The 288358-nt window shown below is 41.5% G+C and overlaps 1 protein-coding gene across 1 annotated transcript; it reads left to right on the top strand.

Moving 5' to 3' along the window:
- The first annotated feature begins 56493 nt into the window (after positions 1 to 56493).
- On the top strand, positions 56494 to 231214 carry LOC108707821 (immunoglobulin superfamily member 11). The gene is made up of 7 exons (XM_018245827.2): positions 56494 to 56774; positions 216874 to 217037; positions 218281 to 218488; positions 219602 to 219757; positions 224008 to 224130; positions 224611 to 224758; positions 226751 to 231214. Exons 1-7 carry the CDS (start codon positions 56720 to 56722, stop codon positions 227193 to 227195), a joined length of 1299 nt encoding a protein of 432 aa, XP_018101316.2. The 5' UTR covers positions 56494 to 56719; the 3' UTR covers positions 227196 to 231214.
- The last annotated feature ends 57144 nt before the right edge of the window (positions 231215 to 288358 follow it).

Raw genomic sequence — 288358 nt, 5'->3', positions numbered from 1 at the left:
TTACAAATATTGCCATTGCACTAATGAGGCAGCCCCCCTTTGACCTGCTCGACCCTATAGTTTTAAGCATGGAGCAGAAGAAGGGGGACAGTCCCTGAGTGTCACCAGAGAATGATGTATCATAATGGGGGGCTTAGGGAGACCAGTTTGAGAGGGTATTGCCTCAATGCCCCAGTGTGGTCCTTGCCAGGCAGGATTTTCTCTGGTTGATTTTCGGACAGAAATTGGTGGGTCAGATTATTAAATTCTCAGCCTAAGGAAACATAACTGCATATTTTTTATTTGTTCATACAACTGGGAGCAGCCATATTGTTTCTCATCCAAGCACCCAGTTAAACTTACCCCATTGACCCTAGTCCCTCATGCTCAAACTTTCATGGCAAAAAGGATTGGAAAGATCTCTTGGTGGAACAGGTATGGGACATATTATCCAGGATGCTCGGGACATAGGGTTTTCCGGATAAGGGGTCTTTCTGTAAATTTAATCTCCAAACCTTAAAGGAGACCCGTCACCTGAAAAAAATACTCAAAATTCTATTTTATCACGTTAATCAAGCAAAATGAACTTTAATTACACTATTTAAATTATTTGAATCTTGTTTCCTTCAGTCTGGGAACTCATAATTATAACAAGCAGGCAGGAGCCATTTTGTGGACACTGTTATTAAGACAAGTCTTGTATCATCTCAGAATCTTGTTTGTGCACCAGAATGGGGGACCTGATGTCCATCCCCATGTCCTGGCTACACAATTAAATGGTGACGAGACGGGGGAATGTGGGGAGAGCAGTGACATGTAGGAAGTGCTGAATGGAAAGTGAAAGTAATTGCCTAAAGCATAGAGGAGGGGCAGGCAATATTTGATTGACAGCTGAGATTTTTAATTTCATTTACAACAGCTATGAATGCTTTAATAAAAAAAGAATTTGGATTTCATGTTTCATTTGAAAATGACTTTTATTATACAGCTTTTTATGTCTGCGTGACAGGTCCCCTTTAAGTCTCCTAAAAAAATCATTGAAACATTAATTAAACACAAGAGGATAAATTATATCTTAGTTGGGATCAAGTACAAGGAACTGTTTTATTATTATTGCTGAAATCATTATCATTTGATTACAACGGAGTCTATGGGAGAATTGGTTTCCTGTAATTTGGGGCTTTTCTGGATATCAGATGCCATGCCTTTGGTGGTGCCCTTCTTTTTATTTTTATTATTTTTATTGAGTTTACAATAAAATAAATTGACTTGACTATTTGACAATCATACAGAAATATCTTATGCAAATCTCTGCAAATGTTGTTCAAAGATTTTCATAAGAACAATAAACAAGAAATTGTTAAAACTTATTGCTGAGAATGATTGATCTCTATAATTAATGACTGATGGATATAATGAAGTTGCCCAACAACAGCGGATGGGAGCAATAAAGTCCCTATTTTTCCTATAAATGTTAACAATTCCAATAGAGAGATTCCTTTATGCTACATAGTGTTAGTGAATATATATATTAATATTGATATAAGCACAACTTCTATTGATTCTGTGATTTCCAAAAACAGAAGAGAAAGACGCACGGGTGGACAATGAGCTTACGCAGCTGAAAGGAATGGATGGGCTACGTTGGAACTGATTCTCATATTCCATAAAGCTTAGACTTTCATAAAACCATCTCTCAGAGTTATTATATGCTGGGAACCAATCAGTGGCAAGCGAATGACAAGTCCAGATGATGAGGGGATGCTAAGCCTGTACTGTTATGGGCAGAGAATAAATCAATACGTCCCCATTATCCAGGTACAATGGGATCCTTCACATACAATTCTGTAGGCTAAACCAGCAGATGTTTTTCCCCCCCACCAAGGCCTCTCACAGCCAACACTCAGGCCTTTGTGTAGCAGAAACAAAAAGTTTTTAAAGATCTTATTTTCCGCACAAAATTAATAAATCCTCAGAGAGCCCAAAAATGTATGATTTATTTTTTTGAGGTTTTAAACCTCAAAAAATTAAATCATAAATTTTTGGGCTCTCTGAGGATTTATTAATTTTGATTAATATATTACATGAAGTAATCTACAGTGTGCGGAAAATAAGATCTTTAAAAACTTTTTGTTGTTGCAACTAATTATATCTATCTTACGCACCGCCGTACATGGCTTTGTAAGCTTCTATAATTTTAAATAGTAGTGTGCGCTGCCGACATATATACAACTTTGTGTAGCAGAACCTTTGAACACGATGGGTACATAGAAGCGGAGTCTTCAACCCAAGGCACCTGCTGTAAAACTTGAGTGAGTTATTTCCCAAAGGTCGAGGTTTTTTATACCTTGAATAAACTCACAACTCAAATGTTGGCTTATTAATGAAAAAACTGAAACGTAAAAACTCGAATACGCTAAAGGGCAGACTTACTAAGATTCGAACGGAAAATTCTAATTCAAATATTGGAGTTGTTTTTTTGGTCAAAACTCACATTTTTGAGTTGAAAGAAAGTCAAACACTAATTCGAATTCCAGATTCATCATACCTTGACCCTGGAAATAACTCAAATTCGGTACGACGCCACCTAAAACCTTCCGAGTTCATGTAGTCAATGGCAGAGGTCCGTTGACCCATTTGAAGATGTTAATAACCTTCCTCACAATATTAGAGCGCTCAACCTAGTGCAAAATCCTTGAGGACCAGGTGCTCAGCAGTAATTAACCCAACCAATGTCCAATGACTGCAGCACACTGTTAGTTGTAATTCACTTACAATGTTGTGGTTTTATTAGCTCATGTGCAGGTAAACAAAAAAAGGGGGCAACATTGCCCCCTTTTTTGTCTACCTGCACATGAGCTAATAAAACCACAATGATAATAACCTTCCTGACATCCGAGGTTTCTTCAGAGAACAACTCGATTCAAGCAACATTTGAACTTGATTTGAGTTTTCGGGTCGGTAACATTCGTTAGTATTTTAGACACTCGAGTTACTGTATATAAGATACCATTCAAGTTTCAAGTTCATTTAAGGTAAAAAAAAACTCAACACTGGACTTTTGAGAAATATCCTCCTAATTGAGTTATCGTTCTGTGGTTATGTCTGATCCAAGGAAGATCAGACACCAGAAGTACCTGTGAAGTAGCTGGAACTCTTTGTTCAGGCAAAACAGTATTAGTGCCATTAGTCACCTAGCGCTCTCTAGTCTATGTCTAAAATCAGGCAGAGCCCTCTCAATGTGCCACCCGGTCATTTATTTTGCCAAGGAAATCCCTGTTGGTGTGGTGAGTCACCTGACACTCTCTCATTTATACTGGAGTCCAAGAATATCCTTATGGGTGAGGCACTTGACATTATTCTTACAAGAAGATCCCTATTGGTGTGGTGAGGCACTTTACACTCTCTTTTTCATCTTAAGGCCATATATGCAAAGATATAGTCGTACAAATTGAAATTTCGTACGATTTTTTGGTGCGTAGGGGCGTGTTTAGGTCCGATGCCGAGGGCAGCATTGAACCTAAATACAGTCCTGGTCACAGGCAGAATATCGTCTGATTTGTTCTTTTACTACTTTATTTAATCTGAATGGTTAGTGGCAGGTCCAAAGATTGGGACGTCGAATCGTTTGGCGGATACAAAGGTAAAATCTGCTCGTCTATGGCCAGCTGAATTCAAGAGCCCAGGAAAATCCCTATTGATGCAGTGAAGCATCTGGCACTTAAATCTGAGTCCAGAAAGATCCCTATTGGTGAGGTCAGAAAGATCCTTAACTGAGGCAGGGAGGAACCTGGAGCTCTCTCACTTATGATGGAGCCCAGGATGATCCCTATTGGTGAGGTCAGAAAGATCCCTAACTGAGCCAGGGAGGAACCTGGAGCTCTCTCACTTATGATGGAGTCCAAGATGATCCCTATTGGTGAGGTCAGAAAGATCCCTAACTGAGGCAGTGAGGAACCTGGAGCTCTCTCACTCATGACGGAGTCCAGGAAGATCCCTATTGGTGAGGTCAGAAAGATCCCTAACTGAGGCAGAGAGGAACCTGGAGCTCTCTCACTTATGATGGAGCCCAGGAAGATCCCTATTGGTGAGGTCAGAAAGATCCCTAAATGAGACAGTGAGGAACCTGGAGCTCTTTCACTTATGCTAGAGTCCTGGAAGATCCCTATTGGTGAGGTCAGATAGATCCCTAACTGAGGCAGTGAGGAACCTGGAGCTCTCTCATTTATGACAGAGTCCAGGAAGATCCCTATTGGTGAGGTCAGAAAGATCCCTAACTGAGGCAGGGAGGAACCTGGAGCTCTCTCACTTATGAGGGAGTCCTGGAAGATCCCTATTGGTGAGGTCAGAAAGATCCCTAACTGGGGCAGTGAGGCACCTGGAGCTCTCTTACTCCAGGAAGATCCCTATTGGTGATGTTGAGGCGCCTGGTAGTCTCTTACTTGTGCCTAAAGACTATCGGTGCAGTGTGAGTGTGCAGCTGTCTCTATTTCATAAACCTGCAATAGCATCTCATAATAAGTATGGCTCTTCCACAACAACATCAACAGCAATCAGGGCTGAAGGTTACCGAATGTGCAGCCACGTGGTACATTTTTAAATAGCTTGTTTCTATTTTGAGGAATTGCAGTAGATACTGAGAGTTTGCAGCTTTTCTGAGCCAATAGACAAGAGACTTTTTTTTCCCCGAAAACCAACAAAAGCTCTATTTGGTGCATTCTGTCGGATAAAATAAAGTGACGCAGGAAAATGACACATTATTATATTGCAACATTTATAAAAATGCATGTACCTACAAATGAGACTTTGATCAATGAATTACATTTATACTCGCACCTACTCAATGTTCTTATAGGGTCGTGTCCCTCTTACTTTAAAATAACGTGATTTTAAGTGTTTACATTTGGTATTTGGTTTAGCCAGGTTTGGGTCTATCCCTAATATATATAGTTACGTAATACATAATATATATAGTACACATACGTAACACTCAAAAATTGTGTCCCAACTACAGGTATGGGACCTGTTATCCAGAATGCCTGGGACCTACGGTTTTCCGAATTATGGATCTTTCTGTAATTTGGATTCTCATACCTTAAGTCCACTAGAAAATCATATAAACATGAAATAAACCCAAAAGGCTGGTTTATTTCCAATAAGGATTAATTATATCTTAGTTGGGATCAAGTACAAGCGACTGTTTTATTATTACACAGAAAAAGGAAATCGTTTTTAAAAATTTTAATTATTTGGATAAAATGGAGTCTATGGGAGATGGCTTTTCTGTAATTCGGAGCTTGGATAACGAATTTCTGGATAACGGATTCCATACATGTACTCACAGATATGTCTTTTGTCCTCAAACATAAATTCAATTCATGATTTTTAAATCAGACAGAGACCTGGTTCATACCTCCCAACATTTTGGAAACAGAAAGAGGGACAAAAAGATTTGCCGCGCTGAGAGTGGTGAATTTTTTTCTGGCCACGCCCATTTTGTGGCCACACCACCTAATTACCATGTTCATTTTTCAAAATTGGGCAGGTTATGAAAGTCTGAACACATTTCTGTGTTTTTTATGTGTTATTACAGTTTTGCTAATGAAGGTGAATTGCCCTTTAAAGGAGAACTAATCCCTAAAAATGAATATGGCTAAAAATGGCATATTTTCTATAGTGAACTTATTGCACGAGGCTAAAGTTTGAGCTTGTCAATAGCAGCAATGATCCAGGACTTCAAACTTGTCACAGGGGGTCACCATCTTGGAAAGTGTCTGTGACACTCACATGCTCAGTGGGCTCTGATTGGCTGTTGAGAAGCTAAGCTTAGGGCTCGTCACTAATTATCCAGCAGAAAATGAGCTTCCCTGGCTGTAATATAAGCTGATGCTACAGGTTTGCTGATTATTCAATTCTGATGCTAATTGCACTGGTTTCTGTGCTGCCATGTAGTAATTATGTGTATTAATTACTAATCAGCCTTATATTGTGACATTTCTATTCTATGTGTACTGTATATTGTGAGTGGCTCCCTAAGCTCAGTAAGTGACAGCAGCACAGAGCATGTGCAGTGAATCAGCAGAGAAGAAGATGGGGAGGTCAAACCTGTGTATTATAAGAAATAGTGTACCCCCTGTTGTAAAACATAAGGATATTATAAGTCCTCCTGCCTTGATGTGGCAACTTATATCCTTGGTAACTTATAATATCCTTATATTTTACAACAGGGGGCGCATCATTCACTATATTAACTCCTTTGAGAAAAAGGAAATGAAACCTTAACCTCATTAATATTTCATTTTGAGTTATCTATTTTCTGTTTGTATTGATCTCTGCGGAGATGTAACAGAAATGCACAGAAATGTGATCGTTACTCCTACAGGATCTCCAGGGACATGATTCTGCTGTGTCACATGTTCTTGGCACTTTGAATAGATTTACTCCCCTCAAAAACGGTGTGAAAAACAAGCACATGTCAGAGTATTATGCTTAGGGCTGCCACCTGTCTGGTTTTCAGAAGGGCTGCCCGGGTGATAAGTTCCTGTCCGGATTTCCAGATTAGGAAATCGAGACGGGACATTGAAGTTAATGACATGGCGATCAACCAATTGCTGATTGCTATGTCATCAGTCCCGCCACTGACATCACCAGCCCCGCACATCACTGACCCACCCCCCTATATCACCGGCCCGCCCCCTGCCCGTTTTCGGGAGGGAAAAAAGATGACAACCCTAGGCAGGACATTGACGTTAATGTCAAATGCTGATCGTCACATCATAACCCCATACCCTGATGGAATATACCTGCCCTGAATTGTCAGCCCCTCCGCCCGGACATCAAACATTCCACCCCCGACGTAATCTATCCCGCCCCCTACCTGGAGATCCCCATCTGAAAAGGTGGAAACCCTGATTATCCTCTTTTAAATATAGAACGAATTGGGTTGATTTTTTTGAAAGTTTCTGAAAATATCTTACTAGTCCCGCCCATCTGTTCCACTTCCTGCTGCCTCCTTTCCCAGGCTGTGCAGGGAAGCTCGTGGTTCTCAGTACACAGCACTGTAGAATAAGAGCCAATCAGCAGCTAGGCTGGCCTGATAAGGAGTTGAAGCCTATTATTGCTTTTGTGACTGCAGGCAGAGTCCGACTGGAATGTTGGGACACTAAGAAGAAACTCTGTAGGCCCCGGCCCTCATGGGCTCCGCCAGCCCAGACCTGATTCCTGAATGGGACTATTGTAACTGCCCCTGATCTCCCTCTCTGGCCACAGGTACAGCCCTGGAAGAGAAAAGGTATGGATTGGGAGGCTACAAGGGGGTCGCAGCTCGGGCGGGGACCCTGGAGGTAGAGTCCTGCTCTGAACCAATTTCTAAAACTCGACCTGAACCCACAACCCGAACCGTATATTTACCCACTTTGATCCACTACCCGACCTTGACCCGCAACTGCCTTATCCCCAACCTGCAACCGGCCAGCCACCATCAAACAGGAAGTGAGGGTGCTGCAAACCGGAAATGACATCATCAAAAGTGGGCGGCGACAGAAATAAGTTTTGTAAAACTTTAAAAGGAGTAAAATATTGACAATATTACATAAGATAAGAAATTTAGATGAGACCGGCGGCTATACCCGCACCTGGAAATCCTCCCCTCATTCCGCAGGGTGCCCGGTTTTTTTTGCGGGTAATACACGGGTACCCAATCTGCTGCAGGACTCTCCTGGAGGGAACTTTTTGGCTGGGGCAGGGTCGGGAGGGGGCTATGCGCTGGGATGGGGGGCCCCAGTCCAAAGCTGACTGCAGGGCTGTGTTAAGGGTTGGCCCCTTTTCTGCAAAAAAATACCGGCCTTCCTATATATTTATCTTTTTTCCTTTTAATAACATTGGGATCAACCATCATTTAAAAATACTGGCCAGGTGACAACCCTACCTGTGTTTGGCTATGCCCCTCCTACTGTTCTTCTACTGTTAGGACACGCCCAACCCTCATTTGAATCATGGGCAGGGATATATTAGGGATGCACCAAATCCAGGATTCAGTTCAGGATTTTCGTGAAATTTCGTGACTTTTTGTCACAAAACAAGGAAGTAAAAAATATTTTACTCTTCCCATCCCTAATTTTTATATGCAAATTAGGATTCGGTGCGGTATTTGGCCGAATCTTTCGTGAAGGATTTGGGGGTTCGGCCGAATCCAAAAAAGTGGATTTGGTGCATCCCTAATATATACACATATATATAAATATATATGGGTGTGGGGCCTGTTATCCAGAATGCTCATGACCTAAACTTTTCCAGATAACAGATCTTTCTCTAATTTGGATCTTCATACCTTAAGTCTACTAGAAAATCATGTGGAAATAAACCCAATAGGCTGGTTTTGTTTCCAATAAGGATTAATTATATCTTAGTTGGGATCAAGTACAAGTTACTGTTTTATTATTACAGAGAAAAAGGAAAAATTTGATTATTTGGATAAAATGGAGTCTATGGGAGACAGCCTTTCTGTAATTCAGAGCTTTCTGGATAATGGGTTTCTGAATAAGTTATCCCATACCAATATTGCAGAATATGTTTAATTTTCTGTTTAGAACATTTATGTAATTGCAAAGTTATTACAAAAGTATTCCATTACATTTTTTCAATCTGTACCACATTTGAATTTAAATCTATCAAAACTGAATTCAATGTTTATTGGGTTCAATAAAAAGCGTGCAAATATTCCGTACTAAATATGTTTCAGATCCATGATTTTTGTCTTCGGCCGAATGCTGGATTTTCCCCGAATAAGCTGAGCACCATATCAAAGTCAAACCCCAATCTTCATAATCAAATTTGAGAAAGATGTAAAAAAAAGTGCCCAACTGCTGCTTTCCATTCTCAATATCACTTTAAAGGGTGGTTCACCTTTCAAATAACTTGTAGTATATATGTTTAGTATGTTTCAATTTGTCTTCATTGTCATTTTCTTACAGTTTTTGAATTATTTTATTCTAATTTCATTTTATTCGAATTCTTTCCAGCTTTCAAATGGAGGTCACTGACCCCATCAAAAAACAAATGCTCTGTAAGGCTTCACATTTATTGTTATTTCTACTGTTTATTCAGGCCTCTCCTATTCATATGTCGCTTATTCAAATCAATGCATGGTTGCTAGGGTAATTTTGGCCCTAGCAACCAAATTGCTGACCTTGCAGGCAGAGCTGCGGAATAAAAAGTTAAATAACTCAAGAACCTTAAATAATAAAAAATAAAAACCAATTACAAATTATCTTAGAATATCACTCTCTACATCATACTAAAAAAGTGCAAGGATTGGGGCAAATTGTAAATCAGAATAATGTAGAAATTTAACCCTTATTTGCAGGGCCAGAGCACAACTGGTAATGACTAGGAGCAGAAAGATTCTTGAAAAAAATAAGTATTATCATGACACATCACATCAGGGCACATTTACTTAGCTCAAGTGAAGGATTAGAATGAAAAATACTTTGAATTTCAAAGTATTTTTTGGGCTACTTCGACCATCGAATTGGCTACTTCGACCTTCGACTACGAATCGAACGATTCGAACTAAAAATCGTTCGACTATTCGACCATTCGATAGTCGAAGTACTGTCTCTTTAAAAAAACTTCAACCACCTACTTCGCCACCTAAAACCTACCGAGCACCAATGTTAGCCTATGAGGACCTTCCCCATATGCTTTCTAAGTAACTTCTGATCGAACGAAATGTGTTAAATCCTTCGACTTCGATATTCGAAGTTGAAGGATTTAACTGCGATGGTCGAATATCGAGGGTTAATTAACCCTCGATATTCGACCCATAGTAAATGTGCCCCTTAGACTTGTAGACTTGTAGATTGGAATAATCAAAGCAATATTGCAATTGCCCAACACATTCTTCATCCAATGGTGTTGTTTCCGTGCAGCTCCTGTTATATATAGCATTAGAGCCAACACTATCGGTGACTTCTCCCCGGATGACAAAGACGCCGATCTCTTTATCTGAAACCATGTGTAAGACAGATTGTCCATGTGGAATTTAAATCAATACACATCAGTCTCGTGAGATAAAGTAGGCGACTGTGGGAGGGCCGCTTGTCTCTCCTGATCCAAGGCAACGTGAAGCCCCGAATAGTGGGAGCTATGAATTACGGTCAAGTTGCCCTTTATTGTCAACACTGATGAGAGGTACTGACAACATGAGCTTGGAGAACATTCACTGCCATGATAAGCTTCAGCCCCAAGAAATGCGTCTGTGTTGTTGGAATAAGAACAAATGTATATCTCAGAGAGAGCGGCACCCTCCCCTTCTACTTCACTTCTCAGCCTTTCAATGTTCCATGACTGAGAATTATTTTCCAGTCCCAGGTATGGACACTAAAGCCAATGGCCCTCAGTTAGAGCAAGGGCATTAAGATATGCAATAGTGTCGCCTTGAAGACCCATGTGCTTCCCTGCTGTGCTCTGAACTATCCTGTATCGGGTCTGGTACCCACAGAATACCCGCAAAGTGGTCGGGTTTCAGGCAAAAAGTCCCCAATTCCTTGGCCGTGCTGGTAGTCATCAGGTAACCCGGCTGGGTACCGAACAAAGGTGCGGGCTTGAACCCAACCACCCTTGTGGTTCTTCCAGTTTTTACATTTTTTCCGAGGATTCGGCACCGGAGTGACATCTCTTCCAGTCAAATGTGACGTCACTTCTGGTTTCGCATGTCTCCTGGGTCGGAAGGTTAGTTGGCTTATCATCACATTTGACTGGAAGTGACGTCACTTCCAGTTTCACATGTCCCCGGGTCAGAAAGGTTAGTTGGCTTATTGCGATTGCGAGTAGCGGGAACATGCAGGTCAAACTGCAAGTTGCAGCTTTGTGTTGCAGGTACAGGTTTCAAAAAATGGACCCACGCAGGACTCTACTCTAAACCTTGAACCTCTGAAAATTAGTGATGAGCAAATTTATTCGCCAGGCATGGATTTGTGGCGAACTTCTGTACATCGCCACTTTCGTACTTCACAAAACTGTGGCAAATATTCGCCACGGAAAAATTCCCCGAAGCAAAAAATGTTTTGCATATAAAAATTGTCACATGTAAAACAATTTTTGACGCCCATTGACTTTAATGCATTTGGACAAAAAGTCACTGAGACAAAAAGTCGTAAAGACAAATTTGTTGCTGAGAATTTTTTTTCTCACCCGTTCTCTTTAATGCATTTGGAGTGAGAAAAAATTGTGCGTGAAAAAATTATTTTTGATGCCCATTGACTTCAAGGCGTTTTGCAAATGTTTAGTCCTTTTTGTGATTTTTTGGGGAGTTTTTCGGCGAAGCAAAAAGGGACAGATTCGCTCATCACAACTCAAAATCTATCAAAATATCCAGAATGAGGTGCTGTCGGGCATGATATTTTGAACGATTTTGAGTAGTGATGAGCAAATCTGTTTTTGTTTCGCTTCACCAAAAAATAATTTTTTTTTTCCGAGGATTTTGCACCTGAGTGACGTCACTTCCTGTCAAATGTCCCCGGGTCGGAAAGGTTAGTTCGCTTATTGCGGGTCGGGTAGCTGAACATGCGGGTCAAATTGCAAGTTGTGGGTTTGTTTTGCAGGTACGGGTTTTCAAAAAAATGGACCCACGAAGGACTCTACTCTGAACCTTGACACCCACGTTCCACCCGCATCTTATAAATACTACAGCCCACTGAACAAAGGCAAGAGTGTATTCACAGAAAGGCCCAGCTCTGTCTGTGAATCCGAATCCAAATTTGCATATGTAAATTAGGGGCGGGTAGGAAAATCACATGCCTTTTCATCACAAATGAAGATTTTTTTTCCACTTTTTCCTTTCCTGCCCCTAATTTGCATATGCAAATTAGGATTCGGTTCAGTATTTGGCCGAATCTTTCACCAAGGATTCAGGGATTCGGCCGTATCCCAAATAGTGGATTTGGTGCATCCTAAATATAAATACTAAACTGTCCACTGCAGTTGCCTATAGCAACTAGAGAGGCCTAGACCATAGTTTTATAACTTGAAGTATGAGGCTATTCCATTTAGCCCACTAACTTAGGAGCAAATGAGATGTATATATATATATATATATATATATATATATATATATATATATATATATATATATATGAGAGAAGCAACAACATGTGGAAAAGCCTCTCTGCACCAATAAAGAGACAGTGAGGGGGGGGAAGACAAACTGATTTGCAGGTAAGTGAGCAGCATGAGGAGTGTTATAAAGTCACATTCAATTTGCCGTATGTATTTATGTGGGGTATTTCTGGCGAACGCGAGCGACATCTTGTTCATATGATAAATATTCATCGCAAAGCTTCTCTGGATCAGCACTAGGGATGGGCGAATTTTTTCGCCTTGTTTCGCCGCAATAATGACGCCCATAGGCTTGTATGGCGGTGTGCGTCAAACAAATTTCGCCGCGCCACACATAGACTTTAATGGGCGACATTTGCCGGCAGCAAATTTTTGGCAAAACAAAATGGGTCAGATTCGGCCATCCCTAATCAGCACAGTTCTCTCTTTCTGACACACGATCTCTCTGCTTTTATATCAGATTTGTTACACAGCCGATCCACATATTCTGGTATTTTCCTGAGAAACTTCTCATCCTCTTAAGGTGACAGAGGCTTCTGGTAACTATGGAGCCATCATTGTTGTCTTAGCAACTACATCCAGGACTGTCGGTATCCAAGTCAGTTTCTTTTAATTCTTCTTAACCCTTTTCACACCGTACGGTTTGTCTGTGCCGTAAGCTTTTTGGTCTGCAGTGGCCAAATCTGCTTCTCACGGTTCCCAACCCCTTGTGAGCTGCTCACTGACAAACTCCACATTTGTAAATGTTGACTGTGGATACTTTATATAAAAAGCCCCCTAGTGGGTCTGGGGTAATTCCAGTCTGTGGGTTCCCAAAGAATGTGTCACCCCTATACTGGGTTTTAAAATAATGATGACCGTTGTGCACTTTTGTTATTTCCCTATGTCATAATGTCAGACCCAGACCCACTAACCAACCCTACTTGTAAGGGGTTCCATCTTTGTACCTGTGGGTACCCAACCTAATGCAGGAGTGATAGGTCTAATGGGGATCTGCAACTGCTTCTGATGATGTTAGAGTTGATGTCACACAGAGAACAATGACATCACAAACAGGGAGGGGCCTTTTGACTAGTTTGGCCCATGACCTGCCCCTATTGCTAGAATGTCTATTGCTAGAATGTCTATTGCTAGAATGTCTATTGCTAGAATGTCTATTGCTAGAATGTCTATTGCTAGAATGTCTATTGCTGGAATGTCTATTGCTAGAATGTCTGTGGAAGGTGGTGGGATTATGGGTATCTGGGCATCACTAGATTCAAAGCATCAAAGCCTGTACCATAATCCTACAATCTTGTCCAGCATCCCATTTTACATTTTTTAAGGGACCAGAAACCAATATAGGTATGGGACCTGTTATCCAGAATGCTCTGGGCCTGGGGTTTTCTGATTAACTGATCTTTCCCTAATTTGGATCTTCCTACCTTAAGTCTGCTAGAAAATCATTTAAACATTCATTAAACCCAAATGGATTGTTTTGCCTCCATTAATATTTCATTAAACCTTTGTATGGATCAAGTACAAAGCACTGTTGTATTACAGAGAAAAAGGAAATCATTTTTAAAAACCTGTTATTCAGAAAGCTCCAAATTACAGAAAGGTCATCTCCAATAGACTTAATTTTATCCAAATAATTAACGTGTTTAAAAATGATTTCCTTTTTCTGTGTAATAATAAAACAGTAGCTTGTACTTGATCCCAACTAATATATATTTAATCCTTATTGGAAGCAAAACCAGCCTATTGGGTTTATTTAATGTTTACATGATTTTCTAGTAGGAAAACTCTGCTATCCAGAAAACCCCAGGTCCCCCAGGTATATTAAATAAACCCAATAGGCTGAGTTTGCCTCCAATAAGGATTAATTATATCTTAGTTGGGATCAAGTAAAAGCTACTGTTTTATTATCACAGAGAAAAAGGAAATCGTTTTTATGGATTCTTTGGATAAAAATAAGTCTCTGGGAGACGACCTTTTAATTCAGAGCTTTCTGGATAATGGGTTTCCGGATAACGGATCCCATACCTGGAGGGCAAAAATATAAAATCAGGGAAATGTATTATGCATATAGGTGGGACAAAAAAAACTTAAAATAAGGGATGTACAATTGAGGTTTCACTGTAATACAAAAAAGTGCCTTGCAGCTTCCAGTTTTGTAAATGCAGTCGGTGACCAGTAGAGGCGCTATAAGTTTAAACATGAATCCTCCTAGGCCAGTCACTTGTGTTCCTATTCCCAATTTATTATAGCTGCAAACAAACTCGCTCTGGGACTCAGCGCTTTCCACTGTGTTTAATGTGATTATCTGCAGCTGCGGCGCCAACTGATGTTAAATCATGTCAAATACAAAAAAAAATGAATCTTCCCCCATTCCTTTATCATTGCCGCTGAACTACTTCGCTGCTAGACTTACCGAATGAGAAAACCATGGGGTATATGTGTGACTGGCATATATATATATATGCATTCTTGTACTTATATAGGACTACTATTGTACACAATGAGGTTCATGTAATAAAAGCTGCATCAGGTCTAGTAACCCGTAGCAACCAATCAGGAAGTAGCATTTAATGTTCACCTGCTCCTCAAAGGCGAACCTCATGGGGGGATAGGCCATTCCTGCGCCACACGCTGACCATACCAGGGGTATAGATTTGGGTGATGGCATGGTTAACTGGTTTACAGTAAACACCTACTTATCTTTTCCATAGTTAATTGTGGATTTCTGGATCCAAATTGCTGAGTTTGGCCCCATGCAAGATCCAGTTATAAATTTCAGCTAAGAGCTCTCATCATTGAGGCTGTGCATTGGGTTACACAGACACTCCTGGACTTCTTCAAGGGGAAACTGCTGATTAAATAACTCTTCAACTCCACCAACATTTTAGAAATGTAATTGTCTTTGAGATACTTCAGTATCAAGTGGTTAATGCTCCAACATAGACTATTATTGGGTCTGCAGCTTTTACATTCACCTCTACAGTGTCGGACTGGGGTGCCTGGGTCCCACCAGGAAACTTAATCACAAATATCAAAATTAACATTTTTATGTTTTTTTTAAAAACTCTGGAATGAGCGTAACAATATTAAATTAAAATATTAGTCAAAAAATACAAAATCGTAAGAGCAGCGGCGTAACTACCGGGGGAGCAGGGGGTGCAAATGGGCCAGGGCCCGCACCCCCGCAGGGCCCCCCCCTGGAAGATCGTGCGCGCTGCAGCCGGCTGGAGTCGGCTGCAGCGGCACAGAAAAATCGCTCACACGAGGGTGGGGGCGGGCCCGTCTGCACGGCTCGCACCAGGGCCCGCCCCCACCAAGTTACGTTACTGCGTAAGAGAATCCCATAAATTTACTTTTAGCATGACCCAGAGATAATTCTAAGACATTTTGCAATTGGTCTTCATTTTTTATTATTTGTGGTTTTTATTATTTGTGGTTCAACTCTCCAGTTTGAAATTTCAGCACTGATCTGGTTGCTAGGGTCTAAATTCCCTTAGCAACCAGGCATTGGTGTGAGTCAGAAGAAGGCAAATCATTTGAAAACTATACAAAAATAATTTTGAATTATTTTATTAAGCCAGTCAACCGAAGTAAGGGCCTAGGGGCCCACCAAGGGATCCCGGCAGGCCAGTCCGACCCTGCACCTCTATCCTATTTACCGAGTAGAATCCAGACGACTCCAATGTGCAATATGGGACCTTAATCTACACCTATAGCATCAGACATCATACATAGTGGTGCTGCTTGACTCCAGCCATCTACACACAGTCCTATATAAGGAGCACACACATTGTTGGGATGTTCCTTTTAAGCATTGCTACACCAGGTACACACCAAATACATTGTTTTCCATACCCAATGCCTGAGAAACAATTTGGCAAATTACTGAATATTTGTCAGTGCAGTGAGGCCCTGACCCCACACTCCCCCACACCACAGTAAAAAAGCCACACAAACATGGGTGCTTAAAACCCATTGGTGGCCAGTGTCCTCCCTACAAGTTAAAAAAAAACAATTGGTTGGCAGGGCCCCCCATACAATTTAAAAAACCCATTGGTGGCCAGTGTCGTCCCCACAAGGTAAAAAAAACATTGATGGTTAGGGGCCCCATAGAGAATGGAAAAAAATGGTGGCCAGGCCCCTCCTTACAAGTTAAAGATATGTGTGGTCCGAGGCCGTGTAGAAAATTTAAAAAAAAACATTGGTGGCCTCATAGAATATTTTAAAGGGGACCCGTCATCCAAAAAAAATATTCAAAATCCTATTTTATAAAATTAGTCAAGCACAATGAACTTTAATTTCACTATATAAAGTTTTTGAATCTTGTTTCCTTCAGTCTGGGAATTCATAATTATAACAAGCAGACAGGAGCCATTTTGTGGACACTGTTATTAAGACAAGTCTTGTATCATCTCAGAATCTTGTTTGTGCACCAGAATGGGGGACCTGATGTCCATCCCCATGTCCTGGTTACACAATTAAATGGTGTAAGAGAATGGGGGAATGTGGGGAGAGCAGTGACATGTAGGAAGTGCTGAATGGAAAGTGAAAGTAATTGCCCATGGCATAGAGGAGGGGCAGACAATATTTGATTGACAGCTGAGATTTTTAAATGCGCTTACAACAGCTATGAATGCTTTAATAAAAAATAGAAATTTGGTTTCATGTTTAATTTGAAAAGGACTTTTATTATACAGACGTTTGTCTTTGGGTGACAGGTCCACTTTAAATAAACATTGATGGCCATGGGTCTTTCGAGTATTAAAATATTACATTAGTGGCCAGGGGTTTAATTAAATAAAATAGAAAAAAAACACATTAGTGTTCAGTGGAACTTACCTTCCTTGTTTCCTTCGGCTCCTTTTGTGGCTTCGGAACTTCGTGTCTTTGGGATCACGCTGTCAAGGGGGGCCTGGCTAATTAGGAAAGAGCAGCACAGCCGGTCCCCCTTTTAGGCCTGTATAACTGTGCCCCCCTGATGATGGCCGTGGGCAGGGGGGCCGCACTCCTGTTATTGAGCACAGTGGCCGACCCTAGTTACACACTGGCAGGAGGACTGCACTCATGTGCTGAGACAGCAGAGGGGCTTAATGATGTACCTGTGGACATATAGTGAACCTATAGGTGAAGACACAGCCAGAGTGTTTATGGCTTTTATTCATTCTAATACTGCCTTCTACCTGGTGTTTATGAGCACCCTGAGAATTTGTGCAATAAATCCAAACACTGTGGGCGCTCACCCTGTTTTTAGATTTTATTTACTACCCAGATTTTCTCCTTCTGGCCAAGATGCTCTGGCAAAGAGATTATTTTTCTCCCCCTTATTTCTTAGTTTATTATAAGGAGTGTTGGGTTCATCATCATCATACTCATCATTATCAGTTTTCGCTTGCCTAGTCATTGTTGCACAGGAAAATCTGATCCCCCCCTATAAATATATATATGTACATCAGCAGACTGTCTATGCTCAGCTCTCCATTTAAATGTGCTGTGACTGCCTCATCCATTATGTGTCTAGGTACGGGGGCTGCACCGTCACTCCTGGGCTCCCTGGTGAATTGAAGATACAGTAGCAGGGGGCAGTGAAGGGTAAATTGAGATATTGCTGATTGTGCCGAATCTGTGAGAGGCAGGCTCACCTCTATCATCCCCCCGGGGACTAGACAGAGCTTTAGATTTTCAGAAAAACAACTAAAATTAGTTTAATAATATGATGTATTTTCTGTATTGTGTCAATCCAGTTACACAGGTGCCGCATCTTATAGGCGATAAAAGGAGAGTAACGCAGGGTTGATAGTGCGGTTTTCTTACTGAAAGGGACGTTATCAATTACGTTGCAATGCTTTTCTTTCTTAGGAATACAAGGTAAACACATCAAGCTGCTGGCAGAGGTTTTTTGGAACATTGTGGCCACATCTTGATACACCTGTATCACATCTGTTATGCCTTGGCTACGCCAGATCTGCCCCACACTGCCTATATCTCTTGTAAAGCTGGGAGGGTATGTCGACTTTTCAATAAATTCATGTGCAAATTACAGGAAACTTGTAGAGGGAGGCCATAACCAGTGAACTACCGCCGGCAAGGTAAACCAATAAAATGTCAAAATCATTGGCATAGGCATCAGTAAATCGAAATTGTACTCCATTTAACGGCCTCAAATAGAAAATATCCACCAATAGAGTAACAGGGTTTCCATCTCACCCCTTTAAACCCATATATTTATTGACTTAAACTACATGGTACAGATTTTGATACAACCATGCATCCAAATGAATTCCTAATTAGCCACGCAGCCTGTAGATTTTATGTCTTAGCACCTATTTTGATACAACCATGCATCCAATTAAATTCATAATTAGCCATGCAGCATGCAGATTTTATGTGTCTGAGCACCAATATTGATACAAGCATGCATCCAAATGCATGTCAAATTACCAAAGCAGCATGCAGATTTTATATGTAGCACCCCTTTCAAAAAAACTGTGCATCCTAATGAATTCCTAATTAGCCATGCAGCATGCAGATTGTATGGGTTTCAGCACCAATTTTCATACAACCATGCTTCCAAATAAATGACTAATTAAACATGCAGCATGTAGATTTTATATGTGTTTGAACACCAATTTTGATACAACCACACATCCAAATGAATTCCTAATTAGCCGCGTAGCATGTAGATTTTATTTGTGCCATTAAAAGGACTTATTAGGAACTGCAGAACTTATTAGGCTGCAGATGATCACCCCCCAATCCCCAAAACAAACTGGTTATATGATATTATCTTCATATAACAGAAGGTGTGCTCATGCAAGAATTTGTTTTCTTTTGTTAATGGTTTTCTGATAAAGTAACTCTGGATAAAAAGTAGGAAGGTTTGCTGCCAACCATGACCATGACCTTCAGGACAACACTGGGCTCCTTCAACCCATCTGATGATACCAAAGGACTCAGAGAAACAGGATGAGTCTATTAATTACTGAAAAACTGAAACATCCAGTACATCTTTGGTGTGTTTATATATATATAGCCTTCAAAATGGACCACACACCAGATTCTCAAGTGTTCAAATTCGTTTTAATGTCATATCACTCGTGTATCCAACGTTTCAGCCCACATTGGGGCCTTTATTGTTTATATACATAACATGAATGTTTGCCTTCATTCATACAGATGCCAAAGTGCCAGGCAAGTTCACTACTGTGCCAGTTATACTTAAAGAGGCAGAGTAAGAGGAAATAGTAAGAGGATATAACTGTTCCACTGCCGTGTAAATATATATTATCAGAGTTACAAGTGTGTAGAGCAGATAAATGAGAATTCATGTGCAGAGAAAGATCTGCCACCCTGTGCGCTATTCTTTATTGCATAATTAGGTATTAAACATCAGATGCTATTTTACAACTAATTGGCTGAGATATGGAGTCTTTGTGGTTAGAGAAATATCAAACCCCTTCTTTTAGAGGAACACGTTAAGGAGTTTTCTTTGTGCTAAAAAAAAAATCCACATTATTTAATCATTCAAATTCATCTCCACTTATTATTCTCCGGCTTCCGCTCTTCAACAGATTATCAAGGTTTTTTTTTCTGCCGTTCATCAAAATTTCTAAAAATATTTTATTGTTTTGTAGATCGCGGAGTGAATTTTTTCCCCCCTCTTAGTAACAAAAATAAAATCTGTGAATCGAATCCCACGCAAATTGTCAGCTGATCGGACACATTCAGAATCAAATAACGCTCGCCAATAAAATGCTTTTTGCAACTCTGTCAATTCTGTCGCAGGATCCTGAATTCTCTTTGGTAATATCCATTGTTAGATCAGTAGCAAAAGATGATAGGAAGAAACAGTTGTTTAGTTTCACCATTACCCATTTACTGCCTCATGGCTGAGATAAGAAATGCCCATAGCAATAGGGGCCATTGGTCATTGCCCAAAAAAATTGCACCCCTTGGACCTATGAGTTTACCTTCTGTGCCTGGAGCAATAATTCTCATTTACAGAATGCAAGTCCCCCATATAATGGGCAAAAAGATGGTTCTGCCATAGCACCTTGCAGCTGTTGGCATTGAGTATCAGAATGACAAAGGGGTGCCCAAGTACCACCCCTTATAAATAAAGCTTTGCCAAAATTCAATAACAGATGCGATCATGGAAAAGGCACAGGTTTGGATTGCATTTAAAAACACAACCTGTAGTGCCTATTTATTGCCCTTTACACCCTGCCCCGCTCTTCATAAAAAGGCCTTATGGGTTGAGCAAATGTTAAAAACACAAGCTCAACAGGTGCCATCTGATTTGTGAGTCTTTTTCAAGCTATTGGCTGCCATTGCCGTTCCCTTGAAAATACCAATTTGAGCATTGGCATCCAATTCTGCTGCATGGAAAAAATGGCACCTAAAAATAAGCCAGAAATACTACAGGGGTCGTTACATAAACCTTTGGCAGAAGGAGCACAAACATTCCCCTCAGTGTTCATTCAGAGATCACTACTATCTATGGTAGCGTAACCTTATTTTGAATTAAAACAAGCTTAACCAACTAGTAGGGTAGAGCATGGGTTACATTAGACCCTCTTTCAGCAGGATGGGCCTTCGCTAAGTGTAAGGAGCAAATGAGGGCGTTGTTGATCTACATCTCTATACGGACAAAGATGTAAAATAATAGTAAACGAGGATGCCAGGGGTTCTTTGTAAACAAATAAGGCTTTATTCAATGAAAGCGCCGCAGGGTTGAAAATACTAACAGCACATGAGTTAGTTACATAAATGCCAAGTACAATCACAGGTGTTAGTAGATACATCACAGATGGCACTGCTGAAGGGATAGCTTTGAGAGCTGTACGTTTCACCTCCTTGGTTGTCAGTACCTCATGTGGTCCGGATCCCCTGCAATAGACGTGGAACAGGGAGAAAGTGTAGCCTGATTCTCTTGTCAGTACTGTGGTCCCTTCACTACAAGCAAGCAGAGCCTGGGGAAGAGCTACTCCCGTCTGTCCTCCTTGGTGGAGCTTAAAGCTGCTCTTGCTAACTAATGCTCACTGACTCACTCTCTCTAGAGAGTTATAACAGTTGTTATCCTATACACTAGCTCCTTCATAACGTTCATGCTCCCTGACTGCTGTAAAGGGGTTGTTCCTTTACGTCCTACACTTCTGGAGTCTTGTTGATCCCAGGCTCAATGGACATCTGATTAGGTCAACTGCTGCAGGCCAAAAAGGAAGGACCTGTGATGTGAATGGATTCCACCATAAAACCACCTGTAACAAGTGGTGACGGGGGGTCTCCATTCACATCAATGACAGGAGACATGGTGGTTTTGGGGATGTTTCACCTCTTGCTGAAATATGTCGGTGAAGAAGTGATATGCATCATTTATTGGTGACTTCAATTATCCAGACATTGACTGGGGTAACCTACTAGGAATATGGAATAACTAATATTACCAAGCTCATCTCTAGCATTTATCTGGGTAAACATGAAAGGAATAGTGATCACAACATGGTCTCCTTTGAGATTTTGTTGCAGAGACAAGTCTATAAGGGAGAAACCAAAAGACTACATTTTAGATGTTCAAACTTTGCTAATATAGGGGAATCTCTGCAACATATTAACTGGGAAAGGCTTTCCACAGGGTTAAACACAGAAGGAAGATGGAATGTCTCTAAAATGTTGCTTAAATGGGTTGTTCACCTTTAAATTTACTTTTACTGTGATGTAGAGAGGGATATCCTGAGACAATTTGCAATTGGTTTTCATTTTTTATTAGTTGTGGTTTATGAGTTATTTAGCTCTTTATTCAGCAGCTCTCCAGTTTGAAATTTCAGCAGTCTGGTTGCTAGGGTCCAAATATCCTAACAACCATGCATTGGTTTGAATAAGAGACTGGAATATGAACAGGAGAGGCCTGAATAGAAAGATGAGGAATAAAAAGTAGCAAGAACAATAAATGTGTAGCCTTATAGAACATTAGTTTTTTAGATGGGGTCAGTGACCCCCATTTGAAAGCTTTAAATAATCAAAAGAGTTGTTTAGTTTTTTTATTCAGCAGCTCTCCAGTTTGCAATTACAGCAATCTGGTTGCTAGGGTCCAAACTACCCTAGCAACCGTGCACTGATTTTTAATGAGAAACAGGAGAAGGGCTGAATATAAAGAGGAGTAATAACTATAAATTTGTAGCATTACACAGTGTTTGTTTTTAGATGGGGTCAGTGACCCCCCATTTGAAAGCTGGAAAGAGTCAGAAGAAGAAGGCAAATAATTACAAAACTATAAAAAATTAAACAATGAAGACCTATTGAAAAGTTACTTAGAACTAGCCATTCTATAACATACTAAAAAACACCTCTTTAATAAAAACACATGTCATTATATTCCCTTTTTTTAATCCAATTTAACTATATAATTATCTGCAGGATTTTATTTTGCAGAAGAATCAGAAGAGATGCTCAAACATGGCGGCCACCAACTAACTCTTCTTTTTCTGATCAGGTACAATGGAACAGGGTTGTTCTCCGGAGTCTGGTTGGGGGAGGGCTGCAGTGCCTATGGTTAAAAATGGTGTTACTTCCCCTTTAATGTATCCTCGAAACAAACACAAGTTCATTATACATCCAGCAAATATGACAAGTTTCTGAAAAAGTCCATCGACTCAGCGTCTCAGTGAGACTTTTGACAAACGATGTTGTTCTCGGCCTGTGGAAAATCCAGTTAAAGGTCCCATAACATCTGTTGGTGCCGCATTCTGTGTCTGGCTTTGTACAGTGGGGATTGTTGGCAAATATTGCCCATAAGATGCAAGACTGGCCCTCGCAGAGCTGAAAGGATTAGAGCACTAATCACAAGTATTGTTGTGCCAAATAAATCTTCAGCGCAGCTCTGAGAACATTAAGGGACCGGGGCCACTTGCCTAATCTCATGCTGCGCTGAACACAATCTGCACTGGGAATATTTCCCTTCACTCCCTTGTGTTTTTATTGCTCATCGTGCTGTTGGCAGACACACTTGCCTATATTGCCCAGGACTGATAGAGACTCAGCTCTCAGGTATTAAACATTCATGGTCTGCTATAATGATAGTTTTAATGTTTTATCTTATGTATATATCTAATAAAAGTTTCAAAATGTTAATGTATATCAGTTTTCCTTAAATTGTCTTTTTCAGCAACTAACTCAGGTCTTTCTTATTACTGCCCCCGACCCACTGATAGTTGCCCAATACCATAGAACTAAGGCAGTATAGGTATTCCCTGTACTAAGCACAATTCAGCAGGAACAGCCCCCTAAGTTTGCTCATAGTCTGTACAAAGAGATCCCATAAAACTATACAGCATAGGTATTCCCTGTACTAAGCACAATTCAGCAGGAACAGTCCCTGAGTTTGCTCATAGTCTGTACAGAGAGATCCCATAAAACTATGGCAGCATAGGTATTCCCTGTACTAAGCACAATTCAGCAGGAACAGCCCCCTAAGTTTGCTCATAGTCTGTACAAAGAGATCCCATAAAACTATGGCAGCATAGGTATTCCCTGTACTAAGCACAATTCAACAGGAACAGTCCTCTAAGTTTGCTCATAGTCTGTACAGAGAGATCCCATAAAACTATGGCAGCATAGGTATTCCCTGTACTAAGCACAATTCAGCAGGAACAGCCCCCTAAGTTTGCTCATAGTCTGTACAGAGAGATCCCATAAAACTATGGCAGCATAGGTATTCCCTGTACTAAGCACAATTCAGCAGGAACAGTCCTCTAAGTTTGCTCATAGTATGTACAGAGAGATCCCATAAAACTATGGCAGCATAGGAATTCCCTGTACTAAGCACAATTCAGCAGGAACAGCCCCTAAATTTGCTCATAGTCTGTACAGAGAGATCCCATAAAACTATGGCAGCATAGGTATCCCCCTGTACTAAGCACAATTCAGCAGGAACAGCCCCCTAAGTTTGCTCATAGTCTGTACAGAGAGATCACATAAAACTATGGCAGCATAGGTATCCCCCTGTACTAAGCACAATTCAGCAGGAACAGCCCCCTAAGTTTGCTCATAGTCTGTACAGAGAGATCCCATAAAACTATGGCAGCATAGGTATTCCCTATACTAAGCACAATTCAGCAGGAACAGCCCCTAAGTTTGCTCATAATCTGTACAGAGAGATCCCATAAAACTATGGCAGCATAGGTATTCCCTGTACTAAGCACAATTCAGCAGGAACAGTCCTCTAAGTTTGCTCATAGTATGTACAGAGAGATCCCATAAAACTATGGCAGCATAGGTATTCCCTGTACTAAGCACAATTCAGCAGGAACAGCCCCCTAAGTTTGCTCATAGTCTGTACAAAGAGATCCCATAAAACTATACAGCATAGGTATTCCCTGTACTAAGCACAATTCAGCAGGAACAGTCCCTGAGTTTGCTCATAGTCTGTACAGAGAGATCCCATAAAACTATGGCAGCATAGGTATTCCCTGTACTAAGCACCATTCAGCAGGATCAGCCCCTAAGTTTGCTCATAGTCTGTACAGAGAGATCCCATAAAACTATGGCAGCATAGGTATTCCCTGTACTAAGCACAATTCAGCAGGAACAGCCCCCTAAGTTTGCTCATAGTCTGTACAGAGAGATCCCATAAAACTATGGCAGCATAGGTATTCCCTATACTAAGCACAATTCAGCAGGAACAGCCCCTAAGTTTGCTCATAGTCTGTACAGAGAGATCCCATAAAACTATGGCAGCATAGGTATTCCCTGTACTAAGCACAATTCAGCAGGAACAGTCCTCTAAGTTTGCTCATAGTATGTACAGAGAGATCCCATAAAACTATGGCAGCATAGGTATTCCCTGTACTAAGCACAATTCAGCAGGAACACCCCCTAAATTTGCTCATAGTCTGTACAGAGAGATCCCATAAAACTATGGCAGCATAGGTATCCCCCTGTACTAAGCACAATTCAGCAGGAACAGCCCCCTAAGTTTGCTCATAGTCTGTACAGAGAGATCCCATAAAACTATGGCAGCATAGGTATTCCCTGTACTAAGCACAATTCAGCAGGAACAGTCCTCTAAGTTTGCTCATAGTATGTACAGAGAGATCCCATAAAACTATGGCAGCATAGGTATCCCCCTGTACTAAGCACAATTCAGCAGGAACAGCCCCCTAAGTTTGCTCATAGTCTGTACAGAGAGATCCCATAAAACTATGGCAGCATAGGTATTCCCTGTACTAAGCACAATTCAGCAGGAACAGTCCTCTAAGTTTGCTCATAGTATGTACAGAGAGATCCCATAAAACTATGGCAGCATAGGTATTCCCTGTACTAAGCACAATTCAGCAGGAACACCCCCTAAATTTGCTCATAGTCTGTACAGAGAGATCCCATAAAACTATGGCAGCATAGGTATCCCCCTGTACTAAGCACAATTCAGCAGGAACAGCCCCCTAAGTTTGCTCATAGTCTGTACAGAGAGATCCCATAAAACTATGGCAGCATAGGTATTCCCTGTACTAAGCACAATTCAGCAGGAACAGTCCTCTAAGTTTGCTCATAGTCTGTACAGAGAGATCCCATAAAACTATGGCAGCATAGGTATTCCCTGTACTAAGCACAATTCAGCAGGAACAGCCCCTAAATTTGCTCATAGTCTGTACAGAGAGATCCCATAAAACTATGGCAGCATAGGTATCCCCCTGTACTAAGCACAATTCAGCAGGAACAGCCCCTAAATTTGCTCATAGTCTGTACAGAGAAATCCCATAAAACTATGGCAGCATAGGTATTCCCTGTACTAAGCACAATTCAGCAGGAACAGCCCCTAAATTTGCTCATAGTCTGTACAGAGAGATCCCATAAAACTATGGCAGCATAGGTATTCCCTGTACTAAGCACAATTCAGCAGGAACAGTCCCTAAGTTTGCTCATAGTCTGTACAGAGAGATCCCATAAAACTATGGCAGCATAGGTATTCCCTGTACTAACCACAATTCAGCAGGAACAGTCCCTAAGTTTGCTCATAGTCTGTACAGAGAGATCCCATAAAACTATGGCAGCATAGGTATTCCTCTGTACTAAGCACAATTCAGCAGGAACAGTCCCTAAGTTTGCTCATAGTCTGTACAGAGAGATCCCATAAAACTATGGCAGCATAGGTATTCCTCTGTACTAAGCACAATTCAGCAGACTCTTCCGGAGTCCTCCTGAGTCTTTTTGGACTCAAACTTCTGTAATTCTAGTCCTGGTTCATTTCCAGGGACAGAAGTAAGGTTTTTTTTTTCAAAATACTGTATCTGATTTTTCAAAGCTACAGCAGCTATTCAGGCCTCTTCTATTCATATTCCAGTTTCTTATTCAAATCAGTGCATGGTTGCTAGGGGAATTTGGACCCTAGCAACCAGATTGCTGAAATTACAAACTGAAGAGCTGCTGAATAAAAAGCTAAACAACTCAAAACCTACAAATAATAAAAAATAAAAACCAATTGCAAATTGTCTCAGAATATCCCTCTCTACATCATACTAACAGTTCATTTAAAGGCAAACAACCCCTTAAAACGCAGTTCAGTGTCATGGCAGCAGGGTCCGGTTTTAAAGTCTTGGCTGCTGGACGTTCATAGAAATGAAAGAGCAGGTGGGGCCGAACAAGAATCACTTCCATGGGAGCTGAACAGCGCACACTCCCTTTAAGAAAAAAAAGGATAAAAATGTATATTACAAATATTTTCTTTGCAATATTCTCCCTATTGGAAATCCATTCAATCCCTTAATAAACTCTCCAGTGCCTTTCATATCTCTGCTATCTTTATCCATGCACAGCATCCATCATACGGAGGCCTTTCAGTTCAGGGAGTGAGCTTTAAAGGGGATTGTCTGTACATCACAGCTTAGGTATAACTGTTTCTATTGTAATCATAACTAATATAATGAAAACACAGACAGAAGGGTTTAGCATTTTATTACATTTAGATCTTATGTGTGTAATAAGGTCCACTGTGTAAGGGAAGACACTAAAAATTTCCCTTTTTGTAGGCCAGGTTTATTTCATGTTGTTTCTCTTTAATTATTTAGGAAACAAGCTGACTGATGATAATTTAGCATCATTTAAGTATGTCCAATCAAGCAGGAACAGCCCCCTAAGTTTGCTCATAGTCTGTACAGAGAGATCCCATAAAACTATGGAAGCATAGGTATTCCCTGTACTAAGCACAATTCAGCAGGAACAGTCCCTAAGTTTGTTCATAGTCTGTACAGGGAGATCCCATAAAACTATGGCAGCATAGGTATTCCTCTGTACTAAGCACAATTCAGCAGGAACAGCCCCTTAGTTTGCTCATAGTCTGTACAGAGAGATTCCATAAAACTATGGCAGCAAAGGTATTCCTCTGTACTAAGCACAATTCAGCAGGAACAGCCCCTTAGTTTGCTCATAGTCTGTACAGAGAGATTCCATAAAACTATGGCAGCAAAGGTATTCCTCTGTACTAAGCACAATTCAGCAGGAACAGTCCCTAAGTTTGCTCATAGTCTGTACAGAGAGATCCCATAAAACGATGGCAGCATAAGTATTTCCCTGTACTAAGCACAATTCAGCAGGAACAGTCCCCTAAGTTTGCTCATAGTCTGTACAGAGAGATCCCATAAAACTATGGCAGCATAGGTATTCCCCTGTACTAAGCACAATTCAGCAGGAACAGTCCCTAAGTTTGCTCATAGTCTGTACAGAGAGATCCCATAAAACTATGACAGCATAGGTATCCCCTGTACTAAGCACAATTCAGCAGGAACAGTCCCATAAGTTTGCTCATAGTCTGAATGAAGAGATATCGTAGTAGCATGGGTATTCCCCTGTACAAAGCAAATTTCAGCTGGAATGCTGACAGTATAATGGTCCTTTAAATTAAAGCTTTGGTGTGATTTAGACTTAGCCTGTACAAAAAATATAATTTGAGCCTACGATGATATTTAGTGATGGGTGAATTCGTCCAGTTTCGCTTAAGCATCAGAATTGTCGCCAGCTTCAAAATTCTTCGCCGGCGAATTTTCATGGCAGTTTCGCAAATTTATTCACTGTCTGCGAAAAGTGGAAATTCGCAGCAAATTCACGATTCACTTATGATATTTCAAGGGTTATGGGTTAAATGGGTTTTTAGCAATAAACCTTTCAGTAGGTGACGCTCTTTCTACCATTCTGCAACTACATACACTGTGTTCTTCCAATTAAAAAAAAAGTATCATTCGTCAGCCATCTGCTTCGACCTGAAAAAAACCCGCAGAATTTATTTTGCTTGGTTGCCTTGGCAACAGAATTGTCTTTTTTCTTTAAATGAATGCCGAGAAAGGTTTTAGAGCTCATAAAGGTCAATGTGCGGGTCATTTCCTGCAGGAGGTGCCAAGGAGGCCCCCAGTGATAGAGCCGACAGTTAGGGAACGTTAAACATGGCGTGCTGGCAGCCACAGCGCAACCTTTCCTAGAACGTAAGAGGTTTTTTTTCAGGGGAAAGGTTCAAATCTCAAATATTGATCAAAAAAACTGGCAGTTTCATTAACCTTTCCTCCCGTATCAGTTATGGAAAGTGAAAGATTTTGGCAGCGCTGCAACAGCTTCTTTATTCCTTGCACTGAAATGTCTTAATTAATCTGCAGTTCCTGCTTAATTTTCTCACGGAATCCCTGCCAGAGTCTCCGTCATTATGGGGTTTTTTTTGTCATTCTCACCCAAAATATTTGCTTACACTTATTGGCAGAATTTCCCCAGACTTTACCCACAGATGCTGGCAGGTTACCAATGGACCACCTATCTGGTCAAGTAATTGGAGATTTTCCTCCTACAAACCCAACTACTGTACAGGTATGGGATCCATTATCCAGAAACCCGTTATCCAGAAAGCTTAAAATTACCGGAAGGCCATCTTCCATAGACTCCATTTTAATAAAATACAGGTATGGGACCTGTTATCCAGAATGCTCGGACCTGGGGTTTACTGGATAACGGATCTTTCCGTAATTTGGATCTTCATATCTTCTACTGTCTACTAGGAAATCATTTAAACATTAAATAAAGCCAATAGGCAGGTTTTTCCTCCAATAAGGATTAATTATATCTTAGTTGGGATCAAGTACAAGCTACTATTTTATTATCACACAGAAAAAGGAAATAGTTTTAAACATTTTTAATTATTTGTATAAAATGGAATCTATGGGAGACGGCCTTTCTGTAATTCAGAGCTTTCTGGATAACAGATTTCCAGGTTTCAAGTTTAAAACATTATTTCCTCTTTCCTTGTAATAAAAGTACAGTATCGTGACGCCCCACGCATGCGATTTTCGGCCCGCATTTCAGTGGCGCGCAAGCTGCCAGGGGGCCCTGAGGGGGTGCGGACCCTGGCCCGCTCACACCCCCTGCACCCCCGGTAGTTCCGCTACTGAACAGTATTTTGTACTTGATCCAAACAAAGGTTCATTCATTATTTTTGAAGGCAAAACAATCCCTTTGGGTTAAATTAACGTTTAAATGCTTTTCTTAAGCAGATCCTAGGGCCCACGATCGGATCAGCCCGATATTGCCAACCTCAAGGTGGGCATATCGGAGAGAGATACGCTCATTTGGCGACATCGCCAAACGAGCGGATCTCTCAGTGTATGGCCACCTTTAGGGGGCTGTTCCGGCTGAATTGTGCTTAGTACAGAGGAATACCTATGCTGCCATAGTTTTATGGGATCTCTCTGTACAGACTATGAGCAAATTTAGGGGACTGTTCTTGCTGAATTGTGCTTAGTACAGAGGAATACCTATGCTGCCATAGTTTTATGGGATCTCTCTGTACAGACTATGAGCAAACTTAGGGACTGTTCCTGCTGAATTGTGCTTAGTACAGGGGAATACCTATGCTGCCATAGTTTTATGGGATCTCTCTGTACAGACTATGAGCAAACTTAGGGACTGTTCCTGCTGAATTGTGCTTAGTACAGGGGAATACCTATGCTGCCATAGTTTTATGGGATCTCTCTGTACAGACTATGAGCAAACTTAGGGACTGTTCCTGCTGAATTGTGCTTAGTACAGGGAATACCTATGCTGCCATAGTTTTATGGGATCTCTCTGTACAGACTATGAACAAACTTAGGGACTGTTCCTGCTGAATTGTGCTTAGTACAGGGAATACCTATGCTGCCATAGTTTTATGGGATCTCTCTGTACAGACTATGAACAAACTTAGGGACTGTTCCTGCTGAATTGTGCTTAGTACAGGGAATACCTATGCTGCCATAGTTTTATGGGATCTCTCTGTACAGTCTATGAGCAAACTTAGGGACTGTTCCTGCTGAATTGTGCTTAGTACAGGGGAATACCTATGCTGCCATAGTTTTATGGGATCTCTCTGTACAGACTATGAGACTTAGGGCGCTGTTCCTGCTTGATCAGACATACTAAAAAAAAAAATAGAGAGAACTAAAAGAGGCAAGGGAAATGACAGAACAGGACAGAATGGAGCAGACCAGAACAGAGAAGCTTCTGAAAAGAGGGTAGATTAGCTAATAAGCCTGTGATCCTCTGCTACCCCAGTGTGACCCTGACAGGGTGATAACGTGACCAGTACAAGTACATAAACTTCATTGTACAGAGAAACATTGAAACCCATATATATATATATATTACCTATACAATGGCTCTCCTCTGAAGCGCAGTTACGCTCACTTACTCCTAAGAAGATAATTAACTCCTGACACCCATTTGTGACGAGTTCCTCTTGACTAATTGTGATTAAGGCACAAACAGCGCCAAACACAGATGCATAAATAAAAATAAATGTTGTAATTAAGCCGCAAGAACAATCGCGCAGAACCCCGTGTTTATTAAGATAATCATATGTTTACTCCGCTCACAGCCTGAACTTCCCCTTTGAAATAGTACGTTTTTATCTCTACCCATTAATTGACAGTTTGGATGGGGGGGTCACAAACGTAATGAGGATGAGTTGACAAGGAGATGGGGAGAGGGAAGAACGGATGGTGGGAGAATTGGGAAAAGTAGAGAAGAAGGAGGGTTATAGATTAGCATAATTTATAAAAGGGGGTGGGAATAATTTACCTTTAAATTAACTCTATAGGAAGTAACTCAAGGATCTTTGTAAATTGTGTAGAAAGAAGAACGTTCCACTGGCAGCACCCACACCTTCCCTGTCCTAACTGCCTGCTAGGGGTGGGGATAATTGGAATGGGGGTGGAGCCAGGAGTAGATAAGGGAGTGGCTTAGTATGACAGGGTGTGGCAGTCGAAGTTCTGTAAGTCAATAAAGTACTTGCCGCTTGGGTCGATATGTCAATCTGCATTTACCATAAGAACTGAGAAAAAAAATTTGCTCAGAAATGTCCCAGAAATGGAAAAAGCAAATGAAATATTCATGATTTATTGAAAGAATTGTATTAAAAATTGACCCCATAAACAATCCATTGAAATCTGCAGCTAAAAAATTCATGAACAGATTTCCTTCCGCAGTGATCAATGTAACCAGGAGCAATAATAGAGCCTATCCATCCCCATCCTCCCTCTGGGTTTCCCATGGACCCCACACCTACAATACAATACAATACAGTACAACACAATACAGTGTTATCCAGTACAATGCAATATAGTACAATACAATGTAGTACAGTACAATGCAATACAGTGTAATACAATATAGTACAATACAATACACTGCAATACAGTACAATACAGTTTGATAAAATACAGTACAGTACAATGCAATACAGTGTAATACAGTACAATACAGTGTAATACAATACAGTACAATACAATACACTGCAATCCAGTACAATACACTGCAATACAATACAGTGTAATACAGTACAATACAATACAATACAATACAGTGTAATACAATACAGTACAATACAATACAGTGTAATACAATACAGTACAATACAATACAGTGTAATACAGTACAGTACAATCCAATACAGTACAACACAGTGCAATACAATACAATACAGTACAATACAATACAGTACAATCCAATACAATCCAATACAGTACAACACAGTGCAATACAATACAATACAGTGTAATACAGTACAATACAATACAATACAGTGTAATACAGTACAGTACAATCCAATACAGTACAACACAGTGCAATACAATACAATACATGTAGGGGTTAAACATATACTGCACTACAATACAGTACAATACAGTACAATACAATACAATATAGTACAATACAGTACAATACAACACAGTACAATACAACACAGTACAATACAATACAGTGCAATACAATACAGTGCAATACAGTACAGTGCAATACAATACAGTGCAATACAATACAGTGCAATACAGTACAGTGCAATACAATACAGTGCAATACAATACAGTGCAATACAGTACAATACAACACAGTACAATACAACACAGTACGATACAATACAGTACAATACAATACAGTACAATACAATACAGTACAATACAGTACAGTTCAATACAGTACAATACAACACAGTACAATACAATACAGTGTAATACAATACAGTACAATACAACACAGTACAGTACAATACAGTACAATCCAATACAGTACAACACAGTGCAATACAATACATGTAGGGGTTAAACATATACTGCACTACAATACAGTACAATACAGTTCAATACAGCACAGTACAATACAACACAGTGTAATACAATACAGTACAGTGCAATACAATACAATCCAATCCAATCCAATACAATACAATACATGTAGGGGTTGAACATATACTGCACTACTGTTTCACTGCAGTCTTGGGATATTGCCTTGGACAGACTGGGCTGGTGGGACACTGGAAATAACCCCGGTGGGTCTCACTCGCCCAGAACGGCTCCCTGTGGCCGCTGAGATGCTACTGACTGAGCTCCCCCCGCTAGAGTCATGCAGCAGGTCAGGTACTCGCGCGTTACCCTGCGGGATGAGGGGAGGATTTTCAGGTGCTGGTATACATGCGGGTCGCGGCTTGGGTTGGGGGTCTCATCTAAATTTATAGACAATGTGATATTGTCTATATTTTACTGCTTTTAAAATTTTACAAAACTTTTTTTCTGTCCCCTCCCATTTTTGATATCACTTCCAGTTTGCAGCAACAGCACTTGGTGACCCGCGGGTTGCGGATAAGGCAGTTGCAGGTCGGGTAGCGGATCAAAGTGGGTAAATATGCGTGTTTGGGTCTCATAAATTGGTTCTGTGTAGGAGGGGGTGTAGGGGGGTTGCAGCTGGGGCAGGGGACCATAGGATGTGCAGGACCAGACCCCCCCGTTCAACACTGCTTGGCACCTTCTTACTGTACATACTGTACAGTCTAAGGGAAATAATATGGCACCTCCCACCCAAATGTAAAACCACAATATACAGAGAAGGAATGTTCTGGGCACCCAGTCAGCTGCACCCTCTTACTTGAATTCTTTAATAGCTTTTAATTTATTTAATTAGTTATTAGAAAGCAATAGCAGAGCAACTGAATCTCTTGATAAATATGTCCAAATCAATTCCTTAAAGGGAAGCAGTTTACCTTCAACTTAACTTTTAGTATATTACAGAATGGCTAATATTAAAGGAATAGTTCAGTGTGAAAATAAAAACTGGGTAAATAGATAGGCTGTGCAAAATAAAAAAATGTATCTTATATAGTTAGTTAGGCAAAAATGTAATGTATAAAGGCTGGAGTGAGTGGATGTGTAACATAATAGCCAGAACACTACTTCCTGCTTTTCAGCTCTCTAACTCTGAGTTAGTCAGTGACTATAAGGGGGGCCACATGGGACATTTCTGTTCAGTGAGTTTGTAATTGATCCTCAGCATTCAGCTCAGATTCAAAAGCAACAGATATGATCCATGTGGCCCCCCCTCAAGTCTCTGATTGGTTCCTACCTGGTAACCAGGGTAACCAGTCAGTGTAAACCAAGAGAGCTGAAAAGCAGGAAGTAGTGCTCTGACTAACTTGTTATACAACAAATCACTCCAGCCTTTATACATTACATTTTTGGCTAACTAACTATATTAGAAAATTTTTTTATTTTGCACAGCCTAATTTTTAAATCTATTTATCTATTTATCTAAATCTATTTACCCAGTTTTTATTTTTACACTGAACAATTCCTTTAAGCAATTTTTCAATTCTTCTTCATTATTTTTTTTTATAGTTTTTGAATTATTTGCCTTCTTCTTCTTCTGACTCTTTCCAGCTTTCAAATGGGGGTCACTGACCCCATCTAAAAAACAAATGCTCTGTTAAGGTGGCCATACACGGGCTGATAAAAGCTGCCGACAGACCGATTCGGCAGCTTATTGGCCCGGGTATGGGGCCCCCCGACGGGCTTCCCCGATCGAGATCTGGCTGAAAGTCGGCCAGATCTCGATCGGATGGGACTAAAAATCCCATCGGATCGCGGCCACATCTGTTCATTGATGCGGTCCCGCAATCTGACCACCCGTTCCCGTTCCTTAGGATCCGATCATTGGGCCCTAGGGCCCACGATCGGATCAGCCCGATATTGCCCACCTCAAGGTGGGCATATCGGAGTGAGATCCGCTGGTTTAGCGACTTCGCCAAACGAGCGGATCTCTCCTTGTATGGCCACCTTAAGGCTACAAATCTATTATTGCTACTCTTTATGACTCACCCTATCATTCTATTCATATTCCAGTCTCTTATTCAAACCAGTGCATGGTTGCTAGGGCAATTTGTACCCCAGCAACCAGATTACTGAAATTGCAAACTGGAGAGCTGCTGAATGAAAAGCTAAATTCGTAAAAAACCACAAATAATAAAAAATGAAAACCAATTACAAATTGTCTCAGAACATCCCTCTCTACATCATACTAAGGTGAACAACCCGTTTAAGGAATCCCATCGATGTATAGATCCAAAGACTAAGCAGAATGTGAGACAGGGAGGGAATAAATCCAAATAAATTAAAGCTGCTGTCTCCTTCAATGAACATAATGACAAAGAGTCTATATAAAAGCTCTTCCCAATCGCTCTGCCTCTGAGCTGCCGTATTTAATAAGCGTTTCTGTTGTACTCAATTTCGCTCACAGCTTCATACAGGGGATTCTAATGGGATTATAACAAACATAGTAGACTGGTGAATTGGGAGGGGGGGGGCATTTATTTTCCACCTTCAACCATGTATATACAGTAATATGTATCCATAAATAGTTCTCTCCCACATATCATTCACACGAGGACACCCAACAGCCCATCAGCATGTCAACAGAGTGGTGATCATATTATAGAGATTAAGTTACAGCAAGAATAACCCTCTGCACATATGTATAGCCTGAGTATAGGAGAAACATTTATTTGTATCTATATAATTAATCACACTTGGCCTGGAACCTTGTACCTTCATATGGTCATACAATATTTTGGTGTTGTATAATATCCTTATCATGTACAGTAGGGGGTATATTATCCCTTATAATACATGAGTGAGACTCAGAGTTCCCTGTATAACTCAGCCTGCAGCCTTGTGCCTTTATATGGTCACAGAACAACCCCTCAGTGACTTCTAATATCCTTATCATTTACAGTAGGGGGTACATTATCCCTTATAATACATGAGTGATACTCAGAGTTCCCTGTATAACTCAGCCTGCAGCCTTGTGCCTTTATATGGTCACAGAACAACCCCTCAGTGACTTCTAATATCCTTATCAATTACAGTAGGGGGCACATTATCCCTTATAATACATGATTGATACTCAGAGTTCCCTGTATAACTCAGCCTGCAGCCTTGTGCCTTTATATGGTCACAGAACAACCCCTCAGTGACTTCTAATATCCTTATCATTTACAGTAGGGGGTACATTATCCCTTATAATACATGAGTGATACTCAGAGTTCCCTGTATAACTCAACCTGCAGCCTTGTGCCTTTATATGGTCACAGAACAACCCCTCAGTGACTTCTAATATCCTTATCATTTACAGTAGGGGGTACATTATCCCTTATAATACATGAGTGATACTCAGAGTTCCCTGTATAACTCAGCCTGCAGCCTTGTGTCTTTATATGGTCACAGAACAACCCCTCAGTGACTTCTAATATCCTTATCATTTACAGTAGGGGGTACATTATCCCTTATAATACATGAGTGATACTCAGAGTTCCCTGTATAACTCAGCCTGCAGCCTTGTGCCTTTATATGGTCACAGAACAACCCCTCAGTGACTTCTAATATCCTTATCATTTACAGTAGGGGTACATTATCACTTATAATACATGAGTGATACTCAGAGTTCCCTGTATAACTCAGCCTGCAGCCTTGTGCCTTTCTATGGTCACAGACCCCCTCAGTGACTTCTAATATCCTTATCATTTACAGAAGGGGGTATATTATCCCTTATAATACATGAGTGATACTCAGAGTTCCCTGTATAACTCAGCCTGCAGCCTTGTGCCTTTCTATGGTCACAGACCCCCTCAGTGACTTCTAATATCCTTATCATTTACAGTAGGGGGTACATTATCACTTATAATACATGAGTGATACTCAGAGTTCCCTGTATAACTCAGCCTGCAGCCTTGTGCCTTTATATGGTCACAGAACAACCCCTCAGTGACTTCTAATATCCTTATCATTTACAGTAGGGGGTACATTATCCCTTATAATACATGAGTGATACTCAGAGTTCCCTGTATAACTCAGCCTGCAGCCTTGTGCCTTTATATGGTCACAGAACAATCCCTCAGTGATATCCTTATCATTTACAATAGGGGACACATTATGCCTTATAATTGATTTATTTCAATGAGTCAGATTGTGCAATGACATCACTAAGACCTGATTACTGATGACATCACATTAGATCAGTTGGAACAGAAGCCGCTGTACATTTTAAATTGATAAATGTCTCTGTTCATGTGCCAAGACGTAGGCGTTACATTACTGTCGAGCGCCGCCCCATCCCGCCTTGTGCGCGGGGAGAGTAGGTTTTACCTCATCGTTGGATATGATTTCAGACGCAGGGGAGTCTAGCGCAGCCGCTGCTATTAACTTACATACATCAAATAAATGCTTTCTATGCATCTCCTCTGGCTTCATCTACTCGCCGGCTCTTTCATTTGCTAATGTGAGCTAAGCCCCCGCCTATACATTACCCCCGAGGTGCCGAGCGATGACATTTTTCAAATTCATTCGTATAATGTCATTCTAAAGCCAAGAGAACCTTTAATGGGGATTTGATAAATCGCTTTCCACCATGCGCAGTAATTGCCAGGGTAATGTTTGTCTTACGGAATAGGTTTCCAGAAGCTTCCGATCACCGGAGTCGTTTAGATGGGCCTATGAGAAACCAAGACCATCACAGCCAACAGCGAGAGGAGGGGTGAGATGAATCTGCCCTGAGACAGCTGATTTAGAGGGATGGTTCACCTTTAAAGGAGAAGTAAAGCCTAACTAAAGAAGATGCTAGAAATGTTGTACATGATGTTTTGTGCTTCTGTACCAGCCCAAGGCAACCACAACCCTTTAGCAGTAAAGATCTGTGTCTCCAAAGATGCCCCAGTAGCTCAACATCTTCTTTCCTGCTGATTCACTGCACATGCTCTGTGCTGCTGTCACTTACTGAGCTTAGGGAGCCACTCACAATATACAGTACACATAGAATAGAAATGTCACAATATAAGGCTGATTAGTAATTAATACACATAATTACTACATGGCAGCACAGAAACCAGTGCAATTAGCATCAGAATTGAATAATCAGCAAACCTGTAGCATCAGCTTATATTACAGCCAGGGAAGCTCATTTTCTGCTGGATAATTAGTGACGAGCCCTAAGCTTAGCTTCTCAACAGCCAATCAGAGCCCACTGAGCATGTGAGTGTCACAGACACTTTCCAAGATGGTGACCCCCTGTGACAAGTTTATATTTATTCATATTCATTTTTAGGGTTTAGTTCTGCTTTAAGTATATTAGAGAGTCGCAAATTTTCAGCAACTTTTCAATTGGGGTCAGGGCACACGTTTAGATTCGGGGCGACTAATACCCCCAAACTGCCTCACGCTAGAATGTAAATCGGCAGAGGGATAGCACTCGGAGCGCTTCGTTTTCCGAAGTCGCCTGAAGTTTCCTTGTGAGCCAGTTTCGGAAAACTAGTGCCATCCCGCCAAGGATTTACATTCTAGTGGGAGGCAGTTTGGGGGGATTATCCGCCCGAAAAAGAGGAGTTTTGTCGCCAGGCGACTAATCTCCCTAAATCTGAGCGTGTGCCCTGACCCTTATAGTTTATTATTTTCATGTCTTTTTCTTCTAACACTTTCAAACTTTCCAATGGGGGTCACCGACCCCATCTAAAACAAATGCTCTGTAAGGCTACAAAAGTATTGTTATTGTTACTTTTTTATTCCTCATCTTTCTATTCAGGCCTCTCCTATTCATATTCCAGTTTCTTACTCAAATAAATGCATGGTTGCTAGGAGAATTTAGACCCCAGCAACCAGATGGCTGATTGCAAAATGGAAAACTGCTGAATAAAGAGCTAAAAAAAACTCAAAAACCACAAATAATAAAAAATGAAAACCAATTGCAAATTGTCTCAGAATATCCCTTTCTACATCATACTAACAGTTAATTTAAAGGTGAACAACCCTGTTAATCTCTTTGGAATTTCAAAATTAATTTATGTACAAAATCTGATATTAAAGGGGTAATGTTTGAAAGGTTGGGAATTTTTGAAAAATCTTGTTGAAAAAAAGTCTCACGTGACGTCGTCTTGTCGGTCTCAAACCTTCCGAGATCCTTTCAATTCAATGTCATATCAATGTAAAGGGGGTCTTACGTGATCTTATATAAACTGTTGATTTCACCTTGGGGTCCTCCCAATGGCTTGTCTTGCCAAAAATTAATTGGGGCAGGTTTGTAAATCCCATTGAAGCGCAAACTGTGAATTGGGGAACGTTCGTAGGAATTTGTCACAGTGAGAAAAATCTAAAATAATTTTTGGATTTTATGAATTGCCCTTATAATGTGATATAAGTGTAAATAAAATATTAAATGGGAGCTAATGCCCTTTCTCAGCCTATGCCTGAGCAGCCCCATGTCCAGAACAGACTTTTATACAGACTTTTTCTGCTAACAAAACAGTCACAACAAAGGGTGAATGAACATGGCTGTATACTGGTAGTCTAAGGGGGAAATGTATCAAAATGTGAGATTAAAGCTCACCACAGGAAAAATCACCAATTTTCTATTCATTCCTATGTGAGTTTTATAAGTGTATTGATCAAACATTGAGCTCTAAGTTTCACCCATTGATTAATACACTTCATAAAATCCCACAGGAATGAATAGAAAGTTGGTGAATTTTTCTCTCGTAGTCACAATTTGATAAATCTGATCCTAATTTGTTCACCTTATTATAAGAGGTATGGGATAGAGGGTACAGAGAAGGGCAACTAAGCTGGTAAAGGGAAAATCTTAGCTATGAGGAAAGACTGGCCAAATTGGGGATGTTCACTCTGGAGAAGAGGCGCTTAAGGGGTGATATGATAACTATGTATAAATATATAAGGGGATCATATAATAATCTCTCTAATGATTTATTTACCAGTAGGTCTTTCCAGCTGACACAAGGTCACCCATTCTGATTAGAAGAAAAGAGGTTCCAGCTAAATATTGGGAAGGGGTTTGTTACAGTGAGAGCTGTGAAGATGTGGTACAGGCTGATACATTAGATAGGTACAAGGAAGGGTCGGATGCTTTATTCACCAGTAGCTCCTCCCAGCAGGAGGGAGCCAATGAGATTAGAGGAGGGAAAGGGGTGTTACAGGGAGAGCTGGGAAGTGAATCAGTGGTACAGGCTGATACATTAGATAGGTACAAGGAAGGGTCGGATGCTTTATTCACCAGTAGCTCCTCCCAGCAGGAGGGAGCCAATGAGATTAGAGGAGGGAAAGGGGTGTTACAGGGAGAGCTGGGAAGTGAATCAGGGGTACAGGCTGATACATTAGATAGGTATAAGGAAGGGTCGGATGTTTTATTCACCAGTAGCTCCTCCCAGCAGACAGGAGGGAGCCAATGAGATTAGAGGAGGGAAAGGGGTGTTACAGGGAGAGCTGGGAAGTGAATCAGGGGTACAGGCTGATACATTAGATAGGTATAAGAAGGGGTTGGATGGTGTTTAGCAAGTGAGGGAATACAGGGATATGGGAGAGAGCTCATAGTACAAGTTCATCCAGGGACTGGTCCCATTGCATCTTGGAGTCAGGAAGGAATTTTTTCCCCCTCTGAGGCAAATTGGAGAGGCTTCAAATGGGGTTTTTTGCCTTCCTCTGGATCAACTGGCAGTTAGGCAGGTTAAAATAGACTTAAAAGGTTGAACTTGATGGGCATGTGTCTTTCTTCAACCTCACTTACTATTTACTATGAATTCTCTACCAGGACAGGTGGTCATTCTCTCAGGACTTGGAGGAGACTAAGTGGACCAATTTGTAAACCCCCACCGATCAGGGTCGGACTAGGGGACCCAGGGCCCAGGGGGTCACTACTTCAGGCCCCCACACACCCCCAGGCCCAGTGGCGAAGATACAGATACCACATGCCCCCCTGCCCCAGCCGCAACCCCCCCTAAGGAAGCACCAACAGCGGGTCTGGGCCGGCGAGGCCCACAAGTTCCGGGGGCCAACCGTATTTTTCCCGTCGGACCAGTCCAACCCTGCCACCAATTCATTCTGCAACTGGCCTCCAAGAAAGGACAATTACACATTTATTTAAATTCTTTATCTCTGTAACCATGGACTTCTATGGGGACCACATAGTCTCCCCCAAGATGGAACTTGCTACACATGAGCTTATTTATGACTCATTATGTTCTTTGAAAGTTCTGGGCAGTGTGTTCCACATCATCTATTTCTAATTCTATTCATTTGTTCCTTTAGCACCCGTTTCCCCAGACTCCTATTAAAGCCCCTTTCTCCCCAGGGTTTAGTGCAACTCTCTCTCTCTGTCTCCAGTTCCCCAGTCCAGGCTCAGACCTGCAGAACCAGCACTGGAGGGAACCCAATCTCTCCATCGGATCTGAATGTGCAAGTCCCCAAGTAAATTGTAGTAGTAGAAATGTCTTGCTCATGCTGAAAATTGGTTATCAGTCATGTGAAACGGAGGTAAATACTCTCCTGGGACTTATCTTGATGGGCTAATCTCTGCATTAACTCTGGAAAAGCCTCAGCAATTAAAGGGAACTCATCTGGATTAATGTTCTGACAGCAGTCGGCTGCTGTGGCCAAAGTATTTCTCTGCTCACCGATGCTGAAAAACTCCAAATAATAGCAAGAAATTCACCCTGTTCCCTGGCCTGTAACGTGGCTGCACCCGAGAAAGAAAAGCTTTGTCCCACCATTTTCATGGTCCACATACACAGCAGGATTGGTCACTCAGTTCAGAATTATATCACATTTATTATGTGCAGTCAGACTATGGAATCTCCTGGCAGTAATAAAACGTTAATAGTCTCTCAATTCTGAAATGGGATGTTGGTCTTATTAAGCAAAAAATTGTTATAATATATGTTTTCCCCGGTGCTAAACATAACAGCCCCATAAATTTGTTTATAGACTTCATATAAAGATACTATAGGTATCCCCTGTACTAAGCACAATTCAGCAGGAACAGTCCCCTAAGTTTGCTCATAGTCTGTACAGAGAGATCCCATAAAACTATGGCAGCATAGGTATTCCCTGTACTAAGCACAATTCAGCAGGAACAGCCCCCCAAGTTTGCTCATAGTCTGTACAGAGAGATCCCATAAAACTATGGCAGCATAGGTATTCCTCTGTACTAAGCACAATTCAGCAGGAACAGTCCCTAAGTTTGCTCATAGTCTGTACAGAGAGATCCCATAAAACTATGGCAGCATAGGTATTCCCCTGTACTAAGCACAATTCAGCAGGAACAGTCCCCTAAGTTTGCTCATAGTCTGTACAGAGAGATCTCATAAAACTATGGCAGTATAGGTATTCCCTGTACTAAGCACAATTCAGCAGGAACAGTCCCCTAAGTTTGCTCCTAGTCTGTACAGAGAGATCCCATAAATCTATGGCAGCATAGGTATTCATTTGTATTAAGCACAATTCAGCAGGAACAGTCCCCTAAGTTTGCTCATAGCCTGTACAGAGAGATCCCATAAAACGATGGCAGCATAGGTATTCCCTGTACTAAGCACAATTCAGCAGGAACAGTCCCCTAAGTTTGCTCATAGTCTGTACAGAGAGATCACATAAAACTATGGCAGCATAGGTATTCCCTGTACTAAGCACAATTCAGCAGGAACAGCCCATAAATTGTACCTGTACAGAGAGATCCTATAAAACGACAATAACAAGCTTATGTGTGTGCAACGTTCCATTGTAGATTTATAAGAAAGTAGAGTGCAGAACACATTAATACTCAGCATATAGTTTCCCTTTCCAAAGGAATTATCTTGCATTGCACCAGAAGGCTCCATTCAGCGAGTGCCAGTATAAGCGGCTATAGCTGTGGGTACAGTTTCCCGTCTCTCTGAATGTAACAGTTACTGAATGATTAAGGGATGTAAGTAAGTAAGTAAAAAGTTTATTTATATGGCACCTTTCAAAGCATAACTACAAAGTGCTTTACAGATTATAAGATCAATAAAATAAACATCCAATACACAATAACTCCTCATTTCATCACCATAATCAGTAACAGCAACACTATATTGCATCCAATTAGACTCAACACCACTTAAAAGCCAAAATATAAAAATGGCTTTTAAAAATAGCAACCGAACTGGCATGTCTAATATCTAATGGCAAATTATTCCAAATGCGGCAAAAGCACAATCGCCTTTCCCCTTCAGTCTTGTTCTGGGAATCTTTAACGATCCTTGACTGGAGGACCTTAGCAACCTATTGCTCTTATGAGCAGTCAGCAACTCCGAAATATATTCTGGAGCCTCATTAATAGTAACATTTTAAAATCAATCCTAAACTTCCCCGGAAGCCAATGAAGATCGGCCGGCACTGGACTAATATGATCACATCGTCTTGACTTTGTTAGCAGCCGAGCCGCCGCATTTTGAACTCCACGATCTTTGACTCAGGCACGTAAATAATGAATTACAGTAATCCAGACGAGAAGAAACAAAAGCATGAATAATTCTTTCTAAATCTTGAAAAGAAAGAGCATGTCTGATTTTTGCAATATTTCTCAGCTGAAAAAAAAAACACGACTGAACTAGGTTATTTGTATGTAAACCAAAACTGATTTCAATATCCTTTCTCTCTGCGCCTTCACCTCCACTTGTCTCCTTTCCACACTCACAGGTCCGGAAACCCCGTCTCGCTCGCCAAATTCTACTGCTCGGAATTCCAAGCCACACAATGAAATATTGATACACGGCATCAAAGCTCAATGCCGTTATCTAGCAGCGCCGGGAATGTATTCATCATCTGCCGACTCTCTGAGCGCCCCATCCAAACCAACAATAGCCATGTCACTTTAATTGGCAGCGAGGCCCCGGCGCACCTCAAGCGAGCAGCAAAAATAACTGAAAAGAGAGGGAAATTGGAAATCATTACCATTTAATCAGTGCATAATAATGACATTGCTTTATCTGGATCAGAATAATTCAAGAGTTGGCATTTTGGGCTAAAATAAGCATCTTTAATTGCAATCCTTGGATAGCCAAGAATACGGTTTGATGCGTGCAGTTGTCATGGAAACCCAAATAGCCGCGCCAACGGTTTCAAATGAAATCCGAACAACGCACAATACAAACAAAGAAGAAAACGTAATAATATATAAATAGAATTTGTAGTTCCTGCTAACACCATGTTAAAGGTATATGATTATTAGAAATTGAATTTCTTTTGGTTTTCATTTTCCCCTTCCCCCATAGATTTTTAGGAGACAGGCACGAGGCCAAAGACAGAGGTTCCTTTAAAAATCACAAAGCTTATTGTGGAGGCAAAGGAGATGATAGAAACCCAACCTGGAAGGATGGAGAGGTTCAGTTTCCCTTTTTCCAGATGTTGAAAGTCATACTTTTGTCCATTTCTATAGGAGCAAGCTCCTGGATACATTGGCAACTTCAATCTGGCATCAAGAAGTTTTATTACATATCGAGAAGTGGTCATTTAATATAATTCACACAAGTTTCTCGTCAAAATTGTTTCAAACCCTGTGACGAATATGCAACGAGGACGGTAGTCACAGTCTACTAAACAAAGATATTCTTCCTGCTAAATGAAGCCAAGGACGGTGCACCCATCTATCCCATAGATGCCTTGCTCTGAAATAGTATAAGTACTTAATATGTTACCCACAAGAGGGTTTTCTACATTTGTAGTCCTGCCACATGGGGTTCAACCATCACCTCATAACATTTCTAACATAACCAAGAGTGGATAATGAACAATAAATGTCCATCCCAAAAGAAATTTTAGGTGGAAAGAGAGGCACATCTAAGCAATGGTTTCTGTTCAGTGGGAGAAGATCTACAGATACCAGTGGACATGGTTGAGGAGCTCATGTTGTCTCAGTTGAGTTTTCTTAGGTCGAATGAGTGAAGTCAACAGGTTTGGCCAACGTATATTTAAATAACTTCTCAGGAAAATGCAGCCTTTTATTCTTTCTTTTTCATAGAAACTTTGTCGTGAAGCAGAGGAGATGGATGTTCCGTTCTTACATTCAAGACTGAATTATGTCAATATATAATGCCTCTTCCTCTAATAATGACAGAATATACACTCAATACCTTATCTCTCCAACTGTTACGTCCCAACTTTACTTTTTTTCCAACCTTGTTGCAGTAGAGAGGGGACACTTGGAGCATCTTCTTGGTCAGTCAACCTCGTTGTAGTAGAGAGGGGACACTGGAGCATCTTCTCGGTCAGTCAACCTCGTTGTAGTAGAGAGGGGACACTTGGAGCATCTTCTTGGTCAGTCAACCTCGTTGTAGTAGAGAGGGGACACTTGGAGCATCTTCTTGGTCAGTCAACCTCGTTGTAGTAGAGAGGGAACCCTTGGAGCATCTACTTGGTCAGTCACCACTCACAGTTCTGGAGAGTTTGTTAGTAATGGGTCCAACGTGTGGTAGAGCACCAAACTAGAACAGTACTTGGCATCACTGGAATTTCATGAGTGGATAATGGATTTGAGCCTTCCTGGCATATCCAGGCTTTCCACAAAAATCCCTATAATGATTGGAATCCACCACATATCTCTGTGGTTCACCATAAGCAGTACTAATGACATTCCAGGCAACGGCCGGACAACCTGTGGCTCTTTCAACATCATTATACTACAACTCCAACAGCCCAAGTTAACCTATGGGAGGCTGCCAGTCAAAGTTTTATAATAAATGATACGTGTATGCTTGCTCCTCACTTAATCATGAATGAAATACTTTCAGGCCTTCTCAGAAGATACTTGGTTTATTCCATCTGTGAGAGCTATGACAATCAAAGAGCTACTAATGCAAGCAATTATTATTCATGGTGATGGGAAACCTAATGGTTGATGACCTCCCTATTGCCGCCTACTCACTCCCTCACACGCGTCCTCATACAAAGGAAACTGGGATAGGACATATTTTCTTTCAGTTGAGTGAATAATCCTAATAGGACATGACAATAGATAAGGTATTCCTCAGGCACGACCCTTTACACGACAAAGCAGATTAATGATGTGTCCAGCTAATAAGTCAACTGGTAATAGGATTAATGTGTTCAACCTTCAGCCTCCTCTCAGTAGAGCTGCTGTTAATCCACATTTATTATTTACCAGATATTGCCATCAGCGAGTATCATCGTTCCATTTGCACTGATCACATTTACATAACCAGCATCACACGGAAAAGCAATGCTTGGAAGAAGAATAAAGTAAATTTCTGTGCCCAAATGAAATCAGTTGAATTTAGAGAAGATAAGAATCTCCACGTGGCGCTGAGGAAGGAAATCTTATAAGTGTCAGTTTATAACCTGCTCGCGCTTCACTTACACACCCTGGAGGCAAATGGAATGGGGAGTTGAGCAAAAGGCTGTTAATGGCAGAGGCATCAAAATGTTGCCCAAAATTGTTATTTGCACGTTAACAAGTGAACATCCAACCATTAACATTAAAGGGGTGGGTCACCTTTAAGTTAACTTTTAGTATGGCATAGAATTTTCAAAACATAAAATTAAAAAGTTACAATAACAAGAAAAAGGGAAGGAAGAAAGAAAGAAGGAAGAGAAGAAAGGGGCAATGGTTCCAATTACTTTGATACAAGGTAGTACACAAGTATCTCAAATGAAAAAGGTTGGCATAAAGTACACAAGTATCTCAAATGAAAAAGGTTGGCACAAACTGGATCACTCTCCACGATGTAGTTAAAAAATGTATTTATTTAGAACAACAACATCCCAAATGCCTTACGCGTTTCGTGCCTTTTGGGCAGTTAATCATAGGCTTGAATTTGGAGCTTGAAGCACTATACAAATTATTTATGTATAGTACACAAGTATCATCAAATATTTTGCAGGTCCAGACAGGTCCCCCATATAGCTTCAAATTTCTCTGATGAGTTTCTGATGTGGGAGGGAATCGTTTACCATTTCCAGCCGAAACTGCAGAGAAGGGGCATTAAGGGATTTCCAACGCATTAGAATTGCATTTTTTGCATAACTGTAGGTAGCAGTCTAGAGCAGGGGTCCCCAACCTTTTTTACCCGTGAGCCACAATCAAATGTAAATATATGTTGGAGAACAACATAAGCATGCAGAGAGTTCCTGGGGGAGCCAATTAAGTGTGATTGGCTATTGGTAGCCCCTATGTGGACTGGCAGGCTACAGGAGGTTCTCTTTGGCAGTACACATGGTTTTTATGCAAGTAAAATTTGCTTTTAAGCCAGGAATTCAAAAATAAGCACCTGCTTCGAGGTCACCGAAAGCAACATCCAAGTGTTGGAGAGCAATATGTTGGGGATCACTGGCTGAGGTGTAGGTCCCCTGTTAGACCCAACAGACAGAGCTCTGGGGAGCGAATATTTAGGAGAGCAAGTTTCTCATTTACGGTATGTACTGGAGAACGTTACTCCAGAATCTCTGTATTACTGGGCACGTCCAAAATACACAAAACCAAGAGCCCACCTCAGCTCTGCATTTAGGACATTGATCAGACACCTTTTCATGGATCTTTGCTAAATTTCTATCCTTCAAAGAAATGGATAGCTCTGGGACCAAGTTAAAGGATAAGTAAACCTTTAAAATAAGTGAATTTAAAATTGATGAGGGGGCTATTATAAGCACTTTTGCAATGTACATTCATTATTTATTTTGTTTTTATTCCAAGATATTAAGGGATACATGTACTGTTAATATGAATGAATTGTGTTACAACAGCGCCACCTGCTGGTCAGTTTCCCACCAGTCTGACCAGCAAGTAGTCAAGGAAGTTGTCAGGAGAAAGAAAGAGGCTGATGTTCTTCTGCTTAGGAAAGATGTGAGAAACGTTCCTAATTGTTTTCCTAAGCAGAAGAACATCAGAGCAGCCTCTTTCTTTCTCCTGACAACTTCCTTGACTACTTGCTGGTCAGACTGGTGGGAAACTGACCAGCAGGTGGCGCTTTGGAACAAAATTCATTCATATTAACAGTACATGTATCTCTTAATATCTTGGAATAAAAACAAAATAAATAATGAATGTAAATTATTAAAGTGCTTAGAATAGCCCCCTCATTAATTTTGCATTCACTTATTTTAAAGGTTTACTTATCCTTTAAGAGAGAATTGCTAATTCTAAGCAGCTTTCCAGCTTTCAAATGGGGGGGGGTCATTGACCCCATCTAAAAAACAACTGTTTTGTAAGGCAACAAGTTTATTGTTATTGCTCATCTTTCTATTCAGGCCTCTCCTAGTTATATTCCAGTCTCTTATTCAAATCAAAGCATGGCTACTAGGGTAATTTGGATCCTAGCCACCAGATTGCTAAAAACTGCAAGAGAGAGCTGCTGAATAAAAAGTTTAATACCTCAAAAACCACAAATAATAAAAAATGAAAACCAGTTGCAAATTGTCTCGAAATATCACTCTCTACATCGTACTAAAAGTTCATTTAAAAGTGAACAACCCCTTTAAGCATATAGGAGACCCCTCTCTAGCCCTGCACCCCACTCTTGGATCCATATTTTAATGATATGATTGGAACCCATTACACAATATGTTGAGGCTTAAAGCTGCCCACCTTGCTAACCCTCTTCCTTTCCCTCTTGTGCCCTAAAGCAGATATAACATTATGTCCTTCACACTTTACCTCCCAGCATTTGAATATTACAAAGTTGCACAATGTAGGTATCCCTAATCTCTAATGAAACTAAACTCCTACGCAAACTTTTATACCATTTAGGGTGGGAGCAAGTGACCAATTGACTCCATTCCTCCTGCTAAAGGTCAATGCAGCTGGTGAAGCTATTCTTACTACTCCCAACATGGGTGGCTCTACTTCGCATTCTCACAAGGGAGCCCCTTCCACCTCCACGCAAGCTGGCAAGGAGGAGCAACAAGACAAATGACGTATCATTCTGTGTAACAACTATTACAAATTTCCCATATAGAATTCCAACCTGATGTACATAGGTTGTCATATGATGGACCAACAACTGCTAAAATAATGCAGGTTTGCCAAATACCCACAAGTTATCCTACATTGTTATGGGCCCCTTCTTTACGAATAGGGGCCCTGTTTGTGTTCTGAGTCAGCTGACCGCTTCATGCAAATCAACCTGCTTTGTGCCAGACTTTGATGGAAAGTCTCTAGACTGCCCGTGGCATTGCATCTGGAGTGGCCAATCTTGCCTTTGGCTACAGATTTGTGGCTCAGAATAGACGTGAGAATAAAAAAAATAGACAAAGAGAAGACAATAGGGGTTATTTATCAAAGTTTCCCAGCTACAAAATAGCAGCAATACCTTCTCCCCAAGGTACAGGGACTCGGTATCTGGAAACGACTTCAAAGCAGAACAATGAAACAAAAAAGAATTACATGTATTTACTACTGAAACACTTAACAGGTCTAGATTTTTGTATACAATACCAGCTTTGTGTTTGTGCTCCTTGTTTTATAATTAAGTTACAGATCTTATTCTTATTAGTCTTATTTCCAACTCAAATCTTCATCCCATTGGCCTTCAGGCTGGGAATCCTAGAGAACTGCAAGTTAAACAGCAAAACACTCACCCCTGGCCGTCAGCACTGCCGGCTCCTCTGCCATGGACTGTAGTAGAGCAGCTCACCACTAGGGGCGACATTGTACCTCTACACCACAGAGAATGCTTTGGCCAAGGTGATTAGGCAACAAGCTAACACTTAAAGATGACATTCCTCAATGTGTTCAAAATTGTACTTTGCTGTTTTTTTAGGAGAACGGAACAAAGCCAAATACTGTTTGTACTCTTCTTTCCTCATGTTCTTCAGAACTTCAATGTGTTCCAGGCATCCAGCAGAATGATTACGGATCTTACAGTTCAGAGGGAACAGGAAGACCCTTCCACTCGATCATTCAAATACAGTGAGGTCTGGAGGTTCATCATGTTACGAAACAATGAGTTTATTAAGCACGCAGAACATTCCTTCTCTGTATATTTGTATTTATACATATGGGAGGAGGGAGGTGCCATATTGATTCCCTTAGACAGTACAGTATGAGGGTATAGCTTATTGTGTGCCCAGAACATTCCTTCTCTGTATATTTGTATTTATACATATGGGAGGAGGTGCCATATTGATTCCCTTATGCGGTACAGTGTGATTGTATTGTTTATTATGTGCCCAGAACATTATTTATACATATGAATGGGTATTGTGACAAATCTAGAGATGTGTGATAGGAGGCAGACTCTTATTATCTGGACTTCTGTGCTTATGAAGAAGTTCTTGACAAGAGGCAATACAAAGCCTTGATATCCATTAAGAATGTAGCTCCAAGACTTCAGAAGCTTGGCACAGAAAAGGGCCACTTCATGCCCAACTCACCTTCACATTGCTGCAGGAAAGTTATCCCATTCTATTTTACAGGGCACAATCTGTTCCTAAGAACACTTGGAAGAACTAACTGGGGCATTTTCCTAAGAAACTTCCACGGACAAGAGGACACGGCACAGAAGAGAAAGACCACTTCTACTCGCCTAACTTCAGTAGAATAGAAATATCTAAATGTCTTCTTCTCTACAATATCTTCTTCCCCCTTGATGGAGATCAATCAAACCAGCTCACTCTGTCAAATTCAAAGAAGGATCGTCCTGTTCTCTCTGTGGTCAGGTGTCCAAACGCCCCATAAACCAGAGTTGGACTGGGCTAGTGGGACACCCAGACCTTTTCCCCACCCTGGGAGCTGCACCCTTACCTCCAACAAAATAAAATAAGGTAAGCGGGGGAAAGAGGGGGTTGTAGCTGGGGGGCCAGGGGTAAAGGGGGGTCATGACTGGGGCCCTAGAGGCAGAGGAGGGTTCCAGCTGCCCAACCTTGCCCACTCACCTGCACACCGCATCCTTACTTTGTAGTTACCGGGTCTGGATGGGGGAAAGGCTGACTCTGCTCCTGAGGAGGCTGCCCTAGGGGGCCCCTGTACCCCCCAAATTGAAGCCACAAACAGTGCATTTCAGAGCCCATGACTAAGTGCCCTGAGGGGTGCAAAACACGTAGGGTAGATAGAGATGCTAACATACTTTTAACTTTTCTCAAATAAAATTATTTTTTAGCTGAATTCCTTTGGTCCTGTGGATCTGTTTTGAGTGCCGGTCAGCTCTGCTTCCATATTCGTTGCTGTACCGCTGCTTAAAGCTGGGGGTCTGGTGCACCCGGACCACTTTCACTGTTCGGTGAGTCACTTTATATGTCATTCTGGAGCACCTTGTTCTCTTCCAGTTATTTAAGTGCATTCATGACCCCAAATGATTTAACACAAACCTGCATGACACCCCCTGTCATTCCCAATTAAGGGAGTTTGGAACTTTTCAATAGGATCGCTCGCTCACATGTGATTTCAGCTTTATAGCTTATAGATAATAAGAGGTAACATTTACAACAAAAATTTAGCCTCAAGGGTTGGGGGGTCAGTGACCCTAACAACCAGCAATTTAAATTACATTCTGAAAGAGGTGGAATAGAAACCCACACAAACACATGGGGAACAGACAAGCCCCTTGCAGGACTCTATAGTGATGAAGGTCTACATTAAAATATGTGTTTTAATAGCGTTTAAAAGAACTCTGTAGCCTAAACTGGGTTAAAAGAAGCCAAAAGAACATTTGGTTAAGGGACAGGCGGAGAGATAATGACAGGGCTGAGGCCACATACAGATATATAGTGAATAAAGTACCCCCTCTTGTAAAATATAAGGATATTATAAGTTACCGAGGAGTTTCATGACCATATAAAAACACGAGGCCGAAGGCCGAGTGTTTTTATACAGGTCATGGAACTCCGAGGTAACTTATAATATCCTCATATTTTACAACTGGGGGTACTTTATTAATTATAATACACAAATTTTAGTGAGTCATGTGACAGAAATTACATCACTACTCACCGTTTATAACTGATGACATCACTACTCACCGTTTATAAGGATATAATTTACAAGATATTCATGGCTTTTGTGTATTATATATATATATCAGCCATTAGTGTGAGCAATAGAACATGTTCAGCACCACGGAGAGCAGCCAGCAAATGGCTAAGGTCTCGCTTCCATACTGTGCTGGCAATTTATAGGGCAACTGCCGGCTCCAGTGAATATCTGCTCCGAGGCTCTTTTTATTCTCATGTTGAAATGTGGATATTTTTAATTTCAGTTTTGTATTGACAGTTAAGTGCAGGGTAGAGCTTGCAGGATGCATTTATCACTTTCAGCTACAATGTTACAGTACATACGTGTTTTATGGCACATAAAAAAGGGACGATGATGACACTTTATATCGGTGTTGCCTGACTTCTTTCCTAAATTTCTTGACTTCATTATATCTGCCTCAACTTCAGCACTTTGGGAACTGGAGTTGCCTCACTTCTGGCACATAATGTTAAAATGGCATTAGCGTGTTATTCTGCTACTCTAACACTGAGGATTTTGCCTGAAATGATAGTCAGCAACCCGAGGGTTAAACGAATACAGGAAGTGCCTAGAGAGTGCATCGACAGTTAGGGTCGCTGACGCTCAAAGAAAGCCGTGGAGCCGAAAGCTTGGTATCGGCAGTCTAAAACTGACATTATCTCAGAAAACACTAAACATAGAAAATGAATGTAAATTGTAAAGGTCATAGGAGCATGTGGAGTAAGTTTACATCAATTCATTTGGGGGGTTTATCTCACCTTTAAGGAATCAGGTGGCAGTTCCAGTACCAGACTGCAAAGACTAATAGAAGGGCAGCACTGGGGCGAATATTGCACCAAATACCCTCATTTCCCTGCAGTGACCCACAAACACAGTGCGCCAGATGCCCAAATTCTCCCAAGTAGGTCTCTCTCTCTTCCTTGCCTTGTGAGCACAGCAGAGTCAGCGCTACTTCTCTCTCTCTCTCTCTCTTACCTGTTACAGGTCCCCAAATTAACATTTAAATAAAGAGCAAAAGGAACTCTGGATAGAAGCCACTGATTCACCTGTGTAATCCTTGTGTTTAGGGTCAGACTAAATATTCTATTACATTCTAATCTTTGCTAACAAGTCATAGAACAAGGAAGTTTATAAATGTAGCTGCAATTTCAGATATAAAAAATAATCTATCATCTATTTATCTATTATCTATCATCTATCTATCTATCTATCTATCTATCTATCTATCTATCTATCTATCTATCTATCTATCTATCTATCCCTCTATCTATCTATCTATCTATCTATCTATCTATCTATCTATCTATCTATCTATCTATTATCTATCTATCTATCTATCTATCTATTATCTATCTATCTATCTATCTATCTATCTATCTATCTATCTATCTATCTATTATCTATCATCTATCTATCTATCTATCTATCTATCTATTATCTATCTATCTATCTATCTATCTATCTATCTATCTATCTATCTATCTATCTATCTATCTATCTATCTTTCTATTTATCTATTATCTATTATCTATCATCTATCTATCTATCTATCTATTATCTATCTATCTATCTATCTATCTATCTATTTATCTATCATCTATCTATCTATCTATCTATCTATCTATCTATCTATCTATTATCTATCTATCTATCTATCTATCTATCTATCTATCTATCTATCTATCTATTATCTATCTATCTATCATCTATCTATTATCTATCTATCTATCTATCTATCTATCTATTATCTATCTATCTATCTATCTATCTATCTATCTATCTATTATCTATCTATCTATCTATCTATCTATCTATCTATCTATCTATCTATCTATCTATCTATCTATCTATCTATCTATGTATCTATCTATCTATCTATCTATCTATCTATCTCTCTATCTCATCTATGTATCATTTGTCTATCTATTTATCTATCGCCTATCTGTCTATCCTCTGTCCTTTTGGAATTTATATTAATGGCTCTATAGGAATATTGTCCTGGGCACACATTAAGCTATATCATCCTACTGTGCTGTCCAAGGGAAACAGTATGGCACCTCCCTCCCGTGTCTAGAAGTTCATTTATACAGAGAAGGAATAGTTATGGGCAAGAGCTATAGCCTGATAATAATAAATCAGGGGTGGCCATAAAGTGTAGGTAGCGGCAGATCTTGACATTGTGACAGCACCATGGAGACTGTGATGCAATAATGTCACTTAAATCAGCCCCTGAGTTGGTAAAGTCTGGGCCCCTGTGACTATACCCCGAGTCAGTACATTGATAGAAATACTGGATCTGCCCTAAAAGTCTCAGCATCCCATAATACACCCGCAGCGCGTCCCTTCCCATAAAGTCCGTTTATTACTAAATGTTGTCCTTGGCATTGAGCTTAGAAAGCTAAATAAATGATATGAAGATTAAATTATAAAGTGCGGATGGCCGGGCAGGAGTTGGCGCTATAACGTTTGGCATTTTAATGGGCCGTCACTTTATATCTCGAATAAAATGGCTGATAAATTACAAGCGCCATACAGACAGTCTGCGCTCTCCGCTGTAAATCTAAAATGCTTATTTCATTCCCTCTCGCTGTATTAGCAGTGACGGGTTATTTGTTCAAATCGCTGCCTGTCCTCTACCCTCAGTCCTCTCACGTGAGATCATCTTCCTCTTCAAACTCTCCTTTTCTGATTAATAAAGTACAACAGTTTATTGACCCCCAGTCACAGTTTAAAGGGACACTGTCATCATTTATAACCCCAGTAATGACTGGCGGACACAGGACTAGGATTTAAAATTCTGCCTTTCACCCTGTACTTGCTGGAATCTCTGAGCAGAAGGGGAAGGGGCTGTTCCTTATTGTTATAGAACTTTCCTTGGTTTCCCATGTCTGGTGATGTCACAGACTGACAAGTAGATGCCCCCACCCATTCTTTATTTTACGTTATATAGCACCCACATATTCCACAGTTCTATAAGGAGATTATACATCATTCACCATTCAACAGTGGAGCTTACAATCTAAGGTCCCTTTCACATTTACTAGTTTTCAGTCCTATCAGCAGACGATTAACCTGATTGTATGTTTTTGCAGTGTGGGAAGAAACTGGAGACAAGGGGAGATCCTACAAAATCATCATATAGATACATTGGGGTAACAGTTACTGTCCTATAGCTCCAGGGGTGCATGGGGCACAAATATGCTCTCACCCCAAATCTCCCCCTAACTGACCTTCAGGACAGACCCCCTTAGCTCATAACAAGGTTACAGATATATAGAAACATTGGGGTAACAGTCACCCTGCTATAGTTCCAGGGGTACCCAGGGTACAAATAAGCACTCACCCCAAATCTCCCCCTAACTGACCTTCAGACTGGGCCCCCTTAGCTCATAACAAGATTACAGATATATAGAAACATTGGGGTGTCACCCTGCTATAGTTCCAGGGGTACCCAGGGCAGGAAGGTGTGACCCCAACTCACCTTCAGGTTGGAGCATGACTAGTCAATAGTTTTGGGGAGGGGGGGGGGTTGTGCCTTACAGAACATAAAAGGTACCTGTACATTCCCCACAGAGAAGCAATTATTTTACACCCAGGTCCCTGCTGGCAGCCCGAGCACATTGAGGCACAATCAGCAGCCACAGCTCATTCGTTCACCCCATAAGAGTGAGAATCCAGGGGAGCTCCCCCCACTGCAGCACAATGGAATCCTCCACATTCCCCGTGTCTGTCTCTGCATCTCCCCATTGTGTCCTCACACCCCTCTTTGTCTCACATTCACCTCATGATCTCACCCAATTATATGTGACGTCACTTCATGCATTTAACCCGTGCATGGCCGGCCAGTAGCCACCGCAGCGACCGCCCAGCAGCTCCTCCTGCTCCTCCAGGAGCTCCGACCTGCCACAGGCAACAACAATGGCGCAGTTCTCTCCCGTGACCAGCAGGTGGCGCTGTCCCTCTCACTCGTGGAATCTGCGGGCACAGCAGAGCGGGCGGGGGAGGCGGCGTCCCCGGGTTGCTGGGAGACGGCAGTGGCTGTCAGTGAGGAGAGAAGGAGGGAGCACGTGCGACCCGGGACAGTCCGGATAACGGGAAGCAGCGAGCGGCCGCTGTGTAACGAGTCTCCTCCGTGGGATCCAGATGATTATGCGACGCGCCCTGTGTCCGGGATTTAGGGGCTCGTGTCTATAGGGGGATCTGAGCCGCTGACAGGGGGTTGTGAGACTAGTGGTACAGTCCGACTCTGGCACTGCCCTGGGATTTCATCTGCAGCGCGGGATCCGCCACCTTCCCAGCAGCCCCTGCGGAGCCTTGAGATCCCTGCGGAGCGTGTATAGAGCTGAATGTAGGAGCCCCCAGCTCAGGACACGCCCCAGCGGACCCAGGACCCCCCCTCTGCTCAGGATCAATCCATTCCAACCCAGAGGAGCATCCAGAACCCCCACCCAGGAAAATAATGGGTTGGACCCCCCATGACGACTCCCTTGACCCCGGGTCCCCCAGCAGCGCGTCACGTGATCCCTGGAAGCTCAGCTGTTGATTGGGTCTATGATATCCCCGCCCCCGAGGAGCTGCGTGTGGCCCTGGTCTGGCCGGAGACACGTGTGTTTGGACCCCCGACAGCTGCCACTGTCCATGGAACGATTGTTATTGTAGGGCCCCCAAGAGCTTTCATTGCCCCCCCAGTCACTGGGGCCCCTCACCCTGTATCTTATAAAGCACCTGGATCTATTGGAGCCTCTGCGTGTTCTTTACATATTTGGCCCCAGCAATTCGCACAACCCCACGTGGATGTCGTTTTCTGGCTCCGGAGATGCTGCGGGATTTGCGCGGATAGTCGCGGGACTCGGCGTTACTCGGGTCAGACGCGGAAGTGTCCGGATTAAAGGGGAAGTTCCAGCGAGTCTCACACCCTGAGTATCAGCGGCTTCTCTTGTCGGATTATAAACGGGGCCCGGCTGTGCTGAAGATTCCCAGTGACATTTACTCCTGGACTTTCCCTGTACTGGAAATTTTACTTCTCACCTGCCCCCCCCCCAGCATGTGTCCGACAGGAATGTGGATCTTCCTGGGAGTAATTTACTACCTGCAACAAGGTAAGAGTATGATATGTGTATGTACATCCCTGTTTATTGTGAGTAACTGGGGTCATGTGTGAGTCGTGATTCAAAGGAGGGACTGGGACATTCAGGTGGCAAGTAAGTAACTGTGGAGCACTGGTATATTCATGTGAGTACTGAGTAGTAAACTGGGGGACACTACTACATATATGCAAGTAGTGAGTAACTGGGTGTACTACTGGTACATATATTTGAGTAGTGAGTTACTGGTGGTACTACTGGTACATATATGTAAGTAGTGAGTAACTGGTGGGTACTACTGGTAATATATCTAAGTAGTGAGTAACTGGTGGGTATTACTGGAACATATATGTGAGTAGTGAGTAACTGGTGGGTACTACTGGTACATATATGTGAGTAGTGAATAACTGGTGGGTACTACTGGTACATATATGTGAGTAGTGAGTAACTGGTGGTACTACTGGTACATATATGTGAGTAGTGAATAACTGGTGGGTACTACTGGTACCTATATGTGAGTAGTGAATAACTGGTGGGTACTACTGGTACCTATATGTGAGTACTGAGTAACTGGGGGTACTACTGGTACATATATGTGAGTAGTGAGTAACTGGTGGGTACTACTGGTACATATATGTGAGTACTGAGTAACTGGGGGTACTACTGGTACATATATGTGAGTAGTGAGTACCTGGTGGTACTACTGGTACATATATGTGAGTAGTGAGTAACTGTTGGTACTACTGGTACATATATGTGAGTAGTGAGTAACTGGTGGTACTACTGGTACATATATGTGAGTAGTGAGTAACTGGGGACCGTTGGACAATCATTTATACAGGTATATCACACATAGAGCCACTGGCACATTCACATGAGTAATGAGTCTCTCACTTCTCTCTTTCTCTGTCTCTATTCTCTCTCCCTCTGTGACTGTGTCCCGCACAGACTGTCTCTCTCTCACTTCATCATTTATATTTTCTCTTGAAATCTCTCTCTTTTCTCTTCTCACTCTAATGCCTCACTCTCTTCCCCTCTGTCTCTTGGAACTTTCTCTCAGTCCCTCTCTCTATATCACTGCACTCACTCCCATTCCCACTCACTCTCTCCTTCTCTCTCCTTCTCTCTCTTTCTCTCTTATTTGCTCCCTCGTTAGATACAGTGACAGGGAAAGTTGAAATAAAGTGAATATTTCCGTATTACAGTTGGACAGAGATGATGCTGCCGTCATTCTATAGTTCCGTTGTTCTGTCCTGGACTTTGGTGCTGTTGGCATTTACCACATTCCCCCCCCTGTACCAAAGCTACTAAAAGAAGCAGAACATCTCTGCCTGCAGGATCCCCGGTGATTGTTGCCGGCCATATTGTAACTTAGTAAGGAGAAGTGACGTCACAATGCGGGAGCATGTTAGTAACACTGGGTCACATGTCACACAGATTGCAAGTTCCTAAGTACAGGCAGAAAGTGAGTGACTACTGGGGACAGTGACCAGAAACGAGAGTAAACCTCTAGGACCCAACCCTTAAAGCGCTAGTAACATAAAAACAGGGATATTCTTGTGATACATTGTATCGACCTGCCTCTCCAGTAACTGCAAATAAAATATTTATTGTCTCGTTCCGTATAAGAAAAGGATCTCATCCTGGGGGTGCGTGGGGAGCCTCGAATGACCCCCGACCTCTGCTTGTCGGTATTTAAGTACATAAGCGTTGTGCTCCCCGTAGCTTATCTATTATCCATGATACAAAGTGGGCTCTACGGGGCTCAGCATTGCTGCAAAGTATCTGGTTCCTATGAATTATATCAGAGCTGCGAGTATCAGTACACCTTGTATTAATTCTCATATAGGAAGCCCTTTATTCGGGGCCGGTACTTGAGCTGAGGTTTGATCTTTAGGGGCGACTCTAGTAAATATTTGCTCTGCTTGCTGACACTGTGGGAAGCGACTCAGTACAACACTCTCTCAGTCTGATCAAAGCTAAACTCTCCCATTACTCTGCCCTTTTATTATTATTATTATTATTATTATTATTATTATTATTATTATTATTATTGTTCAGGGGCGTAACTACAGAGGAAGCAGGGGGGAGGGGCAGGAGGTATTGGGGCCCCATAAGTCTCTAATTAATAAGCAATTTTTCGGTAAAACAGAGCGATGTCTCGATATGTTGAGGCCCTAAAAATGTATTTGCTGCGGGGCCCAGTAACATCTAGTTACACCACTGTTATTATTATTGTTATTATTATTATTATAGCGATTCAGAGAATTATTCTGCACTACGGAAACTAGAAAGCACCCGAAATGTTCCGAATCATAAAGCTGAACTAGGACTGGATAAATCCTGGCGACTGCTGGGAATTTCGGCACATACTGGGCACTTCACAGTGGGGCTGAATCCATAAACCTCATGGGATATTTTTCGGCAGCAGAATGGTGTGTATATACATAATAATCTATACCTTCACACTGTACTGTGAAACACTATGGCAGCTCCCACATGTATGTATAAATATATTCCTTCTGTATATATCTCATACAGGGAGGGTAGCGCTTCGTCAGCAAAGAGTATTCCAATAGGGATATGGCTGGGGCACTTCAGCTTCCCTGATTGGCCGTTTAATTCCTGGTTTATTGATGACATGGGAGATGCTGTGTTTACATATTTACTCCTGGGCCTTCACTAATTGGGGAAGTGATTTAGGAACATACTTACTCCTGATTTATGTTGTTATAGACCATTTCAAGCGGTGACACCTGCACAATAACGGCTCAATGGAGCTTTGCTCAGTACAAAAGAGCTGACCTGATGTTGTGGCTATTGGCTAAGGAGGCCAGACCTGCCTATAATCTGTTATATAATATATTCTGTTTGCCCAGAGCAGGTGTATGGTTGCCATTGTAACCCATCTCTCTCCAAAGCTAATTCTCAATAACTGTGGGCCCATCCCAGGCCGGCCGCTTCAACTGGAATCTAAAACCCTTCCAAAGCAAAGGAGCTTACTTTATACTCTATATAGAGCTGCTGTTCACTCGGGAGTATACAGCAGCTACACAAAGCAACATTGCTTAAAGGGATCTTGTCATTGGAAAACATGTTTTTTTCAAAATGCATCAGTTAATAGTGCTACTGAAATCCATTTCTCAAAAGAGCAAACAGATTTTTTTATATTCAATTTTGAAATCTGACATGGGGCTAGACATTTTGTCAATTTCCCAGCTGCCCCTGGTCATGTGACTTGTGCCTGCACTTTAGGAGAGAAATGCTTTCTGGCAGGCTGCTTTTTTTCCTTCTCAATGTAACTGAATGTGTCTCAGTTGGACATGGGATTTTACTATTGAGTGTTGTTCTTAGATCTACCAGGCAGCTGTTATCTTGTGTTAGGGAGCTGTTATTTGGTTACCTTCCCATTGTTCTTTTGTTTGGCTGCTTGGGGGAAAAAGGGAGTGGGTGATATCACTCCAACTTGCAGTACAGCAGTAAAGAGTGACTGAAGTTTATCAGAGCACAAGTCACATGATTTGGGGCAGCTGGGAAATTGACAATATGTCTAGCCACATGTCAGATTTCAAAACTGAATATAAAAAAATCTGTTTTCTCTTTTGAGAAATGGATTTCAGTGCAGAATTCTGCTGGAGCAGCACTATTAACTGATTCATTTTGAAAACAATTTTTTTTCCCATGACAGTATCCCTTTAAAGTCGCTATAACACCGGAATAGGGTTAACTTGTTACAGGTTTTCACTCACTGCAGACACCAGTTATTAATATTCCCTACTTCAGGTTGTATCCAATCAGATGCTTTCTTGTATTATTCTAACTGCTGTGGGCCATTATAAAGTAGCTGCTGATTGGTTGCTGTGTTTCATTAGACTGGTGGAGGTTTTGCCGTGTTATTTGATCCTCCACTTTCTGTTTTAGTTTCTGTCTAACCACATGCCCCATGGCACATCTTATGGTACAACCAGGGTTGGACTGGGCCTGTTATACACTGGGAATAAACCTGATGGGCCCTGGTCCTCACACGTGATCCCAGACTGGCTCAGCCCAAACTTCCTCCCTTTGCCGCTGCTTCCGACCTCCCTACCTGGCCCCCGGTGTGGCTGCATGAATAAAAAGGTATGCGGGGGACTGGAGGGGGGTTGCGGCTCAGGCAGGGGTGATAGAGAGGGCTTTGCTGAAGGAGGGGGGGTGTTGGGGGCCCTGAGGCAGCAGCCTTGGTGGGTCCTGGGCCCCCCAATCCAACACTGCATGATCCCTGCCGGCCCTCCACCGTCGCTCCCAGCTTCCCCCAGTCTGACCCTGGGATCATGTTTGAGGGTTTATTCCCGGGGGCCTGCTGGCCCAGTCTGACCCTGGATGTAGCATAAGGTGTGCCATTGGTTAGCAGTAGTCATGTGCGGGTAGGCCCGATACCCGGGGGACTCACGTGTTTACTCACAGGTCGGGCGTGTTCGGGCCGACCCCGCACCTCCATTTGCAGGTGGCAGAAGGGTCCAGGTTGAACTCTTCTTCCTGCTCTCCCCACCCACCACCCAGAACTGCCGGCTTTCGACTTCCAGTTAATTTTTTAAACATCACTTGTTAGCAGCCCTCACACACCCCCAGTTCTACCCTGGGCACAACCTATGGTACATCCTTTTGTCACAGTGTAAATCCCACCCTATAACTCACTGTATACCCCACCCTATAACTCACTGTATATCCCACCCTATAACTCAATGTATATCCCACCCTATAACTCACTGTATACCCCACCCTATAACTCACTGTATATCCCACCCTATAACTCACTGTATATCCCACCCTATAACTCACTGTATATCCCACCCTATAACTCACTGTACATCCCACCCTATAACTCACTGTATATCCCACCCTATAACTCACTGTATATCCCACCCTATAACTCACTGTATATCCACCCTATAACTCACTGTATATCCCACCCTATAACTCACTGTATATCCCACCCTATAACTCACTGTATATACCACCCTATAACTCACTGTATATACCACCCTATAACTCACTGTATATCCCACCCTATAACTCACTGTACATCCCACCCTATAACTCACTGTATATCCCACCCTATAACTCACTGTATACCCCACCCTATAACTCACTGTATATCCCACCCTATAACTCACTGTATATCCCACCCTATAACTCACTGTACATCCCACCCTATAACTCACTGTATATCCCACCCTATAACTCACTGTACATCCCACCCTATAACTCACTGTATATCCCACCCTATAACTCACTGTATACCCCACCCTATAACTCCCTGCATATCCCACCCTATAACTCACTGTATATCCCACGCTATAACTCACTGTATACCCCACCCTAAAACTCCCTGCATATCCCACCCTATAACTCACTGTATATCCCACCTTATAACTCACTGTATATCCCACCCTATAACTCACTGTATACCCCACCCTATAACTCACTGTATATCCCACCCTATAACTCACTGTATATCCCACCCTATAACTCACTGTATATCCCACCTTATAACTCACTGTATATCCCACCCTATAACTCACTGTATACCCCACCCTATAAGTCACTGTACATCCCACCCTATGTCACACTATTGATCCCGATTCACAAGGGGGTGTAGCAGGAACTCCTGCATTACCCCATCAATATGCTGCGCATAGAAGAATCTCCATTATACCTGCCTATAGATTATAATTTTTTTAGACTGTTGGAAAACCGGGTCAATGACATGTGCTCCAGGGGTTCGATTATTCCACATGGAGGTGTCACATGATATAAACACAGGGGGGCCCAGGAGCTATAGGGACCCCATGAGGCCCTGATTCAAATACAATGTCAATAAATATTTTTAAAACTGGTCAATCTGTAGACATTTTGGGGCCCTGAAGAATAATTTGCTGTTGGGCCCAGTAATATCTAGTTACCCCTGTATAAACAAATCAGTGAAGGTAAAATGCACACAATGGGGTCCTGTTGTGCTGCACGAGTTCCATAAAATTCCTTACTCTTCTTGCCCCTCCTGCTGTTCTGTATATGGAGCCGAGGAGCCTGGCAGGAGAATGTAAATAATGCAGGTTTGTTACAATATCCAGAGAGTCAGTAAAACTCCAGCCTGATACGTTTGTGCAGGAATAGCGCCCGGGGGCACAGTTTGCAGCGCAGCCCATTTCATATTCATGAGTTGAGCAGCGGATATAAATGCATTGCTTTATGGCTCCGTCATAATGGAATAAAAGAAGCAATAACAGTCCTCTGCCAGGCACAGCCCCAATCCCTGCCTTTCATTGCCCCTGATTTCCATCTGAATTCACGCGAGTCTCTTTCTGAACTTTATTTATCTGTCCCAGTGTATTTGTATGTGGGGATGGGGCTGCCATGCTGCTTCCCTTTGCTGTAATACAATGAATGCAGAAAGTGATTATGAAGGATATGGGGTCACCAGATATTGGCAGGTCTTTAGCCTGGGAAAATTGGGGGTATAAGAGCCAGAGTAGCCCCCATAGTGATCCTAAGCAAGATCTGCTGCTGAAGGGAGAATGTTTTTATTGTATATTTTATTAGAATATGCAAGAGCCACAATTGCCTGTAGAATTTATATAGTGATTTAAGTACCCCCGCTTGTAAAATATAAGGATATTATAAGTAGGGATGCACCAAATCCAGGATTCGGTTTAGGATTCGCCCCGGATTCGGCCTTTTTCAGCAGGATTCAGATTCAGCCGAATCCTTTTGTCTGGCCAAACTGAATTGGAATCCTAATTTGCATATGTAAATTAGGGGCAGAGAGGGAAATCACATTTTTGTGACACAAAACAAGGAAGTGAAAAAATATGTTCACATGTTTTCCTTTCCCGCCCCTTATTTGCACATGGATTGTTAGTCGGCAGAATCTTTCACAAAGGGTTTGGGGATTCGGCCGAATCCCAAATAGTGGATTTGATGCATCCCTAATTATAAGTTACTGAGCAGTTCTGTGACCATATAAAAACACAAGGCCTATTCAGGAGAGGCCTGAATAGAAAGATGAGTAATTAAAAGTAGCAGTATCAATTAGGGATGCACCAAATCCAGGATTCGGTCTTTTTCAGCAGGATTTGCATATGCAGGGGGTTCGATATTAGGCCGAATCTTTTTGCGAAGGATTCGGGGTTCAGCCAAATCCAAAATAGTGGGTTCGGTGCATCCCTACTATCAATAAATGTGTAACACTTGGTTTTAGATGGGGTCATCTAAAAAAAAAAAAAAGAGTCAGAAGAAGAAGAAGGCAAATAATTCAGAAATTATAAAATAAAGGCCAATTGAAACGTTGCTTAGAATTAGCCATTCTATAACCAAAAGTTAAGTTAAAGGTGAACCACCCCTTTAAATTCACTTTTAGTATGATGTACAATTTGCAATTGGTCTCCTTTTTTTTATTATTTGCAGCTTTTCTATCTTTCTTTCAGCAGCTCTCCTGTTTGCAATTTCAGCAGCTATCTGGTTGCTAGGGTCCAATGAAACCAGGCAATGCTTTAAAAGAGCGATGGAAATATGAGAAGTAGAGGGCCTATGTAGAAAGATGAGTAATAAAAAGAAGCAATAACAATAAATGTGAAGCCTTACAGAGCTTTTGTTGTTTAGATGGGGTCAGTGACCCCTATTTGGAAGCTGGAAAGAGTCTGAAGAAGAAGGCAAATAATTAAAAAACTCTAAAAAACAAAAAATGAAGGCCAATTGAAAAGTTGCTTAGAATAGGTCATTCTATTACATACTAAAAGTTAACCTGAAGGCGAAGCACCCCTTTAATTAAAAGTTTGCCCGAATTAAATTGCCCATTAATCTCCCTGCATGAGATAAAGGCTTGATTAATAATGTAAAGTTGCCTTGGCAACAGTGTTTCTCATTGGAGAATCTTTCTGCATTTATAATTATGTTTGGGGTGCCTTTTTTGGCAAGTGTAGGGAAGGTTTATTTCCCCTTTAATGAGCCAGTTCAAAGGGATACATTGTATCAGCCACAACTTGTAGTCTCCTTAGATCACTGCAGGGAACTGCCGACCATTGAGCTTGATCCCATTGGAAATAATGAGTCGTGGCCTGGGGTCTACACCCCAGTTTTTTTATTAAACACTAGAGAGAACCCGTGTTGATATCATTTAGGGAAAATTCGGATAATATGACAAGGTGCCGAGACACTTAAGTCTAATTCCTCCCAGTGGTTACATGAAAGCGGCCACTTAATAGACAGCCTTGCTTCCCTGATCTCGGCTGAGATTTCCCTTTGTATTATGAGATGATTAAACTGTTCTATTCGTTTTGCCATTTATTTCCGTATTCCCTTAATAATATGCGTTGTGTACACGACCCACCAGGCAGATCGTTTCTATGGCAATAGTCTAAAGAATGAATGGCGTTCCCTGATTAATGCGCAGCCCGGCGCAAAGGCTTTTGCGATATGAAGGCTGCACGAAATGCGTTGTCTGGGTCTGTCAGAGACAAAGATGTTGTGTAAACAGTCGGCTTCATGTATTTCTACTAACAATCTGAATTTTACTGCCTGTGTTGCATTGTGATTAGTAAGACTCGAAGACTGATTCATTGTGCTTGGGGGCCCAGTCTGAAGTCCAGTTAGGGGGAGATTTTGGGTGAGTGCTTATTTGTACCCTGGGTACCCCTGGAACTATAGCAGGGTGACACCCCAATGTTTCTATATATCTGTAACCTTGTTATGAGCTAAGGGGGCCCAGTCTGAAGTCCAGTTAGGGGGAGATTTGGGGTGAGTGATTATTTGTACCCTGGGTACCCCTGGAACTATAGCAGGGTGACACCCCAATGTTTCTATATATCTGTAACCTTGTTATGAGCTAAGGGGGCCCAGTCTGAAGGTCAGTTAGGGGGAGATTTGGGGTGAGTGATTATTTGTACCCTGGGTACCCCTGGAACTATAGCAGGGTGACACCCCAATGTTTCTATATATCTGTAACCTTGTTATGAGCTAAGGGGGCCAGTCTGAAGGTCAGTTAGGGGGAGATTTGGGGTGAGTGCTTATTTGTACCCTGGGTACCCTGGAACTATAGCAGGGTGACTGTTACCCCCAATGTTTCTATATATCTGTAACCTTGTTATGAGCTAAGGGGGCCCAGTCTGAAGGTCAGTTAGGGGGAGATTTGGGGTTAGTGATTATTTGTGCCCTGGGTACCCCTGGAACTATAGCAGGGTGACTGTTACCCCAATGTTTCTATATATCTGTAACCTTGTTATGAGCAAAGGGGGCCCAGTCTAAAGGGCATTTAGGGGGAGATTTGGGGTGAGTGATTATTTGTGACCTGGGTACCCCTGGAACTATAGCAGGGTGACACCCCGATGTTTCTATATATCGGTAACCTTGTTATGAGCTAAGGGGGCCCATTCTGAAGGCCAGTTAGGGGGAGAATTGGGGTAAGTGATTATTTGTGCCCTGGGTACCCCTGGAACTATAGCAGGGTGACACCCCGATGTTTCTATATATCGGTAACCTTGTTATGAGCTAAGGGGGCCCATTCTGAAGGCCAGTTAGGGGGAGAATTGGGGTAAGTGCTTATTTGTGCCCTGGGTACCCCTGGACCTATACCAGGATGACACCCCAATGTTTCTATATATCTGTAACCTTGTTATGAGCTAAGGGGGCCCATTCTGAAGGCCAGTTAGGGGGAGATTTGGGGTGAGTGCTTATTTGTACCCTGGGTACCCCTGGAACTATAGCAGGGTGACACCCCAATGTTTCTATATATCTGTAACCTTGTTATGAGCTAAGGGGGCCCAGTCTGAAGGTCAGTTAGGGGAGATTTGGGGTGAGTGCTTATTTGTACCCTGGGTACCCCTGGAACTATAGCAGGGTGGACTGTTACCCCAATGTGTCTATATATCTGTAACCTTGTTATGAGCTAAGGGGCCCAGTCTGAAGGTCAGTTAGGGGGAGATTGGGGTGAGTGTTTATTTGTACCCTGGGTACCCCTGGAACTATAGCAGGGTGACACCCCAATGTTTCTATATATCTGTAACCTTGTTATAAGCTAAGGCGGCCCATTTTGAAGGCCAGTTGGGGGAGAATTGGGGTACTTATGTGTTGCCCAAAGTCTCAATGTATCATACAAATACTGTATATCTTATTCGGCTGTTTGTGCACTTGTTGCCCCACATATTACGCCTTGAGGTGCACTCTTAGAATAGGGCAAAAAAAGTTGAGCTTTACTCTGCCTTAGAATGAATTCAGGTATGTGTGTCAATCAGAAGTGCAAATTAGTGAGTGCCGGGGGCCACAAGGTGCTGGGGGGTTCTGCGCTTGCTGCCTGCCTTGTTCTCCATAGCGCTCTAGGACTGGCACCCCAGGCAATGGTAGATGAGCCCTATATTCTCAAACTTTATCTGATAATAATGTATCTTTGGAAAGTTCTGTTCTGTCCCCATTTCTGCCTCTCCAACAAGGCGGTTCTGGATTTTTTCGGAAGAGCTTCTAATCTGTGCTCATTAGCAGTAAGCTATTATTTTGCCTCAGAACAAGTTTATTAGATTTCCGGTAATAAGCAGCCTTGCCTCTCTCCGCCGCTGCGACCTTTATATTTCACAGCGTGGCGGGTTCTGGCATTGTTGCATTGTCAGGTATTTCTTAAAAGGATTTTTTTCCCCCTCATCTTTACTAAATTTGGCTCCTTTCCAGATATAAAGCAGCTGCACGATTCAGCCTGCACCGTCCATTTACTATATAATCATGGGACATCTGTATTAGGAGCCGGGTAATGCCTCAAGAATCGTTCTGATACATTTCCTTTCTGTTTCTAAATAAGAGGAGACATGGGAGCCGTTCCTTCTGGACATTTTATGTTCAGGTAAATTCATTTTATAGGCAAATCTATAAGGCTTTCTTCACCCAATTTATTACCCTTCCTTAGTTAATCCACAAAGCAGAACATTGTCTGCTTCTACTCGTATGAAGAACCTCTTGAGTATTATTATCTAGTAGCCAAGTAAATCCACTGTCCTTTGCCACATTACTTTTCTGTTGTTGGTCAAATAAATTCTTCCTGTTTGACCAAGTCAACCTATTGGATTCATTGCTCTGTTGGCCAAAGTCATCTTTTTGCTGTTGACCCTGTCATCTTTATAGAGTTGGCATAAAGTTGGTTACTGTTCGACTGTTGATCAAGTCAACTTCTCCTTGTTGACCAAGAAACTCTGATTTGTTGAGCAAGTCAACATTTCATGGTTCAACAAATCCAATTGTACTCTGGGATGAGACATACATGGCATTGGAGATGCTCTCCGTCAGATAGAACTCAGCAAAAGTGACCTATTGTAATTTTACTGTTCTGTTGTTGACTAAGTCAACATTTCATGGTGGACCAAAACCCTCTTTAATACTGTAGTTGACCAAGTTACTGTTTCATTTGAACCAAGTAAACTTTTCCTGCTTGACCAAGTCAATCAATCAAATCGGCTATCTGTGGTTGAACGTGTCAGCCAAGGCATCGGCGATCTGATAAGGTCTTAGAGTTTATCAAATGCAACCAAGCAATATTGTTGGGAGGCAATTCTTTGTAAGTGTAGGGAAACCACATTGTGAGAGTTTTAGATCGTTCCTCCCTGATAAAGACAATCATTAAGTAAAAGTGAATTTTGTAATTGTGCTGTTCTGTTGTCGACTTAGTTAGCTTTCAATGTTGAATAAAGTCATTCTATAATACAAGTAAGTGTTTAATGATGGACCAACTCCAGCTAAAATACTGTACTTGGTCAAGTTACTGCTATAAACCAAATAAACTTCTTCTGGTTGACACAGTTACCCTGAATGTTGAGCAAGTCAACACTTCTAATGGTTGGACTTAAAGTGCTTAAAGGAGGCAAACATGGTCTTGGAGATGCCCTCTATTTGTTGTTCAGTTACAGCCCAGATGAATTGTCGAGGGGCAATTCTACAAAAGTTATTGAGCAACCATAGTGGGGGACCCTAGGATTGTCCAACCCTGTTTTAGCTAATCATAAAGTAAAAGTGACATTTTGTAATTATGCTGTTCTATTAACGAATTCAAATTTCAAGAGTCAACCCGAGAAATTCTATAATAGGTGACCAAATCAAAATTCCATGCTGGACCAAGCTGACCAAGTTACTGCTCTATTGTTCTGATGGATCAAATCGGCTTGATTGCTGAGCAAGTCAACTTTCCATGGTTGAACATTTCCCCAAAACTCAGGATGTGCTTGAATGAAGCATGCATGGTCTTGGAGATGCCAAGGTGACTAACTAATGAAAAACAACTCTCCATGGTGGGCCAAGACAGATAAAATACTGTCAATTTGAGCAAGCCAACCTTCTCTTTCTTCTTAATATAAAGTAATCAGGGAAGGGTTGTTATTGGCTGGCATCCATCTGTCATTCAAATACATATCCAGGAGAAGGATTGATAGGGCTGCTAAGAGGTGCCGTTCCACATTGTCTAGGGGCAGCTCATTGACCAACCCTGACTTAGACACAAATAATCTTTCTATAAGTAAAATACCCAGTGATTGGCACCGTGTTGAGTTCCAGTACCTTGTCCTTCGGTTGAACTGCTTCCCCCACTGTGATAATAATGGATGAAATAAAGCGTAAAATAACGTGACCCACCAGAGTATTCATTAATTAGGTAACGAGAGGCCTCATTAACACACTGCTTTCTGCTACAGCCGTTGCACTCACTGCCGATCTATATGTTCCTTAAGGCAAGAGACGTCACCTCCATGTGATTGTTAGTTGGACTTTAATTCCATATATCCATAACTATGATACCGGCTGTGTGGGTGTATGGGGTGCACTGTGCTAACTGTACTCTCATTCTGATATGCTTTATGGCTATACAGGTATAGGATCCCTTATCCGGAAACCCGATATCCAGAAAGCTCCGAATTACGGAATGGCTGTCTCCCGTAGACTCCATTTTATCCAAATAATCCAAACTTTTAAAAATGATTTCCTTTTTCTCTGTAATAATAAAACAGTAGCTTGTACTTCATCCCAAATAAGTTAAAATTAATCCTTATTGGAGGCAAAACCAGCCTATTGGGTTTATTTAATGTTTAAATGAGTTTCTAGTAGACTTAAGGCATGAAGACCCAAATTACAGAAAGATCCGTTATCCGGAAAACCCCAGGTCCCGAGCATTCTGGATAACAGGTCCCATACCTGTATTCTACTATTACTACTATAGTCTTACAAGACACAATAAGCAATAAGATAGAGAAGACAGAGCAACCATATTATCAGCAGTATTGAATGCAGCAACTATTCATTATCCCACGTGAGATTCTGCAGAATATTTCATAACGGTGCCTATAAATTAAGGAAATTAGTTTTTGTTCTCTTTTTTTTTTTTTGGTGTAAAATTTATCTTTTACATCGGCAACAACATGAGTTTTTTTTTTGTGATTTATTACACCCTTCGGAATCAGATACACCGTGCCTCTCTCTATTTTATAATGAAGGGGAGGATATGAAAAAGATGGGGAGATAGGGAAGCCAAAACGAATACATTTTAAGGAAGGCGTTTCTTGGAAAAGGGAATGAGTGGAAAGTAGAGGAAAAGGGCCTTCAGTTATACTAAGGAGAAATGTATGGAATTACTGTCGTTTGTATGAAAAAAACATTTATTTGTGATAATCTTTTATATTGATTTAAATCATTATGATTGCTTAACAATTAGCGTGATTGTCAGTGTCTTTTAAGTATAAATAAAGATATATTCAGCAATAATTATATTAATTATACTTATCTGTTAGAATTCACCATGTTTTCCATGGTCGTATAAGGGCACAAGGCTGCAGGCTGAGTTATACAGGGAACTCTGAGTATCACTCATGTATTATAAGGGATAATGTACCCCCTACTGTAAATGATAAGGATATTAGAAGTCACTGAGGGGTTGTTCTGTGACCATATAAAGACACAAAGGCTGCAGGATTGAGTTATACAGGGAACTCTGAGTTATCACTCATGTATTATAAGGGATAATGTACCCCCTACTGTAAATGATAAGGATATTAGAAGTCACTGAGGGGTTGTTCTGTGACCATATAAAGGCACAAGGCTGCAGGCTGAGTTATACCGGGAACTTCTGAGTATCACTCATGTATTGATAAGGGATAATGTACCCCCTACTGTAAATGATAAGGATATTAGAAGTCACTGAGGGGTTTGTTTCTGTGACCATATAAAAGACACAAGGCTGCAGGCTGAGTTATACAGGGAACTCTGAGTATCACTCATGTATTATAAGGGATAATGTACCCCCTACTGTAAATGATAAGGATATTAGAGGTCACTGAGGGGTTCTGTGATCATATAAAGGCACAAGGCTGCAGACTGGGCTAGTTCAGTTTCATATGGAATTATGGGAGCTCAGAGGTCAATGAGAAATCATACAATAAGGCATGAAGCCAACAATGCAATTATGAAATGTTGTGTAATATAAATATTATGACTTGTTCCCTCCCCATTTTGTGATGATAAATGATGAGCTCATCCTTAATAATTTCATTAACAATTCCACACTGTCAAGTGAATAATGTCTCTTGTTTATTATTATCACAATGATTTGTCTATTCCTTCAGTGGGAATGCCGGGAACACTGTGTGCGTGTCCAAAGGGTATGATGGGAGGATGGAAAATGTAATCTGGCTGTTGCTGATAGAGTAGAACTGTCCCACATATTTAACAGTATAACCCATTAACCAATGTATCCAATTGCTCTACTGTCTTCATCTCACCCACACATCTACTATCTGGATATACTGTTGCCAATCTTGCCCCACTGTTGCCATTTTCTTACCCTTCTGTCTTCATCTTACCCTAAGTATCTCCATCTTGTCCTAACATTGTTTCTCTTGCCCTACTGTCTCTATTTTACCCAAGTATCTGCATCTTGTTCTACTGTCTCCATCTTGATCTACCATTACCCGTTTTGCCCTACTGCTTCATCTTTACCTACTGTTGCCATCTTCTAGCCCTACTGACTCTATCTTACCCTATTATCTGCTTCTTGTCTTGCTGCTGTTCATCTTGCCTTCTTTCTCCATATACCTGCTATCCTTTACTGTTTTTTTAACTTAGATCTGCTGCTGGCCTCATTATGTGCTCCCTCCATCTTGTTCTACTGGTGCCACCTTGCCTTATTATCTACATCAGGGGTCCCCAATCTTTTTCACCCGTGAGCAACATTCAGATGTTGGAGAGCAACATGAGCATGAAAAATGTTTCTAGGGGCGCCAAATAAGTGCTGTGATTGGCTATTGGTAGCCCCTATGTGGACTGACAGCCTACAGGAGCTTCTGCTTGGCAGTACACCTGTTTTTTCTGCAACTAAAACTTTCCTTTAAGCCTGGAATTCAAAAATAGGCATGCGCTTTGAGGCCACATCCAAGGGGTTGGAGAGCAACATGTTGCCCATGGGCTACTGGTTGGGGATTACTGATCTACATATTGTTCTACTGCCACTATCTTGACCCACTGTCTTCATCTTTTCAGCTGTAACTTTCACTATCTTTCTCCACTGTCTACTTCTTGCTCTGCTGCCATGTTTTTGGCCTCATGTGTCCATCTTGACCTGCTGCATCCATCTCATTCTGCTGCTACTACCTTGCCCAACCGTCTACATCTTGTTCTACCGACTCCATTTGACCTGCTGTCTACTTTTTGTTCTGAGACAGCACTCAGTCTCCATCTTGTCCTGCTGTTTGATCTTGTTCTATTGTGTCTCTCTTTCGCCCAAGTGCCAATCGTGCCAAAACATCTACCTTGTAGCCATATAGAGCTTTATGTTAGAAGTGAACATTCTCATTGCATCTTTTCTGGAAGGAGCTTTAATGGCAAAGTGTCTGGACACAAACAGGCTTACGTTGGGGTGGGCCCCTAAAGCCTCTGGTGCCCGTATGCAGATCAATCAGATCTAAATGATCTTCATTTACACCTCTTCTGCCCTAGTGGAGCTTGCAATCTAGTCAAATAGGGTCACTTTCAGCAATGAATACATCCGTCTTTCTTCTAAAGCCGCATCAGCAGACTCTCCTATTAACGATATTTACTGCATTGGCATTCAATAAACATTTCTGAAAAGCAAGTCTGATATTGCAGCGTCGAGAAAAAGATGTATGTAATGCAGTTTGGCCAGATCAATCCTTCCAGCCTGCTCTTCTATAAAATGGTCATTCGTATAGTTTTGTCCAGGGGTTGTGCCAAAGCACTTAAGCTGCTCCCATAGACTTGTTGTGTTGCCTCTTCCCAGGCCATGAGCCTCTTATCTAACAACCTATTGACAATTACAGCACTTCTAGTGGGAGTGCGAGTGGTTTAGCTTCTTCTAGGAGTGGAAGGGCTTCTACTGTGGGCACAGGCATTCAGGTACCCTGATACAGAACCTTGCCATGGCTTTCATTAACATAATGGGCCCCCACTGGAATATTCATATAATGACTATTGATACATGTTTGCAACTGCTGGATTTAATTAGCTCACAGTAACTTCTTAGAAATACGCCATTGAGTTAAATTGGGTAAATCAGTTTAATTATATTCTGCACCCTGGGGCTGGAGTAGGGTGCTGCGGTGCAGGAGGAGAGAGCAAGCAGAGGTGGCTAGGAGACAGGCAGAGGGGCACTAATATAAATAGTGATTCCCACGCTCAGCTTTAGTGGATGTGCTCTGCTATGGTGCAGGTTTCATTGACTGCCTGGCAGGGCATCAATCACGTCACATAAGGTTACCAGATCATGTAAAAAATTGCAGACACTTCTAGGAAATCAGGGTTGCCTGGTGCACTGATTGCATTTCAAGGGCAAGCAAAGCCTCTACTTTAGCTCAGTGGTAACTGAACCAGCTGAAGCTACGTCGCATTAATTATAGTGAATCCCTGCAGCCTGCTTTTGTTTTCTGCAGTATGTTCTGAGGGTAGTGGAGATATCAGTGCCCACTTTAATGGTTGTAAGAAAACTGCTGCCGCACGGATCTAACATCGCCCATTGGAGTCTTATTTTCTGCTTCATCTTTCAATCCCCGATTTCTTCCTGGATTCGTGCATCCCAGCAGGGTGGTGATCCCTTCACGGGCTGGTGCGTAATCATGTTTCAGGGCACGGAAAGGGCAGAAGTTGGCATGGAGAATGCCAGGCAATCTCAGATGCGCATTGGGTTGCTATGACGATGTTAATAATAACTGAGGTAACGTGCAAAAAATAGCCTCTGTCCTGCAAAGCTCTGTGGGAGTCTTGAGTTGCTGAGATGTTGCAGGTGATTTTGTCTTTTTAGTTCTTGTATCTTCTGATAATAGAAAGAAGCCTCCGGTGTCAGAACCTCTGGGCACTGTTTGGGTGACGGGTGGACCTTGCCCAACACCAGCTCAAGCCAGGTGGAACTGTATATGTGAATCACGGAACAACAAACATTTTTATTAGGAGTAACTGCCCGGTGGCTTTTGCTTCTCCAAAGGACCAGTATTGAAGGAACCACCAATATCATCCTTTGTGTTTTACCCACATTGTCCTTTAGTGCCATCTTTCTGAGACAATCGGACAGCATAAAAATTAAGCCATCTGAGTGGGTCGCCAAGTCAGTTGGCAAGGGTAATGCCACAAGGGGCACCATTAGAGCACCTGATATCAAGGGCCCACCATTCCAAACATTCACAGTAGTAACCAGTGTTGGACTGGCCCACCAGGCTACCAACAAAACTCTAGGTGGGCCCAGGTATCAGTGGGCCTCTTGCTTCTAACCATTTGGCCTATTTCATGGCCATTCCCTATTTCTTTATGGGAACAAAGAGGCTTAATAATGGAAGGATAGAGTATAGTATGTAGAGAAAAGAGAAGGAGAATAGAGAGATTGAGAGAGGAGAGGAGGTATAATAGTTTGGAAAGTAGGCCCTCAGCCTAAGGTTTTCTGGTGGGCCCCTGGCATCCCAGTCCAAAACTGGAAGTAACTACTAAGTAACTACATAGGAAATATGGAGGCTTATGGCTTATGGTGGGTATAAGAACATGTTGCCCCATCGGGAACATCCCATGAGTTGTGGCCTTCCAGTCTGACCCTATATGGTTGCTTCATCTTCTCACAACATACTTTCAGAGGGTGCACCACCACTGATTACTGTGGCATTAATGTCTTTTGCCCAAATAACATGGCCAACTCATCAAAAAGGAACGTCCATGGGCACCTGTGCTTATACTTGTACCTGCAATATTCCCTTACTCCAAGGACACCACGTTCTTGCTTAGCCTGAGGTTGATAAATGACCTCAGTTGACGTCCTTGTGGTTATGACTACAAAGGGAAAATGCCCTGGAGCTGTACAAACACAATAACCCTCCCACTTTGGGAAATGGGATGACACAGCTCATGGTATTGAATTAATGCCATGTTTAAAGGGGTTCAGCAACATCCAGGAGTGTAGTAGATATGCCATTAGTTTTCAGTACTCCAAGTTCCCTCTCTCCAGCCTTAGGAACGGCTTCTCAATGCAGATAATCAGATGCTCGGAGACGTTCTGCATGCTCCATCTCTAGAGAGTTCCACACTACAGCTAATTAGAAGGTGGGATAAGGCTGGACCTATCTGCAGTTGGTGGATATACACAGTAGAACCTTGAGGGGGGGATGATCCAGCCTCATACTATATGCCGTATCCGAAGGCTTAAGCATCCCTCCCCCTTTCAGGACTGCGGGGAAGTTATTAGGGGAATGAGGGGTAATACATCAAACTCCAGAAGTCGGATTTTGGCAGTTTATTCCCACTGAGAGGCACGTTGGGCGTGCGCCAACTCATCACTACCTTGTGTGTATTTTCCCTTTTATTTTGCTTCCTCCGGCCCGGCTTTGTTTTCACTTTTTTTTTTCTCCCCAGTATATAAATAGTGACCAGAGACTGGGAATGCGGAGAAATTGGTGCCATTTTATTTCTAGGAAAAGCCCAGATGGTGCCGTAGGAATAGAGGGAACGGCGGCAATTGCTCGCGTTCCTGTTGGTGCTTTGCAGAGATTCCTTAATGAGAAACTAATGTCTTTATTCTAATTATCATCTGTCTCCCCTTGAATTTTATATTTCTGTGTAATATTGCCCCTTCTGATTGATCTGTTTGAATATTACAGTCAAATGGATGAGGCTTTTTATTTGTACTCACACTGCTTTGTACATTAATGGTAATATTACACAGGGTTCTATTTCTGAACGGTCCAAAGTCATAGGGGTGAATCACAAATACACAAGCACAGGTCGTGCCAAAATGGACACAGTTCATCTACTCCTGCACTTCCATGTGAAATGTTATTTATTTACACAAGTGCAACGTGCAATTTCGGGATGCAATTCTCTATGTTTTGTGCCCAGAATGCACCATTTTTTGACATAATCCCAGTACCATTGAGCCCACACGAGTAGGAGAGATCAGATTAATTGTGTCTGATGCACCAATACAAAAGTGAATGAATCAATTGCCTGTTCTGAATCATGTGTAAGTGTCGGTGTTGGCACAGGGGGGCCCTGGAGCTAGAGTAACCAACGATCGACTGGGCTGGCGGGACACCGGGAAAAAACTCGGTGGGCCAAGGCCCTCATGGTCCCCACCGACCCTGACCCACACCCTACTAGGAAACTCTGGTCTCTTCCCTTAAAGGAGAAGTAATAGCATTTTATACTTGGGGTGGTAAAAGTTAGGCACAACAAAGTGACTACTTTTTCTTACCTGACACCCCAGGGTTCTTCTAGCGACCAACATGGAGAGATCCTCTTTCTGCCTCTTCGGGTCTTCTCGCAGTTGCGCATGCGCAGTACATTCCTAGAGAATCGCTTCGGTTTTCTGCTGATCGGAGCACCAGCCCGGGGTGTCAGGTAAGTACAAATAGTCTCTTGGGGGTGCCTAACCTATGACACCTCAATTGTAAAATGCAATTCCTTCTTCTGTAAACTCCTCCTCATTGCTGGTGGGGGGAGGATTGCAACATTGGTTTGGCCTTTTGGAGAAGCTCATGATTGAAGTGGGGACCCCAGAGGTGGCAGCCCCAGTGGGCCCAGGACACCTCAGTCCGACCCTTGTGACACCTTCAAGCTGCCAGTCATTCCAGAGTTCCCACAGCGGCCTGCATCAATACCTGCAGAAAATTGCACCAAATGAACCGTATACAGTCACCATTTTGTCGCCATCATTTTCAGCTAGTTTGCATCTGATTCTGATGATTGTGGGGAAAAAACACTGCATCCGGGTAAAAACATGGTGAATTGTGTCCAACACTGTACTGTGCCAATTGCACTTGTTTAAAGGAGAAGGAAAGTCTTTTCATACTTGGAGGTGCCAAAAGTTATGTATCCCCAAATGATTTTTTTTATCAGTGTATTTACTTACAGCTCATACAAAATCCACCACAAAGATAGTGTTAGGAGCGGGGGACCCGGGTGCAGGCTGGAGTTATGCTACTGCTCGTTGGCACTCCCATCTCCGCCGGCGTCCTATCTAAGATGGTGGAGCCCACGTGGGTTGACAACGGCGTCACGAGGCTGGCGTGATGACGTCACAGGCCCGGCGCAAAATTCAAAATAAAGGGGCGCCAAGGACGCCGATTCGATGCCCGATTGTAGGATTTCCTGTTTGGTTCCTGGGTGCATCTATAATTCATGTTGATTGATTCCTGAACTTCCTGACCCTGCCTGAATTTGGATTTTGCTACACTTCTGCCTACTGAACCTTTGCCTGGAATTGACGACGATTACTCCTGATCCCTTCTAGTACCGCAAACTTGGACTTTAACCCCTAAGCTTCCTCCTTGGTCCTGACTACTCCCCACTGGGAGCTGATGGGCCCCCTGACTGTGAGCCTCCAACAGTCCAACGCTGGGTCTGAAGATGCGGCTGAAGGGGTGCACAATATGGGGGTTCCCTCAGTGCCAGATAATTTCTGCCTTCTAGTCAGGCTTGGTGGGTCAAAGCTACTCGTGGGTATGGACGGAATCCAATATATAAATTTTACCTTTAGGTTCTAATGCTTTGCTAAACCCTAAGTATCCACAACAGGTTCCCTACTCTTGGGATCTGCCCTCTCCAGACTCCCTATAGTGACAATTCCTACATAAGAGCTTCTGTACTCAGTTCCTTGCAGGTGGATCAAGGGCCCCACTTGTGGCACAAGAGCTCTCAGCCAATCATGGAGAAGCTTAGTACCACATGTTCTCTGTAACCAATGGGGTTAAAACTCCCACAGGGAAACATTGCAAATAAAGGGTTATCATTGCAGTCTCCCAACTGGCAGTTAAATCAGCCATTCATGTGCCAGGCTTTTTACTTTATGACTTTTTATTGCTACACACAAGGCTTGTTTGCCTGGGGCCTACACTCATATAACTAGGAGACACCTCAGGGGGGATGAAAAGTGGGGGAAGAAGAAGAAGAAGAAGAAGAAGAAGAGGAGGAGGATGAGGAACGGCTTGTAGGGTTGGTGCCATTAGGAGTCCCTAAAGAATAACTGCAATCAGAGGGTATGAGAGTCTGGGAGTAGGGTTGCCTCCATTTCTGTAAAAAAAATACCTGCCTTCCTATATGTTTATCCTTTTTTCAATATTTATAACATTGGGATCAACCATCATTTTTACCGGCCAGGCCTGTAAAATACTGGCCAGGTGGCAACCCTATCTGGGAGAGATTTGAGAGGCACACTCTTTGTATTGTTCTCGGACACCTTTGTGTAATTGCAGGAGAGTGTAGTGGTTTGGGGCAAAAGTGATTTAGTTTTTGTATTGGCAGCAGTCCTGTCCTGCTTTATGGCAGCTGAGATTCCAGCTATCTGTATAACAGAACATTCTGTCCCAGTGGCTGCACAGATCCTATCTGATCCCCATTGTAAGCAGCAGTCCTGTCCTGCTTTATGGCAGCTGAGATTCTAGCTATCTGTATAACAGAACATTCTGTCCCAGTGGCTGCACAGATCCTATCTGATCCCCATTGTAAGCAGCAGTCCTGTCCTGCTTTATGGCAGCTGAGATTCTAGCTATCTGTATAACAGAACATTCTGTCCCAGTGGCTGCACAGATCCTATCTGATCCCCATTGTAAGCAGCAGTCCTGTCCTGCTTTATGGCAGCTGAGATTCTAGCTATCTCTATAACAGAACATTCTGTCCCAGTGGCTGCACAGATCCTATCTGATCCCCATTGTAAGCAGCAGTCAAGTCCTGCTTTATGGCAGCTGAGATTCTAGCTATCTGTATAACAGAACATTCTGTCCCAGTGGCTGCACAGATCCTATCTGATCCCCATTGTAAGCAGCAGTCCTGTCCTGCTTTATGGCAGCTGAGATTCTAGCTATCTGTATAACAGAACATTCTATCCCAATGGCTGCACAGATCCTATCTGATCCCATTGTAAGCAGCAGTCCTGTCCTGCTTTATGGCAGCTGAGATTCTAGCTATCTGTATAAAAGAACATTCTGTCCCAGTGGCTGCACAGATTTTAACTGATTCCCATTGTAAGCAGCAGTCCTGTCCTGCTTTATGGCAGCTGAGATTCTAGCTATCTGTATAACAGAACATTCTGTCCCAGTGGCTGCACAGATCCTATCTGATCCCCATTGTAAGCAGCAGTCCTGTCCTGCTTTATGGCAGCTGAGATTCTAGCTATCTGTATAACAAAGCATTGAAAGTCTATAGGACTTTGTTCCTTTAATAAGAGGGAGTGACATAAGAAAGCTTAGCAAGGCAAAGTAAACAACTGCACATACTTGTTATATTTTGTAAAAAGCTGCCTGGTGCTAATAAGATGTGCATAACGAATGAAATGAAAATATTTGTAGAAGAGAATTTTTGGGTTGATATTATGCTACTAATTAGGAGGGAAGATGTTATGGCTGGAAGTGGAGCCTTGGGAGGGGAAGGCTGCTGAGCTCAGTGGAATGGGATTCAGGGTCCGGTTCCGTTGAAGAGTTGGGAGAAGGGGCGCTTGAGAAGACAGAATGTAAAGTGCAAGGCAGCAATATTTAGTGGCCGGCGGCGAGAGAAACAGCACAGAGATTAATCATGTTCAGAATTCAGACTCCGGATCCTCTCATCATGACTCTCTGCCAAAACCCAGAGAGACGGAGAGAAAGAGAAAATGAAAAGAGACGCTATCGCCCGTCTACACCCCACGAAAAGGGCTGCGCTGGGACACGTGAAGGGCAGCGGAACCTCCTTATTGCTTAATGGGACCATTTGAGTTTGGGAAGTTCTATTGGGCGGGGATTCATTCAGAAACTGGAAACTCTTACAGTAAAAGGAAAAGGATATGTATTTTAATGGTATGGGGGCTGTTCTGATTTACTCTTACTGTAAGTACTTTATGGTTTTAAAAAATATGTTAAAATATGTTAAATTAGACAAAGGGGACTGTTCCTGCTGAATTGTGCTTAGTACAGGGAATACCTATGCTGCCATAGTTTTATGGGATCTCTCTGTACAGACTATGAGCAAACTTAGGGGGCTGTTCCTGCTGAATTGTGCTTAGTACAGGGGAATACCTATGCTGCCATAGTTTTATGGGATCTCTCTGTACAGACTATGAGCAAACTTAGGGACTGTTCCTGCTGAATTGTGCTTAGTACAGAGGAATACCTATGCTGCCATAGTTTTATGGGATCTCTCTGTACAGACGATGAGCAAACTTAGGGACTGTTCCTGCTGAATTGTGCTTAGTACAGAGGAATACCTATGCTGCCATAGTTTTATGGGATCTCTCTGTACAGACTATGAGCAAACTTAGGGACTGTTCCTGCTGAATTGTGCTTAGTACAGGGAATACCTATGCTGCCATAGTTTTATGGGATCTCTCTGTACAGACTATGAGCAAACTTAGGGGCTGTTCCTGCTGAATTGTGCTTAGTACAGGGAATACCTATGCTGCCATAGTTTTATGGGATATCTCTGTACAGACTATAAGCAAATTTAGCGGACTGTTCCTCCTGAATTGTGCTTAGTACAGGGGGATACTGATTTAAGCCTGTAGCATTTGTTCATGTTGAGCTTTGGCTCCTTATGGTGCCCTCCACAAATGTAATTTGGGTGAATATGTGATGTCATAGTGAGGGGGTGCAGGAAGAAATCATAAGCTCATAATTTTAGTAGTTTAGAGCTGTTGTAAGTGTCAAACATACATCAGTCCTATATCTAAATACTAATAGAAACTGCCCTTTGCCCCTTTACATAAAACCCAACGTAAATATCACAGACCGTTCCCCAGGGAATCCGTGTGCCCCAAGTCGGCTCTTAGCAAAATGCCAGTCCTCGAGCTCCTGTCCAGGTTAATAAAGAAAACACAAATAATCTTTTTTCCATCTCTGTAAATATGTAATCTGGAAATGGGAAGGAGCATTGATTTATTTTTTTTTGGAAGTGAATTATAAAAAGCTTTTAAGGTTTTTGTACAAATTGATTGGCGTTACAGCTTAATGTTTCATTTTAATTAGAGCCAGACGCTAGGAGCCCAGGAGCGAGGGACTGAATTCTGATGGAGGGAGAGAGAGGAAAATCATAAACGCTCCGGGTATACGGGCACAAGGTCTTCATGTGGCAGTTTGGGAACTTCAGGGGGGGGGGTTAGAGTTACCCCAGAGACCTGCAGATATATCAGTAACTATAGAGGAAGCCGACCCCACAGTCAGTAACATAAATAGATATTACTGGGCCCCACAGCAAATTATTTTTTTCAGGCCTCCAAAATGTCTAGACATTGACTTGTTTACTTGAAATTTGAAATCAATACAATATATATAGGGCCTCATGCATACCTCCCAACTGTCCCGTTTTTAGTGGGACAGTCCCTCTTTTGACAGCTCAACCTGCAGTCCCCCAGATTTTCTCTGCACTGAACCGCCAGAAAAAGAAACAAAGTTTCTCACTTAATTGGCTTTTGGCCCAGAACAGCCACAGCTGCAGATAAGATACTTTTGTAACAATTGTAACAATATAAGATAACAGGTCCCTTGGGAGAAGTTAGACAGCTTAAAGGGCAATTCACCTTCATTAGCAAAACTGTAATAACTGAAAAAAAAACACAGAAATATGTTCAAACTTTCATAACCTGCCACATTTTGTAAAATGAACATGGTTATTAGGGGGTGTGGCCATAAAAATGGGCGTGGCCAAAAATTGCTGCGCTACATTGGACAAATTTTTTGTCCCTCTTTTTATTTCCAAAATGTTGGGAGGTATATGTCATGGGGGCCCTGTACCTCCTGGGCCAGGGAACAGGGAGCTCTATACAGGGTTGGATTTACATAGCGGGCGCCCCTAGGCCCACTGCCGTTCATCACCCGTGCCCCCCCTTTAATCATGCAAATTTTCATAATCGGGACCTGAGCAATGTGGATTGGGCACGGAAAATTTACAAAATTATTGTATCTTCTGCGCATCCCTAGTGTTTTTGAACCAATGTGGGTGTGGTTGGGAAGCATGCCACCCCCTAAAATCCTGCCGCCCTAGGCCCGGGCCTTGGTGGCCTCTCCACAAATCCGGGCCTGGCTCTATAGCTAATAAAAAAAGACCCCCGCCCCAGCTGCTCTCTTAGTTGTGGTGGGGAAGGGGGTGTAAATCGGCACGGGGTGGGGAGTGGGCGCAGGCAGGGCAGGAAGTGGGTGGGAGGGTTGAGAGGATGGGGATCGGAGTGCGATGGGCCCCTCTGAACATTTTCTTGCAGGGGGGCCCAGCTCACTCTATTTACGCCACTGATCTATATGTTAGCCAATCAGAGCCCAGGAATAGTCACAGCGCTAAACCAACTAATGGAATGGGAAGAGCCAACCTAGGCCAGACCCTAGGCAACCTGGGCAGTTGTGGCGCCGAATAGCTGTGCGTACCAATAAATACCCCACATATCCGGCAGAGTGAGGAACCCTAATACACTGAACTAGGGGATAAGAGGCAGAGAAGATAAGTGCCTGGCACCCCCCATCTTTACACCCTAAGCACAAACCTTCTCTGCCTCATCCCCTAGTTCTGGCCATGGAGCCAACTGATCACTGTAATAAGAAAACCAAGGAAGGGGGTCTGTGTGTCATTCTTAATTATTAGATCGAGAAGGATTACGCTGACCCCCATGGCACTAATCTAGTACAGGTATGGGATCCGTTATCCGGAAAGCTCTGAATTACAGAATGCCCGTCTCCCATAGACTCCATTTAATCCAAATTATTAAAAATCATTTCCCTTTTTCTGTGTAATAATAAAACAGTCGCTTGTACTTGATCCCAACTAAGATATAATTAATCCTTATTGGAGGCAAAACCAGCCTATTGGCTTTATTTAATGTTTACATGATTTTATAGTAGACTTAAGGTATGAAGATCCAAATTACGGAAAGATCCATTATCCAGAAACCCCAAGTGTCCCGAGCATTCTGGATAACAGGTCCCATACCTGGATATGGTGCTCCAGCTGCCCAGGAGAGTGTAGTTGATAGAAAGTGCAGGTTGGACAGGGCAGTACTGAGTGCAGCCAGTTATTAACTACACAACCCTTGTGTTACTTATGTTTGGACGTAATCGTTGGGCACCCATGTGTCCTCCCACCCCCAGCACCCTGGGCTCCAGCTGTTCCTCCTTCTCTCTGTGCCAACCCTGAGCTGAAAACATTGATCCGAGGCGCCCGGATTAGCCGTCCCTGGGCCAACACCGAGCAGCTGTGCTCATTTTGCATGAATTCTCCCGCGAACAGGTCAGAACATCTTCATCATCAGTTCTGGGAGCTGTGCACTTAGTATGGGAGACAGACGCTCCCTGTAACCCTTCAGCTGCTGAAAGCCATGTTTCGGGGGTGGGGCGACACAAAGCGCCTGTTTATTGTGCCCCATTGTTAATATAAAGTAGGAGTTCCCACTAGTGATGGGCGAATTTATTTGCCAGGCGCGAATTCACGGGGCATTTCCACGTCTCGTCGTGGGCGAATAAATTTGCAAAACTGCAGTGAAAATTCGGCCAAAAATTTCCAGCGAAATTTGCCAAAAGCGGACGTCAAAATCCATGCCGGTGACCATTCCGACGCCGGCGACAGTTTAATGCGCGCCCATTGACTTTAATGCAATTGGACAAAATAGGTGCGCATCAAATTGTTGTCGGCGTGAATTATGACGCCCGCGTTTCGTGAATTTCGCTGGAAATTTGTAAATTTTTTGGCGAAAGGGGACAAATTTGCCCATCACTAGTTCCCAGTTAAAGGAGAAAGAAAGGCTAACATTAAGTAAGCTTTATCAGAAAGGTCTTTATAAATATACCAGTAAACCCTCAAAGTAATGCTGCTCTGAGTCCTCTGTCAAAAGAAACACCACATTTCTTTCCTTCTATTGTGTACTCATGGGCTTCTGTATCAGACTTCCTGTTTTCAGCTTAAACCTCCAGGGCTTGGGCTTGAGCATGCTCAGTTTGCTCCTCTCCCCTCCTCCCCTCCCTGCTGTAATCTGAGCCCAGTGAGCAGGGAGAGATTTAGGCAGGAAGTGATGTCACACAAAGCTAATATGGCAGCTGCTATCCTAAACAAACAGAGAGAACCTCTAGATCGGTTTACTCAGGTATGGTAAAGTATTCTGCAGGATATATATAAATATAGTGTTATAGTTTGCACTATTGTGGGTAATCTATTGACAATAATCTGCTTCAGTAGCTAGTGCTTAAAAATGTCCTATTTTATATAGTGAACTTATTGCACGAGGCTAAAGTTTGAGCTTGTCAATAGCAGCAATGATCCAGGACTTCAAACTTGTCACAGGGGGTCACCATCTTGGAAAGTGTCTGTGACACTCACATGCTCAGTGGGCTCTGATTGGCTGTTGAGAAGCTAAGCTTAGGGCTCGTCACTAATTATCCAGCAGAAAATGAGCTTCCCCTGTAATATAAGCTGATGCTACAGGTTTGCTGATTATTCAATTCTGATGCTAATTGCACTGGTTTCTGTGCTGCCATGTAGTAATTATGTGTATTAATTACTAATCAGCCTTATATTGTGACATTTCTATTCTATGTGTACTGTATATTGTGAGTGGGTCCCTAAGCTCAGTAAGTGACAGCAGCACAGAGCATGTGCAGTGAATCAGCAGAAAAGAAGATGGGGAGCTACTGGGGCATCTTTGGAGACACGGATCTTTACTGCTAAAGGGCTGTGGTTGCCTTGGGCTGGTACAGAAGCACAAAACATCATTTACAACATTTCTACCTACTTCTTTAGTTACACTTTAGTTCCCCTTTAAAATCACTTTATGATCCCTGAGGTCTATTAAAGGGGTGTTTCACCTTTAAGTTCACAGTATGTTATAGAATGGCCCGTTCTAAGCAACTTTTCAATTGGGCTTCATTATTTCTTTTTTCAATAGTTTTTTGATTAATTGCTTTTTTCTTCTGAGTCTTCCCAACTTTCAAATGCGGGGTCACTGACCCCATCTTAAAACAAAGGCTATTTATATTGCTACTTTTTATTACTCCTCTTTCTATTCAGACCTCTCCTATTCATATTCCTGACTATGCATGGTTGCTAAGGTAATTTGAACCCTAGCAACCCGATGGCTGAAATTGTAAACTGAAATAATAAAAAATGAAAACCAATTGCAAATTGTCATACTAAACATTCATTTAAAGGCGAATCACCCCTTTAAGTCAGTTGGCAACAACCCGGATTTGCAGTTTATTGAGACTTGTCTTAATAAACCTGAAAACTTTCAACTCCCTGGAGGCCCCGGCTTGTCCCCATTGCTCTTGCCGACCCCATACAGTAGGGGGAATAACTGAGCTCTAGCCGACCCTATTGGTACCTGCAGTGCTGCTTTGTGTGAGCCCCACTATCTGCAGTCACCTCTGTATAGAATAACTTGTTCTATATCCGCGGTTTTCACCAGACAGTAATTCGTTTTCCTCATTGAGCCGCACTAAGTGCTCTGGATTCCCAAACCACAGAATGTATTTGTGTCACTCAGAGAAAGAGAAAACACTGGCCCTTATATTTAGTGAGTTTTATACGAACAACTCTGCATTTTCAACTCATTAGTAACTGTCACCTCTTTGGGCAAGAGATTAAATAAAGCTTAAAGGGACACAGTTCAGCAGGAACAGCCCCTAAGTTTGCTCATAGTCTGTACAGAGAGATCCCATAAAACTATGGAAGCATAGGTATTCCCTGTACTAAGCACAATTCAGCAGGAACAGTCCCCTAAGTTTGCTCATAGTCTGTACAGAGAGATCCCATAAAACTATGGCAGCATAGGTATTCCCTGTACTAAGCACAATTCAGCAGGAACAGTCCCCTAAGTTTGCTCATAGTCTGTACAGAGAGATCCCATAAAACTATGGCAGTATAGGTATTCCCTGTACTAAGCACAATTCAGCAGGAACAGTCCCCTAAGTTTGCTCATAGTCTGTACAGAGAGATCCCATAAAACTATGGCAGCATAGGTATTCCCTGTACAAAGCACAATTCAGCAGGAACAGTCCCCTAAGTTTGCTCATAGTCTGTACAGAGAGATCCCATAAAACTATGGCAGCATAGGTATTCCCCTGTACTAAGCACAATTCAGCAGGAACAGTCCCTAAGTTTGTTCATAGTCTGTACAGAGAGATCCCATAAAACTATGGCATCATAGGTATTCCCCTGTACTAAGCACAATTCAGCAGGAACAGTCCCTTAGTTTCCTCATAGTCTGTACAGAGAGATCCCATAAAACTATGGCAGCATAGGTATTCCCTGTACTAAGCACAATTCAGCAGGAACAGTCCCTAAGTTTGCTCATAGTCTGTACAGAGAGATTCCATAAAACTATGGCAGCATAGATTTTCCCCTGTACTAAGCACAATTCAGCAGGAACAGCCCCTAAATTTGCTCATAGCCTGTACAGAGAGACCATAAAACTATGGCAGCTTAGGTATTCCCTGTACTAAGCACAATTCAGCAGGAACAGTCCCTAAGTTTGCTCATAGTCTGTACAGAGAGATTCCATAAAACTATGGCAGCATAGATTTTCCCCTGTACTAAGCACAATTCAGCAGGAACAGCCCCTAAATTTGCTCATAGTCTGTACAGAGAGACCATAAAACTATGGCAGCATAGGTATTCCCTGTACTAAGCACAATTCAGCAGGAACAGCCCGTAAGTTTGCTCATAGTCCGTACAGAGAGATCCCATAATAAGAATGCTAGGAAGGCAGCACTGCCAAACCCTGAGTGTACCATTAGGCAAAGAGAGAACATCTACAGGACTGCAGTTAAGTTCTTCAGTTGTAACGTATTTTGTTCTGCATTCCGTACTTTTCGCGAGCAGTAAATTACAAATGGCTTTACCCCCCGCCATTTTATTTCTTTTCGTATCATGTGTAAAACCAATAAAAGGCTTCGGGGAAGTCGTTAGAAACCTGTTTGTAATCCAGAATTCTAAGGCGATCCAACTCATGCCATTTGTTTCTCCTTTATAAAAACTCTTTGTCTCCCAATATCTCTGTATGGAACGGAGCAAATCCTGCCGAGCTCTGTATTAGTAATGGTACTGGTGCCAGCAGATTTTTATTTCCCATGGGGGGTCCTATAAGAAAAACAGATTGGGGTGCGCCTGGAGTGTTTCAGGTGCCTTTATGTTTTTTATTGAACATTTTACAGCAGAATATGAACAGCATTTAGACTAACATTACAATAACACTGATAGATAGGTACCTAATATATAGAGATTTTTATTACAAAAATACACTTTAATTAATTCATCAAAACATAACATAATATTAGCAAATCCAAAAGCCACAAACCCACCCATACACCCTCCTGCCCGCAGAGTCCATCCCTCTGTCCATAGGCAACAGTCCAAAGAAAACCCTCCAACCCACCAATTCACAAGGCCAAACTCGCAAAGTCTTGTTTTTGTCCATATGGCCTTTATATCATCCCCAAAACACAAAAACGATCCTCGTACTCCAGGCTGAGCAATGTTACCACCATCACCCTGAGAAGAAAAGGAGAGCAGTGTCAGAGTACTGGAGACAGTATTAATATAAGTACAGTTCCCCCCATACAGCACATAACAAGAGGACATGTTCATGAAAGAGAAAGGTACAACCCTCGCTTTCCATTAGAGTTCGACCTTTAGTCTCCTAAAAATGTAGGTTCTGTTTGGGGCACCCTCTATGTTCCCTTCCCACATCAACTTGACACAGGAATGCCTTCACCTGCAGGGAATAATCTCCTTCTCTCCCAGAACTGTCCTGAGGCTTTAGGGTCCAAATCAGAAGATGAAGCTTTAGGGTCCACTCCAGAAGACGAAGCCTGCTCAACAGGTTTTGACATCAGGTAAAGCAGCCACAGAGGCAGAACGCTGGAGTTTCTTACATTTATCAGAAGAAGATTTATTACTCACAGTTTTTGCACCAGTTTTCTCCTTCTCCTCAGCTGCCCCAGGGGTCAGATCAGCTGCACCTCTTTGTCTCTGCCTTGTCCTCTCACTCCTCTCACTTCTGCACCGTCACCTCCAGCTTCAGGCTTTGTGCTCCCCTTGCTTCTCCCCTCTGAGTTCTGCCAGGCAGGTTGCAGGGCCTGGGGCTCCATGTTCTTCTCACCTGCCTGGGCTTCCACTGCACCACAATGTCTGTGGGATCCAGCTGGGGACTCCTCCATACTCACTGCCTGGGAAGCAAACCCAGCAGCTGACAGTTGTTCCACAGATTCAAACTCTGAGATGTTAGAGCTTGAATCAGGCTGCAAACTTTCCTCCAGGCTAGGCCCTAAAACCTGGGCCTGGAGTACTGAAGCAGGCTCCACAGAGCCACAAGATCCTGGGCTTCTGCTGGTCATGCAGAGAGATCAGATTACTAGGGATGCACCGAATCCACAATTTTGGATTCGGCCGAACCCCCGAATCCTTCTCTAAAGATTCGGCCCAATACTAATCCGAATCCTATTTGCATATGTAAATTAGGGGTGGGAAAGGGAAAACACTTTTTACTTCCTTGTTTTGTGACAAAAAGTCATGCCATTTCCCTTCGGATTCCCTTAGGATTCAGATTCGGTTCGAAGGATTCGGCCTAATCCTGCTGAAAAAGGCCGAATCCCGAACCGAATCCTGGATTCGGTGCATCCCTACAGATTACACACCTGCTCTCTCTCATTTCCCTACAGAAATAGTAGCATTAGAAAGGTACCTAATATATAGGGGTTTTATGGTTTTTTTTATTGGAAACTTTACAATGAAATATTAATATAACTCACACTGACTCTCTAAGGGACAGTTGTTCGGGTCATGAAAAAGAAACAGATGCAAAAATCTGTATTGGCCGAGATTGTCCAATTGGGCAGAATTTAAAGCCTGTTCACTTCGGGCGTAAGCGGTTAAGCCAAAAAGGAAGAGAGAATTCTGTCATGTATGTCAGGTTGCCAGGGAAACGTTCAAATAAAATATTTAAAAATATTCACTCTGCTTAGGTTTGTAAGTGACAGAACCTCGTAGACTCGGCACCTCTTGGGATCATCGGCAGTTCATTCACACGGGTGGGATAAAAGACTCGTCTCGCTGGCGGAACTGTGAAACACGCTGATAGTCTGATCTAATTGCTGCTTCTCCCTCCCGGGGAGTGGGGGGGTTCATCTTTGTAACCTGCCTGAACTTCACATTTCATTGTGTCAATTGTGGAACAATCCGGGGCTCCGAGCAGAATAAATTGTCTCTTTAATGATGAGCAGTCTCTAAGACGAGGCCCAAGCAGATGTTAATTGTTGAACCTGATCATTATAATTTCCTGGAATTCCGGAGATCACGCCGGGCTAAAAAGGAGATTAATATCAGGGAAATGGCGGCTTGTCACTCTTCAGTTCCTGGGAGCCCAAAAGGACATGACTACCCTACAGGGAACATTTATCAAAGTTTGAAAATTTGGCTTGATTTTCCTGAGAAATTTTCAATTCCTGGTTTTTTTATCTTTTTTTTTTTTTACTTGAATTTTCTCGAGTGTATTCATGCCTGAGAAAAAATTTGATAGCCAAGTTTCCCTTAGACATTTACAGCAATGAGCTTGAGAATTATAGATACAATTCTTGGCAGTATGTAGAGCGTTTAAAGGATTGAACTGAACGGATCTCGGCAGTTTTGAGCTCCTGGTTGTTTTATTTGAAAGAAAAAATATTGGAGGAAAAAAAAAACCACCAATAAAAATTGAGAAGTATCTAAAAATCTTGGGTGAAACCCAACTTTTTGTTGACATTGAAGCTGTGTAGACTTGCCCAAGTAGATGCCAATTTAGGGTTCTTTTAGGCTAAAAACAGCTAAATTTTACTTCAGTTTGGAGTTATGGTGACCTACTAGATGTCTCATGGAATATTTTTAAGACATTTTACTGGAGATCTGGAGGGTGAGATGAATATGAGGTATGCTGTATTGGTGTTAATCCCTGTGTGGTCCAAGGTTTGATGATAGTCTCTAGTAGGCTTGGGATCTTCTTCATGTCCATGATCTGAACATCATGAGATCCATCATGCTTAGATTTTGGTGGTTGTTGAAACTCAAGGTAATTGTCTTTCCATTTTTTATCTTTTTTTTTACTTGAATTTTCTCGAGTGTATTCATGACTGAGAAACAATTTGATGGCCAAGTTTCCCTTAGACATTTACAGTAATGAGCTTGAGAATTATAGATAAAATTCTTGGCAGTATGTAGAGTGTTTAAAGGATTGAACTGAACGGATCTCGGCAGTTTTGAACTCCTGGTTGTTTTATTTGAAAGAAAAAATATTGGAGGAAAAAAAAAAACACCAATAAAAATTGAGAAGTATCTAAAAATCTTGGGTGAAACCCAACTTTTTGTTGACATTGAAGCTGTGTAGACCTGCCCAAGTAGATGCCAATTTAGGGTTCTTTTAGGCTAAAAACAGCCAAATTTGACTTCAGTTTGGGGTTATGGTGACCTACTAGATGTCTCATGGAATATTTTTAAGTCATTTTACTGGAGATCTGGAAGGTGAGATGAATTTGAGGTATGCTGTGTTGGTGTTAATCCCTGTGTGGTCCAAGGTTTGATGATAGTCTCTAGTAGGCTTGGGATCTTCTTCATGTCCATGATCTGAACATCATGAGATCCATCATGCTTAGATTTTGGTGGTTGTTGAAACTTAAGGTAATTGTCTTTCCATTTTTTATCTTTTTCTTTACTTGAATTTTCTCGAGTGTATTCATGACTGAGAAACAATTTGATGGCCAAGTTTCCCTTAGACATTTACAGTAATGAGCTTGAGAATTATAGATAAAATTCTTGGCAGTATGTAGAGCGTTTAAAGGATTGAACTGAACGGATCTCGGCAGTTTTGAGCTCCTGGTTGTTTTATTTGAAAGAAAAAATATTGGAGAAAAAAAAACACCAATAAAAATTGAGACATATCTAAAAATCTTGGATGAAACCCAACTTTTTGTTGACATTGAAGCTGTGTAGACCTGTCCAAGTAGATGCCAATTTAGGGTTCTTTTAGGCTAAAAACAGCCAAATTTGACTTCAGTTTGGAGTTATGGTGACCTACTAGATGTCTCATGGAATATTTTTAAGACAGTTTACTGGAGATCTGGAGGGTGAGATGAATTTGAGGTATGCTGTGTTGGTGTTAATCCCTGTGTGGTCCAAGGTTTGATGATAGTCTCTAGTAGGCTTGGGATCTTCTTCAGGTCCGTGATCTGAACATCATGAGATCCATCATGCTTAGATTTGGGTGGTTGTTGAAACTTAAGGTAATTGTCTTTCCATATCTTCACAGATATGTGGAAACCTTGGTGTCTCATCCAGAGTTCCAAGAATATCCATGGCACAGAGTAAGTTGTCTCCAAATCTTGTTCCAAATGTTGTCTCCAAATCTTATTCTTAGTGACCATCAGGCACCAGGACTGTCTATAGGGGCAAATAGGCACTCTAAGAAACCAGAAGCTTGTAGAGGTGTTCAGATAGTCCAAAAAGGGGTTGTTGACATTAAAATAGTAATTAGTTTAAGGGGAATGGGAAAAAGGACTTGGGGTCTGATATAAATAGCCCCAGTTGAAGGCTGAACTGCAATTATATACCAAATATATGGATACCCCAAGAAAAAGTATTACAAATAGAGGGCCTAAAGTTAGGCTCTCTGTCTTAATACAATTCTTTTTTTTATTATTTTCCTTGGTCTTGGCTTTCCTTATCTTTGTTATACAAATAGGCACTCCTGCCAAATTTCACCCCAACTGCCCTTCTTTGGATACACTTAATTTATCAAACCAATCTTCTTCTTCTCTTCTACTCCTACATAAACACCAATGTGCAGCTTTATAAGGAGCCCCTTTCCAATGTGTTTGCTGGTCAGTGAAGGAACAACTTTGTAGAAACAGGGTGCAGTCTCTCTTTAAGTGTGCTCAGGGGCCCCTTTGTATAGCATTTACATGGCTGGAATGAGCCAAAGGTTTTATTTCAGTTAAACACCCTATGACACATTTCATTGTCAGACTGATGCCTCCTTGGCGTCTCCTACCAAACAGAGCAGAAAAAAACATGAAAATAGAAGTTGCAGCAGCATCAAACAGATGGGGCCTTCCACCCTGATTATCCTATCAGCCTAAATATAGAGTATTTTTTATTTGAATCACCCTGAGGGTGGAAGTTGGTGAGAGGGAGAGACGGAGGCTGGAAGTGAACGCTTACTGTTCTGGATAGAAATCATCTGACGGGAGCTCAAGCTGCTAATGAGCAGGTCAGACAATCTCCGTGACTGGGACCTCTCTAATTTGCCCCTGTTTAATAAGTAATACAACCTGATTGGATCACGAACTGGCCAATGGTGCGATAAAGCTGTCTCTTGATACTGTTAGAATAAAATATTGGTTATGTAATTGAAGGGCAAGTAGGGCATGGCGTGGGGATGTTGTATCGCTTGCTATGTACAAAGGCTTTCTGCAGATCATAAAATTAGGTTTAAAAATTAAGTTTTTGGTGAAATCTAGTGATGGGCAAATTTCTCCCAACGACAGGGTCAAAAGTTATTGATGGTGGCGACAATTCCGACGCCAGCGACAATTCTGATGCAAGCGACAATTCTGACGCCAGCGACAATTCCGACGCACATTAGTCAATGGGCGTCTATTGATTCTCGATGGAGTCGGAATAGTTGCAGGCGTCGATTCCCAACAATTACAGGCCAACAGAAATCTTTTCATAAATCTGGCTAGAAATTCTGTATTTTATATACGGAATTTACTGTACCAGTCCAGAGGTTCAGCATCCCTATAACAGTAATGATCCAGGCCTTCATAGTTGGACATAGGAGCTCCCCATCTTGGATCTTGTTAGGCAGCTTTTGTGAATCATTGGCACTGCACATGCTCAGTGGGCACCTGTTAGGAATCTAAGCTTAGGGGTCGTAGGAAATGATCAAACCATTAGCAGAAAGTGAGGCCACATCTGTCACAGAAGCTGATCACAGGGCTGATGATGAATCGGTTCTGATGCAGACTGCACTGATTTCTAAGCTGCCATGTATTGTTATCATTATAATGTATTATATACTGTAGAGTATATTGTGAGTGGGTCCCAAGCTCAGGTAAGTGACAGCAGCCCAGAGCACGTGCTGGAAATCGGCAAAAAAGAAGATGGGGAGCTACTGGGGGGCCCTAAAACATAAAGTGCAGAATTTCTAGCCTAATCCTTTGTTGAGCTTTAGTTCCCCTTTAAATTGCACTGCCTTGGGGATTCTCTATCCTGTAAAGAAGATTGACAATCTCCCACGTTGGTGCAGTTCTTCTGTCGTCGTCGGCAGATTGTCCGTGTAAACAAAAGCTTTGACATTATTTGCATTGTAAATCTGTGTACGGCATAATGGATTCCTTTAGTTCCCCTTGGAAAGCTGTTTAATAATTGAAGCAGAGCAGCGCGTTTCTCCACCGGGTTTAGTTTTATAGGGGCATAAAGAGATCTCATTTCATTTTATGCTGTAATCGAAAATACAAATGTTTGGCTTCGCTGAAATTGCTCACAGGCTTTTATTTAATTTTGCCTTCCTTTCTATAAATCTCCATCCTAGAACCATCCCTCCATTACCAGGCCCATCACCGAGCTCTCAGGACTCCATTTGTACAGTTCAGTACGTCTCCAATAGTATAGGGGCACCTGCACCCCCTAACATTCATTAATAACCATTCATTAATATGAAGTTCCCCTTCATTTGCTGCTATAACTGGCAACTGCCCCATCTCTTCTGGGAAGGTTCCACTAGATGTTGGAACATTGTTGCTGGGAGTTGCTCCTGTGAGTTGTTGCTGGGAGTTGCTTCCATTCAGCCACAAGAGCATTAGTGAGGTTGGGCACTGATTGTGGGGATCAGGCGCATAGTTGGGGTTCCAGTTCATTCTACTGGGCTTCAGATGGGTTGCTCCTCCCATTTCTGATTTAACTGCCCCATCTCTTCTGGGAAGGTTCCACTAGATGATGGGACATTTTTGATGAAAGCTGTTTCTATTCAGCCACAAGATCGTCAGTGAGGTTCAGCACTGATATTGGGGATCAGGCTCACAGTTGGGGTTCCAGTTCATTCTACTGGGCTTCAGTTGGGTCGCTCCTCCCATTGCTGCTATAACTGCCCCTACTCTTTTGGGGAGGTTCCACTAGATGTTGGAACATTGTTGGTGGAAGTTTGCTTTCATTCATCCACAAGAGCATTAGTGAAGTTGGGCGCTGATGTTGGGGATCAGGCTCACCGTTGGGGTTCCAATTCATTCTACTGGGCTTCAGTTGGGTGGCTCCTCCTATTGCTGCTATAACTGCCCCATCTCTTCTGGGAAGGTTCCACTAGATGTTGGAACATTGTTGCTGGGAGTTACTTCTATTCAGCCACAAGAGCATTAGTGAAGTTGGGCGCTGATGTTGGGGATCAGGCTCAGTGTTGGGGTTCCAGTTAATTCTACTGGGCTTCAGTTGGGTTGCACCTCCTATTGCTGTTATAACTGCCCCATCTCTTCTGGGAAGGTCCCACTAGATGTTGGAACATTGTTGCTGGGAGTTGCTTCCAATCAGCCACAAGAGCATTAGTGAGGTTGGACACTGATGTTGGGGATCAGATTCACAATCAGGGTTCCAATTTTTTCCACAGGGGTTCAGTTTGGTTGAGGTCAGGGCTGAGTGCAGTCAGTTTCTTCCCATCTCAGACTTCCCAAACTCATTCCTTATGGACCTGGCTCTGTACATGGGGGTGTTATTGTGCTGAAACAGGAAAGAACCTTCCCCAAAATCTTCCACCAGTACAGAATCATTGTACCCCAAGAGCCCAAATCATGGAAACACACCCAGATCATTATTCCTCCTCCACCTCCCTTTGGCATTATGCATTTGGGCAGGTAGTGTTCTCTGGGAATCTGCCCAACCCCAAACTTTTCCTATCAGACTCCAGGATGGTGAAATCACCCCAGAGAGCACATTCCTACTTCTCCATGATTCCAGTGACTTTGCTTTTTACACCACTCCAGCCTGGCATTGCTCATGGTGCACATTTTGGGGTTTGGTTTCACCCCATTAAAAACTTTACAGCTGAACATCCACCTCCCCCAAATAGTGAAACCCCTGCCTCTTTTCCATGTGCCAATATGAGTGGGCAGTCACCCCAATATCTGAAGGACAGAGCAATAGTAGAAATGACAAATAAGTTCTGTAAATAGATGGATCTCAGAGAACTGCAAATACCCACAAGCTACAAAGTATCTAGAGGGCGTATTTTACCGATACTGGGGAGACATGGGCTGAGGACAACTCCAGTATGTGTGGGCTCATTAGCAATATCCTGCTGGAATCCCTGGTACTGAAGAATTGGTAGATAAAGCAGCAGGGGGTATATAATGTGCAGAGCAGTAACGTCCCTTTAAAACCTAACTTTTAATGCCTGAAAAACCTCAGTTTATCCAGTTCACTTGCTCGTCGGACTCTGCACAAAGCAGCACATTGGCAGCTGCTCAGCAACATTAGAGCCACTCGGCTACCGGATAAACTGCATTGCCGGCCAGACTTAAGTGCAGGTACAAAGTGCTTGCTGTGCATCTTGTCAGGCGACCACAGGTAGGGACAGATGGCTGCGCCGGGAACAGACGGCACTTCCAACAGCAGGAATCCCTACAGGGGACAGTGTGGTACATTGTCATAAGGGACAGCGGAGACATCTTGCAAATTTTGCTGTTCGCTTCACTGTTAGAGAGATTAGACTGGTATCATTAAAGGGCTACAATCCCATCATTTTAAAATATTTCTTTGCAGCCACTGGGACAGAATGTTCTGTTATACAGATAGCTAGAATCTCAGCTGCCATAAAGCAGGACAGGACTGCTGCTTACAATGGGGATCAGATAGGATCTGTGAAGCCACTGGGACAGAATGTTCTGTTATACAGATAGCTAGAATCTCAGCTGCCATAAAGCAGGACAGGACTGCTGCTTACAATGGGGATCAGATAGGATCTGTGCAGCCACTGGGACAGAATGTTTTGTTATACAGATAGCTAGAATCTCAGCTGCCATAAAGCAAGGCAGGACTGCTGCTTCCAATGGGGATCAGATAGGATCTGTGCAGTCACTGGGACAGAATGTTCTGTTATACAGATAGCTAGAATCTCAGCTGCCATAAAGCAAGGCAGGACTGCTGCTTACAATGGGGATCAGATAGGATCTGTGCAGCCACTGGGACAGAATGTTCTGTTATACAGATAGCTAGAATCTCAGCTGCCATAAAGCAGGACAGGACTGCTGCTTACAATGGGGATCATATAGGATCTGTGCAGCCACTGGGACAGAATGTTCTGTTATACAGATAGCTAGAATCTCAGCTGCCATAAAGCAGGACAGGACTGCTGCTTACAATGGGGATCATATAGGATCTGTGCAGCCACTGGGACAGAATGTTCTGTTATACAGATAGCTAGAATCTCAGCTGCCATAAAGCAGGACAGGACTGCTGCTTACAATGGGGATCAGATAGGATCTGTGCAGCCACTGGGACAGAATGTTCTGTTATACAGATAGCTAGAATCTCAGCTGCCATAAAGCAGGACAGGACTGCTGCTTACAATGGGGATCAGATAGGATCTGTGCAGCCACTGGGACAGAATGTTCTGTTATACAGATAGCTAGAATCTCAGCTGCCATAAAGCAGGACAGGACTGCTGCTTACAATGGGGATCATATAGGATCTGTGCAGCCACTGGGACAGAATGTTCTGTTATACAGATAGCTAGAATCTCAGCTGCCATAAAGCAGGACAGGACTGCTGCTTACAATGGGGATCATATAGGATCTGTGCAGCCACTGGGACAGAATGTTCTGTTATACAGATAGCTAGAATCTCAGCTGCCATAAAGCAGGACAGGACTGCTGCTTACAATGGGGATCAGATAGGATCTGTGCAGCCACTGGGACAGAATGTTCTGTTATACAGATAGCTAGAATCTCAGCTGCCATAAAGCAGGACAGGACTGCTGCTTACAATGGGGATCAGATAGGATCTGTGCAGCCACTGGGACAGAATGTTCTGTTATACAGATAGCTAGAATCTCAGCTGCCATAAAGCAGGGCAGGAATGCTGCTTATATTGCGTATACGGCAGTAAATTGTTTGATCTCTAGCATTTAAAGGGTCAAATATCATGCAGTTAAATTTGCATGTCTGCCCAGCAGCCTGGGGGTTAAGAGGAAGGAATCTTTATTGGTTAGTGACAGAGGGAAAGGGTTGGTGTTTATCACAATGACAACTCTCTGCATTGCTAATTACACAGTGATCTAATTGAAGGAGATGGTAGGGATTTAGTGAATGGCCTTTTTTCTATGGAGTCTCTAGGTTTGGGGGGGGGGCAGCATGGACATTGCTTTGAGTTGGTAAAGCTGCACAATCACAAACAAGGAAAATGCGGTAAACCGATAAACGGAGCTGGATTACCAATTTGTCTTTATGGAAGAGGATATAAACCCAAAAATACAATTGATTGCCCAATTTCACTGATTTTGAACAATATTAGTAAATGTAATAGGCATTAAAAGCCTATTGTGGGAAGTGGAGCATTGGATGGAGGAGCAGTGACCTGTTACCTGTGACTGCTAATAATAAAGAGAACCACCGACATTGTGTAGTGATATTGCCTGGCTTTAAACTAGATAGTTCATTTTTTACACGGTCACAGGTTTTAAGTTAGACCCGCCCACTGATACCATCCAACTCCACCCCCTGATGTCACTGTCTGGACCATAGAAGTTAAGGTGCAACCCTATGTAGAAACCAGCAGTTCTTCTGAGTTTGGTGGAGCCCATTATCAATATTTATAGAATAATAAGTAACAAAACCTGATAGTGGAGGGACGAGAACCTTCTCAGAATCAATATTTTTATTTGTTTATTAACTGAGGTGGGACTGTGGCTTGAGAACAGCACAAATTAATTCACAGCTGACTTGACTCATCCCAAAGACGTCGTGTGAATTGCGTATGTCAGAGGTTTAATTAGACAAGGCTACATTAATTGCTGACACTTCTTCTGAGATGCTTCAGAGTAACCTTAGTAAATACAATCTGCATTCCGCAGCTTTAAGGTGTATGGTTGTTGCCATGTCAACAGGTTAGAACGTTGTAATGCAAAGGGTTAACTCATTTCTTTAGGCCAGGCCAAGATTAGATACCTGTGGATTCATGTTCTTGAGCATATTCTGAACTGCTGCCCATGGAAAGTGTCATATAAAATGAGCACCTGATATGGTATTTATCATTATTACTAAGCACCTTCAGGACAATTTTGACTAATGGTGACCATATGGATAGCCTTTCTCCAGAAGGTTCTGTCTTCGGTCAACTGAAAGTTCATTCCATCCTCTCTCTCTTTTTACCTCAACTTTTTTCTATAACTGGGTCTTCTCTTACCCAAAATAAGCCAACGTTAATCTGGTTAGTTGAGCTTCAAGTGGAAGGTCAGACTTAATGTGGTCCATGATATGGTGTTCTTCATGGACACTCAAGTTCTGCACTTTTTCTGCCCTGCTTCTTCACTATCCATAAACAGAAAATGATATCTTTTGGACAATTATGGTCTTTTCCATCAAACAATCACAAGATCTATTGATGATGGATCTACCAAGCATCAGTCTTCTTAGTTTGTTTCATGAATGCTAATGAGTGATCCAAGAAAGCAATAGTTGTCTATGTCTTACCTGTTAACTCTCAAGTTAGTCTTTCCCATTGTCATAACCTTTGTTTTCTTCATATGAAGTTGTAGTCGCACCTTCTCACTTTTTACTTTGACGTTACACATAAGGGTCTTAGTGTTCAGCATAGTAAAGATTGTTGGTGTTTCTTCCAACAATCTTGAATAGTTGGATATTGAATAAGTTATCAACTGTCATTCTGCAAAAACACAAAGACAAAGGATCCTCAGCACTCAACCCAAGGCTTTCCTGTCTCTGTGTTATTGATTTGGTAGAATGAAATGAACAATATCTTTCTTGGTACTGAAGTGCTGCCTGGATAAATTATAATACTCTTGGGAAAGACTATTTGATTGGACTATGGATTTACAAGTTGGGAGACTGTCTCTAACTATGTATGTTAGAAGTGGAGAAGGTAATGATGTCCCTCAACCCAAGAACATAACAGGCCTTGAATTTGTTTTTATATAAAGGTGCATTTCAAACATCTTGTATGTCCTATTATAGAAGCTGACAGTTGGCCACAATTGAACGTGAACTTTCTGGTGCTTTCCATGGGTCTACTATGGATGGCATAACGTTATCCCTAATGCTCTGGATGGGTACAGGTTGGTCTGTTCTTGAGAACATTCTAATGGCACAGGTAGATCTAGCTCAGTGGATATTTTAATGTACTAATTAAGTATACATTTGTGTAGCATCGTGAACATTCTTATTCTTTGATTGGTTACAAGGTAGTCTAAAGCTTGCCATAGACAAGCCAATAAAAGCTCCAGATTCAGCCCTTCCAGACCAAAATGGTCTGACTGCAAGGTCACTGTTCAATACCAGATGCAATTGGCCATGCGTTTTTCCCACAATGTAGCAATTCTCTTACAATTCCAGCAACATTCCCACCAAGTACAGAGTTGGGTCCACCACAATTCGCCTAGATGTACTAAATTGTGTTTGTTTTTTGACCCAAATCCGGTGCAATTTGCATATAAAGCATTTACAGAGTAAAGGTAGCGTCACCGCTGGAGCGTGCATTCAAACAGTGTTTGCATTCAGTTTGCTGAGCACAATCCTGGTGTGACTGTTGACATAACCAACTGCAGGAGCCTTGGAGCTGCTGCCAGGTCCAAGGTGGTGGCTACTCAAGGGATCGCTAGGGACAATAGATACGCTTACTCAAAATTCATAAGCATTTTGCATTATCATGGCAGTTTTGACCTGAATTAATGAAATGTAGCAACATGTAGCCTTCATTGTGTCCATTTTGGAGCACCCTAAGTTGCGGCTGTGTTTTTAAGTCTGCTGCTTATTGGCCTGTGTAAGGGGCCCATGGGAGGGCTTTTCTGGCCAATATCATACTGAAAATAAGATATCTGTCAGGCAGGTTGATGTTAGGTAAAGTCATCATTGGCATGTTCATGTGATCTTCTTCTGAGGGGTCTCCACAGGACAACTGTGTGATCTGATGGTTGGATTGGGTGGTTGGACAATTGCTCACCAAGTAAGATGATATTGCTGTGTATAGAGAAATGCACTATAAATGAATATCTGAATCCTTTGGCTGCATTTAACCGCACTTACTTCAGTTGGAGGAAGAACATGGTCTCAGGCTGTTGACTCATTTGGACTCGTTTCCTAGGAAGTGATGAGTAAAGTGATACATTGTTACAAGTAGTTAGTAACAAGCTTCCAAGACTCGCTTTTCATAAGCTGTTGGCATGAGCAGGGGATGTTGGGAGAAACGGTTTCTTTTTATTTGTAGAAAAACAATAAATTGGGTCACATCTCCAATCCTTCCCCCAATAATAAATAAATAAATTATATATATATATATATATATATATATATATATATATATATATATATATATATATATATATATATAATAATAATAATAATTTGTACGTCTGTATTCCTTCTGCATTAATATGCACCCCCCCTGCCCGTGCCATCACGTTATGCCAGGCCAGAGATGAGAAAGGCCAGCGCCTTATTACCATGTGAATCAGTAACTTTCTGTTAAAGCCTCATTGCCCATCTCCAACACACAAAGCTCCCTCTGTTCCCATCCTTGTGTTCTGGGCCATTGCTGACGCAGGATTCATTACGGAAGGGGGGGGGTGCTTAGGGTTTTTATGCGAATCTCGGCTTTGGCGGCAGCGTTTCAGAAGGAAATCAGCATGTTCCTATTATACGGACATTCCTTTCCCTTCTCCAGGAAAAGCCGGTTGTGTTCCGCTGGAGTCAGACAAATTGGGAGGCATTCATCCCAAAAAAATATATAAAAACATACTTTTCAAGTTTTAATTGACTTGTATATAGTCAGTGGGCCCAGCTGTGTGCCTACTGTATATATAATGAACTCCCTAGGTTTTAGGAGTCAGAAGCAGCAGTGCAGGAATAGAAATTCTGCTGCATGCATCACATGGTATAACTGAATCAGTGAAGGCAAAACACCAAGCTGTGCTGATCATGTCCAATAAAATACTCCTTTAGTCTATAAATAATAAAAAGCTGTATTCGACAGTAGAATAGGTTGTTACGCAGCTTGGAGAGAGAGAGCAGGGAAAGGCAGGCCAGTAAGCCGGTATTTCTTGTAACATTCACCATTAGTCGAAATCAAAGTGTCAGCACCTTGTTACAGGAGATACAGGTTGGCCCTTTGATATGTCTCCGTCAGGTGCGGGGATGAGGACGGCTGAATCGGTGCTGGAGGTGCAGTCGGTGCTTCAAAGTCACTCGATAACAATGTCGCAGCGCGGAAAGTTTTCCTTTTGTTGCGAGTCGTGTCTGAGCCATGGATCCGACAGTTTGGATATTTCATTAATCTTAGGATTTTACTTGCTGACTCATTTGGGAGAACACGTTGTAATGTGATATAACTTTGCCAATAAGACTTGTATCCAGATTAAACTGGTGTCTGATTGTGTCTCTCAGGAGTGTGGCTTTGTTCTGGAATACATTTCTTATTTGTTTATACCTAATACATTGACTGTTTTCTCTCTGTCTTCTATATTTAATAATATATAAAACCTGCCTTTTCAAAGGATACTTGGCAGTAATAACCAGATTGCAGCCAAAATGGCAAAAATATTATTTGTTATGTTAAAACACACCTACAGTCAGTCTCTGGTGCCAGGAGTGCTTTGGATAAGCCAAATGTAGGGAAATAGAGACACAGAGGCAGGAGCTGGTGGGTAACACATTGGGGGAGACAGCGGCTGGCGAGTAACACACTAAACAAATGAGTAACCAGCTAATGAAGGTTTCCTTATTAATAGTCCCAATTCTAGTAATACAATTAATGATGCATGGTTCACACATGAAAAAATTCAAAAGAGACTAGAACATGTTAAGATAAACAAAGGTCCGTGGCCAGATGGTATTCATCCCAGGGTAATTAGCGAGCTTAGCTCTGTGATTGCCAAACCTCTTTCCTTAATTTTTCAGGATTCTTTGAGGTTATGGCATGGTGCCAAGAGACTGGTGAATTGCTAATGTGGTGCCGCTATTCAAAAAGGGATCAGTTCTCAGCTCCAAAACTATAGGGCAGTTAGTCTGACGTCAGTGGTAGGAAAGCTTTTCGATTAAGGGTTAATAAAGGATAAGATACTGGACTTCACATTTAATCATAATACTATGAGTTTGTGCCAGCATGGTTTTATGTGTTTATCTTGCCAGACTAACTTAATTTCTTTTTATGAGAAGGTGAGCAGGGACCTCGATTCTGGGATGGCAGTGGATGTGATTTACTTAGACTTTGCTAAAGCATTTGATACAGTGCCACACTAAATGTTACTGGTTAAATTAAGGAATGTTGACCTGGAACATAGTATTTGTACCTGGATAGAGAACTGGCTAAAAGATAGACTACAAAGAGTGGTGGTAAATGGAACATTTTCTAATTGGACCAGTGTTGTTAGTGGAGTACCGCAGGGCTCTGTACTAGGTCCCTTGCTTTTCAACTTGTTTATTAATGACCTGGAGGTGGCCATTGAAAGTACTGTTTCTATTTGTGCAGATGAGACTAAATTGTGCAGAACTATAGGTTCCATGCAGGATGCTGACACTTTGCACAGTGATTTGTCTAAACTGGAAAACTGGGCAACAAACTGGAAAATGAGGTTCAATGTTGATAAATGCAGGTTATGCACTTTGGCAAAAATAATATAAATGCAAGTTATACACTAAATGGCAATGTGTTGGGAGTTTCCTTAAATGAGAAGGATCTAGGGGTCTTTGTAGATAACACGTTGTCTAATTCTGGGCAGTGTCATTCTGTGGCTACTAAAGCAAATAAAGTTCTTGTATAAAAAAGGGCATTAACTCAAGGGATGAAACATAATTGTGTCTCTTTATAGGTCCCTGGTGAGGCCTCATCTGGAGTATGGGGGCAGTTTTGGACTCCAGTCCTTAAGAGGGATATAAATGAGCTGGAGAGAGTGCAGAGACTAAGTGCAACTAAACTGGTTAGAGGGAGGGAAGAGTTAAATTATGAGGGGAGACTGACAAGGTTGGGGTTGTTTTCTCTGGAAAAAAGGCGCTTGTGAGGGGACATGATTAGACTTTACAAGTACATTAGAGGACATTATAGACAAATAGCAGGGGACCTTTTTACCCATAAAGAGAATCACGTACCAGAGGCCTCCCCTTCAGACTAGAGGAAAAGAAGTTTCATTTAAAGGAACAGAGTAGGGGGTTCATCACAGTGAGGACAGTGAGGTTGGGGAATGCACTGCCGGGTGATGATTCAGTTAATGACTATAAGAGGGACTTGGGTGATTTCTTGGACAGACATAATACAAAGGCTATTGTGATACTAAACTCTATAGTTAGTATAGATATGGGTATATATCATTTATGTGACAGTAGGGAGGGGTGTGTGTATGGGGCTGGGTTTTCATTTGGAGGAGTTGAACTTGATGGACTTTGTCTTTTTTCAACCTGATTTAACTATGTAACTATGTAACACTGGGGGGAGACAGGAGTTGGTGGGTAACACACTGGGGGAGACAGAGGTGCTGGATAAAATAGTGGGTTGGAGAGAGGAGTTAGTGGATAATACATTGGGAGAGATGGAGGCTGTGGATAATATTTTGGGTGTGGGGAGAAAGGAGTTAGTGAATAACACAGGGTGGAAAAGAAAAGGCCCTGCACACAGAATGTTAATCTTGTACTAGAATAGAAATGCCAAAAAACATACCCGTTTAGACATCCCTGTGCTTGTTATGGACTACTATCAACCTGCTTCTATAATATACACATTATACACATGAACATTCCATCAGTGGGGGGGTTGGGCAGCTGCGAGCGCAGTTAGAGGGAAGAGTTACATTTAGTATTTGAGGTGTCGGAGTGTTGCAGTTTGTGACCCAAAACAACCGCACACTCACATAAATACACAATATACCTGTGTACAGCATCAAGCTGAATAGGGAATTGAATTCCTTCTTTATCCCTCACTGCGGCATATGATTAAGGGTGGGGATGTCAGGCCTGGGTTCCTAGAGCTCTTGTGATTTGCAATTCCCAGCAGCGGCTGAACTACAACTTACTGAACAGGAACAGGAAATTAATGTAGGGTCCAAAGCTTTGGGATGTTGCTTTTTTATTTTTTTTTATTTATTTCCCTTTTGTAGCAACATGAGGGCAGGCAAGTGACCCATGGCATCTGTGGGTTTGGATTAAATCACTAGGTCCCACTTATGGGTTTGGGACGTCCCCTGATATCACTGGTCACAAAAATGTCTCAGGACTCGGGGCTCATACGGGTGTTGTCAGGGAAGGAGCGGGTTGGGGTCTCACCAAATAGAGACGACAGTAGCAGGGACATTAGAGCCCTGGGAACAATAAGAGGACACAGTGGAACTGAAATGACTACATTGTAACAGTTGCAGAACGTTTCATTTCTGATAGGCTTTGCAACATATTGGCTCAACACATTGGGTTTTATGAACCTTTTTATTCCCTCTATAAAAAAAAGCGTTTTCGCTTATCTCAGCCAGAACTTCATGCACAGTCATTTCAGATTCTGGTCAGCAAGGGGTTAAAAAGCCCTGAAGGGGGAACAGAAAACTCAGCCCGGCAGCAGTTTTGGCGTTAACTTTCCAGCCAGCAGAGGTTAATAGCCGGGAGAAAGCCGTATGAACATTACAGGCAGAATCAGCCAAGCCGGGAGGTTCCAGTGTAGCGTTTGTGGCCAACAAAGGGTTAACAGTCCAAAGAGTGGAAAGTCAGAGCCGGTTCCAACCAACAAGGGGTTAAGAGCCCAAACTAAGCCAAGGATTAAAACCCAGGAGGCTGCAGAGGGACAGAGGTGAAGTACAAGATCATCCCTGTGCCGTAACATTCTCTGTTTATATGTCGGTGCTGCAGGGTATTTCAGGCCAATCTCTATTAGTTTACTCTGCTGCTGCTACTGGATTCGTTCCGTTATGGGAAACCGCTGCCAAGTTTTCAAGGTCTGTCTAATCCCCGCTGTTGGCATCTGTGCATTGCACCAATGCAGCTGGGTGTGCGTGCCGAGAGGGTGCCCGACTACTTGCTGCTGTCACTCACCGACCCCTGCAGCCGCCACAGGACCCCCCGACTGGGTAAAAATCGGTGCATTTTCAGCATTGTGTGTAACTTCTGGTCAGAAACAAATCAAGTGCTGCTGTTGGTATCAGCTGTGCTTGCAGTTACAGCCGAGAGCCCCCTTTTTATGAAAGGAATAAAACGGCCCATAAAATTCGGCATAGCGAGCCAATATCTTATTGAGCGCATCAGATACAGAGCATTGCTCCTCTCAGAAACAATAAGAATCTCGTTGTTTAAGAAATCAGTTGAGAGAGAGACGGCAAACGAACAGCTTTCTGACTACTTTAAGCTGCACTTCTTCTTTGCAGAATGCACCATGTTAAATCAAAGAATCGGCCGTGTCACCCAAAAATGGGTTCACATCCACTTATGCATCTGACTTTAATTACTATTCTTTATTGTAGGACGAATCCACGTCTTAAAAGGGAAAAACTGACACTTACCATGCTCCTCATGGGCGGGGGTTAGAAACAACTGCATCTTACTTGTGTCAAGGGCATGGGCAAAAAATTGAGTTAGGAGCAGTTATGCGTCTGAATTTAATAACTATGTTTTATTATAGGATGAATTCCTGTCTTAAGGGAAAATTACTGACACATACAATGCTCCTCATGGGCGGGGTTAGAAAAGACTGCATCCAACTTATGTCAAGTTTATGGCTGAAAAAATTAAGTTAGACACATTTATGCATCTGACTTTAATAACTGTTTTATTAAAGAATGAATTCCTGCCTTAAAGCAAAATAAATGACACATACAATGTTCCTCATGGGCGGGGTTAGAAAAGACTGCATCTAACTTAAGTCAAGTTCATGGCTGAAAAATTAATTTAGGACCTTTTATTATAGGATGAATTCTTGTCTTAAAGGAGAAGTAAACCCTAAAAATGAATAGGACTAAGAATGCCATATTTTATATACTTCAGCTTGTCAATAGCAGCAATGATCCAGGACTTCAAACTTGTCACAGGGGGTCACCATCTTGGAAAGTGTCTGTGACACTCACATGCTCAGTGGGCTCTGATTGGCTGTTGAGAAGCTAAGCTTAGGGCTCGTCACTAATTATCCAGCAGAAAATGAGCTTCCCCTGTAATATAAGCTGATGCTACAGGTTTGCTGATTATTAAATTCTGATGCTAATTGCACTGGGTTCTGTGCTGCCATGTAGTAATTATCTGTATTAATTACTAATCAGCCTTATATTGTGACATTTCTATTCTATGTGTACTGTATATTGCGATTGGGTCCCTAAGCTCAGTAAGTGACAGCAGCACAGAGCATGTGCAGTGAATCAGCAGAAAAGAAGATAGGGAGCTACTGGGGCATCTTTGGAGACACTGCTAAAGGGCTGTGGTTGCCTTGGGCTGGTACAGAAACCCAAAACATAATATACAACATTTATACTTACTTCTTTAGTTAAACTTTACTTCTCCTTTAAGAGTAAATAACTTGCATACAATGCTCCTCATGGGCGGGGTTCATGGCCGAAAAAATGAAGTTAGAAACATTAATGCATCTGACTTTAATAACTATGTTTTATTAAAGAATGAATTCCTGTCTTAAAGGAAAATAAATGACACAATGTTCCTCATGGGCGGGGTTAGAAAAGACTGCATCTAACTTATGTCAAGTTCATGGTTGAAAAATTAATGTACACATCTGGATTTAATTACTATTTTTAATTTAGGGTGAATCCCTGGTTTAAAGGAATATAACACACACTGCTCCTCGTGAGCAAAATATTTCCTCCAATATATGTCAAGCATGTGACTGAAAATTGGTTTAGAACCTTTTATGCATCTGGATGTAATTGCTATTTTGTACTGGTTTAAATGTATAACTGACACACAGTTCTCCTCAGGGGTGGAGTTAGAAAAGTTTGCCCCAAACAATTGCGTGGCCCAAACGTGTATGCATCACATGTTGAATTACATGTTATTGTAGCACAAATACCTGCACTTTTGGAACACATACAATGCTCCTCAAGGGTGGAGTTAGAAAAAATTGCATCCAACTTATGTCAACAGCATAACACAACAGTTGGTTTAGAAGCATTTAGACATTTGGATGAAATGAAAATGTTTTAATGTAGGACAAATCACTGGTTTAAAGAAACACAACTGACACATACAATGCTCCTCGTGGGTGGAGTTAGAAAAGATTGCATCCAACATATGTCAACTCCGTGACCCAAGGATTGGTTTTAAAGCATTAACACACCATTAACACATTTAGTTACTATTTTAATTGTATGACAAATCCTTGGCTTAAAGGGATACAGCTGAAATAATCAATGATCCTCATGGGCGGAGTTAGAAAAAAAATTGCCTCTAAATTATGTCAACAAGTTTACTATGAAAAGGGGAGCTGTTATCCTTAGTGTTAAGCCCAGACAATCATCTTAAATTTGATTGGGCTACAGACTGGGAATATATATATATATATATATATATATATATATATATATATATATATAAACCCTGGTAGCTTTCCTTTTCTACTGTAGATGCAGCCTGTTAGAATGAACTTTGATTGCTCCAGGAAAGGATAAATAATTAACATTTCATTATCAGTCTGATCAGTGGGAGCTCAATCGGTACAAGTAAAACAACTAATATCCCGTATCTCAATTTGTTCACTTTGATTGGCTGATAAAATTCTCAAGTATCTGCAGACAAGCACAGAAGCCCCACGAAGGCTCCTAAATGAAGGAAACTGGAAAGGAAATTTGGGAATTGTGGTGTTTATACAAATGGCCTGTAGATGTCACTATGTTCAGACATAATGTGCGTACTTCCTGGTAGCTTAAAAGTGAAAGTTAGTGTTGTGTAATGCCTGCATGACTCTGCTAATAAAGCACTGTTATACTCTACTCATCCTCGGCTACCAAAAATATAATAAATGGTGACAAGGATGTCTCTTTACCTCTGTAGCAGCCAGCACCTTTTCTTCCAAACCCTGGTGAGCCTACCATACCTTTTACTGCTTGGATCCGTATGTTTAAAAATTACATTATTGCTGCTGACCAAGGGGATATCCTGCTAGAAAGCTTTACTTATTCACTGCCTGGGAGCAGAGGGACAGTGTATATTCTATACATTACCATTCCCTGATGAGACTTATGAAACTGCTCTTACTGCTATAAAGAACTTTTTCGTGCCAAGAGTAAATGTGATTGCTGAAAGATATAAATTCCGCCAACATGGACAACGTAATGGCGAATCCACAGAGCAATTTGTAGCAGCTTTGAGAGAGCTGATTGTTACCTGTGAGTTTGGAAATCTAACAGATGAAATGCTAAGAGACCAAATAGTGGAAAAAACTAATTCACCTCACATTAGAGAGAGACTGCTCCTAGAGCAGGATTTAACCCTTGCAAAGGCTATTACAGTTGCTAGCCAAATTGAAACAGCAGTGGCAGAGGCTAAAACTCTTAGTCAGGGAACTGCTGGGAATGTACAGACTGTGAATTCAGCACTGTGGCCTAATAATGCACAGTCACAGGCAAAATACATTGCTAAGGAAAGGGATTCACCTACACTGCAAAAACATACAGCAAATACAAATAGAAAATACTGCTTTCGCTGTGGTTCAACACAACACACTGCAAATCATGTTACATGTCCTGCAAAAGCTAAACGGTGCCGCAAATGCACAAAAGTAGATCATTTTGCTAAGATCTGCCGTAGTTCTGCTAAAGATGTTCATGAAGTCACTACTACAAATGTCACAGTATTAAGTGTGGATAAAGCTGGTAGATTTATTCCAGACAAGTTTATATGTCAGTGTCAGTGTCAGTACTGCTTCTGCTGACAAGGGTCACTCCATTAAGCTGATGTGATACAGGTTCAGCTCTTTCTATACAACCAAAGGAGATTTTCTTGAAATACTTTGCAAAAGTTCCGCTTGTTGCCACTGCGCTGAAACTGGTCAGTTACTTAAAGGATCCAATCCCTGTGTTTGGTTACTTGCCAGTGACTGTACAATTTGAATCAAATACTGCAAAATGTGACTTTTACATTGTGAATAAGGAAACTGCTATACTTGGAAGTATGGGAAAAACTTGTTATTGATATTGTCGGTCCTTTTACAGATGCTCCTATAGACTGTAGATTTGCTATAACCTTGATAGACTATTACAGTAAATGGCCTGAAATTGCATTTGTTTCTCATATAACATCAGCTACAGTAATAACATGTCTGTCTACAGTCTTCAGCAGAGAAGGTAATCCAAAGGAGTTAATATCAGACAACGGACCACAGTTTGTCTCATAAGAGTTTCTGAGAGAGAGGAATATTGTGCATAGGAAATCTTCAGTGTATTACCCACAAGCAAATGGAGATATCAAGCGATTCAACAGAAGTCTGAAAGAAACACTACAGACAGCAAATCTTACTGGGAAATCTTGGAAAGTATTTACAACAGAGTTCCTACATAACTACAGAGCAACGCGCCATGCAACAACCTAATCATCTCCAGCTGAATTATTATATGGCAGACAGATGCGCACTAATTTACATGTTGCAGACATCAAACTTCCACAAAATACTGTGCCTACAAAATCATCTACTGCTGACATTGTGAAACGTCAACAAGCCAAATGCAAGACTTATATTGACCGAAAACGTGGTGCCACTTTCAGCCTGGATCTTTAGTCAGAATTAAGAAACCAGGAATACTGAAACAAGGACAATCTTAATTTACTACACCACTTGAAGTGAGACGCCAGCGAGGACCATACACATATGAACTGTCTGATGGACGCATATGGAATGCAAGTCGTCTTGCTCCTGTTAGATATGACTTTGGAGAAGCTACATTTGATGAAGGACATTTTCCTACTCCTGATGTCAACTGCAATAGGCCTGAAGAAAGTGAACTTATAAGGCATACTGAGAGAATCAGAAAACTACCTGCATGGACCAAGGACTATGTGATGTGAATGATGTATATTATTGCTTTAAAATGCATATTGTTTAATGTTGCTGTTTATTATTGTTGTCCAAATGCTTTCCTACTATAGGGGTGTTTATACAAATGGCCTGTAGATGTCACTGTGTTCAGACTTTTACTGTGCATACTTCCTGGTAGCTTAAAAGTGAAAGTTACTGTTGTGTAATGCCTGCATGAGCCTGCTAATAAAGCACTGTTATACTCTACTCATCCTCGGCTACCCAAAACATAACAGGAATCCCTCCAGAGCGCATCTATACATGTTGAGCCATAGGCTTACACTTAAAGCATTACTTTTACTTTTTAATTAGTCTAAATGACATGTAAAGCTCCAGTGCAAAATTTGTTACATTACACAAGGTTCCTGTAGCACGTAGTACAGCAGCCGTATGTGACTTAAAGGGGAAGTAAACCCTCGGTCAGTGTTTAAGTATTGCATTTTATTGAGCAGAGCTCCTGCTTTCTAAATACGTTAATAATAATTGCCAAACTGTACTGCTCAGTGTATTAGAGCCGTCCATCATGGGGAGACTGTATAAAGATCCTGTATATAGGAGCTCTATTGTTTATCTTGAGATAATTCCCCACGGGCCCCAAGTCAATGGTTAGACACGACTGCATTGATTCCCCACAATGACTGAAACGTTGCTTAGTTTAGTCAGTGGAAAAAAAAAGTGATTGCTGTGCACCCTTCCACTCCCCAACCTCTCAATATCTGTCAGGGCAAAACCTGAGAGCCTGATACTGGAACGTTGGCAATAAATTGTCTGCTTTATTTTTAACCCTGTCCTGCCTTGATGTCCTTTAAAGAGAAATTGTCTTCCCCAAAGCAGGGCAGGACTGCTGCTTACAATGGGGATCAGATAGGATCTGTGCAGCCACTGGGACAGAATGTTCTGTTATACAGATAGCTAGAATCTCAGCTGCCATAAAGCAGGACAGGACTGCTGCTTACAATGAGGATCAGATAGGATCTGTGCAGCCACTGGGACAGAATGTTCTGTTATACAGATAGCTAGAATCTCAGCTACCATAAAGCAGGACAGGACTGCTGCTTACAATGAGGATCAGATAGGATCTGTGCAGCCACTGGGACAGAATGTTCTGTTATACAGATAGCTAGAATCTCAGCTGCCATAAAGCAGGACAGGACTGCTGCTTACAATCTGGATCAGATAGGATCTGTGCAGCCACTGGGACAGAATGCTCTGTTATACAGATAGCTAGAATCTCAGCTGCCATAAAGCAGGACAGGACTGCTGCTTACAATGGGGATCAGATAGGATCTGTGCAGCCACTGGGACAGAATGTTCTGTTATACAGATAGCTAGAATCTCAGCTGCCATAAAGCAGGACAGGACTGCTGCTTACAATGGGGATCAGAGAGGATCTGTGCAGCCACTGGGACAGAATGCTCTGTTATACAGATAGCTAGAATCTCAGCTGCCATAAAGCAGGACAGGACTGCTGCTTACAATGGGGATCAGATAGGATCTGTGCAACCACTGGGACAGAATGTTCTGTTATACAGATAGCTAGAATCTCAGCTGCCATAAAGCAGGACAGGACTGCTGCTTACAATGGGGATCAGATAGGATCTGTGCAGCCACTGGGACAGAATGTTCTGTTATACAGATAGCTAGAATCTCAGCTGCCATAAAGCAGGACAGGACTGCTGCTTACAATGGGGATCAGAGAGGATCTGTGCAGCCACTGGGACAGAATGCTCTGTTATACAGATAGCTAGAATCTCAGCTGCCATAAAGCAGGACAGGACTGCTGCTTACAATGGGGATCAGATAGGATCTGTGCAGCCACTGGGACAGAATGTTCTGTTATACAGATAGCTAGAATCTCAGCTGCCATAAAGCAGGACAGGACTGCTAATTTGTGGAATAAAGGAATGCGAATATTACTATGTAGTACTATAACTGACTAGGAATCACTGTTTTCAGGAAAGAAAATATTAAGCGTTAATGTGACAGTGGCCCTTTAAGGAATAATATTGATGGACGAACTGAGTAATGTGGATATTTCCAATTTTCTGAGCTCTCTGCTAACGGAGGAAATCAGATTACACGGCACTTTTTAGCAGCATGAGAAAGGAAGCTATTTCCTTATCGGAGCAGCGCTATAGCGTGGGTCTCTCGCCTCTCACAATGACAGATCGCACCCACGGTCTGGACGATGTGTTCGAGAATCGGAATGATCCATTTTATTTCCTGTTGCTGGAAAAAAAACATTTTACAAAACAAAACTCTTTTGGAATCTGTTTATCTTACGGCTCAATCTTGTCTCCATGGATTTATGTAGGAGAATAAAGGAGAACTGCCATCAATATAACCAGGCCCCTAAATTGTTGTTTAACCTTCGGTGGGTTCTTTGGTGCCTTTAAGAGAAATGACTGACAAGTGAAAGTTTATTTCCAACTAAAGCATCACAGGTCCGGCCACACTTATACCTCGTCTTACTTTCTCCATCTTTCCTTTCAGCTGCCTGTTCCCAAACTGTCACTATCCTGCCCTACTATCACTGACTTAGCCTGACTGTCACAATCTAGCTTTACTGTCCCTTTCTTTTCTCACTGTCACCATCATGTTTTTCTTCTCCACCTTGCTCTAATGTCACCATCTTTCCTTACTGTCTGTATCTTCCCCTACTGTTTCTCTTTGGCCTCCATCTTCCTCTGCTACCGCTGTCTTGCTTCCCCATTTGTTCCTCCTGTCTCTATCTTGCCCTAATTTTTCCATCTTATCCTGCAGTCTCCATCTTGTCCTTATGTCTCCATCATGACACATTTTCTCAATCTTCTCACACTGTCTTTATCATGTCCTTTCCGCTCTATCTTTCCTTAATGTCTCTATCATGACACATGTTCTCAGTCTTCTCCTACTGTCTTCACCTTGTCCTATTGACTATATTTTACTCCAATGTCTCTGTATTGCCCTAATGCTACCAACTTGCCCTACTGTCTTCATCATGCTATACTTTTTCAATCTTTTCCTACTGTCTTCATCTTGTCCTTCTGTGTCTTGTCTTGCCCTAATGTCTCTATCTTGCCCTACTGTCTCCACGATGCCATCCTGTCTCCATTCACATGTTGGCCTACTGTGTCCATTTCACCAGCTTGTCCTCCTGTCTTTATCTTGCCCTAATGTCTCCATCATTTTGTTCTGTCTCCATTTTCATCTTGTCCTACTGTCTCTATCTTACCCTGTTGTTTCCTTCCTGTCCTATTGTCTTTACCTTGCCCTTGACTACATTTTGACCCTCTGTATTCACAATGTAATCTTCTAACCCCTTCTCATCCTACTGACTCCATCTTACTACTACTTTCTCCATTTTGTCCTACTGTCTCCATCATGCCGCACATTTTCAATCATCTCCTACTGGGGCTCATTAATAAACACTGGGCAAATTTGCACCTGGACACTAACCCATAGCAACTAATCCGTGATTTCGTTTTTTTCAGCCAGCTGCAAGTTGATCACTTAAAGTAATCATCTCTCATGGGTTACTGCCCCGGTGCAAATGTGCCCAGTGTCTTCATCTTGACCTTTTGTCTCTATCTTTCCCTAATGTTTTCTCTATTGTTTTCACCACGTCATTCTGTCTCCATTTACATCTTGCCATACTGTGTCCATCTGACCATATTGTCCTACTGTCTCCATCTTGCTCTAATGTCTCAATAATGCCGTTCTGTCTCCTTTTTATCTTGTCCTACTGTCTCCATCTTGCCTTGATGTCTCCTTCTTGCCCTACTGTCTTTACCTAGCCCTTTTGACTTTATCTTGACCCTCTTTTTGTGTATTCCCAGTTTAATCGTCTAACCGCTTCTCATCCTACTGACTCCATCTTGCCCTACTTTCTTTGTCTTGTCTTACTGTCACCACCTTTGGTCTGCATCTTGCCTTTCTTCTCTGTATTACCAGTTCTTATTTCTTCCCTCTCTTCACGTACAATTTATTCTCTAAAACAGTTGTGGTTTATTGGCCCCAAATATATATGATATTTTTTGATGGGCCAAATAACGTTTAGTTCTCCCAGCCTTGAGAAACACACCACACAAGGCACCAAACCCCCTCATGTTATGAAGGAAACAGCAAGGCCACGGTTGAAGGTCATGGTTCCATACGTAAGCAGTAATGATTAATAAGGATTTACACTACATACAAATGCACAACCAGGCTACTCAGCGTCTCTCCCAAAGGCCTAAGCACTGAGAATTATTGAGTGAAATCTCATCCGGGCTGTTACTCTGTGAGATCTTGAAGCCACAGCAGGTTTTATAAATAGATCCCTGATCTCCTTAAGGTTCCCTTCCTGTGTGTGTGTGTATGAGTGTGTTTGTGTGTGTGAATGTGTGTGTATGAGTGTGTTTGTGTGAGTGTGTTTGTGTGAGTGTGTTTGTGTGAGTGTGTGAGCGGGGGCTCAGGTTTCTGTGCCAGGGACAGATGGTGGGTCGGTTGAGCTCCTCCAGCCCAGGTTTGGGACTCAGTAGAGCAGTTGTCCCAGGATGATAGACCTGCCGGCCATACGTGCGTTTCCCACCATACACTTGAACCTGATTAATGAGCCAACCAGCAAACTTGTTAGGGATGAGAAAATAACTGGACATTCCAATCAGAATTCCGAGTCACAGTCCTGGAACTGGAGCTTGTTAAATTCAGCTTTAAATTCACTGAACAACGTTGTAGCTAGTCCTTAATTAAAATGTTGTGTGTTTGCCTGGTTGCTTTTGTGTTTCTCGACAACCAGAAATTAAGTGTTTTATCTTAATTTTGTAATATTCAAACATTATAGTAAACTAAGTCTAACTTCCCAATGACCAAATGAACACATTTAAATATCTGTATTTCATTAATGAAGCATAAAAACAAAAATAAATAATTATACCAACAGTTTCATGATTTGTAGTTATGTGAGTCCAGCGTTTGTCTATTCACTGCACTGCTGGCACTGACTGTTGATACAATGTAGCACAAGCCAGCTGTGAATTAGCACACAATGCCTTGTAGGTATTACATTTTGGCCTGGAGCTACATTGTTTCAAGAAGCAGAACCTGCAGTGCAAGAGGGAGAGATGCTACTTCATTTACAATTACAAATGGTCGGTTGGTTAATAAGTTGAACAAGTAGCGGAAAAGTGGTGCAGAATGCTCAGATTTCAAGGAATAATTTAATGAAATGGGATGCCTAAGAGACTTATCAGGCTTAATGCTCTTAAATAATAACCATTAGCCCAGCACTGGCCCTTTTTACAAATGACAGATTAACCAGAGAGAGAGAGTTGGTTGGATTAATTCTCATACACTGGGATTTGATATGGAAAACAAGCAAAAAATTGAATATACGTGTGTGTTTTATTAACGTTATGTGAGATGTCGTTGTTATGGAAAGCCGTTGCGGTCATTTCTATTCCCTGCCCTGTTGGTTCTTATGTTTGAAACAATTGGGGCAAATTCACTAAGATTCGTAGTTGCGCCAGCGTCCGCTTCGCCGCACTTCACCAGGCATATTTTCGCCAGCGCTACGCAAATTAACTAAAATCCGAAGTTGCGCTCAGGGGAAGCGTAAGGTTGCGAAGTTGCGCTAGCGTTAATTCGCCAAGCAAAGTTTAGGGTAGCCCCAAAAAATTTTTCGATCTTTTTCAGCCTATCACCCATAAAAAAAGAAAAAACGCCAGCGTTTTTTGAAACTTAGAAATGTTTTTAACTTTTTTTTGACGCAATCCCTATTTATTCTATTGCACTTCGCCTAGTCTGAGGTGGAGAAGGAAATCTGGCGTAAACTCTAGCGTTCAGAAAAATGCGCGCGTCAGTGAATTTGCGTAGTTACGTCCGTTGCACAAATTCGCCAGGCGTAAGGGTGTGAAGTAACACTAGCGTATTTACGCCATTGTCCGTTAGTGAATTGGCGAATTAACGAAAATGTGCTACGCTAGCGAATTAACGCTAGCGTTAGGCGCTTCGTCCTTTAGTGAATTTGCCCCATATCAGAAGCAGCCGATAAACAGACCCGTCTGTGTTGCAGGAGATCCGATTTGCTACAATTTATCTAAAGTCGGAACCAGCCAGAGAGACTGAACACAGAGATGCCGCATTCCAATAAGAATTACATTTACACATGGAAATATTGAATGAATATTGGGAAATTGCTTAGAATTATGTTTTCTTTAATTAAGCAACATTATGGGGGTTATTTATCGAGGTCCGAATTTATCTCAGTATTTCTAAGTTAGAAATCCGAGCAACTCCGATTGCCCAAATGAACTTTATTTATGAAGAAAAAAAGGCAGAAAAAATAGGGTCGGACAAACTTTGGAGCTTTCCCCCGAAAACTCTGGGTTTCTGTGCAAAAACTCAACTCAGAAAACTCCGGAAAAAAATTAGTTTCTGGAGTTTTTTGAGCAGAAACCACAAACTCATCGGGTATCGGTACGGACATCAGCACAGACCTTTCCCAATGACTTATGCAGGACCCCGAGACTTCAATAATTCATAGTTTTTTTTTTCCTCCGAAAACAACAAAGGACACCAGGGCTCAAGGAAGGTATATTAAAGGGCCAGCATAGTTATATTAATTCCCATTTGTATTTGTCCAATGGTGATAGTAGGGGATACGTCTATAATCATTGTCTCGTGCTCCCTCTCTTGCAAGGTGCCGCTTGTAGTTTCAGATTTAAGTGTACAGTGTCCCTTTAAGATAATCAATGTCCCTTCATCCAAGGCTTATTACTTCTGCCCCTTTGATAAAAGGAAACATAGAAATATCCTGCGCTGTTATTAGAATACTGGAGCTGTAGAATGACTGGGTGGGAATGGCAGATATATTAGATACATTTAAAGGGGAAGTAAAGTCTAAAATGGAATAATGCTAGAAATGCTGTATTTTGTATACTAAACATAAACATGAATTTACTGCACCACAAGCCTAATCAAACAAATGATTTATGCTTTCAAAGTTGGTCACAAGGGGTCACCATCTTGTAACTTTGTTATACATCTTTGCAAGACTAAGACTGTGCACATGCTCAGTGGGGACTGGGCTGCTTAGGGATCGTCATGAATGATCAAAACATGCAAGTTAAATAATATCTGCCAGAAGCCGATACAACAAGACTGATTAATAATCAGAATATACAGACTGCACTGGGTCCTGTGTTGTCATGTAATCTAATGTGGATTTTATAGTTTTTGTATTGTTTAATACAAACTTTCTCCAACTCTGCAGAACCAGTGGCTGCAGCAAAATAATCCTCCAAATAGAATCCCAGTTTATCTGTTTAAATCTGGCTCCATGATCTTTGTCCCTGCAGCTGGAGTTGGAAACAGTAAAGGGGATGTAAAGGCAAAAATAAAATCCAATACAAATCTCTACACAGCTCTACAGGGAAACAAACAAAGCTGCTTGAGTTCTGCACGGCTGGGAAGTAAGGCGGGGGCTCCCCCTGCTGTACATAAGTATGATTGTTTCCCTGCAGAGCAGTTAGGGACCGTCTGACAATTCCTATCCACAGCAGTAAATGAAGGGAGAATGTCACTGCATACAGTCAGGTTTCTTATAACAACAATACACATTTTTAATGAAAGTATATTGGAGATAGGTTTCTTTTTCATTAAAGAAAGTAAAAATGGGATTTTATTTTTTTTGCCTTTACATCCCCTTTAAGGAAGGAGCACATGCTGTTATGCTAAGTTAGGATAAACAAAGCTACTAGTATTAATTCATGTTTTGGAAGGATTTCCATTGCCCCCTCCCTACTATTCATTCTGCTCCATACATTTCACACTCTCAATTGCCGGGCACGGAGCTAGTTCGGGAGAATGTGCAAATAATTTATCACCAGACCACTTCACACTGGTTTTGCTAAGAAGCTTTGTGCTCCCATAAACCGAACCCCCCACACCTTCAGCCCATTCAATCCCACATTGATCGGCCCATAGGGCAGTCAATAAAAAGCAAGTGTTCTATTTGGACATCTGAGCGTGTCTAGTGGAGAGATCCACCTCCCCGGCCCATTACATTTCATTTGGCTGAATGAAGACTTAATAACTTGGGTTTTCATTAGGGCTTCGGGAATCCCAGATGTGCCACAGAAATGTGAGGAGCATAAATGGAACCTGGAAGCACAACATTCGCTTTTCTCATTTCCTTTTATTAGTTTTATATATATATATAACTTGCAGGGCACTTTTAGATGCTTATAATTAGTGGTTTGTTGGTTTTAATGGGAGGAGAAGGTCATTCTTCCCCTTTACAAAGCATATTACAGATTAAGTCTCTGTATAGACTATCCAGGGCTGGTTGGGTCTGCCCACCTCAGTAGGACACCACTGAAACAAAGAGAGTCCAAAGAAAAGCTTCTAGTGGTTTCCTAACTTGTTGGGGTGGGCCAGCCTGAAGGTCAGCTAAGGGAGGGGGACCTTTGGGAGAATTCCTATGTGCGTTCTAGTGAAGTGTGGATTGACCTGATGGGTATGGGTTTGGCCAACCATTGCAGGTTGGGTTGGGTGCGGGTCAGACTGGGGAACACACTCCTCCACTGCTCCCACAGATTTCTTGACTTGGAACCAGAGGCACACAAAGAAGTGGCAAACAGAGCAAAAACGGTTTGGGCTCAGGTGCGGGTTATGATGTTGTGGGTTAGGGTCGGGTACGGTTTGAGTTTTTTCTGTCCCACACATTACTACATTAGTCTCCTTTGCAAAGCACTGGTAAGGCCAAATCTAGACAATCCATGGTTGTTTGGGTCACCAGTGCTGAGTAGGACACCTTTGAAATAGAGAAAGTCTAAAGAAAAGATACCAAGACAGTGGTTCCCTAACTGGTTGGGGCGGGCCAGCCTGAAGGTCATTTAAGGGGAACCTGAGGGAGAATGCTTTTGTGCCTTCCTATAAACTCCTTGAGAACCACCCTTCAATTACGGTGAGATTTTATACCTTTAAATAGTTCTAGGTCACATTTAGTAACTCTGAGGGCTTATTCCCCCCAACCCCTCCCAATGCACACAAGGGTGTCCATTTACTCACCCCTCATTTACAAGTTTAAGGAGGCACCCACATTCCATCCCACGTCCTGAAACCTCTTTTCTACTTAATGAAAATAAGTGTGTTTTTCCCGTCTCTGAGCATTGCGTATTGTTATGAGGCTCAAGAAAAAAGTCCTATTTTGCTGACTACGGAGATCGTCGCTGACTTGTCCTAAGCCCCAGGTATCTCACATTGCCATTCATTATATTCTGTGTTGGTGGAGGAGCCCCAGACTGCAATGCAGATTTATGAGCACTACGTGTGTGTATATAAATATATATATATGGGTATTTGATGGCTGATCCATTTATTTTCCCATCCAGCGCCTGCTCCAAACAAGCTGATCCCGTCTTCCTTCTGCACTGAAGGCTATTTATAGCCCAGATGTAAAACAGCACATACAATTGCTAATTAACGACTCTTTTCAATGAGTCCTCGGCTCCTGCGCAGTCCTTTTGTTACCGGCAATTAGTGGAAACATGAAGCGCTTGATAGAGACGTGATTCTGTGGTGGATAAAATTGGACAGGAATTCTCTTATTGAAGCAAATGGATTAAAAAAATTTTCACTGTTGCCCTGGACCCAATATACCCCCCCGCCCATATAAACTCCTATAGTCATACCTATGGTTCGTCACCTAGATTCAAGATCCGACCTTTAGGTTACATAATAGGTTCCTCAGCAGAAGTGCCAAATCCAGTTTCTTGCCTATATTAGGACTTCCAAATCACAATAGAAATCTAGGGACATGTCAAATGCATGTTATGTGTTCATTGCCCTACAGTCTCAACCTTGTCCTACTCCTACAGTTACCTGGCCTACTGTCTTAACCTTGTCCTGTTGTCTCCATCTTGTCCTACACGTTGTTAACTTTCTTCACTGATGCCATCTTTTCCTACTGTTGTCATTTGCCCTACTCTCTATCTCTTGTCCTACTGTCTCCATCTTGTCCTTCCTTCCCCAGCTTGCCTTCAGTTTTCAACTTGCCCTACTTGCCCATTTTGTCTTACTGTTACCATCTTGCTAAGTTTCTACAGCTTTCCCTACTGTGGCCATCTTGCCCTACTGTCACCATTGTACCCTCCTGTCTCCATCTTGTCCTACTGTCTCCATCTTGTCCTACTGTCTCCATCTTGTCCTACTGTCTCCATCTTGCCCTACTGTCACCATCTTGCCCTGCTGTCTCCATCTTGTCCTACTGTCTCCATTGTACCCTACTGTCTCCACCTTGTCCTACTGTCTCCATCTTGTCCTACTGTCTCCATCTTGCCCTACTGTCACCATCTTTCCCTGCTATCTCCATCTTGTCCTACTGTCTCCATCTTGTCCTACTGTCTCCATCTTGTCCTACTGTCTCCATCTTGCCCTATTGTCTCCATTGTACCCTACTGTCTCCATCTTGTCCTACTGTCTCCATCTTGTCCTACTGTCTCCATCTTGCCCTACTGTCACCATCTTGCCCTGCTGTCTCCGTTGTACCCTACTGTCTCCATCTTGTCCTACTGCCTCCATTACACCCTATTGTCTCCATTTTGTCTTATTGTCTCCATCTTGCCCTACTGTGTTTATCTTGTCCTACTGTCTCTATCTTGACATGTGGTTATCTTACCCTATTATGCCTCTTCTTTTCCTACATCTGGTTCTTTGCAGGGCTCAGGGACATCTTTCCCATTTAAGTCCACTAAATACTGAAATTCTGTGTTGAGGAAATGATAAATATTTTGGATTTCTGTGCTAAGACAATCAAGTGTAAGTCTGACAGACAAAAATGTACAGCAAAACTAAGCCAAACAAAACTTTTCTTTCTTTTATGTTGATTTGCTCACTAGTAGTCCCTGTTTCATTAGAATCAGAGGATGTTGTGACCTTATCAGAGTAATGGCGTAATGGCGTCTCCCATTGATGGGAATTGACAGAAATATGCAAATTATTATGTTACTCTGGGCAGAATACCCAATACTAGTATTTGTTACTAACCATTATAAACTCTCCATATAATTAGATTATAATTCCCTCTAAGGCCTGACAGAATCAGGGGTGAGTATATGGTTTCAATGTACAGCCCAGCAGTGCACACACCTTCCCCACGTCTAATCCTGTGCTGTTATTTATACTTATTGCAGCCGGGGGCTTTAATGAATTTTCCATACATCATTTTTATCTCCACAGAAAAGTTTTGCTGCAAATCTGCTTTTTTTTCTTAAATTGCAGTAATTTTACCGGCTGCGGGAGAAGAGTACTTAGCGCAATTATTGCAGCCTCGGCAAAGGGTCCGGTGTGGGGGGAGTGATAAAATCTGGTCTTTTCCTGTTCATCTCTCTCTCTCTCTCTCTCTCTCTCTCTCTCTCTCTCTCTCTCTCTCTCTCTCTCTCTCTCCCTCTCTCTCTCTCTCTCTCTCTCTCCCCCCCCCTCCCTCCTGTCTTGGCTTGTACAAGTTGTTGGGAAGCACAGAAAAGCTCTCTCTGTTGTACAGTGTTTAATCTGCTTTCCATCTGCTGGATGTGCCTCCATCTAATCCGGCCAAGTCTTCCCTTCCTTCCACGGCGAATACAGAGAGTCACCTAAGGTTTAAGATTTGCTCTATTGTGTCCCTATAATTATATAGCATTATCCATCATTCCCTGTACCAGTGGAACTTACAATCATATGTTCATTCACAACATGGAGCCAATTAACCCACCTGGATGTGTTTGGGATGTGGAAAAACACAGACATAAGGAGAACATACAAACTCCTTGCAGATAGTCAATGAAGATTTTCATTCATCCAGGACATGATATACGATATCTAGTAGGGATATGTCTAAAGTGACTGGACTTGCTGAGAAATGTTGAAATCTTTCACCAAGTTTAACAAGGCCTTCATTAAACCTTTTCAAACCATCTGTCTTCTTAGTCCAAAACGTATACATTGCTCTCCTCAAAGGACTTCTCCTTCAGGTCTAGATCAGTGGTTTTTAAACTGTGTCACTAGACCACCAAGAGGGCTTGGAACAGTTTAAGGGCAGAGCTGAGCCTGAAGGTCAGTTAGAGTGACAACTGGGGAGAAATTACATTTACTCTCCTAATGTGAGACATCTGAAAACCCACCTTGAAGGTCACTTAGAGTGAGATTTGGGTACATATGTAGTTGCTGTCCTAGATACTCTTGAAGCTATGACAATGAATGATTCACCTATATATTCCTATATCTGTACTCATTTCATGAGCTAAGGGGGTTCCTGACCAAAGATTGAATGTTCCTCGGACCTTGGCTAAAGGTTGGACCTTCAAGTTGAACTTGTACTTAGAAAGTTTGATACCTGCTGGTGTAGATGGACAGCAGAGTCTTGTCAAATTATCACTCATATGTTGGGCCATGTGAGGACTCTTTCTATTTAGATATTCAGATACTTTATTTCCCTGAAATTAAGAAAGATTGTCAGAAAGGTGACCAGAAGGGCTGGAACTTGAATATGTTAAATACTTCCCCATTGTACTGATTTGGGTGAGACAGACCTTAATGTAGGACCCCAAATCCAGAACTACAGTGGGTTTTGGACAAGTGCAAAACCCACTCCTGTGGGAGTAACAAGGCATGAAGCCGTAGAACAGGGAATGGTCTAAATATTGGGCATGATGGTCTTATGTCAATTATCCACCTTTTTCGTCAGCAGGATCAGATCGAACTTTCCTTGAGTGGTTGCTGGAGAAATTCCAATGGGCCCTGGTGGCCCCTGCTGAACTTGTTCTTATCCATGTGGTGGGGGTATCCTGCAGCTAAGGGTGATGATGTTCTGGTTGGTGGGGACATGGGGTGAGATCCTTCAGTTTTCCCCAGGTGCACCAATCCAATGCTTTCTCTCACAATGTTGTGGATAGCAAATTATATAGCACTCTAATGGTTAGTTAAGGTGTAAAGTCAATAATTATTATGGGCAGGAGTATAACAGTGGTGTAAATAAATGTTAAAAGGGTCCACAGCAGGTTTTTAGGACCCCCCCCCACTCAGTTGCCCTTTACCAGCTCAATGCACTTCCACAGAACACTCCTGCCAACAAAGTGAGCCTGAATTCCCATAGATAAACATTTCTGCTGCACTACTGGAGAAACCGTATGTGTTTTTGTTGCAAACTGAGCAGTTTTGATTAACTGAAATACAGCATATTATTTTTTAATACGTACCCTTTCCAAACTGTCAGCCAATGACACCCTGCGGGCACTTCACAATCATCAGATCCTTCCAAATAATCCAGTCGACTGGCACCACTGTCTGTAATTGAAAGGGCTCCACAGAAGGGCCATTGTCCACTCGGCATTTTATTCAATTATTGCTGAAAGTAAACACATTTCTGCACAAAAAGCCTGAATAGGGGAGTTACTGGGTAACAATTTGCCTTTTGTAAAGAATTCCCTGTTTAATAAAGAAAAAGTAAGTTTTCTGTTAATTTATAGAGCCGATAGAATAAAAAAGAAAACAGTTCCCACTTCAAAGGCCTACCCTCTTTTCTCACGCTCTCCTTTCTGGTGCTTTGTCCGGGGGAAGAAATCCAAAATATTACACTGCTTTGCAATCTTAATAATAATTAATTTGTGCCTTTAGAAAACTTCAGTTATCGTGCTGTGCTCAGTCAATGAAAGTAGATGATTGATCTTGGATTTCAGTTGCCTTTGAGGCAAAATAAAAGTATAAAAGGAAAAATGTGTGTCTGCTTGAGTGAAAGTTAAACCTAGGTGAACCAGGTGATGACCTTGACTTGGTAAATCTAGGTTTTGACTACACTGTCTAGATGAACCTAGGCATTGACAATTCTGTCTAGGTGAGCCTAGGTGTTGATGATCCTGTCTTTGTGAATCTAGGTGTTGATGGCCCTGTCTATGTGATGTAAGGTGTTGTTGACCCTGTCTAGGGGAACAAGGTAGGAATTTAAGTATTGTTGACCCTGTGTAGGTGAACCTAGGTGGTGATGACCCTGTCTATGTGATAAAGTAAGAAGGTGTGGTTCTGGTCTGGATCTATACTTGATGCTCCTGTCTTTGTAAATTTATTTATTGAATATCCTGTCATCGTGAACCTAGATGTCAATATGAAGCTAGGTGTTGTTGACCCATGTCTAGGTGAACCTAGGTGGTGATAATCCTGTCTTTGTGAATCTAGGAATTGATGACCCTGTATAGGTGAACCTAGGTGTTGATGACCCTGTCTATGTGATGTAAGGTGTTGTTGACCCTGTCTAGGTGAACAAGGTAGTGATGCCCCGGTCTAGGTGAATTTCGGTATTGTGGACCCTGTCTAGGTGAACAAGGTAGTGATGCCCCGGTCTAGGTGAATTTTGGTATTGTTGACCCTGTCTAGGTGAACCTAGGTGGTGATGATCCTGTCTTTGTGAATCTAGGAATTGATGACCCTTTATAGGTGAACCTAGGTGTTGATGACCCTGTCTATGTGATGTAAGGTGTTGTTGACCCTGTCTAGGTGAACAAGGTAGTGATGCCCCGGTCTAGGTGAATTTTGGTATTGTTGACCCTGTCTAGGTGAACCTAGGTGGTGATAATCCTGTCTTTGTGAATCTAGGAATTGATGACCCTTTATAGGTGAACCTAGGTGTTGATGACCCTGTCTATGTGATGTAAGGTGTTGTTGACCCTGTCTAGGTGAACAAGGTAGTGATGCCCTGGTCTAGGTGAATTTTGGTATTGTTGACCCTGTCTAGGTGAACCTAGGTGGTGATGATCCTGTCTTTGTGAATCTAGGTGTTGATGACCCTGTATAGGTGAACCTAGGTGTTGATGACCCTGTCTATGTGATGTAAGGTGTTGTTGACCCTGTCTAGGGGAACAAGGTAGGGATGCCCGTGTCTACAAGAATTTAAGTATTGTTGACCCTTTGTAGGTGAACCTAGGTGGTGATGACCCTGTCTATGTGATAAAGTAAGAAGGTGTGGTTCTGGTCTGGATCTATACTTGACTGAAAAGACAGAACAATTGCATGTTTCTTCCCTCACCATTCCTTAATTTTCTGGTTTGGGGTTGTAGTAATAGGTTAATAGCAGGAGAAAGTAGAAAGTTCTTTTTATATGTAACCATGAAGGGCTGTTGGCTTCTTTGGCTAAAGTCACCTTAAAATAAAAGACGCACAGTACTGTTCCAGCAGTTGTGTGTGCCAGGAGTAGAATACTTCCATTAGGGAAGTATTCCGTTGGTTAATATTAGTGGTCAATGCTGCCTTCAGAAGAACCATTGACCTAACCATGTGCTAGTAGGCCCTCAGAGGAAATAGATAATAGGATTAATAATGAAGTCCATGTTATGCTGCAGCACTCAGAGCTATCTCCAACAGCCCACCTCGCTCTGGTACAATTCAGAAGGATTTATACCAATGCCAGATCTGTCTAAATTCTTTCTTTCTTTTGTTTCTTTTTTATTAGCCGCACTGCTGCCCATGACAGATTTAGCTCCAGAACCAATGATCCAATACACATGTGGGATCCAAGCCGCTAATGTGGCCAAATCACAACACTATTAAAAGTGGTGTAAAAACAAAAGGAAAATTACGTGAAATTATCGGTTAATTATCTGACGGCGGAATCCCTTTAATTATGTTTGAATAAAGATCAAAGCACAAATAGGAATTGATTGGCCGCTTTTCTATTGAGCACTGGGTTGTGATGTTCTTTCCAGTTCATTTCAAGTGTCACACGGGGGTTATTTTTCTATTTGTTCTTTGAAAAGTAATTGCAGTGACGTTTGTAGGCAAAACCCAACTGAGGGCTTTCCTGGGGGCAAATACCAAGCTCATTAGCATATTTCCTAATAATTAATAATGGTTAAATTCCTACTTGTATCCAATAACTTTTTGGGTGAAAAGGGCATTTCACGACACCTGAACCAACTGTCAAATTGCTCTGTGCAACATCAGGACAGAACCTTCACATTATATACTCAAACATTAAGTAAACCCAATTGGATTGTTTTGCCTCCAATAAGTATTAATTATATCTTAGATAGGTTTAAAGGGGAGATTCTTTTTAAGTCAACCTTTAGTGTGTTATAGAATGGTCGATTGTAAGCAACTCTTTCATTGGTCTTCAATATTATCTTTTTTAATAGTTTTTTAAATTATTATAGAATGGCCAGTTCTAAGCAACTCTTCAATTGGTCTTCATTTTTCTTTTTTTAATAGTTTTATTTCATTATTTTTTTTCTTCTTCTGACTCTTTCCAGCTTTCAAATGTGGGTCACTGACCCCATCTAAAATCAAATGCTCTGTAAGGCTACAAATGTATTGTTATTGCTACTTTTATTCCTCATCTTTCTATTCAGGCCTCTCCTATTCATATATCACTGTTTTATTCAAACGGATGCATGGTGGCTAGGGTAATTTGGACCCTAGCAACCAGATAATAATGCAAAATGTGGAGCTGTCGAATAAAAAAGCTAAATAACACAAAAGCCACAAATAATAAAAAATATCACTCTCTACATCATACTAAAAGTTTACTCAAAAGAGACGGCCTTCCCGAAATTCGGAACATTCTGGATAACGGTTTTCCGGAAAGCGGATCCCATATATATATATATATATATATATATATATTATATATATATATATATATATATATATATATATATATATATATGGGATCCGTTTTCCGGAAAACCGTTATCCAGAATATTCCGAATTTCGGGAAGGCCGTCCCGTCTCTTTTGAGTATATATATATATATATATATATATATAGCAAGAAAAAGGCAACCAACCCTTTCTTAAGCGACCTATTGTGTCTGCCATTACAGACAGAGCTGTACAAATACACTTTTTTATGGACTTTTTATGGGAAAATCTGAATGTTGCCTGGTATTTTATACTTCTCTTCCAAACTGCCACTTGTTTTAAATATCACAGTTATCCTAAAATGCATCCAGTGAAGGGTTAACCGCATGCCCTTTGCAAGGACCAATCCATCGATCGTCATTTATTTTAACATCTTTGATACAGCTCCCTCTCTTTCTCTCGATCGTGACCGCAAACCGCAGCCCCTGCTTATCCTTCTCCTACAGTAACAGAGAAAAGCTGATGTTGAAAGTTCTTTTGTGGTTTCAAAGCTGTCGTTGGTCGTGATCTCCTCTTCCCTCGCACGTGTGCCCCCAGCCAGCACCTCGTAAGGAGAATTTATAGGGATCTGGAGAGGTTCACTCACTAAGGGGCTCATTCACAAAGGCAAGCGCACAAAGCTGGGAGTTATATTGCATGCAGTTGACATAGGAGCTTACACTTATACATGCACCTTGCAACTAAAGTGTAAGCTCAGTGTGTCAGTTCAGCCTGCTCTGGTGAAATACACACAGTACCGGGGGATTCACTAGTAGACCCCATGCGCGCCAGTTGCAGCACTCGCTTGAATTCCAGGGAAACTGCTGAACTGTTGGAGCAAAGTCACAACGATTTGCCCTTGTGTTTGTGTGTAAATGAGCCGCACTGGTTTCACACTCAGGACAAAGCTTTTAATGGGCCATTGAAATGGATCTTGTTGCCATAAGTAAGAGTATCCTGTACCATTCAGCAATACAGATCCTGTAGGTTTCATCTTATATCTAGCGACTCATTATATATTCAACCCATATGCTGCTTTTCTGCTGACTTTATGCAAAGTGTGTGTATGGGGAGGGGGGGTCCTATTGATTGTAGCGTTAGTAATAGCACAGAGAAGTATATTAGTAGGCTTAATCCGGCATTGTCTACCATTGAACTCACAGTATAAAGCATTCTTTCTCTGTTTATATGAATTTATATATATGGGCAGGAGTGGCCATAGTGTTTCCCTTATGAAGGTCTAGTTTACTGTATACACATAACAGTGCTTCTGTGTATTGAGATATATATATATGTGTCTGTTACCTGTGTCTGTGTATGCAGATTCCCCAGTGAACCCCCCTCACTTGGATGGATTCAGTTCTCAAGCTAGTCTTGGTCACTAGTATCCTGGCCTTGAGGGCAGAGCCACCTGATTGGCTGTAAGAGCAGTTCTCTTTTTCTCTGTGCTGTGATATTTTACAAAAGAGAAATATGAGAAGTTACAATGCGTCGCACCATCCATATACCGTGATAAAGAAATAATTAGAAAGTAGTATATTAAGTATATTGTGCATATACAAAGTTGATTGGTGATTATCACACAGTTCATAGTGTATCAATTGCAATAAATCAGTTGAATTTCATCATGTGTGTCTCATTGATATTAAAGCTGAATACCCATAAATTAGAAGTTGCTTAAATATAAAGTGCTTTAGTGCATACGTTGCCTTATTTAATTCTTCTCAGTAATTCCCAAAAAAATTCATATTCAGCAGCAGCAGCATAACATTTAATTTGTCATATTAATATTTTTTCAATACGAATCAGTTAATAGTGCTGCTCCAGCAGAATTCTGCGCTGAAATCCATTTCTCAAAAAGAGCAAACAGATTTTTTTATATTTAATTTTGAAATCTGACATGGGGCTAGACATATTGTCAATTTCCCAGCTGCCCCAAGTCATGTGACTTGTGCTCTGATAAACTTCAATCACTCTTTACTGCTGTACTGCAAGTTGGAGTGATATTACCCCCCTCCCTTTCCCCCCAGCAGCCAAACAAAAGAACAATGGGAAGGTAACCAGATAACAGCTCCCTAACACAAGATAACAGCTGTCTGGTAGATCTAAGAACAACACTCAATAGTAAAATCCAGGTCCCACTGAGACACATTGTTACATTGAGAAGGAAAAACAGCAGCCTGCCAGAAAGCATTTCTCTCCTAAAGTGCAGACACAAGTCACATGACCAGGGGCAGCTGGGAAATTGACAAAATGTCTAGCCCCATGTCAGATTTTAAAATTGAATATAAAAAAATCTGTTTGCTCTTTTGAGAAATGGATTTCAGTGCAGAATTCTGCTGGAGTAGCACTATTAACTGATGTGTTTTGAAAAAAACATTTTTTCTGATGACAGGATCCCTTTAAAAAAAAGAAAAAGAGAGCACCTAGTTCATGGGTTAAAAACAATTAAAAATATGTAGTGCGTTGACCTTTATTATTTGGTGGGGCAACCTGCTTGATAGTAGCAAGATAAATGGGACCCCCTCAGATCAAAGCAACCGACCATACAACCCTTATAAATATAAACGTTTTTGCCCAGGGTATATATACGGATGTGAAGGGGAAAGTGTGACCTTGGTAATGACAGTGCAAGTTGGAGTCGATGCTGTTCAGTGTTTAAAACCACCATTGAAAAATAAAGCAAGTCTGACCGATATGCCAAACTAATTGTGAAACTACCACTTTATCCTCTCAGAGTTATGTTTTAACTAGGGATGCACTGAATCCACTATTTTGGATTCGACCAAACCCCCGAATCCTTTGTGAAAGAATCGGCGGAATACGGAACCGAATCCGAAGGGGAAAAATCTTTTACTTCCTTGTTTTCTGACAAAAAGTCACGTGATTTCCCTCCCCGCCCCCTAATTTGCATATGCAAATTAGGGTACGGATTCGGTTCGGCCTTGGGACGAATCCGAATCTTGCTGAAAAAGGCCGAATCCCGGTCGAATCCCAAACCGAATCCTGGATTTGGTGCATCCCTAGTTTTAACTGCTCTATCAAACATGACTGCTGCTGCTGAATATGAATTTTTGGGGAATTACTGAGAAGAATTAAATAAGGCAACGTAAGCACTTTATATTTAAGCAACTTCTAATTTATGGGTATTCACCTTTAATATCAATGAGACACATGATGAAATTCAATTAATTTATTGCAATTGATACACTATGAACTGTGTGATAATCACCAATCAACTTTGTATATGCACAATATACTTTCTCTAATTATTTCTTTATCACGGTATATGGATGGTGCGACACATTGTAACTCTTCTCGTATTTCTCTTTTGTAAAATATCACTCCACAGCACAGAGAAAAAGAGAACTGCTCTTACAGCCAATCAGGTGGCTCTGCCCTCGAGGCCAGGTTACTAGTGACCAAGACTAGCTTGAGAACTGAATCCATCCAAGTGAGGGGGGTTCACTGGGGAATCTGCATACACAGACACAGGTAATATATATATATATATATATATATATATATATATATATATAGCAATACACAGAGCACTGTTATGTGTATACAGTAAACTAGACCTTCATAAGGGAAACACTGTGGCCACTCCTGCCCATATATATAAATTCATATAAACAGAGAAGGAATGCTTTATACTGTAAAATTTCCCTAATGGAGTTGTCTGCACATCCATCTTCAGTTGATATATATCACTTTTATAATCTGGCAGTGATGGTCTGTTAGGAGGTGCGGATAAATAGCATTGTATAATTCTGTGGAGTGATATATCTGTGGTCTCCCACTGGTAATTCCCTTTTTACAAGTCTTTAAAAACCTGAATTGGATGGATTCTCTTCTGAAGCTGGTCTTGGTCACTAGTACCCTGGCCTTGGGGGCAGAGCCACCTGCTTGGCTGTAACAGCAGTTCTTTTTTTATCTGTGCTGTGGAGTGATAGCTATATGGTCTCCTACTGGTAACTCCCTTTTTACAAGTCTATAAAAACCTTAATTGGATGGATTCTATTTGCAAGCTGACCTTGGTTACTAGTACCCTGGTCTTGGGGGCAGAGCCACCTGCTTGGCTGGAAGAGCAGTTCTTTGTTTTTCTGTGCTGCGGATTGATATCTCTATGGTCTCCCACCAGTAACTCCCTTTTTACAAGTCTATAAAAACCTGACTTGGACGGATTCTGCTCTCAAGCTAGCCTTGGCCACTAGTATCCTGGCCTTGCGGGCAGAGCCACCTGCTTGGCTGGAAGAGCAGTTCTTTGTTTTTCTCTGCTGCGGAGTGATATCTCTATGGTCTCCCACAGTAACTCCCTTTTTAGAATTTATAAAAACCCTGTGATGTCCTTGTTCAAGGTTCTGACTTTTTGTAAGTTCAGAATCCAACAGAGCTCTTGTCAAATAAATTTTCACCTCAAGTGATCTCCGGTTGCTGAATTTCAACCATTATTATTGCCCGAGCAGCAGGACTAGCGGGTACCTTGTGCCCAGCAGTGGGGAAGGCAACTCCACGAGTTGAGCTTTATAAGCCTGGCTGGTTCATTTATTGCTTTATCAGTGAGCGGCGCTTTATTGCGGCTGTAAAACTTTAATAAATAACTGTATTTCTGTTAACGCTGCCGCCAATTACTTTATGAAATCTAAACTCATATCTCGCCGTGTTAGCAAATTATATATTGATGGAGAAAGCCTCCGCGGCAAATAATTAACATGAAGAGAGTATTACTCAGCACTGGGGTAGTCGCTCCCCTATTAATCTCTTGCCTTTCATCTCCCTGCAAGTAAACCAGTGGCACTGAGGATACCTCTGCTTAGGAGTAGGGGGTGCAAGTGTTTCCGGGTTCTCCATAGAGGGGTGCATAGAATATCCATTTGCTCCCCATAAAAGCAAAGTCACTTCTACTCTAGGTCTGCAAATTAGTTGGCTTTTACTACATAGTTTCAGGAATCAGAACAAGCAGAATACTACCCAGAATTACATTTTATGTGGACGGAGTTACCCTTTAAAGTATTTAATGCAGACCAGAATAAAAAACTGCAAACAGGGTTGAAATGTTTAATTGCCCAACTAAGCATTTACCTTCCGAACCTTCTACTTCTCGGGCCGCACTGTAGGGCTGAAACAATGATATTTATTGCGATTCTTCAAAGTGTGTCAGGATATAAATCAGCTCTGTCTTGGCCTTGTTTTCCTGTAACATCTCCAGATCTGTAAATGAATGGGAAGCAGATCATTAGGCAGGATCTTCTGTCCCACCAGGGAGAAATATTGCAGTTTCTGGGAGTGGAATTCTTTATAACATAGGAAAGAGCTGCCTGTGCCCCTTCCATCACTCCACAACCAAAGGACTGGGAAAGAATTATATAAAATATTTTAGTATAGTAAGGAGAGATGGTCCCTATAGTAACAGTGGATAATAGTCTCTGGGAAGGGAGTGTGACTGTGGGATAGCAGGTATAGTAGGGAGAGATGGTGTCTATAGTAACAGTGGATAATAGTCTCTGGGAAGGGAGTGTGACTGTGAGATAGCAGGTATAGTAGGGAGAGATGGTGCCTATAGTAACAGTGGATAATAGTCTCTGGGAAGGGAGTGTGACTGTGGGATAGCAGGTATAGTAGGAAGAGATGGTGTCTATAGTAACAGTGGGATAATAGTCTCTGGGAAGGGAGTGTGACTGTGGGATAGCAGGTATAGTAGGGAGAGATGGTGTCTATAGTAACAGTGGATAATAGTCTCTGGGAAGGGAGTGTGACTGTGGGATAGCAGGTATAGTAGGGAGAGATGTGTCTATAGTAACAGTGGATAATAGTCTCTGGGAAGGGAGTGTGACTGTGGGATAGCAGGTATAGTAGGGAGAGATGGTGTCTATAGTAACAGTGGGATAATAGTCCTCTGGGAAGGGAGTGTGACTGTGGGATAGCAGGTATAGTAGGAAGAGATGGTGTCTATAGTAACAGTGGGATAATAGTCTCTGGGAAGGGAGTGTGACTGTGGGATAGCAGGTATAGTAGGGAGAGATGGTGTCTATAGTAACAGTGGATAATAGTCTCTGGGAAGGGAGTGTGACTGTGGGATAGCAGGTATAGTAGGGAGAGATGGTGTCTATAGTAACAGTGGGATAATAGTCTCTGGGAAGGGAGTGTGACTGTGGGATAGCAGGTATAGTAGGGAGAGATGGTGTCTATAGTAACAGTGGATAATAGTCTCTGGGAAGGGAGTGTGACTGTGGGATAGCAGGTATAGTAGGGAGAGATGGTGTCTATAGTAACAGTGGATAATAGTCTCTGGGAAGGGAGTGTGACTGAGGGATAGCAGGTATAGTAGGGAGAGATGGTGTCTATAGTAACAGTGGATAATAGTCTCTGGGAAGGGAGTGTGACTGTGGGATAGCAGGTATAGTAGGGAGAGATGGTGTCTATAGTAACAGTGGATAATAGTCTCTGGGAAGGGAGTGTGACTGTGGGATAGCAGGTATAGTAGGGAGAGATGGTGCCTATAGTAACAGTGGATAATAGTCTCTGGGAAGGGAGTGTGACTGTGGGATAGCAGGTATAGTAGGGAGAGATGGTGCCTATAGTAACAGTGGGATAATAGTCTCTGGGAAGGGAGTGTGACTGTGGGATAGCAGGTATAGTAGGGAGAGATGGTGTCTATAGTAACAGTGGATAATAGTCTCTGGGAAGGGAATGTGACTGTGGGATAACAGGTATAGTAGGGAGAGATGGTGTCTATAGTAACAGTGGATAATAGTCTCTGGGAAGGGAGTGTGACTGTGGGATAGCAGGTATAGTAGGGAGAGATGGTGCCTATAGTAACAGTGGTTAATAATCTGTGTATTTATTGCTAATAAGAGATGCATTTCATTTTTCTCAATATTCATGAAAAGACCAGAGTCCAGGGATTTGCTGACTCCTATCTGTAGGTACTTATTCCTTACACACATGTGAGGTGAGAGGCTGCAGGGAGTAGGGAACGGGTGGAGGTAGAGATAGTAGAAGAGATGTAGGAGCAGAGCTTGTCAGGCCTGTGAGCCCCTGTGAGAGAGAAACTGATTAAACAGAAGGCAAAAAAAAAAAAGCCAAGCTCCTCGCTCTCAGCACAGGGTTCACATTCCTGGCAGTTACTGCATTGGGGGTTAAGCACTTGGGATTCTTAAGGTTAATGAGTGAGGTTACAAGAGTTGATATTTTGGCTGCCTCATTCCAAGTAAACACAGTAGAGAAGTATATGGTGAATTTATATTTTTTTACATAGAAGGTGGGAGCTGCCATATTGTTTCCATAAGACTAAACTCAATATGAGGGAATTGATTATTTTCTTGCAGTGTTAAACTGATACCTTGTCTGTGGATATTAATGCAGTGTCTCAATATATGTATTCTGTGACGTACACCCCATGTAATGGAAGAAATAATATATTTATTAGTGATGGAGACACAAAACTGATATAGGTTTTCTTGCTATTAGTCCTGCGTTGAAAACAAAATACAAGGGGAATATTCAGCTATTTAAAGCCGCGTTGTTTACCCTTTCCATCCCCTCCCCGGAAGATAACAGCTTGGGGTACATTCCATAAGTCGTGGGTTTGGGATGTGATATGTTCTCCTGTGTTTCTCTTGCTGAGTGTGCAAGTCCCAGGGCCCCTCTTGTAATAAGAAACTCAATATACACACGGGCTGAGGATCACTCCCTCTGTGTTATATCAGCTGCTACACTGGATAATGGGTCCTAATGTAGAGTGACAGGGAGGGGAGGGATTCGAATTTCCAGTATTTTAACTGCCCAAGATCCAGGGTAATGTCACGTGTCTTGTATGAAAAGGGTGACGTATAAAACTTTTTTTATTCTGGACACAAAGACACCATTATAACAGGGGGTACATTATCCCTTATAATACATGTGTGATACTCAGAGTTCCCTGTATAACTCAGCCTGCAGCCTTGTGTCTTTATATGGTCACAGAACAACCCCTCAGTGACTTCTAATATCCTTATCATTTACAGTAGGGGGTACATTATCCCTTATAATACATGAGTGATACTCAGAGTTCCCTGTATAACTCAGCCTGCAGCCTTGTGCCTTTATATGGTCACAGAACAACCCCTCAGTGACTTCTAATATCCTTATCATTTACAGTAGGGGGTACATTATCCCTTATAATACATGAGTGATACTCAGAGTTCCCTGTATAACTCAGCCTGCAGCCTTGTGCCTTTATATGGTCACAGAACAACCCCTGAGTGACTTCTAATATCCTTATCATTTACAGTAGAGGGTACATTATCCCTTATAATACATGAGTGATACTCAGAGTTCCCTGTATAACTCAGCCTGCAGCCTTGTGTCTTTATATGGTCACAGAACAACCCCTCAGTTACTTCTAATATCCTTATCATTTACAGTAGGGGGTACATTATCCCTTATAATACATGAGTGATACTCAGAGTTCCCTGTATAACTCAGCCTGCAGCCTTGTGCCTTTATATGGTCACAGAACAACCCCTCAGTGATGTCCTTATCATTTAAAGTAGGGGGTACATTATCCCTTATAATATATGAGTGATACTCAGAGTCCCCTTTATAACTCAGCCTGCAGCCTTGTGCCTTTATATGGTCACAGAACAACCCCTCAGTAACTTCTAATATCCTTATCATTTACAGTAGGGGGTACATTATCCCTTATAATACATGAGTGATACTCAGAGTTCCCTGTATAACTCAGCCTGCAGCCTTGTGTCTTTATATGGTCACAGAACAACCCCTCAGTGACTTCTAATATCCTTATCATTTACAGTAGGGGGTACATTATCCCTTATAATACATGAGTGATACTCAGAGTTCCCTGTATAACTCAGCCTGCAGCCTTGTGCCTTTATATGGTCACAGAACCCCTCAGTGACTTCTAATATCCTTATCATTTACAGTAGGGGGTACATTATCCCTTATAATACATGAGTGATACTCAGAGTTCCCTGTATAACTCAGCCTGCAGCCTTGTGCCTTTATATGGCCACAGAACAACCCCTCAGTGACTTCTAATATCCTTATCATTTACAGTAGGGGGTACATTATCCCTTATAATACATGAGTGATACTCAGAGTTCCCTGTATAACTCAGCCTGCAGCCTTGTGCCTTTATATGGTCACAGAACAACCCCTCAGTGACTTCTAATATCCTTATCATTTACAGTAGGGGGTACATTATCCCTTATAATACATGAGTGATACTCAGAGTTCCCTGTATAACTCAGCCTGCAGCCTTGTGCCTTTATATGGTCACAGAACAACCCCTCAGTGACTTCTAATATCCTTATCATTTACAGTAGGGGGTACATTAGCCAAGAACCCTTCACTGACCTCTAATAGGCAATGCCCTGTTATAATGTTAAATAATGCAGTTCTAGTAAAATAACAAATAAGCTATTATATTTCTCAGTCCATTACTTGACCCCCCGTGGGTTTCACTGCAGGAGAAACGTTTACATTTAGAACTTCCATGAAGAAGTGTTTATATACTTTGCAGAGAAAGTACCGTGAGGGTCACAGATGATTCGTATCAAGTCAAAGATGTGGAAATTTGTACAAATGCGTTTGCCCTTCTAAATGGTCCTGTCTTGGCCGATATCAATCAAGCGCTTGTCTATCCCATTGAGTTCTATGGATGAGCACTAAACGCCGGATCTCTGTGCAGAGAAAGAGATAATCCTCGGAGTACGAGGGTGGGAGCGTTTCAATCCGGGAGACAAGGCTTTGAGCTTGTTGCTTAATTGACTGGGAATTGTGTGGGAAACTCCAGTCGGCAGTACTTGCCAGAGCGCCCTTGTTAGTGAGCCGTTTGGGCGCATTCCCGAATATTGTTTTTAGTGTCTTGTCTTTTCCAGCTCCGTCTGATTTCTAGCCCCTCGAGCTGATCTGACAGTGAAGATGATGAAAGGGAGCAAGACTCTCTTAGGATAAAAATATCTGGAAATCACATGCAGCTCGGCCTTGTCATGTGGAAACTCAATGACTTTCTGTGCCCCCAGAAAATCCTCATTTCTAGTAAAAATGTAAAGCTGTAAAGTTGAAATGGGCAGCTGATAGAACACAGTAGTGAGCGTGAGGTGTAGGTCTAGGGTGTGTGCACAGAAATTAGGAAATTGTGGCTGTGCGTCAAAGGACCTACTGTAATCAGTTTTGGGTCCAATCAGATCATTAGAACATTCCCATGGATTTACCAACTTCTAGCCAATCAAAGAATTAGAATGTTTATGGGACATGACCAATCAGATCATTAGAACATTTCCCAATGGGTAGACCAACCAGTTGCCAATCAGATAATTAGAATATTCCTATGGGCACACTAATATGCAGCCAATCAGATAATTAGAATATTCCCCAGCTTCTAGCCAATCAAAGAATTAGAATGTTTATGGGACTTGACCAATCAGATCATTAGAACATTTCCCAATAGGTAGACCAACTGGTCGCCAATCAGATAATTATAACATTTCCCAATGGGTAGACCAACCAGTTGCCAATCAGATAATTAGAACATTCCTATGGGTACACTAATATGCAGCCAATCAGATCATTAGAAAGTTCCCATGGCTAAACCAACTTCTAGCCAAACAAAGAATTAGAACGATTATGGGACTTGACCAGTCAGATCATTAGAACATTTACCAATGGTAGACCAAACGATTGCGATCAGATCATTAGAACCTTCCCATGGGCACACTAATATGCAGCCAATCAGATCATTAGAACATTCCCATGGGCACACGAATATGCAGCCAATCAGATCATTAGAACATTCCCATGGCTAAACCAACTAACTTCTAGAATTAGAATGTTTATGGGACTTGACCAATCAGATCATTAGAACATTTTCCAATGGGTAGACCAACCGGTTGCCAATCAGATCATTAGAACCTACCCATGGGCACACTAATATGCAGCCAATCAGATCATTAGAACATTCCCATGGGCACACGAATATGCAGCCAATCAGATCATTAGAACATTCCCATGGCTAAACCAACTAACTTCTAGAATTAGAATGTTTATGGGACTTGACCAATCAGATCATTAGAACATTTTCCAATGGGTAGACCAACCGGTTGCCAATCAGATCATTAGAACCTACCCATGGGCACACTAATATAAAGCCAATCAGATCACTAGAACATGACCATTACCATTACAGTCTAGGGATGCACCGAATCCACTATTTGGAATTTGGCTGAAGCTCTGAATCCTTAGTGAAAGATTCAGCTGAATACCGAACCGAATCGGAACCCTAATTTACAGGCAAATTAGGGTCTTTGCAAACTAGGGCCAGGAAAGGAAAAAGTGGAAGAACATTTTTTACTCCCTAGATGTGTGAAAAAAAGTCCCGCCATTTCCTTTCTCACCCCAATCCGAATCCTTTTGAAAATGGCCAAATCCTGGCTGAATCATGAACCGAATTCTTGATACAGTGAGTCACTATTACATACCAATTTGTACCCAATCAAATTGCTTAGAACATGCCAATGGTTAGACCAGCCAGTTGCCAATCAGATCATTAGAAGCTGCCCATGGATAATCAACATGTAGCCAACCAGATCTTTAGAACTGATTTACATGGGTAGACCAATCTGTTGGCAATCCAGTCACTAGAAGCTGCCCATGGATAACCGATGTATAGCCAATCAGATTATTAGTACATTCCCATAGACAGAGTAACCTCTTAACCTGTATCTATACTGGGATATTTTACCCACAATTGGGGAAGGGAATCTGAGGAGCTTTCTGTTGAGCGTGTTTGGGACATCTTTGTCTCAAAATATAGGTTCCTGGTTCTGTGCCTGTCATCCATGTTGTGTTTATGATACATTTAGAAAGGGCTTCATTTTAATGGAATATGGTTTGGCCTAGCCTTTAAATATTCTATTGACTTGGTTAGAGGTTGGGCAATGTCCTAATACACTAATTGACACTAGATCTTGTCAAACCCTGGTGTGACTGCTCAGCTTTTCTGCTTTAAAGCTGATGTAAAAGTGCTGATGTAGTGGGTTTATGCTTATGACTAAGTGCAAAACACGAAATGCGTCAAGCGTGTTTTTAGTCAATTTCCAATAAAATGGGAAGTTTTATACGATACTTCTTTGAATGTTGTTCTGCTGAATGTGGACCCATCAGGATAAAACCCAGGTTCTAGCAATCAATTGACACATAGGGACATAAAAGTTATAATTGTAGGCAGTCACATCCTTACTAAAAGCTGACAGTTAGAGATGACACTTCACCCTGCAATGGATTAGTTACAGGTTACATTTTTGTGAATTGAGTTTTTTTTTTTTAAAAAAAAAGAAGCCATTTCTTCTTTAAACACCCCCCCCCAATATCCCTAGGAAACTGATAATAGAACTTGAGCAACGCTGTGCATAACAATGAGGAATTGTTGGACGGAGACTTGGCTCAGGGTTATTCTAGAAAGACCGACCCTCATTCTTGGCTGTGGCTGCACCTAGCAGCAGATTCCGGCGCAGCAGGGCCGGCACCCTCCATAAGCGGCGAAACGGGAGAGGAGTTTGCGTGACAACTGTCTTATCTGCAGGAGTCCGTGCAGTGTTGGTGCCAGATGAACAGATTAGAGTAGCCGGGCAACCTGCTCACCCACCTCCGGAAAGCAGAGTTCAAGGGGCTTGAGCAATATGCTCTATATGTTCTATAGCGCTTGTCTGCTCGCTCCGAGGAGATACCTGATTCCACTTTAATGGGTAGTGAACATAGAACGCTGGGTGCAAATTTTGCACCCAGGTATGGGTTTCCCAGGCCCTGTTGTAGTGCCATATGCCATGGATGATGGGAGTTACAGTTCAACAAGAAGTGCTGTGTCATCATTTTCTCCCAGCACCATCTGATCTCTGGTTCTGAGGCCCCTCGTTCGCTCCAATCTAGTTCTCTAGTTCTCTAACAGGAATGGGGACAGACATATCTGCATGAACCCTTTCTCTCTTGCCATTGCATTTCACTCCCAGCACGTATCTATACATTCATGCGCCCGAGGTTATATTAAAGTTTCATGTACAATATCTTCATCTCTGGCACGTCTCCTTATTTTAATGTGCTCATCTGCTCCAGCACAGCAAGCGCCGATATGCAGACGGCTCCTACTCAATCTGCCATCTCCTCCCCCCCCCCGATACTGCCAAATAAATAGTCAGCTTAATGGAGCTATGACTTCAACATGGACAGTTCTGTCGACAGCATTGTTTGCATAAAAACTAATTAGCAAATGTCCTAAAAGTGCAATAGTGAGCGGACAGTAAAATACTCGCTGCCCATCGTGCCGACAGCGCTCGTTAAACTTTAATGATGGATTCTGGGGCTGTAAGATACCTGGACAGTCTTCGACAAGTAAGTGGTTTTAAGCCCTTCTGGGGAAATATATAGCAACCCTATTTAATAGGTGCAGGGGGAGCTCAGTTTACCCCTTTTTTAATGACGAAGTGGGAGGGGGAGCGAAGTATTTCCGTCCTTGGAGGCAAAGGTCACATTATTGGTAATTAGAGATGCTTTTGAAGTCATTGGCATTAACCAGTGAGACTGAGGCTGAAATAAAAGCTGGGCACAAAGTACAGAAAACATGGTGGAAAGTGCCAATTTTTTTGCTTTTTGCCCTACACTTGATACATGACCCTACTATGTTCCACCAGGTTACTCACCCATTAGATACAAGCGCTTCTATCTGCCGATTGTGGTGTGACTTGATGCCTCTCTGGTCTTTAAGTGCGTGAGCTTGGCACTTGTGAGTAGTACACCGCACCCACTGGAAACAGTTCTAAAAAAAGGTATTATGTAGTCCTCAGTAGCTATAGAAAGCTTCTGGCTCGGTTGGATGGGGTAAAGCAATGGACCTCTGTATGAGACACTTGGGTGGAATCATAGAGGTGAATTAAACTAGACCTTAGACTAGTAAGACAGCAGAAGATCAGCCATTTGTAGTCTACTGCAGGATTTGGGTTCTGTTGAACGGAGAACATATGGACTGGAGGGCCCAGGAGTGTAGATGACCTAGTAAGAACCTACTTTACAAGCAATTTCAATATATTATGGTAGAATGAGGGAAATTACAAATATTTTGGGCCCTAGATTAAATTTGCTGTGGGCCCAGTAACATCTGGGTACAGGGCAATTGGGCTGCACGCATCGATGAGTTGCACTTACAGACCAACTTGTGAAAAGACCAATTTACTGGATCATTACATAACTGCAGTTTCACTTTTTAGATTCTTTTAGACTTTTAATATCAGGCTTTCAACCAGGGTACAAGCAGTAACTATGGACACTGGGGTTCTCTTTGCTGAAAAGCAAACTCTTCCTGGTTAAGTTCTAAGGGAGCTTCCTTGCCACCATCTTTGATTGAACTTCCCAGTAGGTCCTTGTGCTCCACAGCATAATGGTTTGAACTATGCATGTGCCAGTGGAACGGGAATTATTGGGGAATTCAATCAACACAGAACAGAAAACAAAACCAATAACCCTCATTATCAAGGGGGGGTGTTTCTGGCCAACTTTGATCTGCGTGGTTTGCCCTTTGGGTAGAGACTCAACCAATTTACTGTAGGTCAATTCACAAGGACAGTGCAATGTCGTCATCGACATGCATACAAATTGTTCAATACCTTGAAGTTCTACTGCTGGGTTCAATTATTAGGGAATTCATCAAAGATGGGGGTGCGGGAGCTTCCATCAAAGATAAGTTGTCATCAAGTTATCTTTTTTGAATTTAGATACCTTTGGAATTCAGGGACCTGACACTAACCAATAATTCTCCAATGCTCGCAGAACACTGTACATTTGATGAACTTTTCTTTGGTTTGTTACCAGTGAATAAACTATTGTCCATGGAGGATAAACCTGTAGATACCATGTGTCTTTATATGTCCGTTTAACTGGTCTTACCTGAGAGGCTGAGGTCACCCTTGAGGATATGGCAAGTTTTACCATAGAGTTCATCTATACAGTTCATTCATGCCGGAGCCATGAGAGCCAATAACCATGAACCATGATTGCTATTAATGACTTCTTCTTTGATGGACAGATAATTAAGGAAATGAGAGTCGTAAACAACTTTCCTCATCCTTACAGAAGAGACAAGTAGAAGAGGGTCACATTACATTCTCATCAGTTGTGTTTCTCTGAGATACATTGAAAAAAATGTACCTTTTTTGTCTTCGAATTATAAACTTAGAGTCTGTTTTGGGCAAATTGAAGCAGATATATCGTCTACAATATTGTATAAACCACGTAAAAATAGTAACAATAGGAAAACAAATGATTTTTTCATGATGATTTCTGTTAATCATGGTGGTTGCTGAATCATGGAACAATGGAGAAATCTCAGTGGCAGCAGTGGGACCTTACACAATGATATAGTCAAAGGTCAACATAAGAGACTAAATCTTTCCAGCCGACCTGTATTATTCCTGTATTATTATCTGCCTAATGAGGCATTTGGATAATCACGGCGTTGTGCAATGGCAGCTGAGCTGATCAATCTGAGCAGAAAACCAATGACCCTCGTTGTCATGGGTGACGTTTCTGACCAAATTTGATTTACGTTGATTGTCCTTTTGGGTAGAGTCCTGACCAATTAACTGTAGCTCAGTTCAAGAGGACAGTTCAATGTCATCATCGATGTGCGTACAAATTGTACAATACCCTGAAGATCTGCCGCCGGGTCCACATTAACAGTGAAGATTTGCCATTAATTCTAGGAATGGTATTAGAACCTTTACAGAACTAAACCAACGTAGAGTCAGTCAGCACTTCAAGACCAACCTGTAACTAAGCAGAACTTTTACAGGGATAGACTAACCTTTAGCCAGTCAAAATCTTACGACATTCACATGGCTCCACCAATCTGTTTCCCATTAGTGGTTGGACTTCTTCTATTAAGCTCCCCTCTGAAGGTCAAACCATTATTCCAGGTCCTCTTTAGCTTATAACAGAGTTACAGATTTAGAAAAAAATTGAAGTATTACCCATTTTTTCAATATCAATGTTCATCCCAAATCTCATCCAAACTGACCTTAAAGACTTGATGTATCTAGGAGAACATACATTCTCCCTAAATCTCACCCTGTTTAGTCTTAAAACTCCCTCCGGTCATTGTTCCAGTTTCATTTCCAGCCCCACAACTTGGGAACCACAGCGATAGCCAATCAGCATTAGAATATTCACAGAACCAGACCAATCACCATATAAATGTCAACAGCTTACTCTGATAGGAATACAAGGCAACGTGTGAAACTAACTTTCATAGGAACCTGGTGTGGGCATCAAATGCTCCTTATTTAGGATCCTATTTATAAACCTTGGAACTGAATTACATTTTCACACATTTTCACACAGTTTTGGCTGTAATAGAATTGCATGTTTATAAAGCCTGGGAAAATGTTCCATCAAAATACAGAAAATTGAAATTGTTAATATCAGCATAACTTATTGAAACTGCTGAATTATCCCTAAAATACCTTTACTCTTGCAGCATTTTAATGGGTAAAATGGGAAATTTCACTGCCTTTTTATTCCTCCTCTCTCATGTTGCCAGAAAATAAATTTGTTGGCTTCCCATAAGAAATAATTGGTTTCACTAGGTCTGGAGAGCCCCAGAAGTTTTATTTTATTTTTATTTTTTATAAATAAGCTAAAATTAGTCCAAATGGTTGAAATATTATTGAAATTTTCCTTTATATCACGAAAACAGGGAATGTGGTCAAATTCAGTTGAGTTTTCTATTTTGGGTAAAATTTAGTGCAAGCAGTTAAACTTTATTGGAACCTTTTGAAATAATATATTTTTGTATACATTACTTTCTACAAGATTTTCAAACCAAGAAAATGTGTCCAAATTCAGCTAAAATTAATCCATATGGTTGAAATATTATTGGAACATTTCCAAAATATCATGAAAACAGGGAATGTGGTCCAATTCAGTTGAATTTCCAATTTTGGGCAAAATTTGTCCAAATAGTTAAAACATATTGGACCCTTTTATAGTAATATAATATTAATATTAAAAAAAAATATATATATATATATATATATAAATATGATAATATTATTTTCTATTTATTTATTTGTAGATCATGTAAACAAGAAAATGCATCCAAATTCAGTTCACATTGAGTTCATTTTTTCGTTTTGTTTAAATAGTGTATGAATGGTTGAAATATTATTGGACACTTTCCAGGAAAAAAAAATATACGTATTTTAAATGTTTTATTTTTATTTTTTTTTATAAATAAGCTAAAATTAGTCCATATGGTTGAAATATTATTGGAACATTTCCAAAATATCATGAAAACAGGGAATGTGGTCCAATTCAGTTGAATTTCCAATTTTGGGCAAAATTTGTCCAAATAGTTAAAACATATTGGACCCTTTTATAGTAATATAATATTAATATTAAAAAAAAAAATATATATATATATATATATATAAATATGATAATATTATTTTCTATTTATTTATTTGTAGATCATGTAAACAAGAAAATGCATCCAAATTCAGTTCACATTGAGTTCATTTTTTCGTTTTGTTTAAATAGTGTATGAATGGTTGAAATATTATTGGACACTTTCCAGGAAAAAAAAATATACGTATTTTAAATGTTTTATTTTTATTTTCTTGCATTTTTTTTGCAAATGTTGTTCAAAGGAAAATGTGACTAAATTTAGTTATTTTTCTTATTTTACATTTTTGGCTTAATTTAGCTTAAATGGTTGAAACCTATTATTTTAACCTCTGCAATAAAATTTTTTTACATTTTGTTTTTAATTTATATATTTGTAAATAATGGAAAAATGAGGCTGGTCAAATTTGTCAGAGCCGCAGATGTTTTAAAAGTCTGGTTGCCTCATTTAAGGAGGAATCTGTTATCTGGAAGAGTCCATTTCAATAAAATAATAATGATTTTTACAAACGATTTCCTTTTTCTGTGTAATAATAAAACAGTAGTTTGTACTGGATCCCAAGATATAATTAATCCATTTTGGAAGAAAAAACAGCCTATTAATGTTTATATGATTTTCTAGTAGACTTAAGTACTGAAGATCCAAATTACGGAAAGATCTGAATTACAGAAAGGCCGTCTCCCAGTCTCCATTATAATCAAATAATCCAAATTTTTTAAAATAATTTCCTTTTTCTGTCTAATAATAAAACAGTAGCTTGTATTTGATCCAAACTAAGATATAATTAATCCTTATTGGAAGAAAAAACAGCATATTTGTAGGTATGGAAATCCAAATTACAATAAGATCCCTTATCTGGAAAACCCCAAGTCCCAAGCATTTAGGATAATATGTCCCTTACCTGTACCGACTAATATTCTATACAGTATCTATACTGATGATAATTTCATATAATGAATATCTAACCCAGCAGAAAACTACAACTCCCAGCATGCTAAGCCACGTTTCTGTGCTGCCCCTGGAGAGAACTTCTCTGCTGGATCAGACTCTATGTTTGGGCCTCCTGTACAAAGACAGCCCTGGCCCCGAGCTCAAAGCTTCATTGGTGATTAAGAGGGGCCCCGAGTTCCCCTGTGCCTTTGAGAAAGACCAAACGCAAGTCGGGCGACCAGTTAGTTCATTCCCTGTGTCTTTGTGTGAGGGACTGGGGAAAGTTGCTGGGTGTTCATTTTCCAACACAAGCGCATTGCAGAGAAGTAATTGATGCTGTACTTTTGTGTGATGGGATTTCTACTGTACAATAATGCAGAAGTTGCTGCCACAGCAGGCTGCCCTCTCCGCAGTGCTATTTCTCTCCATGTGTCTCTATCCAGGGTATCCGAAAAAAGTGCCACCGCACTGACCCCCCACCAGCTGTGCCCGGGCCCTCCTTCTGCCAAGGGACGCACTGCGCAATTCCCACTGAACAAGCCATATGGGGCCTTAACACTGCAGCAAATAAATGCAAAAATAAGGTTATTTTGGGCCAACTTGATCTAGTTAGACCCAGTAATGCAGCACATGCACCAAATGGCTTTATACTGTATATCTGCGTATTCGTATTAAAGGTTGTGTTGCTGTCTTAACCACTATCCTAGTGAAAGGGGTGCTTCACTTTTAAGTTAACTTTTAGTTTGTTTTAGAAGGGCTAATTCTAATCAACGTTGGCCTTCATTTTATCCATAGTTTTTGAATTACAGGTATGGGATCCGATATCTGGAAATCCAATATCCAGAAGGCTCAGAATCACGGAATGGTGTCTCCCGTAGGCTCCACTTTATCCAAATAATCAACATTTTTAAAAATGATTTCCCTTTTCCATGTAATAATAAAACAGTGGCTTGTACTTGATCCCAACTAAGAGATAATTAATCCTTATTGGAGGCAAAACCAGCCTATTGGGTTTATTTAATATTTTTGCCCACCTGTGTGCTGGGCCAAAGTGGTTATGGCCAGTGGTGTAACTAGAGTGCCCCAGGCTCCCCTACAAAACAAGCCCAGTGCACTCCTATCCCCATCCTCCCGCCCACTTCCTGACCCACCCATGTCCCACCCACCAACCCCGCCCACGCCCCACCTGACTCCCCCCATGTCCTGCCCTGACTTGCGTCCCCTTCCTTGTCGTAATAGATCGGCTGGGGAGGAGGGTGTTTTCCTATTAGCTATAGAGAAAGCAGACCCCACAGTCCGGGACCCTTGTCCCCTGGGCCCCCCGGCAAAGCGGGATCTGCTTCCTCTATAGTTAGGCCACTGATTATGGCTTTGAGAAGAACAAACTATAAAAACATCACTCCATTTCCACCTCTTCGTATGGCGCTAACATTTTACAAGCTGAGTTTCTGATTGGCGAAACTGAAGGTTGTCAGGGAGTGCTGGGATTTGTAGATCAACATCAACTGAAGGTCCCCAGGTTGGACATGGACATCCCTACAGATATCTACCAAATGGTACTAAGTAGTTGGTATTTTAATTACATAAGATGTCTTTATTGCAAGAGGTCAACTGTGAGACTGTTCCACCTGAAAAGGAGCAATGTTTGTGCCCATGGAAGTACCATTAGTTCAGTGAAGTTTTGGAAAGTCTCCGGGTCACTTTATTAGCGACAAACCTCTCACGGATGTTCTTTTTTGATAATATAACTCCAGGATGCCGTGACTCCAGGGCTCACCGGAAAATCAGACTAATAATATCCCCGTCTTCATTTGAATTTCAGGCCACTTTGCCCAATGACTTATTTATCAGGATAGTGCCACTCTTGCCCATGAAACATTTATATCATGAGATGGTCTCATTTCAGATAGAGAATTGGCTCTACCTCCTGGGGATTTTATCGTATGAGAGGCCACGGGAGCCGCTGATTGGATATTGCAATACTTCTATAGCGGTGGCGTGCATGATGGGGAATGAACCAGACTACAAATACTCTACATGACAGCTCGGAGCTCTCGTCTTTATAACTCAGCCTCATGCACGACTTTGTCACTGACCCACTTATGGCACTTTATTAAAAGGTACTAAAGGTGAAGTTTATTTTAAGGCTGTTTGTGTGACGTGGACATTATCGTCTCAAGGAAATCTGCATTGAAAATTGATGGAATTTCACATGGAAATCTGGGTTCAGATGTGGAAGTTGGTCATTCTTTTTGTAAATTTATCTAGTACAGGTATAGGATCCCTTATCCGGAAACCCGATATCCAGAAAGCTCCGCATTACGGAACTGCTATCTCCCATAGACTCCATTTTATCCAAATAATCCAAAATTTTAAAAATGATTTCCTTTTTCTGTGTAATAATAAAACAGTCGCTTGTACTTGATCCCAACTAAGATATAATTAATCCTTATTGGAAGCAAAACCAGCCTATTGGGTTTAATTAATGTTTAAATGAATTTCTAGTAGATTTAAGGAATGAAGACCCAAATTAAGGAAAGATCCGTTATCCGGAAAACCCCAGGTCCCGAGCATTCTGGATAACAGGTCCCATACCTGTATAAGTAATTCTAAAACAACTGGACTTGCTGCGCAATCATTGAAGACATTTCACTACTCATCCGAGCAGCTTCTTCAGTACAACTGACTGGTGTGGGAAGTCCTCGTCATATAAACTCTTCCACTAATCCAATCACAATGGCCCATTGTAATTTTCAAAGAGGTGACGTGAAACTCACAGAGGTGTAATTCTGTGTAGTTACTGTGATAGGATTACTAAAGTATCATTCAACTCTTACAAACAGGTTTTACTTGTAAGACTTGCATGAATGGATGTGTGAAGTGTGCTCAGATGAGTAGTGAAATGTCTTCATTGATTATGCAGCGAGTGCAGGTTGTTTTAGATTTACTTACAGCATATAGATATACAATGACCTGGATCAATGAAAATCTTCATAGTCTTCTTTTTGTAAAGGAGTCTGTATAGTTGGCCGAATCCAATATGGATGAGTTGTGGATATTTAATATTAGACTAATATGTCAACCTACGTTCTCAGATGAAAGTTCAAGACATGCTGCCTAAACCCTCAACTTGGCCTTCTGTGCTTTTGAACCAAACCTGATTTGTTCCAGTCTAACCTTCCTTCATATTGTCCCCACTTAGTGGTGTTAAGTACAATATATGGGTTACTAGTGTAGCATAGGGCCAGTAATACCCAAAGGGCTTGTGGCCCCCTGGCCTGGCACTTCCAGTAAAATGATTTTATGTCCTACCCCTGTAACAACCCCTCTAGTGACCTGTGCCAGACCCATACCCTCCAGTGACATCAGAGATGGGTGGGTTTCTAAATTATGGTGGACTAGGTTGGCAGAGGGAGAGTTACGAGAGGTTGTGTATTGGAAATGTTTCAACCCACACATCACTACTGGACAGGAAAATAAAAGTTTTCAGCGATAAGGTATGGGGTGCCGTTTGTCCCAAATACATTCTGTATACAAAACTATCCCTAATACACAGAATGAATGTCTCTCATGTTATATAAGTATTTGTGACCATACACAGAGAAAACAAATATACAAAAGACTTATTTCTATTAAAGAATGAAAACAAAATCTGGTTAGTGCACAAAAGGATGTCATTATATCACAAACTCCATTCTGTACATTTTAACAAGCAATCTGTCTCACAAATGTATAACCTCCATGTAACGGACACACTTATGTGCAAAGTTACTTACAGAATGAATTATGTAAAAACAAAGTTGGACATAATATATAATAGTGTAACTAACTAGTGCTTGTCAAGCTAGATTTGAATGACAAAATAGATATCTGCGACAGAAAGCAAGATTTTATAGCACAGGATTCATTCTTTCCACAAAATGACAGTTTTGTTTCACAAAACAGATAAAATAACCATTCTGTGAAGCAACACTGTCAGTCACATTCCTGAACCAATAAGAACAAAGCTTATTGCCATATACAAACAAGATGAGAAGTGGCCAGCTCTGCTCCACATGGCTAAGGCAAAGTATCTGACCTGCTATAGAGGGCGCCCTCTAATGTCCCCTGTGCTGCATAGTAATAAACATGAACAAACCTTTCCTAAAAGAGCTGCTGTTAAACACTACAGATTCATAAATGCAAGTTTTTACAAATGGCTGAGAAATATAATGCTGCACTTATAATAATTGTAGAGAAAGAAAAGTATGCAAAACATAAATATGATCATTTTAGGTGAAATAGCTATTCTTATTATAGTAACCTGCTTGTGTGGCCATTTTGGTTAAGGGCATTCCTGCTGCTTTGCCATTATCTTATGACTCACTCCTGTTCCTCTTCCTGTCTAAGCTGAGAGCAATAATGGGACAGGCCACACCCACCTGCAATGTTGTATTAAATGTACCAGAAGTTACTGTGCTTGTCTGGCTGCTTTGCATGACTCTCAGAGTCAGTTATAAGTTTTGTATATGATAGTTAGACTCCAATGTCTCCTCCTAGTTGTAATCTTGCATTTTGGAAATAAAAAGAAAGACAAAAAAATTTTTTGCATGTAGTGCAGCAATTTTTTTGACCACACCCATTTTATGGCCGCATCCCCTAATTACCATGTTTATTTTACAAAGTTTGGCAGGTTATAAAAATGTGAAAATATTTCTCCTTATCTAAACTGTTAATTACTTATTTTCTTATCTCAAAATTGTTATAAAGCATCTTAGTTGCACCTGTTAGCTGTACTGGCCTCTCTGCCAAAAGCCAATTAAGTTAGAAACTTTGTTTCTTTTTCTGGCTGTTCAGTGCAGAGAAAAGAGGGACTTTCCAGTTAGGGTTGCCACCTTTTATAAAAAATTTTACCGGCTGCTGGGGGCGGGGCCTCAAAAGGGGCGGGTGTGACGTCAAAAGGGGCAGGGCGTGATGTCAAAAGGGGCGTGGCCACGCGACGGAGACCCGCGGACGCTAGAAGAGGCAAAAAAAGGTAAGTTGCAGGAGATTGGGGGCAGGCCGAGGGCTCCTTTTGATCGTGTTACAAATTTACCGGCAGCTACATTGCCGGTAAATTTGTAATACAGGCCCCGGCCTTGGCAGGTATTTTACCGGCTAGGCCGGTAAAATACCGGCCAGGTGGCAACCCTATTTTCAGTACAAATGAGGTTGAGCTGTCAAAAGAGGGACTGTCCCTCTGAAAAAGGGACAGTTGGGAGGTATGTGCACATGATCAGTCCCAAGTCTCTGGCTAAAGCTATTATGTAGTAGTTGAACTATAGCTAGACTACTACAAGCTAACTGGTGCAAGATTACAGCTAGGAGGAGACATTGGAGTCTAACTATCATATACAAAACGTATAAAGGTGGCCATACACGGGCCGATAAAAGCTGCCGACAGAACGAGTCGGCAGCTTATTGGCCCATGTATGGGGGCCCCCGACGGGCTTCCCCGATCGAGATCTGGCCGAAAGTCAGCCAGATCTCTATCGGATGGGATTAAAAATCCTGTCGGATCGTGGCCGCATCTGTTCGTTGATGCGGTCCCGCGATCCGATTTGCGCGATCCCGCGATCCCGTTTGCGTTCGCTAGGATCCGATCATTGGGCCCTAGGGCCCACGATCGGATCAGCACAATATTGCCCACCTCAAGTTGGGCATATCGGAGGGAGATCCGCTCATTTGGCGACATCGCCAAACGAGCGGATCTCTCCATGTATGGGCACCTTAAATGTCTCTGAGAGTCAGGCAAAGCAGCCAGACAAGCACAGTAACTTCTGGTACATTTAATACAACATTGCAGGTGGGTGTGGCCTGTCCCATTATTGCTCTCAGCTTAGACAGGAAGAGGAACAGGAGTGAGTCATAAGATAATGGCAAAACAGCAGGAATGCCCTTAACCAAAATGGCCACACAAGCAGGTTACTACAATAAGAAAAGCCATATCACCTAAAATGATCATATTTATGTTTTGCATACTTTTCTTTCTCTACAATCATTATAAGTGCAGCATTATATTTCTCGGCCATTTATAAAAACTTCCATTTATGAACCGGTACTGTTTAACAGCAGCTCTTTTAGGAAAGGTTTGTTCATGTTTATTACTATGCAGCACAGGGGACATTAGAGGGCGCCCTCTATAGCAGGTCAGATACTTTGCCTTAGCCATGTGGAGCAGAGCTGGCCACTTCTCATCTTGTTTGTATATGGCAATAAGCTTTGTTCTTATTGGTTCAGGAATGTGACTGACAGTGTTGCTTCACAGAATGGTTATTTTATCTGTTTTGTGAAACAAAACTGTCATTTTGTGGAAAGAATGAATCCTGTGCTATAAAATCTTGCTTTCTGTCGCAGATATCTATTTTGTCAGTCAAATCTAGCTTGACAAGCACTAGTTAGTTACACTATTATATATTATGTCCAACTTTGTTTTTACATAATTCATTCTGTAAGTAACTTTGCACATAAGTGCGTCCGTTACATGGAGGTTATACATTTGTGCGACAGATTGCTTGTTAAACTGTACAGAATGGAGTTTGTGATATAATGACATCCTTTTGTGCACTAACCAGATTTTGTTTTCATTCTTTAATAGAAATAAGTCTTTTGTATATTTGTTTTCTCTGTGTATGGTCACAAATACTTATATAACATGAGACATTCATTCTGTGTATTAGGGATAGTTTTGTATACAGAATGTATTTGGGACAAACGGCACCCCATAATAAGGTCAGTTATGGTGAGATTCGGGTGGAATGACTAATTGCTCTCATAGATACCCTTGAAAGCCAGATAGAATCTTCATTATGGGGAGATTTGGGGTGAATACTTATGTTCTTTATTTGATAAAAGCTCATACACAAATGTTCCCTATGTATCTAACCCTGTTATGAGCTAAGGGGCCCAGTCTGAAGGGGAGATTTGGGGTGAGTGCTTACTTGTGCTCTGGGTACCCCTGGAACTATAGCAGGGTGACTGTTACCCCAATGTTTCTATATATCTGTAACTTTGTTATGAGCTAAGGGGGACCAGTCTGAAGGCCAGTTAGGGGGAGATTTGGGGTGAGTGCTTATTTGTACCCTGGGTACCCCTGGAACTATAGCAGGGTGACACCCCAATGTTTCTATATATCTGTAACCTTGTTATGAGCTAAGGGGGCCCAGTCTGAAGGTCAGTTAGGGGGAGATTTGGGGTGAGTGCTTATTTGTGCCCTGGGTACCCCTGGAACTATAGCAGGGTGACACCCCAATGTTTCTATATATCTGTAACCTTGTTATGAGCTAAGGGGGCCCAGTCTGAAGGCCAGTTAGGGGGAGATTTGAGGTGAGTGATTATTTGTACCCTGGGTACCCCTGGAACTATAGCAGGGTGACTGTTACCCCAATGTGTCTATATACTGTATCTGTAACCTTGTTATGAGCTAAGGGGGCCCAGTCTGAAGACCAGTTAGGGGGAGATGTGGGGTGAAAGTACAGTTTATTCTGTCACTCTATATATTTAGGTCTATAGTAGGCAGCAGAGTAAGAGTTATTTATACAGTAGGAGAGTGTATATTGCTTTTAGTGCTCTTTCCTGGCTGAGCGAGGAGCAGACAACACAGTGAGATGGAACAGTAAAACGTGGGCCCAGCAGGAGCTGTTGGAAATGGATCTCAGGCTGGACAATATAAACCAGACGCACTTCAGTCTGTCAGATTCAGCATTGCTTTAAACAGGTGCATTTTAGGCCAAACCCCATGCCTCCGCACAAAGGATATAAATTAGCCTGACGAGGAAAAGCGGTCGCTGGGAATCGATAAACACCAAGCGCAAAGACGCAGCCGTGATTGATTCAACATTTTGTACTTTTCTCTTTGTGCCGGAGCGTCGGAATCATAATGGCTTTCCTGGAACGAAATCGCATTCCTCTTTTCTGCACACGTCAGCCGCACTGTGTCACTGTCCTGATAATATCTATTAAATATGATTTACATTGCGCTCGGCTCATTTACAGACAGGCGCTCTGGGTTGTTCTGTGCAATTTCCCGACCCCGGATATCTTTCTTTCTTTTATGAAACCTTTCATCTGGGAAGCGCTATATTAAGCTTATTTCTTTATGTGTCTGCTTTATGGCGTTGGATTGCCCGGCTGACATATTTTGGGTGAAATGTAGTCTAGCTTTTAGCTGATATTTGCTGGCAAAAAAATGATTCTATCTCAGAAGAGATTAAAAGAAACCGCTCACTGAAATTACCTTTGGATTCGATTTTTATGTGGACGACAAACGGAGACTTGTGATTTTTAAATTCACTCCAACCATAAAAAAATTCTCTTTTCTCTGACGTCTCCGGGGGACACAGGAGACCGATGGGGTAAAGCACCATCCTTCAGGAGGCAGGACACTTGATTGACAGATGAAAAGAGGGCGTGCCAGGACTCGGGCTTTACCCCTAGCACTTCCTCTTTTAACTCAGTTTTTCAAGTGTCCTGTCCACAGGAGGATGGACCCATCGGTCTCTAGAGAGACACAACTAGAGAAGCTCCGGTCAGTGGTTAGCACTGACACCCGGGGCCAGACTTGGGTTAGGGTCACCTACACCCAGAATAGTTAACCCCCGACGTGGGAATATTGCAGCCCGGGGCCTAGAGCTCACCTTTAGGGAGCGGCCTTCCAGATCTTAACCTGCCCCCTGAGGGGGGTACAGGGACTCTGGCCGGGACACACATATGGCGCAGGTAAGAGGAGTTCTTCTCCTGAAGTACGCATTACGTTTTTTCCTAATGCGGGTCACTAAATGTGTGTGCGCGCGCGCACAGTGTAATGCAGCCGCAACTCTTGTACCAGGCCGCTCGCCTGTTTTCAGCTGACGGGAACAGCGCGGTAACAGTGAGGACGCAAGTCTCGCGCACCTATGATTCCCATGACGGCCATCTTGGTATAGGAGGCGCGAATCTCGCAGCAGATTCAAGCGGCGGCCATTTTAGATCACTGAAGTGCGGAGAAGCAGAGCGGCTTTCGCACTAACGGCGCACAGACTTGCCTAGCAGCAGTGTTTTCTCTGGTGGCCACACTCCGACTTCACCCCTAGCACTTCTAGCATGGCTGAAGGTAGGAAAGGGGGACTATTTACCCGGAGTGGAGGACGTGCTGCACTAGCAGCAGGGCTGGCACAGGTTACATATTTGGCGTGTAATAAATGTCAGGCTAAATTTCCCTTGGGACAAACAGACCCGCTTTGTAGGTCATGTTTGCTGGAGTCAGAGGCTCCGCCAGTATCCTTAGAGCTCCCTTCTAATCAAGAGGGACAAGTTTTTCCTCAGGATACAAATGCCCAGAGTTCTGAAACTAGGACTCAGCCAGAGACAGCAGCTCCCTCATGGGCCTTACAATTGTCTCAGTCACTAGCCTCTCTCCAGCAGTTACCCTCTCTTGCCGACTCTATTGCCAATTCTATAGTCGAGACTATTGAGAAGTCTATGTCAAAAATACAGGAAGGAACTGGGGAGAAACGTAAGAGATCTGCTAAACACATACAATCTCGTACACCAGTGTCACTAACTTTACAACCATCAGAATCAGAGTCTGAACAAGAGGGAGAGATTTTTTCCTCTTCCTCTCAGTCTGAGGATGAAGAGGAAGGGGAGATGGATAAAGAGATACACCATGATGTGGAAGCAATTATTAAAGCAGTTATTACTACTTTGAAAATAGATCCACCTGCAGACCAACAAACACAGTCCAAAGGCCTGTTTAAGAGACAACGCAAAACTACGATTGAATTTCCCTCACATGACCAGCTAACAGCAGTGATTCAAGATGAGTGGGACACTCCAGACAAAAAGTTTCAGCCGAACAAGAAGTTTGCTAAATTGTATCCATTTCCAAAAGAAACAGTAGATAAGTGGGCAATACCACCGCTGGTGGATGCACCAGTTTCTAGATTGTCCAGGAATACCACACTGCCGGTTACAGACGCAGCTGCCTTTAAAGACCCGACCGATAAGAGAATGGAAGGATTCCTTAAAGCGGTATTCTCAACAGCAGGGTCGGCAATTCGTCCCGCGTTAGCCACAGCATGGGTCGGCAGAGCTATGGAAGCCTGGTCCACATCCATATTGTCAGGTCTTCAAGATGGGACCTCCAGGACAAGTCTCATGGACATAGCGCGAGACATGGCAGAAACCAGCGCATATATCAGCGAAGCTGCGCTTGACGCAGCACAACTGACAGCACGTTCATCCGCCCTAGCGGTTGCCGCTCGCCGAGCATTATGGCTCAAAAACTGGTCAGCTGACCTAAGTTCTAAGAAGTCACTAATTGCACTACCGTTTAAAGGCCAACGTCTATTTGGAGAGGAATTAGAGAAAATAATTTCTCAGGCCACAGGGGGCAAAAGTACCTTCCTCCCCCAGTCGAAGTCACGCTCAGCGAATACTTTCCGTAGGGGAAAAATTTTTCGTGGCCAAAGTAATAGAGCAACAAGACGTTCAACCTCTCCACGCAGAAACAATTTTCGCAATAGATTCTCCGACAAACCAACCAGACCAAGTTGGAGACCCAATAAATCTCAGAACAAGCCCGCCCAGGACAAGTCCAATTCGGCATGATGGGGCGAGCCCCTTGGGGCAGCAGGGGGCAATAGGGGGCAGATTACAATTTTTCCGGGAAACGTGGATTCAACACACTTCCGAATCCTGGATAAGAGAGATAATTACAGAAGGATATCACCTCGATTTTTGGGCCATACCCCCCAGAAAGTTCTTCATGTCAACAATACCCACAGATCCGATCAAAGCACAAGCTTTTTACAACTGCGTGACGACCCTTCAAAGAACAGGAGTAATAATACCAGTACCCCCGCAACAGAAATTTTACGGGTTCTACTCCAATATGTTTGTGGTTCCGAAAAAGGAGGGGACTTTTCGGCCTGTTCTAGACCTAAAGGACTTGAACAAATTTCTCAGAGCCGCAAAGTTCAAGATGGAGACGTTGCGATCAGTCATCAGGGGTATGGAACCAAATCAATTGCTTATGTCTCTGGACATCAAGGACGCTTACCTACATGTCCCAATTTGGCCGGCCCATCAGCGCTATCTGAGGTTTGCGTTCCGCAACCAACACTACCAATTTGTGGCACTACCCTTCGGACTGTCGTCAGCCCCAAGGGTATTCACAAAATTGATGGCAGTCACAACAGCATCAATGAGACTCCAGGGAATTTCAGTGACTCCATACCTGGACGATCTTCTCATCAAGGCCAATTCAATGGACCAAGCACAAGCGGCCCTGAAGCGAGCGACAGAGATAATCCAGAAATTTGGTTGGTGGATCAATTGGAAGAAATCACAGATACATCCATCCCATCGGATGATGTATCTGGGGTTGGAATTCGACACGACAGCACAGAGAGTATTTCTGCCACGGGACAAGCAGATCAAGTTGAGGAAACAAGTATCCAACTTATATCAATCTCACCGTCCAACTATACATCAGGCCATGAAGGTTCTAGGCTCGATGGTGTCGACCATAGAGGCAGTCCCATTTGCCCAAATTCACCTGCGACCCTTACAGTCAGAAATTCTGCGCTGGTGGAAGAGGGGATCACTAATGCAAACCTTTCCTCTGTCCCACAAGACCATATCCTCTATGAAGTGGTGGCTTCGCCCGAATACACTGACCGAAGGCCAATCATGGGCAACTCCAGACTGGACGATCCTGACAACAGATGCCAGCCTGTCCGGTTGGGGGGCGACATGGAAAAGATACACAGCACAAGGGAAGTGGTCACTAGAAGAAACCAAGATGCCAATAAATCTGTTAGAACTGAGGGCAATCCGACGGGCTCTACACAATTGGGAGTCGGAACTAAAGGCACAGGCGGTCAGAATACAATGCGACAATGCCACAGCTGTGGCATATATAAACCGTCAAGGAGGCACCAGAAGCAAGGGGGCTCTGAAAGAGGCAGAAAGGATTGTGCATTGGGCGGAGAAACATCTAGTACAGTTGTCAGCCATCCACATTCCGGGAGTATCCAACATCCAGGCGGACTTCCTAAGCCGACACCAAATAGACCCAGGGGAGTGGGAACTGCATCCCGAAGTATTCGAGGAACTAATACAAAAGTGGGGAATCCCACAAATAGACCTCATGGCGTCAAGAACAAATCGCAAGGTCAACCAGTTTTTTGCTCGGTACAGGGATCCACTAGCAGACGGAATAGACGTCATGACCCAGTCGTGGAGGTTCGATCTGGCATATGTGTTTCCACCGATTCCCATGTTACCCAGAGTCCTCAAGAAAATCCGACACTCAGACCTCCTGGCAATTGTAATCGCTCCCTTCTGGCCAAGAAGGACCTGGTTTCACGACCTTCAAGATCTGTCGGCAGACGCATATATCCCTCTACCTCGCAGGGGGGATCTCCTACTACAAGGTCCCATTCACCACCCCAACCCAATGCTCTTCAATTTAACGGCATGGCTCTTGAGGAGTCCATCTGGAGAAAGAAGGGGTTTTCCGAGGAAGTAATTGCTACATTGCTGCAAGCCAGAAAACCAGTTTCGGTGCGAATTTATCACAGAATATGGCGGAGTTACTGGTTATGGTGTCAAGAAACAGGCATCGATTTTGGAATATTTTCCATACCATCTATCTTGTCCTTCCTACAAAAAGGTCTCGATATGGGACTGCAGCTGAATTCTCTCAAAGTACAAATTTCGGCCCTGTCACTGCTTTTTCAGAATAAGATTGCCTGGGATCACACAGTTCAAGAATTTTCGCAAGGAGTAGCTCACATAGCTCCACCACGTCAAAGGCCAACACCTACCTGGGATCTAAACGTGGTGCTCACAGCACTTGTAGATCCTCCGTTTGAACCTATTTCTTCACTTGACCTGCAATGGCTTACTTGGAAGGTAGTATTCCTGGTAGCAATATCATCCGCACGCAGAGTATCAGAGCTAGCAGCACTTTCATGTGACCCCGAATTCCTAGTATTTCACAAAGACAAAGCGGTGCTTCGGACTAAGTCTTCATTTCTTCCCAAGGTGGTATCTTCCTTCCATATCAACCAAGAAATAGTTGTACCGTCTTTTTGTCCGGATCACAAGAACCCTAAGGAGAAAAGACTGCATGGACTAGATGTAGTTCGAGCACTAAGGATGTATACCACACGTACTAAAGAAATCAGACGATCAGATTCTCTTTTTGTGATTCCATCGGGGCCAAGAGCTGGTCAACCAGCATCCAAGTCCACCATTTCTAGATGGATTAGAGAAGCCATTGGGAGAGCTTATATAGCAAAAGGAAAGACTCCACCTTTTCAAATCAGAGCACATTCAACGAGAGCAATGGGAGCCTCTTGGGCCTGGCGAAACTCTGCTTCAGTGGAACAGATCTGCAAGGCAGCGACCTGGTCCACAATTCATACTTTTACAAAATTCTACCGCCTAGATACATTTGCATCGGCGGAGGCGGTATTTGGCCGCAAAGTTCTACATGCAGTGGTGCAAGCCTAAAAGGCAAGCATTCACAAATCTGTTGCCCTCCCTGCTGTTTTGTGGGGCTGCTTTGGTAAGTCCCCATCGGTCTCCTGTGTCCCCCGGAGACGTCAGAGAAAATAGGATTTATTTACTCACCGTTAAATCCGTTTCTCTGATGTCGACAGGGGGACACAGGACATCCCACCCGGTTCATGCTTGTACATAGTTATAAGTTAAATGGTAAACCTGTTCTACCTTGTTTTTCTGTTATTTTTGCCTGGTGGCCAGTTATTTGGTACCAACTGAGTTAAAAGAGGAAGTGCTAGGGGTAAAGCCCGAGTCCTGGCACGCCCTCTTTTCATCTGTCAATCAAGTGTCCTGCCTCCTGAAGGATGGTGCTTTACCCCATCGGTCTCCTGTGTCCCCCTGTCGACATCAGAGAAACGGATTTAACGGTGAGTAAATAAATCCTATTATTCCAGTGCTGTCCAACTTTTGTGGTACCGAGGGCCGGAATTTTTCTGATTTACATGGTGGAGGGCCGATAATAGAAGCCAGTGTTGACCACTCCCTACATAGGGCAGGCAGAGTATGGCACACACAGGGAGCATTGGGCAGGCAGAGTATGGCACACACAGGGTGCATAGGGCAGGCAGAGTATGGCACACACAGGGTGCATAGGGCAGGCAGAGTATGTCACACACAGGGTGCATAGGGCAGGCAGAGTATGGCACACACAGGGTGCATAGGGCAGGCAGAGTATGGCACACACAGGGAGCATTGGGCAGGCAGAGTATTACACACACACAGGGAGCATAGAGCAGGCAGAGTATGGCAAACACAGGGAGCATAGGGCAGGTAGAGTATGACACACACAGGGAGCATAGGGCAGGCAGAGTATGGCACACACAGGGAGCATAGGGTAGGCAGAGTATGGCACACACAGGGTGCATAGGGCAGGCAGAGTATAGAACACACAGGGTGCATAGGGCAGGCAGAGTATGTCACACACAGGGTGCATAGGGCAGGCAGAGTATGGCACACACAGGGTGCATAGGGTAGGCAGAGTATGGCACACACAGGGTGCATAGGGCAGGCAGAGTATGGCACACACAGGGTGCATAGGGCAGGCAGAGTATGGCACACACAGGGTGCATAGGGCAGGCAGAGTATGGCACACACAGGGTGCATAGGGCAGGCAGAGTATGTCACACACAGGGTGCATAGGGCAGGCAGAGTATAGAACACACAGGGAGCATAGGGCAGGCAGATTATAAAACACACAGGGAACATAGGGCAGACAGAGTATGGCACACAAGGGGAGCATAGGGCAGGCAGAGTATGGCACACACAAGGGGAGCATAGGGCAGACAGAGTATGGCACACACAGGGAGCATAGGGCAGGCAGAGTATGGCACACACAGGGAGCATAGGGCAGGCAGAGTATTGAACAGACAGGGTACATAGGACAGGCAGATTATAGAACACACAGGGAGCATAGGGCAGGCAGAGTATGGCACACACAGGGAGCATAGGGCAGGCAGAGTATGGCACACACGGAGCATATGGAAGGCAGAACAGAGCAGGAGACAGGGAAACCTATCAGGACCACTCGAAGATGTACTACATTCAGCAATGTGGGCAGATTCAGTCTGGGATTTTGGTGTGAACAGTAGGATGTGAACAATAGAGGTGTTACAAGTGGGAACAATGAAGGGGGGATTACAGGTGTGAATATAGGGGATTAGTCTGAATTTGAGGTTTAAACAATGCAGGGGCCAGTTAATCTCTGTAGTGAAATCTTTTACAGTTTACACATTGTAAGCAGACACAGCAGGCAGACTTTCATATGGGGGCCACACAAATGGAGGCCGCGGGCCGCCAGTTGGACAACCCTGTCTTATTCTATTGGCAGACATAATAGTAGATCAAGAGATTCTGAATATTTCCTTTTGTAAATAGGAATTACATGATATTTACAAAAACCTATAAACATAATGTTCTCAGAACACATAGGTGTACATAGTTCAATGGTAATAGTGAGTAAAATGTAGCCTTATAATACACGGGTGATACTCAGAGTTCCCTGTATAACTCAGCCTGCCGCCTTGTGCCTTTATATGGTCACAGAACAACCCCTCAGTGACCTCTAATATCCTTAGCATTTACAGTAGGGGGTACATTATCCCTTATAATACATGAGTGATACTCAGAGTTCCCTGTATAACTCAGCCTGCCGCCTTGTGCCTTTATATGGTCACAGAACAAGCCCTCAGTGACTTCTAATATCCTTATCATTTACAGTAGGGGGTACATTATCCCTTATAATACATGAGTGATACTCAGAGTTCCCTGTATAACTCAGCCTGCAGCCTTGTGCCTTTATATGGTCACAGAACAACCCCTCAGTGACTTCTAATATCCTTATCGTTTACAGTAGGGGGTACGTTATGCCTTATAAAACTGTTAGTGATACACAATAAAATGATTTATTTTGCCAAGTGCATTTGTCTAATGTAAAGGTTTAATTTGCAGCATCTGGGCTTTGCGGTTCTTTGCACAAGCAATAGGCCAAGTCACGGCGGGGGGCAGATTGACATAAGGATACATTTACAAGTGCACACTCTTTGTTAAGTAATCACCGGCTTTGCTAATTTGCAAATGAGCTGATAAATATAGAACATTTTCTGCAAACAAAGTACTTTTGAATGCAAATTACAGGTATCAGAAAATTGGATTTGGTTCTAGGTTTTCTGCTTATTCATGTCTAGTCTTGTTCCCTGCAGTAGAGATCCAATTTTACCCCAATTCCAGTGTTCTTCTATAAAATACATGTATCTCTAGTTGCTCCACTATTCACATGCCAGAATGCTGCTTGCTTCCACCTTGCTGTTTTTTGGCAAAAAATGCACTTTATGTATTGTACTTGCGTTAGTTCATAAGAACCTGTGGTCACAATATTTGTACATACTGCCCCTTCCCAGTTTAGAATAGCATCCCCTATTTTGCCTGTTGACTCTGTATCCTTGTTTCCATTGAATACTTTAAACCCCCATCCTTGGACCTAAAGGAGTAATGTTACCTAGCAAGAGTTGAGGCTGAGTTGAGGGTAAGGCAAGATTCAAGATTGAGTCGAGGGTACAGATGAGTTGAGGGTAAGGCTGAGTTGAGGGAAAGGTTGAGTTGAGTGTAAGCCTGAGTTGAGGTTAAGGTTGAGTTGAGGGTAAGGCTCAGTTGAGAGTAAGGCTGAGTTGAGGCAAGATTAAGTTGACTGTACGGTTGAGTTGAGGGTAAGGCTAAGTTGAGGGTACGGTTGAGTTGAGGGTAAGGCTGATTTAAGGGTAAGGTTACGTTGAGGGTAAGTTTAAGTTGAGGGTAAGGCTGATTTAAGGGTAAGGTTACGTTGAGGGTAAGTTTGAGTTGAGGGTAAGGCTGAATTAAGGGTAAGGTTACGTTGAAGGTAAGGCTGAGTTGAGGGTAAGGCTGGGTTTAGGATGTTTATTGCTGGTCTGAATGCTAACTGCTGGCTAAAATAGCAATGTAATGCAATGGAAGAACCTCCAGTCCAGCTAACTTCCTGCCTCTCGCTATCTGAATGCTCTTTCCACTGAACTTAATGAAGCTTGTTATTTATCCGAAAAGCCACTTCAAAGCCAACACATTATGTTGTCTCCATAAGAGGCTCTAGGCATGACGTTAGCCTAGAATGGAGCTTCCTATGGAGACATCATAGTCCTTTGATCATTGTAGGAGACCCACTGAGTAACGATGTGTGTGCCTATGAAATAACAAGTAGAGGTGGATAAATGGATTGATGGAGGAATGCGGAAACCGTTTCAGGTGTGTATATCTTCATTGTTGGTAGGTCTTCTTTCCCTTTGGACATGCACTGTAACACTATGGATTCTAATGGTGCAACATGCACCATGGATTATAAAGTGCCATTTGTTGTGGTCCTTACCTTGATCTTCTCAACACCACCAGTCTATAACCTTCTACATCTGTTCTACTCTCTACTTGGCTCCCACTTCCCCATATCTACCTTTCCCAGCCATGTATTGTTCTCTCAAGCATGATAATCCAACCTTATTCTATAACTAAATGTGCCTGGTCCAACATTATTGAGCTCTAGCAAATGGAACAATGTTCAGGACAGTTATATTTCTATGGCCTCTCCTTACTGTAGCACCAAGATAACTTGACATGGGAGTTTGATTCCTTGTAGGGCAGTGAATAAATTGAGCAAATAGATTGTACCACAATGCACGTGCTTTGGCTTATTATCTTGGCGCTGAGTTCTACTTCCTTCTCCCTGTATGTTTCTGAAATATAGTGTGAGGATCAGAGATATCTTTAGGGGTTTAGGTGACCTAGCTGGGCTATACCTTTTAGTTATAGATAGTTATTTATAGAACTGAAGTTAAGAAAGTCCATTGTGCCGGACTTGTGCCATAGTACCAAGACGATCTAGAGCAGAAACTATGTTCTCACGTTAATTGTCCTTCTAGCTGAATTTTTAGGTGTAACTAGGAAAGTGAAGAGATATTTGCCCAAATTTCAACATAGATGGTCAGCAAGCCAAACCTTCCCTCTCCTTTATTCCACTTTAGCCCAACAGATTAAGAACCACCAGTCTATCAGAAGGCAATATAGTGTTGCATCCTGGTTGAGCTGCCCAGCTTGCTCTATGTTGAATTGGTGGTACTACCCAGGGTCATACTGGGCCAGTGGGTCCCAGGTTAAAAACCTGTTGGACCTCACCATTTCATTGTTGGTGCCATTGTTCACTAAACCTGACCTCACCCCGCACTGATTGTGGCCTAATAATAGAAACGAAAGGTATGCACTAGCGGGGGATGGGAAGGGGGACGGAAGGGGTTTGTGGCTGGTGTAGGTGGTCTGAGTGTGGGCCCCTAATGCGGCAGCTCTGCTGGGCTTGGACCCCTCCCCTGTTCGACACTGTACTGCCCTAACTCAGATTCATACAGATATGTCTTATAGGGGTGTTTTCTAGCATTTTTACATGTTAAAATAATAATGGTCCTCCAGTGACCAGGTTAGTGTTACCCATTTTATACAATTTAAGTAGCCCTGGCCTTGCTATTGGGCATTTTGCAGCAAAAACAAAAAATTTAATTAAAACCTGTGATAATTGGACTCAAGCAATCATGTCCCAAGGCCACACTCATTCAGCTTTATCTGTTTGTAATGATCACCATTATTCTTATTTCACATCTTTGTTGAGCTGACGCTTTGATGACATAACGCCCAGTTCCAAACTCTAATGATATATTGAAAACAGATACTGTCAATAGGGAAAAATATTACATTTTGTAATTTATTCATCCATATTGCTATTTGCTCTAATTTGTTTAAAAAAAAAAGCGTAAGTTCTTTGGGTTAGGCTTGTAGACACACCATCCAATCAGATGCCATTTTATTGGGGAATTAAAGTTACTGTATTAACTGCTGTAAATACACCAGCCAATCATAAACAGTTTTATTAAGCAGCAAACGTTAAACCAGAACCTGCCCTTTGAGTAACTAAGAGCATACATTTAAAAAATATATATATATAATATATTTTTTATTTACGCAGATCAGAAAAAAAATTTGTACCGTATAGATATATTTTTTTGCAATAAACCAGTTAATGTTTCTTTTTTTTTTTTTACTCATGCGCTGGGCAGTTGAACGATTTATGGCCTTGGATTGATAAATCTCAGGTTATGGAAGGAACAATACGATAGGTTTTATTGAATGGTCAGCAGGCAGGGAGCCCTCGCGCTACAGATACACCCACTTTGCTGCACTGCAGAAATGAAATTGTCACGACGAGCGGCAAATTAATTTTCTAAATGAGCGGGCTATAAATACTGCATGTCTCGGTAAGTGCTCTAGAAATATGCTGCTTCCTAGAGGAGGAAAAAAAAAGTACTTTGGGAGGTGGAGGGGGTTTAGTAGCCCTGCAAGAGTAATGCATTTCTAACAGTAAACTGTAAATGCTCTATCTCTGCTTGGCTCAGGAAAGGCTGTTATTGTATGTATTTATATATGTGTGTATGTATTTATATATGTGTGTATGTATTTATATATGTGTGTATGTATTTATATATGTGTGTATGTATTTATATATGTGTGTATGTATGTGTGTACAGTATGTATGTGTGTATGTATGGAGAAAGAGAGACACAGAGAGAAAGAGAGAGATGATGCATGATTCTCATCAGTCTCTGTCCCAGTGAAGCTTACAATGTCCCAATCACATTCGCACACACTGGGGTAGTCTTATCAGCAGCCAAAAAATGTGCCTGTATGTTGAGGAACAAGCTTGGCAACAGTAATATAAATTTGTACTGTCACCATCATGTCTGCCTTCTTCATTTTTCCCTCCTGCCTCCATTCGTGCCCCATCTTGCCCTACTGTTGTCACATTGACCTGTGTTTCCATCTTTCTCTATCCTGCCCAACTTTCTCCATGCAGCCCTACTGTTTTCATCTTGTCCTACTATCACCATCCTGTCCAAATGTTTCCATCTGCCCCCAACTCTGCTGTTTCCATCCTGTCCTACTGAAGTCAACCTGCCCTACTGTTGCCATCTTGCTCTGCTTTTGCCATCTTGCCCTACAGTCAGATACTGAACAATAATTCCCTCCTCTACTGTCCTTGTACTGTCCTTGTACTGTCCTTGTCCTATGACTATGAAGATTTTCATTCATCCAGGTCATGGTATATCTAGTATAGGTCAATCTAAAAACAACTGGACTTGCTGAGTAATCAATGAAGATGTTTCACTACTCATCCGAGCAGCTTCTTCAGTTCAACTGACTGGTGTGGGAAGTTTTCGGCATATAAACTCTTCCACTATTCTATTTACAATGGCACATTGTAACTCATCAAAGAGGTGACATCTGAAGAAATTCACAGAGGTGTTGATTCTGTGTAGTTGTGACTACACTCATACTCTCTCCATCTTGCCCTCTATCCTCCAACTTGTCCTACTGTCTTGGTCTTGCCCTACTGTCTCCATCTTGCCGTAACATCTTCATATTGCTCTACTGTCATCATCTTGCTCTATTGTCTCACTGTTTCCCTTCTGTCTCCAACTCACTCTCCTGTCTCCATCTTGTTCTACTGTCTCCATCTTGTTCTACTGTTTTCTACTGTCTACTTGTTCTGCTGTCTCCATCTTACCTTACAATCTCCAACTTGTCCTACTGTCTCTATCTTGCTCTACTGTCTCCATATTGTCCTATTGTATCCATCTTGCCCTACTGTCTCCATCTTGTCCTACTGTCTCCATATTGTCCTATTGTATCCATCTTGTCCTACTGTCTCCATTTTGCTTCACTGTTTTTATCTTTCCCCATGTTATTATACCTTCTCTACTGTCTCCATCCTTAAAATCTCCAACTTTTCCTACTGTCTCCATCTTGTCCTACTTTCTCCATCTTATCCTTCTGTCTCAATCTTGCTCTACTGTTTTTATCTTTCCCCATCTTATTCTACCTTCTCTATTGTCTTCATCTTGCCTTGCAGCCTCCAACTTGTCCTACTGTCTCTATCTTGTCCTAGTGTTGCCACATTGCTCTACTGTCACCATCTTTCCTTACTGTTGCAAACTTTCCCTTCTGTCTCCATCTTGCCGTTCTGTCTCCATTTTGTCCTACTGTCTCAAACTTTCCCTTCTGTCTCAATCTTGCCCAAATGTCTCACTCTACCTTCCTTTTCTATCCTGCCATTACTATCTCCATCTTCCTGTAAAATTGTCATGTTGCTCTACTGTCACTATCTTGCCCTCTTTCTTCTCCATCCTGCCCTACTGTCTCCATCTTGTGATACTTAACCTTATGTAACACAAGTCATGCCAGATGCTTTAATGTTTCCCACCCAACTGAATCCAATGTATGAATTGTTAAATATGTAACGCATCCCAGCCACTGTGCCAGCTAGTATCTGTTAATGCATGGAATCAATATGTGCCCAATATGGAGGCAAATAACGTCCATATTCTAAGCTGTACCTGCCAACATAGCAGCACTCATTGGACATTCAATGGTGGAAAGCACATTGGAAACAATGATAAAGTGCTCAGGAGCATTTGGAGCAAAATTGTTTTCATTGTAGGCGTTTGTTCTATCCCACCAATGACATTTTCCTATCAGGTTGCTCTTTACTGCAGATAAATGGACCCTAATAACAAACTTACCTCTTCTGAGTGACAGATTTAGTGCTGGGACAAGTAATGATCATTACCAGGTAGAGTTTGGTGTTGCAGTCATATTGCCAGTGAGACACCTAATCAGCCCCATGAGATTTATTATTCAGTTCCATCTGATTTTCTGCCCATACATCACATAAGATTGATCTGGCCAGGCCTTAAACAGCATCCTTAGCCCACGCCAATAAAATGTATTGGGCCACAATTTTTTTTAAGGGGACAATGAATCCCCCAACCCAGAGAAATGTCATTATTTCACAATTCTGGCACCTGGAGTGGAGGCAGGAGTGATATTTTGGGAGAATTGTCTCTGCTGTTACCAACTGCAGAAGTATTGTCTAATAACACTGATGGGGCGTGGGGGGGGGGTACATTATGAGCCGACAGACTAAAGGAAATTCCTCAGCGGTGGCTGAACGTTTAGCTCAATAGCCAGAGAGGCACAGAGAGAGCCCAGACATTATTAAAAGAATAGTCAAGTTTAAATGCCCCTATGGCTGTGCAAACTTAAAGGGGAACTCTGGCTTTCAAACCAAAATTTGATAAAGAGGCCCACATAACACAGAAACCCCTAATATATCCATCACAGTTACCTGATTCTTTGAAAATTATGAATAAATGGCATTTTCTATGCTGAAATCCAGCTGTTTAACATTTCTTCTCATTCTGCATCATTTGAAATCCTGGCAGGGAAGGAGGGACTAAACACTGATGTTACTAATTGTAACAACTTTTCCACAGCTTACAGACAGCATGCAGGAACTACATAACCCACAATGCATTGCACTGATGTTCCTATCCTTATTGAAATCACATGTGCAGGGAATTGTGGGGTTTGGAGGATGCAGGCTGAGGACAGATGGCTGTTGATACAAAGTAACAGTAGTCAGTCAGCTCAGCAAAGTAGTCAGACAGATCAGTAGTAGTGATAGGCGAATAAATTTGCCAGGCGTGAATTTGTGGTGAATTTCTGCCGACAAATAAATTAGCGAATTAAACTGCAGCGAAAATTCAAAAATGTTTGGATGCTCGTTAGAAAAGTCGCTAGTATTAAAAGCATTGAGCGCCACATTATTCTGATGCCCATTGATTTTGAACTCACACGGGCATCAAAATTCTCGTTTCACAGAAAATTCATAAATTTTCCAGTGAATCTGAACAAATTCGCCAATCACTAATCAGCAGGAGAGCAGGGGGCTAGGCTTAGGGAACTGTTCAAAACCATTAAAAGCCTGCATATTTTTTTAATTGATGTATATTGCAAATATTGAAATTATGTTTACTTTCCAAAAAAGTTACGTTTATGTGGAGTTCGCCACAGAGAAGGAATGTTCTGGGCCACAATATAAAAAACCATGGTGATATTCTTCAAATGGTCTTGATCATCTGAGCAGATAAAGTTTATTCAACACACGTGTAGGTCACTGGAATAAGAAAACTACACACGTGTATTGATTAAACCTTATTGGCTCAGATGATCAAGACCATTTGAAGGATTTCCTTATCGTGGCCGCATTCTCCACCAAAACCGATAAGGAATATTTTTATCACCCTCATGATGTAAAGTCTAAGGAAAACAATGTGACATCTCTCCATATGTATAAATGCAAATATACACGGTAAGGCATATTCTGTGCCCATAATAATCGGAGCCCTCGTATGTTAGGATTGAAAGTAAGAAGGAGAGTATATATTTCTAAATGAGACAGCTTGCCTTAAATAAACCTAGACCTGACTCGAGCAATCTCCTTTGGAATCCGCCTCCCTTCCCATAAATAAACTCCTGTGCAGACGTGAGGGGACTGTTTGGGAAACCTTAAGGACTTGTAAAGACAAGACCGCTATAATTTTAGCTGCTTCTTCTTTGCGGTATCTGAAGAAGGAATAGTTGTTTAGAATTTCATTTCAAAGTATTTTTATACTTATATTTTATTTTATACATAACTATGTATATATATATATATATATATATATATATATATATATATATATATATATATATATATATATATATAATATACAAATTCATAAATATCCTGTAAATTATAGCTTTATAAACGGTGAGTTCTGATGTCATCAGTTATAAACGTTGAGTAGTGATGTCATTTCTGTCACATGACTCACTGAAACTTGTATTATAATAAATAAATTACCCCCAGTTGCAAAATATAGGGTTATTAGAAGTTACCTCGGAGTTCCATGACCTGTATAATAACACTCGGCCTTCACCTCGTGTTTTTATATGGTCATGAAACTCCTCTGTAATTTATAATATCCTTATATTTTACAAGAGGGGGTACTTTATTCACTATATATATATATATATATATATATATATATATATATATATATATATATATATAAATAAATGTCCCACAGTGCCCGTACTCGAACAATGTGGACCATCAAATATTGTAAATTGGGAGCTGTTATCCAGAATGCTCGGGACCTGGGGTTTTCCGGATAACAGATCTTTCCGTAATTTAGATCTTCATACCTTAAGTCTACTAGAAAATCATGTAAACCCAATAGGCTGGTTTTGCTTCCAATAAGGATTAATTATATCTTAGTTGGGATCAAGTACAAGCTACTGTTTTATTATTACACAGAAAAAGGGAATTGTTTTTTTTTTTTATAAATATTTTATTAAATTTTTCAAACAAAAGACAAAAAAAAAGTAAATTACAGGAAAATGAAAGTGGCATTCACAATATTTCCTATACATAACAACCCCTAAAAAAATAAATAAATAAAAAATAAAATGAAAAAAAAAACCCCCTTTGGCAACCAGGGTTTTGTATTATGGTTTACAACCTTTGTCTTTTTAGCAGTGGACCTAATTCTTCAGTTCTCATAATTCCAGTATACTTCTTTAAATACGTAATACTAAGTTGAGTGTTGCATCTTTTTCATATATTAACCATGGAAGCCATGTTTTTTCATATGTTTCCATATCATTTAATAACATATGACCCAGTTTCTCATTGGCTGCTATCTGAATTATTCTCGTTTTGAGAGATGCTATAGGTATATCTGTCTTTTTCCAGTTACTGGAAACATTTATCCTAGCTGCCATAAGTATATGTTGACACAATCTGTATGTTATTTTAGGCATCTTTTTTGGTTTCATTCCTAACAGCATAACAAAAGGATCCTTAATAAATCTAGAACCTATCACTTTTGATAACAGGTGGACTACCTGTTTTTAAAGATTTGGATTATTTGTGTATAGTGGGATTTATGGGAGACGGCCTTTCCGTAATTGGTAACTTTCTGGATAATGGGTTTCGGGAGAATGGATACCATACCTGTATATCCATATGGAGGATATTCACAATCAACAGTGTGTGCTGATCCTCCATATGAATATATATATATTTAAAATTAATATGTTAACGTAAATTATGTAATACACAGACGCCATGAGTATCTTGTAAATTATATCCTTATAAACGGTGACTAGTGATGTATTTAGTTATAAACGGTGAGTTCTAATGTCATTTCTGTCACATGACTCACTGAAATTTGTGTATTATAATAAATAAAGTACCCCCAGTTGTAAAATATAAGGATATTAGAAGTTACCTCGGAGTTCCATGACCTGTATAAAAACACTCGGCCTTCGGCCTCGTACTTTTATATGGTCATGAAACTCCTTGGTAACTTATAATATCCTTATATTTTACAACATGGGGTACTTTATTCACTATATATTGTTCATAAAATGAATATGTTATTTTCCCCTTAAAAATAGCTTTCTTCCCATGGTCCTTCCCATTTTAATCGCTATTAGTCGTAATGGTTAAAACTCTATCAGGTGGCTTGATTGTTACAAGTGTTCATTTTATTACAATTTATTCTTCTTTTTTATTTGTCCTTTACTCTGGGACGGAAGTTAAAGGTGCGGTTCTCCTTTAAATTAACTGTTAGTATTATGTAGAGAGGGAAATTCTGAGACTATTTGCAATTGGTTTTCATTTTTTATTATTTGTGATTTTTGAGTTATTTAGCTTTTTATTCAGCAGCTCTCAAGTTTACAGTTTCAGCCATATGGTTGCTAGTGTCCAAATTACCATAGCAACCATGCATAGATTTGAACAAGAAACTGGAATATGAATAGGAGAGGCCTGAATAGAAAGATGAGGAATAAAAAGTAGCAATAACAATAGTTTGTAGCCTTTACAGAGCATTTGTTTTTTAAAAGGGGTCACTGACCCCAATTAGAAAACTGGAAAGAGTCAGAAGAAGAAGGCAAATAATTAAAATATAACTATAAAAGTTAACTTAAAGGTGAACCGTCCCTTTAAAGAAAAAGTTATGGAAAGTAAAAAATTAAGATGATCGATAATGTTGCTAAAAACTGATATTCAAGTGAATTCTCGATGAATAAAGGACTAAACTTCTGTATACTGTATATATACAGTGCTACGCAATATGTTGGCGCTATATAAATACATGTTAATAATAATAATATATATATATATATAAAAAAACAAGGGAAAGTTGTGCTCACCACTATTTTTTGAAACCATTAGGCCGGGGTGCAATGAGGCTGTGACCACAAAATACATATAGTCAACTACAAGAGTCCTCTGCACTCAACCCATTATCAATATATTTAAGACAGAGACATTTTGTGCTACTGCTACTGAAAAATGCCTTACCCTTTAAACAACACAGGGATTGTTTGTCCATATATTGCAATTATATATATATAATTATGCATATTTTAAAGGTAGAGTTTAGTTTGGTCCCTTGTATTTTTGGAAGCGAACCTGCACCGTATCCAGCGTCTCCCTTTCACTAATCATCGTTAGCCAGTGACTAATGCTTACTCTCACTTTTCTATTTATACCGGAATGGGAAAGTGTTTTTATCAAAGGTCAAACGTAATAAATGGCAAAAATGTGACCCTGTCCCCTGTGTTTGTAACATGAACTGTTTCCCTTCTGTCTTCATCATCATCATCATCAGCCGACACCCTGAGCTGATCCTTCCTTTATCTTCTAATGCTTTTAACTCTCCATAACAAATCTAACATAGAAATAAAAAAATTAAAGGGCAAGTAAAGCTTGGTTTAATTGTGATGTCTTTAAAGTAGCATTAGAAAATGAGCTTCTCACCCCAGGGCGGTTTTTCCTTTCAAGACGGCAACTAAATTGAGAACTCTCCATACAAACATGGAAGGAAAATTGGGGCATGCAAGGATAGCCTTCAATAAAATACTTTTATTACACTACTAAATAATTATGGGATATTTGTAATCCATGTCACTGTTCCACCTTGCCACACTCAGAAGAGTTCAGCCACGCCTCACCACAATTCATCAGGAACAGCCATGTTCAGTATTCCTTTGTACTGTTCATAGTCTGTACAGAAAGATCCCATAAAACTATGGCAGTATAGGGATTCCCCTGTACTTAGCACAATTCAGCAGGAACAGCCCCTAAGTTTGCTCATAGTCTGTACAGAGAGATCCCATAAAACTATGACAGCATAGGTATTCCTCTGTACTAAGCACAATTCAGCAGGAACAGTCCCTAAGTTTGCTCATAGTCTGTACAGAGAGATCCCATAAAACTATGGCAGGATAGGTATTCCCTATGCTAAGCACAATTCAGCAGGAACAGTCCCCTAAGTTTGCTCATAGTCTGTACAGAGAGATCCCATAAAAGTATGGCAGCATAGGTATTCGCCTGTACTAAGCACAATTCAGCAGGAACAGTCCCCTAAGTTTGCTCATAGTCTGTACAGAGAGATCCCATAAAACTATGGCAGCATAGGTATTCCCCTGTACTAAGCACAATTCAGCAGGAACAGTCCCCTAAGTTTGCTCATAGTCTGTACAGAGAGATCCCATAAAACTATGGCAGCATAGGTATTCCCTGTACTAAGTAGAATTAAGCAGGAACAGCCCCTAAGTTTGCTCATAGTCTGTACAGAGAGATCACATAAAACTATGGCAGCATAGGTATTCCCTGTACTAAGTAGAATTAAGCAGGAACAGTCCCTAAGTTTGCTCATAGTCTGTACAGAGAGATCACATAAAACTATGGCAGCATAGGTATTCCCTGTACTAAGCACAATCCAGCAGGAACAGTCCCCTAAGTTTGCTCATAGTCTGTACAGAGAGATCCCATAAAACTATGGCAGCATAGGTATTCCCTGTACTAAGCACAATTCAGCAGGAACAGTCCCTAAGTTTGCTCATAGTCTGTACAGAGAGATCCCATAAAACTATGGCAGCATAGGTATTCCCCTGTACTAAGCACAATTCAGCAGGAACAGTCCCTAAGTTTGCTCATAGTCTGTACAGAGAGATCCCATAAAACTATGGCAGTATAGGTATTCCCTGTACTAAGTAGAATTCAGCAGGCAAAATTTGAGGTTACAGTGGCCCAATATTCTCTGTGGCTGTTTGAATAAAACTAATTTCAGGTATAGGTGCAGTATATTATAAAAGCTGTATACTGCAGACACATTACTCGGGTGCATCAGCTGTATGTGTGTATTAGTAAGATCCTATTAACTGCCTCAGTTTTCCATTCCGGCAGCATTGACTCATTTATTTGCCCCACTAACAATAACAGAAAGATTTTAACACTATAATTGGCTCGGATCCCTCTTACCAGACACCTCTCCCATGGGCCTCCCAGTGTTATATCCCTGATATTGTGACTCTTTACTGCACAGTGGAGGCTGCACATTTTACAACTAGAGGAATAAATAGATGTATTTGTTATTTCTCCTCTTATTTAACTTGCTTTAAAGGGACATGAGCTCATTCTGTTGAGTTTATATAAATAAAGGTGCATAAACACTGTCTGAACTGCCATAAATAAATAAATAAATCTAAATGTGTCTGCTTTTATACAAATATACCCTGAAAGGAGCCATAATAGTCCATCTGTGCTCACAGGTACCATTGCTCCACCCCCTTAGGCTCACTTGAGCAGCCTTGTGCCAATGGAAGTGATGGATGCTGGGACTTGTAGTCCGTTTGCTTTTCACAGAATCAATGTGCATCTCCCTCTATGAAACCAGAGGGACATGTCCCAAAATAAATCACTTCAGGGAGGTGAGGGAGGGGTTGCTTGAAACTGTGAGCCTAAGGGGGTGGGGCAAAGGTTTCCTTTCAATCTGTGGAATCAGGTATGTCTGTAAAAAAAAATTAAAGGGGTTGTTCACCTTTGAGTTAACTGTTAGTATGATGTAGAGAGGGATATTCTGAGACAATTTGTAATTGGTTTTCATTTTTTATTATTTGTGGTTTTTGAGTTATTTGGTTTTTTATTCAGCAGCTCTCCAGTTTGCAATTTCAGCCATCTGGTTGCTATGGTCCTAATTCCCCTAGCAACCATGTACTGATTTGAATAAGAAACTAGAATATGAATAGAAGAGGCTGCAATAGAAGGATGAGTAATAAAAATTTACAATAACAATACAGAGCATTCGTTTTTTAGATGGGGTCTGTGACCCCTATTTTAAAGCTGGAAAGATTCAGAAGAAAAAGGCAAACTTAATTTATAGTATAAAACTATAACAAATAAACAATGAAAACCAATTGAAAAGTTGCTTAGAATCTATAGCATAATAAAAGTTACCTTGAAGGTGAACTAGGGATGCACCGAATCCAGTATTCGGTTCGGGATTCGGCCAGGATTCCGCCTTTTTCAGCAGGATTCAGATTCGACGGAATCCTTCCTCCCGGCCGAACCGAATCCAAATCCTAATTTGCATATGCAAATTAGGGGTGGGGAGGGAACTCACGTGACTTTTTGTCAGAAAACAAGGAAGTAAAAAATGTTTTCCCCTTCCCATCTGGTATTCAGCCAAATCTTGCACGAAAGATTCGGGGTTTGGCTGAATCCAAAAAAGTGGATTCGGTGCATCCCTAAGGTGAACTGCCCCTTTAAACTAAAAAAATATAAATTGAGGTTCTAGATGGTGTTAATGTCTATTTTGTACTAGAAAGAGGGTTCAGGCTGGGGGTACCCCGGTTCCGTGCACTCACACACATAATAACATTATAAGCCACTGTATTTTCTAGAGGCAGCTCATAAAAACCAAAGCATTTTCCCTTTAATGTTTCCTTCCCAAATAGCCCCATAAAATTCAATTAGCCGTTATAAATTATTTTATTCCCATCACAATAAACTGTTTATGGAATGAAATAATCACTGTTAGTATTTAGCTGATATTTAGTGCCTGGCTCAGTGGCGGAGAAGAGAGACAGACTGTTCCAAACACACTGCGGGGGGGGGGGACACAAAAAAGGAACCAATTGTCAGTTTTTCCCGCTGTGTAAAGCACAAAAAAGTCTGTGTGTCTGTCTGTGTGTGAGTGAGTGTGTTGGAGTAAGGGCTTCATACAATGGGCCTAATCACCACCTCTCTAAAAATATCTCTGGCACCTAATGTGAAAAGTGCTGAAATTATCAGTGAGAGGCTCCGTGTTGTGCGGCAGATGTCTTGTGATCTGTCTCTGAAAAGACTCGCTGTTTGGTCACTTGTAATTACAGATTAAGTTCATATAGTGTGGAGGGTTCCATGTCCATTGCATCCTGTCTGTATAACTCAGCCTGCAGCCTTGTGCCTTTATATGGTCACAGAACAACCCCTCAGTGACTTATAATATCCTTATCATTTACAGTAGGGGGTACATTATCCCTTATAATACATGAGTGATACTCAGAGTTCCCTGTATAACTCAGCCTGCAGCCTTGTGCCTTTATATGGTCACAGAACAACCCCTCAGTGACTTCTAATATCCTTATCATTTACAGTAGGGGGTACATTATCCCTTATAATACATGAGTGATACTCAGAGTTCCCTGTATAACTCAGCCTGCAGCCTTGTGTCTTTATATGGTCACAGAACAACCCCTCAGTGACTTCTAATATCCTTATCATTTACAGTAGGGGGTACATTATCCCTTATAATACATGAGTGATACTCAGAGTTCCCTGTATAACTCAGCCTGCAGCCTTGTGCCTTTATATGGTCACAGAACAACCCCTCAGTGACTTCTAATATCCTTATCATTTACAGTAGGGGGTACATTATCCCTTATAATACATGAGTGATACTCAGAGTTCCCTGTATAACTCAGCCTGCAGCCTTGTGTCTTTATATGGTCACAGAACAACCCCTCAGTGACTTCTAATATCCTTATCATTTACAGTAGGGGGTACATTATCCCTTATAATACATGAGTGATACTCAGAGTTCCCTGTATAACTCAGCCTGCAGCCTTGTGCCTTTATATGGTCACAGGACAACCCCTCAGTGACTTCTAATATCCTTATCATTTACAGTAGGGGGTACATTATCCCTTATAATACACGAGTGATACTCAGAGTTCCCTGTATAACTCAGCCTGCAGCCTTGTGTCTTTATATGGTCACAGAACAACCCCTCAGTGACTTCTAATATCCTTATCATTTACAGTAGGGGGTACATTATCCCTTATAATACATGAGTGATACTCAGAGTTCCCTGTATAACTCAGCCTGCAGCCTTTTTTCAACTTTCGTTGCCCTTTAAGTCTAGATGTTTGAGCTCACAAATCCCTTTCTCGTGTTTTGACTTTGAAGTCGCCTCTTGATCTGGGCCCCGGGTGGAAGTGGGTCGATCCATTGTATAAAACAGGGGCTCATGCCTCCCAATCACATGGCTTCTCTGCTCTGTTTAATTAATATCCTTGTAATTAGTATTGATTTCAGGCTGATGACAGTCATATGATAAATTCAATTTAGTCTGGAGCCGGGGCCCCTCGGGCGAGGAAACATCTCAGCCCATGATTATCCGGAATCGCCTCTCATACAATGTCCCTTTCTGCTGCTGAAATTATGACTCACAATAAATCCATTCTCCGGCGCAAAGCTTTGTGGAAAAATTGTTCTGTCACTTGAAACGGACGCCATTACTCACCGGCAATTAATACCTGTTAGAAAAGCTGGAAAACAGTTGAGGAAAAAAAAATCCCCATTTCCTTCATAGACTAATGAGTCCATACTTTATTAAACCAATTTCTCCGAAGCATTCCGGCGATTAGCCCGCCGCCGAGGATTGTGGGTAATGGAACACCAGACGCCAATTAACACTTCATTAGCGCTAACTATACGACTAGAGCAAGTCGTCTAAACTGTAGCCAATGTTAACCAGAGCCGCATCACACGCCGTTATGTAGCAAAGTGCATTATCCCCTTAATTAAGTTAACGACTTACGAGGCTGTCGGCTTGCGGGGAATCCGCTGAGCTAAAAAAAAAAAAATTGCTTTTCAAATGAAAATGAGGAATTAATTAGTTCTTGATAAAGAAACGTCAATTGTTTATTTTTTTTTTCAATTAGGTCAGTGCTCCTTTCCTCCGGTTTCTTTATTAATGAAGTACAATTATTATCCTTGTTATTATTATTATTATTATTATTATTTATAAAGCAGCAGAATATTAAGAAACACTCATTGCGCAAATGGACACCATTCGTTAACGGGGTGGTTCCCCTTTAATTTAACTTTTAGTGTGTTATTGAATGGCCAGTTATCAGTTACTTTTCAATTGGTCTTCATTTTTTTTAATTTTTTTTGAGTTTTTTGATTATTTGCCTTTATTCTGAGTCTTTCCAGCTTTCAAATGGGCGTCGCTGTCCCCTTCTTAAAAAGGGCAGTGGGCTCCTGTATCAAGAAATAAATGTAACTAGAAACCCGCTGACTCCACATCCCAACTCAATTGCAAAATCGTCAGTGCTTCCCTTTACCAGGTATGTGATCCGTTATCCGTTATCCAGAAAGCTCTGAATTACGGAAAGGCCATCTCCCATAGACTCCATTTTAACCAAATAATCCTGATTTTTAAAAATGATTTACTTTTTCTGTGTAATAATAAAACAGTCGCTTGTACTTGATCCCAACTAAGATATAATTAATCCTTATTGGAGGTAAAACCAGCCTATTGGGTGTATTTCATGTTTATATGATTTTCTAGTAGACTTAAGGTATGAAGATCCAAATTATGGAAAGGTCTGTTATCTGGAAACCTCCAGATTCCATTCTGGAAAACAGGTCCTATATCTGTAGATTGAATGTGTGCACCAATCTGAAACCACACTGGGTCTGGGAATTATCCACTATTTTGGATTCGGCCGAACCCCCGAATCCATCGCAAAAGATTCGGCCGAGTACCAAACCAAATCCAAATCGCCCGCATATGCAAATTAGGGATGGGAAGGGGAAACATTTTTACTTCCTTGTTTTGTGACAAAAAGTCACGTGATTTACCTCCCCGTCCCTAATTTTCATTTGCAAATTAGGATTCGGATTTGGTTCGGCCGGGCAGTAAAATTCGGCCGAATCCATCTGAAAAAAACCTAATCCCAAACTGAATCCTGGATTTGGTGCATCCCTACTGGGAATACTCCCTGACATCCCCTCTGGGTCTGCTGTCAACTAAAAGAAGACCAACCGCATAGTTGCTTAGATTAGTGCCATTTCCAAGTCTAAAGGGCAGATTTATCAAGGGTCGATTTTCGAATTGGAAAAACTTCGTAATTCGAATTCCGAAATTAAATTGAAGGTTTTTTTTTGGCCGAATAGGTCCGTTTTCGATCGAATTCGAATTGTACGAATCTAAGTAATAGCGCATTAGAATCGTTCGATTCGAAATTTTTCCCCAAAAAAAGCTTTGATTTTTCAGAGTCCACCAATTGACTCCAAATAGGTTCTAGGAGGTCCCCCATAGGATAAAACAGCAATTGGGCAGGTTTTTAGATGGCGAATGGTCGATATCGAATTTTTAAAGAGACAGTACATGATAAATTTAGAATTGTTTTCAAATTCGAATCGTAAATTGACCCATAAATCATGATCGGACTGTGAACTGATAGATTCGCTCGTTGCTGTGGGTTTGGAAACAACATCAGTAAGAAAATAAATATGTATTAAAGTAATAAAAGGACATGATTTTCTCTAAATATTGATGTAAATAACCTGATGATGAGCCCGGGGGGCAGTGACAGTGAATCGGCAGCCGCCATAATGAGCCTTCAGCTAAATTGGATTAAAATGAACAGCTCAGCCGCACGGGGTTTAGTGGTGTGAAGTTCTCTGATGACGGATTTGACAACGTGTTGTGATTGTCGTGAAAGATTAAAAAAAAGGATCCTTACATTGTTTTCTATGTGTAAATCAGTAATGGGGGGAAAGAGAATCACGTTGGGGGGGGTCAGCAGATGGTACGAGCCAACGAGCGCCTTGAGATAATTACGGGTTCTGTTCTGGTTCATTCCTATCGGCTAAAGTTATACAGTGTAATCTCTTCTGTCTGAGGCTCATTATTGTTATAGGGGAATAAGAGTGAAAATAGTAACTTTATTTCTTTTTTTATAAACAAACAAAAATGAGTAAGGCTGTGTGATGTCATACACGAAGATATTGACTTCACTATTCACTATGTAAATATAAAATATAGCAATGTCAGTGTATAGCCTTGTGTCTTTATATGGTCACAGAACAACCCCTCAGTGACTTCTAATATCCTTATCATTTACAGTAGGGGGTACATTATCCCTTATAATACATGAGTGATACTCAGAGTTCCCTGTATAACTCAGCCTGCAGCCTTGTGCCTTTATATGGTCACAGAACAACCCCTCAGTGACTTCTAATATCCTTATCATTTACAGTAGGGGGTACATTATCCCTTATAATACATGAGTGATACTCAGAGTTCCCTGTATAACTCAGCCTGCAGCCTTGTGCCTTTATATGGTCACAGAACTCCTCAGTGACTTCTAATATCCTTATCATTTACAGTAGGGGGTACATTATCCCTTATAATACATGAGTGATACTCAGAGTTCCCTGTATAACTCAGCCTGCAGCCTTGTGTCTTTATATGGTCACAGAACAACCCTCAGTGACTTCTAATATCCTTATCATTTACAGTAGGGGGTACATTATCCCTTATAATACATGAGTGATACTCAGAGTTCCCTGTATAACTCAGCCTGCAGCCTTGTGTCTTTATATGGTCACAGAACCCCTCAGTGACTTCTAATATCCTTATCATTTACAGTAGGGGGTACATTATCCCTTATAATACATTAATATATGTCAGACATATGAGTTTCATTTGTTCTTTGAGCCATTGTTCCCGTGGCTGTAGTTATTATTTTATTATTACATGTTTCTGAAGGCAGAGTCAGAGCGGGTTCCTTTGCACATTTCTCGCACAGAAGCTTTTGTTCTCTTTCTTTCTGAGCTGCGACCCATGCGCCAAACCCTGCGATTCCTCACAATACGGCCGAGAAATTCACTGCAAGAGAAAGACAATGAGAAGCCGCTTCTCCAGATTTCCCACAGGCGGCTCGGCAAAGGTCACTTATAGCAAACTTGATATTTCATTTTCTTCTCAGAATATCCTGATGGGGGTTTCGTCTTCATGAGAACTGACAGATAGGAACATCGTTCCACTGAGCGGGAGGTCAGTTGGTATCGAAAATAGTTTGGATATTTGTGCAAAAACTTTAGAACAGGAAAATATCCTTCCTGATCCCCCAATCCATAACAATCCTTGGTTTGAGTCTAACCTCATATGCAAATATTATACTTAACCTGTAATTATAAACAGCGCATAGTGATGTCATCAGTTTTAATCGGATGCTAAGTGATGTCATTTCTGTCACATGACTCACTGAGATGTGTGTATTATAATAAATAATGTACCCCCTGTTGTACATTACCCCATGTTGGCCTTTAATATGGCCATGAAACTCATTCTGTGACTTATAATATAGTGGATAATGTACCCCCTACTGTAATTTATAAAGATATTATAAGTCACCAAGGAGTTATGTGACCATATAAAAGCACAAGGCCGCAGGGGGTTCAGAGGGGTTGGCGTGGACATTTTGGTCGCTGTTTCGGACACGCAGCGTCCCCCTGCTCTTGTGTATTATAAGGATATAATCTACAATTTGGTCATTTCCCTATGGGACCAGACTGTAAATTATATAGTGAATAAAGTACCCCCTTTTGTAAAATATAAGGATATTATAAGTTACCGAGGAGTTTCATGATCATATAAAAGTACAGGCCAAAGGCCGAGTGTTTTTATACAGGTCATGGAACTCTGAGGTACCTTCTAATATCCTCATATTTTACAACTGGGGGTACGTTATTTATTATAATACACAAGTTTCAGTGAGTCATGTGACAGAAATGACATCAGAACTCACCGTTTATAACTGATGACATCAGAACTCACCGTTTATAAGGATAGAATTTACAGGATATTCATGGCTTTTGTGTATTATATCCTTATAAACGTCGCGTTCTGATGTATAAGGATATAATTTGCAGTCTGGTCCCATAGTGAAATTACCAGACTGTAGATTATATCCTTATAATACACAAAATCTATGAATATCTTGTAAATTATATCCTTATAAACAGTGAGTTCTGGATATACAGTAATCTACAGTCTGGTGATTTCACTATGGGACCAGACTGCAAATTATATCCTTATACGTCAGAACGCGACGTTTATAAGGATATAATACACAAAAGCCATGAATATCCTGTAAATTCTATCCTTATAAACGCTGAGTTCTGATGTCATCAGTTATAAACGGTGAGTAGTGATGTCATTTCTGTCACATGACTCACTGAAACTTGTGTATTATATTAAATAAAGTATCCCAAGTTGCAAAATATGAGGATATTAGAAGTTACCTCGGAGTTCCATGACCTTTGGCCTCGTACTTTTATATGGTCATGAAACTCCTCAGTAACTTATGAAATCCTTATAATTTATAGAGGGGGTACTTTATTCACTATATATTTCACATCAGACGGCCTGAATTGTAGTGGCCCATATATCACTGCATCTGTGCTGCTGGTTGAACAGAAGAATGGGCACAGCAAGGGGTTAATTGACTTGGCAGGTAAATGCCCTGTAGAACTGCCCTTTCTCACCCCAATCAATCCCACTATGGGTGTCATTACTTTTTGCCGGGGGGCTGACGTGCTGTAAGTAGGATGGAAGGACAGGTATATTGTAACATGTAGACATCAGAAAGCCTAGCGATTGGCTCCTGCAGTCCCTTGGTACTTACTGATGCAGCACTAGTGATGTCCCATCCCAGATACTTACCTCTTAGGTCTAATAATATAATAATAGCAAGACGTCACCTGAATTCATTCTGCAATAACAGTGGCTACTTCTCTTCTCCATTCCATTATACAGCGCTGCACAATACAGTATGTTGGTGCTACTTGGAATGCCCAGTCCTGTTATACACCGGCCCAGTAATGATAGGACAATGCCTACAACCCTACTTTTCCATGCCTGTGGATGACAAAATTAGTTCCCCCCCCCCACCATGAATAACCCGAATTTACATACGGGGCATCCCCCTTAAAGGACTTTACCTTAAAGGGGTGGGTCGCCCTTGAGTAAAGTTTTAATATGTTATAGAACGACCAATTCTAAGCAACTTTTCAATTGGTCTTCATTATTTATATTTTATAGTTTTTGAATTTTGACTCTTTCCAGTTTTTCAATAGGGGTCACTGACCCCCTCTAAAAACAAATGCTCTGTAAGGCTACAAATGTATTTTTATGTTTCTGTTCGGCAGCCTGTCCTATACATATTTCCAGTCTCTTATTCAATGCATGGTTGCTAGGGTCATTTGGAACCTAGCAACCAGATGGCTGACATTTCAAACCAGAGAGCTGCTGATTAAAAAGCTAAATAACTCAAAATTAATGATGGGCAATAAATTCGGCAGACGCGATTTCGCTGAAAATTTCCATGTTTCGCCGCCAACGAACAAATTTGCGAAACTGTTGAGAAAATTCATCCGGGAAAAATCCACCAGGTCAAAAAAATTTGGTTGCGCATCAGAATAGGCATGTGCATAAAAATTGACGCACATCAAAATGATTCATTTGCATAGGCCTGGCTGGCACATGAGGTCTTTATTTTGCTTCCTCCACTTCCTCCTGTATCACAGGAATGTATTTCATCCAAATATATGAAAACAGGTATAATCCAGTTACTGCTCCTTAGTAAATCCTCTGTATCCCCTCCTTCCTCTCCAGTGACTGCCCTGTCTGGCAGTTGTGCGATTACAAATGCCGCTCACAGCCCACGACATGCCTTGGATTATGGATTATGATAACGCATCATGCATTGACTTCTTAGCAGTCTCATTGCTGGGAGTATTTAATGTGATTAGCGGTGTATGACTTACTAACAAATGTATCTGCACAGTATACTTGCAATTCTCATTATTCACTTCATTCGTTACTGCTGATGGAATATCTGTTTGGGTTTGTAGATGTAGTGGCGGAATTGAGAGAATTTTTGCTAACATTTATGATTCTGAAGAAAAATGAATGGCCTTGAAATTAAAGGGGATGTAAATCCAGAAATAAAATATTGTGCAATTAAAGAAACTATAATTCTATGTAAATTCCTATTTATCTTTCAGAAAAATTCTCAGGTGTTTTAAAGTTATTTATAAATAAAATCCCTATTAAAAGCCGTGTCTGTCTGCCATTCCTGTTCCCTGCTACTGTCTTTTGAAACAATGTAATAGGAGTCAGCTGACCAGGAAGACAAACTCATTTCCGTTACATTGTTTCAAGTCAGAACCAGAGAACAGTAATGGCAGACAGAAGCTGCTTTCAGTAGTGATTATATTTGCAAATAGCCTTAAAACCATTGAGAATAAGTAATTGATGCATATTGGGAAGTTGCTTAGAATGATATATTCTTTCATTAAGCAAATTTCTATTTATAGGTTTACGTCCCCTTTAATTATTATGTTTCAGATCGGATAGAATGGTAGCCATCGCAGGAATTCAGGTCAGTTCTGTTGGGTGTGATGCCGTAAGCGTCTGCAGGTGACATTGTGACCTCACATTTAATAGTCTAGTCACTTAAAGGTGAAGTCATCGCAATTAAAATTATAAAGGGAAATCAGGGTTTTTTTTTTGTTCAGCTCATTTTCCATGTTGACATGTGAACACACCATCTTCTCCTGTATCAGTGCCGCCTGCTCATGCGTGCGTAATGCTCTCATATTTGCCGCCAGAGATTGGAGCACATTCTGAGTACATATGTATATTCAGGTATGACATTCTTAATCTTCTATGCCAGGATCCAGAAAGCTCTTAAACTGGCACAACCACTCAGGTACTAAAATATCTAAAACATTTATTATATGGCCTCTTATATATGTATAAATAGTGGCCTTATCCCTCTTAACCCCCTCAACAACCCCAGTCTGGTCTGTTTCTTCCTTTTATACCTTCCATTGCCTTTATTCGCTTAATTGCCTCCATCTGCACTTTTTATAATCCTATGTACAATGACCTGGAAGCAGAGATGCATGGCATACCCTACATGTGGTCTCATCAGCACGGTATATACCCCATTAATACTAAAATAAATCTGCAACTGAATGTGTTAAAATGCAGTACTCGCAGTGCCTTGTCAGACATTGGAAAGATTTTTCTGCTGCAGTCGTCATATCTTGGTGATTTTCGCCACCCAGATGCTGCAGGTTGGCATGGGAACCCCTGAGGGTGCCTGTGTTTATTTCCATAAATATCTTGGTGGCTTAAAAATGGCAGAGGGTGTGCGGTGGGTGCAGTGGTTTTGTATAATAAGTCAAGATTAGTTAAAGGGCGAATTTCTCCTGTTTCGCATCACAGAAAAATCCAGGAAAACGGCGGAAAATTTGCGAAAAATTGTGAAATCTGAAAGTTTACAAAAAATGTTGAATTCACGGAAAAATCGTGCAATTAGAGCGTTTTCACTTAAACCTTGAGCAATTCAAACGGTTTCACCGAAAATCTAGCAATTCAAACATTTTCACTAAAATCTAGCAATTTGAACGTTTTCACTAAACAAATCGAGCAATTTGAACATTTTCACTTAAAAGTCGATCAATTTGAACGTTTTCAGTAAAACATTGAGTAATTCAAACGTTTTCACGGAAAATCTAGCAATTCAAACATTTTCACTAAAATCGAGCAATTCGAACGTTTTCACAAAACAAATCGAGCAATTTGAACATTTTCACTGAAAAATTTGAGCAATTTGAACGTTTTCACAAAAAAATTTAGCAAATTAAACGTTTTCATGGAAAACCTAGCAATTCAAACATTTTCACTAAAATCGAGTAAATCGAATGTTTTCACTAAACAAATCGAGCAATTTCAACATTTTCATTTAAAATTCGGACAGTTTGAACATTTTCACTAAAACATTGAGCAATTCAAACGTTTTCACGGAAAATCTAGCAATTCAAACATTTTCACTAAAATCGAGCAATTCGAACGTTTTCACGAAACAAATCGAGCAATTTGAACATTTTCACTTAAAATTCGAGCAGTTTGAACGTTTTCACTAAAACATTGAGCAATTCAAACGTTTTCACGGAAAATCTAGCAATTCAAACATTTTCACTAAAATCTAGCAATTCGAACGTTTTCACGAAACAAATCGAGCAATTTGAACATTTTGACTTAAAATTCGAGCAATTTGAACATTTTCACTAAAAAATCGAGCAATTCAAACGTTTTCACGGAAAATCTAGCAATTCAAACATCGAGCAATTCGAACGTTTTCACTAAACAAATCGAGCAATTTGAATATTTTCACTTAAAATTCGAGCAATTTGAACGTTTTCACTAAAAAAATCGAGCAATTCAAACGTTTTCATGAAAAAATCAGGCAATTAAAATGTTTTCATGAAAAAATCGAGCGAATCGAACGTTTCCACTAAAAAATTGTGAAAATCGGAAATTGATGTCGGCAAATTTCCACTGACAGCGAAATGTGGAAATTCACCGCAGATTTTTGTCAGGCGAATTTATTCGCCCATCGCTAGTCAAGATGTATCATGCAGGGGGGGGCAGTAAGGATGACATTGAGTTTTCAAGAAAACTCTAAAAGTGCAGTTGCCTTTGACTTAATTCTGTAGATAGTGTATATGAGATAATGTAAGGCAAGGCAGTGCTGGTTAGTATGAGGATTGGTGCTGAGGCTTGTAGTTCAGCAACAGCTTAGGCTGCAGGATCATAGATGATAAAGGGCCACGCAGAGTGTACAGATGGGGCCACTGTATCATATTAATAGCCTGGCAGATGTACTCACACTAATACACTCATACAGCCAGTCACATGATCAGACTGTTAACCCTTCGGCAAACTGGTGGCGGAGCCATACGAGGCTTCTGTTCTGACTCTTCCACGACCCCAAACTCTGGCAGGTGGGGTGAATATCTGTGTAATGAGGGGGGCACATATATTGTGGGGTGCACAAGTTTGCTTTTTTTATTTGTCTCTCCCCCTTTTGTGTCCAGGGAGCTTACAGTCCAGTCCTGACGTGCAGGGAAGGGATTTCACTAATCTCCTTACAGAGCCCATTAATCGTGGGATTACATCCTATCCGCTATATAGCCCTTTCCCTTCCCACTCATGTCACTGCCTCTTCCTACTCACACTCACCCCCCATTTGTTTCCTTTGTGCCATTCACTCTCATCAATGAGCCTAGAGGAATGATGGGAAAATCTCTCCTGCTCGTGTCAACTCCTTATAGGCTGAGTGCCCCAGGCATTAAGCAGAATTCTGCAGGAACAGACATGTATAATATTCCTCTGTATGGAAACTATGGCAGCATAGGTATTCCCTGTACTAAGCACAATTCAGCAGGAACAGTCCCTAAGTTTGCTCATAGTCTGTACAGAGAGATCCCATAAAACTATGGCAACATAGGTATTCCTCTGTACTAAGCACAATTCAGCAGGAACAGCCCCTAAGTTTGCTCATAGTCTGTACAGAGAGATCCCATAAAACTATGGCAGCATAGGTATTCCCTGTACTAAGCACAATTCAGCAGGAACAGTCCCCTAAATTTGTTCATAGTCTGTACAGAGAGATCCCATAAAACTATGGCAGCATAGGTATTCCTCTGTACTAAGCACAATTCAGCAGGAACAGCCCCTAAGTTTGCTCATAGTCTGTACAGAGAGATCCCATAAAACTATGGCAACATAGGTATTCCCCTGTACTAAGCACAATTCAGCAGGAACAGTCCCCTAAATTTGCTCATAGTCTGTACAGAGATATACCATAAAACTATGACAGCATAGGTATTCCCCTGTACTAAGCACAATTCAGCAGGAACAGTCCCTAAGTTTGCTCACAGTCTGTACAGAGAGATCCCATAAAACTATGGCAACATAGGTATTCCCCTGTACTAAGCACAATTCAGCAGGAACAGTCCCCTAAATTTGCTCATAGTCTGTACAGAGATATACCATAAAACTATGACAGCATAGGTATTCCCCTGTACTAAGCACAATTCAGCAGGAACAGTCCCTAAGTTTGCTCACAGTCTGTACAGAGAGATCCCATAAAACTATGACAGCATAGGTATTCCCCTGTACTAAGCACAATTCACCAGGAACAGCCCCTAAGTTTGCTCATAGTCTGTACAGAGAGATCCCATAAAACTATGGCAACATAGGTATTCCCCTGTACTAAGCACAATTCAGCAGGAACAGTCTCCTAAGTTTGCTCATAGTCTGTACAGAGAGATCCCATAAAACTATGGCAACATAGGTATTCCCCTGTACTAAGCACAATTCAGCAGGAACAGTCCCCTAAATTTGCTCATAGTCTGTACAGAGATATACCATAAAACTATGACAGCATAGGTATTCCCCTGTACTAAGTACAATTCAGCAGGAACAGTCCCTAAGTTTGCTCACAGTCTGTACAGAGAGATCCCATAAAACTATGGCAGCATAGGTATTCCCTGTACTAAGCACAATTCAGCAGGAACAGTCCCTAAGTTTGCTCACAGTCTGTACAGAGAGATCCCATAAAACTATGGCAGCATAGGTATTCCCTGTACTAAGCACAATTCAGCAGGAACAGCCCCTAAGTTTGCTCACAGTCTGTACAGAGAGATCCCATAAAACTATGGCAGCATAGGTATTCCCTGTACTAAGCACAATTCAGCAGGAACAGCCCCTAAGTTTGCTCACAGTCTGTACAGAGAGATCCCATAAAACTATGGCAGCATAGGTATTCCCCTGTACTAAGCACAATTCAGCAGGAACATTTGGTGAATAGTGGTCCTGTAACCCCTCTAGTGCCTGTGTCTGATATGATAAATGAGCCGATTATTGAGAGCACAGCTAATCCTGCTATTTCTTTATAGTGTTGAGGAAAAAAGGGGTTGAGGTATCTGCTCATGGAATGGTGACAGATCTAAATGGAACATTAATTGTTTAATACTTTGTGTCTGTTCTTTATTATAACACACTGGGCTGTAGGAAGAATCACTAATGTGACTGGATCAAAGTCACTGTAGCCAATAAGGGAAGGTTTTGTGTCTCCTTATTAGGAGCCGAGATATTTCTCTTGTGCTATTGGTGCAGAACTGTGAGAGTCTGTAACACACTGTGTGAGCTGCCATGTTGCTTTGTATTTGAGCCTGGCCTAAAATTGTATTTTTCTAGAATAAATACATAATGAAATCTCTCAAAGGCTCCCACAACTCTATACTGTTAGAATATATTTATGTATATTTATATTTAGTTTAGATGATGGCAAATTCCTGCATTTCATTCAACAGCATTTCAACTACAGGCGAACTCAAATACCCAGCTCTATGTGGGTGTACATGGGCACTGGGAGTTGTAGTCCAGCTGCCTCAACTAAAAGCTTGGCACCAGCTCTTGTGCTGCTCCGGATGCTGCAGCTGTAGTTTTATTATAAGTCAAACGCATCCCCGGCTGTAATGAGCGACTCTTGTACAAGGGAGGCCTGACAGTCGCCTGGGGAGAGATTCAGCTCCGGAGTCGGTACCGACTGTGTCATCCACTGCACTAATCACATGCTGTAAACTGCCAGTCGCTCTGCATCACATCGACTTCTACTGAATATGACTAATGGGAATCATTAACCTGACACCTAAAATCTTACTGCACTGTCAGCATCAGGGATTAACAGCACCTGATATAGAGGCTTTGTATAACATTAGTACATACAGTCGGCCCACACAGTGTTAGTAATGGGGGAACCTGGTCTTGTGTCAGATAAGCAATTTATTCCTACTGTATCCACCATCTCTCCCTACTATACCTGCTATCCCACAGTCACACTCCCTTCCCAGAGACTATTATCCACTGTTACTATAGACACCATCTCTCCCTACTATACCTGCTATCCCACAGTCACACTCCCTTCCCAGAGACTATTATCCACTGTTACTATAGACACCATCTCTCCCTACTATACCTGCTATCCCACAGTCACACTCCCTTCCCAGAGACTATTATCCACTGTTACTATAGACACCATCTCTCCCTACTATACCTGCTATCCCACAGTCACACTCCCTTCCCAGAGACTATTATCCACTGTTACTATAGACACCATCTCTCCCTACTATACCTGCTATCCCACAGTCACACTCCCTTCCCAGAGACTATTATCCACTGTTACTATAGGCACCATCTCTCCCTACTATACCTGCTATTCCACAGTCACACTCCCTTCCCAGAGACTATTATCCACTGTTACTATAGACACCATCTCTCCCTACTATACCTGCTATCCCACAGTCACACTCCCTTCCCAGAGACTATTATCCACTGTTACTATAGGCACCATCTCTCCCTACTATACCTGCTATCCCACAGTCACACTCCCTTCCCAGAGACTATTATCCACTGTTACTATAGGCACCATCTCTCTCTACTATACCTGCTATCCCACAGTCACACTCCCTTCCCAGAGACTATTATCCACTGTTACTATAGACACCATCTCTCCCTACTATACCTGCTATCCCACAGTCACACTCCCTTCCCAGAGACTATTATCCACTGTTACTATAGGCACCATCTCTCTCTACTATACCTGCTATCCCACAGTCACACTCCCTTCCCAGAGACTATTATCCACTGTTACTATAGACACCATCTCTCCCTACTATACCTGCTATCCCACAGTCACACTCCCTTCCCAGAGACTATTATCCACTGTTACTATAGACACCATCTCTCCCTACTATACCTGCTATCCCACAGTCACACTCCCTTCCCAGAGACTATTATCCACTGTTACTATAGACACCATCTCTCCCTACTATACCTGCTATCCCACAGTCACACTCCCTTCCCAGAGACTATTATCCACTGTTACTATAGACACCATCTCTCCCTACTATACCTGCTATCCCACAGTCACACTCCCTTCCCAAAGACTATTATCCCACTGTTACTATAGGCACCATCTCTCCCTACTATACCTGCTATCCCACAGTCACACTCCCTTCTCAGCAGTAGATGGAGGGTTGCAGGCTGGAGTTAAAATGTTCCTAACATACATTGTGATATACATCTTTTTACTTGCGTTACAGTAATGTGCAGGTGCTTGTGGTTTACTGAAAGTCCCATATCCCATTATTTCACCTTTTGGGTCGTATTACAGACATTGTAATCTATGGAGCTCCCTCTACTGGCCCAGGAGAGACATTTCAATAAATACAGGGGGAATTGAGAATCTATATTTCACTGAAATTTGCACCAGTAATTTGCAGCAGTTTTATTGCAATGAAAAGTCTGATGCTGATCTGCCGCATTCCCAATTGAACGGCACAAGATATGAAGGTGCCGCGGGGCTCTAAATAGAATACTTTTTGCATGAAAACAAAGATTTGTTTTGTAACCATAGCAACCCCAATGAAAGGTGGGTGATTAATATTAGTTGATGTTTTATGAAAGAGAACACAAAACCATTTGCAGACCTGACTGTATCTTGATATTCTCATTGTGCTTTCTCGACATCATTTCCATGAATTGCAGTTAGAACACAATAGAAATCCACTTTGCACAATATTTTGTGTGTAATATTTATATATTTGTCAATATTTGCTTTTTTATCTGACAAAACAATAATATCAGCTATTACTAGAGCATCGTATTAGACATTGAAAAGTCAAACAAGTGAAAAAGGACTAATCTGAACGGATTGTAAACGTTAGAAGGAATTGCGCAGCATTACACTAAGGTCAAGGTGTTCCTATTTATTTCTTTTTCCCCCACCAATGATTGGATTGATTTTCCTGCCAGGCAGCAAATAAATCCGTTTTATTGGAATACGTCATGAAAACTATAATTTTCCCTTGCTTTTAACACTTACTGTTAAAGACTTTCTACCTTTTTCATATTAGCTGCCCTTCCACTGCTTGAGTCACCTACACCCTGTAAGCTGCCATCATAGTGTTCTAGTCCCACCCACTGCTTGATTTAGTCTCTCTGCCCCTCCCCTTGTAAAGTGTAATTTAAATATTTAAGTCCCACCCACTGCCTTATTTTGTCTCTCTGCCCCTCCCCTTGTAAATTGAGATTTAAGTATTGTAGTGCCACGTCCTGCTTAAGTAACAGACTCTCTGTCCCTCCCCCTAAGGTGACCTCATGGTTTTCTAGCCCCACCCACTGCTTGAGTTACAATTTCCAAGGCCCTCCCATTTTAGTGGTCTAATCCCACCGGCTGCTTGATATAGTCTCTATGTCCCTCCCCTTGTTAATTGCAATTTATGTATCTCATTCCCCCCCCACTGAGTTACAGAATCTTTGTCCCTCCCCCTAAGGTAACCTCATGGTGTTCTAGCCCCACCCACTGCTTGTTACAATTTCCAAAGCCCTCCCATCAGAGTGTGCTAATTCCACCCAGTACTTGATTTAGTCTCCTTGCCCCTTGTCAATTGAGATTTAAGTATTTAAGTCCCTCCCATTGAGTTACAGAATTGTTTTCCCTCCCCCAAAGGTGACCTCATGGTGTTCTAGCCCCACCCACTGCTTAAGTTACAATTTCCAAGGCCCTCCCATCACAGTGAACTAATCCCACCCACTACTTGATTTAGTCTGCCAGCTCCTTGTAAATTGTAGTCCCTCCCACTGCTTGCGATACAGACTCTCTGCCCCTCCCCCTAAGGGGTTCTAGTCCCAACCACACCCCAAATTACAATTTTCCAGCCTTTCCCATTACAATGTTCTAGTTCAACTCATTGTTGTCAGTGATTGATGGAAACTCAACAACAGATGAAGCTCTTTGTTGTTTTGCTACAGTGTGACACTTGATAAGACATAGGAAATCTAAAGGGAACATTGAGATGGATCATAAGAATAGATGGCATTTAAGTGATGTGTAGTGTAAAACAGGTAAGCATTTAATTAATTCTGTGTGTGTAGGACACTTATATGTCTCCGTGTTGGCGAGTGATGGAAGCCTGTAAACGAATGACTCACTTCCCTATCACATACACAGCCCTACAAAGCCCACGACAGGCGCTATAATAAGAAACTTGTCATTTTGCAGGAAATACAGTTGGGGGCGAAACATTGGCAGGTAAAGAATAACAATCTGAATCAACAGAAATCTCTTTTGAAAGACAAGAAACAGAATCTTGCATAAAGTCTAAGAATTAAAGGAAAAAAAAAATGACATGTCAAAAAACATGTTTTTAAATGGCCAGGATGAAATCATTACCTACAGATGGAGCAATCATGAATGCAACTTAAGGGTTGCTTTAGCATCTGTCATGGGTTAAGGTTGATCAACAGATGTATTGTTGCGGCATAGAGTAGATCATTTGGATAAAGATCCTGATAGGGGACAATGCAGAAAGTGTTCTTTAGGTTTAGGAGTGCTCCATCTGTTCTTATTTTACTTGGAAATATTCCCTGCCTACATTTTTCAATGAGTATATGGCCACCCTTCATTGCTGTATCATGGCACCTCAGTTACATAGTTGCGCTGTAACGTCTGCCTTGTCTTTAGATGGTTGGACTGGGCCGACTGGACACAAGGAGAAAACCTAGTGGGCCCCATTGGCCCAGGTCCGCTCCTCTAACCGGCCTCCTCCATAAAGTTTAACAAGGAATGAAGGAAGTAGACTGGATGTGCCGTCATGCAATGTGCACTTGCACATGAATTGGGAGGAGAGAGGCCCCCTTGTGGGGTGCTGAGCGGGGCCCTGGGTGGGCCCCAAATGCCCCAGTCTGGTCTGACAAACACATCATTCCATCATAGAGTTGATAATTTGGACAGGGTCATGATTGGGACAGTGCTCAAGGATTTGATTGAGGAGTGCTCCATCACTTGTTGTTTTACTATTAAATATTCTTTGCCTACACAAAGCATATATGGCCTTCCTTCAATGCTGTATCAATTCTCCATATCACATCAATCATTTCAGTGGGGAAAGGTCGGGGGTTGTGGGCACCTTATACCTCAGTTATGTCTGCTCCATCTGTGCATCATCCCATTTGACCAGAAGAAGATGTCTGAAGAACCAGTTAGAAGCTCCCAGTGATGTTGTCAGACCATTGGTCTATGGAAATCTTGGGAAGACATTCGGACTGTGATTTATAGGCAATTGTTATAGTTCTACATTTTCAACATCTACAGGGTAAATCAGTAAGGTGCTAGAGAGTAAACACTGTAGTAGCTGTTTGATAGCCCCCAATACGCTGGATATTTAGGCTTCTATAGGAGGATATAATATAGTAGCCAAGTGTCAATGTCTCAGCATCTTATGGGAGAGTAAAATTTTGCTAGGGTGGGCAAATTCCTGGCACAGAACAAAGAAAACAGTCATCGTGAATAATTTATCCCTTCAACATCACCGTTCGAACATAGCACTTTGTCAATCAATTTCCCTATTTATGCAGACAATTCCGACAGAATAATGCTAATGGGCCAATATGCTGGAGCTGCTCCCTAATTTGGAATTTAATGAGTGCAATAAAAATAGTTGCATTGTCCGGAGATCCGAGTCCTTTCCGCTTTGTTTTAAACTAATGATCTTTAATCGATGAGTCCATAGGTTAGGTATGCAGGAGACTGCAGAGAGGCTCTAATGAAGTTTCCAGCCGCTCGGACTGTCCCTTCCTGGCATCCGTACTGGTTCAAAAAAAATAGAAACAGTTGTAGCGCTTACCGGCACAGGTAACTAAAAATAACACTCAGAACAAAGTAACACTGCTCTGAAATGGATAATGTATCCGCCTGATACATTGTTACCAGTCATCGGCTTTGCGTTTGAACTAAATAAACAACTTCTCTGTACAGGAAATAAACTGATGCAAGTCACATGATTACAGGAAATAACTTCTTAGCCCAAGCAGAAAAAAAGGCTCGTCAATGCATCCAAAAAAACAGCAAATTACTAAATTTTTTTAACAACTGAAGTCAGATTCATAGATCATGAGAAAAACTAGGGAAAAATAGCTAAAAAAAGCTGCACTTATGGCAATTCCTTTAAATACATGTCCCTGCTACACTGTATTTACATGCCCTGTAGCTTTTAAATAACATTTACAGGCAAAATATATATACTTAATTATTTTACGGATAGTGTTCCTTTAATTTCTGAATCTTTTCACACCCAGACAGCCACATATTTTTTTTTTCTGGTGTCTGCACTGTAATCGCACCAGGGATCTGAGCAGCTAATGTTCAGCGATTACCTCCGCCGCTGTCAGCACCAAATTTTGCATAGAGCTAAATATAGAAGCTGCGATTATTTGGATGCAGAGCTTGTAGCACAGATACAGTCCGTCACAGCAGCGTTTGTATAAATTTAGATACAATATGCAATGCAGATCCTGGGCCGCCTGTGCCAAGCTCCTGCCAATATATGCGCTAATGTCTCGGAGAACAAAGGCGCTCTGTACGGATATGGGTGTGAACAGGTCTGTTGCATTTGTAAAAACAGAGTCATAATTAAAATTCAGAAGCACAACACAAGGGGTTTAATTGCTAATTAGAGGTAAAATACACTGCGTAGCTAATGCTGGCAGAATTCTATCTCTTATAATCACAAGACTGGTGTTTACTCACTTAGCTTGCGGCAGGTAACAGCAATATGACATGAGCCAACCTATTCAGGCAAATTAGAGACAGACTTGTCGATTAACTGGGTGCTGCTGAACTGCAACTACTGTACTAGGGTTTTGTGATTGTGGCAAGCTCAGGGAGTCTGTGACTCAAGCAATGGGTGGTACTAGAATACTATAATGGAAGCTTACAGGGGGAATGGCAGGGAAACTGTAACCCAAGCATTGGGTGGGACTATAATACTATATAATGGAAGCTTACAGGGGGAGGGGCACTGAAACTGTAACCCAAGCAATGGGTGGGACTATCAGGCCCGGATTTGTGGCGAGGCCAAGGCCGGGCCGGTATTACAAATTTACCCTTAAAAAGACCCCTCGGCCCGCCCCCAATCCCCTGTAAACTTAGCTTTTGTCCTCCGTCTTGAAATCTCTGTGTCGTGGCCCCATCCCTTTTACGTCATGTCCCCGCCCATTTTGACATCACACTCCGCCCCTTTTTGTTCCCGCCCCCCACCAGCCGGTAGAAAAATTAGAAAAAGGTGGCAACCCTAACCCCAAGCAGTGGGTGGGACTATAATACTAAAATGGAAGCTTATGAGGGGAGGGGTAGGGAACCTGTAACCCAAGCAGAGGGTGGGACTAGGATACTATAATGGAAGCTTACAGGGGGAGGGGCAGGGAAACTGTACCCCAAGCAGTGGGTGGGACTATAATAGTCATCAGTGGAAGACTAAAAAGCCATAAAACCAGTTTTTCCCATTGAACTGAATCTGCCTCAATATTTAAATCAAACGTAATGGCTAGATTCAATTATCTCATAGTTTATCATGTGAAAACTCGTTTAAGGTCTACGGGAAACCTATGTAGCTGGTTGAGAATAGTTTGGGTAACCAGATCTCCTGGATATCTTTGTTTGGGGGGGGGGCATATATACAGAGAGACATAACATCACAGTAGACCTCAGAGAGAAATGAAAATATCTGGTTCCAAACTTAGATGCGTGAGTGAGAAATCAGATTAGTGCTAAATAATGCATTTGACTTGTGTTCCAAATAGAATTCAATTTAAATTGGACATTAAATTTTAACTAGATAACATCTGCTCACGGCCGTACTGTATAGGAACAACAACGTGAGCTTGAGACCATTCAGCCCCTCACTGTTTATTACACTGCCCAGTCAGGAGACTAATGGGGAGATTTAGGAAGCAATAGAAGTTTAGGCTTAGGCTGAATGCTGAGTCAGTGACAATATTCATATAATACACAAAAGCCATGAATATCCTGTAAATGATATCCTTATAAACGGTGAGTTCTGATGTCATCAGTTATAAACGGTGAGTTCTGATGTCATTTCTGTCACATGACTCACTGAAATTTGTGTATTATAATAAATAAAGTACCCCCAGTTGCAAAATATAAGGATATTAGAAGTCACCTCAGAGTTCCATGACCTTTATAAAAACACTCGGCCTTTGGCCTCCTATTTTTATATGGTCATGAAACTCCTCGGTAACTTATAATATCCTTATATTTTACAAGAGGGGCTACTTTATTCACTATATAATACACAAAAGCCATGAATATCTTGTAAATCATATCCTTATAAACGGTGAGTTCTGATGTCGTTTCTGTCACATGACTCACTGAAATTTGTGTATTATAATAAATAAAGTACCCCCTCTTGTAAAATATGAGGATATTAGAAGTTACCTTGTATAAAAACAAACGGCCTTTGACCTTGTATTTTTATATGGTCATGAAACTCCTCGGTAACTTCTAATATCCTTATATTTTACAAGAGGGGGTACTTTATTCACTATATAAACTAGGCTTAGGCTGAATGATGAGTCAGTGACAATATTCATTTAAACTAGGCTTAGGTAAGCCTGGATTTCTCGGGCAGTCCTAGCGCCCGCCCACACTCTGCCCGCGCGCCGCGAACGCAGGCACGCCTGCGCGTAAGCATTGGCAAACGGCGCTTTTGAATGGGGACGCACAGGTCCCCATAATGCGGCTGGGCAGCATGCCGCCCCTAATTTTTTGCCGCCTTAGGCCCGGGCCTATGTGGCCTCACCACAAATCCCGGCCTGGGTTTAGGCTGAATGCTGAGTCAGTGACACCTTCATATAAACTAGTCTTAGGCTGAATGCTGAGTCAGTGACACCTTCATGTTATTGTTGTGTCTAAGATGGAAAAACTATTTATAGGGGCCGATTCACTAACTTCGAGTGAAGGATTCGAAGTAAAAAAACTTCGAATTTCGAAGTTTTTTTTGGGCTACTTCGACCATCGAATGGGCTACTTCGACCTTCGACTACGACTATGACTTTGAATCGAAGGATTCGTAGTAAAAATCGTTCGACCATTCGATAGTCTAAGTACTGTCTCTTTAAAAAAAACTTCGACCCCCTAGTTCGCCACCTAAAAGCTACCGAAGTCAATGTTAGCCTATGGGGAAGGTCCCCATAGGCTTGCCTAACTTTTTTTGATCGAAGGATATTCCTTCGATCGTTGGATTAAAATCCTTTGAATCGTTCGATTGCAGGATTTAATCGTTCGATCGATGGAATTATCCTTCGATCGTTCCATCGAACTATCTGCCCTAAATCCTTCGACTTCGATATTCGAAGTCGAAGGATTTTAATTCCTAGTCTAATATCGAGGGTTAATTAACCCTCGATATTCGACCCTTAGTGAATCGGCCCCTAGCAATTGATGCCTATAGTGCATTTTATCATGGCAACAAGAATTTTCTACAGTGTTGTCAGTAGGAAATATCCAAAAATGTTGCATTTTGTTGCCTGGTGGAAAACAAGGTTTATTTTGTCCCTGTGAAAACTTAAAAAGACCAAGTTTTTCTTTTTTTGATTTTTGATAAATCTGCCCATATTTACATTCCTGGAACTGAAAAATGTTGATACATTTAAGATTTTTGATAAATCTGCCCATATTTACAATCCATGAATTGAAACTGAAAATTATATTGGATGATTAATGGCCTGCAAAAATAAAGATTCTTTTCTCCCTGAGGAAAAAAGTTAAAAAAGGTCAATTTTATTTTTGATCTTTTGATTTTCTTGTACTTTTTTGATAAATCTGTCTATTTTTATGTTCTTTGAACGTAAATAAAAATGAAATATTGAAAAAAAAGAAAACAATGTTCCAGTAAAAAAACAAATAAAAAAAAAAAATATATTGATAAATCTTCCCATATGTGTTTTCCTTAAATTGAGAATTAAATATCAGAAAACTGGATAATTCATGGCCTGCGAAAATACAGGTTTCTTTTGTTCTAGTTGAAATATTAAAAAAGGCCACATTTTTGTTAACTGTTTTTATCAAATGTGCTTATATTTATGTTTCTCAAACTTAAATTAAATGTTGCAAAAAAAAACAACAAAAAAAACAATGTTTATTTTGTCCCAGTAAAATTTCTGATCCTTGAAACTGCCAGTTCTATTCTCTTTCTGGCTGTCACCATAAATACAGTAATGATTCCGATTGACAATTCTGTTAGGAGTTTTGTTTTTTGTGAAACAACCCAAAGTCACTAGAAGTCATTTTTTTACCCATTAATCCTTTATTCCCTCTGATTCTAAATCCTTTGGACAGATGTGCACAGTTCTAAACCTAATCTGTCGCGTTCTTCCCGGAGATTGTGCCACAGAATTTTGGGGGAGATCCAGAATAGGATTATAAGAATAGTAAAAGGATTTGCATTTTGAATAGAGATTTTGTAGGAATTTAAATTTTAGCTCCACATGCTAAGGGAATATGTCCCACTTGAGAAGTAAAACTTTATCTGCAACCAAGAGCCTTTCCCTATAATAAAAATGATAAGATGAGATTTTTTCGGTTACACTTGACACATTTGGAGCCTTGATGTTCGCTGAACCGTGTTCCAATTGACACACATAACTGAAGTATCCTGGTTCCTAATGAAATTACACCGAACGAGGATCTGATTTTGCTTCTGTTCATTGTGTATAGAACTGTAATTGGGTTGCAAACCGGGCAGATTGCCATAGGCATTGCTCAATAGAGCAGCTCACTGGAGAGTAGATATACTGTAGGCAGAAAGAGTGGGGGAAAGTTAATAATGCATCACAAATGCATTCAGTAACGAAATAGTAGCAATGGAGGGTTATAACACTGTACTTGTCTCTGGGACTGTGGGTCTGGGATAGCAGGTATAGTACGGAGAGATGGTGTCTATAGTAACAGTGGATAATAGTCTCTGGGAAGGGAGTGTAACTGTGGGATAGCAGGTATAGTAGGGAGAGATGGTGCCTATAGTAACAGTGGATAATAGTCTCTGGGAAGGGAGTGTGACTGTGGGATAGCAGATATAGTAGGGAGATGGTGCCGATAGTAACAGTGGATAATAGTCTCTGGGAAGGGAGTGTGACTGTGGGATAGCAGGTATAGTAGGGAGAGATGGTGCCTATAGTAACAGTGGGATAATAGTCTCTGGGAAGGGAGTGTGACTGTGGGATAGCAGGTATAGTAGGGAGAGATGGTGCCTATAGTAACAGTGGATAATAGTCTCTGGGAAGGGAGTGTGACTGTGGGATAGCAGGTATAGTAGGGAGAGATGGTGCCTATAGTAACAGTGGATAATAGTCTCTGGAAGGGAGTGTGACTGTGGGATAGCAGGTATAGTAGGGAGAGATGGTGTCTATAGTAACAGTGGATAATAGTCTCTGGGAAGGGAGTGTGACTGTGGGATAGCAGGTATAGTAGGGAGAGATGGTGCCTATAGTAACAGTGGGATAATAGTCTCTGGAAGGGAGTGTGACTGTGGGATAGCAGGTATAGTAGGGAGAGATGGTGCCTATAGTAACAGTGGATAATAGTCTCTGGGAAGAGAGTGTGACTGTGGGATAGCAGGTATAGTAGGGAGAGATGGTGTCTATAGTAACAGTGGGATAATAGTCTCTGGGAAGGGAGTGTGACTGTGGGATAGCAGGTATAGTAGGGAGAGATGGTGCCTATAGTAACAGTGGATAATAGTCTCTGGGAAGAGAGTGTGACTGTGGGATAGCAGGTATAGTAGGGAGAGATGGTGCCTATAGTAACAGTGGGATAATAGTCTCTGGGAAGGGAGTGTGACTGTGGGATAGCAGGTATAGTAGGGAGAGATGGTGCCTATAGTAACAGTGGATAATAGTCTCTGGGAAGGGAGTGTGACTGTGGGATAGCAGGTATAGTAGGGAGAGATGGTGTCTATAGTAACAGTGGATAATAGTCTCTGGGAAGGGAGTGTGACTGTGGGATAGCAGGTATAGTAGGGAGAGATGGTGTCTATAGTAACAGTGGATAATAGTCTCTGGGAAAGGATCATGAATGTCAGAAGGAATAGCAGATAAAGTATCTCTACAAGAGAGTTCAAGACTAAAGACAATATCTCTAGCAGAAAGCAATACGGGGTAATACTGTGGGAGATATTAGTTACTCATCCTATAATTGTTTTCTGAACACCTGTTGGCTGATCATCCAGTTTTAATGTTTTTTAGGAAGTTGAGGTTCAAACTCCCATATCATTTATTTAGCCCTCCCATAAGAAGGTTATTGACATATGAAAACTAATAAATCTCTATGCGTCTCATTCTGCAGTGGTTCAATGACTAAGCAGAACATTTCTCTAGGGCGACGGATATATATTAAATGGATAAACTTGTGTCCAGCCTGGGCTTCTGGGAACTTGTTCCTCTTCTCACCCTGTAGGAAGCGCCCCCCTGACCTCCGGACCCCCTAATGTGTATTAATGAAGGGGGGATATTCTGAGGCTGTAATTAGTTGGGCTGAACGAGCCGACGATTCAGGGAAATCAATAAGAATAACAATGAGCAAAGAAATTTGCTGAATAATCAATGATCCTTCACGGTGACAGTCTGGCAGCCCAAGCACATTGCGAGGGGGTCAGTCTATTGACGACACCCCTAGAGTCAATTTAAAGAGGTCCCACTAGGTCTGACTGGTCCGAAACCAGCAATAAATCAATCAAATCTCCTCGGAGTCGCTCGGCTCTCATTACTCGGGGCTGGAGAGAGAGGAAAGCGGCAGGAACAATTGATTGGAAATTTTAGGCCGATGTCACACGGGGAAACTTTTCAGCAACGATTAAATGTCGGGGGGAAAGTTGTTGAATGAATTGAACCTGCTGGAGAAAGATACACAAATGACTTCAGCAATTACACACGTGTTGTGACACTGGGATATTGTCTCTGACTCCTTTCTCCCTACAAGATGCGCACAGTCAGTACTGATAGTGATGTCACTTCTTGTGGAATCTTTGTGATCCAGTCTGGAAACTGCATTACATGGATCCGACTCCCTGATTATTCATTATTAATGAAGTGACTTCTAATATCCTTATCATTTACAGTAGGGGGTACATTATCCCTTATACAGGTAATACATGAGTGATACTCAGAGTTCCCTGTATAACTCAGCCTGCAGCCTTGTGCCTTTATATGGTCACAGAACAACCCCTCAGTGACTTCTAATATCCTTATCATTTACAGTAGGGGGTACATTATCCCTTATAATACATGAGTGATACTCAGAGTTCCCTGTATACCTCAGCCTGCAGCCTTGTGCCTTTATATGGTCACAGAACAACCCCTCAGTGACTTCTAATATCCTTATCATTTACAGTAGGGGGTACATTATTCCTTATAATACATGAGTGATACTCAGAGTTCCCTGTATAACTCAGCCTTGTGCCTTTATATGGTCAAAGAACTACCCCTCAGTGACTTCTAATATCCTTATCATTTACAGTAGGGGGTACATTATCCCTTATAATACATGAGTGATACTCACAGTTTCCTGTATAACTCAGTTTGCAGCCTTGTGCCTTTATATGGTCACATAATCCCTCAGTGACTTCTAATATCCTTATCATTTACAGTAGGGGGTACATTATCCCTTATAATACACGAGTGATACTCAGAGTTCCCTGTATAACTCAGCCTGCAGCCTTGTGCCTTTATATCGTGACAGAACAACCCCTCAGTGACTTCTAATATCCTTATCATTTACAGTAGGGGTACATTATCCCTTTAATACATGAGTGATACTCACAGTTTCCTGTATAACTCAGCCTGCAGCCTTGTGCCTTTATATGGTCACAGAACTACCCCTCAGTGACTTCTAATATCCTTATCATTTACAGTAGGGGGTACATTATCCCTTATAATACATGAGTGATACTCACAGTTTCCTGTATAACTCAGTTTGCAGCCTTGTGCCTTTATATGGTCACATAATCCCTCAGTGACTTCTAATATCCTTATCATTTACAGTAGGGGGTACATTATCCCTTATAATACATGAGTGATACTCAGAGTTCCCTGTATAACTCAGCCTGCAGCCTTGTGCCTTTATATGGTCACAGAACAACCCCTCAGTGACTTCTAATATCCTTATCATTTACAGTAGGGGGTACAATATTCAGTATATACAGTAAGAGAAACTGGCAGCTGGTGTTGCTAATGCGTCTGACACACAATATTCACTTGCTGTTTGGTCTCCGCCAGACCATTATATTATCAAACAGCCCGTGGACATTTCTTTTTTCAGAATAAAACCTTCACATTTCTCACTGTAACAAGTTCAATGAACCAGCCGAGGTCTCCCTATTTCTCCTGTAGGATTGTCATTATTAAAGTGACGAGCTCTGTGCCCCGTGGGAAGGTGACAGAATCACAGACGGGGGAGGAATTCCTTGTAGATGAGGATTTTGCCCTTTTATAAAGGAAACATTCTAGGACATTGTAACACTGCTAATTCTGTATTTAATCTCAGCCTCTGCTTCTCCCTCACCAGCAAATCCATCATCCGTCTCTGCTTCTCTCCCACCAACACATTCATCTTTCACCTCCTTGATGTACAACGTAGGAGACACAACTGGGAGGGTTTATTACTGAGAGGGAAGTATAAAGTGGTACAATCCAGAGTACAGGGTTCTGTCTGTGCCACGTCTCCACTACTCCTGTATCAAGAGCTCAGTGTTGTATTCAGAGACAGGCTCAATAGTCTGTTCTCTGTTTGGGTTGAGTGGAAGAAGGTTGATATCATTAGTGTCAGACACAACCTGTGCCAATGAAAGGATCAAATAATGGGACTGGGAGGTAAAACCGCTTTGTGCCCTGGTACATGAGATTTGTATCTTTAAACAGTGTTGGACTGGGGGAATCAGGCTCACCAGGGTCTCCCATCTTGTTGCTAGACCCCCCACCACCACAACCTTCTCCCTCCTCCGTCACAACCCGCCCCACCTCGTGCCTCCTGCCCCAACCTTGTACCTCTTGCAGCTATAGGGTTGCCACCTTCCCCCCCCCCGAACACAGGCAGGGGCAAGGCCGGTGATTTAGGGGAATGGGCCAGTGACATCGAGGGAAGGGGGTGGGTGACATCAGGGGCGGGACTGATGATGTGGCAATCAGTGATTGGCTGATCACCACATCCTTCACTTTGGATAATTTGGAAATCTGGACGGGACCTTTTCACCCAGGCAGCGCTTCCAAATACCGGGCTCTCTGGGTGAAATCTGGACAGGTGGCAACTAATCCAAAATGATGGGGTTGGGGGCCTGTAGCGCCCAGGTAGGCAGCAGTCCGGCCCTGGATTTTCTCCCCTCTTTTCTCTTCCCAAAGAATAGAGTGAATTGAAATCCAAATCATTTCAGCATTTAGGTTTGTTCTGGCAGAGAAATGGAAAGAGTCCTAATAGTCTATCTGTGTCTATTGTGCCGGGCCGCGGACAGTCCTGAACTGGGCCACTGAACAATAAACACGCCGTACTGACCCCCTCCCCGACCCCTCCATACCCCCTTCCCGACCACTCCCGACCCCCCCGGTCCTTGGAAAAAAATGGTTGGGGACCCCTGCATTAGAGAACCTAGGGTTGCCACTCAACCAGTATTTTATAAGCCTAGCCAGCCAGTATGACAAATTTACTGACAATGTGAAATCCGTAATGCCCTTTAATGTGGCCCCTGGCCCACCCACCTAAACTCGACCCACCTAGATCTTACCTTTTCCCTTCTCTGATCTCCGCCTTCTAGGTCCCAGTTGTGATGTAGCCCACCCCCTTTGACAGCACCCACCCCTTGTGGCATCACGGTCCGCCCCCTTTCATTCCCGCCCCCGGCCAGTCCATAAAAAGTTTATTGTAAAGGTGGCAACCCGAGACCTTGCTGCTTAGAAAGTCCTGGTTCTGTCACCAGTGCCATTTGGGAGGGTGTCGTTGGGTGGGAGCCTTTTCCCATAATACTTCCTTCAGAGTCTGCTCCCCGTACAGTAATCTGAGGTCACTTTTTCTTTTTTTCTAAATGAATCTTGGTTTGTTTATACAGAGCTCATTATCTCTTTTTGAACAAATTACACTGTATAGAAGAGGAAATGCTTTTTTTTTCCTGCTTTGTTTTCCTACATGTTTATAAAGGTGTGTATGGCATTTGCAGCACCCAGACTGCCACCCTCTAACTTGTTTAGGAGTCACACAAGGTTCCTATGTGGCAGTTTGGGAAGTTCTAGAAAAGCTCTTGACTCCCGTATGGCACAGAGGTGGGGGTTGGTGCATTGGACTCTGGGAAATATTCCTTAGAGCTGTGACCTGTTTTGCTGTGTGATTTGTACTGCGAGAGCAGCCCCGGCGGTTGGCAATTACCGTCACCTACTGCTGAGCCTGTGTCTGGATGCGGGTCATCTGATTGGGTGCCTCATTGAACCCGGCTCCGTGCCGCTCTTCAGAGCAACTGCCACCTGCTGCTCTTTAGCTCTTGTTCAACTGCCGACAGACACTCATGGGTGGGCTGCAGAAAGGGTTAAAACAGGTCCTGTAAATGCAACTCCCAGCATTCAGCAGCCTCAGTGCAGGGCATTTAAGGTTGTGGGCTCTGATGCCAATAGAAGTATCTGTGATATCTGTGCTTTAACCCTTTCCCTGCCGATGATGTTGATTCTACAAGTCTACGTTAAAGGTTACACCAGCGGAGAAGCATGTGATAAGAAGTCTATTAGCTGGATAGTGATGACTATTTATTCCTTATACAGACATGGATGGTTTTATATTTACCCCCACACCCATGGGTGATACCCCTTTAATTCTTCAACTGAATAACCGAGGGCTTCATTATACAGAGGAGAGTGGCCCCCGATGCAGGAGCCGCCAGTTTAATTGATAAGCCAATGAAACTGATGACAGGGCGCACTATAAATTAAAGCAATATATGTCCGTCTCCCTCGGTGCCTCAGCTGCTGATGTAAGCACGGCAAAATCAATGCTCAGTATCTCCCTGTGCTGATATCAACAGTCTGCCGTTACTAATTCTGCCTTTAATGTCATTTATTAGGGAAGCCGGGAGCTTGAAGAGAAGCTCTTATGTACAACATCTGACATCTCATAACAGCTCAGCTATTATCTAATTGGTCAGTGCTGTGTGCAGAGATTTTATTTTTATATTGTGTTATTCCTCTTATACAGTGCTCAGAATCCATATATATATATATATATATATAATACACAAAAGCCAGGAATATCGTGTAAATTATATCCTTATAAACGGTGAGTTCTGATGTCATTTCTGTCACATGACTCATTGAAATGTGTGTATTATAATAAATAAAGTACCCCCAGTTGCAAAATATGAGGATATTAGAAGTTACCTTGCAGTTCATGAAACTCCTCGGTAACTTATAATATCCTTATATTTTACAAAAGGGGGTACTTTATTCACTATATATACAATGTTGGACTGGGGGACTTGGGCCCACAAGGGCCACTATTTCAGGGTCCCCCACGCTAGTGAAGTGTGGGTCGGGATTTTCCTGACCCGCACCCGACCCTAACCCTCCCTTAGACAGTGCCCGTCCGCATCCGACTTCCGGGTTCCTTTTATAGACCCAACCCGGCTGATGACGTCACAAAAGGGGCGATGAGGCTCGTGGGCATTTTAAGGTGGCTGGTGGGGAGAGCAGGGGAAAAGCTCAACCCGCACCTGCCCACCACTTGCGAAAAGGAGTGCGGGGTCGGCCCAAACCCATCCGACCCATGGGTCCTGCCGGCCTGTACATCACTATCCCACACCCCCTCGCCCCAACCACCCCCTTCTGCAGCCCCCCTCCACCCCCAACCCATATACCCTTCTATTATTGCTGTCACAATAGAGCCCACGCACCCCGGGAACCCCCCCCCGCCATATACCGTACTACTCTTGCGGAAGCAAACAGGCCCACACCGCACAAATCTTGAGAGAAGGAGCGGATCTGGCCCAGTCCGACCCTGTATAAACAATATATATATATATAGGCATGGAAGCTGTTATCCAGAATGCTCTGGACCTGGGTATAATGAGCCTTTTCATATTTTGGATCTTCGTTCCTTAAGTCCACTAAAAGTCATTTATACATTAAACCCAATAGGCTGGTTTTGCTTCCAATAAGGATTAATTATATCTTAGTTGGGATCAAGTACAAACGACTGTTTTATTATTACACAGAAAAGGGAAATATCATTGTCAAACTTGAGTAATTTGATTATAATGGAGTCTATGGTATAGGGACTTCTCGTTGCCACTCGAGCTCAGCTGTTAAGCATAAGAGCACAATGTGTGTGTTGCCAACTTAAATTTGTCTCAACAAAAGTGTTAATTCTGCCCTGTTTCTCTGACATCTGCTTCCTAATTATAACCAGCAAGCAGAGGGCGGTAAATAACTGTGCCACCTTTACTTACAGAGTTTTGTTAACACTCCAGTGAGGTTGCAAAGTGGAAATAAGAAAAAAGTCCCAGAAGACCTTAACGCAAGTCCTTGTGATATTCAATTAGCTGAGCTGTAATTGGGAACACTGTACATTTTCATTGCCGTACTTGAATATTGAATGTATCAACTGGACACGACGATCAGGCAAATCTAATCTGTGTTCCTTAGTGATTCTCTATAGGCAAGCTTTTGGACTTTCTTTGTAATTTATATGAGATATTAAAGCAGACTAGAAACATATCATTTTGCAGGTATAGTAGGGAGAGATGGTGTCTATAGTAACAGTGGATAATAGTCTCTGGGAAGGGAGTGTGACTATGGGATAGCAGGTATAGTAGGGAGAGATGATACCTATAGTAACAGTGGATAATAGTCTCTGGGAAGGGAGTGTGACTGTGGGATAGCAGGTATAGTAGGGAGAGATGGTGCCTATAGTAACAGTGGATAATAGTCTCTGGGAAGGGAGTGTGACTGTGGGATAGCAGGTATAGTAGGGAGAGATGATACCTATAGTAACAGTGGATAATAGTCTCTGGGAAGGGAGTGTGACTGTGGGATAGCAGGTATAGTAGGGAGAGATGGTGCCTATAGTAACAGTGGATAATAGTCTCTGGGAAGGGAGTGTGACTGTGGGATAGCAGGTATAGTAGGGAGAGATGGTGTCTATAGTAACAGTGGATAATAGTCTCTGGAGGGAGTGTGACTGTGGGATAGCAGGTATAGTAGGAAGAGATGGTGTCTATAGTAACAGTGGATAATAGTCTCTCGGAAGGGAGTGTGACTGTGGGATAGCAGGTATAGTAGGGAGAGATGGTGCCTATAGTAACAGTGGGATAATAGTCTCTGGGAAGGGAGTGTGACTGTGGGATAGCAGGTATAGTAGGGAGAGATGGTGCCTATAGTAACAGTGGATAATAATCTCTGGGAAGGGAGTGTGACTGTGGGATAGCAGGTATAGTAGGGAGAGATGGTGCCTATAGTAACAGTGGATAATAGTCTCTGGGAAGGGAGTGTGACTGTGGGATAGCAGGTATAAGTAGGGAGAGATGGTGCCTATAGTATAGTAAACAGTGGATAAATAGTCTCTGGGAAGGGAGTGTGACTGTGGAGATAGCAGGTATAGTAGGGAGAGGATTGAATACCTATAGTAACAGTGGATAATAGTCTCTGGGAAGGGAGTGTGACTGTGGGATAGCAGGGTATAGTAGGGAGAGATGGTGCCTATAGTACAGTGGATAATAGTCTCTGGAAGGGAGTGTGACTGGTGGGATAGCAGGTATAGTAGGGAGAGATGGTGTCCTATAGTAACAGTGGATAATAGTCTCTGGGAAGGGAGTGTGACTAGTGGGATAGCAGGTATAGTAGGGAGAGATGGTGCCTATAGTAACAGTGGATAATGTCTCTGGGAAGGGAGTGTGACTGTGGGATAGCAGGGATATAGGGAAGATGGTGCCTATAGTAACAGTGGATAATAGTCTCTGGGAAGGGAGTGTGGACTGTGGGATAGCAGGTATAGTAGGAAGAGATGGTGTCCTATAGTAACAGTGGATAATAGTCTCTCGGAAGGGAGTGTGACTGTGGGATAGCAGGTTATAGTAGGGAGAGATGGTGCCTATAGTAACAGTGGGATAATAGTCTCTGGGAAGGGAGTGTGACTGTGGGGATAGCAGGTATAGTAGGGAGAGATGGTGCCTATAGTAACAGTGGATAATAATCTCTGGGAAGGGAGTGTGACTGTGGGATAGCAGGTATAGTAGGGAGAGATGGTGCCTATAGTAACAGTGGATAATAGTCTTCTGGGAAGGGAGTGTGACTGTGGATAGCAGGTATAGTAGGGAGAGATGGTGCCTATAGTAACAGTGGATAATAGTCTCTGGGAAGGGAGTGTGACTGTGGGATAGCAGGTATAGTAGGGAGAGATGATACCTATAGTAACAGTGGATAATAGTCTCTGGGAAGGGAGTGTGACTGTGGGATAGCAGGTATAGTAGGGAGAGATGGTGCCTATAGTAACAGTGGATAATAGTCTCTGGGAAGGGAGTGTGACTGTGGGATAGCAGGTATAGTAGGGAGAGATGTGTCTATAGTAACAGTGGATAATAGTCTCTGGGAAGGGAGTGTGACTGTGGGATAGCAGGTATAGTAGGGAGAGATGGTGCCTAATAGTAACAGTGGATAATAGTCTCTGGGAAGGGAGTGTGACTGTGGGATAGCAGGTATAGTGGGGAGAGATGGTGTCTATAGTAAACAGTGGATAATAGTCCTGGGAAGGGAGTGTGACTGTGGGATAGCAGGTATAGTAGGGAGAGATGGTGCCTATAGTAACAGTGGATAATAGTCTCTGGGAAGGGAGTCGTGACTGTGGGATAGCAGGTATAGTAGGGAGAGATGGTGTCTATAGTAACAGTGGATAATAGTCTCCTGGGAAGGGAGTGTGACTGTGGGATGGCAGGTATAGTAGGGAGAGATGGTGCCTATAGTAACAGTGGATAATAGTCTTGGGAAGGGAGTGTGACTGTGGGATAGCAGGTATAGTAGGGAGAGATGGTGCCTATAGTAACAGTGGATAATAGTCTCTGGGAGGGAGTGTGACTGTGGGATAGCAGGTATAGTAGGGAGAGATGGTGCCTATGTAACAGTGGATAATAGTCTCTGGGAAGGGAGTGTGACTGTGGGATAGCAGGTATAGTGGGAGGGATGGTGCCTATAGTAACAGTGGATAATAGTCTCTGGGAAGGGAGTGTGACTGTGGGATAGCAGGTATAGTAGGAGGGATGGTGCCTATAGTAACAGTGGGATAATAGTCTCTGGGAAGGGAGTGTGACTGTGGGATAGCAGGTATAGTAGGGAGAGATGGTGTCTATAGTAACAGTGGATAATAGTCTCTGGGAAGGGAGTGTGACTGTGGGATAGCAGGTATAGCAGGGAGAGATGGTGCCTATAGTAACAGTGGATAATAGTCTCTGGGAAGGGAGTGTGACTGTGGGAGAGCAGGTATAGTAGGGAGAGATGGTGCCTATAGTAACAGTGGGATAATAGTCTCTGGGAAGGGAGTGTGGACTGTGGGAGAGCAGGTATAGTAGGAGGAGAGATGGTGTCTATAGTAACAGTGGATAATAGTCTCTGGGAAGGGAGTGTGACTGTGGATAGCAGGTATAGTAGGGAGAGATGGTGTCTATAGTAACAGTGGATAATAGTCTCTGGGAAGGGGAGTGTGAACTTGTGGGATAGCAGGTATTAGTAGGGAGAGATGGATGTCTATCAATAACAGTGGGATTAATAGTCTCTGGGAAGGGTAGTTGTGACTTGTGGGATAGGCAAGGGTAATAGTAGGAGATGATGTGCCTATAGTAACAGTGGATAATAGTCTCTGGGAAGGGAGCGTGGCTTTGCCCCCATTTAATTACCTACATTTGCCATCTTAAAGGGGATGTAAAGGCAAAAAAAAATCCAATGTTTCTTTAATGAAAAAGAAATCTATCTCCAATATATTTTAATTAAATAATGTATGCCATTTTTATAAGAAACCTGACTGTATGCAGTGAAATTTCCCCTTTGTTTTTCTTGCTCTGAATGCTGTGGATAGGAATTGTCAGACGGTCCCTAACTGCTCTGCAGGGAAACAATCATACTTATGAACAGCAGGGGGAGCCCCCGCCTTACTTCCCAGCCATGCAGAACTCAAGCAGCTTTGTTTGTTTCCCTGTAGAGCAGTCGGTGACTGTGTAGAGATTTGTATTGGATTTTATTTTACTTTACATCCCCTTTACTGTTTCCAACTCCAGCTGCAGGGACAAAGATCATGGAGCCAGATTTAAACAGATAAACTGGGATTCTATTTGGAGGATTATTTTGCTGCAGCCACTGGTTCTGCAGAGTTGGAGAAAGTTTGTATTAAACAATACAAAAACTATAAAATCCACATTAGATTACATGACAACACAGGACCCAGTGCAGTCTGTATATTCTGATTATTAATCAGTCTTGTTGTATCGGCTTCTGGCAGATATTATTTGACTTCTGCTGTTTTGATCATTTATGACGATCCCTAAGCAGCCCAGACCACACTGAGCATGTGCACAGTCTTGGTCTTGCAAAGATGTATAACAAAGTTACAAGATGGTGACCCCATGTGGCCAACTTTGAAAGCATAAATCATTTGTTTGATTAGGCTTGTGGTGCAGTAAGTTCATGTTTATGTTTAGTATACAAAATACAGCATTTCTAGCATTATTCTATTTTAGACTTTACTTCCCCTTTAAGTTTCTTGGCAGTAATCCTACACCTAAATTTGCCCATCTATGAGTTGTCAGAGTTGTTCATTATTGACAACTATATCTGGAGGCAGTATACTGATATCTTGATGGGTTTATTCCTTACAGATGTAAAGCATTTTGAACATTTCGTAAGTGACATGACCGTATCATCCAAAAATCTAGTAAGTGTAAAACCAAATGTACCAACTCGGGGCTTTTTATAACCACATGACGCGTCAAGGCACTAAATTTGGCTCAGGCATTTGGCAGTGTGACAGGTTCTGCCCCAAGCGCTGAATTAACCGCAGGATGATCATTAGCGACACATGGGCTGTTTATTACTGAGCAATCTGAAGCCATAAAATCTTTTAACCTTTCAGATCATCACACGCTTCATTAAACAGAAGGGGCTGGAAGGGAAGGTTCTGCCTGTGCACAGGGTAATGGATAGAAACCTTCCTGTGCTTGACAATCAGAAGGAAGATAAATGAGAGTTTTTGGCAAAGTTTAACAAAAAAAAGAAAGTTTTAAATAGAGCAGAGCTGGGATTGTGTTTTTCCCGTTGTTAGCTTTATAAATGCTTCAATAAATCTATACACAGTGATATAATAAATCAAACCAATTGTATTTTGTACTACAGGTGTAGCCTGGGAAATGTAATTAAATAATAGCCAGTGAGATCACTGCCAGTCCTATTAATAACTAAAAAAAATCTATTTAGACACAGCAGGATAAATTCCAATGAATTCGAATTGCCAATTCCATGTATAATACCCCAGAACACATGGAAAGATAAGTAGAGTGCCAAATCCATGTATAATCCCCCAAAACACACAGCAGATAAATACAGGGCCAAATCCATGTATAATCCCCCAAAACACACAGCAGGATAAATACAGGGCCAATTCCATGTATAATACCCAGAACACACAGCAGATAAATACAGTGCCAATTCCATATATTATACCCCAGAACACACAGCAGATAAATACAGTGCCAAATCCATGTATAATCCCCCAAAACACACAACAGGATAAATACAGGGCCAATTCCATGTATAATCCCCCAAAACACACAACAGGATAAATACAGGGCCAATTCCATGTATAATACCCAGAACACACAGCAGATAAATACAGTGCCAATTCCATGTATAATACCCCAGAACACACAGCAGATAAATACAGTGTCAATTCCATGTATAATACCCCAGAACACACAGCAGGATAAATACAGTGCCAATTCCATGTATAATAACCCAGAACACACAGCAGATAAATACAGTGCCAATTCCATGTATAATACCCCAGAACACACAGCAGGATAAATACAGTGTCAATTCCACGTATAATACCCCAAAAACACACAGCAGGATAAATACATAGCCAATTCCATGTATAATACCCCAAAAACACACAGCAGGATAAATACATAGCCAATTCCATGTATAATACCCCAAAAACACACACAGCAGGATAAATACAGAGCCAATTCCATGTATAATACCCCAGAACACACAGCAGATAAATACAGGGCCAATTCCATGTATAATACCCCAGAACACACAGCAGATAAATACAGTGACAATTCCATGTATAATACCCAGAACACACAGCAGATAAATACAGGGCCAATTCCATGTATAATACCCCAGAACACACAGCAGGATAAATACAGAGCCAATTCCATGTATAATACCCCAAAAACACACAGCAGGATAAATACAGAGCCAATTCCATGTATAATACCCCAAAAACACACAGCAGGATAAATGCAAGGCCAATTCCATGTATAATACCCCAGAACACACAGCAGGATAAATACAAGGCCAATTCCATGTATAATACCCCAGAACACACAGCAGGATAAATACAGTGTCAATTCCACGTATAATACCCCAAAAACACACAGCAGGATAAATACATAGCCAATTCCATGTATAATACCCCAAAAACACACACAGCAGGATAAATACAGAGCCAATTCCATGTATAATACCCCAAAAACACACAGCAGGATAAATACAGGGCCAATTCCATGTATAATACCCCAGAACACACAGCAGGATAAATACAAGGCCAATTCCATATATAATACTCCAGAACACACAGCAGATAAATACATGGCCAATTCCATGTATAATACCCCAAAAACACACACAGCAGGATAAATACAGAGCCAATTCCATGTATAATACCCCAAAAACACACAGCAGGATAAATACATAGCCAATTCCATGTATAATACCCCAAAAACACACACAGCAGGATAAATACAGAGCCAATTCCATGTATAATACCCCAAAAACACACAGCAGGATAAATACAAGGCCAATTCCATGTATAATACCCCAGAACACACAGCAGATAAATACAGGGCCAATTCCATGTATAATACCCCAGAACACACAGCAGGATAAATACAGAGCCAATTCCATGTATAATACCCCAAAAACACACAGCAGGATAAATACAGAGCCAATTCCATGTATAATACCCCAAAAACACACAGCAGGATAAATGCAAGGCCAATTCCATGTATAATACCCCAGAACACACAGCAGATAAATACAGGGCCAATTCCATGTATAATACCCCAGAACACACAGCAGGATAAATACAGAGCCAATTCCATGTATAATACCCCAGAACACACAGCAGATAAATACAGTGCCAATTCCATGTATAATACCCCAGAACACACAGCAGGATAAATACAGGGCCAATTCCATGTATAATACCCCAGAACACACAGCAGATAAATACAGTGCCAATTCCATGTATAATACCCCAGAACACACAGCAGGATAAATACAGGGCCAATTCCATGTATAATACTCCAGAACACACAGCAGATAAATACAGTGCCAATTCCATGTATAATACCCCAGAACACACAGCAGGATAAATACAGGGCCAATTCCATGTATAATACTCCAGAACACACAGCAGATAAATACAGGGCCAATTCCATGTATAATACCCCAGAACACACAGCAGATAAATACAGGGCCAATTCCATGTATAATACCCCAGAACACACAGCAGGATAAATACAGAGCCAATTCCATGTATAATACCCCAAAAACACACAGCAGGATAAATACAGAGCCAATTCCATGTATAATACCCCAAAAACACACAGCAGGATAAATGCAAGGCCAATTCCATGTATAATACCCCAGAACACACAGCAGGATAAATACAAGGCCAATTCCATATATAATACTCCAGAACACACAGCAGATAAATACAGTGCCAATTCCATGTATAATACCCCAGAACACACAGCAGGATAAATACAGGGCCAATTCCATGTATAATACCCCAAAAACACACAGCAGGATAAATGCAAGGCCAATTCCATGTATAATACCCCAGAACACACAGCAGATAAATACAGTGCCAATTCCATGTATAATACCCCAGAACACACAGCAGATAAATACAGAGCCAATTCCATGTATAATACCCCAGAACACACAGCAGATAAATACAGGGCCAAGTCCATGTATAATACCCCAGAACACACAGCAGGATAAATACAGTGCCAAATCCATGTATAATACCTCTATCCAGTTTGTTGTAGGAAATGCATAAGGGATAGGTTGGGGGAGGCCTTTCCTTGTCTTCATTAAAATCATTCTATTCCTTCCCCAGTGGAGACTATACTCCACCCTGCATGTCTGTTGTGTAATAAAAGAAAACGTTATATCATCTTTGCAATATTCATTCATTAAAACTTGACTGGTTTTGTGTAAATGTCATTGGCTGGTGCCTTGTCACCCTCGGTAATTTTACCTTTTCCTTTAAGTCATCGCCAGGTTTATGCTGAGCCGGACATTGGATGCTGGGAGTTATTGTACAATGTTTTTTAATTATAAGAAAATATATTTTACCCCTTATCATCAGAGGAGGAAATAAAATGGAAGATTGCTAGAAATGAACCTGATGTTAGTTTCCATGAGCAGCAGAGAGATATAAGAGCCCACTGGCCGGCAGTCAATGACTAAAAGCCACGTTATTTAATTTAGATTAAAATGGGGTGCTGAGTGACCCCCAGGCCTGATTTCTTTTTGCTTTTCCCTTTCCTTTTAATGCTTTCCCTGCAGCCATAGCAGAAAGGCCCAGTGCCGCACAATGAGGGCTCCGAGATGAAAACAAAAAGAAAAGTTGAAAGGAGCCGCATTCATCTGCTGACATAATAAAAGGGTTATTGGCGCTCAGAGGCAACATTATGTCCCGCTGTTTGTGCCGCTATTAAAGGTTCCATTGACAGGAGTCACTTTATGGAGGTGCAGCTCTTCCTCGGCTCTTCGTGGCCATTAGAATTGGCCGGGGCTCTCTCTCCTCATTCCACTCGCTGCTCCCCAGAACTGCCTGGAGCAACATCCACTCCTTCTTGCTCTCTCTCTCTCTCATTGTTAGCAGCAATATGTGATATAGATATATATTAGCTCATCAATGGTTGTATCTAATTAAAAATAAATTCTTAGCTCGCCATCTGTGTGTGTTTAGTTTGTGTATTCTCATTCCATATGGGAACCTCCAGAAGTGTCAGCTTTGACTTCAAAGCCACTAGCTATCAGCAATACGACTGATTTAACCTTGTAAGTACTGTTTGGCAGCAGTAATGCCCTGTACTGGCAGCCAGAAGGTTAAATCAAAGGACATGCTAAAGGCAAACTACTATAAGTCAAAGCCTACTAATAGCAAGTGTTCAATGCTGATGCCGAATATGGTACATAACTGTGCAGACAAAAATCACATTTTATCTGTTATATATTGCTTAATTCCACTATCAAGTGATTCAAAAAATCTGAATAATGGGTTTCTCAATTCTCCTAATTTCTGCCCATGTCTCGGGTTTATAGATAAGGGGGAGTTCATTATTAGGGTAAGGTCACACTGGGCGATTTGGGAAGATTAAGTCGCCTAGCGACTAATTGCCTCGTCTTTGTGGCGACCAATCTCCCCAAATGCCTTACCTCTGTCTTGCGCTGGCTAAAATGAAAAATCGCCTGCGGCATGGCACACGCGTCGATTCGTATTCCGAAGTCGCCCGAAGTTGCAGGAAACTTTGGACGATTTCAGAATACGAAGCAACGCGTGTGCCATGCCGCAGGCGATTTTTCATTTTAGCCGGCGCAAGACAGAGGTAAGGCATTTGGGGAGATTGGTCGATGCAAAGACAAGTCGATTAGTCGCCAGGCGACTAAATCTCCCCAAATCGCCCAATGTGATCTTACCCTAAGGAAAGGGGAGAGGGTGTAATTGGGAAAGATTACTTGATGAACTTCCTACTTCTCCCACAATTATTCTGAGGAACCAAAAAGGTAGGATCACATATGACAGTTACCAGAAATGTTTATGTCTGTGTTTTGGGTTTACAGTTAAGGAGGAGTTCATTATATAGGGAGGGTATTGAATGTGGTGTAATTGGGAAAGTTGCTTCTTCCTCCTCCCACATTCACTCTGGGGAATTAAAAAGATAGGATCACACTTCAAAGTTCCTTAGAATATTTCTGCCTCTCTAAATGGCATTAAAGGGACACAAATTGTTAGTAAAGTCACTAACTGTGCTTCTTATACGGAAAATGTTATGATTTTGATGTCCAAAAAGATATGTGTTGTGAAATACGGTGAGATGACAAAGGGGAGTGTGTGTGGAGATCAATAGGTTCGGGACTGATGAGGATGAAGAACCAGAAATTTGTGCAAAAGGTTGAAAGTAAATTCTGCTTTTCCTATTGGTCGGCAGGTTTAGCGACGGCGCTGCAGGTGATCATGGAAAAAGAGAACATTCAGGTAGCGAGGGGTCAGTCGGCGGCTCTTTTCTGCTCCTTTACCACGAGCGCAGCCCTCACCAACCTCAACATCATCTGGACGGTGACTCCGCTCTCCAACGCCAACCAACCTGAGCAGGTAGGAGGAACCCCTGAACCAAGCTCCCAAGCTCACGTCTGTTACTGCAATCAACTGTAATGCAAAACATCATGGATTATCACATTTAGTGAACCATAATTACTATGCCATTGAATTAAAGGCCATCGTCTTTCGGCCAGATATCGATCAGGGAAGCCCATCGGATAGCCTAACTCACTCGGTCTGTCGGCAGCATTTATTGGCCCGTGTATGGGGGCTTACTCTCACCGATTACTTGTGTTACAGACTCCTCCTCCAGCTTTATAGTTCCACCCACAGCTTGGGTCACAGACTTCCTGCCCCTCCCCTGTACACTGTCATCAGAGTTTTCAAGCCCCACCCACTCCTCAAGTCACAGACTTCCTGCCCCTCCCCTGTACACTGTCATCAGAGTGTTCTAGCCCCACCCACTCCTCAAGTCACAGACTCACTGCCCCTCCCCTATAAGCTGTCATCAGAGTGTTCTAGCCACACCCACTGATTGAGTCACAGACTCACTGCCCCCTCCCTCTATAGGCTGTCATCAGAGTGTTCTAGCCCCACCCACTGATTGAGTTACAGACTCACTGCCCTTCCCCCATAAACTGTCATCAGAGTGTTCTAGTCCCACACACTGCTTAAGTCACAGACTCACTGGTCCCTCCCTCTATAAGCTGCCATCAGAGTGTTATAGTCCCACCCACTGCTTGAGTCAGAGACTCACTGCCCTCCCTCTATAAATTTTCATCAGAGTGTTATAGTCCCACCAACTGCTTAAGTAACAGACTCACTGACTTCCCCCTATAAGCTGTCATCAGAGTGTTATAGTCCCACCCACTGCTTGAGTCACAGACTCACTGTTCCCTCCCTCTATAAGTTGTCATCAGAGTGTTATAATCCCACCCACTGCTTGAGTCACAGACTCACTGCCCTCCCTCTATAAGTTGTCATCAGAGTGTTATAATCCCACCCACTGCTTGAGTCACAGACTCACTGCCCTCCCTCTATAAATTGTCATCAGAGTGTTATAGTCCCACCCACTGCTTGAGTCACAGACTCATTGTCCACTCCCTCTATAAACTGTAATCAGAGTGTTGTAGTCCCACCCACTGCTTGAGTCACAGAATCACTGCCCCTCCCCTATGAACTGTCATCAGAGTGTTGTAGTCCCACCCACTGCTTGAGTTACAGAATCCATGCCCCTCCCCTTGTAAACTTTTTCTAATGCAAACTATCAGTACAACCTCTATGTCTTTTTTTCCAGATTATTATCTATCAGGGAGGACAAGTATTTACTAACGCTGCCCAGTTCCATGGGCGAGTGGGGTTTATGCACACCATGCCAAACACCAATGCCTCCATCTACATCAACAACACCCAGTTGTCTGATACAGGAACCTACCAGTGCATGGTCAATAACCTTCCGGACAGGGCAATCCGGAATATTGGCGTTGTTGGATTTACTGTTTTAGGTGAGTGAAGAAGCACCATGGGGCATTAATATGAGCTTACTAATGTTTTTGGAGCAAACTCACCCGACATGGGGGGGAACATGCAGATGCTCCATAAGTAATCACAACAAAGACCCGGGGGTGTGAGATTCACTTCTAGCCTTTGTAGTCAGTCCATTCATGTCTTTCACAGTGTGGCTTAAGGTCATCTTGTTTGGGAAGTTCTTTTTGATAAGACACTTGGGAAGAATTGTTCAAAGATTAAGAGAAAAATCCCCTTTTCCACTTCTTATCAGCAGTGAAGAATATTTCAATTGCCAACACAAAAATGAAACATCCCTAATTTTATGTCTCAGTACCTGGATTGCAGCTCGGCTGCTTGAGTTGACCACAATGTGGAAGGTTTGCATTTTTTTTTTCAATTTGAGAAGATAGTTTTTAGATAGATTTATCCGTAATTGAGAAAAAAATGTCCTTGTTTCGCTTTTAACACCCTCAAAAATATCAAATTTCCCTAATTTTATGTCTGGCAACCATGCAGCTTGACTTGACCATGTTTGGGAAGTTCTACTTTTTTTTTTAACTTGTAAAGAAAGTTGGGCAGATTTATCTAATATCAACTGCCAATACAAAATCAAATTTCCCTAAATCATCATCATTTTCGAGCATTTCATCCTTAGTGAAACGATGTGGGGAAATAAGTTAAAGATTGCGTGGGTTTTTCTTAGACTTGGATTGCATCAAATATTTCCTTTTGGTTGATGAATGGGGTTTACCTGGTTGAACCAGGAGATTTGGTGGGGGGAAGAGGGAAAGGCCTGGATTACTAAATAAGATCATTAAAATAGGTTTTGACCTTGGCGAAAAAGTCATACAATATTTTAATTAAATTAGATAAAAAAACTTTGCATTTGTTGAGAAGCCGTAAACATTTTGATGGATTTATAACTTGATTTTGATGTCAAAACCACGGCCATTGCTCGGAAGGGACTTGTTGTTGGGGAGGGGCTCAGTAATAAGGATTGGGGAGTCTGGGTGGAGCTGGTAAATTTTCCCTTTCCTGATTGGCCGTAGAGGGGAACATTACTGCAGGTAATGATATGGAAACCTATATGTATGTTCCTCCTTTTGCAGTGCCTCCTTCGGACCCACGTTGCAGCATTCAGGGTTCCCTGGATATCGGCAGTGACATCACATTGGCGTGCAGCTCAGAGGAAGGAATCCCCCGACCCACGTACCTCTGGGAGAAACTTGACAACACCCATGGCCTCCCAGCTTTAGTAGCGCAAGGTAAGTACAAACGTGCTGCTTTTATATCATTTCAACAGTTTCACTCATTTCCTAAAGGATAAGTAAACATCTAAATTAAGTGAATGTAAAATTGACGAGGGGGCTATTCTAAGCACTTTTGTAAATTCATTATTTATTTATTTTCTTTTGATTCCAAGATATTAAGGGATACATGTACTGTTAATATGAATGAATTTTGTCAGAACAGCGCCACCTGCTGGTCAGTTTCCCACCAGTCTGACCAGCAAGTAACTTAATAACATAGTAAGTTAGGTTGAAAAAAGACACACGTCCATCAAGTTCAACCTTTTAACTTTTTTTAACCTGCCTAACTGCCAGTTGATCCAGAGGAAGCCAAAAAAACCCATTTGAAGTCTCTCCAATTTGCCTCAGAGGGAGAAAAAAAATTCTTCCTGACTCCAAAATGGCAATCGGACCAGTCACTGCATCAACTTATACTATGAGCTATCTTCATAGCTCTCACTGTAAAGAAAAGCCCTTCCGAATTTTTAGATGGAACCTCTTTTCTTGCAATGAGAATGGGTGACTTCGTGTCAGCTGGAAAGATCTACTGGTTATTGATGGGCGAATAAATTCTTCAGGCACGAATTCTCTGCGAATCTCCACATTTCGCTGCCGGCTAAATTTGCGAAAACTGCCGCAAAAATTCTCCGTCCAAAATTTGGCAGTGTCAAAAAAAATGTGGATGCGCGTCGGAAAAGTCAATCACGGCAAAATCATTGCACGAAAACACTATTCGGACTCCCTTTGACTTCAACACCGACGCGGCCAGCAAAATTTGCGTGGGCGTCAAAATTTTGCTAATTTTCCGCCGTTTTGTGGGAAATTCACAGATTTTTCAGCGAATCGAAACGGGAGTAATTCAGCTATCACTACTACCCTGTACTGGTAATTAAAGCATTATAGAGATTATTATATTTCTACATAGTCATTATATCACCCCTTAAGCACCTCTTCTCTAGCGTGAACAACCCCACTATTTAAGGAAGTTGTCAGAAGAAAGAAAGAGGCTGATCTGATGTTCTTCTGCTTAGGAAAGATGTGAGAAAGGTTTCTAATTTTATTCCTAAGCAGAAGAACATCAGCCTCTTTCTTTCTCCTGACAACTTCCTTGACTACTTGCTGGTCAGACTGGTGGGAAAATGACCAGCAGGTGGCGCTGTTGTAACACAATTCATTCATATTAACAGCACATGTATCCCTTAATATCTTGGAATTAAAAGAAAATAAATAATGAATGTAAATGACAAAAGTGCTTAGAATAGCCTCCTCATCAATTTTACATTCATTTATTTTAATGGTTTACTTATCCTTTAAAATGAACCTGAGCTGATTATTACAGACCCTTTCATCCCTTGGGCGTGGCCCCTGTTGCTGCTTCATTTCTCTCACTGGGGGGCTTCTTTTTGCATCTTTCTCTGCCGTTGTTGTTGTCAAACAATTGTTTTATTCTCCTCCTGAATTCTTCATTCATATACGCCGAGTGGAGCCTTTGCGTGGAAGCCGCTGACGGAGATGTAACTCGCGGAGCGTAAAATTAACGGCACTGAGCGTATAATAAATCTTACTAATGTTTTACATTGTTATGATTCACGATGAGAGAAATCCCGTTAGAGAAGACAGAGGAATATGAAATATCTCCTTTTGTACTGGGCCCTGTATCATTGGGATTTATATCTGGTTTAGCAAACAGTCAAGGGGGTCACAGAGCGAATCCAGACGATGTGCGTCTCGTAGTCACATGGTGCGGCACCTGAACATGAGCACTAACCTGCTAATAAGTAGCTGACACGTTACATGGTGTATTTATTATTTCTACTACAGCTTATTAGCAGCAATCACTGGAACAATGTATCATTTAATGTTATTACCTGCACAGTGGCTCCTACCAAGGGACTCTCAATGGGCTCAGGTTATTTGATTATAGACATCTCAGCCCTGCACTGTGTTTTTACATAAGTTCCAATATAGAGGGGAATGTTGGGGGGATACACATAATGTGGGGGTACAGAGATCTCAGTGCATTTCCCATAAGTCCCTATATAAAGGGGAATGTTGGGGGGATACACATAATGTAGGGGTACAGAGATCTCAGAGCATTTCCCATAAGTCCCTATATAAAGAGGAATGTTGGGGGGATACACATAATGTGGGGGTACAGAGATCTCAGTACATTTCCCATAAGTCCCTATATAAAGACTTATGTTGGCGGGATACACATAATGTGGGGGTACAGAGATCTCAGTACATTTCCCATAAGTCCCTATATAAAGAGGAATGTTGGGGGGATACACATAATGTGGGGGTACAGAGATCTCAGTACATTTCCCATAAGTCCCTATATAAAGGGGAATGTTGGGGGGATACACATAATGTGGGGGTACAGAGATCTCAGTGCATTTCCCATAAGTCCCTATATAAAGGGGAATGTTGGGGGGATACACATAATGTAGGGGTACAGAGATCTCAGTGCATTTCCCATAAGTCCCTATATAAAGAGGAATGTTGGGGGGATACACATAATGTGGGGGAACAGAGATCTCAGTACATTTCCCATAAGTCCCTATATAAAGACTAATGTTGGCGGGATACACATAATGTGGGGGTACAGAGATCTCAGTACATTTCCCATAAGTCCCTATATAAAGAGGAATGTTGGGGGGATACACATAATGTGGGGGTACAGAGATCTCAGTACATTTCCCATAAGTCCCTATATAAAGGGGAATGTTGGGGGGATGCACATAATGTGGGGGTACAGAGATCTCAGTACATTTCCCATAAGTCCCTATATAAAGAGAAAAGTTGGGGGGATACACATAATGTGGGGGAACAGAGATTTCAGTATATTTCCATTAAGTCCCTATATAAAGAGGAATGTTGGGGGGATACACATGTGGGGGGTACAGAGATCTCAGTACATTTCCCATAAGTCCCTATATAAAGGGGAATGTTGGGGGATACACATAATGTGGGGGGTACAGAGATCTCAGTACATTTCCCATAAGTCCCTATAAAAAGAGGAATGTTGGGGGGATACACATAATGTGGGGGTACAGAGATCTCAGTAGATTTCCCATAAGTCCCTATATAAAGGGGAATGTTGGGGGGATACACATAATGTAGGGGGTACAGAGATCTCAGTAGAGTTCCAATAAGTCCCTATATAAAGGGGAATGTTGGGGGGGATACACCTAATATGGGGGTACAGAGATCTCAGTACATTTCCCATAAGTCCCTATATAGAGGGGAATGTTGGGGAGATACACCTAATGTGGGGGTACAGAGATCTCAGCACAGCCCTGCACAATGCATTTCCAGTAATTCTAAAGCAAATCCCCCATGTCAGATATAAAGTAAGTGCCAAAGTGTCTAATTGAAATGTGAATTAACTCTGCCTCTGCTGCTGCCGCCTCGGTTTTCTTTCTTTCTTGGAAACCCAGAGCAGCCAATAATACAGTCGAGCAATTAATTGATAGGTTTAGTGGCTGCAGCTGCTTTTCCGCATGAAAAATGTTTATTTTCCCTTGTATGACACCTTCAACATGTAATTTAATGAAACAGAAGCCTGGGGGTACTGTCTAATGTCTCAGTCTTGATGGATTTTCCGTGCTTTTATTTGTGGGGAGAATTCATCTCAGCGTCGGAGCGAGAGAGCCTTTCCGTGTTAGAGCTCACAATCTGCCACCTGGGATTTGTATAGGGAATTGCACTCGCTCGTTGTATCATACAATCCCATATTATGTATTCCCAGATCATAAATATCTAATATACTGACACTAATGTGAGCACATGAGATTCAGTGTTGAATTAGAGATACACAATAGTGTCCTTTATTATAAAGGTTACAGACTAAAGGGGAAGAACATGTGCATCTAATCAGACGGGCCTGCACCCAACCCATTACCAGCTTTCCTAACCAACCCCCCAGTTACTTTATCTGCAACTCGCTCCACTAACTGAACTTGGAAATAACTCCATCTCAAGGATAAGTGTCAACCAAGGTGACCAAACTCATGTCCTTACTAAGTGTCTTCTATATGTCTACAACTATCTTCTGCTGTACATTGACATGGTCAAAGAAACGTCCCCATAAATCCACCAATAAACACCAAGCTTTGGAATATGGGCTGGTTTCCTAATAGAAAGGAACTGGTGGTCCCCACCCATCTTCTGCTCGTTGGTCTTTTGTGGTTCTTCTAATTAAAACTGTGTTTTGTCACTCACAGACCAATTTCAAGGGACGGTTTTGCTGAAAAACATAAGCACTGCATCGTCTGGGCGGTACCAGTGTGTGTCATCCAATCTGATGGGGGCAAGCACTTGTCTCATTGACCTGCAGATTGTGGCACGTAAGTTTTGCTCAAGATTCAAGGTGTAACTCTGAATTCCCATTACAGATGTTGAATTATAATCTTAGTTAACATAACTTGGCTTCATAAGAGGGGTTCGTCTTCATTTTCATATCCGCATAGTGTGATTGTTGAAAGTAGACAAAAGAACAGTCTAAATGGTTGAGGATACAATAGCCAGAGCATTTGTTCCTCCATGGACTCTTCGTCCAACACTTCCAATGAGTAAATGAAGATGAAAAGAATAATTGTTTCAGATGTTCCTGAATGATCTAGACATTTAGTCCTCTACTCTATTCACTAGGACTAGGAGATAGAGTCACTTATAACATATGCCCTAAACATTTGCTTGTTTCTAAAGTTTGTTTTGCCAAACTCAACCTGTGGGCCCCAACTTTCCATTTTTATCCACTTACATGGCCATGTCTATATCTGATCATGAAACCATTTGGTATATGGAATGTTCTCTTGTTTCCATAGCTAAGCACCAAAGTGTGAGCCTCATTGCTGGGGCAATAGCTGCAGGAGTACTGGTTCTAATCCTCTGTATAGTCGTCATGGCTGTGGGCTTATTCTACTGGAGGAACAAGCACAAGGAGGAGGAGGAAGAGATACCCAATGAAATTAGGTAACTGCTCATTTACTACATACAGTATTTTTCTTTGCATAGCCTAAATGAGAAACCCAAATATCCCATCTTCCATTTTAGTAACATTTTCGAAATCGGGTGTAAAATTGTACTTGTTGTTGCTCCTTGTGGTTACTACTACCAAACATTTCCTATAAATATATTTGCCAACCGCTATGGTGCACTACAAATTCAGGGAAGTATCACTCATGTATTAAGGGATAATGTACCCCCTACTGTAAATGATAAGGATATTAGAAGTCACTGAGGGGTTGTTCTGTGACCATATAAAGGCACAAGGCTGCAGGTTGAGTTATACAGGGAACTCTGAGTATCACTCATGTATTATAAGGGATAATGTACCCCCTACTGTAAATGATAAGGATATTAGAAGTCACTGAGGGGTTGTTCTGTGACCATATAAAGGCACAAGGCTGCAGGCTGAGTTATACAGGGAACTCTGAGTATCACTCATGTATTATAAGGGATAATGTACCCCCTACTGTAAATGATAAGGATATTAGAAGTCACTGAGGGGTTGTTCTGTGACCATATAAAGACACAAGGCTGCAGGCTGAGTTATACAGGGAACTCTGAGTATCACTCATGTAATATAAGGGTAATGTACCCCTACTGTAAATGATAAGGATATTAGAAGTAGGGATGCACCGAATCCACTATTTTGGATTCAGCCGAACCCCCGAATCCTCCGCAAAGGATTCTGACGAATCCTGAACCGAATCCAAATCCTAATTTGCACATGCAAATTAGGGGTGGGAAGGGGAAAACATTTCCCTTCCACCCCTCATTTGCATATGCAAATTCGGGTTCGGTTCGACCGGGCAGAAGGATTCGGCAGAATCCGAATCCTGCTGAAAAAGGCAGAATTCCGAACCGAATCCTGGATTCGGTGCATCACTAATTAGAAGTCACTGAGGGGTTGTTCTGTGACCATAAAAAGGCACAAGGCTGCAGGCTGAGTTATACAGGGAACTCTGAGTATCACTCATGTATTATAAGGGATAATGTACCCCCTACTGTAAATGATAAGGATATTAGAAGTCACTGAGGGGTTGTTCTGTGACCATATAAAGGCACAAGGCTGCAGGCTGAGTTATACAGGGAACTCTGAGTATCACTCATGTATTATAAGGGATAATTTACCCCCTACTGTAAATGATAAGGATATTAGAAGTCACTGAGGGGTTCTGTGACCATATAAAGGCACAAGGCTGTAGGCTGAGTTATACAGGGAACTCTGAGTATCACTCATGTATTATAAGGGATAATGTACCCCCTACTGTAAATAATAAGGATATTAGAAGTCACTGAGGGGTTGTTCTTTGACCATATAAAGGCACAAGGCTGCAGGCTGAGTTATACAGGGAACTCTGAGTATCACTCATGTATTATAAGGGATAATGTACCCCCTACTGTAAATGATAAGGATATTAGAAGTCACTGAGGGGTTGTTCTGTGACCATATAAAGGCACAAGGCTGCAGGCTGAGTTATACAGGGAACTCTGAGTCTCACTCATGTATTATAAGGGATAATGTACCCCCTACTGTAAATGATAAGGATATTAGAAGTCACTGAGGGGTTGTTCTGTGACCATATAAAGGCACAAGGCTGCAGGCTGAGTTATACAGGGAACTCTGAGTATCACTTATGTATTATAAGGGATAATGTACCCCCTACTGTAAATGATAAGGATATTAGAAGTCACTGAGGGGTTGTTCTGTGACCATAAAAAGGCACAAGGCTGCAGGCTGAGTTATACAGGGAACTGTATTATAAGGGATGTACTTTAAAGAGTATTTATGACCCTACTACATTATTAGGTTATAATTCTCTATTAATTTGATGTTATGAACTATTATAACCATACCAGTATATTAGGAATAAAAAAAAATACATCACAAGAAAGGATTTTATTAAAAAATGTTTATTTGCAGTAGACGTACAAAAGTCGTTATGTTTCTTTTTTTAGAGAGGACGATCTCCCTCCAAAGTGCTCATCAACTACCAAAGTCTATCACCCTGATGCCTCCTTTTCTGAGCAGGACACCCTCACCTCTACCAATACTTACAATGGGAACTACTGGAACAGCACTAAGTCCAATTACTCCACTGGCTCTTACGTTCATTACAACTGCAACGGCTGCCGTCAGTCAACTTCTCGCTCGGTCACTGGCCCAATTCGGTTAGCGTACGCTAATGGTGGACAACCACCCCCTGGTCCCCCAAAGACATTGGTGGTGACAGCAAACACTGCCCCTTCTCCCAAGACTGGATCTAGGAGCAACGGCACAGTAGGCAGAAAAGCCAAGCCGTCCCAAACTAGGTCTTACGCAGTGAGCCAGGCCACACTGGAGAGAATAGGCGGCGTGCCAGTGATGGTTCCAGCACAAAGCAGAGCCGGCTCCTTGGTATAGGAGGGTGTGGAACATTCTCTAGTGATGAAGAGAGCATGGTTAGCATGTGGGATGTTAGAAACCATCCTTGCTCTTCTGTCTTTTCATCCAGATGGTTAGTTATAAGTGCTGGAATGGACCAGTCTTTTGCTCACCAGAGAGATGACAAAAAATCCCTGGGACATGGATTAACCAGGGGAATGTGGACTGTTTTGCAGAGATTAGAATTCATCCTTGCAGTGCCAAGCACAGCCATAAGGGCTTCCAGTGCAGAATAGCTTATGTGCCTCCCTTGCTCCTTCCCAAGTCAACACACACTGACTCATTATTGGCTTTACTTTTGTACCACCTGCCTTGATTAGAAATATACTTGTTTTCTTGGTAGATAATGATGGTGCTATGGAGTCCCCACTGAACACCAGCTAGCATTATCTCAATTGTGTTCCTTTATGACCATAAGGACATGGTCAGCCCCCTTTTTCTCACTCCAGCACTTTAGTAAGATCCATCTAGAGCACCAGTCAGCATTTGTTGGGAAAAACCATAGCCAGGCAGGTTCCTATTTCGGAAGAATTTGTGGACCATGAGCAGAACTGAACTAATTAGAAACAACAACACTATTCAGTGATGTATACGCTTTAGAGAATGTCCAAACCCCCTTGGGAGTCAGAGTTTGGGAGGGGGCTTGAGGCCTTGGAGACCTCTCTCCAGCACCCAACACATTTAATGCTGGTATCCTGTGCATAGATTATGTGCAGTGAAACTCAGCAGTGCACTTCTTTTCCTATAGTCTTTGATTCAACAAGTGGCAATCTGTAACCGTCAGGAATTCTACAATCCAACTATAGACACACCTCTTTATTCGTCAACTTGTGTTCATTTCTATGTCATGGGGCACATTTATCAAATAAGAAAGATACAATTAGTACAAAAATTGTCCAGATGCTGTTTCAAAATTCAGTGGTTAATATTTTTTTTTAGAGGTTTTTGAGGATAATTCTCAATTTTTCTTTGATAAATGTGCCCCTTCTCCCTGTAAGGTTTTGTTACAGTGTTATTTTTAGTTAATTGGTGTCATCCACTTGTCCCAGTTGAGGATGATGGAGCTATAATCCTTGATTTAAATTGCCTTGATGCCCCCTACCCTTCCCATATTGAAATCAAACACTGGAAAACTCCTATTTACAAGCAATGTGGCCTTGGTTCAATTTCCCTAACAAGTTTGGTGATGCAATAAATCATGCATTAAGTAAAAAATATTTTTTCAATGGGAACTTGCTCAAGCTAAAACAAAAGAATATTTTCTATTGGTAAATACTCAGAAGGACTATGCATTTCCTTTTCTAAAAAGCCATACTAACGGGATTGCTGGCAGGTCTGTCTTCATATCTAGCTCCATAGAATTCACGTTTGTGAGGACTGAGATCTTTGGATGAAGACCATCAATGTTCTGCTACAATATTCTTCAAACAGGTGGCATTGAATTTGACGGGCTGTCAACATCCTTTCAGTCATTTTACCAAACATTCTTGAAATAGTTTCCATTAGAAATGGTTTGATGATGCCATAACATTGGTGAAAATCTAAACAAATGTCCTTATTACTGTTTTCATCAGTTCCTTCATATTAGAAGAGCCATTGTCCATACAATGGCTGTCAATCTTAAATAAGATAAAATAAATATCTCCATGTCATCCCTGAACCTGATTTACAGGTAATTACACTTTTCCCCCGAAACCAGAGAAACATTGGGGCTTGGTCAAGCCCACTGTGCCGCCAGTAATGACTCTTCTTTAGATACTGAAGAAGGGAGTCAAACCTGGAAGTTCAGGCTGATGTTCCTCTAAAACAAATAGCCAAGGATGATGGATATTACTTTTTTAATTATGTTACTTTAGTCATACTACTTATTTAAGGCAGACATTTCCAAACTGTGATGGATAAGAGGCTAAACATCCCTTATATTGAAATTTGAAGTTGAATGCTTGTTTTCCATCAAGCTCTAAACTCTGAAGGCTAAAGGGTTCAAACAGTGGATGGGCCCATCCCTTATTTTTGACATTTGAAGGTGAATGCTTGCTGGCATGCATGCTACAAGAACTATAGCAGAACTGGGGTGAAGGTTAAAAATGAAGGTGGTTCTTACCAAGTGGTGGATACCAAAGGGATACTTGAACCTAAAAGCTTTGAAGACCTCTGCCTTAAAGTAAGTATAGGCAAGTCAACAACATCTCATGCAGGTATTATTTATAGCTGTGGTCTTGTGACCTGGATTTGGACTAAAGTATTTTTAACACTCAAAAACAGGCTTTTTTTAGGCAACTTACTACATCTTCCCAACACAATAACATCTTCCTGCCGGTAGATCTGTAGCAGACCTTCTCTCTCGCAAGCCTCAGAGACCTGCGCTGCTTAACTTTTTTGTAACCGTTGTTCCATAAGTCCACTTGAGCACTCAGGGTTATGGATGTCTGTGCTTTTCGACACAGAGCTAGAACATATTAATTAATCACTGAATACTTAGTTCTTACTAACTAGACTCTTAGCAGATCATTTAAGGAGTAAATTTAAGCTAATGGTCCTTATTGCTTTATAGATGGGTCTAAAAAAAGACTACTTTATATATAATTAGACATATAAAAGGACAGATGGACTTGGCTATATTGATGCATTTGGTGCCAGATGCTTCAGTTAATCCCATTCCATCTGTAGGTGGGGCTGTCCCCAGAACATCATGGCGAAAAGCAATGCATTAATAATTGGCAATGAATAAAGTGTATTGAGAGACTGTACCATTCCCCCTTCTTGCATTTTGCCTTCCCCCTAGAAAATATGCATTTTGGTTATGTAGAAGAATGTCTGAATAATACCAGAGGTGCATATTACTGTCTCTTGTAATGACTTGAATACTGAAGCTAATTATTTGCAGCAAGGCTTTTGCCAGCATTCACAATTAAAATATAAAGCCACCCGTGGGGTGGAGCGCTTCCGCGGATATGACTTTGCATGGTAGCATACAATTAAATGAATGGATACATCTATTGTTATGGGGAAAATGGGTTTAGACTTATTTTGTTTACTAATGATTTTTGAGGTCCCACAACTGGATTTGTTGCACTGATCCCTCTTGCAGGACACAGAGACCACCATGTATTGAGCCTAAGATCATTTTTCTGCTCAAGCAGTGGTTATTTACTTGAGATAGACATGACTATAGTTTTGAGGGGCCTCAGGCTAAAAGTAGTTTTAACAGTCTAGGGACCACCCGGCTCATCTTAAAGTAAAATATCCAACAGATTTTGGCTTCTAAAATACCTGAAGGGCTTGGTGATAGGGCAAAACTGATATGTGTTTCTGTTGCTTTCTTGCAACACAAAGTCTAGTCTTACTGTTGCATTTGACCCAAGCCTCAACTCATTCTCATTGCCATTCTGACCTACCATCTCAATTTTGTCCACATTTTTCTTTTAATAATGTTGCCAACTTGCCTTAACTTTTTCACCTAGCCCTTCTTTTGCTGTATTGCTCTGTTATACGTCACCCATTCTACCAACAACGTCTCCTCTGCAGGCCTCCATTGTATCTGTGGCTTGAGGCAGCGACCCCTCATTGTACCCCATAAAGATAGCTCCAACTTGAGAGTTTCAGGGATTTGTTCTGCTCTCAGAGGAACTGAAATATGTGTGATCCTTTAAGATGACTCACCATTCTCCAACAGGTCCCCAAACTGTGTGGCGTGACCCTTCTTCTGTGCTCTCAAGCCGACAGTGAGTTGCCTAGTCTGAAGGTCACACAGAATAAGATTTGATATACATGTCTATTGGCTCTCCTGGATATTTCTAGAACACTGTTGCGGAATATATTTGTTGCCCAGAAATAGATTTAATTGCTATTGTAATTATGGTGACTTTTCTTTTTTTTACCTCCGATCATAAGTTTGGCCATCCAGAACGGTCCTCAGTGGCTCAGCCTGAAGGTCAAATAGGTAAGATTTGGGGTGAGTGGTTATTTGTGCCCTGGGTACCCCTGGAACTATAGCAGAGTGACTGTTACCCCAATGTTTCTATATATCTGTAACCTTGTTATGAGCTAAGGGGGCCCAGTCTGAAGGTCAGTTAGGGGGAGATTTGGGGTGAGTGTTTATTTGTACCCTGGGTACCCCTGGAACTATAGCAGGGTGACTGTTACCCCAATGTTTCTATATATCTGTAACCTTGTTATGAGCTAAGGGGCCCAATCTGAAGGTCAGTTAGGGGGAGATTTGGGGTGAGTGTTTATTTGTGCCCTGGGTACCCCTGGAACTATAGCAGGGTGACACCCCAATGTTTCTATATATCTGTAACCTTGTTATGAGCTAAGGGGGCCCAGTCTGAAGGTCAGTTAGGGGGAGATTTGGGGTGAGTGCTTATTTGTACCCTGGGTACCCCTGGAACTATAGCAGGGTGACTGCTACCCCAATGTTTCTATAGATCTGTAACCTTGTTATGAGCTAAGGGGGCCCAGTCTGAAGGTCAGTTAGGGGGAGATTTGGGGTGAGTATTTATTTGTGCCCTGGGTACCCCTGGAACTATAGCAGGGTGACACCCCAATGTTTCTATATATCTGTAACCTTGTTATGAGCTAAGGGGGCCCAGTCTGAAGGTCAGTTAGGGGGGAGATTTGGGGTGAGTGCTTATTTGTGCCCTGGGTACCCCTGGAACTATAGCAGGGTGACTGTTACCCCAATGTTTCTATATATCTGTAACCTTGTTATGAGCTAAGGGGGCCCAGTCTGAAGGTCAGTTAGGGGGAGATTTGGGGTGAGTATTTATTTGTGCCCTGGGTACCCCTGGAACTATAGCAGGGTGACACCCCAATGTTTCTATATATCTGTAACCTTGTTATGAGCTAAGGGGGCCCAGTCTGAAGGTCAGTTAGGGGGGAGATTTGGGGTGAGTGCTTATTTGTACCCTGGGTACCCCTGGAACTATAGCAGGGTGACACCCCAATGTTTCTATATATCTGTAACCTTGTTATGGGCTAAGGGGCCCCAGTCTGAAGGCCAGTTAGGGGGAGATCTGGGGTGAGTCTTTATTTGCTGAAATGGGTACCCCTAGAACCACAAAGGGATGGAACACATGAGCCTAAATGGTACAGCACCACAGCCCAATCATCCCAGTTCCAGTTAAGAAATCCGATTATAATAAATATATAGGTAAAATATATTATTAATGTGGTGTCCACAACATCAGTGCAACAAAAACAGATAAATCCAGCAATTATTATACCACTTGCACTTACAGTAGCTGCCTAATTACCAAAACAGGAGACATTTGGTGCAGGTTAAACCTGAAAACCAAAGCTGGAGGCAAGTAATACAAAGAGAAATGGAGCCTGAAAGGCTGAACCTAAATTGCTTTCCATCTAGAAATGGTTGAGATATAAGATTCCTTTTATTAAGACAAATAACTAAATTCTGCCTATATACAGTGCAAATGGCCATTTTATTCCTCAGAAATATCAGAATTCTGATTTCATGCTGGTACAAATGTCAATCCTTTCTATTCATGGATTGTTCTTGGTTTGAATTTAATAAAGGGGGATGTTATAATATTTGGATGGGTCTAGTAACCCATGGCAACCAGATACTTGTTTCCAAATAGTTGACCAGTAAACTGGTTTGGTTGCTATGGGTTACAAGACCTAGACTAAACCCGCTGGATTCCCATATGACTTTCTGTGTTGATAAAACATTTATGGGGACAAAGTAGGATGATCCCGATGGTTACGGTATTGAAAGACTGGGTCGACTGATGTCTAACACCCCCCGATGTCATATTTCACTATGTCAAGGTCCTCTCTCGGCGTGTAATAAAGTTGTGTGTTCCCATCTGGTTATGGGACGGTGCAGTTGTGTATACGGTACAAGCATGAGACCTTTCAATCAGGGAGTATGATCACGTAGAGAGCATGGCGACACCTCGGGAGATTATACGATTATTTTGTACATTTTGTAAAAAACGAAAACAAAAAAATTCTATCTACTAACAGAAAAGTGTTTCCTGGACTTTTCCTGTTTTCAGTTCTGTAATATAAATAAATATTATTCTTAAACAAACTGCCTTGTCTTTATTTCGACACAACTCCTTATAGGTTGGTGGGTAAAGCTGGGGGTGCGATATGTTTGTATATGATGCACCTTGTAGGGGTAATGGGGGGGATTATACAAATGAATGAAATACATTAAGGCAGAGATTCCCAAACTGTGCGACTGCTACAAGTGATAGATGTCAGTAGGAGCTTAGATTTGACATTGGCATATGTGCTAATTTTATCTCTTATTATAGGCATGAGTTTTGTGTTTGGGGAGTCTACATGGAATCCTTCATAGTGTCCCAGGACCAATTCCATGTATAACATCCAGAACAATTACAGGATAATTACAATGACAATTCAATTGAAAGTACCCCAAAATAAATAATAGGATAAATACAGGGCCAATTCCATGTATAATACCTCAGAACACACATCAGATAAATACAGGGCCAATTCCATGTATAATACCCCAGAACACACAGCAGATAAATACAGTGTCAATTCCATGTATAATACCCCAGAACACACAGCAGGATAAATACAGGGCCAATTCCATGTATAATACCCAGAACACACAGCAGATAAATACAGTGCCAATTCCATGTATAATACCCAGAACACACAGCAGATAAATACAGTGCCAATTCCATGTATAATACCCCAGAACACACAGCAGATAAATACAATGCCAATTCCATGTATAATACCCAGAACACACAGCAGATAAATACAGTGCCAATTCCATGTATAATACCCCAGAACACACAGCAGATAAATACAGGCCAATTCCATGTATAATACCCAGAACACACAGCAGATAAATACAGGCCAATTCCATGTATAATACCCCAGAACACACAGCAGATAAATACAGTGCCAATTCCATGTATAATACCCAGAAACACACAGCAGATAAATACAGGCCAATTCCATGTATAATACCCCAGAACACACAGCAGATAAATACAGTGCAATTCCATGTATATACCCAGAACACACAGCAGATAAATACAGTGCCAATTCCATGTATAATACCCCAGAACAACAGCAGATAAATACAGTGCAATTCCATGTATAATACCCAGAACACACAGCAGATAAATACAGGCCAATTCCATGTATAATACCCAGAACACACAGCAGATAAATACAGTGCCAATTCCATGTATAATACCCAGAACACACAGCAGATAAATACAGTGCCAATTCCATGTATAATACCCAGAACACACAGCAGATAAATACAGAGCCAATTCCATGTATAATACCCCAGAACACACAGCAGATAAATACAGTGCCAATTCCATGTATAATACCCAGAACACACAGCAGATAAATACAGGCCAATTCCATGTATAATACCCCAGAACACACAGCAGATAAATACAGTGCCAATTCCATGTATAATACCCAGAACACACAGCAGATAAATACAGGCCAATTCCATGTATAATACCCAGAACACACAGCAGATAAATACAGTGCCAATTCCATGTATAATACCCAGAACACACAGCAGATAAATACAGTGCCAATTCCATGTATAATACCCAGAACACACAGCAGATAAATACAGTGCAAATTCCATGTATAATACCCAGAACACACAGCAGATAAATACAGTGCCAATTCCATGTATAATACCCCAGAACACACAGCAGATAAATACAGGCAATTCCATGTATAATACCCAGAACACACAGCAGATAAATACAGTGCCAATTCCATGTATAATACCCCAGAACACACAGCAGATAAATACAGGCCAATTCCATGTATAATACCCAGAACACACAGCAGATAAATACAATGCCAATTCCATGTAATAAACCCCAGAAAACACATCATGATAATAAGAAAACAGTAACAAATTCCATGTATAATACCCCAGAACACACAGCAGATAAATACAGTGCCAATTCCATGTATAATACCACACACGAAAACACCACACCAGCAGATAAATACAGTGCCAATTCCATGTATAATACCCAGAACACACAGCAGATAAATACAATGCCAATTCCATGTATAATACCCCAGAACACACAGCAGATAAATACAGTGCAAATTCCATGTATAATACCCAGAACACACAGCAGATAAATACAATGCCAATTCCATGTATAATACCCAGAACACACAGCAGATAAATACAATGCCAATTCCATGTATAATACCCCAGAACAAACAGCAGATAAATACAGTGCAAATTCCATGTATAATACCCAGAACACACAGCAGATAAATACAGTGCAAATTCCATGTATAATACCCCAGAACACACAGCAGATAAATACAATGCCAATTCCATGTATAATACCCCAGAACAAACAGCAGATAAATACAGTCTCAATTCCATGTATAATACCCAGAACACACAGCAGATAAATACAGTGCAAATTCCATGTATAATACCCAGAACACACAGCAGATAAATACAGTGCAAATTCCATGTATAATACCCCAGAACACACAGCAGATAAATACAATGCCAATTCCATGTATAATACCCAGAACACACAGCAGATAAATACAGTGCCAATTCCATGTATAATACCCCAGAACACACAGCAGATAAATACAGTGCCAATTCCATGTATAATACCCAGAACACACAGCTGATAAATACAGGGCCAATTCCATGTATAATACCCCAGAACATACAGCAGATAAATACAGTGCCAATTCCATGTATAATACCCCAGAACACACAGCAGATAAATACAGGGCCAATTCCATGTATAATACCCCAGAACACACAGCAGATAAATACAGTGACAATTCCATGAATAATATCCCAGAACAAACAGCAGGATAAATACAGTGACAATTCCATGAATAATATCCCAGAACAAACAGCAGATAAATACAGTGCCAATTCCATGTATAATACCCCAGAACACACAGCAGATAAATACAGGGCCAATTCCATGTATAATACCCAGAACACACAGCAGATAAATACAGTGCAAATTCCATGTATAATACCCAGAACACACAGCAGATAAATACAGTGCCAATTCAATGTATAATACCCCAGAACACACAGCAGATAAATACAATGCCAATTCCATGTATAATACCCCAGAACACACAGCAGATAAATACAGTGACAATTCCATGTATAATACCCAGAACACACAGCAGATAAATACAGTGACAATTCCATGAATAATATCCCAGAACAAACAGCAGGATAAATACAGTGACAATTCCATGTATAATACCCCAGAACACACAGCAGATAAATACAGTGCCAATTCCATATATAATACCCAGAACACACAGCAGATAAATACAGTGCCAATTCCATGTATAATACCCCAGAACACACAGCAGATAAATACAATGCCAATTCCATGTATAATACCCCAGAACACACAGCAGATAAATACAGTGACAATTCCATGTATAATACCCAGAACACACAGCAGATAAATACAGTGACAATTCCATGAATAATATCCCAGAACAAACAGCAGGATAAATACAGTGACAATTCCATGTATAATACCCCAGAACACACAGCAGATAAATACAGTGCCAATTCCATATATAATACCCAGAACACACAGCAGATAAATACAATGCCAATTCCATGTATAATACCCCAGAACACACAGCAGATAAATACAGTGTCAATTCCATGTATAATACCCCAGAACACACAGCAGATAAATACAGTGCCAATTCCATGTATAATACCCCAGAACACACAGCAGGATAAATACAGTGCAAATTCCATGTATAATACCCCAGAACACACAGCAGATAAATACAATGCCAATTCCATGTATAATACCCAGAACATACAGCAGATAAATACAGTGCCAATTCCATGTATAATACCCCAGAACACACAGCAGATAAATACAGTGACAATTCCATGAATAATATCCCAGAACAAACAGCAGGATAAATACAGTGACAATTCCATGTATAATACCCAGAACACACAGCAGATAAATACAGTGCCAATTCCATGTATAATACCCCAGAACACACAGCAGATAAATACAGTGCCAATTCCATGTATAATACCCCAGAACACACAGCAGGATAAATACAGTGCCAATTCCATGTATAATACCCCAGAACACACAGCAGGATAAATACAGGGCCAATTCCATGTATAATACCCCAGAACACACAGCAGATAAATACAGTGCCAATTCCATGTATAATACCCCAGAACACACAGCAGATAAATACAGTGCCAATTCCATGTATAATACCCCAGAACACACAGCAGATAAATACAGTGCCAATTCCATGTATAATACCCCAGAACACACAACAGATAAATACAGTGCCAATTCCATGTATAATACCCCAGAACACACGGCAGGATAAGTACAGGGCCAGTCCCATGTATAATACCCTAGAGCAGTGCTGTCCAACTTCTGTGGTACTGAGGGCCAAAATTGTACTGGCCTATGTGGTGGAGGGCCGATAATTGAAGTCAGTGTTGGCCACTCCCTGTTGTAAACCACACCCACTGTAAACCACACCCATATTACCACAAGAGCTTTTAAGATCGTTTTCACATTAACGGTGGTAACACACCAAAAAACTAAATGGTTGGTGCTCACTGCAGGGAAATTCCTCATCACTCATTTGTGAAAAATTGAAGTCATGTTAAAAACATCCCCTTAAATCCATATGCCTCATCCTCCCCTGTGGATAATACAACAACCCCCCAACACATGATTAAACACCTTAGGGGCCCTTAACAACAATTTCCAAATGCTAACAAACCCCAAGAACAAATCCCACAGGTAGCGTAGGGCAAGCAGCACTGGGCAAGCAGAGAATGGCACACACAAGCAGCACTGCGCAAGCAGAGAATGGCACACACAAGCAGCACTGGGCAAGCAGAGAATGGCACACAAAAGCAGCACTGGGCAAGCAGAGAATGGCACACACAAGCAGCACTGGCCAAGCAGAGAATGGCACACACAAGCAGCACTGGGCAAGCAGAGAATGGCACACACAAGCAGCACTGGGCAAGCAGAGAATGGCACACACAAGCAGCACTGGGCAAGCAGAGAATGGCACACACAAGCAGCACTGGGCAAGCAGAGAATGGCACACACAGGGAGGGAAGGCAGAACAGAGCAGGAGACAGGGAAACCTATCCGGACCAGTCTAATATGTACTACATACAGTGACACAGTGCTGGTGCCCCATTAGCATTTTGTATAAAGTGTGAACAGGTGAACAATGTGGCAGTTTCAGTCTGGGTCTCAGGTAGAACAGTACAGGCCTTTAGGGTGTGAACAATAGAGGTGTCACAGGTGAACAATGCAGGGGATTAGTCTGAATTTGAGGTTTAAACAATGGAGGGGCCATTTAATCTCTATAGTGATACCTTTTAAAATTTACATATAGTAATCAGACACAGCATGTGGGGGGCCACAGAAGGGGGGGGGCGACTGGCTGCCAGTTGGACAGCCCTGCCCTAGAACACACAGCAGATAAATACAGGGCCAATTCCATGTATAATACCCCAGAACACACAGCAGATAAATACAGAGCCAATTCCATGTATAATACCCCAGAACACACAGCAGATAAATACAGAGCCAATTCCATGTATAATACCCAGAACACACAGCAGATAAATACAGGGCCAATTCCATGTATAATACCCCAGAACACACAGCAGATAAATACAGGGCCAATTCCATGTATAATACCCCAGAACACACAGCAGGATAAATACAGTGCCAATTCCATGTATAATACCCCAGAACACACAGCAGATAAATACAGTGCCAATTCCATGTATAATACCCAAGAACACACAGCAGATAAATACAGTGCCAATTCCATGTTTAATACCCCAAAACACACAGCAGGATAAATACAGTGCCAATTCCATGTATAATACCCCAGAACACACAGCAGATAAATACAGTGCAAATTCCATGTATAATACCCAGAACACACAGCAGATAAATACAGTGCCAATTCCATGTATAATACCCCAGAACACACAGCAGATAAATACAGGGCCAATTCCATGTATAATACCCCAGAACACACAGCAGATAAATACAGTGCCAATTCCATGTATAATACCCCAGAACACACAGCAGATAAATACAGTGCCAATACCATGTATAATACCCAGAACACACAGCAGATAAATACAGAGCCAATTCCATGTATAATACCCCAGAACACACAGCAGATAAATACAGGGCCAATTCCATGTATAATACCCCAGAACAAACAGCAGGATAAATACAGGGCCAATTCCATGTATAATACCCCAGAACACACAGCAGATAAATACAGTGCCAATTCCATGTATAATACCCCAGAACACACAGCAGATAAATACAGGGCCAATTCCATGTATAATACCCCAGAACACACAGCAGATAAATACAGGGCCAATTCCATGTATAATACCCCAGAACACACAGCAGGATAAATACAGGGCTAATTCCATGTATAATACCCCAGAACACACAGCAGATAAATACAGTGCCAATTCCATGTATAATACCCGAGAACACACAGCAGATAAATACAGTGTCAATTCCATGTATAATACTCCAGAACACACAGCAGATAAATACAGTGCCAATTCCATGTATAATACTCCAGAACACACAGCAGATAAATACAGGGCCAATTCCATGTATAATACCCCAGAACACACAGCAGGATAAATACAGGGCCAATTCCATGTATAATACCCCAGAACACACAGCAGATAAATACAGTGCCAATTCCATGTATAATACCCCAGATAAAGTGGGCAAATATAATACCTGATTGATCTATTGGACCATAAAAGGAACTTGAACTACAATTGTGTTACAACCTTTTATTAAAGTATGAAGGATGAGGAGGGTTTTAGTTGTAACTAGACTGATAGAAGGAGGAAGACTTAAGCATAATACATGGAATCTCTGCTTTACAGATCCAGAGAAGTCACAAATTTGGTCTAATTATTCCTAGACAGTCAAACACACACACATATAAGTAAGTGGACACATTGGGGCAAATTCACTAAGCGCCAAACGCTAGCGTCAATTCGCTAGCATTGGGCATTTTCGTTACTTCGCAAATTCACTAACGAACGCTGGCGTAGATTCGCTAGTGTTACTTCGCACCCTTACGCCTGGCGAATTTTCGCTACGGACGTAACTACATAATGTAAATTCACTAACGTGCGCAGTGTACTCAACGCTACCTTTTACGCCAGACTTCCTTCGCCACCTCAGACCAAGCGAAGCGCAATAGAGTAGATAGGGATTGTTTAAAAAAAAATCAAAATTTTTTCAGTCCCAAAAAACGCTGGCGTGTTTTCTACATTATGGGTGATAGGCTGAAAAAGATCGAAAAATTTTTTAGGGCTCCCCTCCTTCCCCCCTACATTTCCTAACTCATGGCAACTTACCTATACAGTGGGCACATGTGTAGGGCAAAATAAAATTTTTATTTGATGTTTTGAAGGTTTCCCAGGCATTTGTAGTGCTGATACGTATTCCTCCATTAAAATGTGAATTTGGCGCCGTATGCAAATTAACCTTCGCTAGCGTAACTTCGCTTCACTTAGCGAACCAACGCTAGCGCAACTTCGCAACCTTACGCTACCCCTGTGCGCAACTTCGGATTTTAGTGAATTTGCGGAGCGCTGGCGAAACTACGCCTGGCGAAGCGCAGCGAAGTTGCGCCTGGCGCAACTACGAATCTTAGTGAATTTGCCCCATTATGTCAGTAGAAGAAAGGCATCTATAGGGATAATTTACATATGAAAATAAAACACACACAGTATTTGTGGTGTTGCACTGCCATCTCCTGGCCAATTGACTACCAGCAATTTGTAGGAGGAATAAGGGATATGATTCTTCTATTAGTCGCTTATACATATTTAGTGATTTGCTGGTGGCAATGAGATTACCTTATACTTCTGCTATAGTTTAAATGTGTAAACAGTAATGGACAGTTACCAGATTAAGAATAGGGCAGTTGCTTTTTGAGACCCCCCTTACAAAAACAGATCAATGATGGGCTTAAAAAATTACGTTATTACGCAAATTTTAAATAATTTGCCTTTATAATTTTATTGTTAAATAACAGTATGTAATGGTAAATATCGATGAAGTTGTTGGGCATAATAAAAAAATATATAATTTATGAAATGATTGTAATCTTGATCTACTCTCCCCTAGTAATGGCATTCATTTAAAACCTCTTTTACTGTAAATGTTTATCATGTATTATTTGATAGTGTAATGGGTTTGTTGTATTGCCGTGAAATAGACTAATCAATGTGTACAATTCCCAAGGAATAGGGAAAAACACCAGGAATTAAAAATATACTAGGAAGAATAAATGTCAACGGTTTATGAAAACCACTAGATGGCGCTGAACACAATGTATAACACTACTATTGGAATATATGTATTAACATTCAGTAAAGAACAATATGCATTACTTTATTTAGCAGACCAGGTAGCATTAACAGTCAGCAAACAGTAGTTTGGTTGCTATGGGTTACTAGTAGTGATGGATGAATAAATTCGCCAGGCGCGAATTTGCGACAAATTTCCGTGTTTCGACATTGGCGAATAAATTAGCGACACTGGCGTCGCATGTCAACACCACTCAGACACCATTGACTTTAACGGCGCTGTAAAAATTTACGCAATTGCCAAAATTGCCATGAATTGATGCAGGCGTCAAAATTTACACAAAAACGTGCGTTTTGCAAATTTTTCGCCATTTGGAGTATTTCGCAGGAAATTCACACATTTTCTGGTGAGTGCGAAGCGGGAGAAATTCCTCCATCACTAGCTACTGGAACTGGAGTAAAGCGTTATAACATTAGCCCCCTATTGTAAAAGTTTTACCTGTAAATCTACTCTGGGTTAATGATGGGAGCAAATGGGAGTGCCATGCACATTAAGCCCCTCTTATAAAGCCTAAATGGTATTGCAGTATATACTGTAGATTCATTTATCTTTATATCCAATACATTCCTAGTGTAGGTGTCCAGTCTCCAACCCTATGGATTGGTGCTTGGTCATATGCCCTCAGAACCCAAATATGAAATAATAGGAGCCTAAAACATCTATGGTGACCATCTGCCCCAGGGTATTGTAGTTTATCTAGAGGGGATGAGAATTCCGAGAGCGCTGGTCTCAGTGATATCTGGAACCCTCCCATTTTTAATGGATTTTCTTTGCCTCCCAACTGTCGATATTTAGACCAGGGTTGCCAGGTCTAATTTTCAAAACCAGCCCATAAGGCCCTAATTTATATACAATTTCAATAAGTATTGGTAAAACAGGTCAACCTCTAGACATTTTGGTGGCCAGCTGATTTTTGCCCCAAAATTGTCTGAAATTGAGGTAAGTCACCGGAAAATGAGAGAATGCTTAAAGGAGAAACAAACCCTTCATAAAAAACCCTACCGTGCATAGACCCCCTCCCCCTCAGCCTACCTGCCCCCCCCCGGGCAAATGCCCCTAACTATTTACTTACCCCTCCGTGCAGATTCTGTCAAGTGGAGTTCACTTCAGCCATCTTCTTCTCTTCGGTAATCTTCAGAATGAGACTGGCGAAGTGGCGCATGTGCAGTTGGAGCAATTTTCTTTTGCGCAACAACTGCACATGCGCCGAAACTCACAAATATTGCCGAAGTGCCGGTCTCATTACCGAAGCGGCTGAAGATGGCGCCCATGAACTCATGAGCTGGACAGAATCTGCACGGAGGGGTAAGTAAAGAGTTAGGGGAATTTGCCCGGGGTAGCAGTTAGACCAGAGGGCGGAGGAGAGAGGGGGTTCTATGGAGGGTATTGAGGTAGGGTTTTTTTTATTAAGGGTTTGTTTCTCCTTTAAGAGTGACGGTAGACTGGGGTACAGAGCCCAAAATCGGGTAACTTCCAATTTATACACAAGTCAGTCCCATTGCATGCTGGGTATTGTAGTCTTAGATTAAATTTGACAGTTGGCAAATAGTTTAAAAAAAAAACAAAACACATTACCCAACATGCATTGGGAAACATAGGCTTGGCACATTAGGGCAAGAAAAAACTTCCAAAATAACAAAATACAAACCAGCCAAAGCCCCAAAAAGTAGCCCAAATCCATATCTTGGCCAGTTTGAACTTTCAAAACCTGCCTGGGCTTTAAATTAGTAGCCTAATTCGACTGGAAAGCCGTCAACCTGGCAACCCTGGATGACACAGTCCCACTTTCTGGCCCCAATAGAAAAAAATAAAATTGCATTGCTCGCAGTGTATGAGCTTCTGGTCGATGGTCACAACTAGGAAGCAGAAGACAGGAAGTGCCCAGATATGGCGGCTGCTTATCGGCCTGTAAAACGTTACCTTTTCATCCCTGCTCTGGGGAACAGGGATTTTGTGGGGTGTCTGTTTGGGGCAGTTGTCTATAGGGGAAGGAGCCTGTGCAGGAACCCTATGCTTAAAGTGTAGGTTTACTTCTCCTTTAAATTAAAAATAATCTGAGTTTCATGATACATAGGGTACATTCTCCCATGTTCAGATGCCACCAGTGCTGATCCAGAGGAATGTATTTCAGCTCACATGTTGAATTATTCATTTCCAATATCTTTAGGAAGCCAACGTTGCTGGAGTTGTGACCGACACACACTGGGAAAGCTCCTCATCCCTAAATTAAACTGCATAATGTCTGGCCAATAAGTGCCCTGGGGAAGGATTCCTCACCCCACATACAGACGTCTGCCCTTCCAATTGGGGCTTAGATTTATGGGCAAGGAACGCTGCAGCAAATGTGAAGTAAAATGGAATATAGGACAATCCTTGCCCGGGAGATCGATGGGCAGAAATCAATAATAACGGATTGCTCAGCCCTGGCACAAACCTGGAAATAAAATTGAGCTTTAGAGAGACTGAAAGGAGATACAGCAGTGTCTGTCTGTCTGTTGTTCCCTCCACTGCTTGTTCTGACTACATGTTCCACTGGATACTGTGAGAGTTTACTTTTCTGGGTTCAAGATTCCAGTTCCTGAAAATTAGGATTTCTGTTGATGCTGAATCTATCTATCTATCTATCTATCTATCTATCTATCTATCTATCTATCTATCTATCTATCATCTATCTATCTATCTATCTATCTATCTATCTATCTATCTATTTATCTATCTATCTCTCTCTAGTTCTGTCTTTCTATGTGACACTCTAAGCTTCTGTGACGTTACTTGGCCACTGTGACCACAGTTTATATAATATATTATATGTGCTCTCGGCTCTTCACTCATTTGCTGCTCTCCTGTGAAGCGCGTCCTAGACCTAGACTTGCCTAAGTCAGACACTCTTCTTTTTCCTAAGGGGACGACCCTGAAAGTACCTAAAACTCATTCATTGTGACCTGCTCCTCCCCCAGGAAAAAAGTACAATTAATTTTATACAATTATTGTGATTTATATTCATTAGATTCACACCTCATCCTACATCCCAGATCTCCAAATGTCCTCCTACCATAATATCATCTCATCAGCATCTGCCTATCTTTACAGTTTCCCATTACAACCTTTCAGTCTCTCCCCTCCTATCCAATCCTTCAACCTCACCCCAAAAACCGACCCAATGTATCGGACACACCATGAATTATCTGAAGTCAACGTACCATGAAGTCAACAAAGTTCAACAATGTTCATTTTCCTGTAGCCTTTGGCCATTCCTTTGTCCATGACTGAACTTGTTGTGTGTTGTGAAGCAGCACTCACCTTTCTGACTCCCCATGTCGGATCCTCATCATATTGGTGGCCTGTAGTTGTTCAATAGAAGGAGCTATTTCCACAAATGTGACTCTCTCCTAATTCACCTGTCAGGGTAATCTCTCTATATGGATGATGGTCCTATTAATAACTGGAGTTGATAATAAAATCACTTTACTGCATTCTGCCATTGTTCATTCTCTCATTTATAACCAATGCACTGGGGAATCTTATTTTCCCACCTTCCTTCTGGTAATGGGATAGAATGGCCGTCATTACTGCAGTAATTGCACAACAGTCAATTGGCTGAATTGCAAAGAAAGGGAAGATGGAAAGGTTTTGGTTATTGCAGGGAAACATACTGGTGCTTACCTCTGCCTGACCTGTTGGGAAACATTCAGGAAACAGAAAGATGAACATCAAGAGGGGAATTTACATCTCTTTATTCTTAGTATTCCAAGCGCCTTGAAAGTGATGAGCGACAGAGAGGCAAAAGTAAAACCAAGAGGTTACTGGGTTATAGAAAAGAGAAGACGTGTAAGCTGATCCTACACATATATATCTGCTTGTCTGGTTATGGAGTGAAACAAGGGGATAGTTACTTTATTTTGGTCACCCCAAATCATGTTGATTCAAATGTTCATCCCAGAACTATGAAAAATTGTATATTTAAGACTGGCCAACACCCATCAAGGTCAGTCACCAACTGGTTAGAAACAAACTGGAGACAGAGGGACTCTCTTACACATGGGACTGATCAAAATGAAAAACTGTATGGAATGAAGTGGCTGATATTCATCTCCAAATATTGGATATAAAACTTAACCCACAAAGACTGGCTCAAACCCATCAAGGTCAATCTCCAACTGGGTGGAAACAATCTGGAGGCAAAAGGTCTCTGTTACACATGGGATGGAGATTCCTGTGATCATTTGAATTCTTGAACATTGAATGTGTCAGTTGCAGACCCACAGGTAGGTTTCAAATGAGGCTTCCAGTATCTCAGGTAGATAAGGCTTGGAATCCTGAGCCCTCAATCTCAAAGATGAACCCTCATCATGTACCTTGGAGGATCACTTACAATGAGGGTCAGAGGTTTTTATATGGTTGTTAATATTGCATGAAGCAAATTCAGGTAAAAATACAGATTCAATTTAACTTCAAGGCTGTCGGAGATGCTCAGCGATGATGTCCCCAAACTGTGGCGGGTCTATGATGTCATCAATGACATACTGAGTGCTATTGCATGCCAGATGCCAGGGATCTCCTAGGGAAGTCCGGTCAGTACGTGATTATGGCTCAAGATTCGAGCCTTTAAATGCTACTGATGCCAATGTTTATTGGTTGTTCACCCTCTTGCCCCTGAGACCCCTCTGTGGCCCCCTAATGGTCTTATCAGTACGATCAGCCCTCTGGTGGTGACAAGGGCCAATTTATCAAAAGTAGGAAAAAAGTGCTTGTCCCACAGATCTAAAATTTGTATTCATGAATGCTCCTCTCTTGCCTCTTCCCTGGTTTTTATTCTATGGGGAATCTTTGGAGCTTAAATCTGCCGAGATCCATTCAACCAATGGGTACATGGCTTTTGTTTGAATGGAAACCTTCATGTCGCTCCCCTTACTTGAGAACTCTCAAGTTGCTTTGCCATTAAAGTATCTAAGAACCATTACAAAATGCAAAATGACGTGGAATAAAATCCAGAAGAATGTTCATACTGAGCCCCTTAATAGTTCTAGCTTACTTTAGTCACATTTCATTCCATTAACAGCCTTTTACATGGGCCTTCCTTAGTGGCCAACCAAGAAAACCCCAAACCCTGGAGGAAACACTTTGGTGTCTATATCGGTGAATTACTACAGTTAAAGCTCCCCATTCAGATCATCTCCTCCATCAACTTAGCCCCTTATGTAATAAAAGGCACTAAGTTTATCAACCAATAAGATGCTTGCTTTAAAACATGTGACTGGTAAATTTTACCTTCTGATTGGTTGCTATGAGTTACTGCTCGTGGACAAACTTCGAGTTTTTATTACTTAACCCCCATTATGTTTTATGTATTGTTCCCTGTAAGCATGAACCAAATCCACTATTTTGGATTCTGCTGAACCCCCGAATCCTTCCCGAAAGATTCGGCTACATACCGTACCGAATCTGAATCCTAATTTGATATGCAAATTAGGGGTGGTAGGGGAAAACACTTTTTACTTCCTTGTATTATGACAAAAAGTTACGCAATTTCCTTCCCTGCCTCTAATTTGCATATGCAAATTAGGATTCAGATTCGATTCGGCCAGGTAGAAGGATTCGCCGAATTCTTCTGAAAAAGGCTGAATCCCGAACCGAATCCTGAATTCGGTGCATCCCTAGTTCCCTGTAATAATGGTTGAATGCAGCAACATAAACTTTTTCGTTTTTTCTCGTGATTTCTCTTTTTTGCTTTTAAAGGGGAAGTTAAGCCGCATGTAACATTTGCCTACAGAAAGGAAATACAATTCTAACCAACCAGTGGCACGGGGATTGCAGGGGGCACATAACCTGATTTTGTGCCTTGATACATCTGAATACTGTACATCACCCCATTGGCTGTTCCGATAATGTATTTCTGCGCAGGGAGACAGTGACAAAGCGTTTCTGTTTGTTTCATATTTTCCTTTAATTTGTTCCCTCAACGGCGTGTCTTGACGGCGCAGAATGTATATACGATGCTACTGAATAATTTAGAACAAATAAGCAAACTTTAATTATCAGGTACACTAATGAAATGTCAGTAAGCAGCAGAAGTAGTCTGAGCTGCAGCGGAGCTTGTATACCCAGGCAGGGATATAAATCAGCAGATATGCGGCATTAAGATGAACATGAGACTGTCTGACATTTCCGCGCTGGAAGCTCTTTCTTGCTATAAAACTGATGGGTTTGGCTCCTGCCATATAAACTTCTTCTTAGAAGTAACTTTTCTCATTTTGCAGGAGTCAGACATAGCAATGAATGGGATGCAGAGACTGTGCACTGAGCCAGTAGCCTCACATTTAATCATATCTTGCAACTGAGCTACTATACATTGGGGTCACCATGCTTTTAACATAGAAGGCGCCAGAGATATTCCATGAGTGTAGCACCTACCTCTCCTCTACTGTACTTTATATAGAAAAAACTGGCCACGGGAAACCTATAGCAAATATTTACATCAAGTGGCGCCCTGTGGCCAATTCAACAAACTGTTTTCAAACCATATTTAATAGTGGGTTCAACCAGGCAAATAACAAAGCATGTTGTGTGTGTCAGGTATAAGCTGATACCTATGGCTCCCCTGCAGGTTCTGGGTAGGACTTTGTGTTTGCCTAATGTGCTTCTCATCCAGTGAAAAAAAGTGCAAAGTGCAAAGGGTGGAATGACTTGCCTTATAAAAGGCTAAGTCCATTAAAACTCCCGGGTCCATGGCCAAAAGGCACAATAGATCCAGTAGTCTTCAGGATCCTCTTCGCTGAAGCTAGGGGGAGCCCTTTATCCCAGACCCCCCACCAGCACAGACAGGAGCAAGGAATATAAAAAGTGCAAATAAACAAGTGCTGAAAAGAAAAAAATAAGGGACAGGGGAGTAAAATCCATAAAAAAAGTGCGGCACTGTACTGCTACAACCTTTCTTAGCCTTCGTCAAAAGGCCGGGGGCATAAGAGCATGTGCAAATGAAAAGTGCCAAAGTGCCATTGCATCAAAGTGCTGTTGTGGGTAGGACTTGTGGATGTGACCCTGGGTGCAGGTCTGCATATAAGTTCATAAACCCCTGTACTTTGTTTCTACCTTCTGATGAAGTCACTTCCACCTTATGGTGACATCAAATCTGGTTTCATGCTGGCCAATGGTTGTTTTTTTCTCCAGTTTTCTTTATATGTGCTCCTCTCCATAACCACCCTTGTTCAGTGTCAGACTGGGGGTCTGGGGCCCCCCACACACCGCTCCGGGCCCCCTGCCCAAACTGTGAGGTGCCCCTTCCACTCCCTCTCCTCCAGTATATACCTTACTTGCCTAATTTTTTCTTTATGATCGGGGCCAGGAGGAGGTTGATGGGCAGCACCCAGGGTTTCAATGGGAGCAGGTCCAGGTTAGTTGGGCCCATGAGTGCCAGAGGCCATCAAGTTTTTTGCTGTTGTCCCACTAACCCAGTTTGTGCTCTTGTTATTCAGGTGCATCTACTCCTATACTATCAAATGATTTCATACAATCTTTTGTGTACAAATAATGAGATATGCCTGTTGTGCTCAAAATTCACTACATGAATCTGGGCTTAAATCTGAATGCCAAAACAGAGAGAAATTGTGAGTGCTCAGTGTTGACCAACTCATGTTGTTTATAACACTCAGACTGACCTACACTCAAGTTTTGGCAAATTTGATTCAGTATCTCATTCATTTCTCATTATTATCTATTCAATGTTAACCATTCCTTATGTGGGGCCATATGTGGTCCCAAAAGGAATTGTATGGAGAATAAACCCAGGCACAAGGCCAGCTCTTTGGAACATATAGAGAAGCACAAAGTGTTATTTGCATCACAGTTATGAAGTATTGACTAGGACCTTCTAAAGCATTTCTTATCTTCTCAGATTATGTCTATGGATTTAGATGCCACTTTGAACCTCCCAAGATTATCTTGAACCTGATTGCAGAATTCACAGATCCAGAGAGTGGAAATAAGTCTGCGTGAAATGGGTGGAAATCAAAATAGCCTTTGACTAGGACTGCAGTCTCCTACCATGCACTGACTATTTCAAGTCAAGTTTTGCACTGCAATTCATACAAAGGTTTGAAGTGATGAATAGTATCCACTGAACATGAGTTCTAACGCTTGCTTTGCTTGTACTGTGCTTTCACTAGTATCAAGCCTTATAGTGAGACCTTCTCCAGGTCTCCAGTTATGACACAAACTGATTAATTAGTTCCTGCTCTATTTATTATAAAGAATCAAAGAAATATACTCTAGTCATGCTTTATGCAAAGGTTTCCCTGTACAAAGCATGTACTGTTGCCTATACACCTTCTGACACAATTGTACTCTACCTATGTCTTCTGGGCTTTGCATAAATCCCCATGCAACAGTTTCAAGAACAATAGAACAATTCTTCATAAGAATCCAAATTTCAGTTGAAATGACTGAAGAACACTCCTTGCATATGGGGGGTTTCAAACCCAAGATGCAAACATGACAGGAGGTCAGTGATTTAGGGCTGTAGAACAAAGCGCCCTTTGAAGTGTTCCACCTAAGGACTGAGGTCACTTCCGAGGACACACAGTTTTGAGCAAAATAGCTTTTTTATGTGAACAAAATCAGACAAGTTGGACTTTACATCTTCGGACACAAGTTGTCTTCTACCCATGTCTTCATACCAGAAGACCAATAGAACAATTATTCGTAAGAAAACAACTTTCAGTTCAAATGAATGAAGATCACCCCCTTTCATATGGGCAGTATCAAACTCTAGATGCAAACGTGGCAGGAGGGCAATGATTTGGGCTGTAGAACTAAAGCTTCTTTGAAATGTTCCACCTAAGGACTTCTGAAGACACACAGTTTTGAGCAGAAGACCTTTTTTATGTGAACAAGAACAAACAAGTTGGACTTTTATCATGTTGACTTACTACAAAACATCTCACACCTTCCTGCCTGTCTATAATTCCTGACCTTCATCACCCGGGTTGCTAGGGGCAGTATGGAGGTGCAGTTGCATCTCAGTGATTGATGGTTGGGCACTTACTCCTGTTTTATACCTTTGCATGGACTGACTAATAAATAATCCCTCTTTTTTATATATTTCAGGCACATCGGCGGCTCCATACATCTAATTACGATCAGAGAAAGTTGCGGGCTCCTGTGATATGGAAAACGGGGCAAGTTCACAAAGGGAACTTGGGGGAATAAAGCTGAGGCTTTGTTCATTTTAAAATAAACCAAATTAATATTCCCCGTTTGTCACAGTTATGCAGATGTACAACGAGCTGAACTATAAGAAGTGGCCCATTAACTGTGAGTGCATCCCATATGCACTTAGATCTTCTCTTCTTTTACTACCTTTCTCCACGGTTACGGATTTATCGCAGTTTGCAGGCATTTGGAGCTTAACAAAGCATTTCATAACAGTCTGTTTGAGGAGGTGCCACTTTCTATCTCTCGGTTTTTTCGTCTAACACCATAAGCAATCTTTCAGCCTCTTAAACACAACATCAGACACTACTAGGATTAAACAAAAACATATCCACAAATCCCAGATGTGATAAAGGAGAACATATCTCAAGGCAGAAGTAAATCACCAAACATTCCTTTTATGAAGATACCATAAGGTGAGTGAGTAATAAACCACATGCTTTGTTTATGTACTGAAGTATCAGGCAGTTGATTTAAACGAGGAACAGAGACACTTTATATGTACAGGTGACCCAAAATCTATGAAATCCTAAAGGTAACATGTTGGGATCAGTGATATTGTTACATTCACGATCTTATCCTATGTTTACCATCTTGCCCTACTGCTGCCATCTTGCTCTTCTTTTACTCTCTAGCCTACTCTCGCTCTACTGTCATTCTTATTCATTACTGTTGCAGTCTGCTTTACTTACTCGACTGTCACCCTTTTGCCATAGTTTTGCCATCTTCTCATACAGGCTTCTTCTTGCCCTTGTGCTGCCATATTGCTCTACTGTCACCCTTTCCTCTACTGTTGCCATTTTGGTCTACAGTCAGTCTCTTACCCTACTGTTACAATCTTGCTTTAGTGCCACACTCTTGTTTACTCTGATAAAACTATGTTGAGTGACGTCATGAAACCAAAAGTGGCATCATCTCAGGGTAGAGAAAAGTGAAAAGGCATGTGAAGGAGCAATTCACCACCCACACCCCCCTTGGTCTGACAACCCTCACATTCATCGCGGCAGCGGCCTAACGATAACTAACTGCTTTCACCCTTTTATTCTACTGTTGCCATCTTGGTCTATTTGCTGTACTGTCACCATCTTGCCCATGTGCTGCCATTTTGCTTTACTGTTACCTTCTTACCTACTGTTACCATCCTACTTTACTGTCAGTCGCTTGTCCCTACTGCTGCCATCTTGCTTTACTGTCACCCTCTTGCCTTTCTGCTGGCCACCTGCTTTACTGTGTCCATCTTGCCTTTCTGCTGCCGTCTTGCTCTTTTGTAACCATGTACTGTTACCTTCTTACCTACTCTTACCATCCTGCTCTACTGTCAGTCTCTTGCCCGTACTGCTGCCATCTTCCTTTACTGTCACCCTCTTGCCTTTCTGCTGCCAACTTGCTTCACTTTCACCATCTTGCCCTTCAGCTGCCATCTTTCCCTTTTGTTACCATTGTGCCCCAACTGTTGCCATCTTGTTTTGCTGTCATCGGTTGCACTCTTGCCCTACAGTTCCTGTACTGTCACCATCTTGCCCTTCTGTTGCCATCTTGCCCTTTTGTTACTGTTCTGCCCCTACTGTTGCCATCTTGCTTTACTGTCACCCTTTTACCCCTTTTCTTCCATCTTGCTTTACTTTCACCATCTTGCCCTTCTTCTGCAATTTTGCTATACTTTTACCTTCATTCCTGCTTTTGCCATCCTGCTCTACTTTCAGCCTCTTGTCCCTACTGTTGGCATCTTGCTTTACTGTCACAATCTTGCCCTTCTGCTGCCATATTGTTTTTTTCTTTTTTTGAAAGGTAAGTTGTATTTCCTTTTTAAACACACAGTGATTATACATACATAACAAACAGTTAAGCAGACCATTTCATACAAGGTTCATGAAGTGGGTACAAAAAACAAGTTGACTCAGAGCATAATAAGATAAACATTGCTATAGGGTAGAGATGGACACCCAAAGACACAGTTGTGTGCCATAGCATAGGGCCTAAAAGTGGTCGTTCAAGCATGTCAGGGTTATCCAATCCTCCACTGTCTCTGCATAGAAGGGTTACCTAACCGAGGCTTATTTTGGGGGGTTCGGGTCTATGTCACTCCATGGGCACCATATTTTGTCAAATTTCGTCTGGGTGCCCCTAGCCTCGTAGTTGGGTTTATAGAAGGGTAGTACACTGTTAACCAGCTGCACCCAAGCTCTTAAAGATGGTGGGAGGTTGCCCATCCAGTGGAGTGCTACAGTTTCCTCTGCATAAAAAAGTAGGATGCGGTACGCATATTTGGCTGGGACTAGGTACTCCAAAACCCCCAACAGGCAAACGGTTGGAGTTATAACCCTTGGGATGTCAAAATTATCTGCTAAATAGTTTACAACTCGTGTCCAGAAATTAAAAATATGTTGACACTCTTCATATTAAGTGAAAGAAGTCCACGCCTGGTTGCTGACACCTAGCGCATGAGTCAAGAGGGATTCGGCCCATTTGTTTAAGGCGTATGGGGGTTACATATACATGGTGTATAATTTTGTATTGCATTAATTTATCCTTTAATGAAATGAGACCGGTGTATACATTATCTATTGCTTCCTCCCAATCATCTTGTGCAAGGCCTGTAATTTTGTTAGTCCACCATTCCTGAGTTGTCTGAAAGGGTTTGGGGCCAGATAGGAGAAGTCGTTGGTAGAGCCGGGAAGGGCTAGAGTCGTGGAGAATCTCTTCTATGACAAGAGAGGACTGTTGGGGAGCATGGGTGTTGAATTGGGAGTAGAAAGCGTGTCGCAGTTGGAGGTATTACTATACTCTATTGGAGTAGAATTTGTGTTGGGTGTGTTGGAGAGCAGGATATGTGGGAAAGGCATGGGTATCGAGAAGGTCATTTAGGCATTTAATGCTCTGGTTCGGCCAGAAGATGAAGTCCTGCAGGTGCCTGAAATGAGGTAGGTATGAGTTTCCCCACAAAGGTAGGTAGGGGGATAGTAACGGTAGTTTATAGCCCAAGGTCTTGAGGGCTACCAGCCAGGATTTGTGAGGGGTAGTTAACGTAGTTGGCAGAAGGCTGTAGTCCTTGAGGGAGCGATATGGGAAATTGCGAAGACTCTCCCATGAGGATAGTAGGAGAGCTTGCAACTGTGAGTTTGGGTTATACGGGTCAGGTTTAAAGCACCAGTGAAGGTAATATATTTGCGAAGCTAGATAGTACAGATGGAAGTTAGGGAAGGCCAGTCCACCCTCCGCACATGGGGCACACAACTTGGTCCAAGCAATTCTGGGTGTTTTATTGTTCCAAAGAAAGGAGACCATGATTTGGTTTAGGCGCTTGAAGTAGTTTTTACCGAGATATACTGGTGCATTATGGAGCAAATAGAGAATTTTGGGGAGGTAAATAATTTTAATAATATTAACCCTACCCCATAAAGATAGAGGTAGTTTGGTCTGAACTACATCCCCAATGCCCATGTGAGAATACCTTTGGTTGTGCAGCGGAGACGCCCACCACGTCCTCTTTCATTGTGCGCTTATCCGATTTTGACTCATGTCTGCGTCTGACATCATCACGCTTAGCGTGAAATTAAAAATTTAAAGATGCATGTCTCTTTTTTACATTGCCCAACGTGATGTTATGAATAGTGTCCCAAACCCAGAACAAACCTTCTAGAGAAGAAGTAGCAAGAGTATGGGAAGATTTTAAATTGAAGTGAAACGCATTTACACCTTTTCATACAAGTCTATTCAAGTCTACAAAGGTCCAAAGACAGTTCTTCATGAAGGGAGAATATAATTATGACATGATGTGTATTGAGGCTGATGAACCCCCAGTGATTCCATACCAGGATAATGCTGGCTACTGCAGGTAATAAACCCTAATCAAAATCCAGTAACTCAATAATGTAGGTGGAAAAAAGACACACGTCCATCAAGTTCAAGCAATATATAACTTGCCTAACTGCCAGTTGATCCAGAGGAAGGCAAAACACCCTTCTGAAGCCTCTCCAATTTGCGTCAGTGGGGGAAAAATTCCTTCCTGACTCTAAAATGCAATGGGACCAGTCCCTGGAACAACTTGGACTATGAGCTATCTCCCATATCCCTGTATTCCCTCACTTTCTAAAAAGCCAGACTTGAATGCAGGACCTGTTGTATAGAATCATTTCACTGAGTTCTAGAGTTTTTTATTAAGGACTTATATAATCATCAGGGGCGTAACTATAGAGGAAGCAGACAATGCGGTTGCAGGGGGGCCCAGGAGTGTAGGGGGCTCAGTGAGACCCTAATTAATTAGCAATTTTAATATATCTTGGTAAAATAGTCCAACTTATAAATATTTTGGGGCCCTAAATTGAATTTGCTATGGGGCCCAGTAACAACTAGTTACGCCACTGATAATCATAATTCTATTGGAGTTTCGCCAACTGGTGAACCCCCAGTGATACCATTCCAGGTTAATGCTACTGCACATATTAAACCCTATCCAAAAGCCAGTCTTGAATACATGACCCATTGTATGGTATCATTCTGCTGAGCTCTCTAAAGAAATGTGTTGTGTAGACACAACCTTTGATGAGCCAAACTTCTCCCAAGCTTATTGGGGTGGGGTCTACATTGCACTCATATAGTGATGTGATACGTAATATTATTTCCCCTTGTTTGTGTTCCCCAGATTCTCTATTGTCACTGTCTCAGGCAACACTACACTACAGCACACCTAACAAGCCCACAGTTAAAATGGGAAACAATGGAATAATAACTGAAATTTCAGCAGGAACAGCCCCAAACTTGTTATTCTGCCGGCTATAAATCTGTGCCCGCTAAGATAAAACGTGATAAAATAAAAGGGGGTTTGAAGTCCCATTTCTTGGCAGGTCTGAATTTTTTTAACTAAGCTTTTAGCATGATTTTTCCTTATGACATGCGCTTGTTCTTGAGCCAAGCTCTAGTATTTCTGTTTTAATGAGATGCAAAACAGTAATTGTAAACAGGGAGGCAGTGATGTTTGTCTATTTGCCGGGCTCTCACTGCATCCCGATGTGTGTTTGTATGTTCCTCACATCTAATGGCTCCTTTGCATTCACAAACGAGGAGAAGAAAACGAAGACTTGCCCTGAAGTGTCACCCCTAATTAATATCCTCAGAGACAGATTCCTAATTAGCATGCAGGCGCTGTTTGCAGTAGAGCTCATTAATGGGTTCGGTGAACATAGGATGTTAATTAGGGGTGGCACAGCTGGACAGGTAGGAGATGCACGTTGAAGACCTTCTGGCCAGGACCCTGCTATTTTTGGGGAAACCGCAGAAGAAAATGGCAAATAAATTATTTGTTCCTATGACACAAATAACCTGGCCTATTTAAGGACAGAAACTACTTTATATTTATTATAAGGGGTGTTTATGCTTTTTACCTTCCACACTATGCACTGTGACACACAAGGGCAGAGTATAATATGTGCAAAGAAATATCCTCCTCTGTATATTTGTATTTATACATATGAGATATGATTGCATGCTGCCATACACTATACATGTATAGCTTATTGTATGCCCAGAACATGTACTGTATATCCATGTTGATTCCCTTAGACAGTACAGTATGAGGGTATAGCTTATTGTGTGCCCAGAACATTCCTTCTCTGTATATTTGTATTTATACATATGGGAGGAGGAGGTGCCATATTGATTCCCTTAGCTTAGACAGTACAGTATGAGGGTATAGCTTGTTGTGTGCCCAGAACATTCCTTCTTTGTATATTTGTATTTATACATATGGGAGGAGGAGGTGCCATATTGATTCCCTTAGACAGTACAGTATGAGGGTATAGCTTATTGTGTGCCCAGAACATTCCTTCTCTGTATATTTGTATTTATACATATGGGAGAAGGTGCCATATTGATTCCCTTAGACAGTACAGTATGAGAGTATAGCTTATTGTGTGCCCAGAACATTCCTTCTCTGTATATTTGTATTTATACATATGGGAGGAGGGAGGTGCCATATTGATTCCCTTAGACAGTACAGTATGAGGGTATAGCTTATTGTGTGTCCAGAATATTCCTTCTCTGTATATTTGTATTTATACATATGGGAGGAGGAGGTGCCATATTGATTCCCTTAGACAGTACAGTATGAGGGTATAGCTTATTGTGTGTCCAGAATATTCCTTCTCTGTATATTTGTATTTATACATATGGGAGGAGGAGGTGCCATATTGATTCCCTTAGACAGTACAGTATGAGGGTATAGCTTATTGTGTGCCCAGAACATTCCTTCTCTGTATATTTGTATTTATACATATGGGAGGAGGAGGTGCCATATTGATTCCCTTAGCTTAGACAGTACAGTATGAGGGTATAGCTTGTTGTGTGCCCAGAACATTCCTTCTTTGTATATTTGTATTTATACATATGGGAGGAGGAGGTGCCATATTGATTCCCTTAGACAGTACAGTATGAGGGTATAGCTTATTGTGTGCCCAGAACATTCCTTCTCTGTATATTTGTATTTATACATATGGGAGAAGGTGCCATATTGATTCCCTTAGACAGTACAGTATGAGAGTATAGCTTATTGTGTGCCCAGAACATTCCTTCTCTGTATATTTGTATTTATACATATGGGAGGAGGGAGGTGCCATATTGATTCCCTTAGACAGTACAGTATGAGGGTATAGCTTATTGTGTGTCCAGAATATTCCTTCTCTGTATATTTGTATTTATACATATGGGAGGAGGAGGTGCCATATTGATTCCCTTAGACAGTACAGTATGAGGGTATAGCTTATTGTGTGCCCAGAACATTCCTTCTCTGTATATTTGTATTTATACATATGGGAGGAGGGAGGTGCCATATTGATTCCCTTAGAGAGTACAGTATGAGGGTATAGCTTATTGTGTGCCCAGAACATTCCTTCTCTGTATATTTGTATTTATACATATGGGAGGAGGAGGTGCCATATTGATTCCCTTAGACAGTACAGTATGAGGGTATAGCTTATTGTGTGCCCAGAACATTCCTTCTCTGTATATTTGTATTTATACATATGGGAGGAGGAGGTGCCATATTGATTCCCTTAGACAGTACAGTATGAGGGTATAGCTTATTGTGTGCCCAGAACATTCCTTCTCTGTATATTTGTATTTCCAGGGTTAAGACACTTATGAGGATGTAGTATTTCCAGTTATATGGATAACAGCCCAACTGTGCCATTGAGAAGAATAAAGAGGCATTATTGGTGTTGCCATATTGAATAGCAGTACATGTACCAGTGATATGGAAGCTTGGGGTTTACAGATACTCTCTAGACCAAGAGATCCAAATAAACCCTAAACGCTCCCTTAAATGATTGGAGCTAGTTTTCAATATGACTATCAAGAAAGGTCTTCAAGCATTGGAGCTCAATCCTCTAAAGTGAATTAATAGCAACGTTTACCAAGGAACTGACCCCCTCCCTACACCACTTGCCATTCCATTCTATTGGGACTAAGAATAACATTTTGCCGTTTCATGTCCAGGTAATTGATCAAATGCTGCCAAATGAACGAAAAGGCAACGGAAGATATCACGTCAGGAACAATCCAATTGTTAGATTTAAATGAACAAGAAAGTCAACCTTTAGAAGGGAATTAATCAGCCCATTGATTCTCAACAGTTTATAAATAGTGATGGGCGAATTTACGCCGTTTTGCTTTGCCGAAAAATTTGCGAAATTGCGAAAAATTTGCAAAATGGTGCAGGTGTCTCATTTTTGACACCGGCGTCCGTTTTTGACGCCGGCGTCTGTTTTTTTTTACGCCGGCATCCGTTTTCGACAGCGCGTCCGTTTTTTCCGAAATTTTTCCGTTTTTTTTTTGCCGGTGGTGAATTCGCCCATCACTTTTTATAAATACTGTCTGTTAGGGGAAAATTTAATCTTTCAAAGTGTATATTTAGGACTTGTAAGGGGATCGATAGGGAATGTATGTATTTACATGGCTCAGTTGAACTGATAAAAGTCCATCAAGTTCAACCCCTTTCAAATGAACCCCAGAGCATGGATATAAACAGATTTATATATACACACAATCACAAGATCTCAATAGCCTTGGATTCTATGTTTGTTCAATAATTCACTCCAGCTACTCTTAAAGGTATTAAAGGGGTTGCACAGGTCTTTTATTAACAGGTTTTCAATAAAAAAATGTTAAAATGTTGCCACAAATAGACCAGTTAACTTAACTTAAAGTGGAACCGCCCCTTTTAATAGAATCTGCTTTCACAACCTACTGCCCTCGCCGTGAAGAACCCCCAACACTGTATAACAGGAACGTTCAGTTCATCAAGCCTAAAGAGGTGGCCAATGGCCTTTTCTATGGGAAAAAAGATTCCCCGCTATCTGTCTATAGTGTCCTCTGATTTACTTGTAAAAGGTAATCATGTCCCCTCACAAGCGCCTTGTTTTCCAGAGAAACCAACCCCAACCATGACAGTCTGCCCTCAATAGTTTCATTCTTATTTTCCAAGTTTAGTTGCAAATCTCTCCAGCTCATTTATATCCTTCTTAAGGACTGGAGCCCAAAACTGTACTGCATACTCAAGGTGAGGCCTTCAGTACCTTTTATGTCAGAGGAAGGCAAACAATCCAATTTGAAGCCTCCCCAAATTACCTCAAAGGGGGATAAATTCCATTCAGTCAGAACAGTCCCTGGATCAACTTTTACTATGAGCTAAAAAGCTATCCATTCCTTCTTATACCTATCTAATGTATCAGCCTGTACCCCTGATTCACTTCCCAGCTCTCCCTGTAACACCCCTTTCCCTCCTCTAATCTCATTGGCTCTCTCCTGTCTGCTGGGAGGAGCTACTGGTGAATAAAGCATCCGACCCTTCCTTATACCTATCTAATGTATCAGCCTGTACCCCTGATTCACTTCCCAGCTCTCCCTGTAACACCCCTTTCCCTCCTCTAATCTCATTGGCTCTCTCCTGTCTGCTGGGAGGAGCTACTGGTGAATAAAGCATCCGACCCTTCCTTATACCTATCTAATGTATCAGCCTGTACCACTGAGTCAGGGAGAGAATTCCACATCTTCACAGCTCTCACTGTAACAAACCCCTTCCCAATATTTAGCTGGAACCTCTTTTCTTCTAATCGGAATGGGTGACCTTGTGTCAGCTGGAAAGATCTACTGGTAAATAAATCATTAGAGAGATTATTATATGATCCCCTTATATATTTATACATAGTCATCATATCACCCCTTAAGCGCCTCTTCTCCAGTGTGAACATTCCCAATTTGGCCAGTCTTTCCTCATAGCTAAGATTTTCCCTTTACCAGCTTAGTTGCCCTTCTCTGTCCCCTCTCTAATACAATAATGTCCTGTTTGAGTGATGGAGACCAAAACTGTACGGCGTATTCTAGATGGGGCCTTACCAGTGCTCTATACAGTGGGACCCCCTCCTCCCGTGACTCTCTGCCCCATTTAATACAACTCAAGACCTTATTTGCCCTTGATGCTGCTGACTGGCATTGCTTGCTACAGACAAGTTTATTATCTACAAGGACTCCAAGCTCCGTCTCCATTATGGATTTGCCTAGTGCAGTCCCATTAAGGGTATAAGTGGATATTGTTACATCCCAGGTGCAGGACTTTACATTTATCAATTTGAATGTCATCTGCCACTTAGGAACAGTAACATCAAAAAATGAAATTGTTTTAAAGTAACACAAATATCATGTAGTGTTGCCCTGCACTGGTAAAACTGATGTGTTTGCTTCAGAAACACTACTTTTGTTTATATAAATAAGCTGCTGTGTAGCAATGGGGTCAGCTACTCAAAGGAGAAAAAGCTCAAGTTACACAGCAGATAAGCTCTGTAGAACATAATGTTATCTGGTATCCACTATTTAACCCGTGCCATATAGCTTTTTTATTCAATTTCTACCGTTGCTACACGGCAGCTGATTTATATAAACTATAGTAGTGTTTCTGAAGCAAACAGATAAGTTATACCAGTGCAGGGCAACGCTACATGATATTTTCATTACTTTAAAACACTTTCATTTTTTGGTGTTACTGTTCCTTTAACTTCCTAGATTGCCAGTTAGTCAAGATCCTGTTGCAAGTGTCACATCCTGGATGGAATTAATTGGGCTGATAGTTTTGTCTCATCTGCAAACACTGATACATTACTTACAACACCCTCCCCTAAGTCATTAATGAACAAGTTAAATAAAAGTGGCCCCAATACTGAGCCCTGAGGGACCCCACTAAGAACCTTACTCCAAGTAGAGAATGTCCCATTAACAACCACCCTCGGTACCCGATCCTGTAGCCAGTTTCCTATCCATGTGCAAACGACTTCATTAAGCCCAACAGACCTTAGTTTAGAAAGCAGTCGTTTGTGGGGCACGGTATAACATAGATCACATCTACTGCCCCCCCACTATCCAGCATCTTACTTACCTCATCATAAAAAATTTGTCTGACATGACCTATCCTTCATAAAGCCATGCTGATTGCGGCTCATAATGCCATTCACTAGGACAACATTTTGAATGTGATCCCTTAACAGGCCTTCAAATAATTTGCCCACCACAGATGTCAAATTTACTGGCCTATAATTGCCAGACTAAGATTGTAATCCCTTTTAAATATTGGAATGACATCATCTTTTCTCCAATCCATAGGCACTATACCAGATGTAAGTGAGTCTGAGAAAATAGGGGCTGGTCTTAAACTGAATTAAGCTCTGTTAGAACCCGAGGATGTATTCCATCTGGCTTTATACTGTAAATTGTATACTGAGTCAGCCACTGACTAGATTGAGCTGAACCATTAGTGCAGCTATAAAGTGAGCCTGGGAACTCTGACTCCTCTATTGTATACACTGAAGAAAAGAACTGATTTAGCACATTTGCCTTTTCTGTATCTGTTACAACCATACTGGTACCATTAGGAACAAAAGTCCCAACCCGTATGTTTTTATCATTAATAAACTTAAAAAACATTTTGGGGTTAGTCTTAGCCTCTGCCACAATGCACTCTTCATTTCCAATCTTTGCCTTCCGGATTGATGTTTAAAAACATTTATAATAGTGTTTATATTCATTAAATGCAGCTTCTGTCCCCACAGACTTGAGGTTTTTTCTTTCCTATTAACTTCTTCACTTCTATATTAAGCCACATAGGGTGGTTCTTGACAACCTTTTGTGTTCTGTGTTTTTAGCTGAAAACGTAATGCCCCAATCAATGCTCTGTAGGGCAGCCCTCGAGGCACTAAAATTAGCTTTTCTGAAATTCATGTTTTTTGTTGCCCCAGTATATATTTGTCTTTTAGAATTTTTACAGATGGCACATCACTCTCTAATATATTAGAGTGCAATAAAGCTTAAAATTACATCACAGTTAATCAGCACTTAATAAAGTTCATGATTAGTTCACGGAAGCTAATGCCACTATACGTTACCGCTTCGTGGGTGCTGCAGAGGTTACATAGTTACATATTTACATAGTTACATAGTTAAATAGTTAAATTGGGTTGAAAAAAGACAAAGTCCATCAAGTTCAACCCCTCCAAATGAAAACCCAGCCCCATACACACACCCCTCCCTACTTTAAATTAAATTCTATATACCCATATCTATACTAACTATAGAGTTTAGTATCACAATAGCCTTTGTATTATGTCTGTCCAAGAAATCATCCAAGTCCCTCTTATAGTCATTAACTGAATCATCACCCGGCAGTGCATTCCCCAACCTCACTGTCCTCACTGTGATGAACCCCCTACTCTGTTCCTTTAAATGAAACTTCTTTTCCTCTAGTCTGAAGGGGAGGCCTCTGGTACGTGATTCTCTTTATGGGTAAAAAGGTCCCCTGCTATTTGTCTATAATGTCCTCTAATGTACTTGTAAAGTCTAATCATGTCCCCTCACAAGCGCCTTTTTTCCAAAGAAAACAACCCCAACCTTGTCAGTCTCCCCTCATAATTTAACTCTTCCCTCCCTCTAACCAGTTTAGTTGCACTTAGTCTCTGCACTCTCTCCAGCTCATTTATATCCCTCTTAAGGACTGGAGTCCAAAACTGCCCCCATACTCCAGATGAGGCCTCACCAGGGACCTATAAAGAGACACAATTATGTTTCATCCCTTGAGTTAATGCCCTTTTTTATACAAGACAGAACTTTATTTGCTTTAGTAGCCACAGAATGACACTGCCCAGAATTAGACAACTTGTTATCTACAAAGACCCCTAGACCCCAGTCATGGACGCTGAAGACACCAAAGACGGTGAAATGCGCGTTGGCGTGTAGCCACTGAAGGATATTGCTTCCCCATCTTGTCTGCTATGCTGTTCCAATGCCGGCGCACATGAGAAAAGACCCGCAGCCTGAAGTAAACTTCGCAAGTATTGCCATGGCGAAGACTTCACACAGAGATCATAAATAAAGGTTCCTCAAGATGGGTAATGTGAGAGGCGCGGACCACAGCGTCCATGACCAGGAGCAACCTCTGCAGCACCCACGAAGCAGTAACGTATAGTGGCATTAGCTTCCGCGTCAGCTCACGAGAAGCAGTGGAAAGTGCAGCAAGTTTTGGTAAACCCTGGGCCTCAGAAAAGTCACAGCACGGAACATCCGCAAGATAAAGTAACTGTTTTGATTACTTTCCTGTGACTTTGTTGCTTCTCTAAGTAACCGGCAGCTAGTGGTTTCACGGAACTAACTTTCACCACATTTTGATAAAATTGTCTCCACTTTGTTTCCGAACTGAAGGCTGACCTTTAGAAGTGGAAGTAATATGAACTGGCAGCCTGATCATTTAAACAGCAGAACAAACCAGGGCTAGCATATCCTCAGTGTTTTTTCTTTTAACAGAACAGAATTTGGGACATTAACTAACTAATCAACTAAGGAACTGATAAATCCATAACAATCGGTTTATAACCATTTAACAAATATAAACTAATCATGAACTTTATTAAGTGCTGATTAACTGTGATGTAATTTCAAGCTTTTTTTGCACTTTATAAATGAATTAATATATGTGGTTTAATGAATTATGTATAAATTAAAGGTGAACAATTTGCATTGATTTATGTGTCACTAATTAATGAATTGGGTAACTGTGAGAATAATTGAAATTAAACACAATAAATAAATTGTAGTCTAAATACCGATTGCAGACTATGAGATACTTGTTGATATAATCACTATTACCCAGGGGTTCAATGACTTACACATTTGCTATAAGTTCTGGATCATTAGAGATCACTAGATCCAGAATAGCATTTTTTCTGGTTGGCTCCACAACAACCTGTGCCATAAAATTGTCATGTAAGAGTTTATAAACTTGTTCCCATCAACTGATCTGACAGTACTGTTGCTTCAGTAAATATCTGGCCAATTAAAATCCCCCATTATCATTACTTTCCCCAAACTACTAGCCTTTTCTATTTCTATAGCGACCCCTATAATTAATTTGCTGGACTCTTTACAACTGGTGAAGAACTCCACCCATAAGACTTCTGCCCCCTCATTTTCTAACATAACCTCCTCCTTTATATGAGCTTTTAAATCCTGCCTAACAAACAGACATACCCCTCCTCCTTTTCTATTGCCTCTGTTTCTCCGCTGATATTAACTGCCCAGCCATGTGACTCATTCAGCCATGTTTCAGCCACACCAATCACATCATATTTTCCCTCCAGCACCAGCACCTCCAGCTCTCCTATTTTACCAGTCAGACTCGTTGCATTTGCAAACATACATTTAATACTGGTACCATATTGACAGGGGCGATCCTGGCCCCTCCGCCGCCTGAGGCAGCAGCAGTTGCTGCTGCCCCCCCTCCCCTGGAGATTTGTTCTTAAAGTACCAGGAGCAGCATTTTTGCTGCCCCTGGTACCTAATGGGGCGCTGCCACCTGAGGCGACAGCCTCAACTCGCCTCATTGGCGAAGCACCCCTGCATATTGAACATATGACATGTGCTCCTCTCTATCCTTAACAGTATCCCCAACCAAATCTCCTCCTCCTTTCTCCCTTCCTTTGCCCACAATCTCATCTAACCTGTCTTCTACGGAATCCTTTACTGCACCCTCTCCCCTACACCTAGTTTAAAATCTCCTTCACCCTCTAGCCATCTTCTCCCCCAAAACAGCTGCACCTTCATCATTGAGATGCAGCCCATCCTTAGTAAAGAGCCTGTAGCCAATTGAGAAATCAGGCCAGTTCCCCAAAAACCCAAAGTTCTCCTCCCTACACCAGTCTCTCATCCATGCATTAATTAATGCTCCATTACCACAGTACTGTATATCGAACCACTGTAATCTACCACATGATTAAATACCCTAATTAAATAGACTCTCTACTCCCCCTCACCCTTGGACTAAACATTTGGGAAATGTTGGAAGTTCTTCATGTTGCCGTCATTATTGTACCAGTAGCCAGACTCTCACATTGTATCATGGACAAGTGTTATTACTAATCATTCCTATTACTTTATGACACATATGTAGGAGAGGTATATACACTTGTCTCTCCTCTGTGTTGTTCTGTGCAAGGAGAGGGTGGGTGGGGCCGAGGGTGGGACCCTTGTGAGCTGACAGGAAGGAAGTTCTGTACAGGAAGGAAGTTCTGCACAGGAAGGAATTTCTGCACAGGAAGGACTGCTGTGAGAGAGAAGCAGCAGAGTGAAAACAAGGTGCTGCAAGGTTCCAAGATATCACTGTGTGTGTGAAAAGTCCTTCATGAACCCCAGTGGCATAAAAGTGTGCTCTATTTAGGGTGTGGAAGGCAGGGGGATCCTTTTTGGGGCTCTGAAGAACAAAGCATGGTCTTCTCAGGGTACAGAAAGCCAAAGGGAGCCCTGTCTGTCCCGACCCTGGATGGGTCAAATCATAATGTCCCTGCTTTCCCCTGTAGTGGAGATAAAAGATTCCTGTAGCTCCACAAGGCAGAAAATCTGTATGAAATTTCTTGCAGTAGCAGAAAAGGGCTACACATAATTTTAATTCCCCCATCTATGTGCTGTCCTCTGTTGCCAAAGCAATGACCACCTGTCCTGCAGATTCACGCAGCTTTCCAGTCCTCATAAAAACCCATTAGCAGAAAGGAACAGAGATAATTAAGATGTGCTCACAATTGACTCAGGGAAGAAGAGGGAGATTTCAGTGTCCCTTAGCTGCCGTCAGGATTCGGCTACAGGACAGAGGGCTGCAAAATGTCAAGCTCAAAAGCCGACATCAGTTTCATAATTTAATTCTTCTTTGCAAATCTTCATAATATCTTTTACCTCTCGGTTTTTCTTTATTACTTCACAGACTAGACAGAAATTGCTCCTAAAAAGGGCAACGGCCCAGGCGATTTTGTTGGGGAGGCAAAAGAACACCCAAAATACCTTTGTATTAAAGAACAATCCCATTAACCTTATGCAACTGCAACAAAAGATGGAAGCTTAACATGGACAGAAGACTGGAATCCAGATATATTATTCTGTATTTCTTTATTGCCTCTCTGCAAGTGTAAAGCCAGTCGTTTTCCATTGTAAAATTTTTATTGTCACCTGGAATCCACGCAACATTCTCTGGGGTTTTTTTTGCAAACAAAGCATTGGTGTGAGAAACAACCTTTCCCTTTCCACTCAAGCAAATCTGAAATACAAGCAGAGGACACATTGGTTCAGTCTGTGACACAACCCATTGTTTCTGGCACTAGTGATACCCAACGATGCCAATACAAAGCACCAGGCAAAGAGAGTGTTATTGTTTCCATGGATGGATGGTAGTGTGTACTTTAACAACCCCAATTACTCTTTGAGAACATTTAAATCAAAAGATAGGACACTGACAGATCTCCATTTTTTTATAGTGTTACTGTTTTTAACTTTTTATTGGTTAATAAAGATAACAGATTGTGGATAATAATATTTGACATAATATAGTCCTATGCATTGGCAAATGGAAACAACAAAAAAGATTATTTTCCTTCAAAGTATTTCTGTGTCTCGTGTTCTCTTGATTTTAGAATGTTATCGAAAAGTTGTAATAAGAGGGAATAGCGGTTCAGTCGTTTCCGATGGTAAATTCCTGGATTTCTTCCAGTTGAGTTTCCATTTGGAAAATCTCAATTTTTATGGTTATTTCTTGGATATTGTATTGGAATAAGTGAGGGAAAACTGAGACCACATAAGCACATGTTCTATCATCATTAATTATTTTCTGATCTCTACATTTCAAGCTATAGTTGTATAACTACAAGATGCAGGAAAGACCTGAGTAAGTAAGGGATTGCAAATACACTAGAACTAAATACTTGCAGACCTTACCATTGCTAAGTTAAGGGGCACATTTAGCTAGGGTTGAATATCGAGGGTTAATTAACCGAATTGAAATCCTTCGACTTCGAATATCGAAGTCGAAGGATTTAGCGCAATTCGTTCAATCGAACGAACAATCGAATTAACGATTAAATCCTTCGAATCGAACGATTTGAAGGATTTTAATCCATCGATCGAAGGATTATCCTTCGATCAGAAAAACCTTGTAAAGCCTATGGGGACCTTCCCCATAGGCTAACATTGGCCTCAGTAGGTTTTAGGTGGCGAACTAGGGGGTCGAAGTTTTTTTTAAAGAGACAGTACTTCGATTATCGAATGATCGAATATTCGAACGATTTTTAGTTCAAATCATTTGATTCGAAGTCGAAGGTCGTAGTCGAAGTAGCCAATTCGATGGTCGAAGTAGCCAAAAAAAAACATTCGAAATTCGAACTATTTTTCCTCTATTCCTTCACTCGAGCTTAGTGAATGGGCCCCTAAGTGTTTAATACCTCACATAGTCAAACGTAAAAGTCTGAAAATAACTCAGAGAATCATAAAGTTCAGAAGAAAAAGTTGGGGTAGATTTGACAGCTACATTGAAGAAGAATGCCCAACCGGTTGATGTATCACTTGGAACAGAATGTAGGAAGCATGCCATGTGATTTTCCCTGGAAAAATATTCTTCTAAGCTATAATACGAAAGAAAAACACAATAAGACTTCTTCTATGCTGCTTCTCTACACTGGTGCAAACAACATAATTGCCTTCTAAATCAGAGGATATCCAAAAGTTATAGTCATGAAAAACTCTGACTTGCTTCAACGTAAATGTTTTTATGGACTATGTGCATTGGAAATCATGGGCATATTGCCTGTCTTCATTCATTTTCATTTTTTTGTTGTACCCTTCAAGCATAGAACATGAATTTATATTGCAACACTCTGTGTCCTTTACTTTTATGGAGGAAGTAAAATGAAGAAGAACTGCTTACACTGTTCATTGTGTTATATTAGCGTCTTCAAATTTCTTTTTATTAAATTGACTTTTAACAAAGGTCTCCAACAGTATTTGATCAATTTGTGCTGCAGATTGTTTATTATTTTGTGACAGATTAGGACCTACATATTTCATTAAATAGCTTTGGGATATTGTCAGCTTAGTTAGAGCATATGCATTAGAACCAACAGCTGACCTCAGTATATCCATCAATCTTTCTATATAACTTTTTTTGTACAATATGGGGCTTATTTATCATGCTATTATAAAAACAATATCAACGGTGAATTTGCCCATAGGAGCAATTAGATCACAACAGTCACCTGAAAATTTGCGAAATGAGCGAATCTCTCCCAGATATACCCACATTCAGGTGGACAATATCAGGTTGATCCCACAATCGTATGACAGTACCGAGAATGCAGATGGAGCGAGGACTGCATCAATGAACCAATGTGGTCCATGATCCAAAGGGATTTTCAATCCTGCCCGATCAACATCTGCCTAATTTTTGGCCAGATATCAATCTGGGAAACCATCAGAATGCCCCATACACTGGCCAATTAGCTGCCAAATTGGTCTGTTGCAGCTTTTATTGGCAATGTATGGCCACCTTTAGAAAACAAAAACATAGATCTGATTGGTTTCTGTGGTCAACAACACCGGTGACGTTTTCCTCCATTTTTTACACAGCATGATCAATAGACCCAATATTCATCCAACAATGAGCAGAACAGATTTCTGGTGGTTCTTCCAAGACAACCATTTGTGTTTTGACAGGGTTGGAACATTCCAGGGTTACAAAATTACATTTTTTAGTGATTCCTGAGTATTAAAACCCCTCTTTCCCCATTGTCTTAAATATAAATCATAGTGTTGGTTTTGCTGTTGTTTTTGAAGTGAAAAATTACTCAGGGTCAGAGGTGAGGGCCTGAGGGGGAGGAAAACCCTGCTATTTAGCAGTTGACCTATAAGCCTGTGCCTGAAAATACTTAAACAGAAGCATCAAGAAAAACTGGTCACTAACTGAAAATAAATATCTGGTAAGAGAAAATGTTGATTTGAAGACTTGTTCTTGTGCTCAGCCTGCAAGAAATACTAAAAAGAGAAGAAATTATTCTTAAAGGGATACTGTCATGGGAAAAACATTTTTTTCAAAATGAATCAGTTAATAGTGCTGCTCCAGCAGAATTCTGCACTGAAATCCATTTCTCAAAAGAGCAAACAGATTTTTTTTATATTCAATTTTGAAATCTGACATGGGGCTAGACATTTTGTCAATTTCCCAGCTGCCCCTGGTCATGTGACTTGTGCCTGCACTTTAGGAGAGAAATGCTTTCTGGCAGACTGCTGTTTTTCCATCTCAATGTAACTGAATGCGTCTCAGTGGGACATCGGTTTTTACTATTGAGTGTTGTTCTTAGATCTACCAGGCAGCTGTTATCTTGTGTTAGGGAGCTGCTATCTGGTTACCTTCCCATTGTTCTTTTGTTTGTCTGCTGAGGGGGGAAAGGGAGAGGGGTGATATCACTCCAACTTGCAGTACAGCAGTAAAGAGTGATTGAAGTTTATCAGAGCACAAGTCACATGACTTGGGGCAGCTGTGAAATTGACAATATGTCTAGCCCCATGTCAGATTTCAAAATTGAATATAAAAAAATCTGTTTGCTCTTTTGAGAAATGGATTTCAGTGCAGAATTCTGCTGGAGCAGCACTATTAACTGATTCATCTTGAAAACATTTTTTTTTCCATGACAGTATCCCTTTAAGGTCAGTTCACAAACAAGAGGGAAGATTTCAAGAGGTTGACAAGACTGGCTGGAGTGATAGTTCTCCATCTCAGACCACAAGCAAAACTAAAGAGAGCAAATTATCATTGGTGTGAGTCCACAAGCAAGAGGGAAAATGCCAAGAGATTGACAAGACTGGAGTGATAGTTCTTCAGCTCAATCCACAAGCAGAAATGAAGAAAAGAAAGATGCCAAGAGGTATTGTGGTTGTGGACAACTGTATAGAACAGTAAGCCTTACCTGGATTTGTAGGGTGACAAAACAAATAGGAAATTAGTTTTTGTAGTCCAACCAGACCATGTTTCATGTATGTAACCAAACTACATTAACTGGCTATGTCTTCATTGTAGAGGTCACAGTGTATAGAAAATCCATTCTGATGATAGATATTAATTGTTGCCAGGTTTTTTAATGTTTATCTTTCTCTGTTGGATGTCTGTTTCTCTCTCATTTCAACCACTACCACCAGGTTATTAGTAGCAATGGCCAATTTTCAAGCAGACGGAATAAATTCATTGCTCCAGACAGTGTCAGACTGGGGTGTCAGGGGCTCACCAGGACTGTCACCTCAGGGCCACCCCTGTCCACAAAACTCTTCACCAGCCTACTCCTCCCCTGTGATTGCTGTGTTCCTCCTACTTTGTGGCTGCAATCAGGGGTGGAGAAGATGTACCTGGCTTGGAGCAGGGACAGGGTCTGGGTTTGTGGGGCCCACCAGGTTCTTTCCCCATGTCCTGCCAGCCCAGGTGGCAGTTTTAGAGGGGTGGCTATTCATTTATTTTTATTCATTTTTTAAGGCATTCATTTATTTTGAAGGCCTCATGACCAATTAATGTGGAATGCCAAAATCCTGCTTGATCAGTAAATACACACACACATATGTCTACTGTATGTATAATTCTTATCATTTCCCCAACTGCATCCAACATTGTCCAAGCACTGAACCGGCTAAGCCAAATTGAATACAGAATACATAAACATTTCTTCAAGAAAATGATTCTGTCTGGAAAACATTAATATTTTATTCTTTGTGACTCAAATTCATTAACCCTCTGCCTGCAATATTTGACCCTGATAATTTTATTCACAAAAAGCTACCGTAACAACAAAAATAAAAAAGGAGGAGAAAATGAGATTTTTAGGAGCCATGAAAAAATGATCCATTATAATTTTCCTGCCTTCTAGTTTCACTATACAGTGTTGTTTCCTGAGAAGGATATAATTATGTACACACACATGCATGCGCCACACACGCTAACACGCCCATGGGACTCAACTTAACATGAACTTCACTGCTTTCCAGGACATTTCATATTGCTCATCTAATTTCTTAAATATTTCAGCTCATTTGCATATAGAAGGAAGATTACAGTCTTTGGCCCTCTACTCTATGTAGCACAACCTGAAGCTGGCCATACACAGGCCAATATTACAGCTCTTGGGACCCTTTGTGGCTGAGTTGGCCTGAGTGATTTGTTGGCCTGGGTGTCAGGTCACAACGGTGGTCAACTGATGTTTGTCTACACCATCAAAACCTAATGTCTTGCAACAGAGCCTTCAAATGGCCCCTTTTGGTATTGAGATATCTCAGACAACTGCCATCTAAGGCCATTGACTGGAAAGGTATTTCATGTTATTTGGTAAAGGAAGACAACTGAGAATAGTCGCTCCAGTACAGTAATTTAAAGATCACGGCGCATGGTTTTTTTTCTCCACTGGTGTTCTTGAGTTGACAGATAACCACCTAAAAGCATGCATGGAGCCATTGGTGATGGGTGGCTTCTATTAAAACTGATGACTGGTGTTTGTGCAGGATTTGGGCCTTTTATTCACCCGATGAAGAATAAATTATTGAGGCTCTGTGTACTATGAAGTATATTACATTTTCAAGCCAAACATAGTCATAGCAGCTGTGTGTGATATTGAGAAGCTTATTAACTGCACTTGCACAGAATAAGAAATATTTTGCGGAAAGAAGTCCACAGTCCATCAATCCATTGTTCTAGAACATCATCGTTGTTTTTTAAATTAATATAATGATTAGGGATGCAACCAAGCCATATTTTTTCAGTTCAGCCAATTATACAATATTAGGCTCAAAACAACATCAAGGGGCAAATGTTTTGCAATTTTTTTTCGCAACTCGAAATTCAAGATTGATCATCTTGAAAATTCAAATGAAGAAAAAATTGTCCTAACTTCAATAGAAGTCTATGGCAAGGTGTTTTCAGCATTCAAGTTATTTTATTTTTTTAGTTTATTTTTCAGCAGATTTTTAAAAATGCAAAACAGAAAACTGAAACTAAAAGGACCAATGTGATTTTTTGATATTTTTGGACGAGACTTAATGAGATCCGTTTTATATATAAATTTTTTTTCGACTGAACTGATTTAATCAATCTTTTTTTTAAGTTTTCAAGTTTTGAAATGAAAATGTGAATACCAGATGGCAACTCCAATTTGCATTTTTAAAATTTGAGCAACCCCCTCCATTTTAATAATCTTGAAAAATATATTTCACCTTCAACTGGCCAGTTGGATTTGGTTGTCATAATCACTAAGGCTTCAGCCAAATCATGGCTAAAGTCTTGCGAATTGAACTAAATTTCGGGTTCAGTATATCCCTGATTATTATGATAATATTTGTTGTAAATGTGAGTAATTTCCAATCAGATGTCCAATCATATTGTAGAACATTTTCCTGACTTTACAACAAATTGCCTAATGACGGTTTCTGTTCAAGAATGTGCGGAATTTTCTTTGTGGTGTAAATAATAACAGTTGCCTCGAGTCACAACCGGCTGTATTTGTTAAAATGTGCTTTAATTACTCTTGACATTGCTGTTGTACACGGTTTGTACGTGTTGTAGTGATTTTGTTTCCTTCCCATTTATTATAGAAGACTGTAATTAGTCTGGCCAATTACTTCATCAATAAAAATAACCAATAGCATCTGAGCTGCTTAACAAGATCGTTTAGAAGAACAATATATGGAGGTTTGGGAAAATAAACTGAGTTGTTGGTCCATTCAACTGTGGTTGACAAAAAGGCTTGGGAAAAAACACAGTCTTCAAGTTCTGACCTGTTTTATTGCTCAACCTGTAATGGAGCGACCAATTATCAGAGGAGGACACTATCCATCAGTTGTTGTAATGTACTTTATAGATTTATACCCTACTGACATCAATAATAATAATAACCAATGCACTCTACTGTATTGGTTTCCTACTCTTAATAAACATGGGTTCATTATAGTCTGTATTGACCTGTATATACAATTATATTGCTCTACACCTATGGAATGAGTTATTTTATTATGAAACAAGACCATTAGCCTCCTGTTATGGCTGCTTACCATAGCTAGTAATGTAATATTTCAGGTCAGTCATACAGCCATGGAATGCAGTCGGCTGGTTGATAATAATGTCTTCATGACATTCAATGTCTGTTTCGGCCAGGCAGCCTTATTGGCTCTCGGAATGTAATCACATCTTGTTCAGAACTCTTTAATGTTTCAGCATGAAGGTAGTTGTGATACATCCACTGCGTTGGCTTTGTATAATTGGCAGGATGAAAGCCTTTATGTAGCACAATAAGGCCAGTTTGGATATGAGCACATCCAGCAGCCAGCCATTCATCAAGACAGATTCCAGAACTTTCCGCTTGCGTTTGTGTCAGTCTTCCCTTCCCCTCATCAATATATCCCAAAAGAATGGAATTACTTATGACACTCTCCTGTCCATCCTATCTATGGGTGCCCATTTAACTATGGGTGCCTATAGTTCTTAAAATACTGTACATTCTCAAAAAAATGCCTAGTTATCAGTTAACTTCTCTGGAAACTACCTGGGTTGGATAGTTGTAGGGCCCATGGAACGAGAGGTAGGTCAAAATTCTAAGAGGATATGTCAAGATCTGTTCTGATTTGAACCCATGTCAACATGTTGAATAGTGCCTGCATTACTCAGGTGAGCATCCAGAAGATTCTAGATCTTGAGCTCACCAGATTTCCTAAAATGCAACCAGATTCTCCCCTTTCCACTCTGTTACCTGACCAGCCTTCTAGTTACGGTGTGTAATTTAAGCCTGCCTCTTGCAACAGATACATACATCGATTGTTTGCTCCACAGCCTTGGTAACTGTCATGTTCTTGAATCCCTACCTGGTTCTTGTCTGGTTCCTTATTCCTGTGCTCCTGTACCGATCTATTGCTCTATTACTGAAGATCTCCTGGTTTTGACCTCCAGCCTATTTCCTGGACTCCTCTTGCCTGCTGCCTTTGGATCTTCTGCTAGGCCTGACTGCCAAACTTTTACATGACTCAGGCCTAACAGCCTGTGGTTAGCTTCAACCACTAACAAGTGTTTTGAGTTGATACCTCAGTTTTGCAGCTCTTATAATAATTATTTTTAACGTATCATTGCTTCTGGTCTTCATCTTGCCATAGGCTCCTACCTGCCAGTCACACTTTTGTGGTTAAGCCTCACAGGCTTTAGGTTTTTGGGTTGCTACATTGGTACATCCTTAGAAGTTCTATAGGCTGGATCTATTAGTAGCCAAACTGTAGGACTGGCATCTCTTGTAGGTCTTAAATCGAGGCATAAGTGGTCCCAGTCTCATTGCCAGTTAGTCTAAGATGTGATGTGAATGCTGTTTTGGTAAATATGTCTAATTATTTCTTGTAATAGCAAAAACTGAATAACTCTTGAAAGAGGTACAGATATCGGACATGTTATCCAGAATGCTTGGGACCTGGGATTTTCTGTATAATGGATGTTTCTGTTATTTGGATATTCAAACCTTTACTACGTCTACTAAAAAATCATGTAAACGTAACTGCCAATAAACCCAATAGGCTGGTTTTGCTTCCAATAAGGATTAATTATATCTGAGTTGGGATCAAGTACAATATACTGTTTTATTATTACACAGAAAAAGGAAATCATTTTTAAACATTTGGATTACTTGGATAAAACGGAGTCTATGGGAGACAGCCTTTTCGGATTTTGGAACTTTATGGATAATAGGTTTCCTGATAATGTATCATATACCAGTAATATTATAAAGAGACAGCCAGTAAATACAACCTGCTCATTGGTCCTATAGATAATTAGACCCAATGTTGGACAGGGGTACTAGGGTGCCCCCAGAAAACCTTATATAAAGTATCCTCCACCACTCTTCTCTCACCTTCTTTATTCTCCTAGTCTTTTCTTTTTAGATACTTTGATTATTCCTTCTATAAATTTCTACTCTGTTTTTATAAAGAAATGAGAAATGTCCATAGTATAAAGTATAAAAGCCAATGGTTGGGTTTCACCAGCACCTGGATTAAGCCAGAGTTTTCCTTGTATCCTGGTGGGCCAGTGTAAAACTGACAAGACCTGAGGCCAACTTTGTGACTTTTATTACATTGCCTCCTTGCAGAGTAATTCCGCTTTTGATATTCTTAGAGCTTCCCATGCATATTCAGCAAAACAGCCTGCACTAAATTTTCCAAGTCATAAAATGTCAATATGCTTTTTAATGAATTGATTCATTAACATTCACTTGGAAGTGTCTGTGGGACTTTAGAAGGTGAATTTATCTATAACCGAGAGTCTTCGCTCATTTAGATTTATAACAAATCAGACGTGCCGGGGTAACCTAGCAAGATGGGAATGGAAATTCAATAAGGATTCCAATTAGTCGCCCGTTATTTCCTCCTCTGAATATTCTACCTGTTATCAGGACTGTATGGGATGCACAGCCATTTTAAACGCCCATAATATTGATTATGGAACAGGCAAGGAATGGACATTTTGGGTATAAATAACCACGAAAATACAACGAATGGCTATTTTAATAATTAAAACCATTGAGTTGAATGTATATTTCTTTTTCATTGTTTTTTTCCCCCCTTTCCATGAAGGTGTTATTGGCTCAGCATATAGTTACATATTTACATAGTTACATAGTTAAATCGGGTTAAAAAAAGACAAAGTCCATCAAGTTTAACTAGGGATGCACTGAATCCAGGATTCGGCTTGGGATTCGGCAAGTATTCGGCCATTTTCAGCAGGATTCGGATTTGGCCGAATCCTTCTGTCCGGCCGAACCGAATCTGAATCTTAATTTGCATATGCAAATTAGGGACGGAGAGGGAAATTGCATGACTTTTTGTCACAAAACAAGGAAGTAAAAAATGTTTTCCCCTTCCCATCCCTAATTTGCATATGCAAATTAGGATTAGGATTCTGTTCGGTATTTTGCTGAATCTTTCGCAAAGGATTCGGGGGTTCAGCCAAATCCAAAATAGTGGATTTGGTGCATCCCTAAGTTCAACCCCTCCAAATGAAAACCCAGCCCCATACACACACCCCTCCCTACTTTAAATTAAATTATATATACCCATATCTATACTAACTATAGAGTTTAGTATCACAATAGCCTTTGTATTATGTCTGTCCAAGAAATCATCCAAGTCCCTCTTATAGTCATTGACTGAATCATCACCCGGCAGTGCATTCCCCAACCTCACTGTCCTCACTGTGATGAACCCCCTACTCTGTTCCTTTAAATGAAACTTCTTTTCCTCTAGTCTGAAGGGGAGGCCTCTGGTACGTGATTCTCTTTATGGGTAAAAAGGTCCCCTGCTATTTGTCTATAATGTCCTCTAATGTACTTGTAAAGTCTAATCATGTCCCCTCACAAGCGCCTTTTTTCCAGAGAAAACAACCCCAACCTTGTCAGTCTCCCCTCATAATTTAACTCTTCCCTCCCTCTAACCAGTTTAGTTGCACTTAGGGGCAAATTCACTAAGAATCGAAGTTGCGCCAGGCGCAACTTCGCCGCTCTTCGCCGCACTTCGCCAGGCGAATTTTCGCCAGCGCTCCGCAAATTCACTAAAATGCGAAGTTGCGCATAGGGGTAGCGTAAATTTGCGAAGTTGCGCTAGCGTTGTTTCGCTACATAAAGCGAAGTTGCGCTAGCAAAGGCTAATTTGCATATGGCGCGAAATTCAAATTTCAATGGAGGAACACGTATCTGCATTACAAATGCCTAGAAAACCTTCAAATCAGCCAATAAAATTTTTATTTTGCCCTACACATGTGCCCACTGTCTAGGTAAATTGCCATGAGTCAGGAAATGTAGGAGGGAGGAAGGGGAGCCCCAAAAAATTTTCGATCTTTTTCAGCCTATCACCCGTCATGTAGAAAACACGCCAGCGTTTTTTGGGACTTAGAAAATTTTTTGACTTTTTTTGAAACAATCCCTATCTACTCTATTGCGCTTCGCCAGGTCTGAGGTGGCGAAGGAAGTCTAGCGTAAAAGGTAGCGTTCACTACACTGCGCAAGTTAGTGAATTTGCGTAGTTTCGTCGCTAGCGAAAATTCGCCTGGCGTAAGGTTGCGAAGTAACACTAGCGAAACTACGCCAGCGTTCATTAGTGAATTTGCGCAGTAGCGAAAATGCCGAACGCTAGCGAAAAAACTTAGTGAATTTGCCCCTTAGTCTCTGCACTCTCAGCTCATTTATATCCCTCTTAAGGACTGGAGTCCAAAACTGCCCCCATACTCCAGATGAGGCCTCACCAGGGACCTTTAAATAGACATAATTATGTTTTCATCCCTTGAGTTAATGCCCTTTTTTATACAAGAACTTTATTTGCCACAGAATGACACAGAATGACACTGCCCAGAATTAGACCTTCCCCATAGGCTAACATTGGTGCTCGGTAGGTTTTAGGTGGCGAAGTAGGTGGTCGAAGTTTTTTTTAAAGAGACAGTACTTGACTATTGAATGGTCGAATAGTCGAACGATTTTTAGTTCAAATTGTTTGATTCGAAATCGAAGCCGTAGTCGAAGGTCGAAGTAGCCAATTCGATGGTCGAAGTAGCCAAAAAAAACCTTCAAAATTCGAAGTACTTTTTATTCTAATCCTTCACTCGAACTTAGTAAATGTGCCCCTTAATGTATGGAAATCCAAATTATGGAAAGTGGCCTTATCTGGAAAACCTCAGGTCACAAGTATTGCGGATAACAGGTCCCATACCTGTACCAATTAATTCCACATTTCTGTGGAGGGAAAATCACATGTAAGACAAGCTCTTCAAGTCTGGGAACCTGCTTCCAACTCAGTTAAGTTACAGTGGTACCATAATCCTCCCATGAGCCGCTTTGACATCCTTAACCTGGTGTTTTCACAAGAGTTCAAACTTCCAGTCATGCACATTGAAAGTCAAAACTACCTCAATGAATAAGTTCCGTTGTTTTAGAATTACTTATACTAGATACATGTGAAGCATTGTCCTACAAACATGGAACAATCCTCAGAAATATAGGCGACTCATACCAGTTATACTTATTAAGTTCTAAACATTGTGTAAACCCAAAAGAGAGTAAGTCTTTGTCTATGAAGAGTTTCACTCATCCAGGTCATGATATACACTATCTAGTAGAATTAAGTCTAAAGCAACTGGATTTTCCTGAGTTCTTGAAAACGTGAAAACGCTTCACCATCGGCTTCTTCAGGTCAACTAAGTAACAGAGAATTCTTCGGCATTTAAAGGGTAGTACAGTCACAGACGTCCAATCACAATGGCTCCTTTGAAACTTGGCGAATAAATCCGCCCATCACTAGTAGTGAAACGTCTTCAATGATTACTCAGCAAGTCCAATTGTTTTAGAATTACTTATACTAGATACGCCATGACCTGGATGAATGAAAATCTTCTTAGTCAATGCTTCAGATGAATTATTGCTCGGTGGTGGTTAGTGTCATCTTTTTTGGGGAAGTTGATTGAAGGTAACAATACAAATAGACTTAATAAATTAATTATAGGGAAAACAGGCTCTGTATTGGGAGTGAAGCTGAAGACTTTGGAGATGTTGTCAAAATCACGTAGTATTTTTGGATAATGCTTCCCATCCACTATATCAAAGCACTTTTAGCCGTTGGTTGAGGTCAACAAGGTGTACTTACAGAACATTATAGGAACTCTTACAAGCAGCCATTACTCTATATAATAATTCCTCTCCTTTATGTAGGATGAAAAGTGGATATTCTGGTCATTTTTAGCTTAACTACAATATTTACTTGTATATGTACTTCTCCCCATGGTTTCAAACAGGAGTCAGCAGGGACCAGTAGGTTTTTTCCTGGTGTCCTGTCAGCCCAGTCTGTCTTTGTATGTGAATAACTTTGGAATAAGAATTTCCTTTGAGTTTAATAAAGTTCTTATCTTATGAACTTACTGTTCAGTAAAAACAAAATGGCGGCATGCCGACCAAGGTAGATTTATTACCATTTCCCCATAGTTATTTATTTGCATGGCAGCTATTGGTCCAAGGAGTAAAACAAATCTCAGGATATAGTTCACAGCTTGGCTTCCTAAGACTCATCCATAAGGTTTTTTCCGTGATAACAATAATGTCAGGCCAGATGATTTAATGTTTTATGGGATTTAATAAATGAATAATAGCTTGAGGTATAGGATTATCATAGGCAGTGAGCATTTTAATATGAGTTTTTCAGCTCAGGATCCATAAATGATATACTAAGGTACAGATATAGAAACGGGTCGGATAATATACAGGGAGCTGATTATGCAGAAGGTGCCGGCGACGCGAATGCTGTATTTGTCTTGCTGTATCAATATGTCATCCAGGAGATGTATATTGAAGTAAATGTTTTATGTTTTATGCATGTATGTGCACGTTCATAAATCACACACCTACGGCGCTTATGCTACGGGTGTTAAACCATGATAAATACAAGCCGTGAGCAAACTACAGATTCTGCATGTACTATTCAAGGTAGAAGAATGTCCTATTATACACACATATTTATAATTACAGGGAAATTATAACCAAAATGTACCTTCGCCTCGATGTGGGCAGCCAGTTTGAGTTGGTCTACATGTTTTATGAAGTTACAGACTGGTTAAGGAATGTCGACACACTATGGGGTAATGTTAAAAAAGGTGAAAGGTTTACTATTGGTCTTGTAACCCGTAGCAACCAAAGATGTGTTATAACACATATGGCATAACAGAATAAGGGAAAGCAAAACACATATACTTAATGAAGGATTCAGCAGCGATGATGAGCCAGCTGCTTCTCAGATGTCATTACTTATTGCCAAATTGGGAAGGGAGATAACATTCCCCTGTCTCTCTAGGACAAGGATCCTGACCTGATTGTTTGGCCCCAGTGTTCTCTCCAGCAAGACACTGACATAAAAGAAGAATTACAGCCTTTCATTTGCTGTACTGCATATGTAGAATGGCAATAAATAAAGAAGAGTTGGGCAAGAGTCATCACAAAGTAGTCAATATAGGAAGGAATTTAATAATGTAACAACAACTTTTGATGCTGGAGTCACTTCCCTGACGGACTCTTTGCTGAGTGGCACCGTTAGACCCCACCAAATAAATCCCAGCACACATAACTACAGACACACACTGAAACTATATATACCAATATCTATATGAATTGTAGGTTTTAGTATCACTGTAGCGTTGGATATTCTGCTTGTCCAAACATCATCCAAGTCCCTCTCAAAGGCATTAACAGAATCAGCATCACAACATCATCCGGCAGTGCATTCGCCAACTTCACTGACTGTGTAGAACCCCCTACGTTGCTTCAAATTTGGTAGCCCCTATGTGGACTGTCAGCCTACAGGAGACTCTGTTTGACAGAACAGCCGGTTTTAATGCAACTAAAACTTCCCTCCAAGCCTGGAATTAAAAAATAAGCATCTGCTTTGAGGTCATCGGGAGCAACATCTAAGGGGTTGGTGACAAACATGTTCCTGGTGAGTCCCTGGTTGGGGATCACTGATCTAGGCCAATGGCTTTCAGACCTTTCAAGCCCACCTTATAAGTCCAAACATTAGTCAAGGAGGATCCCCTTAGCTCATAACAAGGTGAACATGGGTGTATCATCCGTTCAGACAGTAGAGTAAATGGACAGGCACTCAATTGGAACGATTCTCCACACAGATGTACAGTAAAATGAAACAAGTTCATTCGCCATCCATGGCACAGCCATGACCCATGTTCTCCTTGTTATATATTGTGACCCTTGATCTCCTTGTTATATAATGTATCAGCCATTCAGCCACAATTCCAAGAATATTTATGACTAGTCTTCAAAACCCAAATCTTGTTGTAACTGACTTTCAAGCTGGACTTATATCTGGGGTGTAAACAGGAGGCATTCTCTCCAAATCTCACCCTATTGGGCCTACAGTCTGAGCTTGTCTGTCCACCCCAAACTACACCTGTCCCCCCAGGAATACAGAGAATCCAGCAATTACTGCCTACACTACCTCTGACCACCATGTTGCCTCTCTGTTTAGTTGACTTATGCCCATTCTGGACATGGGTCTAATACTTTGCTCAATACACTAACTTAATAAATGAATCCCCAAATCCTTCACAGCTTTGTACTGCGGCCACAGTGAACTTCCCAACAATATTCAATATTTCATTTATTAATCATATTTAGGGAATCAAGGGAAAATGGAATCGAAATAAAGAAAAAATAGAAGATAAGCAAATTATTCTAGAGTCTCAGCCAAGACTATCAAAGATCTATGGCATCCTTAATGCAGAAGAAGGTATCTAAGGGGCTGATTCACTAAGGGTCGAATATCGAGGGTTAATTAACCCTCGATATTCGACTAGGAACTAAAATCCTTCGACTTCGAATATCGAAGTCGAAGGATTTAGCGCAGATAGTACGATCGAAGGATTATTCCTTCGATCGAACGATTAAATCCTTCGAATCGAACGATTAAATCCTTCGAATCGAACGATTAAATCCTTCGAATCAAACGATTAAATCCTTTGAATCGAACGATTCGAAGGATTTAAATCCAACGATCGAAGGATTATCCTTCGATCAAAAAAAGTTAGCCAAGCCTATGGGGACCTTCCCCATAGGCTAACATTGACTTCGGTAGCTTTTAGATGGCGAACTAGGGGGTCAAAGTTTTTTTTAAAGAGACAGTACTTCGACTATCGAATGGTTGAATAGTCGAACGATTTTTAGTTCGAATCCTTCGATTCGAAGTCGTAGTCGAAGGTCAAAGTAGCCCATTCGATGGTCGAAGTAGCCCAAAAAAAACTTTGAAATTCGAAGTTTTTTTACTTCGAATCCTTCACTCGAAGTTAGTGAATCGGCCCCTTAATGTCCCAAACCTCAAAGTCACTCCTTTCTCAGCCACTCCTATCTAGATATGACACATGATGTGGAGTTCATCTCTTCTTTGACAAACACAAATATCAATCAATGAGAGATGAATTCTTATCTTAGGGGCAGATGTATGAAGGGTCGAATATCGAGGGTTAATTAACCCTCGATATTCGACTAGGAACTAAAATCCTTCGACTTCGAATATCGAAGTCGAAGGATTTAGCACAAATCCTACGATCGAACGATCGAAGGATTATTCGTTCGATTGAACGATTAAATCCTTCGAATCGAACGATTCGAAGGATTTTAATACAACGATCGAAGGAATATCCTTCGATCAAAAAAATTCAGGCAAGCCTATGGGGACCTTCCCCATAGGCTAACATTGACTTCGGTAGCTTTTAGCTGCCGAAGTAGGGGGTCGAAGTTTTTCTTAAAGAGACAGTTCTTCGATTATCGAATGGTCGAATAGTCGAACGATTTTTAGTTCGAATCCTTCGATTCGAAGTCGTAGTCGTAGTCGAAGGTCGAACTAGCCCATTCGATGGTCGAAGTAGCCCAAAAAACACTTCGAAATTCGAAGTTTTTTTTACTTCGAATCCTTCACTCGAGCTTGATGAATCGGCCCCTTAATGTATAAATAAAATAATAGACATAATTAGAAAGAAAAGCTTAATGCCTGCCATCTCTATTATGTCCAGATGGTGGCGCTGTTGCTCTCAGGGAAAACAATCAGCACCTTGGCGAGACTTAAAATATTTCTATTCTGCAAAAGAAAAACATTAAATAAAAAGAAATCACAAGACCTTCGACAGCTAGAAATATTTGCTTTTCAACAAGAGGCTAATTTAACCCTCCTACCGGTGGAGACGAAAATGTGATTTATCACCGTTAACAATAGCATGTTGTTAGCATGTCAGGGAAAACCTCAGCATGCGTTACACTGTGTATTAGAATGAAAGCAAATATGCAAAGGCTGAGAGATGTCACAATATTTCATTATCTCCAACCTTTTATTGTGTGTTTGAGGCTGGGTTGGAGCAGGGAAGAGAGAACAGTTTCCAGTTGAGTCCTAAAGGGAAAATATGTGGATAATTGCACAAAAATACATATTCAGTTAGGATGCTGAGTGCTGTAGTTTAACAATGTCCTTCGCCAAATTTGAAACAATATAGCAGGCCCTTATCAAGTTACACTCAGTTGTAGGGACAATGTTAGACCCAAACTGTCAAATAAAGAAAACTGGTATAGTTACCCTTTAGGATATGTTCATATAGGTATCTTAGACCCCTGCTTCCATCCAAAGCAAAATCCAGTAATGCAACAAGTATGGGGAAAGAATACCATAAGGCTCAATTACTGCTGCACAGGTGCCTTTATTCACCATCACACGAGCTTAGTAGATCTTTTTCAAGGCACCTGTGCAGCAGTAATTGCGCCTTATGGTATTCTTTCCCTATACTTGTTTGCATTACTAGACCCAAACTGTCGGCTTCATGGTGGGTTTTCAGGGTGTGTTTTAGTCTAACTGAGCATGGCTGGGGTAGACAGAATGTGGCCTTAGTTGAGCCACTTTTTAAAATTCAAGTTTGGGAATGGTACTTGCTAATGGAGAACACTTCCGCCCTCAGTCTACACCAGTGATCCCCAACCAGTAGCTCGTGAGTAACATGTTGCTCTCCAACCCCTTGGATGTTGCTCCCAGTTGCCTAAAAGCAGGAGCTTATTTTTGAATTCCAGGCTTGGAGGCAAGTTTTGGTTGTATAAAAACCAGGTGCACTGCCAAACAGAACCTCAATGTAGATTGACAATCCACATAGGGGCTACCAAATGGCCAATCACAGCACTTATTTGGCACCCCAAGAACATTTTCAATGCTAGTGTTGCTCCCCAACTCCTTTTACTTTTGAATGTTGCTCACGGGTTTAAAAGGTTGCGGATCCCTGGTCTACACACATGGGTCCCTAGGCTTCTGGATCATTCAACCAGGGAATAAACCTATGGACACTCTTCAGTGGAGCCAAAGCTGATCATTTATTAATCCTGAGTGTCTTGTGCTACTAGAGATACCGAATGTAGGGTTTATCCCACACTCATTGATTTGGTATCCAACTGAGGATTTATAAAAGCCTCTTTCCACAGAAGCCTTCTATCCCAGGATCTGGAGAACATCATCCCTCCATCAAAAAGGAATTACAAAAGAAAATTAGTGTTCAAACCTTCTTTTTATAGACTAGGGGGTCAAGTAGAAAAATACAAATCAAAAATACTTTAAAAAAATGTGTCATTAAGGTCTCTTAAAGGAGAGGACCATGTGATTTGCCTTTGAGGTGCCCAGATGATGATGCTGATTCTATGTGCTTTCCACAGAGGCTGTCTATCCCAGGATCTGGAGAACATCTTCCCACCATCACAGATGAATTATTAGAGAATATTAGTGACTCCTCCCCTTTTTTATAGACAAGGGGGTCAAGTAGAACCCCACAGTGATGGCTATCAAATTACTTTTCCAAAATTTGTTTGGAAACAGAAAAGGAGAGGAGTTTGGAAACAGAAAAGGAGAGGGCCACGTGATATGCCTAGAGGTGCCCAAATGATGATGGGATTTTGAGGAAGGAAGATAGCAATGATAGCTTTGTTTCATACTCATAGATGCATCTCTAACTAACCTGCCTCATACAGAGCAATTCCAGTTCATGATGAAGACACCCAACTTCCACAAGCTACTTTTAGATCACTCATTATATGTACAGTAGTTGTTTTTATTGGATCTACAGATTCCTTCAGAACTTCAGTCAGAAGGAATGTGATGCCATTGAAGGAAAATGAAATAAGAGCAGATAAACCATCGACTTGGGAGAATCAAGGCAGAAGCAAATAATTCAACAGGTCCATCCATCATCTGACTTTAATGATACCACCTGTATGGAGACCTCTTCCAATGTATAGGACTTGTACAGACATATGTGGAGACAGCTGCCATTTTTCGTGTGTCATGGATGTCATAAAGTCCCACCTCAAACCCACATCAGCCACATCAGAGTGTCCAATCACCTCACATGTTCCCGTTTTACTGATAATGTATAATATGAACTCTAACATGCCATGGACATGTTTTCTTGACTCAGAAGTGTTACATAGTAGAGTGAGCAGACAATATCAACAGCAGAGCAGGTAGAGCAGTTTGCTATTTCTCTCCATTACACTGATTGTGTTTTCCATGCCAAAGAACAGGCTCTGTAATCCACTTGATAAATGTTCCATTGTATCGCAGTGATGCTTCTTACCTCATACAGTACATTTTGTTCCCTCGTTACAAAATAACTTGTGTTTGAATACATTAGTGCGGAGAATTGCTCCACCAAGCTATTAGCCTCATTAGCCGTCTCAGCAGAAGAATTGTTTCATTGCTTTGTGCAGATAGAGACCATAATTCTCTACATCTTTTTGTGCTTGTTTTGTTATTGCTCATGTAGATTAAGGGTTACCTTTCTTTCTTGTTGGGGAACAGGAAACACCAGAATATTCCTGTTTCAGAAGAGGGAAGTTAATGTTTCGCAGGTAACAAATGTCTTACAAATACAGCTTGGACAACAGTTGGGGGAGATTTATTATACATTCATTATACATACAAATCGGAGTATTATAAGGGATAATGTACCCCTTACAGCAAATTATAAGGATATTAGAAGTCACTGAGTGGTTGTTGTGTGACCATATAAAGGCACAAGGTTGCAGGCTGAGTTATACAGGGAACTCTGAGTATCAATCATGTATTATAAGGGATAATGTACCCCCTACTGTAAATGATAAGGATATTAGAAGTCACTGAGGGGTTGTTCTGTGACCATATAAAGACACAAGGTTGCAGGCTGAGTTATACAGGGAACTCTGAGTATCACTCATGTATTATAAGGGATAATGTACCCCCTACTGTAAATGATAAGGATATTAGAAGTCACTGAGGGGTTGTTCTGTGACCATATAAAGGCACAAGGCTGCAGGCTGAGTTATACAGGGAACTCTGAGTATCACTCATGTATTATAAGGGATAATGTACCCCCTACTGTAAATGATAAGGATATTAGAAGTCACTGAGGGGTTGTTCTGTGACCATATAAAGGCACAAGGTTGCAGGCTGAGTTATACAGGGAACTCTGAGTATCACTCATGTATTATAAGGGATAATGTACCCCCTACTGTAAATGATAAGGATATTAGAAGTCACTGAGGGGTTGTTCTGTGACCATATAAAGGCACAAGGCTGCAGGCTGAGTTATACAGGGAACTCTGAGTATCACTCATGTATTATAAGGGATAATGTACCCCCTACTGTAAATGATAAGGATATTAGAAGTCATTGAAAGGTTGACTGGAAAGGAGACTGGCTGGAAGTCTTTGTGCATAAGAATGATGTCTGTGGTCTTTTTTTCAGGCAAAACAGAACATAAATGCCATGTTCTTCACATCTATTGGCATGAATTAGAGAACTTGCTTTGGGTAATTCACTGCCAAAATCTCAGGCAATTCATGGGTGTTTAGTTGAATACTTGGACTGTAAGAGGAAATCACTTGCACGCTCGGGTCCTTCAGAATCGGTTTCACCTGGTTCTCAGACCCTAAGGGAGAGGACACTCCCAATTACATGTATGAAGAAGATCTTCTTGCTAGTTGAATACTTGTGCCACACTTGCATGATGCCCATAATGATGGGATGCATCTCACATGCCAGAGAGTTTTAGATATTTATCACTCAGTGACAACAAACTACAGTATATTGTGCTGGAAATCTGCATTGCAGGAAACTGGACTTAACCAATTGTGCCTAAAGTATCTTTCTGAGCTTAAGTTTGTAAATCTGGCCCACATTTGGGATATAAACTATTATAAACATTTTTAGAGACAGTTCATGGCCTTTTGTCTCTTTTCTTTTTTCCCTTTATGCAACACTAAGGGGCCGATTCACTAACTTCGAGTGAAGGATTCGAAGTAAAAAAACTTCGAATTTTGAGTAGTTTTTTGTGCTCCTCGACTATCGAATTGGCGTAAATTCGCCTGAGTAGAATGATTAGAATAGATCGAGCGCAAAAACGCTGCGACTATTCGCCCATTCGATAGTTGAAGTACTGTCTCTTTTAAAAATACTTCGACTGCCTACTTCGCCACCTAAAACCTACCAAATTGCTTTAAAAGCCTATAGGAAAGTCCCATAGGCTTGTTCTCCAAGTTTTTGATTGAATAAAAACGCATTCGATCGAATGAAAATCCTTCGATCGAATATTCGATCGTGCGCCTATTCGCCTGGCGAATATTCACCAATTCGACTATTCGCCAGAGCGTAAATTCGCCCGAATTGCCTATTCGATTCTATTCGATTCTGTTCCCCAGTCGAATTTCGAGGGATTTAACCCCTCGAAATTCGATCCTTGATGAATTTGCCCCTAAATAGTGATAAGCGAATCTGTCCAGTTTCACGAAACGCATTGAAGACAAAGGGGTATATTTATCAAAGAGTGAAGTTAATAGTGAAGTTCCGCCACTAGAGTGAAATTCCGCCACTCTCCATTCATTTCTATGGGATTTTTATAGGCGTATTTATCAAAGGGTGAACTTTCACTTTCACCCATTGATAAAAACGCCTTTCAAAATCCTATAGAAATGAATTGAGAGCTGCGGAATTTCACTGTAGTGGCGGAACTTCACTCTTTGATAAATTTACCCCATAGGGTGTCAACATTTTTTTTACACATGACATTTTCTTACTTGCACACATTTTCTCACTCCAAATGCATTAAAGTCAATAGGCGTTTTTTCTTATGGCGACTTTTTTTTTTTGTCTTGATGACATTTTTATCTAGGCAACTTTTTTGTTGCTGTGAATTTATCCACTGTGAATTTTGCCGCAGTTTCACAATAAAATGTGCAGAATTTTGGAATTTCTTTGCAAATCCATGGCTGGTGAAAAAATTAGCTCATCACTAACCCTAAAAAGTGCCCCTTGTGCCATCAGTGGAATAGAATCTTGACTGAAGCAGAACCAGCAAGAACCCTGAACCATTAAAATACATGAATACAACAAATCTGATGTGTATGTATAACATGTACAGTATAAGACCAGTTATTAGTGGTTGGACCACCCAAACCTGTACCACTCTTCAGTACAAAAGACACTGCCCTTAGCCCCTAGGACATGTGTTGAATAGAACTTTTTCTC

The sequence above is a fragment of the Xenopus laevis genome, chromosome 2L (assembly GCF_017654675.1).
Source record: "Xenopus laevis strain J_2021 chromosome 2L, Xenopus_laevis_v10.1, whole genome shotgun sequence".
Lineage (NCBI taxonomy): Eukaryota > Metazoa > Chordata > Amphibia > Anura > Pipidae > Xenopus > Xenopus laevis.
The sequence above is the reverse complement of the archived record's forward strand: the minus strand, read 5'-3'. Positions and strand labels throughout refer to the sequence as shown.

What these genes read in the sequence shown, in the direction of transcription:
- LOC108707821 (XM_018245827.2), top strand. Translation starts at nt 56,720, where the DNA reads ATGTGTCCGACAGGAATGTGGATCTTCCTGGGAGTAATTTACTACCTG. An exon ending in CCCAGCTTTAGTAGCGCAAG is followed by an intron (nt 219,758 to 224,007) that starts GTAAGTACAAAC and finishes TGTCACTCACAG; the next exon opens with ACCAATTTCAAGGGACGGTT. An exon ending in TGACCTGCAGATTGTGGCAC is followed by an intron (nt 224,131 to 224,610) that starts GTAAGTTTTGCT and finishes TTGTTTCCATAG; the next exon opens with CTAAGCACCAAAGTGTGAGC.